The sequence below is a fragment of the Heloderma suspectum genome, chromosome 1 (genome assembly GCF_057233095.1).
Source record: "Heloderma suspectum isolate Gila_16-S chromosome 1, 16-S_ref, whole genome shotgun sequence".
In the NCBI taxonomy this organism is placed as follows: domain Eukaryota; kingdom Metazoa; phylum Chordata; class Lepidosauria; order Squamata; family Helodermatidae; genus Heloderma; species Heloderma suspectum.
In genome coordinates, this window is record NC_139458.1 from 134,582,939 (window position 1) to 134,841,959 (window position 259,021).

Below are 259,021 nucleotides of genomic sequence, written 5' to 3' on the forward strand. Positions count from 1 at the left end.
AGCAGTGCAGAGATTTAAAATACAGATTTAAAACAGCAAAGCTAAAAGACTAGAAAGCTAAAATGCTAAAATTCCTGGGAAGATAAAAAGGTCTTCACCTGGAACCAGAAAGAATCAATGTAGCTGCCAGGCAAACCTCAATAGGTAGCTTATTCCAGAGCCAGGGTGCCACAGCAGAAAAGGCCCTCTTCCTGGTAGCCACCCGCCTCACTTCCTTTGACGGGGCTCACGGAGGATGATCTGAAGGTCCAGGCAAGCACATATGGGAGGAGGCAATCCTTCAGATAACCTGGCCCCAAGCCGTTAAGGGCTCTGAATGTTAATACCAGCACTTTGAATCGGGCCCGGAAATAGACTGGCAGCGAGTGCAGCTGGAAAAGTACCGGTATAATATGAGCTCGTTGGCCAGTCCCTGTCTTGCTGCCCTATTTTGGGCCAGCTGAAGTTTCTGGGCCGTTTTCAAAGGCAGCCCCACATATAGCGCCTCTGCCAGCCTCCACCTGCCTCCGTCTGCTCACCCACCTTCCCTGCCAAAGGAACCTTAACTGATTTAATGGGTCGTTCGCAGTTTCACAATAACGCCTGTGTGTATCCATGGCTTAATCTTTGGGACAAGCCTGGCAGGATCAACCAGCTTGCCTGCCCACCCCGTGCCCTGTGCCCCATACGTGGGTGGATTAGCTGGGCTCGGTGGCTTCGAGGCCATGGGCCTATTGCTTATTTGCACCCCGCTGCACCCACAGGTGTCTCTCTTCCCCACCAGCCATGTGCCAGCACCCCTGCCTTGGTCCGTCAAGACAACTGTCGCTGTTCTTGCCCAATCAATGTGCCCTCCTGGCATGGCTGGATTTCCATTTGCAGGAAGATGGACGTCTCGTCAGAGGTGCCTGATGTCCTCAGCACGAGAGTGGTGAAGATTCTCCAGTTTCAAGCCCCAATGAGTAAGGCAGGACACAGTGTTACTCCCTTCCCCCCACCCTTTTGCATCTAGGGAGTTTTCTTTCTGTACCTGCTTTTAATTTGTTCTTTCTCCTTGCCCCAGTCGGCCCAGTCCAGCTCTGGAGTCCGGACCCACTGTCTTCCGCTAGTAAATGAATCTGCCCACTGGGCAGCCTTGTTTGTTCCTGGCCTCACTTCAGTCTGGACAACTATGGCACACCCTGTTTCACCCACGGGTTCTCCACCAGCCTCTGTTCTCAATTCACCCATTTCTTATTAGTTTTCCCTTTCTTTCTAGATCCTTTATTATATATATATATATTCCCAAGATCCAGCTATGAGCTTTTTAACTGCAACAACTTGAATATATACTATTGGAGCTGGAATTACTGCAACTGCTGGCACCAGACTTGCCCTACAATGGATCCTGGTTAAAGAATTTAAAGTGTACTCATTCATTCCAATTACAGCACCTCAAAAGAGTCCTGTACTGTTTTTCATCACTACCTTCCTGGGTCAGGAGTGGGTATTCTATTCAGCCACAGTGAGCCTGAGGTCATCCATTGTGAAGCTGAATAGGAAAGGAACGCTGTGGGTATTTCTGTTTTTCCAACTATTTTTATATTGTCTGCCTGGTTCCCCCCTGCCCCCCCACCTGAGTATGCATTCAATATGCCAGCCATTCCACCAGCAGAGCAGTGCATATCTACAGCCCATACATATAGGACTACTCTGTAATTGTCTGTTTTGTAAAGCTTATCAGTAAGGACAATTGCAGTATTACATCATGGGTTGTGGAGAGATTTGAGAGTGTGATGGACTGGGACATACTGAGTTTTTCTTTAGAATGTATAAAAACTTCTGGTAGACTGCTACTACTATGGATGTTCATTAGGCCTCCAGATAACACTTTATGAAAGTCCACTTGTGAAAAGAACCACAGTAGTATCTGAGGAGCAAACCTGTGTGACAGGAGCGGGCAATGACTGAGACCTGGCCAAAGGCATGCAATTATAAAGCAAAATTGAATTTATGTAAGGAAATGAAAAATAGCTTAACACTTAAAAGGAAGAAAATGGTCTTTGCAACTCAGATAAAGCTGTCTGCTGCAGAATCCATGGGCTGGATTCATAGAAATCTAAACTCAGTTGAATCCATTGCAGATTTCTCCAACATCCCTACTGTTACAGTCAAACAGAGTACTTGGGGGGGGGGGGAGTTATATGGATTTAAAAAAGATGGAGCTAAGCACATTAAGTTGACCAGACTTTAGAAATCCAGCAAATTGTTACCACAAGGCAGTTGCATGAATCAACCATTTAAGTCCAAGATGGCAAATTGGCAGTCCACAGCCTGGATGACAACTGTATATGTCCCCAGATTGCCAAATTCAGTAGTATTACTAGGGGAGAGGGGTTATTTGCACTTCAAAGAAACCTACAGCAGAGATTAGGGATAGTGACCTCCTCCTAATCACTGCTTGAACACCTAACTTCTCTGATTATCCCTATGACCTTTGGTTTGAATTTCTGAGAACAGCACGTTTTATCTATGCCTAGGACAACAGCTACTAAGCCAAACTACCTGAAATTTGGCAGGTGGAATCCCCTCCATGGGGGCTGAGAGGTCCCCAAATTCCATGCACTTCTGTGGAAGCGGTGAAAAGTTATAGCTCTTTGCTTTGAGTGTTTTTGTTGAAACAATCACATTTTAACTCCACCCAGCACAAAAACTACTAGGCCAAACTGTCTGAAATTTGGCAGGTGGACTCCCGTCCATGGAGGAGGAGATGTCCCAAAACTTCATTTAATTATCATGAAAATGAAAAATGTTATGGCTGTTTCTATTTTCCAATGCAAGTCAATGGGAAAACATCGTATCAGAATTATTGGATATCTGAATCTCACTTCAGATCCAATTCCAAAGCAAAGTGGGTTGGGTTCAAATTAGTCCAAAGTGAAGCAGGGCTATTTCAGAAGGTCTGAAGCAGCATCCAAAGCAAAGTTCAGGGGCCATGCACAGCCCTAATAATTCTAGACTCTGGACATAACAGTCCTTCAGGGGGCCTCCTCATTATATTGTATATTACTTCACTTCAAAATATGGTAAGCAAGGCCTCAAAGGAAACATGATAGCCAGTGAAAGAGGCCTAAGGGCCATAGGAGAAGATGCACATGCCAGAGACATCTTGGGAGGGACACCATGTATAGGTGTTTGTATGCTAATACTACAAGTATCCAAGCCAAAATGGGAGAGTCAGAGAGTCTGGTTTTAAAGGAGAACCTAGATATAGTGGGAATAATGGAAATCTGGTGGAATGGAGAAGATGAATTCATATTCATCATCATCTCTGGATATAAACTCTATAGGAAGGACAGGAAAGGGCGTTCAGGGGAGGTGTTGCCCTGTACGTCAAAGAGGGCATAGTGTGTTTAGCAGGCTGGGGGCCGATCTACACTTACAGTTTTTTTCCGCTTCCAATGAGGTTTCACCACCTGTCTTTCACAGTACTCAGTAGCCACCTCGAATCGGAACCGGAATTTCCCCCTTCCGTGCTCCCTCTTTCAATACCCTGATATCTCAGTATTTCCCCTTAATGTGCTCTGATTTTCCGCCTTCGCTACCTTATCTGGTTGTAGCCCCCTCCCCTGCCTGTCCATATACGGCGGTGTTTGTATTTCCGTCCTGTCCAATCACAGCTCTCAACGGCCCCATGTCGTCTTCTGGCTACTGATTGCATAGCTTCCTCAGCACTCAGTGTTTCCTCAGCAACAAGCAAAGGGCTGGATGCGTGTGCGCTTGTCTGATCTCGGAAGCTAAGCAGGGTCAGCCCCCTGTCAGTAGTTGGATGGGCGACTGCCTGGGAATCAGGCTTCCTGCACTGACCAGGGGGTTGTTCCACCCCTTCAAATGAGACTAAGTTTTACCCCCTCCTATCCCCCACTCCGGATTTTTTTTTTAATTAAGGCATTATCTTTGAAGAATTGTGGCTTCTCCGTGATGTTTTTTTTTTTCTAATTCAGGCGTGATCTTCGAAGATTTGAAGATGTGAAGCACAGCAAAAACAGGAAAACAGCACAGCGCTCGAGTGTGAACCGAGCTTGCGCATTCGATGACGCACCGCAACGGGGAAAATGGGTGAGTGTGAATAATCACGTTTTAATGCAAGAGCGTTTAACCCGACAGGACACCGAATTCATTGCGATGGCGGGCGCAATGTAGATTGCCCTGGAACTCCTAAAAGGGGTAGGCTCTTCCGCAGAAGCACTGTGGGTGACAATACCAGGCTCCAAAACTATTTTAGTGCTAGGAATATGCTACCGTCCCCCAGACCAGAATGCTCAGAGTGACCTTGAGATGGAAAATGAAATCAGGGAGGCCTCCAAACGAGGAAGTGTTGTAATAATGGGAGATTTCAGTTACTCCCACATTGACTGGATGAATGCATGTTTGAGTAACAAAGAGGTTACATTTCTTTATGCCCTAAATGAGTGTGCCCTAGAATAGTTGGTCATGGAACCACAGGGGAGGCGACCTCAGATTTAATTCTAAGTGGTGTCACCCAGGACCTAGTACAAAATGTGAGTGTTGTTGAATTGGAAACAGTGACCACAGTGCTATCAGATTTAATATATATTTAAGTGGAAAATTGCCAAGGAAGTCCAACCCAATCGCATTTGACTTCAAAAGAGGAAACCTCTCTAAAATGAGGGAACTGGTAAAAAGGAAGCCAAAAGGGGGAATCAATACAGTTAAATCCCTCCAAAATGCTTGGAGGTTACTCAACAGTACAATAATAAAAGCTCAGCTAGAATATATACCACAGATTAAGAAAAGTAGCACCAAGTCCAAGAAGTCAACAGCATGGTTAACGAGCAGTGTAGAGGAAGCTATTAGAGAAAAGAAGGAAAATGGAAGTCTTGCCCAAATAAGGAGAACAAAAAGGAGCGCAAACTTGCACAAGGCAGACAAATGGAAGCAGACAATAAGAGATGCAAAAAAGCATTTTGAGGAACATATAGCTAACGACATCAAGGTCAACAATAAATAAATCTTTAAATATTTCAGAAACAGGAAACCAGATACGGAGGCAGTTGGACAGTTGGATGACAATGAAGTTAAAGGAGTGTTAAAGGAGGATAAGGAGACTGTGAGAAGCTGAATTATTTCTTTTAATCTGTCTTCACTGCAGAAGATGTAGGCCGGAACCTGTGCCTGAACTGATGTTTTCAGGAAGGGAGTCTGAGGAACTGAGGCAAATAGTGGTGACAAAAGATGTTCTCAACCTTATTGATAAATTGAAAGCAAATAAATCACTGGGCCCAGATGGTATCCATCCTAGATTTCTCAAAGAACCCAAATATGAAAATGTTGCTCTTCTAACAAAAATATGTAACATGTGCCTAAGATTAGACTCTGTACCAGAGGACTGGAGAATGGCCAATTTTCAAAAAGGGATCCAGGAGATCTGGGAAATTACAGGCCAGTTAGATTAATGTCTATACTGGGTAAAGTGATAGAAATCATCATTAAAGATAAAAAGAGTAAGCATGTAGAAGGACAAGACCTGCTGAGAAAGAATCAACATGGCTTCCACAAAGTTAATTCATGTCTCACTAATCTTTCAGAGTTCTTTGAGAATGTCAAAAATGTGGATAGTGGTGATCCAGTAGTAATTGTTTACTTGGACTTCCAAAATACTTTGGAAGTATTTGTTTGAATGGGCAGGAGAGCAAGGAGCTGAAGGAGACCCATGAGCGAACTTAGCTGTCATGGAATAAGACGAGAATCTTATGGATTAGTAACTGGTTAAAGAACAGAAAGCAGAGAGTAGGAATAAATGGTAAATTCTCCCAATGGAAGGGATATGAAGAGTGGGGTCCTAGAGGGATATATATTGGGACCAATGCGTTTCAACTTTTTCATAAGTGATCTGGAATTGGGAGTGAACAATGAAGTGACCAAATTTGCTAATGACACCAAATTATTCAGGGTGGTTAAAAGAAAAAGAGATTACGAAGAACTCCAAAAGGATCTCTCCAAACTGGGAGAATGGGCGTCCAAATGGCAAATGCGGTTTAATGTGAGCAAGTGTGAAGATGCACATTGGGGCAAAAAACCCCAGATTTCTTGTGCTGCCGCAGCACAGGTAATCTCCAGGGCCACCTTCCCACCAATGCCTTGCTCTCACAAACGACCCCTCAAAGTGATGAATTGAGGGGGACATAGGTGGTGGCTTGTGGGGGAAAGTGGGAGGGTCGTAGTGGGGGTGTCCTGTGCTCCCCCTTCAGCCACGGTGGGGGTGCAGCTCATGCTACCCCTTCCCAGTGGTCAAGGAGTGTCCTCCCACCTCTGGCAGCGGGAGGTCTTGTGCAAGGCCTGATCCTCCCATCCCTAATCCTCCTCATCTTAACGTCCAGCTCCCCCCCTGAATTTCAGGAGGGTTTTCATCCTTCCATCTCTTCCTCAGAACTGCCTAACTAGTTTGACTGGCTAGAATATTTGGATCAGCCCTACTTTTTTCTCTGCTCTCTTGATCAGATAAAAATTATTTTAATCACTGCCAAAACATTCATTTAAATCATCCCACCTGGCTAAACATGATTCCAACTGGCTTAAGATGACTGAAATTTCAACGTATCTTTTTACAATTAAATAATTTAAAAGGATTATGCTTGCCTGCCTGAAAGATTGCTCACTTGCCCACTCTAAAGCACTGGACTCTCTGAGCAATACAGGAGGGACAGTGAAGTGAGCCCAAAGGATCTCTCCAAACAGGGGGAATGGGAATTACAATGGCAAATGCAGTTCAATGTAAGTAAGTGTGAAGTGAAACATATTGGGGCAGAAAATCCTAATTTCATATATATGCTGTTGTGGTCTGAGCCAGTGGTGACTGACCAGGAAAAGGATCTTTGGGTTGTGGTCGAGAGCTCAAAGAAAACACTATGAAAAAGGTGAATTCCATGTTAGGGATCAGTAGAAAAGAGACTGAAACCTAAACTACCAGTATCATAATGCATACAAATATATGGTGTGGCCACACTTGGAATACTGTGTACAGTTTTGGTTGTTGCACTTCAAAAAAAAAAGTTGTAATCTGGAAAAGGTGCAGCAAAGGGCAACCAAAATGATCACAGAGCTGGAACACATCCCCTATGAAGAAAGCCTGCAATGTTTGAGGCTTTTGAGCTTATAAAAAAGGCTGGGGGTGGGGTGGCATGATAAAGGTGTGTAAAATTATGCATTGTGTAGAGAGGAAAACAGCATGGAGAGGAATGGGTCAGCTGTGCTCCCCTGATGTTGGATTCTCTACTTCCCTTACCCCCATGGCTGCTTTTTCTAAACAAAACAAAGAAAACAGGATTGATGATCACATGGTAAATGTCTCATCTAGTCCAGGCCTAAAGTCAATCTTGTTCAGCATTCTTTGTAAGAACCACAGAAGACACTAGGTGGTTCACTAGAAATTGATCTGTGGCCAGCCAGTGGATCATATTCACCCAACCCTGACATATGGGAAATTCCTAGTTGGCTGTGAATTTTTATCTGGCAATATTTCCCTCCATTTCCACCTTAAGAAAGGGGGTTTAGGAATTGCTGGCAACTGCTATCTCACTATCACACAATAGTGCAATAGTGAGATAGTGAGATGGGGGGTATAGGAATTGCTGGCAAATGGGAGATAGTGAGATAGGGGTTAGTGCTTGCAAATGTCGTTTTAGAGGGAAATAAATTTTTAAAAATTGGTGGATCCGGCATAGGTTGGGGAAGCAGCTGTCTCATTGAAGCTGCATTTGCTTTTTTGCTCAAAGTAAGTAATTAATGGGGGGGGGGGGAGAATGAGAGAGAGAGAGAGAGAGAGAGAGAGAGAGAGAGAACGATTTTTGTTGAAACCATAGCACAGGAGGAACCCTCCCAGTATTTTATCAATTAACAAAGGATCTGCAGCTGCATTTCTTTCCTGTTTGCTTTTTTGCTGTAAGGAAGTAATAAATGTGAAGCTTCGGTCCTTTGCATTATGGGAGCTTCAGGGGAAGGAGAAAGGGGGGTAGTTTGGAGGAGCAGGGGAGCCTCTCTTACTGGTTGAGCACCCCCTGCCAGTCTGATGATGTTCACTCCAATCCCCCCATCCCACCCAGAAGTATGTTCCTGTGAAGCCACTTAGAATGGTGCGGTGCACTCATTCGTGGAGCCTTGTGTGGACCAAAGTTAGTCCCTTGAATAATCTGGGCAAGCCACCATTCACTTCTCTTTCCCTTGTTGTGGAGACACCCCGTTGGTCTCATGTTGGTCAAACTTAGACCACCTGTGAGTCATTCAGGCTCATTGGATGTATGAGATTTGGGTAGGATTGTCCTGGCATGGCCATTCTTAATAAGGATTGGGAGCCATGGTGGGATAAGCTACTGGTTTTGCCATTCCAAAGAGAATTAGTCATGTCAGTCAAATGAAGGACAAACAGTATGTGCAAGTCTGTACACCAGAATTGCCCAATACAGAGGTAGAATAGACTTGCAAAGACTTTTTACATTAAAGTTCACCTATGGGTGTGAATGTACCAGTTGGAATCCCTCTGAAGCAAATATCAAAACTGATTTATAGAAAGGTCTGCTTTACTTGAAAGGCCTGGCCCTGTGTTCAGCAGTAGCAGCAAGCTGATGTATATGGAGGCTCTTGCAACATACATCCTTGATCACTGGAAATGAAGAAAGTGCTTGGGAGAGTGCTTGGTGAAAAAAATGAATGTAATGTCATAGGAGGTCTTTCTTCATGATCGAAGTGTACTCCAACCAAATTGTATTTTTGTTCTGCTGAATGGTTTCTAAATTATATATCTTAAGTTATATTATTGCTATGGTATCTAAATGTTTGAGAGAGCAATCATACATAAGAACATAAGATCAAGGGTCAGATCAAGGGTCCATCTAGTCCAGCATTCTGTTCACACAGTAGCTAACCCACAAGCAGGGCATGAGCGCAACAGCACCCTCCTGCCCATGTTCCCCAGCAACTGGTGTACATAGGCTCACCGCCTCTGGTACTGGAGGTAGCACACAGCCATCAATACTAGTAGTCATTGATAGCCTTTTCCTCCAGGAATTTGTCCAACCCCTTTTTAAAGCCATCCAAATTGGTGGCCATTACTACATCCTGTGGTAGCGAGTTCCATAGTTAACTATGCACTGTGTGAAGAAGTACTTCCTTTCATCTGTCCTGAATCTCCCACCAATGAGCTTCATAGGATGACCCCGGGTTCTAGCATTTTGAGAGAGGGAGAAAAATGTCCCCCTATCCACATTCTCCACACCATGCGTAATTTTGTAGACCTCTCTCATGTCTCCCCTTAGCCTCCTTTTTTCCAAGCTAAACAATCCCAGCTGTTGTAACCTTCCCTCATAGGGGAGATGCTCAGTCCCTTGATAATTTTAGTTGCCCTTGTCCGCACTTTTTCCAGCTTTACAATATCTTTTTTTAGGTGTGGTGACCGGAACTGTACACAGTATTCCAAGTGTGGTTGCACCATAGATTTGTATAGGAGCAGTATGATATTGGCAGTTTTATTCTCAATTCCTTTTCTAATTATGCGTAACATGGAGTCTGCATTTTTTCAGTGGCCACACACTGGGTTGACATCTTAATTGAGCTGTCCACCACAACCCCAAGTTCTCTTTTCTGGTTGGTTGCCACTAGCTCAGATTCCATCAGGCTATACCTGAAGTTGGGTTTTTTTGCCCCAATGTGCATCACTTTACAGTTTGTTACAGTGAATCACATTTGCCATTTGGATGCCTATTCTTGCAGTTTGGTGAGATCCTTCTGGAGCTCTTCACAATCCCTTTTTGTTTTAACAACCCTAAATAATTTGGTGTCATCCACAAACATGGCCACTTCACTGCTCACTCCTAATTCCAGATCATTTACGAACAAGTTGAAAAGCATTGATCCTAATCCAGATCCCTGTGGGACCCCACTATTTATTTCCCTCCATTGGGAGAATTTACCATTTATTCCTACTCTCTACTTTCTGTCCTTTAACCAGTTACTGAGCCATAAGAGGACCTGTCCCCTTATTCCATGGCTGCTGAGTTTGCTCAGGAGTCTTTAGTGAGGGACTTTGTCAAAACCCTTTTGGAAGTCCAAGTAAACAATGTCTACTGGATCACCCCTGTCTACATGTTTATTGACACTCTCAAATAACTCTAAAAGGTTAGTGAGACAGGACTTGCCTTTGGAGAAGCCATGTTGATTCTTTTTCAGCAGGGCTTGTCCTTATATATGCTTACTAATTTTATCTTTAATAATGCCTTCAACCAATTTACCTGGAACAGACATTAAGCTAACCAGCCTGTAATTTCCCAGATCTCCCCTGGATCCATTTTTGAAAATTAATGTTACGTTGGCCATCTTCCAGTCCTCTGGTATAGGGGCTGATCTTAGGGACATGTTGCATGTTTCAGTTAGAAGATCAGCAATTTCATATATGAGTTCTTTGAGAAATCTAGGATGGATACCATCTGGGCCTGGTGATTTATTTGCTTTCAGTTTATTAATAAGGTTGAGAACTTCTTTGTCACCTCAGTTCCTCAGACCCTCTTCCTGAAAACATCAGTTCAGTAGGGGTGGACGAAAGTCACTTACCTTTCGTCGAAGCTTGTTCGCGGTGGGGGGGAGGCGCTTCGCTGCTCCCCCCGCGAAGTTCAGGCCGGGGGGGGAGGCTTCCCGCCTCGCCCCAGCCAAAATTCAGGCCGGGGGGGAGGCTTCCCGCCTCGCCCGGCCGCGAACTCGAAAGTTAAAAAAAAAAACAAAAAACGCCCCCGTAATAGGATACGCGACGATTAACGTAGCCTATCACGGCTAGATCTGCAAAGTCAGCCATGATAGGCTACGTTAATCGTCACGTAGCCTATCACGGGTGACTTAAAAAAAAAAAAAAGCGCATACGCTAATGGCGGCCCCCATAGGGAGCCGCCATTTGCGTTCCTTATTTGGTCGCTGTAGTCTACGTAAATCTTTACAGCGACCAAATAAGGAACGGGAATGGCGGCTCCCTATGCGGGCTGCCATTATCCGTACGCGTTTTTTTTTTTTAAAGTCACCCGTGATAGGCTACGTGACGATTGACGTAGCCTGTCACGGCTGACTTTGCAAATCTAGCCGTGATAGGCTACGTTAATCGTCACGTAGCCTATCACGGGGGCGTTTTTGTTTTTTTTCTTTCATTGGAATGGCGGTGGCGGCAGCCGGTCGAAAGACCAGCTGCCGCTCCCGCCCCGCACGAACACCCGCCGAACCGCCAGCCGGACCCGCCGCCGGGAGGGACATTCGGCAAAGGTAAGTCCCGTCCCGGGGGGGGGCGGAGGATTTCTCCCCGAAACTTGTTCGGGGGGCCGAACACATTGGCACTCGGCCCCCCGAAGTTTCGGGGAGAAATTCTCCGCCATCCCTACAGTTCAGGCACAGGTAGCTGTCCTATATCTTCTGCAGTGAAAACGGATGAAAATAATTCATTCAGCTTCTCTGCAGTCTCGTTGTCCTCCTTCAGTCCTCCTTTAACTCCATTGTCATCCAGTGGTCCAACTGCCTCCCTAGCTGGTTTTCTGCTTCTGGTATATTTCAAGAATTCTTTATTGCTGGCCTTGATGTTGTTAGTGATATGCTCTTCAAAATGCTTTTTTGCATCTCTTATTGTCTGCTTGCATCGCCTTTGTGCAAGCTTGTGCTCCCTCTTGTTTTGCTCACTTGGGCAAGACTTCCATTTTCTGAAGGAAGCTCTCTTTTCTCTAATAGCTCCCTTAACCCTTCTCGTTAACCATGCCGGCAACCTCCTGGACTTGGTGCTACCTTTCCTAACCTGTGGTATACATTTTAGCTGGGCTTCTGTTATTGTGGTTTTGAATAATCTCCAAGCATTTTGAAGGGATTTAATCCTCTTGACTCCCTCTTTTAACTTCCTTTTCACCAGTTTCCTTTTCACCCCGATTTTAGAGATGTTTCCTCTTTTGAAATCACATGTGACTGTGTTGGATTTCCTGGGCAATTTTACACACGTGCGCGCGCGCGCGCACACACACACACACACACACAGAGTATATGATAGCACTGTGGTCAGTTTCCAATTGGTTCAACATTTACATCTCATACTAGGTCCTGGGTGACACCACTTAGGAATAAATCCAAGTTCACCTCCCCTCTGGTTGGTTCTATGACCAACTGTTCTAGAGCACAATTGTTTAGGGCATCGAAAAATTTAACCTCTTTGTCATGGCTGGAACATGCATTTATCCAATCAATGTGGGGGTAATTGAAGTTGCCATTATTACAACACTTTCCTGATTTCATTTTCCATCTCAAGGTCACTCTGAGCATTCTGGTCTGGGGGATGATAGCACATTCCTAGCACTAAATTAGTTTTGGAGCCTGGTATTGTCACCCACAGTGCTTCTGTGGAAGAGCCTAGCCCTTCTAGGTGTTCTAGTCTGCTAGACACATTGTGCCCTCTTTGACATACAGGGCAACACCTCCCCGGTACACCCTTCCGTGTCCTTCCTATAGAGTTTATATCTAGAGATGACTGTATCCCACTGGTTCTCTCGGTTCCACCAGGTTTCTGTGGAATGAACTGCCTGAGTAACACAGGTTTGTAGTCAATCAGACAAAGAGCCACCTTCTTCCCACACAGTGCCTGCGACATCTTGGAGTCATCCTGGATATGGTGGAAGAGAGCATTTTCTTTTCCCCAGACAGAGTGCACAATATCATGGAAGACTCCGATCAGGCCATCCCCATGCCTCAGCCTACATTTACGAGCATAGCTCAGTTACAGGGACTGATGATAGCATCTATAGTCTCTGTGCCATTGGCAAGATTCCATGCAGGGAGTCTGCAGCAGTTTCTGCTGAAATATCAGGTCCAGATGTTAGATAACCTTGTTAAGTAAAAAGTGGGTGTTCTGTGTTCCTTCATTTCCATGCCATCTGTTTGTCAGTTCCCCAGCCTGAGACTTTCACAATGGTTTGCGTGAAAGGTATGTGCTCACCCATCGCTCCAAAATGGTGGCTGGAGCGAAGCCAGTCCATCCCCAAGAGCCCCACCACCCAGCCCTTGGGCACTGAGTCCAAAACAACCATTGCAAAGATACAAAGCTGCAAAAATGTGCAAAAGTGTGATTAAATAAATGAAAACGCCTCTCTGTGCCTCTGTAACTGTGCAGCTGCGAAGTAAAGGGGTGTCACAGAGTGATGCAAGCACTACGCATGCCTACAACACGCCCACTGCAAAATGTGAAGTCGGTTTGGGGAACGGACAGACAGCTCACAACTGCAGGAAACCCTCAGCAAATGAAAAACATCGCAGCAAAACGCATTTTCTGGGAGAAAACCACGGATGGCTGCGAAGTGGCAATTATGTCATCTGTCCTGAGGGACCTCAACTTGCAGCCACCCTGGAGTAAAAGGATTGTGTAGATGGGTCCAAGGTCAGTAAATTAAACATGGAAGGGGAGAGACGTCCTCGAGTTTAACTGGTTAGCTGTCACATTATGAGGATAGCCATTCCAAATTTCATCCATGCTCATAGGCATCCATAGGAAGTGACAACAAGGGGCAATTGATCCCCTGGGGATGAGCCATAATCTCCAGATTGCAAAAATGAATAAAAATCAAGTCTCATGCCCTTGTAGAACCCAAGATTTAAGGCAAAATGTGTAGCCACTATTCTGCTATTTATTTTGCAAGAAACTAGCCTGCTCCCACCTTTTAGTGCTTTTAGCCAATGAATGAAATCACAGCAATAGTTAACACATCCACTATCCAGATGTGTTGACACTTCTGGGTGAGTTAAGCATTTTGGGGGTGTTCCCTGTTAGGAAGCAATTGTGGTGTCATAAAAATAATAATTTAGAAATCTGGGAGATTCCTGCAGCTGGGTTTGGGCAGTAGTATATCTACCAAAAAACAAAAAGTAGCAACAAAGACAAAGGTTCATGATCTTTCTAACTCAGATCTTGGTAATATATTTTTTCTGGGTTTATAAACATTTTAAAAATCACCTTGACAATGTGTGCAGATAAAGTTCATCATTATTATACAGGAGGCAGGGCTGTGGCTGAAAAGGTGTGGGTTACACAAGTCCTGCAAAGTAGCCCAGTGTTGTTATTCCCTTTTTGCGGAGGGTGTGTGTTAAGAGTAGTGTATGACAGCTCTGTAGTGTAGAACACTGTTGTTGGTGTTTAAGGGCAATGTAGATGGGGCTGTGAAATTGACAGTAGCAGCAGTGCAATTTATTGTTAGATCTGAGTGAGTGTGTGTGTGTGTGTGTGTGTGTGAGAGAGAGAGAGAGAGAGAGAGAGCGCACGCTTTAAGAGAACTTGCCATTTCTAGCTCTTGCAGGAGGCCCAAATGGAACCTCTGCCCATCTCTCTTTTAGTGTTGGCCTTGGAGCTGAGACAGTGTGCCACACAGCTCCATGGTGTTTTCTCATGTATTGTAGAAATTAAGAAACCTCTTGTGAAGGTAGCTGCATCTATGGAGCATTGCATGGAGAGCGGAGCCTAGCAGTGGGCCTCAAGCTGATCCGGTCACCCCCCACCCCCATATTTTCCACACCCTTCAACCCTGTAATGGTCTTTGGCCCAAAGGGCCACTACAGGGATGAAAGGAGTTGCTGAAAGAACTGAGGGTTTGAGCTGTGGGTGGAAAGGCATTGTCTGGACCCCGGGCCTACCTATTGAGAAACAACAGAGGAGTAGACCTGGTGCCCAGGCCTTACTGCTGCTCAATCACCAATCTACTAGAAATGCTAGACCTGTTCTCTGACGCTGTCAGGGCTTTTTAAAAATGTGCAACCATACACAAAATGTGCAGCTCCAAGAAAAATATGCAGTTCCAAAAGAACATTGCTGCAGCTCAAAATTCAAGCCATGCAAAATGTATTGTTAGCTGATGTAGAACGTGGCTGATAACAACGTGAAAAGTAAAGTAGTCCAGGCTCCTCTGGAACCCTAAAACCTTGTGAACCGCCCAAAGAGCTTCTGCTATTGGGCAGTACAGAAATGTAATAAAAAAATAAAATCCAATCAAGCATACTCATTTCTCCTTCTACTGCTAAAGACACTCCCCACAGATGCCACTGCTACTTGCTAGAGCTGCCTTCCTCAACCTGGTGCCCTTCGGGTGTTTTGGACTTGAACTCCCATCAGCCCCAGCAAGAATGGCCAATGGTCTGGAATGCTAGGGCTGTTGTCCAAAACATCTGGAGGGCACCAAGTTAGGGAAGACTGTTTAGAGAGTGTTCACCAATGTTTCCAAGATGAAGGAAACCATTCTAGGATGAGTCATGTCAAGTTGTCTATGTTATCATAAGGCCAGTGATGCCATAAAATATACAGCACCTTGCATAAGTATTCACCACCACCACCCCCTTTGACATTTCCACATTTTGTTGTGTTACAGTCTGGAATTAAAATGGATATAATTTTATTACACAACATGCTTAACACTTCGAAGGTGCAAAATATTTTTTATTGTGGCACAAAAGTTAATTAAACAAAAACAAACTGGCATTTGTTGATTGCCTAAGTATTCACCCCCCTGAGTCAATACCTGGCAGAAGCACCTTGGGCAGCAATTACAGCTGTGAGTCTTTTGGGAGTTAAGTCTCTACGAGCTTTGCACATCTGGATCCTGCAATTTTTGCTCATTCTTAGAAAAATTGCTCAAGCTGTGTCAGGCTGGATGTGGATTGTTGGTGAATAGCAATTTTCAAGCCTTGCCACAGAGTCTCAATTGGATTGAGGTCTGGGCTTTGACTGGGCCATTCTAAGACATTCAGGTTCTTGTTTTTAAACCATTCCAGTGTAACTTTGGCTGTGTGCATAGGATCATTGTTCTCCTGGAAGGTGAACCTCTGCCCCAGTCCCAGGTCCCTTGCAGACTGAAACAGGTTTTCCTTTAGGATTGCTCTATATTTGGCTGCATCCATCTTGCCCTCAATCCTGACCAGTTTCCCAGTCCCTGCCAATGGAAAGCATCTCCACAACATGATGCTGCCACTACCATGCTTCACAGTGGGGATGGTGTTCTCAGGGCAATGAGCACTGTTGGCTTTGCACCACACACAGGGCTTTGTGATAAGGCAAAAAAGTTAAATTTTGGTCTCATCAGACCACAGCACCTTTCCCCATGTGTTTGCTGTATCTCCCACATGCCTTTTGGCAAAATCCAAACGGGCTTTGATATGGGTTTTTTTTCCCCAGCAATGGCTTTCTTCTCACCACTCTTCCATGAAGCTCAGCTTTGTGGAGTGTCTGGATGATAGTTGTCCCATTGATGGTTTCTCCCATCTCAGCTGCGGTTCTCTGCAGTTCCTTCAGAGTTACCATTGGCCTCTTGGTTGCTTCTCTTACTAATGCCCTCCATACCCAGTCACTGAGTTTTGGCAGACGGCCTTCTCTAGGCAGATTCACAGTTGCACCATATTCTTTCCATTTTGTAATGGATTTAATGGTGATCTGGGGGATGTTCATAGTTAGGGATATGTTTTTATAACCCAACCTTGATTGGTGCTTCTCCAGAGCTTTATTCCAGACTTGTTTTGATAGCTCCTTGGTCTTCATGATGCTGTTTGTTTAGATATGCTCTTCCACAAACTCTGGGGCCTTCCACAAACAGGTGTATTTAATCTGAGATCATGTGACACTTGAATTGCACACAGGTGGACTCTATTTAACTAATTATGTGACTTCTGAAGGCAGTTGGTTGCATCAGAGCTTCTTTAGGGGTGTCACAGCAAAGAGGGTGAATACTTATGCAATCCAGACTTTTCAGTTTTTTTATTTGTAGATCATTTTGTAAAATATGTAGATTTTTCCCCCACTTCAACATTATGGACTATTTTGTGTAGATCAGTGACAAGAAATTCTTATTAAATCCATTTTAATTCCAGGTTGTGGCATTTCTACACCAGCCTAAAATCCTGCATTTAAAACAGGGCTTTGTGCTTCCGTTTTAAATGCAGGATCAGTACGGACTCCCTTTTTCAAATGCTTCCTTTCCCCCCACCCTTCCTTCCCTCCCTCCTTCTTTCTCCCCATATCTGAGTCTTCCATTATCTTTCATAGATATTGCTCCTTTTCTTGGCACTTTCCCTGTTTTCACAGAGGAAACTGAAGCGGAACACAAGGGGGGGGGATTTGATAGCTCATTATCTGCGATCTATTTAAAAACTGAACAAAGGGCATTTAGTGCAGGAGGGTCACGGCAGGGTCAGTGCCTCACGTAAAGAGCCGGCAAACTTCCATGAAGGAGCAATCTCAATCGCAGGATAAAATCCCGGTGTGAAGGAGCCCTGAAACACAACAAAATGTGGAAAAGTCAAACAGGGTGAATACTTATGCGAGGCACTGTATGATATGATATTCTTAAGAGAGCTGTACTGTGTTTGTGCGTTCGAGGTTGTGGGGGGATTGTTCCTAGGTGTGTGTGTGTTTTATTCCTCGCTCCAAATAAAGTTTTGCTGGAGTTCATGAGGCTTCTTGAATATAACACTGCCCTGCATCGGTGCCGTTCAGTTCCCAGGGTCTTCTACTACTCTGTGTAGGCTTCTAGATGTCGTGGAATGTGATGCTCAGCAACAAAGGGCACATTCAAGGAAATTACACAGGTGTGTTGTAGTGGTGCTTTACTATGCATGTGGATCACAACCACGAGCTGCTGTTTGTGGGTGAATGCCCGCACCGAGAATGCTGCTTATGCCCCAGATTGGGTGAGGAGGCAAAGACAGCAGCTGCCGCCTCCTCCATTGTTCACTTGCCCACCATGCCACCCCCAATCACCAGTCCAGCCAGCACAATAAGGGAGCCCAGAGCCGAAGACATGGGGGGGGGGGTTGCCTGGGCCCCAGACCAGCTGAGAAGACACTCCTCCCAGCCAAGGCTGCCCACCCTTGCAAGTTTTGCCTTGAGAATTTGCTCTGGGAGTAGCAAGAAGGTGAAAGGGAGTGGCAGGCAGGCTGAGGGCACTGAAAAGGAAGCTGCTTGTATGTCTGTGTGTAGGGTGAGGGCAGAGACAGACAACTCCTCTCAGTAATCTTTCTGAAGTAATCTATATTAAAATCTCTATGAACAGTGGTCATTAGGGAATTTGGCACCAAATGCTATCAGTATGCTGATGACATGCAGCTCTGTCTCCCTGTGACATCTGCATCAGGAGAGGCTGTGCAAGTCCTGGATCAGTGCCTAGACTCAGTAATGGGCCGGATGAGGGGCAATAAACTGAAGCTGAAACCGGGCAAGACAGAAGCTCTGTGGGTGAGTGGTTCCCAGGTCCAGGAGACAGGCTCATTGCCCATTCTGGATGGGGTTGACCTCCCTCTGAAAGATCAGGTCCGTAGTCTGGGGGTACTCCTAGATCCATCACTGTCACTGGGGGCCCCAGTGGCCACGGTGGCTCAGAGTGCCTTTTACTAGCTTCAGATGGCTTGCCAGCTACAGCCTCTCCTGGACAGGGATAGCTTGGCCACAGTGGTACAGGCATTAGGGACCTCAAGACTGGATTACTGCAATGCGCTCTATGTGGGGCTGCCCTTGAGTCTGGTCTGGAAGCTGGAGCTAGTGCAGAACGCAGCAGCTCGGCTGTCGTCGGGAGCTGCCCCTTTCCAGCGTGCAACTCCTTTGCTGAGGGAACTGCACTGGTTGCCTATTCGCTATTGGGCCAGGTTTAAGGTATTAGTACTAGTGTACAAAGCCCTAAACAACTTGGGTCCAGGACACCTGAGAGAGTGCCTTCTCCATTACCAACCTGCCTGGTCACTGAGGTCATCAGAAGGCATGTTCGTGGTGGTTCCACATGGACCCATGGCCCAATTGGCGTCCATGAGGAAAAGAGCCTTCAGTGTGGTGGCCCCCTTTCCTTTGGATTTCCCTGCCTTTGGAGGTCAGGCAAGTGTCAACATTATGTTGCTCTCAGTTAGGGATGTACGAAAGTCACTTACCGTTTCACGGATCTGCTTCGCGGTGGGGGGGGAGGCGCTCCATCCCTTGTCCCAGAGTCCTGCCCGGCCGGCTGTGCTCCGTGGGGATTCTGCAGAGCCGCCGGCCGGCTCCACCCGCAGCCGGACATCCGGGCGCTGGGCAGCAGGGACGCAAATGGCGGCTGCCGGAGCCGCCGTCGTTTGCGTCCCTGTATTTAACCGTGATAGGCTACGTAAATATTTACGTAGCCTATCACGGCAAAGTTTAAAAAAAAAACGCGTACGCAAATGGCGGCGGCTACAGCGACTGCCATTTGTGTTCCTTTTTTATTCGCCGTTTTAGCCTATGTAAATATTTACGTAGACTAAAACGGCGAAAAATCAGGAACGCAAATGGCGGCCGCTGTAGCCGCTGCTATTTGCATATGCCTTTTTTTTTTTACCCAGACGTGATAGGCTATGTAAGCCAAAGCTGCTGCTGGAGCCGGTGCCATCTGGACCATCCGCCCCAGGTAAGTCTCATCCCAGGGGGGATCCGCGGGGGTGGCAGGCCATTCCGCCACGGTTTTGGGGAATTCTCCGCCATCCCTACTTTCAGTGCCTCCTGAAGACATTGCTATTTCAGAAAGCCTTCCTTGAGTGACCAGCCGCAGTTTATTAAACTTGGTTTTATCAGAACTCTGCTTCCTTTAAAAAAAAAAAAATTATTTTAACATGGTGTTCTTACTCTTTATCCTGTTTCCTGTTCACTGCTCCAAGGTCTTTGGATGTGGAGCAGTATACAAATACTGTAGATAGATAAAATTAATAAATTATCTGCCAAGGCAAGTCTCCAGAGAGGAAGCAGAAGCAACAATATTTAGCTCAGGCTCGGTGTTTGAGTCACCACCAGCATCACCTGAAGAACAAGCTTGAGCTGCTGGTCGTGTCTTCCCCACCCACCCTCCGACTAGACATGATTGGGATGGCATAAAGCCCCCGTTTGTCCACTTGACCAGGATGGGGCAAGGTTCGGGCAAACTGGCGCAACAGGAGCAGCCCAGTCCTCCAGAAACTGGACACACACGCCCCACCCCCCAAAATCTCTCAGCATCTCCCCATAACTTTTTGGATTCTGAGCAGTGAGTGCCCTCCCTGCTCTTCCTCTGCAGTAAGTGGCCTCAAGCCATTGAGTGTGCTTCTGCCCATGTGCAGATCTCTCTCTCTCTTTCTCCAGGGCGAAGAGAGCCTAGCCTCTCTCCTGTCTGGATGGGGAGGGTGCCATCTCTTTCCCTCCCTCCTCCCTATGTCCAGACTGGTTGAGGAGGCAGAAAGAGCAGCACTCACCATCACTCCACCCCCCCCCCCCCCATCAACAGCACAACAGGAGAATTCAGAACATGGCTTTGCTTGCCCCACTGGGTCCCAGACTAAATGGGAGTGCCAGGACTGACCTGCTTCTACTGTAATAATGGCTCGCACTTTGCAATATTTAACATATTACAACTCAGCTATCTCTTGGTGCCTTGGATTGGTCCCATGGCAGCCAATCAGAGGGCCCCAATACCCAATACTTAGTAATGGTGGGGTAGTTTTCAGATCATTTGAAACACCCACAGAGCCACACACCCTCTCCTATATCTCACCATTCAGGAACAAATGGTCATGGATGGCTCTTTTGCTTCACTCCCCACCTTCCAGCTCTGGGGGGCAGGGGGAGTAAAATGGGAAAAGCCAGCCACTAGCAGCCAGGGCCCTCCTACACCTCAAAAGGTACTGATATGAATGCATATCCAGCAACAGAGATCCAGGCCCCCAAAGAAAAAGGATCGGAGGCCTGAGCCATAGTGGGCCGTCTTCCTCCGCCTCTGGCGTCAGCAGTGTTGTGTTTCCTCTGTGAGTTAACAGCAGCCAGGGCTGAAAGTGTGCAGGCCCTGTTGACTGCAGTGTAAAATGGACCGGTTTATGCCGCCCAGTGCCGGCTCCATGTTTTTGAGGGCCCATGGGCAAGACATCTCTGCATGGGCCCCTTCCCTCAGTGAGTCTGTCTTCTCACTGCTATTGCCTGCAGTTGCTATTGCTCTGCATTCTCTTATCATTGCTACTGCTTGCTTGACAAGCAGAGAGCCAGCGGTAAGTAGGCAGTGACATCTACTGTTGCTCCTTTTCATCACAACTGTTGTCTGGGTCAGGATAACAAGCGGGTTGCAAGGATGAAGAGGAGCTACTCGAGGGGGCTCTTGTCAGTGGGCCCCTGTTGTGGTGTGGGCCCTTGGCAGGTGCCCAACTATGCCTACCCGTGACGCTGGCACTGCCACCACCAGCTGAGTTGTGCTTAACAGGCAGTCTTGGTGAAAGCTGGAGAAGGCGGGAGCAGGAGGTTCAGCTGCCCTTAACAGTCCCTAAAACAACCACTCAGCCTGAAGAGTTAAAATTGCCCTTGTGCTTTCATTGCATTAGGAACAGGTGATTGGCATGGAAATCATGAGCCTGCAAAAGCAGCACAGAAGCTTAAAAGCATTCAGGGAAAGGGTGGCCACTTGCATGTCATCAAAAAGGAGGACATGCATCATTTAAAAAATGGCAAACAGGACACAGATTTGCAGAATATGGATAGATAATTTGTATGTACAGATGCCCCCTTCATGGATCACTGCCTTGTTGTGGTGAAGGGGCTTGCGTAACTCAGTGAAGCCATAAGCTATGCCATGCAGGGCCACCCAAGACAGACAGGTCATGGCAGAGAGTTCTGACAAAAAATGTGGTCCACTGGAGAAGGAAATGGCAACCCACTCCAGTATTCCTGCCAAGAAAACCCCATGGAACGTATCACAAGGCTAAAAGATATGATGCCGGAAGATGAGACCCTCAGGTTGGAATGTGTCCAATATACTACTGGGGAAGAGCAGAGGGAATTTCCAAGTAGCGCCAGAAAGAGTGAAGCAGCTGGGCCAAAGCCGAAAGGACACTCAGCTGTGGATGTGTCTGGTGGTGAAAAGGAAGTCCAGTGCTATAAAGAACAATATTGTTTAGGAACCTGGAATGTAAGATCAATGAATCAAAGTAAGCTGGAGGTGGTCAAACATGAGATGGCAAGATTGAACATCGACATCTTGGGAATCAGCGAACTAAAATGGACAAGCATGGGCGAATTTAATGTAGGTGACCATTATATCTACTACTGTGGGCAAGAATCCCTTAGAAGAAATGGAGTAGCACTCCTAGTCAATAAAAGGGTGGGAAAAGCAGCACTGCGGTACAATCTCAAAAATGATAGAATGATCTCAGTGCGAATCCAAGACAAACCATTCAACATCACAGTAATTCAAGTCTATGCCCCAACCATCGAGGCCAAAGAAGATGAGGTTGATCAGTTCTATGAAGACCTACAACATCTTCTAGAACTAACACCCAAAAAAGATGTCCTCTTCATCATAGGGGATTGGAATGCTAAAGTAGGAAGTCAAGAAATCACCGGGATAACAGGCAAGCATGGCCTTGGTGTACAAAACGAAGCAGGACAAAAGCTAATAGAGTTTTGCCAAGAGAACACGCTGATCATAGCAAACACTCTTTTCCAACAGCACAAGAGGCAACTCTACACATGGACATCACCAGATGGTCAATATTGAAATCAGATTGATTATGTCCTTTGCAGCCAAGAAGGAGAAGCTCTATACAGTCAGTAAAAACAAGACCTGGAGCTGACCGTGGCTCAGATCATGAGCTGCTTCTTGCAAAATTTCGGTTTAAATGGAAGAACGTAGGGAAAACCACTAAACCATTCAGGTATGACCTAAATCATATCCCTTATGAATATACAGTGGAGCTGAGGAATAGATTTAAGGGATTAGACCTGATAGACAGAGTGCCTGAGGAACTATGGATGGAGGTCTGTAACATTGTTCAGGAGGCAGCAACTCAATCCATCCCAAAGAAAAAGAAATGCAAGAAAGCCAAGTGGCTGTCTGAGGAGGCTTTACAAGTAGGTGAGGAAACAAGGGAAGTGAAAAGCAAGGGAGAAAGGGGAAGATAAATCCAACTGAATGCAGAGTTCCAGAGAATAGCAAGGACAGAAAAGAAGGCCTTCTTAAATGAACAATGCAAAGAAATCGAGGAAAACAATAGAATGGGAAAGACTAGAGATCTTTTCAAGAAAATCGGAGATCTCAAGGGAACGTTTTGTGCAAAGATGGGCATGATAAAGGACAAAGAAGGCAGGGACCTCACAGAAGCAGATGAGGTTAAGAAGAGGTGGAAAGAATACACAGAAGAACTATACAGGAAAGATCTTAATGTTCCTGATAGCCATGATAGTGCGGTCACTGAACTTGAGCCGCACATCCTAGAGAGTGAATTCAAGTGGGCCTTAGGAAGCATTAGTAATAACAAAGCTAGCGGAGATGATAGTATTGCAGCTGAGCTATTTAAAATCCTAAAAGATGATGCTGTTAAAGTGCTGCACTCAATATGCCAACAAATTTGGAACACTCAACAGTGGCCACAAGACTGGAAAAGGTCAGTTTACGTTCCAATTCCAAAGAAGGACAATGCCAAAGAGTGCTCAAACTACCGTACGATTGCGCTCATTTCAGATGCCAGCAAGGTTATGCTCAAAATCCTACAAGCTAGGCGTCAGCAGTGTGTGAACCAAGAACTACCAGAAGTACAAGCTGGGTTTCGAAGAGGAACTAGAGATCAAATGGCCAACATTCGCTGCATCATGGAGAAAGCAAGAGAATTCCAGAAAAACGTCTATTTCTGCTTCATTGACTACGCTAAAGCCTTTGATTGTGTGGATGACAACAAACTGTGGCAAATTCTTAAAGAGATGGGAGTACCAGACCACCTTACCTGTCTCCTGAGAAACCTGTACGAGGGTCAAGAAGCAACAGTAAGAACCAGACATGGAACAACCGATGGGTTCAAAATTGGGAAAGGAGTACGACAAGGCTGTATATTGTCGCCCTGCTTATTTAATTTATATGCAGAGTACATCATGAGAAATGCCGGGTTGGATGAATCACAAGTCGGAATTAAGATTGCTGGGAGAATTATCAACAACCTCAGATAGGCAGACGATACCACCCTTATGGCAGAAAGCGAAGAGATTCTAAAGAGCCTCTCGTTGAGGGAGAAAGTGGTGAGTGCAAAAGCTGGTTTGAAACTCAACATTAAAAAAACGAAGATCTTGGCATCTGGCCCCATCACTTCCTGGCATATAGAAGGGGAAGAAATGGAAGCAGTGACAGATGTTATTTTCTTGGGCTCCAAGATCACCGCAGACGGTGACTGTAGCCATGAAATTAAAAGATGCTTGCTCCTTGGAAGGAAAGCTATGGCAAACCTAGACAGCATAGTCAGAAGCAGAGACATCACCTTGCCAACAAAGATTTGTATAATCAAAGCTATGGTTTTCCCAGTAGCAACGTATGGCTGTGAGAGCTGGACTATAAGGAAGGCTGAGCGCCAAAGAATTGATGCTTTCGAACTGTGGTGCTGGAGAAGACTCTTATGAGTCCGCTGGCCTGCAAGCAAGTCAAATCAGTCCATCCTAAAGGAAATCAACCCTGAGTGCTCATTGGAAGGACAGATACTGAAGCTGAAGCTCAAATATTTTGGCCACCTAATGCGAAGAGAAAACTCCCTGGAAAAGACCCTGATGCTGGGAAAGATTTACAGCAAAAGGAGAAGGGGACGGCAGAGGATGAGATGACTAGATAGCATCACCGATGCGATGAATATGAACTTGAGCATGCTCCAGGAGAGAGCAGAGGACAGGAAGGCCTGGCGTGCTGTGGTCCATGGGGTCACGAAGAGTCGGACACGACTTAACGACTGAACAACAACAACATATTATTGTGGCTGTTCCTTGCCAACAACTGCATATCAAGCAAATATGTCACCCAGACATCTGCTCAGTTTAAGCAGACTATCTGATAGTCCTGGCCATTTTTCTTCTAAAACCTGAACAGAAATAAGGTTAATGAATTCAGTGGGTCTTTCTCCCAAGTAACTGTGCATAGGTTTGAAGCCTAAAAGTTACCTGTTGTCCAGCCTCAAATCATATGCCTGTTCTATAGCATCCTTCTATGCTGCCTTTTGTATTAATTACTGTCAAATTAACTAATCTCAAACATAACATAGAGGCTACGTTATGGCAGAAAGTGAAGAGGATCTAAAGAGCCTCTTGTTGAGGGTGAAAGAGGAGAGTGCAAAAGCTGGTTTGAAACTCAACATTAAAAAAACTAAGATCATGGCATCTGGCCCCATCACTTCCTGGCATATAGAAGGGGAAGAAATGGAAGCAGTGACAGATTTTATGTTCTTGGGCTCCAAGATCACCACAGACGGTGACTGAAGCCATGAAATTAAAAGATGTTTGCTCCTTGGGAGGAAAGCTATGGCAAACCATAGTCACAGCATAGTCAGAAGCAGAGACATCACCTTGCTGACTAAGGTCCGTCTAATCAAAGCTATGGTTTTCCCAGTAGTAATGTATGGCTGTGAGAGCTGGACTGTAAGGAAGGCTGAGTGTCGAAGAATCGATGCCTTCGAACTGTGGTGCTGGAGAAGACTTTTACGAGTCCCCTGGACTGCAAGGAGGTCAGATCAGTCCATCCTAAAGGAAATCAACCCTGAGTGCACCTTGGAGGGACAGATACTGAAGCTCCAGTATTTTGGCCACCTATGCGAAGAGAAAACTCCCTGGAAAAGACCCTGATGCTGGGAAAGATTGAAGGCAAAAGGAGAAGGGGACGGCAGAGGATGAGATAGCTAGGTAGCATCACCGATGCAATGAATGTGAATTGAGCACACTCGGAGAGAGAGCGGAGGACAGGAGGGCCTGGCGTGCTGTGGTCCATGGGGTCACGAAGAGTCGGACACGACTGAACAACAACAAATGGACAGATGCACACGGTGAGTTTAGCCGGGTAAGGTCTTCGCGACCCTCGCAGGACATCGAAGGGCCTGGCCACGCGCCTTCGCTTTCTCGCTCACTTCTAGATAAGTACGAGGGCGTGTCTGGCCAGCACGGTAGCCAATCCGGGGTAGAGGGCCGGGCCAAAGACCAGCTGCCGGGCAAGACGCGGCATGGCTGGGAGCTTGGGGAACCGCTCGGCCCTGGGGAGGCAGAGCGTCAGCGAGCCTCGTGACGGCGGCGGCGGCAGAGGAGGTGATGGCTCCGCAGCAGAAACCCCAGGACCTCCCGCCCGGAGGGCTGCCTTCTGCCGCGCGGCAATTCACCTGGGACGAGATCGGGCTCCGCACGAAGCCCGAGGATCCCAACCGGGAGACGTGGCTGGTGATCGACAGGAAAGTGTATGACATCGGCAGCTTCCGCGCGCGACACCCGGGGGGCTTCCGGATTTTGAGCAACTATGTCGGAGAGGAGGCCGCGGTGAGATGTGGGTCCGGAGGGCGGCGGCGGGGGGAGCTTGGCGACGAGCCGCGGGCGAGTAGCCCCGCGATTCTCGGCCCGCGCTAGCAGCGGCGTGCAACGGCGATGGAAGGGAAGATGGAAAGCGACCCCAGATCAGGGACCCCGGCCTCTGGCGCATGCTTGAAGATCAGGGAAGAGGGGGTTGAGCGACCCCTTTGAACTGCCCGGTCGATTTGGGTCCAAAAAGGATCTAGAAATTCCAGTTGAGATAAAGACCCTCCCCTCCCTGACTGAAAGCAGCTGTCGATCCCCCCCCCCCCAACACACCTTTTTAGTGGTGGAAATATAGCAAAACAGTCGACAATTTCCTGCCGCTTTAACTGGGCTCCCCAGGTCGGCAATCCGAGGCTTTCCACACCATCCATCCTGCTTCAGTCAGGGCCGGAGGAGCCGATTTCGATGGGGCTTTGAATCCATTCCAGGTTTCAGTCAGACCCAGCCAGAACTCTAAAAGAGCGATCCACGGTGGTGAACCCTATCCCCAAAATAGGGTCAGCGCCTTGGCGAGCTCCTTTAGAGTTCAGGCTTGTTGGATTGGCAGCCCCACCACAATCAGGGCCACCAGCCTCCACTGACCCTGCTTATCGGTAGGTCTGGCCTCTCCTCACCCGAAGCTCTCTGCAAAGTAACCTACAGCCAGCCACAAGCACAATACAGCACGGCAGGGGTAGGCAACCAGGAGCCCTGCAGATGTTTTGCACTACAACTCCCATCAGCCCCAGCCACCATGGCCAGTGTCCAAGGATGATGGGAGTTTAACTATGTGCTACACAGCGCATAGTTAAACTATGGAATTTGCTAGCACAGGATGTAGTGATGGCCACCAATTTGGATGGCTTTAAAAGGGGGTTGGATAAATTCCTGGAGAAGTCCATCCATGGCTACTAGTCCTGGTGGCTATGTGCTACCTCCAGTACCAGAGGCAGTAAGCCTATGTACAGCAGTTGCTGGGGAACATGGGCGGGAGGGTGTGTTGCACTCATGTCCTGCTTGTGGGTGCCTGGTCAACAGATGGTTGGCCACTGTGTGAAGAGAATGCTGGCCTAGATGGACCCTTGGTCTGATCCAGCAAGGCTCTTCTCATGTTCTTATGAGTTGTAGTGCAAAACATTTAGAGGGCTCCAGGTTGCTTACCTCTGCAGCAAAGTTTTCCCCAGCCTGCATTCTATACATTTTACATATATATTTAAAGAATCCAGTGATAGAGCTGTCTCAGCTGTCTTGGGTCATCAATTAGCACTTAAGAACCACTGTCTTACTAGAAAAAGAGACTAAGCTAAAACTCGACTTTTTACAGCAACATTTATTAAATTTTAATGGGCAGTTCTTCAGAGCCCCTACTGATCTGCACCAACCCTATGGAAACACTTCCCAAGCCAATGTAGGATAAAAGTGTTATCTTTCCTTCCTAGCATTCTTAGCTTGTGCTTTGTTTCTCTGTGATAAAAGTGTGAGGAAATATACCTCAGGCAAGGAACAATCTAAGGCTCAGATCCAAATCAAATAATAATTAAACAACCTAAGAAATTATAGCTAGTTAATCCTATATGACTCTGTAGAATAATTAATTAAATTTGTGTATGAGTAAAAATAATAGGTCTGAAGTAAGAAACATATGTTAGGAAGCAATCCTGTGCGTGTTTAGACGGAAGGAAGCCTACAACTTTCAGCATTGGGAGTTGCTGGGAGTTGTGGGACTTTTTCGTATCTAGACATGCATCGGATTGCACCTTTATTTGTTTTTAAGTTATGTATGCATGTATTGTGGCCAACATCATCTTAGAAGATATATTTCTCCTGTGTGTGAGAGAAGGAGAAATGCCTCCTGTTTGTAGGCTTTATTTTATTTTTTTACGATTATGTACAGTAAAAGTAGTAATATTTTCTAAAACCTTCTGTCCAATTTAATCAGGGAACCTTTTTAACAGAGCAGAAGTTTTTAATCATTTAGGCTGCAATCCTATACCTGCTTACCTGGGAGTAACCCCCATTTAATTCAATGGGACTTACTTCTGAGTAGACACATATAGGATTGCACTCTCAATTGGTTAAACTTTGTTGGGGTGGGGGCACATTGCCCTCCATGGGACAGATGATGTGAGTGGGTGTCGCCGCAGGCACTGATGTTATTGCCACATGCCAGCCACTGACATTGCCCCACCTGGCCATTTTTCCTTTCTCTGTATTGGGAGCGGCAGGGAGCAGCCACTCCTCCTGTCACCAGCTGGGTCCCTCCCTGCATGCATTGTCTCCATGCAGGTGTGGCGTGCTGCATGAAGCCACGTAGCTGTCACCGGGAAAAACAGCCACTCCTCCCAGCACTGGCTGAGTTCCTGGCTTCACACATCGTGCACTGTCCCTGTGGGGGTGGGCATGCGCAACGTATACTCTGTCTGCAAGTTCTGGGAAGAGTGGCCGCTCATCCCAGTGCCGTCCAAATCTCCTGCCTGCATCCCTGCAATTATCTCCTATCTGAGTTCAGAGATAACAGCAGGGATTGCTCCAAGGGGAATCCAATGAAGCTGTATGGGCTGGATGTGGAACCTTTGCAGGCCACACGCTTAGCATCCCTGCAGGATATCCTGGGATTTCAGTTGACACTGAAGAGTCTATTTAGTGCCACTGATTTGCCTTACTGAGTAACAGTGGCAGCTGGTGGCTGGGAGGACAAAAGGTGGGTCACTGGCAGAGGCAGAGCCAAGGGGACACGGGTCACCATTACACTGGAGGAAAAAAAGGCAGAGCATAAAAGGAGCAGCGTGACAGTTGCCGATTCATTCAGCATAGGAGTTCTCTAAGGCACAGTGGAAGTGAGAAACAATGGCACAGCAGCTGTGAAAACATGAAATTTGGCCACTAAAGGAACATGCTTTGTAAATGCAGGAAATTTGGCCACCGAGGCACACGCTTCTTAAAGACATCAGCAACGGCTTTGAAAATTATCACAGAAACTCGCAAAGGTACCCATGTTGACCAGCAAAATTCCAGGATCCATATTGTTGTAATACCTTTATTCGGCGAACAAAAAGATCAGAAAAAAATGTGCGAGCTTCAGATCTCCACATCTTTTCATCAGGTTGTAAAAAGCAGGTTGGCCTGGGTGGGAGTGGAGATGGGGAAGAAAAACACTGACTGGATGGTGAAGTCACATTTTCTGTTAAGTTCAGACTAGTTCCAAGGTGGAATATGGGAGGAGTCGTCTGCAGGATTCAAATTAGGCTTGATTTTTTACAAATATGCAAGGCTCCGCAACACCAGAAACTGTTTTTTCAAAATATGCAAGGATCCTCTGCCCCACAAATTGATTTTTAGAAATATCAAGAGACCCCCACGAGATAAATGGATTTTTAAAAATATGCAAGACTCCACAGTACCAGAAATTTATTTTTTAAAATATACAAGGACCCAATACACAGCCCCATTTTTCCCCAGCCCTGGTTTATGTACACAAATGTCCCATTTATTTGTTTGTTTGTTTAATTGCACTTGCGCAACTTGGGTATCCAGTATATAGGGGCTTGCCTTGGCTGGAGCCTTGTATGCTGCAGTTCCCAAACGTACAAGGTAACAGTCACAGCTATTAACTGTTTTGACAGCCTTGCACAGTTGACAGGTGGGGAAACAGGGTGTAGATCACCCCCCTAGCAAGGTATCCCCAGGGTTCAATGCACTGCCCTGAATCTTGGGGGTGCCCTGCTAGGAATCCCCCCTTGCCCGAGTCCCCAGCAACCTGTTTTGAGTGTCCCAACTCACCACCCCCTTTTTCTTTCCTAAAGCATAGAATAATAGAATAGTAGGGTTGGAAGGGCCCTATGAGACCATCGAGTCCAACCCCCAGCTCAGTGCAGGAATCCAAGTCACAGCATCCCTGACAGATGGCTGTCCAGCCTTGTCTTGAATGCCTCCAGTGTGGGAGAGCCCACCACCTCCCTACGTAATTGGTTCCATTGTCGTATTGCTCTAACAGTCAGGAAGTTTTTCCTGATGTTCAGCTGGAATCTGGCTTCTTGTAACTTCAGCCCATTCTGGGAAGATCAACAAGAGATCCTGTCCTTCTTCTCTGTGACAACCTTTCAAGTACTTGAAGAGCGCTATCATATCTCCCCTCAGTCTCCTCTTCTCAAGGCTAAACATGCCCAGTTCTTTCAGTCTCCCTTCATAGGGCTTTGTTTCCAGTCCCCTGAACATCTTTGTTGCCCTTCTCTGAACCCAGCCCAAAATCGCATTTGCCTTTTTTGCAGCCACATCACATTGTTGGCTCATATTCCACTTGTGAGCTACAACAATTCCAAGATCATAGAATCATAGAATAGTAGGGTTGGAAGGGGTCTACAAGGCCATCGAGTCCAACCCCCTGCTCAATACAGGAATCCAAGTCAGAGCATCCCTGACAAATGGCTGTCCAGCCTCGTCTTGAATGCCTCCAGTGTGGGAGAGCCCACCACCTCCCTAGGTAGTTGGTTCCATTGTTGTATTGCTCTAACAGTCAGGAAGTTTTTCCTGATGTTCAGCTGGAATCTGGCTTCCTGTAACTTCAGCCCATTCTGGGAAGATCAATAAGGGATCCTGTCCTTCTTCTCTGTGACAACCTTTCAAGTACTTGAAGAGTGCTATCATATCTCCCCTCAGTCTCCTCTTCTCAAGGCTAAACATGCCCAGTTCTTTCAGTCTCTCTTCACAGGGCTTTGTTTCCAGTCCCCCGAACATCTTTGTTGCCCTCCTCTGAACCCAGCCCAAAATCACATTTGCCTTTTTTGCAGCCACATCACATTGTTCGCTCATATTCAGCTTGTGAGCTACAACAATTCCAAGATCATAGAATCATAGAATAGTAGGGTTGGAAGGGGCCTACAAGGCCATCGAGGCCAACCCCCTGCTCAATGCAGGAATCCAAGTCAGAGCATCCCTGACAAATGGCTGTCCAGCCTCGTCTTAAAGGCCTCCAGTGTGGGAGAGCCCACCACCTCCCCAGGTAATTGGTTCCATTGCCGTATTGCTCTAACAGTCAGGACGTTTTTCCTGATGTTCAGCCGGAAACTGGCTTCCTGTAACTTGAGCCCATTATTCCATGTCCTGCACTCTGGGATGATCAAGAAGAGATCCTGGCCTTCTTCTCTGTGACAACCTTTCAAGTACTTGAAGAGTGCTATCGTATCTCCCCTCAGTCTTCTCTTCTCAAGGCTAAACATGCCCAGTTCTTTTAGTCTCCATAGGGCTTTGTTTCCAGTCCTCGGATCATCTTTGTTGCCCTCCTCTGAACCCTCTCCAGTTTGTCTGCATCCTTCTTAAAGTGTGGTGCCCAAAACTGGACACAGTACTCCAGATGAGGCCTAACCAGTGCTGAGTAGAGGGGAACTAGTACTTCTCAGGATCCTTCTCGCTTGTAGTGTTGAGCCGAGTATTGCCCATCTTGTAACTATGCTTTTGGTTTCTTTTTCCTAGGTGTAGAACTTGGCATTTCTCCCTATTAAATGTCATTCTGTTGTTTTCTGCCCAGCACTCCAGTCTATCAAGATCACTTTGAATTTTGTTTCTTGTCTTCCAATGTATTAGCTATCCCGCCCAATTTTGTGTAATCTGCAAATATGATCAGCATTCCCTACACCTCCTCCTCCAAGTCATTAATAAAAATGTTGAAGAGCACCGGGCCCAGGACTGAGCCCTGCAGTACCCCGCTCATTACCTCTCCCCAGTTTGAGAAGGTCCCATTGATAAGCACTCTTTGAGTCCGATTCCGTAGCCAACTGTGGATCCACCGGATCGTTGTTTCATCTAGCCCACTTTGAGCTAGTTTGCTCATCAGGATATCATGGGGCACTTTGTCGAAAGCTTTGCTGATATTGAGGTATATTATGTCCACAGCATTCCCACAGTCCACAAGGGAGGTTACCTGATCAAAAAATGAGATCAGATTAGTCTGGCAGGATTTGTTCTTGACAAATCCATGTTGGCGTCGAGTAATCACTGCATTGTTTTCAAGGTGCTTTCAGATGGATTGCTTTATCATCTGCTGTAGAATTTTCCCAGGGATTGATGTCAGACTGACTGGTCTGTAGTTCCCAGGTTCCTCCTTTTTACCCTTTTTGAAGATAGGGACAACATTAGCTCCCCTCCAGTCATCTGGCACTTCACCCGTCCTCCATGATTTCTCAAAGATAATAGACAGTGGTTCTGAGAGCTCTTCTGCCCGTTCCTTTATTACTGTAGGGTGCAGTTCATCTGGCCCTGGAGATCTGAACTCATTCAAAGTACTTAGGTGGTCCTTGACCATATGCCTATCCATCTCAAGCTGCAATCCTGCCCCTTCAGCCTGTACTTTGCCTTTGCCAGGGGGCTCATGGACCGTCTTTCGGGAGAAAACTGCACCAAAGTAGGAATTGAGCACTTCTGCCTTTTCTTTGTCATCTGTTATCATTTTGCCATCCTGATTTAATAGTTGAACCACTATTTCTTTCCTCTATCTTTTACTATGCATGTATCTGAAGAAAGCCTTTTTGAGCTAACCACTTCTAGTTTGACAGCTGTCAGACTAGAAGCAGTTACGCTATTTGGGAGAGAGAAAAATGGGATGGCATGCACTTTTATATGAAAACAGGGTGCTGCAGACTCGGGAGGGGGTGGACTATAAGGAGAGGGTTCCCAAGTGTTGGGGCGGCACTTTAAATCCCTGGGGTTGCTTGGCTAACTCGGTGATTTTGAGCACTTTGACAGGTAGGGAAAGTGGTCAAGATCCTCCAGTTAGCTGAGTGTCCCCAGGATTAAAGTCTTGCTCTGACCCTTAGGGGTACCCCTTCTACTCCACCCCAGCCCAAGTTAGCAGCACCCTATTTTCATATAAAAGTGCACACACACCCCTTTCCCCTCGTTTTCATTCATTTTCTATTAGACATGCCAGACTTTGACAGCTGCCACAACTTTTGTAAGATGCCCAGATAGTCAAACCTTTTGTACCTTCTGACATAAGTTTTTTGACATGGGCTGTTGGACTATATCTTGTTACTGAGAGAGGTCAAGTGGTCCCCTGTCTGCTTGCCTGCTGCAGCCTGTCTTTCTCAAAGGCACTTACCTAGTCATGGGCCTGACAGCCTCCAAAGTCTTTTGATTTAAATAGAGCCAGTCCAAATTGTGTGTGTGTGTGTGTGTGTGTGTGTGTGTGTGTTGTAGTGGTGAGGGAATTTCTACCTATTCACATCACTTTCTGAATTACACCTTTCCTTGCTGAATTTGACCTGTTTTAATACTTCATGTAAATTGCTGCATTGTATTTTATGTTAGCTAATCATGATTGAACAAGCTTTTAAAGAGATCTTGTAGTGAGATTCCAATTTGTAATTGGCAAAGCACAAAGAGTAGCTTTATCACTCGGACAAGGCAAGACAGGAGTTGCCACACCTGTGGCTGTGTTTGAAGTTCGTCTTTGTTTCGTTGGGCTGTGTGTGTGCTCCTGACACCAAGTACAGGTTTACTTGGGTGAATAAACTCCCTTAGGATTGATGTGGGGTTATTAATGCAGTGCAAACCCTGTGAAATATGATGGCTATCAGGCAAGGGTGTGCATGAACCTACTATTATTTGAGTGTGGATAATAAGTATCTACAACAATGGGCAGAAGTTTAAACTAATTGGATGGAACAGAGTAGTCTGGAAATATCATGGGAAACCTGTACTTCAAAGAAAGGACATGAGTTGATGAAGGAAATGAGGATCAGAACCAGTGTCAGCAAGAGTAGAAGGAAAGATCAGGAAATATATTTTCAGTTTCTACTGGGAGCAACAGTGTGTGTTACTGGGCAGTGTCACCATATTATCTCTATGGCAAGTGGTTAAACACAGGGTTAAAATCCCAGCGGTAAGGATAGAGGGTCCAAAATGAATTTGAGACATACTGTGAAAAAATCCTATTGCACAACAGCTTGAGGCAGATAAACACCAGGCCAAGACAAGCTGTTTACTGGCATTTCACATTAATGAAGTGTCATACATTAATGAAATATTTCCTGCCATAAAATACATTATTTCATATTATGGCAGGAATTACAAACCTGGAATTATTTCCATCACTCTTTGAGGATATTTTTAAATCACAAAGCCCACATTACAACCATATATTTTCAAATTGTATCTCTCCACCTCCAATCTTACAGCAATGCACTGAAGTGCCATCAAGCAACCAGAGCTAATAAGGGAATTATTTTTTTGTCGACAAAGTTGCCCCAGTATGTTGCAGTGATATGGGTTTTCTGGAAAGTTTTGAATTAGAAAGTTCTCTGGAAAAATTTCTGATGCAAATTAGGTTAATTTGCATAGGAACATTTTCAGTTTGTATCTGCGAATGTTCTGATGCCTTAGAGCAGGTAATGTTTTGGCCTACAACTCCCATCACCCTCAACTTTGGCTATGCTGGCTAGAGGGGATGTGAGCCATAGCCCAAAACATCTGGAGGGCCACAAATTGCCCACTCCTGCCCTAGAGAGATCTAACTTAGTATGTTTATTTCACTTGTATTAAGTAAACAACAAAGCTAAAAAAAACACCCCATGTTAATTTGTTGTCCTAATACAGCACAAGTACTTGACCTGAAATATTTGAGGGGGGGAATTAAAGGGCACTTAGTGTGATTTAAATCTTATATTATGTAGAATTTTTAATTGGAATACTTGTAGTGAAGAGGTGGTGGAAAAATACTGGGGGGTGAGGAGTCCCACTTCCCCTCAGAGTCATCCCCAGTTAGCTGTTGAAAAATCTCCTCTAGAGTTCCTGCTGTTCTCTGCCCTTCCTGCTGCCAAACCTTCCAGGCCCCGTATTTCCTTTGTCACACACGGATCATACAACTTCTTTGGGGATATGAATACATGGATGAGTGGGATCATGCCTGCTCTCTCTACCCATGCATTGTTCCCAAAGCTGGGAACAGAGCCTACCCTCTGCAAGGGCCACGGTTGGCGTCCAGGGCCCCATAGCCCTTCCACGCTTACAATTTTGAGTACCTTGTGGCTTATATAAGAAGACGTACCAGCTGTGCGCCCATAGGTTTGATTCACCATTTCGGAGCATCATTGTCAATCGGGGTGGAGTGGAGACAGTGGATGCAACCCCATTTCCACCTATCCATGTGTCCATATTTCTGGATATGTCCCATAAACAAGCCACACACCATCTGAAGCACATTACATAGAATAAGGACTGCATTGGAGACCCCAGAGCAGCCTCCCCCAACCTGATGCCCTCCAGACTGCAACTCTCTTAATTTCTGGCCATTGGCTGGCTGGGGATTATGGGCATTGCAGTCCGATACACCCAGAGGGCATCAGGTTGGGGAAGGCTGCTCAAGACAAAACCTCTCACCTCCAATGCTGCCAGCCATCCCTCAAACTGTGTTATGTATCCATCCTGTACTTCAGTAAATCCACAATTTCCTTTAAGACAAACATTGCCAGAGAAATCGGGGGCAGGAAATAGCCATGAGTGGGAGTGGGGACCAGTCAGCATTCACTCAAGATTCCCTGGTGTGTGACCCCCTCCCCCTTGTGAACTTGCAGGATGCCTTTGAAGCATTTCATGTCAACAAGTCATTGGTGAAGAAGGTTTTGAACTCACTGCTGATTGGGGAATTGGCACCAGAACAGCCTAATTTTGAACCCAGCAAAAACGTAAGTCTGTCCAGATTCCTGATAACAGAATGTGAGACGTGAACTAGTAAAGAACCAAGGCCCTTCTCTCTGTCTTGCCACCATCGGAGACACGCTTTGCGGGAACAAAAGAGAGGGTCTTCTCAGTGACTGCTCCCAGGCTCTGAAAATCCCTGCCAAGTGAGGGCAGGCTAGCTCCTATTTTTGTTGTCCTTCTGCAGGTAAGTAAATACATTTTAAATCAGACAGGCTTTTGTCTTGTAAACTGACTTGTTTGCCGAAGTAGGTTTTAACTGGTGGGTGCTGTTTTCTTTCTTTTTTATTGATGTAATTTATTTGCTTTTAAGTTTTAATCATAATTGTATTATTGTTAGCCTCCTTGAGCACTATTTGTATTGGAAAGGTGGGATATGAATTAATAGACAAGACTTTCCCATTCATTTTGTGGTTATTGGTTACAATCTTTACAGTCTTTTGGGTCTACACAGCTCTTACCCAACTTTAGCCCTATGCAGGCATTTAAAATTGTTTAATTTATTTAATCTTTTCTTTTTATTGTGAATTTAACAAAACAAAACACAAATTGTGAGAAAAAAGAACAAGAAATTACATGCATAGAAATATCCACCAAATACAACATTCTTAAAAAACAACAACAACAACTCCCAGGAAATTATGCATAAGCTTCAAGAAAAGCAGACCAAATATCCATATATTTATCCATTCATGAGTGATGCCTATATACCACTCATTCAAATGTTGTTATTCCTCAATCCATTGCATTACAGGAGGTGAACATTTATCCTTCCAATGTTGTAATATCAGTCTTTTGGCTGTCATAAGGGCTCAGAAAATCCATTTGTGCTGACCATATATTAACCTCCAAGAAACCAGTAAATAGTTTAGGAGGACATACACATCATTCAATATTAAAGAGTGTTCCAGTACAAAATTTATCCATATTATGACCTTCTCCCAAAAGGAGGTGACTATTGGGCGTTGCCAAAACGTATGGATAAGACAAGCATTAGTTGTATTACATCTCCAACAATTATGTGAATTAGACAGGCCCTTATTAAAAAGACGTTGTGGAGTCCAGTAAACTTGAAACACGATTTTTTGCTGAGTAAGGCGTAGCCTAAGAGCCATAAATACTTCAGGTACAGACACTAAAACAACGATCCATTGGTTAGGCAAACTGGAGTGCTCCAATTCTCTATTCCATTCCTGTCTTAGACCCTAAGAATCTCACTTATTTACTCATGACAAGTATTTCTATACATGAATCGTGGGTCGATATGACTGGTCAGCCACTATGAGGGTTTCCAGTAACAATGAGGGCCCTGAAGCTGTAAAAGCAGCCAGACCAAACCTAGATTCCAACAAGTGTTGCAAGTGCAAGTATTGCCATTCAGCTGTCACAGGTAAATTGTATCTTGCACGTAAATCAGAAAACGACAGAAATGCATTGTCCAGATTCAATAATTGGTCCAAAGTAAGAATTGTCCTATCTGTCCATCTCTGCCGCAAAAACATTTTCTTTCCAATTTTAAAATCTGGATTTCCCCATAAAGTCAATTTACCATGAGAAAATGGATCAAACTGGAATTGACACAATATTATACGCCACACCTCTCTAACAGTCGACATTGTGGGAGGGGGTTTATCTATTCTAGTATACCGACAACGTAGTGCCATCTAGGTTCTCAGCATACTAGAAGAGATAAACCCCCTTCCGCATTCCTTGTGTTGACTGGGAATGTCTGAAGGGAGTTGGTAACCATGTTCATCTGAATGCGATTACGATTTCCCTTCAGACCTTCCTGGTCAACACGGGAAGGGAGTCAATGGCAGTGTCAAGGCCCTGTAGCCACTACGCCCTTACAATTTTGAATGCCGTGTGGCTTATATAAGAATATGAATCAACATAAGCACCTGTTGGTCTAGCAAATATCCCATTGTGGTCTTCTGAGCAGAAGGTACTTACCAGCCAACCACCCTAGCATGGCTTCCGCTTTCTGTGGTCCCAGGTAATGAGATTAAAGAGGGTTCAATGCTAATGGGAAGGACTATATCTCAGTGGTATTTTAAGTTTTTTAGCTCAGCCCTCTTTTGCTTTTGGCCCTGCCCACTGCTGACATGCAACCCCAAGAATGTCTCTGAAATGGAATTTGGCCTTCAGGTTGAAAGAGGTTCAACACCCCTGGTGTATCGGGTTGCTCAGTCTGATGTTCAGACTCTGGCCAGGCACTCACCTTGCTCCTCCTTGCAATGGCCTTCCCCAACCTGGTGCTCTCCAGATGTTTGGACTTCACCTCTTATTGGCCCCAGCCTGCATGGCCAGTGGTCAAGAACATTGGGAGTTGTAGTCCAAAATACCAAGTTGGGGAAGGTTGGATTGTACAAATCACCTCTTAGAGACAGCTGTAATGTTGGATTTTCCCACAGGAACTGCTTATCATGGATTTCCGTGAGCTGCGCACTACTGTGGAGAAGATGGAGCTCATGAAACCCAACACTTTCTTCTTCTTGGCACTCCTCTTCCACATTCTTGTACTGGATGCCATGGCCTTGCTGACCCTCGTGTACTTTGGATCATCTTTACTACCTTTTGTTGCCTCCTTAGTGTTGCTTACGATAGCTCAGGTAAGTCGCCATGCCCACAGAATAAAGCAATTGCTAACCTGCCATTCTGGGCACCTGAAATTAGCTAGCTAGCTTTCTTCCTCCCTCTTCTGCACTCCTGATGAATTCAGTTCTCATTCTGAAGGTCACCATTATCACTGGGACTTGTTTTGCTCCCCCTGCTAATGGATTTTACTCCAGTCCTTCCCTATGGAATTTCCTCTTATCATTTAATTATGAGTGAGCCTGTAGGTAATAGGTAAAGGAAGAAGTATGGATATTTCTCAGAAATTCATGACTAGACTTACCCAAGTAGCAGGTGCTATAGCATACTGTGTCACTGACTTCTTTTGAACTAAACAATGCAGAAGGGACTGTAAATGCCATTCAAATGATACCCAATACGTTACCCTGAGCTAGTTTTCTCAGCGGTCTCTCTTGCCTTCCAGGTTCAGGCTGCATGGCTCCAGCATGATTTGGGGCATCTTTCTGTCTTCCAGAAGACAAGATGGAACCACCTGCTTCATAAATTTGTGATGTGCCATCTTATTGTAAGTGTTTGTTTCTGAGAACTTTCTTAGTAACAGATCGGGATGGGTCAGAAAAATACGTTCCCATATGTGGACAATGTACGTAATACATACACAGGGAAAAACTTGTTATAACTCTCTGTAGAAGCATCAGCAAAAATATTGCTTGTTACATATGCATTACAAATATATTGATTTTCTACCAGTTTAACTGTCATGGCTCCCTCTAAAGCAGGAGTGAGGCTACTGACCCACAAGGTGCACCCCCCCCCCCAGCCTGCCTGCCTGCTCCCCCACCCCAATGGTTCTTAAGGGACTACAGGAGGCAAGCTTGACCCAGCACGGTGCCACCACCCCTCACCCTGGAGGCCATGCATACGCTGGTCTGACTGGAGCTTGCTACGCGAGCAAGGCGGCAGCTCATGGAGCCTTTTTCGTGCTTCCTTCACTTTGTCCCCCATTATATGAGGCTGGCTGGTTAGTTGGCCAGCCTGCAGGCAGACCTACCCACCTTTCTACAAACACCCTACCAACTTACACAATCTCTCTCTCTCTCTCTCTCTCTCTCTCACACACACACACACACACACACACACACGTGCACACAAGGAAGCAGAAGCAAAGTGTGCCCTCTCAGCATCCAGAGGAGCCCTGAGGGCCAGGTGGAATGAGGCCATGGGCCACATCCGGTCCACAGGCTATAGATTCCCCATTTATGCCCTAAAGCAGGAGTGGGGAGACATGTGGCTTTCCAGTGGCTGTTGGGCTGCAACTCTCACCGGCCCCAACCTGGCACAGCCAATAGTGAAAGATGAGGGGAGCTGCAGTCCAACAACCTCTGGAGGGCCACATGTTTATTTATTTATTCATTGCATTTATATCCCACCTTTTTTCCTCTTGCAAGGAACCCAAGGTGGCTTACATTATTCTCCTTCTCTCCATTTTATCCACACAACAACAACCCTGTGAGGTAGGTTGGGCTGAGAGTCTATGACTGGTCCAAAGTCACCCAGTGAGCTTCCATGGCTGAGTGGAGACTAGAACCCAGCTCTCCCAGCTCCCAGTCCAACACTCTCGCCACTGAACTACACTGGCTTTCACACATGTTCCCCATCCCTCAAGAATCTTGAGAATTCTGTTACAGATCCCTGGCTCCCCTGTGCAGGACTAGAGTTCCCAAGGCTTCCTGCAGCGTGGGAGTGACCGTTAAAATAAGTTAAATCTGTTGTATGGTTGCGCCCCTGGTGTTTATTGTTTAGCTATATTGTGACGTGACTTCTCTGATCTTCTTTTCAACAGGGGGCATCAGCCAACTGGTGGAATCTCATGCACTCTCAACATCACGCAAAGCCCAATTGCTACACCAAGGATCCGGATATTGACTTGCATCCTTTCCTGTTTAGTTTGGGAAAGTCTCTCTCTGTGGAGGTGAGTGTCATGTTGCTTGCATGCTCTTTATAACAATGAGTGCTTCCTATTATTTCCTATTGTTCTGTGACATTTCTTAAGCCATGTCTGTGGGCTTTGACATAATCCTGTGGGTCACCTTTACATTAGATGCATGCTTAGTTGTGAATTGGATATGTACTGATATAGATTTAGGGCCAGCCTGAAACATGAACAAGTAACGTCAGGCTGCACATTTCTTGTTCTTTTTTTTCTTTCTTTCTTTTTGTTTTCCTTTTTTTTTTAAAGAAAAACAAAACACAACAACAACAACAGAAGCACAACAACAATACACAGACACTAAAATATCTCTTAAGATTGTAAGATATCTACTTTTGGCTCCCCTTACACAACAAATGCTTATTATTATTATTATTATTGTCTAGTTCTTAACTTAGTTGTATATCATACATTGAGTCCACAGACATTATCTCCTTTCTCCTAATTTTATCAACAACAGAAAAAAGAGAATCAACCAACTCAAAGTTCAAAATCCAAATACATAGATATCATTTTTCTCTATTTCTTGTACAAATTCTATAGAAGGTTTCCAATCTAACATAAAGTTAGTTGTTGAGCCTTCTTTAATTATAATAGTAAGTTTTGCCATCTCCGCCAGCTCCACCATTTTCATGATCCACTCGCTCACAGTTGGTAGTGTTTCATTCTTCCACCTTTGTGCATACAATAACCTTGCAGCCATTGTAAGGGTGCACATTTCTGAGAGGATGCCATTTCCCTCCATTCTTCATCTTTGGGTTTCATTCAGAACAGGGGTGGATGTGCCATTTTGACCCTTTTTCACATCAAATGTGAAAACGTCTCAAGCTGGCACTGCACAGATGGCTATTGTTACAGTTGCTAAAGGGATAAGGGCAGACTTAGCATGAGGAACAATTTTATTTTTATCCAAACACTTCACAACTACTACATCAAATGACACCATTCAAACAATTTGGGGTATTTTATGTTTCCAAAGACTGAAGGCAAAAGGAGAAGGGGGCGGCAGAGGATGAGAAGGCTAGATAGCATCACCGATGCAATGAATATGGACTTGAGCACACTTGGGGAGAGAGCGCAGGACAGGAAGGCCTGGCGCGCTGTGGTCCATGGGGTCACGAAGAGTCGGACGCGACTGAACAACAACAAAATGTTTCCAAGCAGATAAACTCCCCTCCCATTATGTAGTTATGGACTGGAACTGGATCAGGCTCCAGTAGCATAAGATTCTAGGACGTACCCTCTGATCTGGATATACTTTTCTATGTTGTTATTCTAGAGCTAGATGCTCCAGAAGAAAAAGGAAACCACTGGTGCCTAATTACTAAAACACCATGGAGCTGGTATATTTATTAGGAAGGCATTTGTAATGTCCCTTGAGAGAGCCTGCTAGATGATTATGTACTGTAGCTGTGTGCAGAATAGCCAAATCTCGTCCATGTAATGGCTGATGTGGTTTCATATGGCGAAGAGACAAGGTGCCTCTATAACCATTCTTATGTGAAAGTGGCTTACTTTCTTTTCACAGCTTGGGATAAAGAAGGTAAAGTACATGCCTTACAACCATCAGCACAAGTACTTCTTCATCAGTGAGTAGCTCCAGCTTCCTGAAAGATCGTGAGAGTCAGAGAATTCACATGAGTTATGGTGAATGCCCATGGTACCATTTCAGTGGACCATTGTACAATGAAGGGCTTGAGGGCTAAAGCAGCATCTTATGCCAGGCAAATGGGCAGAGCTGTGCATCTCTGCTCTACTGACACCTTACTGTATGGGCATGTTTAATGCACCTTTAAGGTTGCAGTCAACTTAGCGCTAGTGAAAAAAGCGTGAGAGGTGCTGTTGTTCAGCTACTGCAGTTTTGCAAGTGCCAGCCGAGCAACTAACACAAGCAACGCCTGGCATCACGATGGCATCACAAGTTGTGAAAGCACATGTGCAACAGCTTGAACAATGGCTTGCAGTAGCAGAAGCCAAGCCTTGTATCTCATACTTGTGCAAGCGGGGTTTCAGTTAGTGGTAGAAGCTTTGCACTAGTGGATACAGTGCAATCCTAAGTTTTTGTTGGAAGTGTTGCACCACCACTGGGGAATCGAGCTGCCCTATTGTGCATTTGGGTTCTAATCATGGGGCTGCTGGTAACCACCTTAAAAGCCCCTTATAGGCCACAGTTTTGTCAAAAGGGTGTTGGGGGTGGGGGTGGAAGCAGTGGCAGCTGATGACTGCAGTTCCAGAAGGGCTGTGATTCCATTCAGGGCTTTAGTTACCTCCAGCCAAAACTCTAACAGTGCTATCCAAGGTGCTGAACCCATTTTGGGGACAGGGTTCAGCACTTCAGATAGCACCGTTAGAGTTTTGGCTGGTGGTAACTAAAACCCTGAATGGGATCACACCTCCTCTGGAGCTGCAGCCACTGGCCGCCACTGCTTGGAAAGGGAATTGGCACAGCAGCAGGCAATAGACGGTAATTAAATCATTTTGCCAGAGCAAGGGAACTGGTCCATCCTTCACACCAGTTCTTGGCATTGCAGTCCAGATCTTGTGCAGTGAAATCTATAGACTTCCTGTGCCGTTATGTTTAACTATAACAAAAAATTATGTCAAGGATATTCACTGTCACTGTACTTTTACTAGCCCACCTAAATGATCCACTGATCCCCCCAGTATATCAGACTCCTCTTGCATTTGTTGCATTTTGATGCCATGGCTAAAGATGTCTGTTTCTTATATTGCCTCCACCAGCTATGCCGCCATTTCTGTTTCCTTTCTTCTTCCACTATCAAACCTTCCACGTTGCTTTCAAGAAGAAATTCTGGGTGGTAAGTATTGCATTGTCAGGGCTGCTGATGAAGAAACATCCCTCAGTCCCCTCAGGCCGACTAGCTTCATGGGTGCCATGAGAGCCAAGGGTATACTGAGGCTTTGCTCCAAAAAGGATGGACTAGGGCTCCTTGGGAGCAAATGTTCCAGTTCCGCAGGTCTCACATGATGAAGTCCTAGAGCAAAATTAAAATGTTATTCTGGCAGGTACTTCGAATTAGGAACTACATCAAGTAGCGTCTGTCTGGTTTCAGTTTTGATCGATGGAGCTTATTGTGCTGGTCCCTGCCAGATATAGAATTAATGTATTCAATTCAGTGTATAGACTGCACTTCCCCAAAAGCACTGACAGGTTTAGCCGAAATATTGAAAATGCTGCATTAGAAACGGGGAGGGGAGTTGTTCCCTTTAATTACATTTGTATCCTGCCTCTTAGCTGCCAAAAGGGGTGTCAAGATGGCTTATCTAGATAAACAGAAATGTTCTATGATTTGAAACTGCACAAGGTCCCAAAACTGCACAGCAGAAAAAGCCTTCTACCAATGGGTAAAAGTGCAGAAGAAATTGTGACAAAGTCCCATCTAATTTTTTTAAGGTGTTTCTAAGTTCAAATAGCTTTCCAGGGAGCTAGCTTGGGAGGCCTCCCTTGGCAAAGAATTCCACAAAGAGGAAAACAGTCCACCACTATGATGGGCCTATGTGTGGAGGGGGGCTTGTATATTGGAAGGGCTGTTGGCAGGGAGGAGGGGGAGGTGCAACCCTCTGTGCAGCCCCTTTCAGTGAAGGCTCAGCCACTCAGATCTAAGGTCAAATAAAGGGGTGCACTCAATGACACCAATGAAGTGAGGGGGAGATATCCTTTTCCTGCCTCTAGAGACCCCAGCCATTAAGAATCAATCCTGGCTCACATTAAATGTGAAGGAATATTGGGAGAATGGGATGGAACGTTAACTGGCTTTTATGTAGAAAAAAATAATTTATTATTTTATTCAGAGCACATTAGCTGCTGTTTAGAAAAAGTTCTCAAGAGTTTTTTAGAAATTAGGTAATAAAACATTAACATTACGAATAATTCATAATAAATATGGGACACAGCAGATAAATGCTTGTATAAAATTGGCAGACTGTATTAAGCAACTTAAAGGCCTGTCTTCTAAAATCTAGAAGACATTCCTCTGGTCACAGAATCTTGTAATGAATGTGACTATGCTTAGGCCTACAGGACCTGACTGAAAGTTTCTAGTGCACCACTGAGACAAAAGATCATAAGGAAGAATGGCACTGTGCACCAAGTTCCTACTGCAAGCATCTCTGTTTCTGACAGCTTCTTCATTTCCCTTTTCATAGGATTTGGCCTGGCAGGCATCTCATTTCATCCGGTTGTTCTTCACCTATGGTTATGTACTAGAAACAAAGAGTTTTATGCTGTACTACTTGTTATTCAGGTACTATGCAACACAGTACCCATTTCAGCTAAAGTTAGTCATTACGGTCTCACTGCAAGCAATTGGGCTTGTGTAAGTGTTAACTGATTGTCCAGTTGGCTTCAATGGGGCATAACCATGACCAGCCTTAGTTGGCTGTTCCATGTAATTCTTCAAATCCCATGCTTTTTCCTCTCTTTCCTTTCAATTATAATTTTATCAGAGTATGATATAAATACTTTTTCTGGAAGGTTAGACAAAACTCTCATTATAACTCATGCCTTACAAAATATACAATGAAATAAATCATCATATCTAGTATTATTTCTACATCCAAACCCATACTTATAAACTTATATTTGTGACCATGATCCTTCCAAAAGCAATGTAGCAATAAATGCAAATGCATGCAAAATTAATTGCTTGGGAGTGGTAGAGAGTTAGCTTGCAATTTTGAATTGAGCAGGGGCAGAAAGCTTTGAGCTGGCAAAAGGCATAAGAGGTTGGAGTGCGGGGGCTCTCTTTGGGGATCTGATAAAGGGTTAGGGGATTTACGATCTGCTATAGGAGTGTCAATTTGCTTTCAGTGTTCTCTCCTTGTAGATTTGTAAATTTTAAAAGTGCAAGCCACTTATTTGCAGCAGGTTTTCAGATCTCACAGAAATTTGCAAACATAGAAGAATGAGCATGAACTTTTCAGAGATTCATATTCCAAATAGTCTTTGCATATTTAAGACAAAAAAAAAAAAGCCTGGTCACAGGTATGTGCAGTGTTTTTTTCCAAAATGATAGGATTAGTGAATTATGCTTAAAACTGTATGCAAGTAACTCTTGTATTTACCTGTGCAGGATGATGGAAAGCTCCTGGTTTGTCTGGGTATCCCAAATGAACCATATACCTATGAATATAGATTATGATAAGAACTTGGACTGGGTTTCTACTCAGGTAAGGTATTTTACCTCTAGCAACGGCCTGACTACTTTATATCCTCCAAAATATTAACATCCTGGATACATTAGCTCAGGCCAAGTAGAGTGAGGTGCTAAGTTAAATGTTTATTTGACATATTTCAATTGGAAGAGGCAGACATTGTTCAATGAGGATTTAGTGCACCCAGCTGGGCCAGGAAATCATGTGGGCTAGAGATGCAGCAAGAATGCAAGTTAAATTATCTAGATTAGAAGACAGAGGTAGGTAAACAAGCAGGAGGGAGCAACAAGCGGTCAGTAAGAGCGAAAGAGTTCAGTGAATTCCATTATGCTAGGGCTGGGATGGGCATCTTTCTTGCTGTCTGGTGGTGGTGGTGGTCAGGGGGCCACAGGCAGGCAGTGGGCAGGTCCTGGTCTCCCAGCCCACACAACCTTCTCCTCTTCATCAGGACCTTGACGGGAGGTAAGGGTTAAGCACAAGAGAGAGAGAGGAACAACCGATGTGAAAGGTAGCAAACAGCAAATGTATATTAAGGATAAAGATCAGTTAGAGAAGATGGTAGCAGGTAAGCTCAAGAAAGAGAGGAGATAATGTTGCAACTTATTTCTACCGACTGAAGTACTTCCTCTTCTCCTCTGTTGTTAAAGTTGTCATGTGTCTCAGGCCAGTATGACCGTTTTGCAGGGAGGGCAAAAAACTCTAGTGATGATCATTTACAAACTGATGGACGTATACATAATCTTGCTTAATGGTAATCTACTGTCCCCACACACTGAGATCAATCAAATGCTGGCATAATACTATACACAGTCACCTCATCATTGGTATAATTTTATTCTTCTCATTAATGTAATGCTCCCACAAATACGCAAAATAAGAGGGTAAACTTTATCAGTGCAACCCGAGCAGGGCCTCTCCTGGCTTCTGTGTGGACAAAATTAAAAACCACAAACAGAATCAAAACAAAAGCAACTTCTTTGCTCCTAAGTTGCTGTCTCACAATTCCTTCACACTTCAGCAGGGGAACATCATATTTTCCAGTTGCTCATAACAGATGCCCTCCACAGCATAATACTGAACCTCCAGTTCTCCAGAACAAATGAAGCACAGGAGCAATACCTCCTCCTCCTTTCTGAAGAACAGCATAGGGCAGTGAGATGGGGGGAATGGGCAATATGGCTGATATAGGAGGGCCCCTTGGAACACGTAGATAGCAAGAAGTTGGTGCTTGCCATTTAGTTGGTTATGTATTAGCATAGCTAAGTAGATGGCAAGCACCAATTTCTTGCTAGGACTTGGTCCTAAAGATAGCTGCCATTCTGGAAAATAAATGCTTTTTCCCTGCTTCAGCACCTACCCATTGTTCATTTCAGCTCCAGGCAACATGTAACGTTGAGCAGTCCTCATTCAATGACTGGTTTACTGGGCATTTGAATTTCCAGATTGAACACCAGTAAGTATGGACTTCAAGGAAGTATTTTCAATGTTTCCCAGAATTTCTCTCATGCAATGAGATTCTCCTTGTGGGGGGGGGGGGAATCTAGCATGTGCAGCAGCCCTTACATTGGCTGGGTTCACACAACAAAACCCAGACGCAAAATTGAGTATGGGTTGTCATTGAACCATGGGTTATTGTGTTGTGTGAACCCAGTCATTGGGGCTGTATGCCTGGCATGACAGCCCCCTGTGGCCATTCTGAATATGCAACCCCCCACTCAGGGGTTGTCATGTTGTGCAAACCCAACAAGCATGGGTTATGCAAGGTTTAAACAACCCTCACATAATGCACACTCACCAGGTTTGCACAACATGACAACCTACAAGCAGGGTTGCAAATGCAGTCTGGCGACTGTGGGCACCATAGCTCATTGTGGGTTAAATAACTCATGTCAAGCTGTGGCGTGTCATCCAAACCCATTGTTACCAATCTGGGCAAGGGCTGCTACTTGTCTAGGATTTGTACAACACCTGCACTAAGTATCTATGAGTAGCAGTACTTAAGAGACAACTTGGAATTCTTTTTCTTTTCAGTCTTTTCCCCACGATGCCACGACACAACTTTTGGAAGGCAGCCCCTTTGGTGAAGTCGTTGTGTGCCAAACATGGTATCGAGTACAAATGCAAGCCTCTGCTGACAGCCTTCGCAGATATTTTACAGTATGTATAAAAAGGAAAATTCAGAATAATGATGTGTGCAGGTGTACAGTAGTGAAGGCTTGGTTTATAGCAGACATGGGGAACCTGTGGCCTTGCAGGTATTGTTACATTACAACTCCTAGAATCCTTAATCACTGGCCATGCTGACCACAGTTGATGGGAGCTACAGTCCAACAGTATCTGGAGGGACACAGGTTCCCCACCCTTGATTTGTAGTATAGACTTCTGCTTTACTGATCCTAAGTGCATTCCCACCCTTCCATTTGACTTCATAGGATCAGTCTTATAGCACTTCCTTTTTCACAGGACTTACGTTTCCTTCCCCCCCCCCCCCATATCACTGCAGCTCACTGAAGAATTCAGGAGATCTCTGGTTGGATGCCTATCTGAATAAATAAGTACTGGCTTTACAGAGAATGGGTCAACTTGCTGTCACCATGAAGAGATACCTCAAACCAGCAGATTGCTTTGGGCTCTTTTCTAATTCTCATCAAATGTTTGTTGTTTCCTGTTTGTAATAAAATTCTCCCTCTTTTTCATATTTTGTATGTTTATCCCTTTGATCCTAGAAGTGAACTTGATTTTCAGATGTCCTAAATGAGCTGAGGTTGAAAAGGGAAAAAGCAAAAATACAAGGAAATTGGTTTGTGCTGTTTAAAGGGCTGTTCCCTCCATAGGTAGTCTGAGGTATGACATGCTATTTACATGAAAATCCCAATCCATTAGAGAGTTCGGCATGCTTAACTTTACATTGGGAGTAAATACTTGAAACCACATAAAGGGTTATACTGTATTTCTTTCTCTTCATAGTAACCATGATGTATGTCCAGATCATCGTGACTAAATACTATGAAGATATGCTATGTTTGCTAAACATCAGTGCCATAAAGTTTCCTATATGTTAGTGTCTTCAACACTAGCACCAACAATCTGTATGCTGGTGATATATGTATTCTCAGAACATGTGCATACTTTTATGCCAAATGAACTCTCATAATCTCATTGAATACTGCAAATATCACCTTTGCAGATCCTTCCTAAAGTAAAACCCTTTCAATGTTTTGAATATTCCCCAATTCTTTTCTGTTTCAAGGCAGTTAGATGTTATAATGGTTTCCAGCATTTTTTGGCAAAATATCATGGGTGCTCACAAAATGGTTGCAGGGGGTGGGGTGAGGTGTTGCCATGGAGGGCCAGGCACAAGACACTATATCCCAGAAGGCAAACTAGTCAGGCAGAAAAACCAACTTGCTCAAGAACCTAAATACAAAGCAGAGGTGGGTTCTGAGCTCCAAAACACAAAACTATTATTTGGAACCCAGTTTTCTGCTGAAACACCTATTTCACAGAAGTAAAACTGATGAGCTTAGAGACAAGAAACTTAGCACAACTGGGTCTGAGCCCCATCAGAGGGCAAAGTGGTGAAGTTCAGAGAAACACACAGGCAAAACATCCACCCCCCAAATTAGGCAAATACAGCACAGGCATATCCCTTGCTCCTTACTACCCCTCGGGTTGCTCCCTAGGCCCCCAGGATGCTTCCTAGTAGGGATGTACGAAAGTCACTTACCTTTCCACGGATTATGTTGATGGTGGTGGGGGGGGAAGGTGTTCCGTCCCTCCCCCTGGAATCGACGGGGGGGGGGGAGGCGATCCGTTCCCCCCCTTCCCCCAGAATCCTCCACGGCTGGCTGTGCTCTGCAGCAGCTCTGCGGAGCAGCCAGCCAGGCCAGAGCTGTCCGCAGCCAGATTTCCGGATGCGGAGGGCTCTGGGGAAAAACAAACAAATCGTGTATGCAAATGGCAGCGGCTACGGCCGCCGCCATTTGCGTTCTTTATTTTTGGCAGTCTTAGTCTACGTAAATATTTACGTAGACTATGACGGCGAAAATAAAAGGGAACACAAATAGCATAGCGGGCGCTATTTCCGTCCCTTTTTTATTCACCGTTTTAGCCTATGTAAGTATTTACGTAGGCTAAAACGGCGAATCAAAAAGGGACGCAAATAGCGCCTGCTACGCTATTTGCGTTCCCCTTTATTTTCGCTGTCATAGTCTACGTAAATATTTACATAGACTAAGACGGCCAAAAATAAGGAACGCAAATGGCGGCGGCCACAGCCGCTGCCATTTGCGTATCCGGGTTTTTTTTTAAACCCAGCCATGGTAGGCTACGTAAATCTTTACGTAGCCTATCACGTTGTTGTTTTTTTTTAACAAGACTGCAAATGGCGGTGGCAGCCAGTCGGAAGACCAGCCGCTGCCGCAGCCACCTGGAAGATCCGCCCCAGGTAAGTCTCGTCCCAGGGGGGATCTGCGGGGGGGGGGGGAGGCCGTTCCGCCACAGTTTGGGGGGCCGAATGCACTGGCATTCAGCCTCACCGAGATCCGTGGTGGAATTCTCTGACATACCTACTTCCTAGCATACCTTTTATCATTTTTTTTCTGTGTGGCTAGGTGCACTTCAAAATGAAGCACTGGACTACACCTGCCCACCATTTTTATTTTTTAATACCTTTGGGGGTACACTTGGTGTTGGGAGGCCTGCACTTCGCTTTGCGGAATGCCAGCCTTCAAGTTTTTTTTTTTTTTTTTTAAATAGAACAAATCTTTAAAAAGAAAGAACATTAAGAGAGGCAGGGAGGCTTTGGATGCCAAAGGAAGTGCCTGTAGACACCACGTTGGGGACCCAAACGCAAAGCTTTCTCTTGCAGACATTTTTCCTTTACTCAAAATCATAAGCCCAAGCGGGGTGAGCGGGGGTCATCAGTCACCACCCCAGCAGCTTATTTAAAACCACAGAAAAACCTACCCAAGAAACAAAGCCACTGGACACTGTTACAGCTAGTTAGGCCTTCACTTAACTAAGAAGCAACAGAAACACATAACGCGTTACAAAACACATGATGTGATACGACTATAAGCAAAGTTATGCATCAGTGACAATACCTGGAATAGAAATGAATTCAAATGTTTCTCCCACAAATATTGCAGCTAGGGGTTCAATTCACTGAATGCTCCTCCACATACAAAAATTCCCTGCATCCATTCTGGAAATTATATGTATGGCAGAGGGATGTATGTTCCCCACCCCCCAGATATGCTTATTTTCTATGCGAGAGATTTTTATATGAAGGAACATTCATTATGCATGAGTCTAGCACCAGCTTGAAGCAGTACAGCCCAGATAGAAGTTTGTTACCTCAGTAAGAACTATGCCAAATTGAAGGCTCAGTGTGTTCCCTCACTAAGTGGCACATGAACCAGTTCTGAATCTCCCATCTCTGCAACGTTAATATTTTCTCTTAATGTCCATGCTAGACTTTAATACTTTGCGCATAGTCTGGCACTCTTAGTATGGTAAAATAATTCCTTTGTAAACCACCAGTGAATCCAATGTCTGAATTCCACGTTTTTGCATGGCGTGTTGTCTAAAGAACCAGACCAAAGTTATGACGAGCTTCCACTATCTCTTTCTCTGCAAGGATGCTGTGAAGTGATGGTCATATTTTATAAAGGCATTCAAGACACAACTGTAAATAAATTTACCATACAGCTCCTGTGCCTTGAATAAACAGGTATTCCCCATTAACAGAATACTTTAGAAAAATTATAGCTTTGGCTGTATGCTTTAAAATCTTTGCTATTTTAGATTAAGATAGATATTATAAACATTTTATAGCATTTTGTATAGTGTGCTATAAAGGAGGATACAATAAGGAAAAGGGGGCTTTCATTATTACAAGAGTTAAAAAGAAATAACACTAGTTACAGGAGTCAAAGATGGGAAATGCCAGGCTCTATATTGTTCTTTTAAAGTTTTCACTCTAGCACTAAAATTAGCTCAAAGCTAAGATTTGAAAGATGGACAACTGAAGTCCGCAATGTGGTTCCCTTATTTCTCCTGAAGGCCAAATAGAAACGTTTTCCTTTTTCAGTCAAGTGCAAATCAAATGCCACAAAACCAGAGGGAAAAAATTCTAATGTAAAAACAAGCACACATAAGCCTCCTATAATGCTATCAAAATAAGATTGCCAGCTTCTGACCTTCTTTAAAATTCGGTTTAGTTTCTTTCAGTTGGCAAGCATAGATTGTGTAACACAGGGTAAGAAGCCAAGCACATCTCTGCAGCAATTCTAAGTATTCTAGTGACCAGACTGAAGTACTGCTTCCATAGACACTCTTTTTTGCTCACTTCATTTTTTGAGCACTCTGGATTGTGCTGCAGACACTTCTATCAGCACTACATCTCAACTTCACAAAATTCATTTTGACATCAACAAGCTCTACATAAAAATAGTAAAAGTACTACTTTTGCTATATTTATTAGATTTATTTATATTTACTATATGTATTGGAAGCTACAACTTGAAGCTAAAGCCATTCCAGTATGGTGCAGCTGGTAAAGTACGATTGATAGTTCACAGTACCCAAGGTGGCAAGAGCAACGCCCTTTGGGTCATTTGGCAGTACCAGCCTTTAGCCTGGGTGTGTCTGTGACTGTTGTGTAGCAGCATCAAACATCTTTTCAGTGAAAGCAGCGTGCTGCATAGATCAGTTTAGGCTGAGCTGAAGGCATGATAAGAAGTGTGCCACTTTTTGAGTATCATAAAACAAAAGTACGTTACGGAAAGGTCCTACATTTGCTGTTTACTATATTTTGTTCCCAAGAAGATCTGAGTGGAATGGAACTGATACAGTTCTAGAAGTTTATTTTCCTCTTTTAAACTTTGATGCTGCTGCGCCACTGCCCTTTGCTTTCTTCTTGGCAGATCCTTTGGGTTCTGGTTCTTTGCGCTTGGCTGAAGTGATGGAGCCAGTAACCTTAAAGAAGTCATCCAGTCGGCCCTGTGTGCTACCCCGACGACTCTTATTTAGTCTCTTGATCCCATTATGGATTCTTTCTTCATTGAACTGCTTCTCTCCACATAAGAAACCAACAAGCCCATCCTCATCTGGCTCACTCCACTTCAGTTCCACAGCTTCTGGGTCTACAACCTCAGGCTCCAAGAAGAGCTGTTGGGCCTCCTTGTGCAGCCAATTCTCAGGCACAGAGTACTTCTTGGTATCTATTTGCTGAACAATCTTTTCTATGCTCTTGTGCTGCTTGATAAGCTCCATGGCACGCTTGGGCCCAATACCTCGGATGCTCTCACAGTAGTCACAACCTAGCAATATGCAAAGGTCCACAAACTCCTTATGAGTCAGGTTCATATCCTGAAGGACACGGTTTAGGTTGAATTCCTGAATGGGCAGTTTCTTTGCCTCACTGGCTGTAAGATGTCGCATTAGCACAGGGCTACCAAAGGTCAAGCAGTCCATATCCTCAGTAGCAGCAGCATAGACCCTGCTAGCTTTCACCAGGGCAGCACAGCTAGCTTCAGCCTCACCAGGAGCATCTACATAGGGGACGCCCATCAAGGCCAACAATTTCTTGCACTCATCGTTGTGTTGTTTGGTCACCTTAACTAGCCTCTTGCTAAACTTTTCTATGTTTTCCTCCTCACCTGCCTCTTTGGCCTCTTCCAGCTGCTTCTCTGCCTCAGTTCGGCGTTCAGTGCGCTTAGCCAATTCACCCGATTTCAACTGCGGGGCTTTGCCATCAAAGACATAGACAGGCTTGATGCCATTTTCCAACATGCGAATGGTGCGGTAGAACATACCCATTAGGTGGCTCGTGGTCTCACCTTCTTCATTCTGCAACATGTCAGCTCCCTGCCGCACAGCAATCAGGAACTGGTAAATACTCATAGATGCATCAATGGCCACCTTCCGGCCGAAGTAACTCTTAATGTCATTCTCTCGAATGGCAGCAGGGGCTATATCTGCAATCAGTTTGGCCAAACCATGGATTCCCATCCTGGTAGCAAAAATGAAATTGAAGTGTGAATCTGAGGTGATGCAACACAGGAGAAACCTAGGAAGTAAAACCACAGATGTGAACTGAAGGTTTCAAGTGACAAGAAAGCAAGCTGTTCTTTTATTGAATCAGGGTATAGTCTTTCCTCAGTTTTCCCATCACTCTAAGCTTACCAGCTGGTTAATGAACTATGTTCACTAAGGCAAATCAATTATTTACATTTAGGTTAAATTTCAAGTCATTGAAGAAAAAAGCTATAAAATAAAATTTTACTATCAGGAAAGGTTTAGGTGCTCATGACAGGATACAGACGACTAGGGCATGGAAGGCACTTAAGAGATTACCAGATAGTTAGATGACTATTGCTAGGATATGGATTTTTAGAGTAATTTACTTCGAGTGGTAAGAATTACAAGGAAACCTCTCCCAAAGGAGAGATTAGAGCATCCTGGATGGACAGTGGCTTTCCTCATCTTTCCATCCATTGTAGAAAGTAACTATGCCCCTGCATTGTCCCACCCGCCCATTTGCAATTTAATCCACCTAGATAACTCTTTGTTATTGGGCAGACTAAAAATATAACGAACAAATAATTGGCCATTAATTCGAAGGAAGATGCTAGAAACAATTAAGCTTCAGATTGATATTTTAAAAGCAGGTTTGTGCACAATTCTTATAAAATGCAAGGAAACTTCCTAAAGCATCCATTCTCTGCATAAAGTTTCTTCCTCGAAGAGATTTCTAAAAGTGCTCTTCTCATTTTCTCTATAGAATTATATATCTTAACTATACTGTATCATGCGATATAGACAGTGTAATCTGAACCTCTGAGTATTTGTTCATTTGATTTTGTTACTAGTTACATTTATAAAAGTAAGTTTTTGGAATGTTCATTACATTTTATTAGAATCTTTATTCCTAGACATCTCTGAAGAATTAAAGAGCTCAACCCACATCCACAATGGAAATCAAATCTCTTCTCCGCTTCTAAAAAGGAAAAATGATCCTGGTAGAAATGGAGCTCAAAGATCCTACAACACAGGGGTGGTGTCAAGACAGACTCTGGCGAACTTTATGCCTTTTTTAGAGTCCACAGACTTGAGCTCACAATTCAGGCAGCACTGTCCACTGACAAACCTAGTACATTCTGCTAGTGGGCAAAAGGTAACACTTCCCATAAACTGGAGGGAAGCAATGAGTGAATAAACCAATTGAGCTGAGACTTTTCAAACAGAGCTTTTGCTGTCATAGAAGTACACTGCAGTTTTCAAATCCTGACCATGACAATTGTCCACAGATTTCTCTCACAACCCTCCCCTGAATATAAAACCCAGTATGGAAAGGGGCAAATGAGACTGAAAGCTACCATACAGTCTTCTTCAACCACAACTCCACAGCTCTCAAATATGAATATCCCAGTAGCAGGATTGCTGGGATGTTCCTACTGAGAGAAAGGGGAACCACACCTTCTTATTAAACTAGGGGCATCACATCAAGAAATGTAGCCCAGATGCTCTTTGCAGTTGCTTCCTTGCAATTAAAAAACTGTCCTGCTGGACTGGAGACCATCATTTCCATGTAGAGATGTGCTCTGTCCCTCTCCCAACAGTGGCGAGTCTACTGTCTTTGGGAAGCTCACAAGTAAGGCTTCCAGCAGAGGAAACCAAGTTGTGAACAGAAGGAACCAAGTTTCCAGTCTGGGGAGTTGTGACTTTCCATGGTGATCCCAGTGTGTTTAATAACAGCAAACCACCCACACTTGCAGGGAGGAGATGAAGAGGTATTTGGGAGTAAAAGCAGGGGGCTCTACTGTTATGCAGTTTGGGGCAGCAGCTACAAGCAGGCGATTTGAGGTATTACGAAAGGGCAGCAAATTGCTCGTTAATTTGTTATTGTTCTATTTTTACTGCCAGGGGTGGAGAAAGGCGGTAAAGAAATGAAGAGGTTCGGCTATTGGGCGGTATAGAAACAAACAAACAAATAAATAAAATAAAGGCGCTTGGTGCCTCAGGTGCCAAAATAACTTGGCCAGCAACTAGACCTGGGATGGGCGTGCAATGTGCTGCTACGCCTCCGGCAGCAAATTATCTTGGGGCAGCACTGCAGACCAGCCTTCCCCAACCTGCAGCCCTCCAGATGTGCTGGACTTCAACTCCCAGTATCCCCAGACAGCATGGGCCATGCTGGCTGGGGCGGATGCAAGTTGCCGTCCAAGACATCCGGAGGGCCCCAGGTTGGGGAAGGCTGCCGGAGACCTAACACGCGGCTTCCCCAGAAAAGGAGGCCGGAAGCCTCGACTGGTTTCGACCCTAAACTCCCCAAGGGCCGTCGGCACGGCGTCTCTCAGCAGCCCACCCAGCAGCACCTTTTCACCTCCCTCTGGCCAGGGCCGAGGGCTCCTTTTGCCATTACCCGTCGTGCGCACGCTTTGTATTTATGGGGTCCCAGTCCAGAAGTTTTAATGAATTACTACGGCAGCCGAGCCCAGCCCGCTCCCTTGCGGGCCAGCAGCCCCCTTCAGACCTCCCCACGCGACGGACTCGGGCCAGGCGGTGCCGCTGCCAGAGCGGGACCAGAGAAGCGCCGTCCCCCAGCCTCGAGCGGGCGCGAAAAGGGCCGCGCGAACTGCGCCCCGGAGCCTCTCCGCCGCCAGCGCGCGCGCCCGCCTGCTGCCCCCGAGCTCACCTGCGTCCGAGCCCGCCGCGCGCCCCGAGCCCGCCCCCGGCCGCGGAGTCCCCGCCCGCTCTCCTTCGGCGCCTTCCGAATCCCGCGCCCGGAGGAGGCCGACGAGGACGGGGCGTCGCTGGGAGGTGTAGTTCGCCCTCGCGGCTTGCCCCGCCGGAGAAGGCTCCACGAACTGCCGTTCCCGGCAGGCTTTGAGAAAACCCGATCGCGCGGGGAGGAAGGCGGCCGACGGAATTCCGGCGGCGAAGGGCGGGGCGAGTGTCCTAGGAAGAGACGTGTCCTTCCGCCGGCCGCGAGGGGCAGCGGGCGCCAGCGGGGCGCAGCCATGGTGAGGGGCTGGCAGGGGGCTGGCGGCGACGGCGGCCCCGTTCCCGACCGCCGCCCTCGGTGGCGGGCCTGTTCGGTTCCGGAATGGTCCCGAAGGGCCCTGCGAAGTGGGCGCAAAGGGCCGGTGGTCGGAGGGCGGGGTCTCCGGCCCAGCCTTCGCCGCTCGCTCGCCGGGTGCCTCTTCAGGACAGCGCTCCCCGCGTGGTGCCCCCAGATGGGGTGGTCCTGCGAACGGGAGGGGAGGGGAGGGGAGGGGAGGGGAGCTGCGATCCGACACGCCTGCGGGGAACGGGGTTAGGGCAGGTTGCTTTGAAACGAGCACAGCGTTATGATATATTCCTCTTTCTCTCCTCCCGCCCACCGTGTGTAGGAGCTTGAGACGATGAGCAGATACACCAGCCCGGTGAATCCGGCCGTGTTCCCGCACCTCACGGTGGTGCTCCTGGCCATCGGCATGTTCTTCACCGCTTGGTTCTTCGTGTATCCTGTTCCTGCCAAGAGCGGCAGGGTTGGGTGGTGGGGCTCCGGCGCAGGGATGTCAGAGAATTCCACGACGGATCTCGCTGAGGCCGAATGCCAGTGCATCCGGCCCCCCCAAATCCATCGCAGAACGGCCTGCCGCCGCCCCCGCGCATCCCCCCCCCATGGACGAGACTTACTTGGGGTGGATGTTTCGGATGGCGGCGGCTCCAGCAGCGGCTTCGGCGGCGGCTGGTCTTCCGACCGGCCACCGCTGCCACCACCACCATTTGCAGTCTGTGTTTTTTTCTCCCCCCCCCCCAATAGACGTGGTAGGCTACGCAAGTCTTTACATAGCCTATCACGTCTGGGTAAAAAAAAAAAAAAAAACGCGTACGCCCAGTACGCTATTTGCGTTCCCCTTTCTTGTCTTCGTCTTAGTCTACGTAAATATTTACATAGACTAAGATGGCAAAAAATAAGGAACGCAAATGGCGGCTGTAGCCGCCACCATTTGCGTACGCTTTTTCTTTTTACCCAGAGACCTCCGCAGCTGGAAATCCGGCTGCGGACGGCCCTGGCCAGCTGCTCCGCGGAGCCACCGCGGAGCACAGCTGGCCGTCGAGGATTCGGGGGGGGGGGGACCGGATCGCCTCCCCCCCCCCCATCGAGGATTCCGGGAGGAGGGACAGAACGCCTCCCCCCCCCCCCAATGAACAGAATCCGCAAAAAGGTAAGTGACTTTCGTACATCCCTACTCCAGCGCCAGACGCGTTTTGGCTGCCCACAGGGATCGGGGTTGCCAGCAACTGAGGGGGCACCTGCACCTTTATTTAAAAATGGATATTTTATACATAATGTAAATTCTTGTTCTTGATTAGTGCAGGAGGGATTTTCAGGCAGTCCCTCAGCAAAGCTATCGGGGTGTTGTAAAATAAGGATGATAAAACACCAATATAATATGCAGTCTCATATAAACAAGCAGCGTAGAGTAGCAGGGTAAAAAAGTGGCTCAAAACATCAACAAAACAGAAAATATCATACAATAAAGTCCTGTTTCCTGTTAAAAGCATGGTCAAATAAAAATGTCGTTGCCTGGCAGCAGAATGAAATCAAAGATGGTGCCAGGCAAGTCTCTCTCGAGAGTTGACAAGTTACACAGAAAGAGAAAGTGTGTTACTTGGAAATTCTATAAGCGCCGTGCATTGATGGGGAACGACATACCTGGTGAAAACCTTTTTCTCTGCCCCTTGTATAGCATTATTCTGTATTATTATTTACATTTCTGCACTGTCCAATAGCTGAAGCTGTTGGGGTGGTTCACAAAATAATGTTTACTCACAAATCCTGGGACAAATGTAATTATTATTGTTGTTATTATTATATTTATTTATATCCCACCTTTTTCCCAATACTGGGACTCAAGGCGGCTTTGCAACATTAAAACTTATACAATTAAAACCTATAAATAGAAATATAAATACAAGTGTACAAAAGTTAAAAATATAATATTAAATATTTAATATTATATCAATTTTAAAACATCAATATTAAAATTGTAAAAATATCAAAATGTTAAAAGACAACAAGAAATATAATATCCATCTGTTATATTCTCCCAGGTCCAGTCTAGCTATCCCCAAAGGCCTGCCAGAGCAAAAAAGTTTTTACATACCTGTGAAAGCCTATCAAGGAGAGTGCCACTCTCGCCTCCCTGGGAAGGGAGTTCCAGAGCCTTGGGGCAGCCACTGAGAAGGCCCTCCCCCGCGTTACCACCAGACGTGCCTGTGATGGTGGTGGGACGGTGAGAAGGGCCTCCCCTGAATATCTCAGGTCATAAGTAGGCTCATAGGGGAGAATATGGTCTTTCAGATAACCTGGACCTGAGCCGTATAGGGCTTTATAGGTCATGACCAGCACTTTGAATTGTGCCCGGAAACAGACTGGGAGCCAGTGGAGCGGTTTTAGTAGGGGAGTTGTATGCTCTCTGTAGCCAGCCCCAGTCAGCAGCCTGGCAGTAGCTCTTTGAACCAGCTGAAGTTTCTGAACGCTCTTCTAAGGCAGCCCCACGTAGAGTGTGTTACAGTAATCCAAATGGGATATAACTTAGGCATGTGTCACTGTGGCCAAGTCAGACATCTCAAGGAACGGGCGCAGCTGGCGCACTCGCTTTAACTGTGCAAATGCCCTCCTGGCCACCGCTGAAACCTGGGCATCCAGGCTCAGGGCTGAATCCAGAAGTACACCCAAGCTGCGAACCTGTGTCTTCAGGGGGAGTGTAACCCCATCCAGCATAAGCTGTATCTCTATTCCCTAATCTGTCTTTCGACTGACCAGGAGCACCTCTGTCTTGTCTGGATTAAGCTTCAGTTTGTTTGCCCTCATCCAGTCCGTTACTGCTGACAGACAGTTCAGCACCCCAACAGCTTCCTTGGAATTAGATGGAAATCAGATGGAAAGGAAAAGTAGAGTTGGGTGTCATCAGGTGACACCGAACCCCAAAACTCTGGACAACCTCTCCCAGTGGTTTCATGTATATATTAAATAGCATGGGGGACAAAACAGAACCCTGAGGAACTCCACAGGCCAATGGCCAGGGAGTCGAACAGAAGTCCCCCAGCACCACCTTCTGAGTCCGCCCCTCCAAGAAGGAATGGAGCCATTGTAAAACAGTGCCTCCAAGTCCCATCCCAGCGAGGCGGCCCAGAAGGATACTATGGTCGATGGTATCGAAAGCCGCTGAGAGGTCCAGCAAACCAACAGGGACACACTCCCCCTGTCTAGTTCCCAGCGTAGGTCATCCACCAAGGCAACCAAAGCTGTTTCTGTCCCATAACCGGGTCTGAAGCCAGATTGAAATGGATCTAGATAATCTGTCTCATCCAGGAATCCCTGGAGTTGGGAGGCTACCACATGCTCCAATATCTTGCCCAGAAATGGAATATTGGAGACTGGCCAATAATTATCCAATATGGTGGGGTTCAGGGAGGGCTTTTTTTAACAAAGGTCTCACCACCGCCTCCTTCAGGCAGGCTGGAACTCTGCCTTGCCTAAGGGAGGCATTAACCACTCCCTTTACCCACTTGGCCAGTCCACCTCTGGCTGCTTTTATGAGCCAGGAAGGGCAAGGATCTAGAACACACATGGTGGCTCTCACCTCTCATAGGATTGCAGCTTTAAGATGCAGGATCCTTCTCAGTTCTGGACATCCCTGTGTCTCAAAGTTGTGAAGAAAGGGTAAATTCTAATGCTCTGTACTTGTAGAGATAATCTTGAAAGTCAAATGTAGTGGAAAATACTGAGAAACCCAACAAATAGTTAATAATAAAGAATCTCAGAAGCTGTTCAGGAGAATGTTCGTTTGTTTGTTAAATTGCCATCTCAGTGCTGTGGCAAATAGTTCTGAGTGTTAAATATCATGAACCGAAGTGGCTATTTGGAATCTGCTTCTGCTGTGAGTTTAGTGCATGGACAGGAAAAGAGGAGCACCCAGTGCAGAGATGTTTCTTCCAGTAGAAACCTGACCATGTAGAAATAGTACACCAAGGCTAGTGTACCAAGTAAGGTGGTAGAGTGTATCTCCGAGCATTCAAGGACATTGCATTCTGGCTTTGCTCTCTTGTAGTCGGTTCAGTATGAAGATCTCAAGAGTGAACACATAATTGCTTCAGTTCCTTCTGTAACTACCAGAAGACATTTTATTCCCACTTCTTTCTCCCTTCACTAAACACTGATTTCTGGGGCATCATAATGTGCTTTAGTGTGAAGAATGCAGATATTCAGTTGCCAAACATTCATTAAAAATAGAAAGTGCAATCATAAAGTTAAGGATAATTTAAACATCAAATTCAGTATTTGTGCCCCATGCTAAATTAAAAAAAATCTGAAAACTCTCAGCACTGTCAGCTCACTGACAAGTGGGGCTGATCCTCAAGGATTGACAAGCGGCTCTTTGAAGTCGAGGAAGAAGCTTGAACTGAGAAGTTAACATGCCCTTGCAATTTGGAAGAATTTGGGAAATTTCTGCTTCAAAGGCTGAACTGGAATTTTATCATATGTTTGTATTGGCGAGACAGCATGGATGTATTGAGATTTCCAGCAGCACTATCATTTAATTTTTTTCTGTTTTGGTGGCATGAATGTTTTAATGCCTAAGGTTTTTTGATGCTAATAGTTGCCACTTTTTTTTTTTTGTACTGGGCCTGTTCCTCTTCCATTTATTCAATTCCTTTTGATCATTGTTTTGTCTCACAGAAATTAAGCTGCTGAAGCTTTTTCCATTGTACATACCAGGAAACTTCTACTGTTTAATTTCTGCATGTCAGGTGCTGTTAATGGCAGAGTGGCAGTACAGAGGGTGGCAATCCTATTGAAGAAAAATACCATGGTTTTTATAAAACTATCAGTTTTTCTGTGTGCAATGCTTGGACTTTTTGTGTCTTGTTACTGCTTTAATTAATATCTCAGCTATGAAGTTACTTCCACCAAATATACCCGGGACATTTACAAGGAACTGCTCATCTCCCTGGTGGCTTCACTCTTTATGGGTTTTGGAGTACTCTTCTTACTGCTGTGGGTTGGAATCTATGTGTGACAGTAAGCCAGGAGCTGTTTCAGGTAAGTCACTAAAAGTCAGGTCTGGTGACATGGGTTTTCTGGACTATTTTGAATTAGAAAACTTTCTGGATTTTTTTCCAATGCTTTATATTAATTAGTATCTGATATAGCATATTTAGACATATTTAGTTATCAATTTTTTAAAAGTATGCTATGCTAATTTTAGATTTATTTATTTCATTTCTATACCGCCCAATAGCCAAAGCTCTCTGGGCGGTTCACAAAAATTAAAACCAAAGAGCACACAATAAAACAATACAAAATATATAAAACATTAAAACCACAGTAAACAGTAGATGTTACCTAAATCTCTCAACCTTTTTTTCAATAGTCAGAAGTAATTTGAACTGGAATACTTGAGTACGAAAAAAATCCATAAGCACACTTTCAGTGCAGTCATAAGCATGTTTATTCAAAAGCAAGTTCCACTGTGTTCAACGAGCCTGCAATTTATGACTGCAGTCCTACATACACTTACCTAGCAAGAAGTCCCATTGGATTCCAGGACTTGAATAGACGTTCATAGGCTTATACTGTTAATGTGACTTTAATGTTATATTCAAATAGATGCAGAGCTTTTCTAAACATTAACTTCATTGGAAAACTTGTAAATATTTCAAGACATAACTCAATAGCATAGACTTCCGCTCATTGTTTACAAAATAAAGATAAAACGAAGGCGATGAAAACTTACTAATTTTAGCATGCCCAATGAGCTATTATGCATCTATAGTTATGTATGCATGCTTCCTAGGGACAGTCACCTGAAAAACATAACTTACAACTTTTAAAATCACAAATTTGACTGGTATACTGTCCATCCATTTATGAATGTTACTAATTAATCTTATGAATCAGTGGAGTTTTAGAAATAGAAACCTTTCTATGGAAAAATGTAGCAGTAGATTACAGAAAAATGGCCACCCCACAATACTGATCAACACTGATGTTTACTTAATAGCTCTGTTTCAAATGCGTAGTCTTAACTTCCCTACGGCTAAGCATTTGTCAGTCAATTATGTGACTATAGACAGAAGCTTCCTGTAGCATATTAGGGCCATGTCACATTTTATGTCTGAACAAGATTGCATGAATGGTATTTGTATACAGACTTCTGTAAATTGCATGAAGTTCACAGAGAGTTGCAGGACCTGCATGTACTGGGGTCGGAGGGAGCAATCCTATGGCTGCTAGTCAGCAGCTAGATGGCCATAGGATATGTGGTTTTCCGGGAACCAACCTTGGAGCCCGTGCTCCGAGGTTGGCTCCTGGAGAACTGACCTTCCCCCCCTTCTGCGCTGCCTGCAGCCCCGTGCTCTGAGCTCAGAAGAGGAGCATGGAGCAGCAAAAACGGGGTATTCCGGGGGACGTTCCGGGGCGGGGAAGGTGGAAATGCCAGTACAACACATCCTATGTGTCATCCAGCAGCCTCCTCCACTGCTTTGTTGGCTGTCTAGCCACAAATGCAGGGCACGAGAAGCGTGGAGGGAACGACCCCCTCCGTGCTTCTCCAGTCAGAGAATCCCCATAGGATCGCGCTCTAAATGTGTTACAATAACCTCAGAAGCTTCCGTTTCTGAGCACTTCAAACCAACATGGTCTTCCCTCCTGAAAAGGGGTATCATATGGAAAAGCTGCATTCAAATTGGGTAACAGACTGTATCCATTCTCCTTGGAGTTATAAGAGAAAGTTCTTTGCATGCTTGAACTGCCAGGAGAAGCTTCAAGTCCAAAAAATGTATTGTTTTGTATTTCTGATGAAGGGCTTGCTGTGCCCCAGTCTTGTGCTCTTAGCTAGTGTATAGTTCAGATTATGCATATAATAAAACACAAATATCCAGTTCTTGACCACAAAACCCAGTTTCTACTTAATCCAAATAAGTCAAACCTTCTCTGTACCATAGCATAACATGACATTAACATTTGTGGGCTGGTTAGCCTTTCCTATGAGAGGGGAAATGGTGAGATTATGGCACTGTAATAGCCAAAAATCATTGGGGTTGTTTTGACAGGAGAGGTTGTTGTTTGACTGGTTATTGTGGGGTGAAGTCATCAACTAGCGTTCTTTTCAAAGGAAGGTTTACATCTGAGGCTGTTTAGCTTAAAAAAAGGTAAGGGGGGCATGATAGAGGTGTATAAAATTATGTGTGCTGTGGAGAAAGTGGATAGGGATATGTTTTTCTTCCATTCACAATACTAGAGTTCATTAATCTAAATGGTGGGTGATTCAGGACAGATAAATGTACTTCTTCACACAGCAGATAATTATCAATAGCATTTGCTGGCATGATTGCTTTCCAATCCGTCGCACTAGCAATGCTGTTGGCATTGCGTTAGAGATCACTTACACCAGCACAACATAATGTATGTTAGTGCTAGTGCCAAATTGGATACTGCTCATTAAATATGCAGTTCTTAGCAGGCTTCATATATCTAAATGAAAAAGAATGGGAGACATGAGTTTAGGACAACCAGTCACAGTTGTGTCGAGGATAGGACCCCATTAATTGGCATCTGGAATATTTATCAAGCCCTTTGTCTAGCTTCTGAGCTTTTACCACATATTCTGTTCCCCTTCTGGGTAGCAACATAGAAAGCTATATTGATGAATACTTGGAAAAAGTTTGATCCATCTTTTTTTTTCTCATTTCAGGTTCCACAAGCCTTACTGAAGCTCCTTTTTTATTTTTGTACTTAATATAGCTCGTTGCAGCTTTAGACTGTGTCATTCTGACAAATGACTATAGCCCAGATTGACATAACATCAAATCAATAAAGCTGACTCTGTGATGAGCTTAAGTTTGTGCTCTTCTTTGTTGAGTTCTCTTTTCTGCCATACGTGAGGACCCATCTCCCTGCCTCCTTTCACAGGCCTATTAACTACTGTGGTCTTGAAATCAGAACTAGACATGAGATACCTTGCTGCCAAGAATCTATTGTGAGAACTGAGATTACCATATCTATGATCCTGTAGTGTAGTTCTACTATTCTTTTGCAGTAGGCTGTTACAAAAGGAATCTGTCCTTTTGTTTGTATGTTGTTCTTATTCCTTTGTCCTTTTCAAGTAGTTAATTCTGTAAAATCTCATCCAATGTTTGGCACATTGAGCAGAGACAAGAGCCTTATGTATAGTTTTAATTTCTACCGCCTCTTAGAATGCAGTTAGGTCTGCTGCATTATAGTGAAACCAATGCTTGTGATGTATGTTTCTCATACTCAAACATCACCTTTTTAGGTGTATACCTAAAAGTGTAATGTTTAGAGTAAACCTAATACTCCCATCATAGGCAATGGAAATATTAAGACATCATTGAAAAGTACTATAGCATGGAGACTACTCTTCATACATCTGATGAGATGGACTGTAGCTCACAAAAGCTTACGCCATAATGTTTGTTGGTCTAAGGCATGAGTGGGTAACACAGAGGTAGTGGGCTGCACATGGCCCCCAGTGCCTCCAAAAAGAACAAAATTTGCCCGTTTACCGCCAAAATCCATGACAAACTGCTGTAGAAGCTTATTAAGGACAAAATGAGCTTGTTTTCAAGCTAAATTCGTCCTCCATAAGCTTCTGTAGCTGTCTTTTTGCCGCTCCCATGGTGGTGCTGGAGGAACTGGATCCTGGTCTAAGGTGCCTCAAGACTATTTTTGTTGCAACAGACCAACAAGGCTGCCCATCTTGAGATTTAAGCCAGTGAGATATTTTATTCCAGATAGTTTAGCTGCTATGCCTACTCAGTTATGAATTCTATCTGATTCCGTGCACTCCATATGCATAAAATGCAGAACTTTGTAATCTTTGCTGTTTGCCACAGTGTAGGGAATTAACCACAAGCAGTTCTGAAGCCATACAATATTCATCGCATTTCTCATGTTTGGATAGGAATGTTAGTTCCTCTTGACTCTCTTTCAGTGTGCAGTACCAATTTCAAGTGGAAACTATTTCATTTCAGTGTATACAAATTATTTCAATTTTTTTTAAAGGAAGATGCACTTAAGTTAAAACTCTGTTTAGAAATGGAAGGTCTTAAGAGTACAACAGTGTTACATTCAGAGATACAAGCAGATTCCCTCAGTGTGAGACTGCTGAGAAGATATCCTAAAATGAGCTGCAATCCTATGCACATGTACTTAGGAGGGAGCCCCCACCCCAGTGAGATTCATTTTCAATTATATATACACTGCCCCTGCTGCGCATCCCACTGAAATTATGGAGACTTGTTAGTCATGTCCAATGTTTCTGACTGGTTTCAACAGGATTTTAAGTATAACTTGTTTTAACTGCATTATGGCCCATGTGAACATTTCTGGGTTGGATGCAGACCTAGTCATACTTGTAGATCCACTGAAAACAATGGGACTAACTTCAGTCCCACTGATTACAGTGGATCTACTCTAAGCATGGAGGGGGGAGCAATCCTATGGCCACTAGTCAGCGGCTAGACAGCCATAGCATATCTGGTTTTTGGGGTACCAATCTTGGAGCCTGCGCTCTGAGGTCAGTTCCCGGAGAACCAACCTCCCTCTTCTCCGCTGCTTTGCAGGCAGTGCGGAACAGCTCCATGTTCCGAAGAGGAGTGCGGAGCAGCCAAAACTGGGTGTTCTGGGGTGGGGAAGGCGGAAATGCTGGTACGACACATCCTATGTCGTCCAGCAGCCTCCCCCGCTCCGCCTTCCCACAGCTAGATTGGCTGTCTAGCTGCAAATGCAGGGCAGGGGACACGCAGAGGGAACGATCCCCTCCATGCTTCTCCTGCCCTACATTGGATAGGCAGTTGCCCCTGAGGCGGCCACCTATCGGATTGCCCCCTAGGTCTGCATCCAATGCACTGACAATACGAGTGCTGCAAAATGTAATGAATTGGAAAAAATGTAATCAACTCAAAGTTTGTTTATTAATCAGGCAGCAGATTAAAATATGTTAGATCAAAATATTTGTTTTTCATCGAAGTGTTTATAAAAACAGCAGATGGCAAACACCATCTTAAAAGTTTATCCCTTCACTTGCACATGAGAATGCTTTCTATACTATGCCTGCTTTCATACATGTGTGCAATGTCTAAAACAAAATGTTTCTTGCTTCAGAAAAAATGTTTTTACCCATAAGATTAAAGTGAGTTTAACTTAAGGGGCAGTATCCTATTCGGCATGATTGCTAACGTAAATGATATTGTGCTCGTGTAACCTACCTCTAGCGCAGCACCAGTAGCTTTTGCTGGCACAACAAAAACCCGTTGCGCCAGCAAGAACTATTGGTACTATGCTAGAGGTAGCTTATGCTAGTGCAACTTCATTTACATTAGCGATCATGCCAGAGAGGATACCTCCCAGGGTTAATTGATTTAACACGTCCATACTTGGGTTGCATCCCTGATTATTACACTGTTTGTAACAATTTAATCCCATGAGATGGGAGGAAGAAGCCAGGAGCCAATCTTGGATACAAAGTAGTATACTTATATATTTATTTTTATAGGTACATTTCTTATGAATAAAAGTCTAGATAAGCAAAACAGAAGCAGAGGAGCCCTGAGCACCAGCACTCCAAAACAAAAACAATATAAATACAAACCAGAAAGACAGGCGGTAGGGGAAAAAGCAACCACACATCCTCCACCAAAGCAGGATACCAATAAAAACTTCATTAATATAGCACTCACTAAGGATATGATGGGCAATATACAGTGATTAAAGCTGTGATAGCAACATTTAAACAAAACAAATTAGTGCTTTATCTTCCTTAAGGCTCACAGTGATGGCACAAAACTTTTATTTACAGGCTTTAAGCTTTAACAATAAGAGAAAAAAGGCTTATGAATTTTCCTTTGAGACCGAGTTCCCAACCCCTCAGAGCAGCCAAACTTTAAAAGCTGGCTCAATATCCACCCTTGTTTTCTTTCTTGTCCCCCATATGCCTAGCGTCATGGTCCAGCTCTAAGGAAAGAGAACTTCCTGCTAGTTGGGGACCTATAACTCAGAGCTCCCTCCATCAGACTCGAAAAAAGGTCCAGTTGTTATCCCTTCATTCTTCTACTTTGGGAAAGTATGTAGATGATGCAAGTGGGGAGAGCCCCTCCTGAGATACGTGAGTAGGGAGAATATGCTACAGCTGGCCAGTCCAGCTGATATCCTCACGATACCAACTGAGACATGGGCAGTTATTAACTTGCTCTGAAACATCTGTTCTGCTGGTTCTTTTCCCTATGCAACCTGAAACTGTGAAGCACTTTGGGATAAAAAGGTGCTATATAGTTACAGTAAGTTACAGCATTTTAAAACAATAAAACCACTAAAACTGATGTAAAGAGCACTACTGTTATCATAGATTATGCATATCAGATTCTCAGGAGACAATATTGATGTGAATTTATCAGCAAAAACGTTTGATATATGTACACCCCTTCTCTCAGATTCCACCTGATAGACTGGGAGAAGAAAAAGTGATTGGTTAATTAATTTACCTCTGATGTTGCTATGTCCATGCTGCCCTCACCCTGATCCAGATAGGTAAGAAACAGTGGATGGTGGGTTATACTTTTTGTGTAGTGGGGAGTGGGCAAGGATATAGTCAGGTCAAAATGTGAATGTCCTCAACAGATTGTTTTCAATCCAATGGTTCTTAACCACCAGTCTAAAAACTTCTCATTGCCAGTCCATAGCAAGGGAGTATCTGTGGCCTCCTCCTGCTGGAAAGGAGAACAGAGCCCCACCTGGATTAAGATGATGAGGATGCTTCTCAGTACAAAGACCAACAATATCCTCCTGCCTCCAGAGCTGCTACTTGCATTACTCAAGGGGGATAAGAACCACTGCAGGGTGGCTTCTTCCCACACTGCTGGGGTAACACGAGAAGCCCAAGATCAAGTGGGAGAAGTCCAAGTGCAAGAACTGGGTTAATTTTGACATGAGGAAAGAGCTCCAGCATTCGGTCCTCCAGTGTGACTCCACTTTCTTACATTTCCTGGAAGCATGGGAAGGAGTAGCCCAACAGTCGCTCCCATTCTGTTGGAGTAACATAGGAATGTACTCTATATGACAACATGAGGTGGTTCGTGCATAGGGCTCCCAAGGCTAGAGCGGGGAAAATAAAGGATGTTCCCTACTTAGCTAGTCTCAGGCTCTCACTGCTGGAAAATGGGAAGCTCTGGTTGGGGGCCTTGCTGGATGCCTGCATGGTGAACTGGTACTGAAGCTTCATGGATGATCAATTCTAGAAGGGCAAACATATAGTTTGGGGCTGAGCTGCACAAAGCACATCTACCAGCACTGGATAGAGGAGCAGCCTCCAACAGAGCCTCCAGGCAAAAGAAGTGGGGGGACCTGGCAAATAAGCAGTCATGGACCAACAAGAACAGTACCAGAAGGATGTGGTGGAATTAGCCAGGTGGCCTTATTGTCTTTGTGAAGTATCCACATGACCCCATGGCATAGTACTTTGACATGGCCAGTGAAGGTTGCCATAAACGAACCTACTGCCCCAATTGCTTTGAAGGTTAAATCTTGGGAGACATTAAGGGAATGCAGTCTAACAAAAACTACCCATGAGGTGGGCAGGTAGATAGTCCAAAGGGAGGAAAAACTAACACTCCAAAGCAATACAAGAAAGTTTAAGATTCCCCACCCCCTTCTACAAGACACATGCCAAAACTAAGGTGGAGGAGGAGGAAAAAAAGAACAGTGGGGGTAAATCCCTGGGGCTCAAAGCATTCCCAAAGACCATGGATCTGATCATGCAGGAAGAGGACAGCAGAGAGAAGCAGAGGCTATTGAGGGTGGCCTGGAGAAACAATGGCTCCCTGCCATTTGAAGCTTTTGTTGGTAACAGGCTGTTTCACAAGTGACACTTAAATGGGTTTTACACTTGTAGCATTTAACACAAGTTCATTTTCATAAGCGATGCTTAACAGTGCAATCCTATATGTGTCTACACAGAAGTAAATCCCACTGAATTCAAGGGGTTTTCTCTGAGGTGAGTATAGATGGCAGCCTACATCAATCTTTGCACTTGCTTCATTTGCAATTCAAATGAAGGAACTGCCTTGGATAAACTGTATATTCACTTCTAAAATGACTCTCTGCCATTTTCTATCCTGTACTATATGCCATTAACAGATTATGTTCCAGTCTGAATGATGCGGGTGATCTCTGACATAGCGCCAAGCTAGCTGTTAAGAGGGAGAATCTAATCATGGAACTCCTGCACCGCATCTAATTGTGCCCCTGGCTCACTTGTCTCTCTGATCCAAGAGCCATATTGCTCTACCTCTTGGGTAATGATGCCAGCTAGTGGTGAGTACTAGCAATTGCAGTTGTACTTTATAATCAAGGGATGGGAGAACCAGCAATTTTCAAGCTTGCCTAAATGCTCAAAACTCCTTTCACTTTGCTCTCATTTTAATTTCTGATCTGTTTGGGGGCTCATTAGAACAGTGAAAGTGCACATTTCAAATGGGAGAAGTGTACATTTCTGTGTGCGTTTTTCAAAACTGCACACTTTCCCCCCATTCTAAAGTGTGAAAATGCACATTTTTTAAAAAATGCAGTTCAAAATGCACATTTTAAAAAAATACACATTTTTCAAATGCAGTCACAAATTCAGGAATTTGCTAATATTTCTCAGAAAAAAAGCACTCCTGCTTGCATTCGTGTTTGGGATTACAAACTGTTGTACATCCCTACTTACAAGATGATGACTCAGTAGGCTAGTGAGAGGGCCTTAGTGTTTCTGATAATGCCCTGCAGGATCCCTATCAAGAAACAAGGATATAACATCAGACTCACCAAGGACCTTTTACTGGCCTGCCAAGTCTCCACCTCTGTTTTGCCCCATGCCCCTTCTCTGTTGGTCCCAGCTGCCATTTTTCCTTATGACTGTTCATGACAGCACAATAATAAGGAAAGATGGTAGTCATCCTGACTGTGGCACTAACAGACACTGAGGGCCTGTCTATACATTACCACAATTACATCAGTTTTATACACCTTCCACAATCACGGCTTCCTCCAAAGGATCTTGGGAACTCTGGTTTGCTGAGGGTGCTGAACACTTTCTATCAGGAATCCCTAACTCTTCTCAAAGAACTATAATTACCAGGATTCTCTGGGAAGAAGCAATGACTATTCCATCAGTTTAAATCTGTAATGTAGACATGGCTTGGCAGCATTAAGTGTGTGGAACTGGTGATGGCCCTACAGCTGCAAGTCAAGGGCAGGGCTTGCCTGTCTGAGAACCTAATAAAATGGCAGCTCCATCCTGGAATGCAGGCACCACGTTATCTTTCACCAATACATTAAAGAACACACACACCAAACCACCATCAACCGAGACCCTATCTTAATACATTATCCCTTCTACTGCAATAACCTGATATGTGTTGGGTGATTAGAATATGTCAAAGGCAGAAATGTTTATATCTGTAGACTCCTAGAATTATAATTTGATTCAGGATCATACAACACTACCAGCACCTTACTATCTCGTTATCTCCCCTTCCTTTCTTCATCATGCCCCCCCATCTTCTCACTCTCACACAGAAGTTTAAATAACCCATTTTGCAAAGAGCCAGAGCCTGACTGACTAATCCATCTCCCTTTGAATGTAGGGTAAACACCTGACAGGTTGGGTTTGTGCTTGTACATCTGTCTTAACTCCTCTCAGCACCTGATTCAGAGTCTGGGTGCAGGCTGGTGCTCAGCACTGGCCCACTTTGGTTTCCTATGAGAGACAAATAGATCAATAATTAAGCGAGCTGAATTTAAAAAAATCAGTGGTTTAGCAAGTTAAAACCTTGTAACAGTAAGTTACCCAAAATATACTCAGAATTCCAAGGAGACTCAAGGCCTGGAGTGAAAAAAAAAGTGTTGTCTTTGTTGTCCGACAGAGACCCCTTAGGGATCAAAACTTTTCAGGCTGGTTCTGTTTAGTGTAGGGTAGATCTCTTCTGATGGTCTCCCTCTTCAGCCTCTGGCACAAAGTGCTAATGCTGGGCATGGGCTCTGCCAAGTGCTGATTGGGAAAAACGTATTTTTCTGCTCTGGATATATGGGACTTAGGAGGATCCCCCAGTGTGTATGACAACACAAGAATTGTAGAGTCAAATGGCAAAAGCCCAGATACTGGTTTCCTCAAGTATATTTGAGGGGAAGGGGTTACAACTCCTAGCTAGCTTCTTCAGAAGCATCTTCAGATCTAACCTTGAAAAAAGGAAGGCACATTGGAAGCAAAACTAGCTTGCCTGAGACTTGCAGAGTTGCTTTAGTGAGGTTCTTGAGGTTTGCTCTCCCTGGAATGTAAATATATGGCAAAACAGAGACAAGAAGAAGCCAGAGGTAAATCCTGTAGCTTTTCCATTGGTTGCTGCTGTTCGAAATGACTGGTCATTCCTGCATTCCAGTGTTGCCAGGATGTCTGCAGAGCATAAATTTAGAGAGAAACGGCTAGCTGCCAGCCAGAAAGTCAGAAACTCCAGTGTATGACTTGCAACACATCCAAGCAGAATATTCCTTTACAGAAAGGAATCCAGTGTTTCATCTTTAGAACAGGACTCCTAGCGTCATCCATGAGAAATGTCAGTGTCTTTGAAAGCTGCTTCACTGGCTTTCTGGGCACTGAGGTCCGTTCCCAGCCAAGCCATATTTTGCAGTTCTGAGAGGTCCAAACAGATTGAACCCAAGCATGGTCCAGTGTAGAATTTTCAAATCCAGTGTAAGAAGGAGAAAAAGGAATGCCAGTGTTCCTGTAATAAGTCAAGGAAAAAATACGCCACAATATTTCAGTGTTTGCCAGTGGCAGTATTCCTCCAAAGTTGCATGACATTCTAATGTCGATACCTCACCACTAGGAAAGAAGAACCAAACCAGCTCAGAGCCCAAAGGGGAAGGGCTTGCAGATTAGAGGTGACAGGATAGGGCTTGGGGTTCATAGAAGAGAACATCCAGTCCAATCAGTCTTGTGAGCCCATTTCAGTTCCTATCAAAGGTGCTCCAGAGACTCACTCACAGAGCCAGTAGAACTGGAAGTAATAGTCAGTAAAGAGAGAGCCCATCTCCTCCACAGCAGTACTGCAGTTAGCTTGGCCCTGTGCCGAGAGAGAGTGTGAAAAGAAAACCGGGTTCAAGGGAAATGGAAGCTTTCGTAGAAACAGCACAACTCGCCTTTACAGTATCACAAGGATTAGCCAACATGATGTTACTGGAAGCAGCTCCAAGGCACTGTCTTGTCTTAGGGGCACAAAAACTCCTAATTTGGTGGGGTCTTCAATTTAAAAAAAAATTAATTCTTCTGTGGAAAAATCAAGTGGATGGAAAGGGGCTCCAAATTTAGAGTCAAAGGGCTGTATCCAATGTTAGTCCTACTTTAACTGAACCTGTTTAAATGAATGGGACTTTAGACTAAGATTGGATACAACCTGAAGTGGAAATGAACATGCTTTCTCAGATCTCTGGAGCAGACTCTTTGATTCTGGGGTGGGGATGGTAGAAGGCTGTTCTCCTTGGGCCTTGCTCCAAAGGCAGAGAATCCATTTTACACACACACACACAGCTGAGCCTACCATCTGCACACTTGATTCCCAGGTAACTGGGGATGAGGTGGGAGCAGAAGTCCACTCTTGAAACAAATTGGAAACCTGGACCCAGCAGACCCAGTTTAAGGTTGCATTAGGACTCCTCAACAAATTCTACATTCATCTATGTCCAAGCTGGGCCACAGATGTGCAGATTGTTCCCTAGAAGTTCAAGTATCCTCTGTGTGTGGGTTCCACATGGAAGGGGTATAGTGGTGGTGAATCTGGATTGTGTCACTGGATTCAATGGTCTGGATCCAGATTTAGTCAGAGTTAAAGTAGACTCACTGGAATCGATGGGATTGAAGTTACACATGACTAATTTAAGTCCCAAAGATTTCAATGGGTCTACTTTAAGTATAACTAAATCTGGATCCAACTCAATACCTTAATTAGTTCCACAGATCTATATATCCTCTCTATTGCAGATTAAAGCTAAATGAAATATGTACCCTAGTGTGAGCTACAGATGTTGCTTTCACCTCCTCTTATCCATCCATCAATAGGTAGGACTGAAATGCTCACACCATCCCTGTGCAAGTTTCCCTGCATGTGACTATAATTGGCACATGCATGTGTTTCTGTTTGGCTTTGGAGCTCTCTACTCCACTGGTACCAGAATTAGTCTTGTCCTGTAGGGAAATTCCATTATGGCATGATGACTATACTGTCTCTGGATATGCTCCTTCCCCTCAGATCTGAAGAATGAACTAAATTGCTGTAACATTGCATATAGCAGGTACTTATACTCACAGGCCTAGCTAACCGGAAATGGTAGGTAAACTCCTGGAATGGCATCATCAGCACAGGCCAATGGTATGTTGCTGCCTGGAAGATGAAGAAAGAGAAACATCTGGGGTGAAAGGCAAGTTAATGCTATTGAACACTGACACATTTCCCTGCCTAGAGCCAAATGGAGTGAATGCACCTTGCTCTCTGCTCCCCCTTTCGGGTAGGAAACTCAAACTATGGAAGAGTAGACAGAAAGATGTATTATTCCAGCTCCAGTTCCAAGAGACATTGTCTCCCTCTTGACAAGGGGAGGGGGAAGCAAATAGAAGAAGGGGATGCAAGGTACTAAGGCCATAGTGAACAGAAAAATGCAATTTACTAAACAGAGTGTTTTGTTTGAAATAAGAGGCAACATTATATGTTCCCCCAAACATATTAAGTATTCAAGCCACAGTCATAGACAAAATTAAATAGTTAAATAAGCTAATGAAGGCCATTTATGAAGAGGGTTTACTTATGGAGAATGCTTAAGCATTCTTCTCAGCCTTTACACATGACACTGAAAAATGTGAGTTAGACTTGGTACCCCTTTCTATCGCTTTGGCTATCAGTTTCCACATCCCTTACAGTGCAATAATATACCTGTCTACCCAGAAGTAAGTTCTGGATTCAATGGGGCTCACTCCCAAGTAAGTGGGGATAGGACTGCAGACTTAAAAGATACAAGGTTCTGAGGGTCCAAAGGGCATTTATGTAACAAAGTGTGCAAGCTGAAGATCCTAGATTCCTTTTCTATTATGAGTGGGAACTCAGATGCAGTTTTTCTGTCTAGCTGCCAAGCACCTGCCCTGAGTGACTTTTTAATCTTACCTGGGTGTCTGCTGTATCAGAGAAGGTGTCCGTGTTCACACCCATCTGCTGACATGGGTTGCTGGAAGTGAGGCCACAAAAATAGCCAGACACAGGAGAGGAAACACTGAGAAAGAGAAAAGGAGAGAGAAGACCTCTAGTTTAAAGCAACCAAGTGAGCAACTTTGACCTGCAATACTGTCCCCCACTGCTCCTTCCATAGCCACTTCTGAGGCCGCTCATAATGATACAAATGCCACAAAAAATGGAGAGGAGGGGGACCGTGTAAGCTACGATGGGTTCCTCGCAAGAGGACAAAAGGCAGGATAGAAATATAATAACAACAACGAACACAATGACAACGAACACAGCCCCCACCACCCCCTCCCCCTCGTCATCGGGCCTCTGTATTCCAGTTCACAATCTTATTCCATTGTCAACTACTTTCATCACGCTGTGCAAATTCATCCACCAAGTTACTTACAGATGAGTAATTCCTTATCTTTCTGCTTCTACCATCCATTATTGTTTACATAGGCTTGGATCCTAACATAAGTTAACTTGGAAGGAACATTTCCCTCTCTTGCCCCTGCAGGCCCTGAAAAGCCTCTCTGGAAAGTTGGGGGGGGGGGCCTTCTGAGGGACCTCTGACTCTCCAGAGACTCTTTGGGGAGGTGTTGGTGGTGGCAGGGGCATGGAAAGAGAAGACAGAAAACTTTCCTTCTACAATCTTCCTTAAGTTAACTTACCTTAGGAGCCAAGCCATAATGGTCAGCAGTTGAAGTTGCCAGCAGGCTACTTTGAAAAGGAAGCAGATAAAACTTTCAAAAGTGGCTGCTGACCAGCCAATCACGACTTTCTCCCCTGGACTACATGGAAAGCAGGAGGGTCAGGAGCACACAAACAAGCAGTAGTACAAGGAGGGACCCTCTGTTGCACACACCACTAGATTCCCTCGCAAGCCATTTCCTGGTTGGAAGGGGTGGAGAGGCATGCACAGGAGAGAACCCTTTTGATCCACCCAGTTTCGCTCATTTGCCAAGCCAAGCATGTGTGGATGCAGATGGAGCAAGGCCTCTCATAAGGACATAGGAAGCTGCTTTATGCCAAGTCAGACCACTGGCATTGTCTATGCTGACTGGCAGGGGCTCTCCAGGGTTTCAGGCAGGGGTCTTTCTCAGCACATCTGGAGATGCCAGGGGTCAAACCTGGGGCCTTCTGCATGCAAAGCAGGTGCTCTGCCACAGAGCTACGGCCCTTCTCCTTGGTCATGCCCCACAGCCTGCCTCTGTCTTCAGAGTGTTTCGGGGCTGTGGAAGACAGAGCAAAGAGAGAGAGGAACACAGAGGAGAATGTGTTTGTCTGTTTCCACCCCTTCCAATCCTGGAAGTACGGGGAGAAAGGCTTCAAAAGTTCAGTAACCAGATTCAGCCTACAGGTTCCGGCATCACCATAAGCCTTCATCCTTCCACCATCTTTCCCAAGACTCAATATTTTTCTTGCATGGCTTCCCGTCTTTATGTCACTACAGCAAGAATTACTTTCTCTTTCTCACATGGTAATGCCATTATGGAATTGTCCCCGGCACCCCACCACCAATCTGATCCCCTATTAATTGGTTATATTCACAATGTCACTTTAGACTGTGCCACCCCCCTGAGTCCCTGCTTTTCTCAAGAATTCTTACTCACTTCATCTCCAAGGTAAGCTTGGTGTTCACTGAAGTAAACCTGCTGATGGGGATGCGGTAAGTGATGTTCCCTGTCCTATAGGCACAAACAGAAAATGATATACAACAGTGCATAACATCCACCTTCATCAGCTGCTGAAGGATGAGAGCTAGAGATGTGGATGCTGTATCTGAGCTGGAACCACCCCAGAGAGCTTGTAGAGGAAATACCAAGCTTCTCTAGTTTGGATCACTCTTACAATCCAGTGAGACCTTAGGTACAGCCTTCGTCAATCCGGTGCCCTCCAGATGTGTTGGGCTACATCTGGGGGGTACTGGGTTGATGAAGGTTGCACCTAGGAAGTTTTTCCCATGCAAGGTCCAGGGTGGGGGCCTTACAGTACAAGGGGCCATTGGGCCACCTACTCTTGCCCAGTATTGCCTACTGTAACTGGCAATGACGCTCCAGGGTACTAGGTAGAGGTATTCCCTAGCCCTTCTTCCTGAGATCCTTTTAATTAGAGACACCAGGGATTGAAGAACCTGGGATGTTTTGTATACAGAGCAGGTATTCTACTACCCATATAGTGTTTGCAATCAACCTTCAATCTCTCTCCCAGCAACAGAGACTTCCAGCCACTAGTGTTCTACCTCCTATGACTTCTGTCAATGTCAAACTCTACTGCTGTGTTTCATGTGCACCCACTGCAAATAATGACTTCATCCCTGATCAAAACACAGATGTATGCAAGTTGTCATGACATGACAACAATAATCTTGAACTGATATATTTTTTAGCTCACCTAGATGACTCCATTTTCCCTCCTAGGAGTCCAGGGTCCAAAAGTCACCCAGGCCTAACAAAGCTTATGGTGGGACACCACTTTACACACTCACCTGCATTCACCCCCAGCAGAACAGCCCTGGGGTAGGATGGCCACATTACTCTCCATAAACGATACAGACTGGAGCACTGGAGCTGTTCCTAGAAGGGAGAAATGACCAAGTCAAGGAAGGAAGTTACTCTTCATTGGTGAGAAAGCCAAACGCCAAGGCATTCTGAAGACATCTAGTACTCTTAAGACTGTAAGTTATTTCTAAAGTTATGAAGTCCTTCCCACCAAGCCCTGTTGCTGAAGCATGGAGATCGCATATACCACCTTCTTGATTAGGTTCTCCTTAGGTAGGAAAAACAAACATTTTTTCCCTTAAAAAAACCCCCCTTACTACTGACTGTACTTTAAAGTTGCAGTGGGTAATTCCATATCCAGAGAAAAAGTAAATGTGAGTTTCTTTCTGTGGTACCATCATGTGATTAAAATAATCTCTATTTCCTGCTGCACACTCACCTCATCAACATTGCTTAGTTTGGTGGAGATGTCACTGAGTAAACTAGGGCCAAGAAGCATGTGCGGGCAGCACTTTCAAACATGAAGCAGCAAAGACAGTGACACAGACCAATCTCTTTCCCATGGTGAACTGAGAGAATATCAGACCATTTGGAATGTGTTTCACTACCAAGTACATCTGCTCACGGAGTGTGCATTCCCCGGGGCTTTAAATTGGGCATAGTACAAAACAGGTGAAATATGTTCTTGGTTCATCTAGCGGCATCACCTGAAGATAGATTTGATGCTGGATTTCTGTGAGCAGGACTATGCGGAGGAATAATGGGAGTCATTCAGGGAATTCTCCTGAAGTTTGGGTTCAAATGCAGTAAGAAATGAAATGGTTGGCAGCAATGGTTGAGCAAATGGGTTGTTCTAAAGGAAAAGAGGTAACGAAGAAGAGCTTAGGTGGCTGGAGCAGGTGCTGGGGAGGTGGTAGAGCAGCAGGTGCAAACCACTTAAACCACTGGCCCACAGGCTATGTGTGGCCTTCAAAGGCCTTGGCTGTGGCCTCCCACATACACTCAAGCCCCCAAAGTCCCCCAACCTAGAAGCCTGCTGCTCAGCTGTTTGGCAGGATGGGGACAGCAAATTTATGATGGGGAGGAGGTTGTGTGCCTCTGTGTGGGGAAAGGGTGGATGAATAAATGAGAGAGAGAGAGTCTGTGTGTGACTGGGGGTGGGCTGTGTGTGTTTATGTTTGAAAGTGGATGAGCAAGGAGATGCTGTCCCTGGCCACACTCACCACCACCATCGGCCACACCCATCACTGGCATGTAGTTCTCAGGGGCAAAAAGGTTGCCCAACCCTAAGATAAAGAATGCAATGTTGGGTCAAAGTCTAAATATAAACCAGACAGTCAGAGAGAAGAGGGCATGCTTACCACCCTGGTTGGTGCTTCCTGTGCCCGGCTCCTCCTTGGAGTCTGGTTGGCTGATGCTACGTCGTTGTCGTGCCAGCCCAGGGGGGAAGCTGTTGTGTGTTAGAGGGAGGTTGGAGATATATTTGGACTTGCCCTGGATGTGGGTGAAGGGAGAGGATGGGCTGGCATTGGGGCTGCCAAAGCCCCGTGATCTCTCAGAGGTCTTTGGCCACTTTGTGTGGGAAGCCACCTTGCCTGTGACTCCCCTCGATTTGGCTTTGATGTTGGTCACTGGCAGGAGTGACATGAGACTTTGGTCTGTCAGGAGAGAGCAACGAAAAAGAGATAGTTTAAGACGATGAGAGAGAGGTGGACAGACAGCTGACAGAGCCACTGGGATGCAGTCTAAGAAGGTTTAGTTCTCACTGAGTTGGTAAACCTATGTGCAGGCTGTACCACTTTAGACTGCAGGAGGAGACTCATATGGCTGAATTCCTCTTCATGAAAACAAACAAGTAAAATCCCTCCACATAGAAAACTAGCATGTCAGTGATAAAGCTAGCCCAGAATCTCTCTTCCCCTCGCATGATAGTTTGTCTTAGGCCAGGCATAGCTCCAAGGGCAAGGAGCATCTGTCCATACATACATATTAAAGATGTCTGCTTAGGAAATGATTTGTGCCAGGAAGCTGATGGGAGGGCAAGAGTCCTCACTACATTGTCTCCATGCACTGAATTTACACCTTCCCTTGCAGGAAGCCCCCTCCCAACATTAAGGTATCCTTGCCCCCTATATTCATGAATGTATCCTTGAAGTTACTTCCATAAACAATGCAATGCAGATCAGATAAGGGTACAAAAGTCAGGTAAACCTTCTCAATGGAATGTTCTTGAAATCTGTAATCTAGACATTTATAGTGCACCATTTCTGAAAAGCACCACACTCCAGGAATCTTTGTTTTGGCCAGCCATATGGACTCTAGGGTCTAAAACAGCATGACTAAATCTCCAAGAGCGGGAAATGAGTGGATAAATCCAGAGCAAATAACTATACTACGTTGGTCATCATCTCTTATACATTCTTCCCTGCCTTCTGCTGAGGGAGAAAGGCGAAAACATTCACAGCAGTTAGGGAGGGAAAGGAAATTCTTCTCCAAGCCAGTGAATCTGAAGAAGAAAGTGCTGTCAGAACTAAGAGCCCTCCCACTGTGCAATCAACAGGCAGAGAGACCTGATCTACAAATCAATACCCTTTTATTATACTAACAGTGAGGCTTTCCAACAATACCAACTCAGTTGTTGTTGTTGTTTATTCGGTCAGTCGCTTCCGACTCTTCGTGACTTCATGGACCAGCCCACGCCAGAGCTTCCTGTCGGCCGTCGCCACCCCCAGCTCCCCCAAGGTCGAGTCCGTCAATTCCAGAATATCATCCATCCACCTTGCCCTTGGTCAGCCCCTCTTTCTTTTGCCTTCCACTTTCCCTAGCATCAGCATCTTCTCCAGGGTAGTATACAGGGTAGTATGGTAGTATACTACCAACCTACTGAGTTGGGAGTATACTACCAACCTACTAAATTGGTAGTATAGCTTCTACCAACTCAGTAGGGGCCCAAAACTGCCCTAGAGCCTAATTAGCTAATCTTGAGTACTCTAATAGAGAAGACATCCTAGTTGCCACTAAACTAACATCAGGCAACTTACACAGAACTCGAGCACTTCCTAAACCCCTCCCTCAGGGAGGGTCCTCCCCCATTTACTCTGGTGGGTGGATAATCTGGCAGAGCATCTCAACTCTCTCATAAGCTCCACCCTCTTAGAGTGAGGGCAGGCTCTCATGTCTGCCAAGTCCTCTTCCTCTGTGGGAAGTTGCTTTCTCATGGAAGGGGAAAGCGGTATCTGTACCTGGCCCAATTGACTGTCATGCCTTTGGAAGAGTCTTCCCTGACTCCTGGAAATTCTTGGAGAATTTCCTCTCCTGCTCTCTGACCCAAATGCTGCTCTCCTAGCTCCATCTCTGAATCTGATTCAGAATCTTCAGACTCCATAGGGAGCCTGGGCCCCAAACCTGACAAGCTCTTGACTTTAAAAATTCATGCTAAAATAAAGTTGTTAGCCTTTTAAGGTGGCATGGGTTCTCTTGTTGTTGTTGTTGTTTTGCTGTGACAAGCTAATATAGCTGTCCTTATTACATCAAAAGTCTGCAATAGTCAGGTAAAGAACTCCAGAGTTTAGATGGTGTGCTCCGGGATATTCTCTCTCTCTCTCTCTCTCCCTCTCTCTCTCTCTCTCTCAATCTCTCTCTCTCTCTCTCTCTCATACACACACACCCCAATGCCCTTCTAATCTTCCATGGTGTCTAAAAGATAGTGGGAAAGGTTCTACAATTATGTACCCACATCTCATTATCAGGCATATCTGGATAGCTAAACATTCCATGAAAGGATGTTTGGTGAATGCAACAGAAAAGCAAAGGGAGCAGACATATGTCCATTTTGGAAGATAACGTGGCCGACAGTGATGTTCTGGGGGAGAGACAAACATGCAGAGAATGTGTGAACCCTCAGGACATCCTGTGCGTTCAGGTCAGAATGGGGATTACCTGTCCGGTTGGTGGTGACTGTGGTGGTAGCCTCAGAAGCTGCAGCAAAAGACACATTGTTGGGAACAGAAGAACAGCAGATGGAGGAACAAGGTGGGCTGAAGCAGACTACTATGCTATGGGCAGACACGCCATAGAGAGAGTCAGGCACATGTGTTGCGGCTGCAAGATAAAAACAACGGAAGTGATATGTGGGTTAGAGTAAAATGATCAAGAGCCAAAGCAGCACCCAAAACCTTCCTGCACTGAAGGCCTGATTCACACAGCCACTTTGGGCTTACTTCTCTCAATCCTGGCAATTTTTTTCTGCATGCATACGGACTGTATTTGTCCATAGCAGAGGGTGTGTATATGTCAGCCTTCAGCCACTCAGTGAGTAGAAGCTGTCCATGATGAGCAGTGCTGATTTTTTTTTTAAAAAAATACAGATTATTGCAGGTTTTCTGGCAGCTTCTTCTTACATGCAGTGGTTCACAGCAGATTTACACAACCTTTCCACAGACTCTAAGAGGGATTGGTCACATTTCCCACTCCTGAACCTCCAGCTGAATAACTCAGTGGCATAGGATGGCCAAACCGGGCTGGGGTGGGCTGGGGTATGCACTTGGAGACACTTTCTCAGTGACAGCCACGACCGGTGCCTACCATGCTGTGAAGGGGGAGCATCATCGGGTGTGTTTGATGAGGCAGCAGTGGAAAACATAACCTGATTCTTATCAATGTTCCCACTGGACCTAAAATGCAAGAAAAATGTAGGCATGAAATTCTGATGGAAATAAAAACATGACATATGCAGCAGTAGAAAGAGATAGAATAGGGAGGCAGGAGAATGTGAAAATGTTTCAGAAATGAAGAGCGGGAGAGAAAACAAGATGGAAAGCAAGAAGACCGATGACAGAAGAAAAGCAGAGCCGGATTAAAAGTATACTTTGGCAAGGTAACAAAGGGTGAACAGGTCAGACACAGCCTAACATCAGTTCCTTCCAACCCATGTCACTTTGGGGACAGTAAGTACTTAAGCTGAGACTGAAAGTGAAGTTCAGGCGATTTCTCCCTAGTCCACATCAATTGCAAAAGCACTATTTTTTGTGTTTTCCACCTGATGTAAATGTTATTTTTCATATCTGGACATGTACATGTAACTACAGATTGCATTCTGCAAGCACAGAAATATTCCCAGAAATCTTTCCACCACAATCTGAGGACTTAATGCCCCTACCCTTTACATATGGTATATTGATGGCTGTTATAGCCAATCCCTCTACCCTGATCAAGGATTGTTGATGTGTGAGAAGGAAGAATGTCCTAGATCAGCCTTCCCCAACATGGTGCCCTCCAGATGTTTTGGACTACAACTCCCAGCTCCTGACCATTGACCATGCTGGCTGGGGCTGATGGGAGTTGACGTCCAAAACATCTGGAGGGCACCAGGTTGGGGAAGGCTATCCTAGATCTTTCCATTCCATCAGAGGTGAGGCTTGGTTTTCTGTCCGCTGGAGTACTGGCCACTACTGAGGTAGACATCCTACTGTGAGTTTTGGGTGAGAGCCATAAAAACACCCTGTTTTCAGACAGATTGAATTCCAAATTTTTTTACTTAGAAATAAATTCCACTGAAATTAATGGGGGCTTCCTCTGTTTATAAATCGTTACAATTGTGCTTTCAGCCTCCTAATTCCCATTTTAGCTCCTCTTAACATCCACATCCAATTGGCTCCTTTCAAACAAGAGTCTTTTGTCTGCTTGGCTCCAGTACATTAACTTAAGCCTGTATTTTTAACTTTCACCCTCTGCCTCCCTACCTGCCTGTGTTTAGGAATAGGGCAGATGTAGAAGGAGGTGGGATGGCATGGAAATACAAGACAATAGATCAGAAAGGATGCAACATTTACATCAATAATATACTGGGCAGGGGGGACCATACCGTGGACAGAGAGCAACTGGGATGCCAGGACCTCTGTGCTGAAAGAGAGCCAGAAGGCAAGCGGTAGGCACAGCAAAAGAACTATGGAAGACAGAGAAAAACAAAAGGAAGACAGAGGAGGGGAGAAATGGAGAGACACAGGTAACCGTAACCATAAAGAAGGAAAATGTGGATGAGAACAGAGGATAGGAACAAAGAGAGGAGGGTTGGGGAAGAGAAAGATTGATTAATTAGTAATGAGCATTCCAATAACAGTATGAACAATCTAAAATTTGTGGGTACAAACTGACATAAGGAAAGGATGTCTGGAATGTAATTCTCTGAGACACCTGCTTTGAGTTACTGTAAAACCAACTCAGATAGTGAAAATCTATGAATGATAGGATCCCAAATATGGACACATTTGGAGCCAGGTCTGTATAAATTTCTCTATGACCATGGGCTGAACACACAGAATTCAAATTGGCTTCTTGAGTATCCCCAGCTTTCTTTGTTATTAGCAGCAAATTTTGAGGTTATGGGAGAAAACCCTCCAAACGTCTGGGCAACCTCAGGTGGAAAGGTTCAAAAGTCACAGACTGACAGGGCAAGTCAAGTCATGGGTAGACAGAGACCTAGTTGCGTAATTACAGGGTGGCTAATAAGCCACTGTGGCTTATTTGTCCCACCTCGGACATGCGGCTTCCTATGTCAGCCAGGGTGGCTTGTTGCCATAGTTAACAAGTCACCCAGAACCCATGGGTTGTTGTAGGATTCTATGGTGGCTTGTTAACCACAGCAACAAGCCACCCTTGCCGGGTTCACATAACACAGGAAACAAGGGTAATTCCCAAATAAGGGCACTGCTGAGCGTAATTATGCTAATCCTCCTAGCACACATGGTGGGAGAAATAAGCCTGTGGCTTATTTCCCCACCACGATCATGCGAACAGGCCCAGATACTGGGGCTTCAGCTCTGTACTGGATGATGTCCCCTCTCAATGCTCTTTGCTCCCTTGTTATCCTTATGTCTTTGGACTCTGCCACTCACCAGACACTTTCTCATTCTTGAATAATTTTTGCTGAGTTGCACATTCACAAAACCTAATTTGCATAATTTATTCTGGACACAGCATTTGGGTTTCTCAAAAGCTTGGATTATTTGCAGGCACAGTACAAACAGCCTTAGTTAGTTACCACCATGTGAAAAGAATTATATTTTCTTACATACTTTGTTTTATTTTGTTAACAGAGACAGCACATTAGTATCATTCATATAAAAATAGCTCCAAACTCCTCTAGAGCTTCCAGATTTTACATTCTAAATTCACTAATGCACAGAACAGTAGGTGAGTGCTCTTGCTTTCAAACCTTGCTTGTGGGCTTCCCAGTGGCAGCTGGTTGGCCACTGTGGGAAACAGGATGGTACATTAGATGGCTGTTTGGACAGACCCAGCAAAATTCTTACGTGCATATGTTATGAAATGACAAAATGAATTCACTGCCCAGCATATATGACAAATGCACTGCTGTTCTGAAACAAGAAGGATACCCCCAGAGGCTTAAGATGGTGAATCAAACACAGATAGGTCTAGTAAATCCCAACCTGTCACAGATGGGTCCAGCACACAGCTCTGGTTTAAAACCTGCTTCCACCAATAATGAGGCTGTTCCTGCAATTTCCCTCTGGGACCACATCCCCAAGAATCAGCTTGGATGTATTCTGACCAATTTCATTCATCTGCTGGAAAGTTTTTTCTCCCTCTCTCATATTACTAGAACCTGGGATCATCCCATGAAACTGAATGGTAGGGGATTCAGGACAGATAAAAGGAAGTTCTTCAAAAAGCACATAGTTAATGGAATTCACTGCCAAAAGATGTAGTGATGGCCACCAACTTGGATGGCTTTAAAAAGGGATTAGATAAATTAATGGAGGAAAAAGCTATCAATAGCTACTAGTCATGATGGCTATAGTCTACTGCCAGACAGTATATCAATTGTTGGGGAACATGAGTGAGATGGTGCTATTGCAGTCATGTCTTACTTCTGAGCTTCCCACAGGCAGCTGGTTGACCACTGTGAACAGAATGCTGGACTAGATGGACCCCTGGTCTGATCCAGCATGGCTCTTCCTATGTTCTTAAAGTGTTTACTATAAAGTGTTCTCTTCCTCTACTGAGCATACAGACCCAAATCATAAGATTGTAGCTGCATCAGAAATTCCTTAAGACTCCCTCCAGATAACACATTTGATCTTCTTGCACCTTCTAGTACTCTTCTTCATATTTGCTCTTTTTGCATTGTTCTGGAAATCTCCAACTAAGGAATCAAAAGAAAGCCACATAACTTTCTGAAGCATGTGGCCAAAGGAGAGGAGAAAGGGGCTACATACCCTTCAATGTCCACGAGTTCCTCCTCATTGCGGTAGCTTAGCACATAGAGGGTAGACATGGACACCACACTTGGAAAGAGAAAAAAAGAAGAAATTAAGCATCTAAGAATGTCTTAGATCATCAGTGTTTCAGGAACAATGGAAGTTCTCTCCAAACAACCAGCATTTGTGTGTATGAGTGACTCAGGCCCAGTGACATCTTTACTCCACAGGTTAGGAGGACTTCTGAAGAATCACCTACTCAACTGCATATCCCATCAACTTAGTTTGGAAGTCACATGTGGTTGGAAATGACACCAGCCTATAAAAACTGAAGTGCAATTTGATTTGAACCAAACCTATTTGCAAGGATACTTTGGTAGTCCAGTCAAGGAGTATGGACCCATTAAACAAAATACACAACTCCAGGAAATGCAGTGGCTTGGATCACAATTTCTGCATGGCATCACACAGCTGCACAGTTTGCAATATGCATTCCACAAATGTTGAGCACTCCAAGCCATCACAGCCTTTTGTTAAAAGTCCAACAAACCCACCTTTGGGTCTAAAAGAAAAATCAGACTTCTGCTCTCTGTGTTGCTAAGATTAGTTTCAAAATGTGATGGCAAACCCCAACCACCCACAAAATACAAAAAACATGGAGACAAGTAAAAAGAAGGTCAAGTTCGGTATGTTTTTTTTAACTTTTTACTCCAAAGTGATAACCTACATTCTCCTTACTTAAGGATATTAATAGCAGAGAAAAAATATTACAGTTGGTGCAACTGTAGCAACCAGCAATCCCTTGGTATGTCTTGCTCTACTCATGAAAATGATATGTGCATACGTGCAACTTCAATATGGAGGCAAAATCCAATATTGTGCAAGCAGACTTCTGCTCACACAACAGGACTGTCCTTACCCCATGCAGCTCTTCAAATCTGCTTCAGAGGGTCCTCCAGCCCTCTGGAGCAGATTCTGAGGGCACACAGGGGCTGCAGGGGGAGGAGAAACTCCTTTTCCAGTTCCACAGATGGAAGCAGTTCCATTTGGAGGAGATGTTAATTGCATACCAGCTGTAGATTTTACTCCTGGTGTGCATTCCATTGTAATTCTTACCCTAGATCTAGGGGCATTGCCAAGTGGAAGAAGCATAGTGCTACTTTCAAGCTTTTTTACATAAGACAGATATTGGCCGTTGTCATTCCCTACTCATGGCTGTCTACGGGTTCGTGACCCTCCATTTTCGCTTCTGTTTTTAAATAACACTTTTGGTGAGTTTTTTTAGAGCAGGGAAAATGCAGCATTATTTAAGAAAAGTTAAAGGAAATACAATTTCCGCTTGTGTATTTGGACTATATAGAGATTATATAGCAGAACAGCAGCAAGGGAAACGCCCTTCATGTAGTGCTCAGATCTCAATTCTGCGATGAAACCGAAAGTAGATACAGTGGATCAACAGCCTTATCTAGAAAAGCTCTTCATCTTGCTCTCAGACTAAGTATCTGCCCTAAATAAACATGACTTGTCCATTCGCTCACAGGTCAGAAGGACATCCTCACTCAAGTTTACAACTCTGTGTGCTGCAGTCATCTTCTGGGTATGAAGCAACAGGCCAGATGTACAGACACTCACCTGAATGCCATGATGACCACCAAGGCAATGATGGTGCCTTGTAGGAAACGCTGGCTGATGCAAGCTTGGTCTGTGACAATAGAAGGAGCCTGTACAAGACACAGAGATGGGGAAGAACATCAGATGCCCACCTTTGGATTCCTACATTTTTTTTCTGCTTCATCAAACTTGTGATAGCAGGCTGTAGTGTGCCTCCTCCTTCCACAGAGTCCATTCTCCCCAGGAAAAAGCAAAGAAGCACAAGGAGACACTGCTACCACAAGGAGACTGCTACCACATGGAGTTACTAAATGTACACGAATATTGAATTGGTTGAGGGATTGTAGGAGCTGTACCAGGGAAGATACAGGCACTATAAAGAGGAAGCAGAAGACAACTTATTGGAACAGAAGACTGCTGGATGAAACAGGCATGCGTCAGCTCAGTCTCTAGGAAGAATTTCTTATCAAGGAATGCATCATGTATACAAAAATAGTTCTCAGCCCACAGAGACCATCAGCCACAAATTTATGTATTATTATTTATTAATAACACACTGCCAACTCATTGCCAACACACAGCCAGCATGTTAGCATTTCCAGTACGTGCTAGCATTCACCCAACACTGTAACAAGCACCCTCAGCAAACACAACTTAGCTCGTGAAACTCAAGGGAAACATTCCCTTTCATCTGCATGTTTTCATCATGTATGGCACAATCAGCACCTGCATCTCCTGCCAAGCGCCGGAACAGCTCCAAACATACATGCCTTTTGCACATGAGCAATCACAAATACAGGCTAAAAATGTCTGTCTCTCTTGCAAAGACTTCTTACCTTGCTGGCTATTTTGGGGGGCCTCTTCTTGTGTGGCATGCTTCCCGCACGGCTGAACTGACTCCCTGCTTGACTACATTGAAAGGAAAATTAAACATCATCCACACTAGCACTCTTATCACTGTTCATTTCTGTTCCTCACTGTTCCTGTACTAAGCAGTTCCTTAACAAAACACTGAATTTGCATAATTTTACCACACATATATATGTACCCCAATACATTTGGTGAAGCTTTCTTAAAAGGATGGGGCGGGGGAAGTAAACTTGAGGTGGGAGAGTGAAATAGCTGATATTCAGTTTCTGCAAGGACAAGATAGCAGAAGAGGTGACTGCCTGGTTTCAGTGTCAAAAAAAGGAGGCTCCTATATGAAGGGTAAGGACAATGGCCAGAAAGAGGAGCAACGTTTCTCTAGACCAGTCACGCAACAGCTTGTACCTCTCCAATGAAGCACAAAGATTTGGGGTGAAATACAGAAGTAGTGCACAAATGGCAAGAAACCAATGGATGCAGTCAAGATTGTACCGCCTCCTTGCACAAATATCAGTATCAGAGTGTGTGGTTTCACAGATGCTCTCAAGTTTGTTTTCAGGCTAAAGACTTATTAAGGTAGTATTAGTACTGTATATACCTTTCAATACCTTAAATAGAAAAGCTAATAAAAGTAGTTCTATGCTAGCTCAGTAGTGAAAAATTGTGCAGGGTTTGGGACAAAATAGGCAGCAATCCAAATTTTAATTTAACCAGAGATTTTTGTCCTATCACTTCCACATATTCTTATTAGCAAAAACAACAACATTAATAAATACATATTAATTAATTGATGTGATTATTCATTGATTATTAATATCAATTATTAATAATTACATAATTGTTAATTAACCATTAATAACTTATTAATTACAACAAAATATTTATAGGCCATCTTTTCAACCGTAAGTACAATTCTTTTCAAGTACAAAAAATATTAAGAACAATGTAAAACAACGTATTTCATACATTCCATCTTTACATTGACTGACAGATCAGGTTGTAAACTGTAGTTCATGTAAGCCTACAAATCTGAAGCAATATTGCTTCAAAACAATTCGCAAGTATATGAAAGTAAGTTCAGATTAACTGCATCTGCTTTTTATTATTCATCATCTTTGCAAACATAACCGGGGCTTGCAGATTTAGATTTACACAGAGGTTTCTTTCTGAAGAGTACAGATATTCACTCTGCCTTAAGATCCCATTCTTGTTTATGCTCATAATGTAATAGGTGATGCAGGTATTCCATGAGGACACTGATATGTTCAGAGGCCTAAACTGCTCAATTCATCTCATAAAGGACAGAAGAAAGATCACGCAATTTGGCCCTCATCAGCAGTGTGGTGGAAGGAGGGTAATGCACATGCCTATTCCCTTGAAGGAGGAACAAGATCTTCAGCTGAGTTAGGCATCTGAACCTAGTCAAAGCTCTATTTGCTTTTCTATCAATGCAATCCTATGCATGTAGGACTCCAGGGAGAGAAAGAAGTAATATTTATTTATTTACTTTAGTCTCTGTAGTACCTGAATGCTCCAGAGCTCACTGTTGATTTCATACTGTCCAGGCGTTTCAACTTGGCAAGTTTATGACTCCACCTTTCCAGTTCATCAATCCGGGTCTCCAGGTTGTCCGTCAGTTTGCAAAGCTCCTTCACAGCCCCTACATTTTCCATAAAAATACGCTCCTGCCATGAGAAAAAAGAAAGGTTCGTTCTCACACTCTTTCAATGTGCTCAAGTCTTCACAATGTGATGTTAGCCTTTAATTTCATGTGAAAAGGGTGTCATTTTTATGTTTCCATGAGGGGAAAAGCCCTAACAAAATTGTCATGTCAGGGAGACTGCTTGAAAGCTAGCGATTTCTTCACTATGAAGAAAAGTTGATTTTGCCATGAAGGTCACCAAGCAAAAACAATATGGTAAGGTCAGAGTAGAAGGACTTTACGATGTCAAAAGACAACTTAGGAATTGATCCAAAGAATATAACAGGGACATACAGAAGCACATCTTTTAAGGAAGTGGCTCAACCTCAAATGCTTCCCAGCCCTTTCCGAGAGCTCCAAATTTGCCATGTTCACAAGTTTCAAAGATGAAACTCTAGTAATCTGTGCAAATATTTATTATATATGTTCAGTGCAATTAATTCATTACATTCTACCATTTTCCTCCCTCCTTCCACATAAAACATGAATGAATTCTAATAAAATTTAAATAGCAGCAAACAACATACCTAGTTTAAGCTATATTTCCATAGAAATCAAAAAGCCAGAAAAAGAGCAAGTAATCACTGGATTCAGAACATAGAAAACCACATATCTTTGGAAGCAAGAAATTCTTCTTACAGTAATTAATAAATGGGATCCAATTTATTATAAAAATATCCTGTTGCTTGCTGTGTTCCTCCTTTTGTTCTCAGTTAATGTATTAAATTTAGCCATAAGAATAAATTCCCACATTTCTTCTATCCATTCATTGATTGTGGGTATGGTTAATGATCATGTAAGATGTTTAACAGGGCAAGCGTTTAACTAAGAAGGATAATTACAGGATTATTTTACTCACAGAGTTATCATTTTAACCTGTTTTACTCACAGAGTTATCACAGAGTAAAAATTATTTTACTCACAGAGTTATCATTTTAACCTCTCTCAAGGCTGAAAGAGAGTAAGAGAGAGTCTTTCTCACCATCCACAACTAACCCATCTGAGGACTTGGTTACTGAACCACAATTTGAACCAGTTGCCTTTTTGTCTTTAGGAGGGCTAGTTTCAGTTCCAGTAAAGGACAAAGGGCAGTATCCATTCCAACAAGGTGCAACCACGAATGTAAATTACATTGTGCTAGCGCAAACTATTCTAGTACAACACCGATAGCATTAGCTGGTGTGCTAAGTTCCCCAGAAAAATTGGCATGCCAGCTAACACTGTTGGCATTGTGCTAGAGTAGTTTACACTAGTGCAACACAATTAGCTGATGCACCCTACTGGAAAAATTATTCTCTGAACTGTTTTGACTCCTTCTGCAATACATTCAGATAAATAAAACCATAACTCCTAATATTCCCTTTACCGCCAGACTGAGTCTGTAAGCAGGATCACTGAAATTGCTTCATACAGCAATGCTGAATTAAAATATGTAGTATACCACTTGACAAAAATTGGAAAACAAGTTATCCAGGCTTCAGATTTTGTTTGCTTTTTATTTTGTTAGGTTTTTCTTTTGTTAAGAATATTCACTCACTTACATTTAGTAGGAAATTATGCCCCAAAGACATTGCCATTCATAGCCATTCTTTTCCTATCTGTTTGTTGCTTACCTCTTCTTCAGAGGTTTCCACTCACCTTATTCACCACCAGGAAGTTCTCTATGGTTTTCCCACTGGTAAAGACAACGTCCCCAGAATCTTTCACTGCCTCTGGAAGAATCTCTCTCACCTCCTGAGCAATGACACCTGCACAGAAATGGCAGCACATACCACAATGGCTCTGGACCACAAAATATAGAAGCCCAAAAGATATTTGCTGTGTAAATAGCTAGGATGATTCATGATGAGTTTTGCAAACTAAAGCTGTGATTCAAAGATTCATGTTATTTTACAAACTGTTTCCAACAGCAACTATTTGCAGCAAAGTACTTTTTAAACGTTTCAGAGTTTTAAAAAGTTTGAAGGCTTGACAGAAGAGTAGCCAATATGGAACCTCACCAGAAAAACAACATTTGCAAATGAGAAACAGTTTCCCCATGAGAAACTCTTAAGGCAACTTCTGCAAGCTGTTTAAAAAACACACACACCTCAGATGAGTTTAAGCACTAGCTTGGGCAGCTGCTAGTAGTGGATCTGTTTAAAATAACTCTAGTACGAGGCACATGCCTCCAGTTATCCAAAATGTTATGTAGGAGGCAAGAACTGGAACATAGCATACATTATCTATGGGGAAGGGAAATAAGGAAAGGAGTAATTGATTCACAGTTTATACAGCAAATATATATATACACCAGTGTGTGATGACATATTCCATCTTTCACCACCTGCATTCCCAGTCATGCGTACAAAGGCACAAGGCACTTTAGTGTTGCTATGAGAAACAATGGTATCATAGCAATCATGTCTGGCATGTAAAGAGGTGCAACCTCCCTGAGTGAAAGCTGGCCACCAGGGTTAGCTTTCCCATCTTGGTTTAATGGCATAGATCTAAGGAAGACCAAGATATCCCTCCCACCCCTCAAGTCTTGCAATACTGGGGACTTTCGCTGACCCAGGTATTGTATCTGCCCTTCACCAGAGCTGTGCTCTCTCAAAACAGGAGAATGTGTGTGTCATAGCCATCAAAACAGAAGCAATCCTCCGGCAACACATGCCATACATGTACAATTCAGAATGTCAAAGGGGCGTTGCACAAAAGAATAGGAAAACGCTGTGATGAAGACTCCAAGAATGAGGCAGTAAATGGTGTGTTGGATCGTGGAGACACTGAAATCAATCAGTTTGGGATAAGGTGGATTTTGCTAGCATTAAAAGTGTTGAACAGTAGCAGATGTGTGAGGATGAAGGTCAAAGTCAGTGCAGGGATTGTACCTGTTTCAGATGTGTTCTCCAGGCCTACAGTGTCAGCAAACTCTGGCTTGTAATTATAGTGCACCAGTCGCATACGAGAGATTCTCTTTAGCTGTTCTGTGGTATCCACCTGAAATCATAAGAAAAGACCCGCAAGAGTGATTCTGGGTGCACAAACTCCTGTAACCCTTGAGACCCAGCCCCCAAACACTTAGTATCACATCACACACCACAGGAATAGGAAATGAATTAGTGGGAATCAGGATCTCAGATACACAAGGCAGAGACTCACACAGTGACTTCAGCTCAATATGTATTTAAGTTCACTACCTGCGCTCTGTATTCCAACTAGAGAAGTAGCAGCATTCAGCCCTTGTGGCACAAAAAAAGCTCCAATTCTCTGGGAGCTAAGGCACAACGGAGTCTCAATACAATGATTTAGAATTGCATGTAAAGAAACAAAGCCTTTTTTACTGTTACATCTTGGTATGATCATAACCATCATTCTGTGCTGATTTATTCAGGCAAGAATGCACATTACAGGGCAGTTGAAGGATATCTTGAATCTCAAAGAGAGAAGGCCATGCTGAGGGAGATGTCTAACAGCTGCCTGAGTCAAGAGAGCTTTAATGGTTTCTTCCTGAGACTCAGGAGGAGTCATGTCAGTGGAGAGGGTGCTTCTGAGTAACAAAGCTAATTGGGGTGCAGGAGTCATAGAATCATAGAATAGTAGGGTTGGAAGGGGCCTACAAGGCCATCGACTCCAACTCCCTGCTCAATGCAGGAATCCATGTCAGAGCATCCCTGACAGATGGCTGTCCAGCCTCGTCTTGAATGCCTCCAGTGTGGGAGAGCCCACCACCTCCCTTGGTAACTGGTTCCACTGTTGTATCGCTCTAACAGTCAGGAGGTTTTTCCTGATGTTCATCCAGAAACTGGCTTCCTGTAACTTGAGCCCATTATTCCATGTCCTGCATTATTCCATGTCCTGCATTCTGGGATGATCGAGAAGAGATCCTGGCCTTCCTTTCTGTGACAACCTTTCAAGTACTTGAAGAGCGCTATCATATCTCCTCTCAGTCTTCTCTTCTCAAGGCTAAACATGCCCAGTTCTTTCAGTCTCTCCTCATAGGGCTTTGTTTCCAGTCCCCTGATCATCTTTGTTGCCCTCCTCTGAACCCTCTCCAGTTTGTCTGCATCCTTCTTAAAGCATGCTGCCCAGGACTGGACACATAAAGGCTCATAGCTATAGCCTTTAGGGAGCAGGCCAGAGATGCCCTCCAAGATGGAACCTAAGCTTTAAAATAAAATAAAACCCAAGAGACTTGTGGCACTAGTGGCTAGACTAGCAGCTCTTCATCCTTTCCCTCCATATAGGAGAACATCTCCTAAAAATCAAAGGTTTTCCATTGTACTTTTCATGGACACAAGAGATACAAATGAGAATGTGCAATGTATGGAGCCCCATATATTGTAGATGTGGGGAACCTGTGCCCTCCGGTGTTGCTGGATTACAACTCCCATCATCCCCAACTATTGGCATGCTGGTTGGGGATGATGGTAGGTAGAGACATCTGGGGAGGCACAGGTCCCACCCCTACTGCAAAGCCTTTTAACCAGCCGCAGCTTCGGTCCTATTTCATGCCCATACTGCACAAAAAGGACATCATGGGAATGCATGGAAAAACAGAAACACTGCCACACATTACAAGACAGAATATGGGAAAAAGTCAACAATTTAGAAACTTTAATATATTTAATAAAATGAATTATCTGAAGACCAGGTGGTAAGGACAAACAATAGGGAAGGACTGTTACTTTAATGCCCTGTTTGCAAGTTCCCAAGAGGCAGGTGGGCAGCCACTGTGGAGAGCAGAATGCAAACTAGGTGGAGTTTTGGTCCAATCCAGCAGGGTTCTTTTATGTCTCCATGTTCATAACTGGATTTAATGTGTGCCTTCCTGAAAAGCTTGTGCTGATGCACCTGCCCCTTTTTTCCTTGTCCCCTTCTTATTGTCTGCCTATATTTATAATGTGAGTCTATGAGCAGGGTTTGTCTCTTTATACAGTTTTCAGATTAAGTGCTATAGGAAAAAAAACCCCAACAACATTAATTCCAAATGGGATGAAGTCTGCTTTTAACCTTTCCTTTGATTTCTCTGAATTTGGGGCTCCTGGTTATAGCTGAGAGCAAAAGATCTACTACTCCACGTCTTGGGTGTGTTTGTTACAGAGGCCTGGTCTGTTTCCATGGTGTTCTCTATTTGTTTGCTAGCAATGAGTAGTGTCCACCTCCACAGGAAATACTTGCTTCTCACAAAATATTTCAGTCCAATGATACAAACGGAAGGGATTTCTGTGAGTTTCCCTACTGCCTAAGGGTTGCTGATGGTACCAATCTCTTACCTCCTGGATATCATCTTTTACGCGGATGTCTGATGGATGCATAAGGGATCCCATAACTTTCACATTGCCATGGACAACCAAGGCTTCATCAGGACGGTCTGTGTTGATGCCAACTCGGCCATGGTGAAAGACAGTGTCAGGGAGCTGAGCGCGCTGCCAGAGCACATCACTGTCACTCTCAAATTGACCTGGGTTAGAGGCCTGGAAAAAAAGAAGGCCCAAAGAAAACCAAATATTATTGTCAACAATAAGAGAAAATTGTGAAGAGCAACAAAGATCTGAGGAGAAAAGACTGGCACTTTTGGAATAAGACCAAATGCAGGATACAATGACCTCCTCTTCCAGAAGGCAAGAAAAAATGGTTATTTGCACATGTGAATTGATTTGAATCGTTAATAAAAAAGTTGCCCACTGATTGATAGTGAGGTTGAGCAAGAGCACAAAACAAACAAAAAGCCAGTGGAGACAGATAGACACACACAATCCCAAACCATCAGAGAAGTTAAAATCTATTACAGGGGCCCTCCACAGTGTGTTTACTAGCCTGACGCCTTTGCAAGTATAGTGCAAGCTATATTGTACGGACAACTGTGATTGGAGACAGTTTCACTCAGTATGCATTTCCATGGCAAGGTGAAATGTAAGTAACACAGATGCCTTACAGAGTATTATGGGAATTCCTCTTTTTTTGAAAGGTTTATCAGCAGCAGCATGGATAAGAACACAAAGTTCTTTGTCCATGTTAGGAGACAGTGATACAACCTCCATCAAAACGTAGTTCGCATTGTAGCCGTACCTTTCGTCTAACAGTCAGTTGTTTATAACATGGGGAGGCTGTCTGATTCAGTTTGCTAACTAAGCACAAGGAGCCCTGATTTTGAGTCAGCCTGTGTTTACAGACTCAGTGAGATAAACGTCCTTTTCACAACAGAGAGGTTATGTTGCAAGCATGCTTCTTTCTGCGTGGGAAGCGTTCTTTCTGTGAGGTAAAGCTTCCCCCATTACAAAACAAATCCTCAAGAGATTGTTACAGAAGTGATAGGGTGGACCTGTAAGAAATTATGGCAATGATCAATGTGTGACGTGCTAACCAAGGCAATGGCAACTCAAAATAACAGGAGGGATTGGGAGGAACACACAACCCAGTCAGTGGTTAATTTCTTAAAAAAAGGGATATGCCCTATTGCTTGAGCCTGCCTTGCCTTGAAAGGATCTGGAAGCCCCTGGTCTCTACTCCCAAATATGTGGGGGCAGCTCATGGCTTCTCAGTGGTAAGGAAAAATCCTTTTGCACATGGGTCAATCCAGCAAGCACCACAATCTGATGAGCAGCTTATTCCAATAAACTCTTTCTTGGCACCTGCTGAAGTTCTCCCCTTTCTAATTTATTTTCTCTCTCAGTACTAGAACCCAGGGTCATCCCATGAAACTGACTGGGGGGAGATTCAGGACAGTTAAAAGAAAGGACCACAAGATGTAGTGGTATCAATGGCTATCAATTTGGATGGCTTTAGAAGGGGATTGGACAGGTTCATGGAGAATAAGGCTATCCATGGCTACTAATCCTGATGGCTATATGCTACCTCCAGTATCGGGGCAGTATGCCTATGTAAACCAGTTGCTGGGGAACATGGGCAGGAGGGTGCTGTTGCACTCATGTCCTGCTTGTGGGTTTCCCATGGGCAGGTAGTTGGCCACTGTGTGAACAGAATGCTGAACTTAATGGACCTTGGTCTGATTTAGCACAGCTCTTCTTGTGTTCTTCTGCCCATCAGTGCTAATTCACCCATCACACATACACACACACACACCTTTCTCCTTTCAAATACTCATGTGTATTCTTCTTTATCACTATGTCATCTGGTCCAGAGCACTGCTCTCACACTGAAAATAGGTGCCAAAGCTGAGCCCAGTGTTCAATTACTCCCCCTTCCCCACACATGCTTCCCTCAGAATTCCTGGCACTCTGGCCATCTGAACAAAATAAAATCCAAAATAAGAACAGAATTAACACAGTTCTGGTTATATGTGTGTCTTTCTCATTCCTCAGTTCAGTTTAAACATATCCTGAGCCTTGTGCTAAGTACCTTCAGTGCTGCTTTTATGACAAAACTATGTAGAAAACCTGCTGCAAAGTCCTTCAGGCATATCCAGACAGTCCATGTTTCTGGAATGGGTTGCACTACATCAGCTCTTCCCATCCCATAACCCAAGCAAGCAGCCTCCACTGCTCCCCTCGACAGTTCATGCTGCCCCCAGGGAATGATATGGGACTAGCACAAGCTGTGCGTTCTGGAGGGCTGGCCCTGTGTGTTCTGCATAGCTGACTTTCCCACAATAAGCCCAATAGGAATGTTCTGCAGCAGGGTGGCACAACTGGTGACCTACAAAGCCAAATGCAGCTCTCCAGTCATACATGGAAGCCACTCAACAAAGCTTCTGTTTTGCTTCCTGCCCCAAATTGCAAAGGTGCAGGCTGCCTTCCTGGGTGCACTGCAAGGTGGTGGATCAAAATTTGTACAGACTTCCCTGACACTCAGTTGTGTAACGTGAAGCCCAGCTGAGTCAGTGTGTGGGAGAAACTGCCTTCATGCCGTGGCCTTGCTATCTCTGGGGTAAAGATAGGTCCAGACTGCCTGAGTGCTGATGGGAGTACTGTCCATGCACGGTTTTCAAAATGGGGCTTCCTCCCTACTAGGGCCTAGTATGAGATGCTACCAAGCCTCTTTGGGCCTGTTTCTTGTGTTACCTCTACAGTCCCAAATTCTCCAGCCCCACCACTGCCGAAAAGCCTCCCACTCTCTGAAATGACTCCACCCATTCTCCTTTATTAATTTAAAATATTTCTATACCACTATTCACCAAAGTTCCAAAATAGTTTAAAACACTTAAAACAATAATAAAAGACATAATGCAAACTGGAAACAACAGTGCAATTGAAAAAAAACTGGGCAGAGCAGTGCTTAATTCCCAAAGGCTAACTGAAACAACCAAGTGCTTACTTATCTGTGGAAAGCAGGGAGGGGACTGTTCAGGTTTTTCTAGGAAGGAGTTTCGTGAGCACTGGGCCCCTATAGAAAATAAATTTCTTCATGCCTCGAACTCTCAGAGCACTTATGAGCACTACTGTCTAAATACTAGGAGCTGGTGTAGCCTAGTTGCTAACAGGCTGTCTATGGACCATTAGTCCTCTGTTCAGATTGCACTTCTGCCATGAACTTACTCAGTGACCTTTGGAAAGGCACTCCCTCTTAGCCCCTCAACTGTAATATGGGCAACGACAACCCTGCCATGCAACAGGCTGAAGCAACCTGCTTCAGGCAGTACCATGAAGGGTGGAGGGCATAGATGAAGGTGGGGATTGGTGTCTGAATGGTGCAGCAAGTTTTTTTAAAAAAATGTTGGCCATAGATGGGGGCTGGGCACCATTTGAACTCCACTTCGGGCAGCAAAATGTCTTCAGCCAGCCATGTATATCAGCGTAGTAATTCCCATTTACCTTACAGGGTTGTTGTAAAGAGTACAAGCTGATGCAGGTGAAGTGTTCTAACTGGTCTGAAAAGGTGTGTGTGTGTGTGTGATAAGCATTATCATCTCTTCTCTCTCATCCTTCAGATCCCTCTTCAAACCCAACATTTTCATGAAGCCTTTAGCATGACCTTTCACTCTAGCCTTCCCCAATCTGGTGCCCTCCAGATGTGTTGGACTATAAGTCCCATAATCACCAGCCAGTATGACAAATGGCCATGCTGATGGGGGATGATGGGAGATGCAGTCAAACCCTTCTGGAGGGCACCAGGTTGGGGAAAAGCTGTTTTAGTTCTTTATAACCAAATCAAACAAAATTGAATGGCATTTGCCAACATTCATCCCCAACACTAGCATTTCCTGCTCATCCTCTTCCTCAGTTGTCCTCAGCACTGTCAATGGCTATAGACTGTAAGCTCCTTGGGGCAGAGCGGTGTGTGTTTTTTGCTTCTGAAGCTCTGCAAATTGGTGTTGCTGTATAAGTACTATTATCACACATGTAAGTTGATAATAAAGCATCATACAATAAATGTATCAGTTTACAGGGAAACAACATGGTGTGACACTGCTTCTGACACAGTGTAGGCACATTCCACAATCATTCTGGTGTTCACACCAACTTCTAGGTTATGCAAGTCAGCTGTGCATCTGATGTGCAACCAAACCACATATTTGGGCTAGTGCAGACAGTTCCTTAGCCCCAGTGACTAAACTGGCTGCAGCTAAGCTCTGCTCAGGGTAGAAGCCCCTCATCTGCCCTGCCAACCATTCTACAGTACAGCCCCCCACCTCCCCCCCCGGAGACTGCATAGTTCAGCATGCTACTTACTTGTCTGCAGACTCCGGGGTCCCAGTCCGCCCTCTGTTTGTGTTTTACCCCCGAACCGGCCCTTTGCTAGAGGAAATGGACACAGCACTTAAAAAGGCAGCAGGGCGGAGACAGCCAACCACAAAGTCACAGCCTAGTGTCCTCCTTATTTGCTAAGACTCTCTGGCAGGGAAGGTGCCACAAATGACCAGTTCACATGTCCTTCCCCAAGATTATGCTCTCTAAAGTCCCAAGAAACCACTCCCTTTGGATGCTTGCTAGGAAGTCCAGCCAGCTGAACTTATAAGGGGGCATCAGTTTCAGCTGATGCACTGGGATCCAAAGCAATGCCTTGTGGGGGGTGGGATGGGGTCTCTCACACATATAAACCCCTAGGTGAAATTAGTCATAGCATTCCTGCAAGTCCCCCTCATCTGCTCCCAACATTTCCTTCCGAAGAACCTTAAGGCATGTGTCTGCACAAGTGCAATCTTGTGGGTTGGTTTAACATCAGCAGTGCGCTGATGAGCATCTGACCCATGCAACTGGCCCTGTGTCTTGAGTCAGTGGCATGTGGATGTGCAGTCTAAGGGCTTCATCACACAGAGCTTTTATCCTACGATTAAGATTGCTCCTTCACGGAAGTTTGCTCTTTATATGATGCCATGACCCTGCTGTGACCCTCCTGCGCTAAATGCTTTGTTCCGTTTTTAAATAGATCGCAGATCATGAGCTATCAAATTACCCCATTGTGTTCCACTTCAGTTTCCTCCGTGAAAAGACTTAAAGCAGCAAGAAGAGGAGCAAGATCAATGAAAGGTAATGGAAGACTCAAATATGGGGAGAAGGCGGGGGGAGAAGGAAGCACATGTAAAGGGAGTCAGTGGTGATCCTGCTTTTAAAACGGAAGCAGAAAGCCCCGTTTTAAATGCAGGATTTTAGGCTGGTGTAGAAATGGCCTAAATGGTGGCATCCAGGCAGCAGAATGGTGTTGTCATTGATACAATTTTGCAGGGCTGACACTGGCACAACGTCACCACTGTGCTGCCTTATATTCCATGGCCCTGGCCACTTTCAAGATTAAGCTTTCATCCCTACCCATGTCTCTTGATTGGGAACCTGTAAGCCCTGAAGCATGCCAGCCTTCTTGCATGGTGTTTGTTTTCTTTGTTTAGAGGCAAGTCTAAGAGTGCAGGAAGCCAGGCAGGTGTGGGGTAGAGGGGTAGTGGACAGAAAAAGGACAACAAGGAGCACTGTGGGATCAGGGGCAGTTTGGAAGCAGTATTAAGTGTCAAGGAACACCAATCAAGGGAATACAGAGCTGTGGTGCTCAGAGTTAGGAAAAGGATGTCCTGCAAAGGAAAGGGAGAAAAGGGGGACTTACTCTAACAATGATGCGCTCAGAGATGTGAGCGGCCAGAGTGTAATTCTGGTTCTGGGCGTGAGCTTGCAAGGCCACAACCAACATGAAGTACCTGAAAATAAGACAAGGGGATGAAGACCAGATGAATGCAGGCTTTTTTCACTGGGCTCCAAACCACAGCTTGACATTAAACACATGTGGGGGGTTTTAAACACTTTCTAGTAAATATGAAATACATTTTTCAAAGTCACAGAATGTAAAAAGTGAAGGTAAAAAAAAAAAGTCTGCACAAGGTCATCCTGTCAAGGATTAAATTGCACATAAAAATCACCACACAGCTTGGGTAACCAATTCAACATACTGTGGTGGTTCTAAAAACCAACCCATCAGAAAATCTACTGGGTTGGTGGTGAGGGAGGACTACACAGCAGAATTTCAAAACAGTTACAATGGGTGTCTTAAATCCACTTGTTCTCTGAAAATCTGACAAAACGGTAGTGATTTCATTGAAACTATTTGAATTGGACCCCCTTGTAGAGCCATTATCTGAGATAGTCTTTAGCATCTAGCCTGAGGCTGGAGATTCAGTGGGCCCCAAATTCCTACAATTGAACCCCTCCAGCCCAAAAGAAGTGGGAGACTTTGCTCCAGTCCTCTGGACTGAAATCATGAAAACAGGACACATCTCAGTCTAGTAACGTTGCTTCAAATGCACATCAAAATGCTGACGACTTCAAAACAAAATATTTATAAGCCAGACTGATTTTTAATTATCAGTCTATGTTACAAAATTAAATTCCAACAATGTATGTTACATTAACTGAAGATGAAGCAGTTTGAGACCTAGTGACTGACAAACAATGGCCTATACAGATATACTTGTTTTGTTCAGCATAAGCAGCATCTAAACCAGGGCTGAGGGACCTATGGCCTTCCAAATGTTAATAAACTACTACTCCCATCATGCCTCACCCCTTGGCCAAGCTGGCTGGGGCTGTTGGGAGTAACAGTTCATCAACAACTGGAAGCCACAGGTTCCCCAGACCTGATCTAAACCAAGCATGCACAGTGCAAATAATACCAGTGATCAGAATCGGGCAATCTAAAATGGAAGTCCTGCTCATTTATCATAAAAAACACTAGCCTGGTGATTAGACAGGCTCACACTATCCCAAAAGCATGGGCAGCTTGCGTTTTTTGAGTCTACCCTTCAAGTCTCCCTTACCTTTCTCTTCTACTCCCTCTAGATCAGAGAGAGCAGTAATGTGAGGCAGGAAGTAGGAGAGAGCCATTTTTACTCAAATGTGTATTTCAGCCAATGTAGGATACAAGCAATTATTCAAGTGTCACTTGGAAGGAGAGAGAGACTTCACATAGCAGTAGTGCTTCGGAAGAACAGGTAGATTTCTCCTTCAGTGTCACAGACACAATTCATCCACAATAACATGCAGATTTATAGGACTGGGAGGGTCACCTGACATCTACCTTGCTACCTTTTGGGTGCCAAGCGGAGACTTTCATTTTTCCAGGATTTTAACTATGATAATATTTTGCAGCAAGCTTTATCCACTCTTTCTAATAAGATGAGGTTTCTGTATGTTTTATTTTGGCTGTTTTATTGATGTAAGCTGCCCTGAGAATAACCATATTGAAGGGCAGCATATAAATGCATAAAATAAAGTAAAGATTTTGTTATTTATTTATTTATTTATTTATTTCATTTCTATACCGCCCAATAGCCTAAGCTCTCTGGGCAGTTCACAAAAATTAAAACCAAGCAACACACAATAAAACAATTTAAAATATATAGAACATTAAAACCACAATATAACAATACAACCACAATAAGAACCTAGCAGCAGTGCAGGAGTTTAAAATACAGATTTAAAACAGCAAAGCTAAATGTTTAGAAAGCTAAAATGCTAAAATGCCTGGGAAAATAAAAAGGTCTTCACCTGGCGCAGAAAGGAATACAATGTAGATGCCAGGCAAACCTCACTAGGGAGCTCATTCCAGAGCCGGGGTGCCACAGCTGAAAAAGCCCTCCTCCTAGTAGCCACCTGCCTCACTTCCTTTGGCAGGGGCTCACGGAGAAGGGCCGCTGACGATGATCTTAAGGTCCGGGCAGGCACATATGGGAGGAGGCAATCCTTCAGGTAACCTGGCCCCAAGCCGTTAAGGGCTTTGAATGTTAACACCAGCACTTTGAGTCGGGCCCGGAAATGGACTGGCAGCCAGTGCAGCTGGAAAAGTACTGGCGTAATATCAGCCCGCAGGCCAGTCCCTGTTAACAATCTTGCTGCCCTATTTTGGACCAGCTGAAGTTTCCGGACCATTTTCAAAGGCAGCCCCACGTATAACGCATTGCAGTAATCCAGACAAGAAGTTATCAGAGCATGGATAACTGTAGCTAGGCTATCTCTGTCCAGATAAGGGCGTAGTTGGTATACCAGCCTAAGCTGATATGTTAAGATATGTTAACTTCAGCCACAGATTGGGAGAGGGAGAGGGCAGCCCACACCAGTCCTTACCTCTGATCAGGATTGGGCTTGCCCTTCTTCCTCATGTTGTTGGCTGTGGTCTCACTGAAGTGCAACCGACCCACAGTGACCTTGGTGACTTGCTCCGGAGGCAAATTGACCCTGAAAAAGGAACAAACGTAAGAGAGGGTGAGGATCTGCATTTGCCAAGGGAGAAACTCTGTCATTCTGACCAGGGGGAAACAAAGAGGCGTAAAAGCTGGAGACCTGAATGTTTCATGGTGTGGAGGGAACCAGCATTCAAGCAGAGGGTCTAATAGAGAGAACAGTCAGTTCACCTAGGGTTCCCAGTAAAAGCAATGAGACAAGAACATAGCTAAGCACTTCAGTCCCAATTTTGATGAAAGAATGTCGTGCTGCTGTCAGTGGTGCTCAGTAACTTTTGTGCTCAAGTGGTAGTACATTCAAAGGGAGAGGCTGTACAGGGAAGTTGCACACTCTGTATGCACCAGAGCCCCTTCCAGATATGATGCACCTGAAGAAGTCAGATTAACGCACAGGAGCCATCACATTCAAGACATTTTTCTCCCTCTCTCATAATACTAGAACCTGGGGTCATCCCATAAAGCTGCTTGTTGGGAGATTCAGGGCAGATAAAAGGAAGTACTTCTTCACACAGAGCATAGTTAAACTATGGAATTCACTTCCAAAGTGATAGCCACTAATCTGGATGGCTTTAAAAGGGGACTGGGCAAATTCATGGAGGATCAAGCTGTTGATAGCTACTAGTCCTGATGGCTATATGCTACCTCCAGTATCAGAGGCAGTATGCCTATGTACCTAGTTGCTGGGGAACATAGGCAGGAGGGTGCTGTCGCACTCATGTCGTATTTGTTTGTTTCCCATGGGCAGCTGGTTGGTCACTGTGTGAACAGAATGCTGGACTAGATGGATCCCTGGTCTGATCCAGCATGGCTCTTCTTATGTACTCTTCTTCATGCCTAATCTTCTCTGGACAATACACAAAAGTATATATAAGAAGGGGCTGGGTGGGGGTTGAGCATATAAATGGTGAACTATTCTGTCTATCGTTCTGACCCCAATGCTTCTCTCCTTCAACCTGGGCAGTACTTACATGACAGGATTAAAGGGCCGTTTGCTGCGGTCAGACTGTGACTGTTCTATGTTGATTGACTGGTTCAAGGCCTCCAGCTGAAAAGAAAGATACAGGCTCAGGTCAAAGAGCACTATCTGAATTTTATCCTGCCAATGACCTCTTCTGAAGTTCATGTATTCCCAGGTAGCAACTTCTTCCTTTTGAAACACTGCAGCTAGATGATTAGATATCCTGGTGACTAGCAGTCAGTATATATGTCATATTTTCTTTCCCTCTCCCAGAATTACAGCTGGGGAAAAGAGGGGAGGATGAGTGAGTCAAGTGGGTTCTTTACTGCTTCACAGACAGAAGTAGGTTTATCCTGAACGTTCTATAAAATCATATACTAAATGATTACAGAAAAAAATGTTGAAGAAACAGAAAGACCTTATATTCCAATATTTAATGAAATATATTTATTCAAATATTTATATAAAATATTATATTTCAATATATAAGGAAATATCCTTATATTTCAATATTTACACAGCAAGTATATGGTTAGCAACAAGCCATACTGAAGTATGGCTCACTGAGAAATTGCACAAGTTTTGAAGCAGTGGTTTCTAATAATTCATCCAAAAAGAACTTTGAGTCTCATTTATGAAATAGGTGCAGATTTAGATGCCTATACAGAACAAACAAGACAAGGTCCCCCAGTAACAAATTCAAAATAAACCACTAGATAAACCACCACATTTGAGATACTACCAGAAATCTTTACTGAACTAAGTGGCGAAAGGGTTTTATGAAAAGCATCTCACGGAAAGACATGGACTTGGATATGAAAACATATTCCACTTTATGAATGAACTTCAAAGAGAATTCTTATGCACTTATATTCAGGTGGGTATTTGACACTGCACAGGACGAGCCAAATATAAAGACAGGTGGAAGATAAATGCTACTGATGAAATTCTTATAGAGCTAATATGCTTCATAATTTTTAAGTCTTGTCCTAAAATCATGAACTACTGAAATAAAAAAAAATACAAGTTACAATTTGCCAGTGGATCCACTGGTCACTATGACATAAATAAATAAAGTGGCACTCTCAAAATGCGTGGCTTTACAAACAAAAGAAAAAAAGAATTTCACCTTTAGGAATTCTGGAGCTAATGAATGATTATTAAAGGCTGATGTCACCAAACCTCCACCAGCTGCCCTACAACTACTTGGGCTACAAGCCCCACACCTAGAGCTATTATAGTAAAAAAAAAAATGAACAATATGCATGCTGATGCTCATAAGATCACGCAAACACACACTCAGACATACTTATACAGTTCCCTACATTGTAACATGCTATTCATTTTTGCTCACAATGACAAGATCACATAGCTATATACATGCCTCCCGACAGATTCACACTTCCAAGATTTTCACAGATACACCACCATCACTAGTATCCATTCAGGTTCCTACCAGACTGCCCTCATCTCTTTAATTACTTAATACCTTAATTAGTAAGGTTCCCATATTCAAACTTGCCTTCACACCATGCAGTTTCAGGTAGAAGCATTCAAGTGGCTTTAGGCCTTCAGAAGTCTTGACGTACTTAGGATCTCCAATCATACCAATGTAGACAGTAACCTGGAAGTGATTCTTCTTCTGGCACACAAAAGCATCATCACCCACAGAGAAGTTGAAGCCTTTATCTGCATCCACCCGGTATGTCGGCATAGGTCTGTCATCAAGGGGGAATAAAAGACAAGACAACATTCATTGAGCAAAAGAACAAATGGGGCCATTGATAGCTCATGAACATATCCAAATTATAAATTATATGACAATAGAGTAATTTGCTTATGGACACCCGCTCCTACAATCACTAATTGCACATGCTACTTCTTCTGCCATCAGTGAACAAAACATTCTTCTGGAAAGTATACACATTAGAAAGCTAGTCTTGTTTTTTTTTCTTTCTCCTTATACCATTTGGCAGCGGGACACAAGACATCACAAGCACTCTGTGAAGCACACACCATCCATGAAATCAAATTCTAGAAATGTTTTCGTGTTGTTTATCCAAGTACCGTAAAACTCTAACTAAGGCCCAAACTGCATGTGAGGCCAACAGAAGCTCCTCTCCAGATGTAAATAGCCATTTTGGAGGGATGAATTTCATCAGGAACATTGGCACTGAGGTACCAACTAAGACCTGTCTGGGCAGAGACAGCTTTCCAACAGTTATTAATGCTCTGGTAACCTCCTGCTGTGTTATATGTGGAGCTGCCTTTGAAAATAGTCTGGGAACTTCAATTAGTCCAAAGCAGGGTAGCTAGATATTTAACTGAGACTCGCTGATATGATCACATTATGCCAATACTTTACATCTATTTCTCAGCCCAATTCAAAGTGTTGGTTTTAATATTGAAAATCCTAAACAGCTTAGAGCCAGGTAACCTGAAGAAGCATTTCCTCCCATATTTATCCACCTGGACCTTACTGTCATCACCTGAAGCCCTCCTCCAGGTGCTCCCATCACATGAGGTGAGGTGGGTGGCTACACTTGTGAATGCCCCCACCAGAGGGGTTCATCTAGCGCTATGTTATGGTCTGTTTCGCACCAAGTGAAACCTTTTTATTTTCTCAGGCATTTTAGAAATTGTTTTAATGCTTTTAGACCTTTGTGCTGTTTTATCCCTTGCTGCTGGCTTTACTTTGCTCTTATCTTGTGCAGTTTTGGTTGTATTGTTATATTGGTATCATGTATTTTATCATTTTAATTCACTGTACACTGCCCAGTGAACTACAGTTACTGGGTGTTTTAAAAATTTAATAAATAAATAAATAAATAAATAAAGGGTTAAAGTCCTTCTCCCTACCCACCATGCCTGGATCCTCACTGGTTCACCCCAACAGTTGCTATTTGCAGTTTAATCTCCCCCCACAAACGTTTTCCTTACAATGACCTAGTAAGGTAAGCTCGGTTGAGAGAATGGCTGCACTCAGATGCTCAAATCACAGCTTCATAAGCTGAGATATGCACAAGCTTTTCACACCCGCGCACACCTGCTTTCCTCTTCCTTTTGCACAAGCAGGGAAACAAGTCAGGAAGCCACCATTTATTATAGTTTCCCATTAGCTTCATATCATGGCTTGTTTGGAAGCCAGTAATCATAGTTTCCCACTGTAGATGTAATGGGAAGCTATAGCTAAGTGTAGCTTCCTTGCTTGTTTCCCTTCTTGCATGAAGGAAGGAACAAAATGGCTGCATGCTCATTCATATGTCGGCTTACTAAGCCACGATTTGCTCTTCTGAATGTAGCCAATAGCACCCAAAAATTACAAGGCTGAATGGGGATTTAAACCTAGATCTCCCTGGTTCATCCAACACTATATTCACTACACTACATTTGACCTGAGGTGGGTTGGGGAAGGAGAATTTCAGATAATATAATGTGCCTGGGACTGAAGTAAGGATGTGACAACATGACCTGGGATTTAATCCAGACCCAGATTTGCCATGTTATCATTTAGAGCTGGGGTGCACAACCTTTTCAGCCTCAAGGGCTGCACTGGGTGTCTGCTGGGGGCCATACATGTGTATACGCACACTGATTCACACTCATACATGCACACACACACACACACATATGCATTCCTCCCATACATGCATTCTTCCCCACACACACAGACACACTTCCCTCTCCCCACAGAGACACACGCTCTTTTTCCCACCCCCGCTGGGGCTTTCTCTTTATCTCTGATCTCTCCAGAGAGATCGGACATAAGGGAAATCCCAAACTTTCCCTCACTAATGCCAGCAAGGGAAATTCCAGGTTTTCTGTAGCTAGTGCTGGCACTAACATGGGAAATTCTGGGCTGGGGACCCAACATGAGCTGCAGTGGAAGCAGCTGAGGGCCATATGTAGCCTGTGGACTCTGGGTTGTGTGACCCTGGTTTAGAGAAATCATCAACGGATATTTAACAACTACAAAGGGGCAAAAATGTCTTCTCTCATCTGAAAGTCACCCCTGTCAGATACTGTTGCTCTCTCTAACATCCACTAAGGCAAATGGCAGTGCTGGTTCCAGACAAAAGAGTATACAATATGAAATCACCAGCACTGTTTTGAGTGGTTTGGATTCCCTCATGAGATTCAGCACTTCAAAGTGACACATCCTGGCCTCAGTGGAAGGCTACTCCTACTAGACTTCCATAATTCTAGTTTTAAAACAGATCCACCTGAAGTTGTTTCTTAAAACTTCCAATCCGTTTCTCCCATCACCTCTCCCATTTTAGAATGTCCAATGTATATATACTCAGGATACAAAGCAGCAGCAGCTCAGAATACCAAAAAGTGTGTGGGTCGGGGGAGCAACATATGTAGCAGCTTGGGAGGCTTAATCTATGTCTCCTTAATGGACTAGTTGTTATGGAAACACTGAAAATATGTGGAATTCCCAGTGTTTCTCTCCACCCCCAACTCATGAGATGCCTGGCCTGCTCTGTGGGGAAGGCTTCTCTGAGTGATGCTGCCTCACAGACTGACACATGTGCAAATAAACAGCAACCTGATGGATGCATCTGAAGTAAAATCAATACTGAAAATAAAGTTAAATGTTACCAAATTCTATGGTCCTGCAAGGCCAAATTATATTTTCAGTCCTCGTCAGAGGAAATCAGTAGTTAAACTTTTATTTTTCAAATTTGGAAAGGAAAAAAAAAACAATTGTTTCCACTGTGTGTCATTTCTTCACTGACCCAAGTATAAGATGGCTGCCCTGACAAGACTGAAAGGTATGATGATCAAGTCAGTCAGTGAAAGAGCTCCTGAAGGCCTGTACTCCCCTATTATAAACGTTCATCCACAAGTGCATGTTTATAAAGTTTTCCAGCTTACCCATCTTTCTTTGTAATGGGAACAGTTGCTCTTCCACACTAAAACTAATATTTAACTGATGTGTTGAGTGAGTGTTGGTATCTTTAACCCCTTAGGCTTCAGAAAGATGTAGTGGGGAAGGGTTGAACCAAGGACTTCATCAGATTGGCTGGCACAGTAATAAGAAAGGAGGGGTGATAGAAAATAGGGAAGGATGGTAGTTGCTCAACCAAAGAGACAAGTGGGATAGATTAGAATAATCCATCCTGGCCAGGAGCCACAAGAGCCAGTGCAGGGTGCCATGTATTGGCACGACAAGAATCGCATTGCAATATTTTGCCTTGGTCTCCAAAAGTTTGAAGACTGGCCCTGTGCACAGTGACAATCCTCCTTAGATATGCCAGCGGCAACTGGATAAGCTCTACATGCTGTCAGCACCCTCGGGTTGAGCGAACCTGGCAGGCTCTGCGAAGAGCCATTTAGTTCTCCATCATAGCAACAGGGGGACCCTGAGCTGCCAGAGATGTGCCCTGAACAAAAACCAGATGGTGGTCACAGAGCAAGCTACCTTAGCCAGAAAGTATGAGAGGAATTTCTCTCCCCCTCTCACCCATTTTCTTCACATTTTTGGTGATTCATTTTGCCATTCCTTCCTTACTATAGAGCTTTGCATTCTACACTATCCAAAACCAAAATCTTCCCCCTCTACCACTCAAAAAGCAGACATACACCTGTTTCTCCTCAGCCTTCAGCCATCTTGTGCCACTGTCTCTCTTCAGGCCCAGCTAGAGTGGCTATGGCTTCTTTGTGCCACTGAGACTGTATAAGACTAGCCATTTACTAGTGAAACATAAAGAGAGAGATAAAGAAACTGCAAAAGGGAGGAGGGAGTCAAAGCAAACAGGAGCCCCTCAAACAAGTTCTGTTTAATGTTCATTTAGGCTGATAGATGCCAAACACATCTAAAAATGGGGGGGGGGAAGAGACACACACGCACACCAACCAGGGATTGCCACCAACCAGAGAAATATAAACTACTGAGTGCCCAATTCATCTTAGCTCTACACAAAGCTTTTTGGATTGGCTTGCAATATCCTCCTACCTAGCAATTTATTCCCAACAGATAGCAGCCAGCAGACTAAATGGAGGGAAATGCATCATCAAGATGATTCAAGTCTAGATGGATAGTTGCTTTGGGGAGAGTCTATTCTATACCATCCTTGTACTGCCCCGCCCAACATTGGGCCCCATCATGGGAGTGCTTACAACAGCTATCAGATCAATTTGCTGATAGGCCTTATCCCAGTCAGTCAAAACCATCTCAGTTGCTTGAGAAAGTAAATGAACAGCAAACTACACATTACACACAAATGCATGTAACCAAAACTCTGACAGGTGGTTTTTGTTTTGTTTTTTAATGAAACACAAGTTTAGGAAGCTGTGATTATGAACAGAGAAGTGATGGGGTGAGGGGACATGATGCTTACCTCTTTCTCCACCAGTCATTTTTCTGCTCAACTCCCCTCCCACTGCTGCTTTCCCCCCTTGTGGATGGAGTTCAAGATGTACAGTTATCCTTACAGTTACAGCTCTGGCCAACCCCTGCAGCTTGTGTGGGTGGGGATTATGGTTGGAAAATCAGCAAGTGGGGAAAAGTTTAAGCCACCTCCTGTTCTCCACACAAAAGGACGACCTCCTAAAGCTCCTTTTCCTTATATTAAAAGGAATATCCTCCTGTGTGCATCAAGTCAGGAACAGGGGAGTGGCTGTGGTAGTCCCAGGGCTGTGCTATCTGGCTTCCATATTTGCCAGGACTCAACTGGTGCATCCAGGGGGAAAAATGTTGAGACAATACGTAAGAGGACTTTGCAACTCTTACACAAGCCTATTTCCTTTCCAAACAGGAGATAAGAGAACATCAACCTGAAAGTGTGTGTGTGTATACACCCCCCCCCCCCTTATATACATATAGCAGTGCATAGGAACATGAGCCTCAAGCAATGCCAGCCCCAGGTTTTTTAGTGCCCTTGGGCAAGACACCCTCAATGGGCCCTTCCCTCTGTGAGTCTACCTTCTCACCGCCATTGTCACCAGCTGCTATTACTTCGCATTCTCTTTCTCATCATTGCTACCACTTGCTTGCTTGACAGGTAGCGTTCCAGTGAGCAAGTAGGTAGTGGCATCTACTGCTCCTCCTTCTCACCATCATTGTTGCCTGGGCCACAGCAAGAGGCAGGTGAACAAGCAGGTTGCAATGGTGAAGTGGAAGAGCAAGTTCAGGGGGCTCTTGCCAGTGGGCCCCTGTTGGGGTGTGGGCACTTGGCAGTAGGCAGCCCAAGACATTTTACTGTATGAGGTGAAGGACAGAACTGGCAATTGAATCTCACTTCAGCACTGGTGACTAGATAATATCCTCCACCTCACCTGAGGGCAGCAGGCTAGCTTAGGTGCAGGGCAGGATGCCTGGAACACACAGCTCTGTCCTCCCACAGAGGGGAACAGCCAGAGGCTGCCACTGCTGCCCCCTCCATACCACCCACCATCTGCTGCCAGACTGCCTCACTCTGTCTAATGGTAGGGCTGGCCCTACTCAACAGGTGCCTCACTATGCCTACCCTTGATCTCAGCCCTGGCCTCAAGGAGAATGTATCTCTGTTCAGCTCTAAACTGCCCCATCACCAGCAGCTGCTTTTTTTCAAGCTGTAAACAAGTAGGCAGGGAGGATCCAGAAGGATTTATAGGAGTATATGTCAAAGAGATGCATTACCCCTGTTTCGCTGAAATAAATAACGTAGCTGCCTTGTTCCAGTCCCCAGCTTTAGTGCTGGAAATCAACTTCTAACTCTTAATAAGGTTCAGTACACTCAATACTACATGACTGCGGAAGAGACTAAGTACAGAATTAATAAATTAAATTAGGGAAGCAAGAAATCCAAGAAACATGTCCTCTTCACTGGATCCTTTCACACCAGCAGTTTTCTTCAAGTACCTCCACACACAGCACTGGTGACATCTACCATTCAATCATACCACTTTCAAACCACCACCCCAGGTCTTTAACAAATTGCTCAGCCTATCTCACATGAATCAAGGACTGAAATCTTTTAAAATGAAGGCCCATACCTCTTTACAAAACAAGTACTAACACTTTTAAACATATACTGGAACAGAACACAGAGCAATGCAAGGGCAAATTAGGAAGAAATTAGCCTGAGCAATAAAGGTGAGTGGAACAGTAGCAAATTAGAAGGGAACTACAAGCTAATGATCGCAGAAACTCAATGAGCCATGCTCCTGTCTCTTGAGGATAACATTATGCACTCAGGTCTCTTTAAGAGGCAGAGAAGATGCCTAGGCTTACAACAACAGATGGTACTACAGTTTCCACAGGTAAGTGAGGCATCTCACATACCATATTCCCTTAAAAGAGAAAAAAGTTCAGACTTTGGAAAAGGTTTTGTGCCAAGGAAAATCCCAGCCTTTTGTAAAATAGGAGTGTATGCCTAAGTATTCCAATCACTGTGGCATAGTAATACCTACTGATGCTTGTCTCAAGAATTGTGTCCCCTCCCCAATTAAAAATTTTATAATTTCCCTCAGAATTGGTGAATGTGAATTGTGAGAATCTTTTGTAAGGAAAAGCCAGGCGTATAATGTGTAAATAATGTGGTTTGGGTGTTTCACAGATTATCTATCTCAATTCAGAACCCCAACATTTGGGCCACAAATGTTCAGCAAAACTCAATGATTGGTATGTACAATGTTAAAATGTTTTATTCTACGTTCATTTCAACTGTGACTGGGATGAAGGGAGCTTCCAGCATGGTAGGTTCTTGCTTGTAAAGGTACAGTGTGGTTTTTGCTGGGAGAGAATAACCAAATTAACCTCTATGAAGATTATGGCTTTGCAGGACTTCACTTGACTTTGGACAGCAGAAGTTGCCAAGCACATTCCATGTTTGGCTGGAATGCACCCACGAAACATTCCTGGGAAATGGTTATGTTGAAAGCTAACCAAGATGTTTTTTAGTCATCCACTGCAGAACCACCAGCACTCTAAAAAAGAATTCACAGCTGATCCTTTCAGCAAAAACATTCCATGTTCAGAACTCCACTTCTCAGCAAACAGGTCACTGAGTGAAAATAGCCAGAAAATATTCAGCCAGAGAGGGCTTAATTCAGGGGTGGGCAACACGTGGCCCACAGGCAGCCCCCCATGGCTTTTTTTGCGACCTTCCACTGTATTTTTATAAATACTCCCCCAACTATCCTTTTCATGTAGGACAGTTAACCTTATTGTTACTGAGACATCTCCCACCCTCCTACCTTCATTCATCACAATTAAGAGGGAGGGAGACATCAACATAATATATTTCCATTGGCTGTCTGTCTTTTGAATTAAGACCTGGGTAAACTGGGTAAGAATCATCTGTAGTAACTTTCCCAAAATCACTTTCCTGAAAACCTCACATTTTATTCTGACCATATTTCATTCCCTAATGCTCATTTATGGAAAACAGTTTGGAAGCTGTGGCTGCAAGGTTTGACCTAATCCGATTCAAGCACATCCATTGTCTGTGACCACCAGGGGGTACACTTGTAATGACAGCATGTTACTTAGCAAGCACACTTTACTTTTTGCCCATGAAGACAAGGTAGGATTCAGAGAGTACAGGAGATACTCTGCATTCCAGAGCAGAGTGGGCCATGGCATGTCCCCTCCACACTTTTTATTTCTTAGCTCAGCATGTTGTGCTGCACACAGAGCCATGTCATACTTTACTTTTTAAAATAAAGTACAAAAAAGGGCCTCTTCATGGATCACTGCCTTGTTGTGGCGAAGGGGCTTGCGTAACTCAGTGAAGCCATAAGCTATGCCGTGCAGGGCCACCCAAGACGGACAGGTCATGGCAGAGAGTTCTGACAAAATGTGGTCCACTGGAGAAGGAAATGGCAACCCACTCCAGTATTCTTGCCAAGAAAACCCCATGGAACGTATCACAAGGCTAAAAGAGATGACGCCGGAAGATGAGCCCCTCAGGTCGGAAGGTGTCCAATATACTACTGGGGAAGAGCAGAGGGAATTTCCAAGTAGCGCCAGAAAGTGTGAAGCAGCTGGGCCAAAGCCAAAAGGACACTCAGCTGTGGATGTGTCTGGTGGTGAAAAGAAATCCAATGCTGTAAAGAACAATATTGTTTAGGAACCTAGAATGTAAGGTCAATGAATCAAGGTAAGCTGGAGGCGGTCAAACATGAGATGGCAAGATTGAACATTGACATTTTGGGAATCAGCAAACTAAAATGGACAAGCATGGGCGAATTTAATTCAGGTGACCATTATGTCTACTACTGTGGGCAAGAATCCCTTAGAAGAAATGGAGTAGCACTCCTAATCAACAAAAGTGTGGGAAAAGCAGTCCTAGGGTACAATCTCAAAAACGATAGAATGATCTCAGTACGAATCCAAAGCAAACCATTCAACATCACAGTAATTCAAGTCTATGCCCCAACCACTGAGGCCAAAGAAGCTGAGGTTGATCGGTTCTATGAAGACCTACAACACCTTCTAGAACTAACACCCAAAAAAGATGTCCTTTTCATCATAGGGGATTGGAATGCTAAAGCAGGAAGTAAAGAAATCACCGGGATAACAGCAAGCATGGCCTTGGTGTACAAAATGAAGCAGGACAAAAGCTAATAGAGTTTTGCCAAGAGAACACGCTGATCAGAGCAAACACTCTTTTCCAACAGCACAAGAGGCGACTTTACACATGGACATCACCAGATGGTCAATACCGAAATCAGATTGATTACGTACTTTGCAGCCAAAGATGGAGAAGCTCTATACAGTCAGTAAAAACAAGACCTGGAGCTGACTGTGGCTCAGATCATGAACTTCTTGTTGCAAAATTTCAGCTTAAATTGAAGGACGTAGGGAAAACCACTAAACCATTCAGGTATGACCTAAATCATATCCCTTATGAATATACAGTGGAGATGACGAATAGATTTAAGGGATTAGACCTGATAGACAGAGTGCCTGAGGAACTATGGATGGAGGTCCGTAACATTGTTCAGGAGGCAGCAACTCAATCCATCCCAAAGAAAAAGAAATGCAAGAAAGCCAAGTGGCTGTCTGATGAAGCTTTACAAGTAGCTGAGGAAAGAAGGAAAGCAAAAAGGAAGGGAGAAAGGGGAAGATATATCCAACTGAATGCAGAGTTCCAGAGAATAGCGAGGAGAGACAAGAAGGCTTTCTTAAATGAACAATGCAAAGAAACAGAGGAAAACAATAGAATGGGAAACACTAGAGATCTTTTCAAGAAAATTTGAGATATCGAGGGAATGTTTTGTGCAAAGACGGGCATGATAAAGGACAAAGAAGGCAGGGACCTCACAGAAGCAGATGAGATTAAGAAGAGGTGGAAAGAATACACAGAAGAACTATACAGGAAAGGTCTGAATGTCCCTGATAGCCATGATAGTGCGGTCACTGAACTTGAGCCGGACATCCTCGAGAGTGAAGTCAAGTGGGCCTTAGGAAGCATTAGTAACAACAAAGCTAGCGGAGATGACAGTATTGCAGCTGAGCTATTTAAAATCCTAAAAGATGATGCTGTTGAAGTGCTGCACTCAATATGCCAACAAATTTGGAACACTCAGCAGTGGCCACAAGACTGGAAAAGGTCAGTTTACATTCCAATTCCAAAGAAGGGCAATGCCAAGGAGTGTTCAAACTACCGTACAATTGCGCTCATTTCACATGCCAGCAAGGTGATGCTCAAAATCCTACAAGCTAGGCTTCAGCAGTATGTGAACCGAGAACTACCGGAAGTACAAGCTGGGTTCCGAAGAGGCAGAGGAGCTAGAGATCAAATCGCCAACATTCACTGGATCATGGAGAAAGCAAGAGAATTCCAGAAAAACGTCTATTTCTGCTTCACTGACTATGTTAAAGCCTTTGATTGTGTGGATCACAACAAACTCTGGCAAATTCTTAAAGAGATGGGAGTACCAGATCACCTTACCTGTCTGCAGAGAAACCTGTACGAGGGTCAAGAAGCAACAGTAAGAACCAGACATGGAACAACCAATTGGTTCAAAATTGGAAAAGGAGTACGACAAGGCTGCATATTGTCGCCCTGCTTGTTGTTGTTGTTCAGTCGTTCAGTCATGTCCGACTCTTCGTGACCCCATGGACCATAGCACGCCAGGCCTTCCTGTCCTGCGCTCTCTCCCGGAGCGTGCTCAAGTTCATATTCATTGCATCCGTGATGCTATCTAGCCATCTCATCCTCTGCCGTCCCCTTCTCCTTTTGCCGTCGCCCTGCTTATTTCACTTATATGCAGAGTACATCATGAGAAACGCCGGGCTGGATGAATCACAGGTCGGAATTAAGATAGCCGGAAGAATTATCAACAACCTCAGATATGCAGACAATACCACACTAATGGGAGAAAGCAAAGAGGATCTAAAGAGCCTCTTGTTGAGGGTGAAAGTGGAGAGTGCAAAAGCTGGTTTGAAACTCAACATTACAAAAACTAAGATCATGGCATCTGGCCCCATCACTTCCTGGCATATAGAAGGGGAAGAAATGGAAGCTGTGACAGATTTTATTTTCTTGGGCTCCAAGATCACCGCAGACGGTGACTGTAGCCATGAAATTAAAAGACGCTTGCTCCTTGGGAGGAAAGCTATGGCAAACCTAGACAGCGTAGTCAGAAGCAGAGACATCACCTTGCCGACAAAGGTCCGTATAATCAAAGCTATGGTTTTCCCAGTAGTAATGTATGGCTGTGAGAGCTGGACTATAAGGAAGGCTGAGCACCAAAGAACTGATGCTTTCGAACTGTGGTGCTGGAGAAGACCCTTACGAGTCCCCTGGACTGCAAGGAGGTCTAATCAGTCCATCCTAAAGGAAATCAACCCTGACTGCTCATTGGAAGGACAGATACTGAAGCTGATACTCAAATATTTTGGCCACCTAATGCAAAGAGGTAACTCACTGGAAAAGACCCTGATGCTGGGAAAGATTGAAGGCAAAAGGAGAAGGGGATGGCAGAGGATGAGATGGCTAGATAGCATCACCAATGCAATGAATATGAACTTGAGCACGCTCCGGGAGAGAGTGGAGGACAGGAAGGCCTGGCATGCTATGGTCCATGGGGTCACGAAGAGTTGGACATGACTTAACAACTGAACAACAACAACAACAACAAAGGGACAGCTTTCACCACAGTAAATTCAAAAGCAGCAATCAGAAAAAAATCGGTTCTCTGCTTCTATGTTGATTGCAGGGAAACCAAGCCAACAAAGATGCACACTCCATTTTCTACTGTCAGTGCCTCAGATGTATTTTGCTATTTAAAGCAAATTTAAAAATGAAAATATTATGTGGGTCCATGGTGAAAACAATGATGGCCGTTTCAGATCTAACGACATCCCATGACTGCTTTGCTGACCCCTACCAATTGCAATGAGCTTGTAACTATGCCAAAAAAATATGGAGACAAAGTTCTGAGCATTAAAATACGATGTATTCCTCAGGCTAAAACCTTTCAAGAAGTATCTGTGTTATCTCCTAAAAGTCAAGTGAAGCAATAATAGACATAGGTGCTATGAAGCACTATCAAATCCATGTGGTTAAGGGTGATATGCTAGTCCCATCACTCTTAACAGAAGGTACTTCCAGGTAAGTTTGTTTAGGATAAAAGCCTTCTAGTTGAGTGAAAAGCTCTAGGGATGGTCGAAGTGTCATTATGAACATTTTGTAACTTGAAAAATAAGGAAGCCAGACTGAGTAAGATACCATGTTTACCAAGTTAATGTAAGCAGGACTTTATTCCCAGGAGAGTTGTCATCTATATCCTCACTATTGATTATTTTTGATTTTACTGAATGTAAATAGATTGTCTCCTAGCTTAAATAAGTTTGTTTTGCTGATCAGTGTGTCATGTCAGAGTTGACAAAATTCTGTGTACCTCAAGAAAAATGAAAAACAAGGAAGCTGAGTGAACATTTAGATATATCAAGTGCCTAAAACAGTCAGAATATTGGTCCATCTAGTCCAGTGTTGTCTACTCTTATATACAGCAACATTTGAATGTCTCAGACAAAGATCTTTCCTACTCCCATTGCCCACAATTGGAGCTAGAAGTGATGGTAACTTGGACCTTTTCCATGGAGAACATGTGCTCTACCACTGATCTATGGCACTACTTCTAACACATTTGTTTTATCTCAAACTACCACCTTAACATGTGGTAGTTTGTGGAAAAGCTAATGTGGAAAATGTTTGTGGAAAAGCTAATGTGATTCCTTCCAGCAGTGGATCACTGAATTCTCTCAATTTATTAGATGTGCTAATGGAATGCCAGATTTCTGGACAAGGTTTCCACTTGCCTACAATTGACAGTTTTAACTGTCTTTTGTCCATTTTTACTGGATGAACCATTTTTAAAACCCACAAGGCAGCACAATATCTTCAGAAGAATAGGTTGTCAGGTGAATAGAAAAGAATTGTGCTCAGAAAGTAATTTTCTTCTCTCCTTATGAGACTGACTTGTTTTCAGTGGATTTAGGTAGCTCATAGCTACACCAACCTTGGGCAAAAGACATTCCTGCACTCATTTTGGGGTGGAGTTTTTTATGCATTTGAGATAAGGATCATACGAGCTGGTTAAATTGTTAAGCTTTATTACTATATGTTAGCTGAAGGGCAATATATGGTTACTGGAAATGAATTGTAGGCCTGCTTCCTTGCTATAAGACTGATATGATATTGAAATGTTAGGTTATTTATGCTGTACTGAATTGTAATATTGCCAATGTTATAGGTATAATTCTTAAGCAGAATGGGATTTGAAGTTTCTGTGTAATGGAGTTTCAATTTAATTTCTTTAAATAATCCTTTATATTTTTTTCATGTTTTTTTTTCTTCCTTCTCCTTCTTCTGTTTTCTCTTTCTTTTCCATTATTGCTGTGTCCTCTTAAGAATACTGTATTGTTGGGAAATTGTAGTTATTGATTAGGTTGTTGGTTTTGTTTATGTCATTTATAAAGTTAAAAATTAGAATAAAAAGTATTTTTAAAAAGAGAGATAAGGATCATACGCACATTCACGGGATCATTTATTCGCCTGCATAAGTGTGTGTGTGGGGGTTGATATTGACAACCTTTGGGGTGGGGTGGTGAATTCCGAGAATGTTTTGGTTGGGGCCTTACGTTTAAAGCTGAGGTGATAGGGGTCCCCCTCACTTTTTTTTTTCCACAGAAAAAACAAAGCTTCACTCCCCCTTCAAGCACCAGCTAGGCTACCATCAATTCCCTGGTGGAATTTCCTCTAATTTGGGACAGAATGATCCATGGGAATGAGACTACATCATGACATTCTTGGCCAATGGGGATAGCCATCCCCCCTGCTCCCAGAATACCCCTAGGGACAACACTAGTCATGATGGTGCATTGTTCCTATGGGGCGTTTTGCTCCAAATGCCAGCGGGCTGCTGAGGCAGCAAAGGTTCTTTTTCCTGTAAGAACCAAAAAAGGGCTAGAATCTTTTTACTTTTTGCTTATCTTGGGACAAGAAGGTTCAAAAGTACTGGACGTTGAGCTAACAGTTAAGACAAAAAGAATTAAGAATCTAAACGATCATTAAATTAAAATGATCATATCTGTATGATCCTGTAACTGAAATTTTTAATTAAAATTAAACTCATTTTTATTATCAGATCCATTATCTAGTGGCTACATAGTGTATAGCTTGATTTTATTTGATTCCACAGTTGCTGTGGAATTGTTTTTTTAACTGCATAGAGAAAGCCGTTAACTGGAATCTCTCATATTGATGTGGCCTTTGCTGGTGCAGTAAATAAATATTCTTTTCTACTCCCATTATATACCTTGAAGGAACTCAGATAAATTACCCTCCACAAGACCTTGGGAAGGCAGCCTCGGGTAGCGTGCTCTGCGTGGGCAACCTGGGCCATCCAAGGGCAGACTCCCTCTGATGCCACAGCTGGCTTTAGTGTAAATCACTGGCCCTTTCTCTCCACATTGTTCTCATGAAGCCAGATAATAATCTCGTTTTATTTTGAATCACAGACAACAAAGGTCTTTCCCTATCTCCCCAAACGGGGTAAAACAGAAGATACAAGCTGAATAGAAACCAAGGGGCAGGGAGTGTTCTTGAGAGTCGGCCATTCCCGGAATCCATCCGGCTGCTTGCCAGTTCTCTATCACCTTTCTGGAATGTGGGGAGGATCTGCAACGGTTTTCTTCTTGAACATTTGTCTCTCTCAGCCTGTAAGCTGTGTTCACTTGCTTCTCTCTACCTCTTGCTTTCACCTTATGTGGCTCCTTGTAGCTCTCCTCTGTCCCATCCCAGCTAGCCCCAAACCAGCCACCTAGACTTCCTCTTAGTTCCTCAGCTCTCCCGCTGGCTGACCCAGTAAACCATGTGCCCAGTTTCTCACTGCTCCCTTGCATCAGCCCAACCTCCCAGCTTCCCCTTGTTTACCCTTTTAGGCTCTTTTATCTTTCAAAATATTTTTATGCCACCTTTTGGCCCAGAGAAGCCCCCAAGGTGGCTTACAACTATTAAAAACAAATGCCTACATTCCTCCCTCCCTTTTGCTCCTTTTAGTTTCCTCCATCTCTGATGCTTCCAAAGTCATAGGTGCATCATAGAATTATAGGGCTGGAAGGGGCCTACAAGACCATCTTTGTCTTGCATTATCCTTATCACTTCAAATTGCATTTTACATGCCACTTCTCATTGCCCCTTCCTCATCATTTTCCCTTCCTCCACATTTTCCTCCTTTTCTATCCTTCTGTCTGGCATTACCTGCTGTAACACTTCCACTCCCCCTCCCAAGTCTAGAATTAGACTGTAAGCCCCTTGGGGGAAGAGTTTATGTAATTTGCTTAGGTTAGTTTTCAAAATGCAACATACACATAAAGTGCAGTATCCAACGGGGCGCTTACACCTCTGCCGATTCTGTTGCACTCTGCCGATGCCTTTCCACAAGCAGCACCCACCACTTGTGGAACGGAGATCTGGTGTTTCCATGGACAACCAGAAAGGAGCCAAAACACTAGTTCCTGAAATGCATACGGGAGCTCCGCCGACTTGCCCCAATCCAGAAATGAGAGTTTCCATTCGTTTTGGGGCTTTCTCTAAGAACCGTTAACTCTCTGTTGCGCAAGCGGTGGTCCTGCTTGCACAACAGAATCAGCGAGAGCCACCGCTTGCAACATAATCGGCAGGGTCATAACTGCCCTGTTGGATACTGCCCTATTGTTGCTAAACCGGGGGCTCCTTCAAAACGTGTTCAGAAACTTCAGCTGGTCCAAAATGCTGCTGCCAAACTGTTGACCGGAGCTAGCTACTGGGACCAAGCAACTACCTTGTTACAACAGCTCCATGGGCTATTAGTCCCTTCCGAGCAGAAGTCACAGGGCTGGCTATGACCTATAAAGCCCTATACGGCTTGGGACCAGGCTACCTGAAAGACTGCCTTCTCCCATACAAGCCTGCCCAGTTTCTAAGGTCTTCTTTTGAAACCACCACCTTCTGAGACATGTTTGCTGGCAAGCCAAGAGAGGGCCTTTTCAGTGGCTGTTCCCAGGTTATGGAACTCCCTCCCGAAGGAGGCTAGGCTTGCTCTCTTTCTCTGATGTTCTTCCTCCAGAAAGCAAAGATTGCTTTATATAAGAAGGCCTTTAGCCTGCAAGTGGGTCTGGTGGGTTGGGTGCTGTTTTTAATAATATTTCTTCTGTAATTGTTATGTTTTTATTGTATTTTAAGGAATTGTTTTAATCAATTTTAATTGGTTCAGTAAGCCACCCTGAGTGCCACTTTTTGGTAGAAACGTGAGCTATAAATTAAATAAATAAACCTCAATCCATATTGCATCACTTCTGCTAAGGGATGTTTCCTTTATTTTTTACTATACCAAAATCTACTCCGGTAGATTGAAGTATGTCAGATTACTTAGTATGCTTCTTTCAGATTCATCTATGATGGAAGAATCATGGTTCTTATTGCTTCCCTTAAACATCTGATGGCCTTTGCTTGCCCTATACACTCCTTCCTGCTGGCTGTTTACTCTTGTACACCTCTTTCTTCCAGTTGTATCTAGTTTAAAAACATATATACAGCCCTTTATCAATTGATTTCCAAAGCCTACTTTTCCTAATCCATTGTTTGTTACCATCAATTGCTTGTTATTTACTTATTTTGCTGTACAAGCAGCACAAGGGTTGCCTTTTTAAGAAGTGGTAGCTATTCTGGAGAAACTTCACTCACCCCTCCCTCCTTGAATGCCTGCTGCCAGAGGAGCCGTCCACCCCTCCCCTCGCCCTATAAAGAGCATCCCATGTCACCATTGCTCCTGCTCCTCCAGAGAAAGAGGAGACGTCACCTACCCTTTAAGTAGAGTCCCCCATCAATTGCTGCTAGGGGCACTTTACTGGCCATCCACTTTCCCATAAGGGCATCTCTGCTGGTCACTGGCAAGAGGATAAGTGTCTTCGGGTTTTTTCCATCAAAAGGAGCATGGGTACACTACTGCTGGAGCAAGGCTGCACATGCTACCTTTGTTTTAATATTAAAAGGTGAAATTGACAAGTTTTCCACCCTTTGCCTCTGCAGGTCCCTCTACAGCAAGGATGGGCAGCTTTAAACCTTAAGCAGCTTCTTAGGGAATAATTTAATTCTAGCTGTATATGCTGGCAACTGTCTGGTTTTAGAACTGGCCCAGCAGATCCAAAGATCTAGAGCAGGCGTGGGCAATTTGTGGCTCTCCAGATGCTTTGGCCTACAGCATTTTGCAAAAGGTAATGGCAGAGAGGAATGTTTATGCACCATCACCACACATAGCACAAACCAAACCTCCAAATCAGGTGAGACAATATGACTACATCAGTTCAGACCTCAAGCAATTGTATTAAACTTACAATGAAACATACAAAAATGGCTAAAATCAAGGATTTTTTTTAAAAAAACCCAAGACTGACACCTCAGAAAAAAACGTGAATGCAATAACTTTCAAGAAGCACTGCCTGGACTTCAGGAATGAATGGTTCAGCAAACAGTGTAGATAAAGGAGCAAAAGGTTAGTGTAGAAGTATTCACTGTCCTTATTGACAAAAGAGCTGATAATAGATCCATTCAAGATAGCATGCCCCAATTTTCTTGTTTCATCTACAATATTCTCTTGGTTTTGTTTCCCCTTCCTCAATTCTTTATTTCCTTTTTCAATGAGTGTGTGCTTCAATTTTAAATCCATAGGAGGAGTTCTTTGTCTATGTCTTTTTAATGTATTTTGTACAGCACCTAGTAATTGAAGGTGCTTGATAAGTAATGAGTAATTTATGACTACTACTAAAATTGTGTGTGTAAGAACACAACAACAGCCATGCTGGATCAGACCAAGGGTCCATCTAGTCCAGCATTCTGTTCACACAGTGGCCAACCAGCTGCCCACGGGAAACCCACAAGCAAGACATGAGTGCAACAGCATCCTGCCGCCCATGTTCCCCAGCAACTGGTGTACAAAGGCATACTGCCTCCGATACTGGAGGAAGCATATAGCCATCAGGACTAGTAGCCATTAATAGCCTTTTCCTCCAGGAATGTGTCCAACCCCCTTTTAAAGCCATCCAAATTGGTGGCCATCACTACATTCTGTGGTAGCGAATTCCATAGTTTAACTATGCCCTGTGTGAAAAAGTACTTCCTTTTATCTGTCCCGAATCTCCCACAAAGCAGCTTCATGGGATGACCCTGGGTTCTAGTATTATGAGAGAGGGAGAAAAATGTCTCCCTATTCACATTCTCTACACCATGCATAATTTTGTACATCTCTATCATGTCTCCCCTCACTCTCCTTTTTTCCAAGCTAAACAATCCCAACTGCTGTAACCTTCCCTCATAGGGGAGACACTCCAGCCCCTTAATCATTTTAGTTGCCCTTTTCTGCATTTTTTCCAGCCCTATAATATCTTTTTTTAGGTGCTGTGACCAGAACTGTACACAGTATTCCAAGTGTGGTCACTCCATAAATTTGCACAAGGGCAGTACAGAGTGTAAACAGGCAATTTAAAGAGGTATGAAGTTGTTAGGTTGTTCCTGCATGCTATATAAACCAACCTCCAGTTCCTTTGGGGAGTAAAATGTGTCAGTAAGAGCGGTACCTTCCTGAGCGAAGATAAAAGAAAGCCTATTAAAGCACCTCCCTCTCAGCTGGGACGGAGAGCATTTTGTCTATAATGATATGGATCTAATCTCTACTCACAGCTCCTTGTAGCTAGCATCATACAGTGTTGCCCACTTATTCTGCTGATGTGGCTGCCATTTTATAGACTGGTAGTTGGGGTCCAGGTAGGAGCCATTCAAGCTGTCATTGTCCTGAATCAGACCTACAGCAATAGAAAAGTGATATATTTACATATGCCTACAACTTAACGCCAACTTCCCCCTATTTATTCTTAACCCACCTTCCCATGCCTTACTCACCAAGGGACATAACCCATAATTCTCTCTTTTTCTTTGCTTTGCAACCAAGGAATAGCAAACATTTTTCAGAGGCAACCGGCAGCTGAGGCAGTGGCCAGGAAGGGGAATGTCCCCACATCTCTTTTTCCTGGGTGCCCCCTGCCCCCAATATCTGTCCTCGGCACGGTGTCCGCCATTCTTTCCACTCTGCTCCCTTCTGGGCCACCAGCACTCTTATAAATCCTTGGGAACTCTTTCCCCATTCCGTTTGGTATGACAGGATGCCTGCCAGGGGCACGCTACCATTCTGCTAACTCCACCCTGGACTGTCCCCTCCTGTACATCCATTGTGTGGAACTCTTCCCCGTTTGGAACCTGAGCAGTATCTTGATGCTGATAATACTATGAGGGAGCCAGGGCAAAGACCACATACCTGGTGAAAGTGCCCCCTGCTGATGCCAGGGAGGCGTCTGGACTCTGTCAGGGTTGAGTGGCAGAGCCCCCGTACCTGGCTCCTGCTTTATCATCCCATTGAGCATCTGGGCATTGAGAGTATTTGAGGGAGACCCTGAATGTTTCCTCTTCTTGGCAGGGTGCACTGGCAGGCTGCAGGGACCAACCACAGTAAAACAGAGAATGAGGCAGAAAGAAGCTGTCAAGAGAACATTCCAGCTTCACATTGTCTATGAACATAAGAAATAGGGGCCAAAGGATTTGAGTGGGTACATGAGGAGGGTATCAACTAGGCTCCACCATATTTCTGTAGATCAACAGAGAGTCAATCACAAGTTCTTGTTTGTTTAAACTGGTGCAAAACTGAGATGCTGATTCCAACCTAGCACAGACATTCCCTCACACTGTCTTCATATGCTGCAGGATGAAAGGTGACAACTGTCACATTTGTTCTCTCTTAGATCACTATAGTACTACACCTGTGTCTGAGCTGTACCACTTGAGACTCAAGGTGGGGACTCGCATGATTGAATTCTCCATACAATAAATAAATCCCTGGCCATAGAAAATTAGAATGTCAAGGAGAAAGACTAAGCTAGAATACAGGTCTTCAGCTGGTGGGCAGAACCTAGGGAAGGGGGAGAAATTCATTTGCTTCACACCTGAACAGGATGAAGACTATGAACTAACTTAATTTGCATTTATCAAATTAATACACAAGCTAGAACACAATTATCTTCCCAGTTTTGCACTTCTACAAATGTTTGCAATGCAGTTCTCTGATCACAAAATCTGCACACAAAATAAATTGCATTCAAAAATGTGTACATTAAGGAAAATAGCATACAAAAAGACTATTTTTTTTAATAAGGGGGAAATGCATACAAGAATGCATGCAAAATGTCCATGCATACAAAAATGCACATGAAAATGTGTAAAATTTTCATGCAGGCTTTAAAAAATCGCAAACTGATACAGTAATGGGACAGAATGAACTTGTGCTTGAAAATATGTGAACAATATAGAAAGAGGGATAGATTTGTCCATTCCCAGTAGAATCAAAATTGAGTTGCAGTCTGACTTAGATGTGTCAAACCAACAGCAGCCCTACCACACAGGTATTATAAAACAATTAAGAAGTGAATCTCATAATGCTTGTTTGTGCTAAAGGTGGGTCTCAGGTCTGAACAGGATGAAGAGCCAGAACATTTCTCTCTGACATGCTAGCTTTCTATGTGCAGAGGGGTTCTTTTCCTGTATGGAGTAGTAGTCAATTATGTAAAGCCCCCAGCTACAAGTTTGAAGTATGCTCCTTTTTCAGAAAAAGCCGTTTCTGCAGAGAGCTGTGTGAAGCAGAGAACTGTCTCTCCTTCCCCATCCATTTTCCACCTGTCAAGGACTCAAATGCATGTTTGATTGTAGAAATGGTGGGTGGGGAATGGGTTAAGTACCCCACACAGTTCCCATCTCCACCCACAAAACCCCCTCCTGAAATTGTTTGTTCTGGAAGAAAAAAGGAGGGGAGGCATCAGAGGTTTGTTACATGCATTTGTGTATATTATTTAGGTCAGTCATGATTAACTAATGTTATATAAACAATTAAATGGGCCTTTGAATGCCAAAGGCACAAATCCCTTTGGTTTAAAAATATGTGCATCACTGCTATTCCTATAGTTATTATAAGCTATTAAAAACAAAAACAAAAACGAAAGTGCTCTTAAAATGCACATTCTTTTCTATTTTGCAACTTAACCTTGAATCTATCTGAGAGCCGGCTTTTTAATCAGAGTTGGGGAATCTACAGCCCTTGGCCTAATTTCATGCAGCTGGCAGAGATGGGGTGGCAAAGAGAGAGAGAGTCAAGGAAAACTATAGAATCCTGCAATGTTGCAAACTCCGCCCACTTTGGCTCTGCCCACTGTGAGTTCTAACTTGACTTATTGCCAGCATGCAGCTCCCAACAGAACAGAAGGTTCCCTACCCATTTGGTAAGGACCTTGCCTCCCATAATAAAATCCGAAATGGCACCCCATCATATAGAAATATTTGTGCTGACACTCTGCTATACATTGCACCCAATTGTGGCACAATGGTGTCTAGACAGTGTAATTCATTTGATTTGGAGAAGAGAGAGAAGAGGGGCCTGCAGGGGCCTGACATGCAACAGGGGATTAGACTACGTGGTCTTTCGATCTCTCCTGTGATAACTCTAGCAAGGGAAATATATTCTTCCCTAGATGTTGGAGAACTAGTTAAGGTTAGATTTCTTGACTTTGGCAGAGGATAAAAGGAGTCACATGGGACATCACCAAAGAAAGATTTCTAGGAGAGCAATACAATAGGAGAGAAGAAAGGTGCTATCTTGATTCAGAAAACAGTTGAGCACAAGTGTCACAGATGGTGGTCCCGTGAATTCTGAATCCTTAGCTTCAGTCTTTGTAGGATGGTAAAAGTAGCCTGTGACATAGGTTTAATTTTCTTGGCAACCAATTGTGTTCCTCTTGAATCTCATCTTCATTACTATCATATCTTTTTACCTTCCTTCCTTGCTGGTTTTACCATAAGCTGGGAATCAAATTTTGTGTGGTTTCAATGGTGTTAAACTGGAGTGGGGTAGGTGGGAAGATAACTAGCCTTGGTACATACTTCTGGCACATCCCTGGTAACAGCATGACCCAAGATAGGTGAGGGGGGTGAGAGTGAATCAGAGGTGACAGTGGCCTAAGATGAGCTGCTTGAGGGGCTGCAGTCAGACAACTGATAGCGAGGTAAATGTGAGCAAGACTCATAGAAGACAGTGTTGGGGAACATCCCCCAAGATTCAGAGAACACAGGGGAAAAAAAGAAATAGTATTTGAACAGAAAGCTTTGTCCATGTCAGTATTACAGACTAGTGTAATATCCATTCTCTCTCCCCAAGGATCTTGCAAAGTAGTTCTGCGAGAGGGGAACTTCTCTTATGAGAATTCTCATCTCCCTCAAGAGCTACAATCTGCATGATAATTTGGGGAAAGCCATGACAGTAAACAGATATACGTTTGTAGTACAGCTTTGCCCTTGTTCTTCCTGCAAGGAGTCCTACCTGCAACACAACTAGGCCCAATTCTCAGTGTGCTTTCCCTCTTTCAATTGCAATTGCACTTCCATAGTATATCCTAAGTCTAACCTACTACATTGGTCAGCCTGATCATCCTTCAGCCTCCTGCTACAGAATGCAGCACATTTGCCACCTCTGTGCTGTAGAGCTTCACTATTACTCAAGGCTACGCCCATTATCACAGGATCAAAGCAACCACAAGGAGGGCCAAGCCTTCAAGCAACAACAGCACTCCTCTCCATCTTGTCCATTGTTCTCCCCAATGACTTACTCTGCTCCATGCTGCTGCAGTAGTTGGTGAAGCATCTGTGACTGCTGGGCATGGTGAAGATCCCCAGGTGACATGCCCTGTCCAATAGTGAACTGTGGCATCAGAGGCTCAGCCTTCATGTACATGTCCCGCTGCATGCTGGGATAGTGATGGTTATGTTGTTGCTGGTGTGGGTGAGGTGGCAGTGGCGGCGGCCCCTGGAGGTGGGGTGGTGGGGGTGGTGGGGGTGGAGGTGGTGGAGGTGGATGTTCCAACCGGGAAGGGGGAGTCACATGACACATATTCTCAGGAGTCATGGTTCGAAGGAGATGAGGATCTAAGATGACAAAAGGAGAGTGGATTAGTTAGGATTGCACATATAGCCAGGTAATCCTACACAAAAGCATCCCCTTCTTCTTTAATATTCCTCAAACCTTGGTCAGCCATCCCACCTGAATCAAGATAGCACAGGGCCATATATGCATGGATAGGCTCTTCAGGGGCATGGATGCCTCAGGAATATTCCAGCCCCCTTCCTTACATTTTCATCTTCCTTACTACAACAATACATCTCTGGCCATTTTACTTACAGAGATAAGATGCTAAAACATGCAGACAGTATTCTACTTCATTGTTTAGTGAGGAAGAAACCTACTTCCAGCCTCTAGTGTTCTGGTCAATGAGCTGAAATTATTGGCAAGCACTTGGCACTTAATAATAATAATAATAATAATAATAATAAAGTTTCAGCTTATTAAAATTTATTAAAATCCACTCACTTTAAATATATTTAACTGCTACATATATAATCCACAGTACACACCAAAAGAGCAGCATCACAAACAGAAACGAACAAGGAACTGCCAGGTGCAGGAAACTGATTTATTAATCCAAATGGTAAAAATCTCCACATACATGACTCTTCATCATGGAGCAGGTAAATTCATTTTGGAACAGTTTAAGGAATTTGATAACACTGAGAGCCAAATAGATAAAATCTGTTCTAGAATTGGTCTGGTATCCTTGGGCATGAAGGGTGGGTGGGGAACACTACTAGTTAAGTTCTGTATATTTCATGATGGTGTACTACACTGAAAATATTTGACGTTGTTGTATTAATAAATTGATATGTGGATGTGTGTTTGAAATTTTAAAATTGTATTTCTGACCTGCCCAGTTGTATGGAATGTTTCATTTGTAAATGATAATATTTGCTCATTTCACTTTATTTTTTGTTGTTGCTGGAAGTGTTTCTTTAAAAAACAAATAGCATAAATAAAAAGATTCACATATATAATAGCGACACCACTTCAAGTTTTTTGCGACACCACTTCAAGTTAGTTTTGAAATGACCCCTAGTCCCATATTAGTACATTCACACACACACACCCCAATTTCTGGATACCAGCCTATGTCAGCCTCCCTTCCCAGTTACTTGTTTAATTCAGCATTTTGATTCCAGCTTATTTTCAAATGCAAATCGATTCCCTCTCCACTTCTGCTGCCCATCTTCCCCATACCAAGCTTCTTCTACCCCTTAACCCTTCTCTTTTCTATTCTGATCAGTATTTCATTGAAACTCTCAGTCTGAGGATGGATTTTTTAAATACTGTTTTTTGTTACTATAAGCCACCCATACCACAGGACAATACATTTAAATAAACGCTGATGCATCTCCCTTCTATCTCAGGCTCACATCAGGCCCAGGAGTCCTGTTGGGATGTTTGCCATGTCCCCACCCCCAAAAGTGCTTTTCCTTGATATACTCAAAAATGTGCCCATTCTTCAGGCTTCTCTGATACAGTGCTGCTATATTATAAAGATGTGGGGCAAAGGCATCCCCTCATTGCTAGTTGGCAAAGCTCTCAAAGGTCTCAACAAGCCTATACATCATTGCATCTGTGCAAAGAAGAACAGCTCCCAAATCACTTAAAACATCCCTGGGTCAGGATCCTCCTGGCAAAAGCACTAGAAGGCTTCTCTTCTTTTTTGTCTAGCTGCAGGAAGAAGATAGGACTTCCTTTATTAGCAGGCAGCTTGCCCCACTGAGGCTAGCATGGCACCCTTTCTCCATGTGAGTGTCAAGGAAAGTCACCAAATTGTGGAAATACATGCCATATGGACTTGTAAATGCCCACGAACTGATTATACCAATCCACGGAGTTACAAAATAAATGGGTTACAATATTCACCCACTTACAAAATGTTAATGGGATGGTGTTAGTGAGCAGGTTCTGAGTAGAGATGGGGAAGAAATATGTTTGGTTCGCACTTTAATGTCAAGCTATCTAATTTGCATTTGCTGAATAATACAAAAAAAAAGCAGTTATCCTTTGGGTATAATTTCTCTGAATTTTGCAATGCAGTTCACCATCAAAAATGGATACAAAAATGTGTCTATTAGGGAAGAGTGAGCACAAAAATGCACATATTAAATAAAATAGTATATGGAAAAAATATATTACAGAAAATCTGCTTACAAAAATGCATATATTAGACAAAGTTTTATTAAAATGCTGTGTTAGGAGAAATGTGCACAAACATAGATATGATTTTTCGTGTGGACGGAAAAATTAAGAAACAGAGAAATGGGGCAAAATTAACTTAAGATTGGGAAAATGAGAAAACGAGATAAATTGAAATGCACAGATTCATCCATTCCTATTTCTGAGAAGAAATCTGGCTTAATTTTCCAGCAAAGATTCCAGCCTAAGCCACATAAGGACAAAATATTATCACCATTCTTTACCTATGGTTTTTCTGCTTCATCATTTTGATGCAGAAGTATAATCGCAATCAGGAATGACTGGAGAAATCATACATTCTGGAAAAATCAGTGTTGCTGTCTATCCTGACCAGCAGTTAGCCAGGTTCTTACGAAAGCCAACATAATTGAGTGAAGAGCCCCCCATGGATCTGCACCCACCGCTTTTTGGTAAGACATACAACTTTCCTCAGAGAACCATCCTTAAGGGCGATCAGTTCTTCCCCATTTCCAGCAGAAGCCGGTTGTGCAGAGCTCTGATTTGCTGGCTCTTGTGCAAATCACAAAGCCATTGGCCCCGGCTCAGAGCAATGCTTTAAGTGTTTATAAACTTGGATTGTTTTTTGTTTTTATGTTTAAATGGCGCTGAATACAAATTCTACTGGATAAACAAGCCAGGCAGCTGAACTTTTTTTAAAACAACCACCCCCCAAAAACAGAAAACCTGTCTGGATCAGTGCTGAATTCAGAGGTAGGTAGATGTGTCAAAGGAAAGGTGGGAGTGGGAGTGGGGAAACAGACCTTGCCTCACAACAGAATAACCTCATCAGCTCCAGTAGATAGGTACATCTGTACATTCCCAAGTTTCAGATCTGTCTAGTGTTGGCCTCGTACTGAACTACAACTGGAAAGGGAAAAAAGTGCACCAGCATCTCTCAAAACAAAAGCAGAAGAGAGTTACAGGACTCAACTGGAATGGAGCGTTATTTTCAGCCAACCTCCCTGCTTTTATGCTTGAAGAATAAAGGTGTTTGCCAAATGAGTTATGTAGAACGTGTTCAATATTTCATTTCAAAGCCTTTGCGTGCAGAAGACGTTTCAGTGATCTGAGGAAATTATTTTCAACAGTAAGTGCTAATTGCATAACAAATTTGGAGGCTAAAGGCAAGACCACAGCAACCTGCTTTCTTAGGCTTTTGTTGACGTCATGCAGAAGACGGGGGTGGGGTGGGCATGAGACATGTAAGCCCAGAGTACATGCAAAGATTTTACATATCTGGGAACAGGCTGTAGGGCATTCACAAAAGCCCTTGACTCAAGTTCACATCCCTCCTTAGTACAACAAAACAGAAGTTTACTTAACTTTGAAGCCTGATTTAAAGTTAACAGTGTATACAGAGGGCTCTGTCAGAGTGTAGCCCTACACTGTAAGGGAAGTGCTTTTATTAACTCTACTTTGTAGCACATAGAGGTCCCAACCAAAACCAGGATCATAAAAGATGTCCTCAAAATGCAAAAAAAGACAAAGCCGCTTACAGACACTGGCCTTTTCCAGGTGTACTAGTGCTATGACAGATGACAAACACATTGATTCAGAGAGCCAATCCTTCACAAACCACATGTTTGGGCTGACAGGAGTGGGGTGGGAGGTGTTCCAATCACCGCAATTCCACATTAGACCAGCAATATCAACAGTAGAGGAGGGTGTAGCTGCAACAACAACAAAATAACGGCACCTCAACCCACCTCTTGGTTCCGTTCCCCCCCCAACACCCCCCCCCCACACACACACAAAGAGCACCTTTAACTAGGTGTTTCTGTTTCGGGGCCTGTCTTTCTTAGCAGCAATGTCAAGAAGCACCAAGGGCCTTGGGGAAGAGAGGAACAGGAATATAGAACTGTTCAGTGATTTTCCCAAGACTATGTTAATAATTTGCTTTCCTCTTTTGCTTCCAAAATCACCTTCTCTCTCTCTCTCTCTCTCTCTCTCTCTCTCATACTTTCATGCTCATACACCTTTAGCCTCATTTTCCCTTGTGAAGTATATAAGGAGCTTTGTAGTGTTTCTTGTACAACAACATGAATGTTATCACCATTTGAGACAAGAAAGCGCAGAAGAAAACGGAGTTTGCAGGAGCTCTGAATACAGAAAAGGTCTGCCTCTCAACCCTTGCCTTCTTAGCTCCCATGGGGTACTGGAGGTAAACAATTCTAGAAGCCCTAGATCCAAACTGCACCAAACCCTATCTTAAGTGATAGAAGCTTCTTGCATATTAAAATAACGGAGTATTTTTATGTTAACTATATATGGGCAAGGTAGGAAATCATACACTTCTTGAAAACACACTTGTTCACATGGGCTTTCCCTGACCTGCAAGGGACTCTGCTACTCTAGCCTTTACCGTTTATGGTATTATATCGTTTATAACATTTTAATGTTTTAATTATGTATTTTCATCTTGTTTTTATATTGCTATATTGTATTTTATTGTGAACTGCTTAGGGATTTTAACATATTAAGTAGTATGAAAGTATTATAATAAATAAAGGAATAGAAAACGTGTATTGCATTTTAGCCTGCCTTGCAAATATATAAGTAACTAGAGGCCTTCAACCAAAAATCTGGCTGCTTAGAGCTGCCTTGAAAATAGTTTTTCAGTAAATTCTCACCCATTCTGTGTGCCTACAACATTGCATTGCATTTCTTTGGCTAGAATCAGAAGTGGAGGGGCTATTACATGCGGTGTAGTCCCAACTTTAATGGAGGTGGTGGTGGTGACAATTTGACCACTTAGGTCAATTACTTCTTGCACAAAAGAAGAGGCAAATGGCAAACTACACAGCTAGATTAGTACAAAAACATATGAAATTAAACCCTCCCCCCACATGTTTTTTCCTCTTTGCCCTTGCTTTCTGTCTCCTTTGCTCCCTGGCTTTCAGTTCCCCCACTGCCAAAGCTCCCTATGATTAATCGATCCCAGCAACAACAACAAAACATAGGAAGCACAAACATCTCACGCTTGCAAACCTAGAAGGAAGTATTGCCCTAAAATAACAAAATGAATTTATACAAGCCAGAGTAAAATAATCAATGCCCAGGGAAACTGATTTAAGAAATTCTTCTGAGGGATCATTAGAGGAAGCAAAAGGAGGAGGAGGAGGAGGAGGAGGAGAATGATGATCAGGGAGGGAGGGGGAAGTAATTCTGGGGGCAGAACTGAGTACAAAGAAAGGGAGGGTGCTAGTATTATAACAAAAGGGAAGGTATACAATGTCCCCACAATCATGTATTAGAATTGGTGCAATTTAAAACTAGCTCTTTAAAGATCTGGAGTCAGGATTGACAGGGAGATAGCCAAGTTTACAGATGACATTCAGGTTGGTGAAATCCCAGTCTGTGAACACCCACACATATACCTAAAATGTAGGGTTATCCAATAAAACTGATTGGCAGTAAGTTCACAGAAGACAACCCAAAATATGCCACAGAAAACATAATTAATCTTACAGAATTCACTACTACAAGATGTGGTGATGACCACCATTGATCACAGAACTGTACCCCAGATTAGTTTTTTTTTAATACCTCATATAATCTTAATTTTTGAAAAGCTTCAGGCTTTGCAATGTACTTTGGCGGAATTACAGAGAACAACATCAAAAGTCTGACAGTTCAGTTTGGAAAGTGAATGGGACAACTGCTATTGCAGAGTGAATATTCAGGCAACTTATGATAAATATGTTCTTGAAAGCCGTATCTCTTTTTCCATTTATAAAGGGCTGCCTGGTTTTCTTCCCTCGAAATAGAGGAAGAATTCTAGAAAATTACGAGATTCCAGAGACAAAGACACTCTCCGCATATGCACCCCAGGGCCGCTCAGATCCACACAAGGCCTGGGGTTCCAGTTCTTCCCCTGCCCAGGATGATGTGAACAGGATGAAACCGTACAGGCTCCTCTTCTGCTGGTTTGGTGCTGCTGTCTTGGCGGTGAGGGAAAGCAGTTCACTCTCTGGCAAGCAATCTGGCCTCTTTGCTATATTTAAAGACGGGCCAGGAGAAATTCCAGGGATTTTTGTAGTGAGATAAACAGAACTCTTGACCTCTTCCACAGAGAAAGGAGAAATAGCTGCTTCCACTATGAAAAGGGTTGAGGTTTTTAAGGAAGGGGCCAGTGGGGAAACATTTGAAAATTCCCATCAATATGCTGACTTATACTCCACCCAATTCTTCCACCCCTGCTACTAATGTACTTGCATATTAAACTCCTAAATCTCCCGACAAGAACCTCATTATGAGACGGCAAATGTAGCCAGTAGGCATGATCATATCCATACACTTCCCTCCCTCTCCACTCCACATACATAAAGGTTGGAGAGGGACATAATAGGGCTGACTTCATCCAGTGAGGGGAGGGGGGAGACACCCAGCCACTGTGATGTGTCCACAATTTCCCTGCCTGTCACAGGAAATGGAGGAGAGTCCCCTTGCATCAAATGGAGCCTGCAATAAGATGGCAGGAGCTCAGAGTGTACTTACCACCTAATAGCATGCTCATGGCAGTATCCTTGTCTTGGTCTTCATTTCTGGCATAGGGTTGTTTTTACATAATTCTCCAGGAGTCTGACAGAACAGCCACCCACAAAATGAGGCTCTAACACTCCATTCATGTCCACAGTAGGCATAAGTCACCCTTTTCCGTTTTCCTCTCCCAGAAGGTACGTTTACACCTCTCTCTCTCTCTCTCTCTCTCTCTCTCTCCCCACACACCTCTTGTGTTCCCGTTCCTGCCCACCCACCCCCTCTTTCCAAAGGGTAGCAGGAAAACAATAGGCGAAAGTCTAGGAATATTTACTAACTGATAATCTCTTCACGTATTGCAGCAGTCTGTTTTTCCCCCGTCCGATAAAGATTTCAGAGCCAACCACTTTTGCCAACCAAAGGGGGGGGGGAGGCTAATGTGCTTGGGCTTTAATCTTAGCACTTACCATTCACCTGCTGGGGGGAGTATGCTTCTGATCCAGAGTCCGGGGGAGAGTCGGGTAAAGTGCTGAAGAGCAATTGAGAAAAAATAGAGGAAAAGGTCAAACAAGCATCTAGCAAAATTGATAAGGTGAAAGAATGTAAAATATCCTTCAAACTCTTGGGGGAAAACAAGTAACAGCACCACGGGCAACCCCACTGCCTGTAGTGCCCCCAGCTGGCAGAAATTAACAATGGACTTGACATGCATGTTTCCTGAATTGTTCTCCAATACAAATCCTTGTGAGACAGAAGTCAATGTGACCTCCCTACAGACCAATTCCCTTTCCACCAAAGCCCCAACCAACCACTGGCCATTCCCAAAAGTGCCCAGAAGCTTCCCACACCTAATGCCCTAAACTACTCACTACAGTACCTCCCAAAAGAGCCTGGGACTGTTTTAGCTGGCATTCTCTCACACCTGGTGACTGACCTATGCTATCCTCACAGTAAGCCTTTTGATTTTATTCATAGGCATCTCATTTCAGGGCCATTTTGTTGATCTGCTAATAAGATTCCTCTCTTTGCCCAGCAGCTCTTGCTCAACTAAAAGAAGACAAAACAAACATGTGTCTGTTCCCCAAAAAAGCATCATTAGTGTCATCACAAATACAGAGAAAGCTTTCGGGGAGCCTGGCTCTGTTCCGAAATATGACCCCATCAAAACGAAAACCTGTGAGCCTAACGGCCAGTTTGTACCGTCATCGTATAATCCTGAGCCTATATATGAAGCACCTCCACTGAAGTTAGCAAAGCTATCCCAGATATAATCAAGAAAATATTCTGGCCACAACCATGCAAAGGCAAACCAGACACAAAATCAGGAATTCCACAAGACCGCCAAGAAAGAGTTTACAATTTTTGCTAAATTGATAATTAACTTTGTGTAGCAGCGTTATTTATTTATTTATTTATTTATTTATTTATATAGCACCATCAATCTACACAGTGCTTTGCAGAGTAACAAACAAGCAGGGAGTGATTTTTTAGGTTCTTATATGCTTAGCTCAAATGGGGGTTTCCTGTAGTATGCTTTCAACAGCTGATTCAAAATGAAGGTGTCTGCATTAGGACAAACCTGCTCTTCAGCTCCCAACTCCAAAATTAAGGGCTCCATCACTGTTCCTTTCAAATCAAATCCCTCTCTACTACCTCAAGAATCCCTGCAAAGCTCCCTACAGGTCAATGAGGTCAGAGCCACTCTGAAAATCTGATTCTAAACATACCTTCCAGTAGCTGATAGCAACCACTATCAGTGCTGAATAGCAAGGTCAAGTAAACAGAAGTGAGCAAGATGGGACTGAAGTGGTATGGGAGGAAATGGATTCTGAAGTGCAATGAAACCAAGTACAAATGAGTTAATGGAAAGTCACTTCAGGCTAACACTGAACTTACACCTGTGCTGTAATCAGGGTAATTCTCTGAGGAGCAGCTCACTACAGGCCTCCCCAATGCTACTCAGATTATTAGGCTATTATTAACTGTACAGCATCTAATTTCTGGTTGGTAGCCTCAGATATTAAGCTACTGTGTTCCTTTTGGATAAGCGTAAGTATCCCTACAGATCATTTGAAATATTTTTAGGTCATCTTTCAGGGCAAAAGGTCCCACCACCCCCAGCTTACATAAAAGCATGAAACTCTACAACGCAATTCCAGTAACACAATACAGAACCTTTTGCAATTATTTGGTTTCCTTATGTACTTCCAGGTGTCAAAATGTGTAGAATGATTAAGATCTTGTGACCAATCTACTCACAGATCTTTACTTGTTCCATTTCAGAGCAATAGCTCAACAGTATTTTATACATCACTATTACATTTAACATAAAAGTGCATGCTTTGTTGGCAAAATGAGAAGAGAGGGAAAGGGATAAATAGGCTGTAGAGAATGGCTGCAAAAAATGCAAATGCTATTTTGGGCTGCATTAATAGAAGCACAGCTTCCAAATCCCGGGAAGTACTAGTTCCCCTCTACTCAGCACTGGTTAGGCCTCATCTGGAGTACTGTGTCCAGTTCTGGACACCACACTTTAAGAAGGATGCAGACAAGCTGGACAGAGTTCAGAGGAAGGCAACGAAGATGATCAGGGGACTGGAAACAAAGTCCTATGAAGAGAGACTGAAAGAACTGGGTATGTTTAGCCTTGAGAAGAGAAGACTGAGAGGAGATATGATAGCGCTCTTCAAGTACTTGAAAGGTTGTCACAGAGAGGAAGGCCAGGATTTCTTCTCGATCATCCCAGAGTGCAGGACACGGAATAATGGGCTCAAGTTACAGGAGGCCAGTTTCCGGATGAACATCAGGAAAAACTTCCTGACTGTTAGAGCAATATGACAAAGGAACCAATTACCTAGGGAGGTAGTGGGCTCTCCCACACTGGAGGCATTCAAGATGAGGCTGGACAGCCATCTGTCAGGGACGCTCTCACTTGGATTCCTGCACTGAGCTGGAGGTTGGACTCAATGGTCTTGTAGGCCCCTTCCAACCATACTATTCTATGATTCTATGAATGTATTGCCCTATTAGCCAAGAGCTGCTTTCAGTGATACATTTCCCAGCTCACTATCTGAAACTGTGTAAGGAAGCAGCCAAAATGGCTACAGACCTAGGTTGTCTTAATTTGGCCAGCAACATACACAAAGGTCAGATGCATACACACTTTCAAGCCATTTGTGCATCTCCACAGCCATTCACACAGCGCTCCCATACTTATCAACGCTGTCATCAACAGCAGTGACCAAGCCTGATCTATTCCAGCAATGTAGTCAGAATCTGGAATGCCACTGAATCAACTACTGCTACTGAGAGCCATATATTGCCATTCTGAAGCAGTGCTTTGCAAACACCTCCCAGCATTTAAGGTACTGTATATAGGGATGGGAGAACCAGTGATTTTTGAGCTGGTCTAAATTCTCAGATCACTTCGAAGCTCATTTCGGCTTGCTTCCATTTCTATCTGTTTTTCCGCTTGTTCAAATGGAAAAAGTCCCCATTTCTGTGCATACTTTTCAAAAGTGCACATTTCACCCCATTGACTAAAGTGTGAAAATGCATATTTTTAAAAAATGTGCATTTCAAAGTGCACATTTTTTTTTTAAAAAAAAGCATTTTCCCAGCACAAACACAAATTCAGGGATTTGTGAACATTTCTCGAAAGAAAGGGCTCCTACTCATCTGTGGCCATTTTGGGACCCGTTTCCTCTGTAATGGCAGCATCAGCCCCAAGAATGCCCTACTTATGTTGTATGATCTCTGTGGACAGAACATGTCAATGCAACTCTTGCCACAAGGTCTATGGATAGTCACAATAATCATAATATATTTAAAATGGATTTAGAGACAATATACCTAGCTATTTGTTCAGTACTTACATAGTCTCTACTTGCTGGATTTAAAGGATGTCACAAAGGACACAAGTGAAGGATAATGCTGGTTTTGGTGAAGGAATAGCAAGAATGTGTAGAAAGGAGAATTAAACACTAGGGAAACCACAGAATAAGTAGGGCCAGGAATAGTTGGAGAGTCTGTAGGAAGGATTTAGAGGAGGAACAGGAACTGGATGGAAGAAACAGATTACAAGAGTGGGGGAAGACAGTTATAACTACAGGGAACAGAATATCAGAAGATGTGCAGCTGGGAGTGGAAGCAGGGAACAATATGTGGAGCGACAGCAGATGAAGACGATGCAGCAAGGGTGTCAAAAATAAGACAGAGAATCTACTTCTGAGACCTCTAGTTTTAAGCCACAAGGTGATGGGACTTTTAAAATGTAAGGATGAGGAGAATGATGTTCACATGGAAAGCAGCTGAAAATCAGTGCAGACACTTTTCAAGGAAGGGGTGATGTAATGACAAAGGAGACAAAGGGGAGGGGGGAGATTATTTATCACAGATATTCTGAACTGGCTGCAGAGAAACAAAATCCCAAGAAGGACAAGCCAGCAATTAGAAGCTTGCAGTAGTTAAGAGAACTGAGAGCCAGGGCACGGACAAAGGTTCTAAATGCAGTAGAGGCAGAAGTGGAAGAACAGCTCTTAAAGTTGGAAATAAGAAAAGACACACCAGGATTTAGCAACAGATTAAATGTAGAGAAAAGGAACTCCAAGGAGTATGACCCCAAGTTTGCATACCTAGGAAAAAGCAGAAATAGGAGTAAGACAAAAAGGGACAGATATGAATCGAAAGATTATGAACTTTGTTTCAGAAGCCTGCAGAACTTGTAATAGTAGTTGAACTGGCAGAGAGCCATCAATCAATGAAATTAAATGAAAACTAATTTGGTGGAAACAAGGTTTTAATAGATATATTCCAAGAATACAGAATGAGACCTTCAGTAGCATAATAAAACCCATTTAAATTTCTTACATGGGTTCAATGAAATAGTGCAGGATTTCAGCAAGTGTGTAAAAAAATCGGAGGGTAATATTCAAAGTGGGCAAATCTCAACATTTGAGTCAAAATTGGGGAATTATGAATTTTAACATCAGCCCTTGGAAAAAGAGATCCAGGAGTTTATCAGCATCAAGACGAGAATAGTGAAACCATGACCATAAATGAATGTACATAAGTGCCATGCCCCGACTGGAGGAGTCCTCCTCAGAGGAGGAGTTAAAGGCCCCAGAAGCCCAGGGTACCCCAGACCAGGGACTGCCACCAGACCCACAGGAGCCTGAACCCTTGGAGGAAGTGGTTGCGGGGCTATTCCTGTCAGGAGAAAGGGACTCTGCCTCTGAGGCAGAGGCTGAGTCACCCCCTGGTCCCCGGGAGCGTCGTCGCCTCAAGCAACAGGCTAGCAGGGCTCCCGTGTGAAGGAGTGCTCACCTCCAGAAAAGAGGACTCCTCCGGAGTAAGCTCTGGAACAGGAGCTCTGTTTGCTGCAGCTGAGCTCTGGGGCGTTCCAGCTGGCTTTGGGCTTAAAAGCCTTCACTAGAAACCTAGCCAGTATTGGAACAACTCGGTCCATCCAGCCTCTGCCATGTACCTTGCCGCCTAAATCGTGCCCTGTGACTGATGCTCTGTTCACTGACTTCCTGGACTGCCTAACGACTCTGCTTCTGGACTGTGTAATGTATCTGACTGATTTACTGTGTTCCGCCTCTTGCTTGTTACCTTGACTACTCCTGCTGCTGCCTGATCCCCACTGCCTGGCTGACTGACTGCTCTGTCCTCTGCCTGGATTTGGCCACTCCTGCGTTAACGTAAACCTCCTTGGACTGAAACCTGTGTGCTTGACCATTCTACTGCATTGCTCCCTGTATGTGCTTACAAATAGCCAAGGCTCCACCTAGAGCAGGAGGGTAGGTAAGGCTGCAGAATGGGAGCACACAGGAACATCCTTATACATGCCTTATACTGAGTCAGACCATTGGTGCCTCTAGCTCAGTATGGTCAAAACTGACTGGCACTGGCTCTCCAGGGTTCCAGGCAGGATTCCTTCCTAGCCCTACGTGGAGATGCCAGGCATTGAGCTGGGATATCTTCTCCCAAAAGAGGGTCCGTGACCCCCCTGGCAAAGGCGAAGGACAGGCTGAAGGGGCAGGACTGCAGCTGGAGATCGACAGGCATATGGTCAAGGAGCACCTCATGACTTGGAATGAGTTCCGATCTCCAGGGCCAGATGAACTGCATCCTAGAGTCATAAAGGAACTGGCAGAAGGACTCTCAGAACCACTGTCTATTCTCTTTGAGAAATCATGGAGGACGGGGGAAGTGCCGGATGACTGGAGGAGGGCTAATGTTGTCCCTATCTTCCAAAAGGGTAAAAAGGAGGAACCTGGGAACTACAGACGAGTCAGTCTGACATCAATCCCTGGGAACATTCTGGAGCAGATGATAAAGCAATCCATCTGGAAGCACCTTGAAAAGAATGCAGTGGTTACTCGACGCCAACATGGATTTGTCAAGAACAAATCCTGCCAGACAAATCTGATCTCATTTTTTGATCAAGTAACCTCCCTTGTGGACCGTGGGAATGCTGCAGACATAATATACCTCGACTTCAGCAAAGCTTTTGACAAAGTGCCCCACGATATCCTGATGAGCAAACTAGCTCAAAGTGGGCTAGATGAAACAATGATCTGGTGGATCCACAGTTGGCTACAGAATCGGACTCAAAGAGTGCTTATCAATGGGACCTTCTCAAACTGGGGAGAGGTAACGAGTGGGGTACCGCAGGGCTCAGTCCTGGGCCCAGTGCTCTTCAACATTTGTATTAATGACTTGGAAGAGGAGGTGTAGGGAATGCAGATCAAATCTCCAGATGACACAAAATTGGGCGGGATAGCTAATACTTTGGAAGACAGAAACAAAATTCAAAGTGATCTTGATAGACTAGAGCGCTGGGCAGAAAACAACAGAATGACATTTCATAGGGATAAATGCCAAGTTCTGCACCTAGGAAAAAGAAACCAAAAGCACAGTTACAAGATGGGCGATATGTGGCTCAACAACACTACAAGCGAGAAGGATCTTGGAATTGTTGTCGATCACAAGCTGAATATGAGCCAACAATGTGATGTGGCTGCAAAAAAGGCAAATGCTATTTTGGGCTGCATTAACAGAAGCATAGCTTCCAAATCCCGGGAAGTACTAGTTCCCCTCTACTCAGCACTCGTTAGGCCTCATCTGGAGTATTGTGTCCAGTTCTGGGCACCACACTTTAAGAAGGATGCAGACAAACTGGAGAGGGTTCAGAGGAGGGCAACAAAGATAATCAGGGGACTGGAAACAAAGCCCTATGAGGAGAGACTGAAAAAACTGGGCATGTTTAGCCTTGAGAAGAGAAGACTAAAGGGAGATATGATAGTGCTCTTCAAGTACTTGAAAGGTTGTCACAGAGAGGAAGGCCAGGATCTCTTCTCGATCATCCCAGAGTGCAGGACACGGAATAATGGGCTCAAGTTACAGGAAGCCAGATTCCGGATGAACATCAGGAAAAACTTCCTGACTGTTAGAGCAATACAACAATGGAACCAATTACCCAGGGAGGTGGTGGGCTCTCCCACGCTGGAGGCATTCAAGACGAGGCTGGACAGCCATCTGTCAGGGATGCTCTGACTTGGATTCCTGCACTGAGCAGGGGGTTGGACTCGATGGCCTTGTAGGCCCCTTCCAATCCTACTATTCTATGATTCTATGATATTCTGTGTGCAAAGCATGTGCTCTACCACTGAGCTACAGCCCCTTCCAAGAAGGCAGGCAGTGGCAGAAGCTGTGAAACCTTCGCTACCGCAAGACATAGTGATGGCTGCCAATTCAGATAGCTTTAAAAGGGGGTGAGACAAATTCCTGGAGGAGAAGGTTATCAATGGCTATTAGTCCTGATACCTCTATGCTACCTCCAATATCGGAGGCAGTAAGCCTACATATACCAGTTGCTGGGGAACATGGGTGGGAGGATGCTGTCGGACACATATCCTGCTTGTGGGTTTCCCATGCTGGTTGGCCACTGTGTAGGCAGTGTGCTGGACTGGATGGACCCTTGGTCCAATTTAGTATGGCTTTTCTTATGTTCTTAAACTTTGTAAAGCAGGACTGGGCAATGTGTGGCCCTCCAGATGTTGGACCGCAACTCCTATCAGCCCAAGCCCACATAGCCAGTGGTGAGGCAAGGTGGGCATTGCAGTCCAACATCATCTGGAGGGCAACACGCTCCCCATCCCTGTTGTAAAGGAAGCTGCGGGGAGAGGGAGGGAAAGTACCTGCAAAAGGAGACAGGAACAAATAGGGAGAACTAAAAGATGACAACGCAATCAGAATCAAGAGTAGAAGAGAATACCAAGGAGGACAAGATGATCAAGGACAGAAAAAGAAGTATTTATGTCTGGCCAGATAAAATATCATTGGAAAGCTGGCTAAGAACAGTTTTACTAGTGCAGTGAAGCAGTTTACAGCCAAACTGAAGTCCATCCAAATGGGTGATGGAAGACGAGAAATTGAGGCCTTAGACACGAACCATAAAACCAAGGGTTAGAAATGAAGAGATAAGATAGGGGCAATGTGTTATGTCACCAGGGGCCCATCTACACCTGGCTTTTACTCCAGGGCGGCCGCAAGTCGAGGTCCCTCGTGATAGATGACTCAGTCGCCTTCACAGCCATCTGTGGTTTTTGCCTGGAAAATGCAGAGTTCCAAGGAGTCATTTTGCTCCGACGTTTTTTGTTTGCTACGGGTTTCCCCGTGCTTGTGAGCCATCTGTCCCTTTCCCAAACTGACCTCGCATTTTGCGGTGGGCATGTTGTAGGCGTGCGTAGTGCCTGCGTCACTCTGTGATGCCCCTTTACTTCCCCCATCCCTTTGCAGCTGTGCAGTTACAGAGGCACAGAGGGGCATTTTCATATTTAATCACACTTTTGCACATTTTTGCAGCTTTGTATCTTCACAACTGTTGCTTTTGGACTCAGTGCCCAAGGGCAGGGGAGGGTCTTGGGGGAGGAACACCATCGCTCCGGCCACCATTTTGGAGCGATGGCTAGGCACGCAGCATTCACGCTTGTGAGCGAAAACCACTGCGGGAGTCTCAGGCTGGAGAACTGACGCACTGCTGGTGTGGAAATGAAGGAGCACAAAACACCCAATTTTTACCTAAAATAAGATCAGAAAGACACAGCAGAGCCCCTCAAATATAAAACAGCCACTGAAGTGTCACACCCCTACACTCATGGGACTGCACAGCTGAGCATTTCAATACAATGGCAAAAAAAAGGGCACACTGAGTCTCTTAGGGAAGCGCGCAGTACATTGCGAGTGTATTGCAGGTCATGGCGATTCGAAGCCACATTGCTGTGCAGGTGTGATGGGGTGGGGGGGTCAAAGCAGTGCCATACAGAAGGGGCCCAGGACATCTAGCAAGGGCAGCTACCCACATGACATTGCCGTGTCCTATTTCTGATGAAAACTCCAACAGCTATAGGCAGGAACTGGAGATATCCTATCTTTTGCTAAAGATTTCCTTTCCTGAGTCACTGCAACCTAGTCCCATCCACATTCTTCCAAGTATCAGGCTTAAGCTTTAGAGCATTAGAACAAGCTCCAGTGTATCTCAGCTTCACAAAATGGAGCAGGATGGCAATTACTAATTAGTAACGAGGCCAATCAGGATGTTGAAAACTAAAGGAAAAGGACCACATACCCTTTCCCTTATTCTCAAAACAGCCCAAATGCTTCTAGGCTCCTGCTAAAGCTACAGGAGAGAATGCCTCCATTCCTCAGCCCTTACACTCATGTATCTTCCGTGACTCTAACTTGGCCTGTCTCTTCACCCTGCATCTATATTCTCCCTTGGCTTCCATTATCTCTCCATGGCCCTGCTGGCCCAATGAATGATCTATGGCAGAGCCTCATTTGAAAAGCTTCTTGTGATGGCCTTGATTTTACTTGGAATTGCACCTTCTGGAATTCAAGGTTTGAAAGATTTTCCTGCTTAAGACTAGCCTTACTTTGAAGAACTTTCTCTTCTTGCCTGTCTGTTAGCTTCTCCTGCCCTTTACCCTTTTAGTTTCCTCACCAAATATTTACAAAAGTGTTTGTGTATATCCCCCTCACACATAGTCAAGCTGGGCCAATCCATTAAGAGGATCTGCCTGGCAGGGTGCATAACATAGAACACTGCTTGTTGTGCAAACTTTGATCCAGAGGAGTGACCAGACAGCTTAGCAGTAGGAGACAGATACTGCATCAGAAGAAAAAAAGCAAACTCCTTTCCAGAAGCTTTCCAAACAAAGAGACCCCAATTGCTCTGGTAAAAGGAGGGAGAGACAAATCAAGGGATATTACATCCTGGACTGGATTACATCCTGGACTGGATTAAACTACAGGCTGGTGTGGGGAGGAGGGCATCTTTCTAGATGGCCAAACTAAGGATGAAGGACCAAGGACAATTCCAGATAGTCCACCCATATCTGTTCACTTTGACCTTCTTACACTCAGATGGCAGACAGGCATAACATTTCAACACCAGGTTCTCCACTTACATGGGGATCCAGGTTCAAAATCTTACTTGCACATGTACATGTCAGCAAGTCACATACCAGCAAATAAATCTACATATAAACATTTGTTTATGTGTTCTTATGCCTTATTAAAAAACACACCCATCCCTCATAAGTATGTTTTATTTCAAAATTCCTGTGGTGAATTTGCCAAATTCCTCTGCATTTGTCAGGACACTAGCACTAGCCAATCAGCACTGTCAGTTGCTGGGTTTCCTCCATTCAAAAACTGTATCGGTCCCAAATGCTGCACCAGAGCTTGTCCAAGGAGACAGTCCTGTGCACAAAAAATTCAAGGGAGGGAAAGTAAGAGGTGCCATCCCTAGTAGGTTGTGAAAATACTTTTCCAATTATTAGACTGAAAAACAAAACAATACATCATGATCTGATCCTGTCAGTCTAAGGATATAAAAAGCTTTAAATGCTCCCCAGTGCCTTTATCTAATGTTCTGAGAAGCTTTAGGAAAACTAATAGGGATTCCCCAGTAAAGATTTAATTCCACATTAGCCTGCTTACCTAGTGGTAAATCTCAAACAGATTCTATTTCTGAGTCTCCCTACAGGCAGTGTAAAGCAAACAAAATCAATGTCTCTGTTCTGAATGGTCCTGATACACTCACAGTCACCATCATTCCAGGGATTGGAAAGCTGCATGCAGACTAGTAATTTGCTTCTTAGACCACATCACAGCATTAGAATAGCCTTTATGACACTCCAGCTTGTGCCAGCTTGTGAAGTTAGATTGTAAAAGGCAAGACTCAATCTCTGGGCTCACAGTGGAAGGCACTGAGCACAAATTATTCAGATGCATCCTAACATTAGACTCATCCAATGTACTCCGCATATTCTTAGCCTCTGACACAGCAAACATAACTGCAACCAAAGTGAGTAAACATGACCTGGCTGTGAAACAAGGGCCCATAAATTGTTTTCCATTTAGTCCACAAGTGTTGTAGGAAGTATATAAATATAAAAGCTGTGCAACGTTTTCTCCAAACTGGGGGACTGATTAGATTGATGTTCATCTTTCATATTGTTCTTCCTTGAGGCAGGACCCTTCATATTTAGTAACTGTAATATACTAGCCTATATAATTTAGCTTCTAGCATGTCTAGCATGGAAAAAGTGAACCAGTACGTAGCTGACTGTACAAGTAAAATGGTTTCAGCAAGAAACCTGAGCTGTTGTTCATTTTTGCCTTACAATTTGTTCTTTGTGGCAAATTCCTTCTACTTCCCTACATTATCTATTTCCTGCCTACCACAATAGGTCCCCTCCTGGTTTCCACAACAGCAACATGCTCATGGACTCCTACCAAACTGCCACAGTAATGAGTTCTTGCTGTTCCATTCCACTAGAACTGATTTGATTCTTCTCATACTCAGTCATGAGTCACCTTTGCAGAGGTAGGAAGTGTATCAATCTCCCTAAATTCACTTAATTTCTTTTACGTTTATCTTTTAATATTCCATTTTCCACTGAAGGGCTATATTCAATGTCTGTTGTAAAAACCTTCAAATGTGGTTTGGAGTCTACGTTCTTTGTGCTGTAGTAAGGATATCCTAGTGTACTCTCACTGGTCATTTTCTCTGATTCCATAAGAGACAGTCATATGCAGATATTGGACTGAGGCTAGTATCTCTCTGGAGTGTTTCCCAACATGCATTTCTTTCTCCCAGAGAGAGACAGACAGACAGACACTTGGGATACTTCCAGTTCGGCATCCTGTTCAATGTTTCCTAAAAGTTCCTAAACTCCATGTTCTGTATCTTCCAAACCTCATTGTTTTCATCTTCAGTGTCCTCTATTCTCATTTGTAACATTAGCAAGTATCCACAGGATATTTGCTAAGGAGTTCAATTAAGTTCTGACAGTGAAAACTAACTCTATACAATTTGAATTGTATAACACTAAACGATTTGAATAATATAAAACCTAACTCTATGGAATTATCTACTGGCATTTTAGGATCTTAAATATGGATTTAGGTTCCTAATTTTAGTGTTCATGCTTGAAGATTTCAGCCCATTTGGAGTTTTTCTCCTCCAAATCACTCAGGTCCTGCCTCATTTAGTAACTAGTTTCTCCTGTACTTGGGGACTGACATTTCTCCTTCAAAAAACCAGTTCCTTTCTTAGAATATAAAAGTCTTCTCTAGTTTGGACTATTGTGGCATAGTTTTATGCCAGAATTTGCATAAAATTTGAGAATTTTATGTGAGAATTGATCAGATACATTCAGATCTTGGAATCTTCAAACCCCTCCACCCCCTGCCGACACACACACCCCTTTTCCCTCCTTTGCACTGTATCACTTACCCGGGTGCGTAGGAGGCCTTGAGCTCTGATTTGATTGGAGGGGCGATGCTGGTCAAGCAGTGGCTGCCAAGATACCCCTTGGGCACCACCATACCATTGTTGTTATTGCAGTTGAGGTGAGCACTGTAGCTGGGTCCACATGGATTGGGCAAAGGGGGACCATGCCGGATTGGAACTTGGCTGCCTGGAGGGCCATTGTGGAGAACGTGCCTGACTGGGATCTGGGTGCTTGGAGGGCCATGATGGAGGGTACCATTGGATGCAGCATTAGTCATATGACCAACACTGGAGACAGATGCATTGGCATTGGCAGAGCTGGAAGGTTGGGCATGAGGGTAACCAGCTGAGGCTGGGATGTCAGAGATGGAGTCCAAATCAGAGCTGTAAGAGAGATGTTAAACTACCTGAACAATGTGTATACTGCACCTTTCATCTGCAGCCCTGGTGTGCTATATACAAACTGCACCTATATGCTACATGCTGTTGGCTCATGATACAAAAGTGCTCTACTGAAAAATGACTTGAGCCTAGATCAGCTTTCCCCAACCTGGTGACCTCCAGATGTTTTGGACCACAACTCCCAACATTCCTAACCACTGGTCACGCTGCCTGGGGCTGATGGGAATTGAAGTCCAAAACATCTGGTGTGCACCAGTTTGTGGAAGTCTGGTCTAGGTAAAAAACCAAAGTTTGAAAATATACAATGCATTTGACCCATGATAAATGGAATAAAAATATTTAATGCTACAAAGACCTTTAAAAGATGGAAAGATGATTGAGCATCACAGAATCACAGGCACACTCATGATACGGGGGGGGGGGGTTGAACCTCCACTTTGCTATATATCAGTACTTTGCTATGTCATTCATACCACACTGAGGTTAAGAAACTGCAAGCATAGCCATCCCAAGACATTTTGCTGCCTGAGGCGAAGAAGATAGTGCCCCCCGCCCCTTCTACATGCAAAAGCCGACTGGGCTGGCAGTTAAATCTGTTTTTGTCACTGACGATGGGACAGTATCCCCCACTGCACCTGAAGGCAGCAGGCTATGTTGGGGGCACAGAGCAGGCCACATGGCCCACAGCTCTCTCCCCCAACACCTCCCAGCATCTGCTACCTAGGCTCACTGCTTCACTCTGCCTAACGGTAGGGCTGGCTGGCCCTGTTTGCAAGCCTTGGTATTCTGGAATTCTTCCTCCAAAGATTAATCAAGCTTATCTGTGGTTTACAAGATGTGACCAGCTGGCTGCTAGTAGCCCTTTGTCAATAATTGCTGTCCAATGCAGCACATAAAGATTTATAACCAGTGCAAAACCGCTTAGCTGGACATGGATCACTGCCTTGTTGTGGCGAAGGGGCTTGTGTAACTCAGTGAAGCCATAAGCTATGCCGTGCAGGGCCACCCAAGACGGACAGGTCATGGCAGAGAGTTCTGACAAAATGTGGTCCAGTGCAGAAGGAAATGGCAACCCACTCCAGTATTCATGGCGGAGAGTTCTGACAAAATGTGGTCCAGTGGAGAAGGAAATGGCAACCCACTCCAGTATTCATGGCGGAGAGTTCTGACAAAATGTGGTCCAGTGGAGAAGGAAATGGCAACCCATTCCAGTATTCTTGCCAAGAAAACCCCATGGAACGTATTACAAGGCTAAAAGAGATGACACCAGAAGATGAGCCCCTCAGGTCGGAAGGTGTCCAATATACTACTGGGGAAGAGCAGAGGGAATTTCCAAGTAGCGCCAGAAAGAGTGAAGCGACTGGGCCAAAGGGACACTCAGCTGTGGGTGTGTCTGGTGGTGAAAAGAAAATCCGATGCTGTAAAGAACAATATTGTTTAGGAACCTGGAATGTAAGGTCAATGAATCAAGGTAAGCTGGAGATGGTCAAACATGAGATGGTAAGATTGAACATCGACACCTTGGGAATCAGCAAACTAAAATGGACAAGCATGGGCAAATTTAATTCAGGTGACCGTCATATCTACTGCTGTGGGCAAGAATCCCTTAGAAGAAATCAAGTAGCACTCATAGTCAACAAAAGGGTGGGAAAAGCAGTCCTGGGGTACAATCTCAAAAACGATAGAATGATCTCAGTACGAATCCAAGGCAAACCATTTAACATCACAGTAATTCAAGTCTATGCCTCAACCACTGAGGCCGAAGAAGCTGAGGTTGATCGGTTCTATGAAGACCTACAACATCTTCTAGAACTAACACCCAAAAAAGATGTCCTTTTCATCATAGGGGATTGGAATGCTAAAGGAGGAAGTCAAGAAATCACCGGGATAACAGCAAGCATGGCCTTGGTGTACAAAATGAAGCAGGACAAAAGCTAATAGAGTTTTGCCAAGAGAACACACTGATCATAGCAAACACTCTTTTCCAACAGCACAAGAGGCGACTCTACACATGGACATCACCAGATGGTCAATATCAAAATCAGATTGCTTATGTCCTTTGCAGCCAAAGATGGAGAAGCTCTATACAGTCAGTAAAAACAAGACCTGGAGCTGACTGTGGCTCAGATCATGAGCTGCTTCTTGTTGCAAAATTTCGGCTTAAATTGAAGAACGTAGGGAAAACCACTAAACCATTCAGGTATGACCTAAATCATATCCCTTATGAATATACAGTGGAGGTGACGAATAGATTTAAGGGATTAGACCTGATAGACAGAGTGCCTGAGGAACTATGGACGGAGGTCCGTAACATTGTTCAGGAGGCAGCAAGGGAGAAAGGGGAAGATATATCCAACTGAATGCAGAGTTCCAGAGAATAGCAAGGAGAGACAAGAAGGCCTTCTTAAATGAACAATGCAAAGAAATGGAGGAAAATAAGAGAATGGGAAAGACTAGAGATCTTTTCAAGAAAATCGGAGATCTCAAGGGAACGTTTTGTGCAAAGATGGGCATGATAAAGGACAAAGAAGGCAGGGACTTCATTGCTTCATTGACTACGCTAAAGCTTTTGATTGTGTGGATCACAATTCACAACAAACTGTGGCAAATTTTTAAAGAGATGGGAGTACCAGACCACCTTACCTGTCTCCTGAGAAACCTGTACGAGGGTCAAGAAGCAACAGTAAGAACCAGACATGGAACAACCAATTGGTTCAAAATTGGGAAAGGAGTACGACAAGGCTGCATATTGTCGCCCTGCTTATTTCACTTATATGCAGAGTACATCATGAGAAATGCCGTGTTGGATGAATCACAGGACGGAATTAAGATTGCCGGGAGAATGATCAACAACCTCAGATATGCAGACGATACCACCCTAATGGCAGAAAGCGAAGAGGATCTAAAGAGCCTCTTGTTGAGGGTGAAAGAGGAGAGTGCAAAAGCTGGTTTGAAACTCAACATTAAAAAAACGAAGCTCATGGCATCTGGCCCCATCACTTCCTGGCATATAGAAGGGGAAGAAATGGAAGCAGTGACAGATTTTATTTTCTTGGGCTCCAAGATCACCGCAGACGGTGACTGTAGCCATGAAATTAAAAGCTGCTTACTCATAGCTGGGGAGGAAGCTATGGCAAACCTAGACAGCACAGTAAGAAGCTGAGACATCACCTTGCCGACAAAGGTCCATATAATCAAAGCTATGGTTTTCCCAGTAGTAATGTATGGCTGTGAGAGCTGGACTATAAGGAAGGCTGAGTGCAGAAGAATTTGTGCTTTCGAACTATGATGCTGGAGAAGACTCTTACGAGTCCCCTGGACTGCAAGGAGGTCGAATCAGTCAATCCTAAAGGAAATCAACCCTGACTGCTCATTGGAAGGACAGATACTGAAGCTGAAGCTCAAATATTTTGGCCACCTAATGTGAAAAGAAAAGTCACTGGAAAAGACCCTGATGCTGGGAAAGATTGAAGGCAAAAGGAGAAGAGGACAGTAGAGGATGAGATGGGTAGATAGCATCACCGACGCAATGGATATGAACTTGAGCACACTCCGGGAGAGAGCGGAGGACAGGAAGGCCTAGCGTGCTATGGTCCATGGGGTCACGAAGAGTCAGACACGACTTAACGACTGAACAACAACAAGGGGTTCTCCTTTGCATGATAATCACACTTTACAAATCACATATTTATTACCAGTGCAAAAGGATCTGTTTCCTTTCCCTACACCTTATCCCTTTGTGCTTTCTGTATAACACAGTCTGGTGATAGTATCCCCTCTTGGTGACCAGAAAATATCACCTTGCGTAATGCACAGTTAGAAGACTGAGCAAATTTGGAGTAAAAAAATTCTCCAATGGCACTGTCAAGGAAAGAAGGATCCAAATAAAGATTTAGGAAGGACTGTGGATGTGTTAGGGTCAGGTATAGAAAAGAATAAAGGCAAAGGAAATAACTGATTGCATCACCATAACATAAACCAAACCACACCCGCCTCAAATACAGCCATCACTGTCACTCTCATGGTATTATGCAATCATCATTAAGAACAGGAATATAAGTCAAAAGGTAGCACTTACATATCTGGTGAGTCCTCCTTGCCGATGTATTCTTCCAAGATGCTAGTATCGATGTTTGATGGTTCAAGAGCTCCATTAATATCATGACCTGAAGCAGACAAGGTTGCACAGGGAAAGCTATTAGCAAAATTCAGACAAAATGCCCCTCTTCCCTCAGGGCCAGACAGAGCTCTGTTCATGGAAATTCCCCAGAACAAAAATGTTGGTTTAAAGTCAAAAGACTGATTTGGCTTAAAAATGGGTATTTGAAAAGGGAAGCAGCATCCAATTCAGATCTGAAGAATGGAGTATTGTTCCAGAACCATCAGCTGGAGTCCTGGAGACGGACAACAGAAGAATGGAAACCAGAGGTAGAGGCCACAGAAACTGGGTGGAGGAACCATTTAATCACAAGGGCTTAGTGGTGGCTAAAGGATTTGAGTCAGGTTACAATAATCTATAACAGAGATAACCAAAATCATATATTTATGAATTATTATAGTATACCAGGATCACTATATCATAGGAGATATATCAGTCACTACTCACGATTACTTTAGTGAGTAGACAACAGTACTGATCATTTATATAGAGTGGCTTCATTTAGAAATAACACTAAACTATGGTTTAGTGCAGGATTGAGCAGAAGGTTGATCTCCGGATATTTTGGACTTCAACTTCGAGAAGCCCCTGCCAGCATGACCAATGATCAGGAATGCCGGGACTGGAAGTCCACAACATCTGGAGATCTATATTCTGCCCACCCCTGGTTTAGTGTTACATCAGGAGTGGCCAAATCTTGTGGACCTCCAGATGTTTACAATTACAACTCCCACCAGCCCTCGCCAACATAGCCAATGGTGAGGGATGATGGGATCTGTAGGCTAAAACATCCGGAGTGCCACAAGTTGCACACCCCTGTGTTACATGAACAAACACTCACTCCACTCCTGTAGTCTCCTCTGATATGGCTGCAAAAAGGAGACTGCAACCTTTCACTTCAATTTTTTACTAACATAGCTTAGTGTTATACCTGAACCTGGACAAACTATGGTTAGTCTTAACCATGGCTTACTGAAACAAGCCAACTTCAAATTTTGGTTTATGAAGCCAGTATGTTTCTATAAACCATTGTTAAGATCAATCACAGTTTAGGGTTCAGACACATTAAACTGTAGTCAGCCAAAACCAAAAGTGAAAACTTCCAAACTCCTCATGGTTGCAATGGCAGAGGGGATGAATGAATGAGCCCAAGGCTCATGCATGCCACAATAAAGCATTTTTTATTATTCTATCTGAACTAGGCCAGTATCTCATATATAAACCATTTGTGTAAATATACTTAACCAAAAGAATAACCCCAATAAGAGGGGAAAATACTTGAATAGGAGTCACCATTCTGAATTTGACTGGCTGGACCCTAGAAAGCATTGCAAAGTATTCAGGTGATTTAGTTGCTATTACTGAGGATACAGTTTGGATCACAATTATTTTCTTCCTGATTATTAATAGCTGTAACAAAATCACGTTTTCTTAGGAGACAGCATCTATTCCAGTTGCATCTAGAGGCTGTGACCCTGAGGGCCAAGCTAGACAAGACAACAAAGATCCATGCCATTTTACTAATGAAAATCCCCTATCCCAGCTACTATTCACCCATTAGGAAAAAGTATGTGTACAGGCTATACGGTTTACCTGCCTCTGGTTTGCCTGTGGGTGGTGGGACACGGGTAAGTCATTGCACCATACCCGAGTTCCAGCTGGTTTAAAATACTATTACGGAAGGCTTGGCCCTTCCACCTTTTTATCCACATGCCTTGGTTGTTCAGAACACACACTGTTTTTTCACCCATTTTACTTGCTTTGCCTCTTTGGAACAGATATCCACTCTTCCTGACCACTAGCACCTCCACATCCTTCCCCTTCACACTCCTCTCCCATTCAGGGAATGTCTGAACTTGCTTTTCCTTTCTCCCATAAAGTTCCTCCTTCATTCTCCTCTTGTACTGAAAAATGAGTTGGGTTTGTTGATATAAAATGCTTGCTTCATCTATTTCTCAGGAGTCTGAAGCACTCTGGAGTTTGTGCACCCATCGCGAGTGCCAAAGGCATTATCAGGAAAAGGGGAGGGAATCCTTTATCCAAAGCTCAGATAATAAAAGACAACCTTTTCCTGAATGGCTCAATCACATTACATTAAATGTATATGTCATTTGCTCACTGGACTAGCACACATGCAAGCAAAGGAGTCTCTAAACCCTCACTTAGAAGCATTCTGGGTGAAGGTTAGTCAACCAGTCCAAAGGATTAAAAAAAGGGAAAACAGGGGTTTTCAACCTATCAGAAAATCCCTTTCATACCAAGACAAGCAAACCAGCAGAAATAAATCCAGTGAGGAATTTTGCCAGAAGGATTGGTAGGTGCAGTGAGGGAGGGGAAAGAAAGTGGAAAGAGTGTATCTTTACCTTGGCTACCTAAAGTGGGGAAAGACAGGCTTGAGACACAATTTCACAGTAAAGCACTTTCTTTGCCACATCAGGGAGAAATCGCTATGGGGAAAGATGGTTTACTAGGTTTGTACAACACCCTACTTTCCCAATTGTTATTACAATAGAAAATGTTAATCTTTGCCTATAAATACATGGTATTCAAGATCTGCTGTCCCACTGATTTTCACATTTATTCTATTTCCTGTATTTTATATCCATAATCATGTCTAACATCATCCTTTCTATTGGTGACATGTACTTCCTATCCTGTCTGTCCAAGTTCTCTTTTTTGTTTTTTATTTTAAGAGAATTGTTTTCTCTTTCTCCTTTGAGTAGCAATTTTTAAAAATGGGGACACTCCTTTTTCAATGCTATTATCCACAAACTTCAGCCAGTTTTATTATCTGCTTTCCCCATGTTATATAACACAATTGTCATATTTCATGTACTCAGATTTTAGAGAGGTGTTTCCCTGTATAGGAATGACATTGTTTCTTCCAGAACATGTCAGCCTTCCTCAACCTAGTGGCCTCCAGATGTGTTGGACAACAATCCCCAGCATACCCTAGCCAGGATGGATGGGCATGCTGGGAGTTGTAGTCCAACACATCTGGAGGCCACCAGGTTGGGGAAGCTGTCATATGTGATGCCCATAAATGTTTTTTAAATCAATCTGCTCTGAACTCTAGTTTCTGTGGCTTTACCTGGTTTCCAAGTAAGGCTTACTGTCCATTACATTGTAGCATCATATCTTCAAATCATTTGAAGAGTACCCATTGCCTCCATTGTCTTAAAGTAGTGGGTTATAGGTCAGTTGCCCAGTAATTTCATTAAGCCACCCTGTGTCACATCAAAATCACTTCCAAGTGGCCAGGCAGAGATGCTCTCATTAACTGGAAAGAAGTGTGCTTATTACGGGGTGCAGAACCTCTCGGCCAGGGTCTCAATCTGGCCTGTGCTGCATCTTGAGGTTCCTCCAGGGGTTGTGACTCACCTGCATATGGGGATGAGTGGGCACTCTTCTCCCACATGGGCGGGACTCGCTGCCTCACATCCCCACTGATCTCAGAGGTGGCAGCAGGAGTTCAGGCTCACCCACACGGGGGGAAGAGCAGCAGCTCATCCTCACATGAGGGAGAGAGTCCCAACCCCCACTGCCAACAAAGAGAAAAGGGGGCAGGTCCATGCCTCTGACATGACACTGGGGTCATAGAATCATACAATAGTAGGGTTGGAAGGGGCCCATAAGACCATCGAGTCCAGCCCCCTGCTCAGTGCAGGAATCCAAGTCAAAGCATCCCTGACAGATGGCTGTCCAGCCTGGTCTTGAATGCCTCCAGTGTGGGAGAGCCCACCACCTCCCTAGGTAATTAGGTCCATTGTTGTACTGCTCTAATTCAGGAAGTTTTTGCTGATGTTCAGACGGAATCTGGCTTCCTGTAACTTGAGCCCATTGTTCCGTGTCCTGCACTCTGGGATGATCGAGAAGAGATCGTGGCCTTCCTCTCTGTGACAACCTTTCAAGTACTTGAAGAGCGATTTCATTATCTCCCCTCAGTCTTCTCTTCTCAAGGCTAAATGTGCCCAGCCTATGAGGTGGGAGGCAATCTAGCCCTCTACTTCAAATCAGTTCTGGATCTCTGGTTTATTATTATTTTCAGGCCATGAATGGTAAGGGGCTGACAGGCTCATAATATTTGTGATCTTCTTTACAGCGCTTTGAGTTCCTTCAGAATTCTTGGGTGAATGCTACCTGGCCTTTAGAGATTTACACTGTAACCTAGCTTTCCCCAACATGGTGCCCTCCAGATGTTTTGAACTATAACTCCCATCATCCCTGACCATTGGCCGTGCTGGCTGGGGTGATGGAAGTTATAGTCCAGAACACCTGGAAGGCACCATGTTGGGGACGGCTGCTGTAATCCTATGCATGTCTATGCAAAACTAAGTCCCACTGAGTTCAGTGGTACCTACACCCAGATAAGTGTGTTTCAGATTGCTGCCTTAGGCACCTTGGAAGGGAGTGCCACTTCACACACTTAACTATTGCAAGCTGAACTTCCTCTCTTCCCCAGAGTGCCCTCGCTTACAACCGTTCCCTCAACTTTCCCTCAATGTCCTCTTCCCAGCTCCTTTCTTCAGGACTGCCACCCTGACTTGCAAGTGCCACTGGCTCACTGTCTGACAGAGCACCTGCTTTGCATGCAGAAGGTCCCAACTTTAATCCCTGGCATCTCCAGGGGCGCATCTGTCTCCATGAGCAAATCAGTCCAAGCTGGCTGCGTTTGGAGGTCGTTAGGGATACTTGACCTCGTGGCCATCCAGCAGCCACCCTGGAGTTTATCAGGGAAAAACTGGATTTCCTGAGACTGCTAAAGTCCGATTCTTTTCCTTAAGTCAGGTTCTCCCCAGTATAGTTGCTGTGTGCCCCAAGCCCCGCATTTACCTCAGATATGCTAGCCCTGCCCAGGGGTGGGCCTTTCACCGTGACTCCAGTCAAGGGGTGTTTCTTGTGTGTTTCCCCGTCCCTGCACAAATCAATTAGTGTCTACTCAGAAGTAACTCCCATTGTGGTCAATGAGGCTTCTCCCCTGAATGCCTGCATCAGATCCCCCTCAACTGAAATGGCACAGTTTAAAGCCCGATTTCCCTAAGTGCTATAAAGAGTGATCTCGAGGCTCCAATTCTCAGTTGTTTGGTTTATTGCCCTAGGAAGTAACTACTTCACACCTTCATTATAGAGTTCCTGGGCAGCATCGGGTTAGAAAGGGGGCTGGTTTCCCACCCGTGTCCCCCTGCCTTTCCCAGCACAAGCATATGTGTGTCTACTCGGAAGTAACTCCCATTGTGCTCAATGAGGCTTGTTCCTGAAATGCAGGTGCATCTGGAGCTTCAGGAGAAGAGTGGGGGAGCCTCTCTTATTGGCTGAGCAGCCTCTGCCAGTCAGATTATGTTCATGCCAACCCTCACCCAGAAGTATGTTCTGTGAAGCGATTTTTACTGGTGCGGAGCACTCGCTCATGGAGCCCTGCATGGACCAAAGCGCAGCAAAGCTGATTCCTTTTTAAAAATCCAGTACTCGCCCATTTGCTTCTCCTTCCGTTGTTGTAGAAACACCCCCCAGGTAGGGCTGGAAAAATTCCAGCCAGAAACCCTGGAGAGCTACTGCCAGTCAGGGTCAACAATACTAGGCTAGATGGCCAAATGGTCTGACTCCTATGAAGCAGCTTTCTATGTTCCTATCCCCACCAAGACCCTACTTAAAGAATGGTGTTTCTGGATCAGACCAAAAGACCAACACTGTGCGATATCCATTTAGCATCCTTTTTCCAACAGCGGCCATCAAGATTCTTCCAGGAAGAGCACAAGCACTTTATGAAGGCAAAACTCTTTCCCCAATGTTTGTAACCTAGCAACTGGTGCTCAATGATACATAGCTAAACGGAACCTTCATGTTCAGAGGCTATCATGGCTAATCACCCACCTACCATGATTTTGACTAATCCACTTCTAAATCCATCTAAGCCAGTGGCCACCACATCATGTGGCAGTAAATTCTATAACTTAATTATGCATTCTGAGAAGGAGCACTTATTTTGACTGCCCAGAATCTGCCAGCAATCAATTTAATTGTGTGTCCCCTGTCCTAACATTATGGGAGCGAGAAATATTTATCCATCACACTATTAATCATTTTTTTAAATATCCCCCCGCCATTCCAGTCAACTTAAACACTAGACTAACTACCCAAAACACTTCAGCCCTTTCACATATGGAAGGTACATCAACCCTTGATCAATTTAGTGTCTCTTTTTTAATACACTTTTCAGCTCTGTATCCTTGAGGACAGCCCTTCCCAACCTGGTGCCCTCCAGATGTTTTGGACAACAACTCCCAGCATTCCTGATCATTGGCATGTTGGCTACAGCTGATGGGAGTTGAAGTCCAAAACATACGGAAGGCATCAGGTTGGGAAAGAGTGCTTTAGGAACACAGGAATCTGCCTTATACCAGGTTAGTCCATCTAGCCCTGTTTACTCCTAAATGCAACAACTATCTAGGATCTCAGACAGAGGACTTTCATATTACACGGGGACCTACTGCAGTGTCTCCTTCACCCCTTTGGATTCTACCGCTTCCCCTTGTCAGTCCTTATACCTTCCCTCTTCAGCCCTGTCGTCATTTTGTGTGAATAAGTTTATGATCGAAGTACATTGTGCATGCTACTATATTGTAGTACTATATTGTATACTGTAGTAATGATCAGATCGCCATCATACTCTCTGCTCGTGAAAGATATTTCTGGTGTAGAACCATATCTGGACACTAATGCTCAACTGTAAGCAAAGGGAAATTTATCATACAGGGGGAAAATTGAGGACCTTAATCTCTCCTCTTAATCTGAGCAAATACAAGCAAAATGGCTGAATCCCAGAATGATTAAAATAAAGCTTGTGATGAACTTGAAAAACAACACACAATATGGTTGCTAGATTATGTACTACCAGTGTAATATTCACTAGAGACATTCATAGTTAAGAGGGGGGGAAATGAATGAGTTATTTGATTAGAACAGCCTTCCCCAACCTGGTACCCTCCAGATGTGTTGGACTACAGCTGGTTAGGGGATTATGGGAGTTGCAGTTCAACAAATCTGCAGGATGCCGGGTTAGGGAAACCTGGATTACAGGATTACAATAATATTGCATTTTATTTTCTTAAAAGTTTTCATTAAACAAGAATGGAGACTGCAATGAGTACACAGCCCTATATACTAAGACAGTCTTCCCCAACCTGGTGCCCTCCAAATGTGATGGACTGCAACTCCCATCATTCCCAACCAATATGGCCAGAAATTATGAGAGTTGGTGGCTGGGAATGATGGGAGTTGCAGTCCATCACATTTGGAGGGCACCAGGTTGGAGAAGGCTGAACTAAGGTATATAAAATCATAAGAGTGTGTGTGTGTGTGTGTGTGTAGATGACAGATAGAAATAAATCATATATAACATGGCTAGTGTTGTATAAATAACAATAAGCTTTAGGCAGGAGAATGTTTTGTTATTTCAAAATTGTGTAATTCAATGCCTACAATAATATTTAGGCAATTCATAACCATGTAACTAATTATATATATAGTTATATGGTTATGAACTGCCTAAATATTACTGTATGAATTGAATTAAACAATTTTGAAGTAACAAAACATTATCCTCCCTAAAGCTTATTGTTGTTATTTATACAACACTATCAGTTGTATAAATATATGTTGCCTTATACAGTTTGACAGGCAAAACAGACAGGTCCCCGTCCCCAAGGATTTGACAAGACAGAATAAAAAGCCATTGCAAGGACAGTCACAATTTAGTAAACTGAAAGCATGCAAGTCAGAAATACTTTAGTTTGCAGAGGTGCAGGGGAAAGCCCTCATCTACCACCTTCCCATCAACTATTTTCTTTCAGAAAAGGTTTCAGCTAGGCAAAGGCTGAATTGGCCTAGGTGTCAATTCAATGTCCAACAAACTTCAGGGTTAATTCAATACCTAATAAACATGTGGCTAGATATGTGCACATTAATCCCAAAGGAGAACCAATGATAAAAACAACAACAACATGGACGCAACCAAACTCAACAGAATACCATGTTCCCTGGGTTATGTCACTGTAGTGGCCATATCCATTTTGGTTTGAAACCTTATGCAGCAATTGTAGAGGCCTTGTTTTGCAGTGCTTTGAACAAATAAACCTGACTAAATTCAGCAAACAACAACTTAAATGTGTGATGACATGAACAGAAATCTTAGGCAAGATTCCAGTCATGTCTGTGATTTGATTACAAAAAGAAACCAAATGCACAGTTACAAGATGCGTGATACTTGGCTCAACAATACTACAAGCGAGAAGGATCTTGGAATTGTTGTCGATCACAAGCTGAATATGAGCCAACAATGTCATGTGGCTGCAAAAAAAAGGCAAATGCTTTCATTGCATTAATGAAAGTATAGCTTCTAAATCCCAGGAAGTACTAGTTACCCTCTACTCAGCACTGGTTAGGCCTCACCTGGAGTACTGTGTCCAGTTCTGGGCACCACACTTTAAGAAGGATGCAGACAAACTGGAGAGAGTTCAGAGGAGGGCAACAAAGATAATCGGGGGACTGGAAACAAAGCCCTATGAGGAAAGACTAAAGAACTGGGCATGTTTAGCCTTGAGAAGAGAAGACTGAGGGGAGATATGATAGCGCTCTTCAAGTACTTGAAAGGTTGTCACAGAGAGGAAGGCCAGGATCTCTTCTCAATCATCCCACAGTGCAGGACATGGAATAATGGGCTCAAGTTACAGGAAGCCAGATTCCGGCTGAACATCAGGAAAAACCTCCTGACTGTTAGAGCAATACGAACATGGAACCAATTACCTGGGCAGGTAGTAGGTTCTCCCACACTGGAAGCATTCAAGATGAGGCTGGACAGCCACCTGTCAAGGATGCTTTGACTTGGATTCCTGCATTGAGCAGGGGGTTGGACTCGATGGTCTTATAGGCCCCTTCCAACCCAACTATTCTATGATAACTCATATGCTCAGAGAGGAGAGAGTCAGGGGTGCTTTGCATTCACTCTCCAAAGCATTAAGAACAGTGGTGCTGCCAGGGCCAGACCAGGGGCCACAGGTCCAGAGCCCTGAGGTCTGGCAGGGCTCCCAAATAACCCCCTGAAGATGGGGGGTTCCCCTCTGGCTCCTCCTTCTTGGCCGGCTGGCTGTGCTGGCGAAAGGAAGTGCCACAGCAGCCAGCCAGTCAAGCCTGCAGGCCTCACAATGCACCATTTAAAAATAACACCCCCACCCCCACACTACCCTGCCCTTACATTTTGAGTAGCAGCAATGTGAACAAATCAGATGCTGCCTTTGGGGGGACACTACCAATGAGGGCTCCCCCCTCAAGCCTTCAATGTCAGGCAGATCATGGTTGTTCCACAGTGTTACCATTCTAGATTTGATGGCAGGTCAGCTCCTACCTTCTGGCCACTTCACCTTGAAGGTCCCTTTCATGTAAACTCAGCAGAGACCCAAGGGAAGGTGAGATCAGCAACCAGAGGTGGAAGGCATTTCAGGTAGATAGCTTCGGAGCTACAGAACTGATAAGCTACTCTAAAAAAAAACCCACCAGAGTGCCGACTCCTGTGAGTGACAGCTTGTGGGTTGATGAGGGAAGAGTTGTTCTTTACTTGCTAAAAATAGATAAATCCCCTGAAAGGCTTTTCCCAGCTCTAGGCAAGAGAGGCACTTGAGCCAGCGACCCTAGCTTTGGTGACATGCCAGTTCTGGTGGAGCAACACACCCTGTATCACCCCAGGGCCGGCTTGTTTTATATTCATCTCTGCATTCAGAGTCTCAGTGCATCCCAAGACAGTGGGCCCCATCTCGTGTTCTCCTTTCTGAACCACCTCAAATAATGGGAATCTCTTTTCCAAACCTGTCCTTGATTTGCCTTTTCAAAGACCCCTTCGTAAGACTTTCCTTCTCTCTCCCAAACAAGAAGCATCTCTGGAATGTCTGCCTCCAAGTGTGAGCTCTTAAGAGCATCCCGTTGCTCGAAACTTCTATTCAGTAAAGACTTGTTACCAAAAGCCAGCTTAGGTGATTAATTAAAAGCTAATGCTGCTCATTGGAGTCACGAGCTCCTAAAAACATTAAACAATGCCCCTTTGCCCCCCCCCCCGCCTTTCCAACTAGAGATTAGAAGGGAGCAGGAAGCTTCAAAAGAACACAAACACCCCCCAAAGAGGAGCTACCTTCCTCCTAGTTGAACAACAACAGGCATAGAACAGAGAATGCATTCAACCAGTGCTCATCTTCCACAAGCCAAACACTGAAGTGCTACCCCTATCAGAGCCCTTCATTATTTACTACATGGCTCAACCTGCCCTTTACTAGTCTCTACCTAGGCCCAGGTTCAAAGGCTTCCAAGTCCCACACTTTTACATTTCAACTTTGGTCCATGATGTGTGGAAGAATAAGGCTGAGGCAGCAAACCAGCTGCAGGAACAACTGGCTTCCATGAGGCCTGATGACTGGAAAGCCCCTTTAAAAATGTTGGAGTCCTTCATTTCAAAAGGTACATTTATCAAGTAAAAAATAAAACTGTATACTTTTTAGTGAGCCACACAAATCTAAGCCTCAAATACTACTGTTTTCAGGATTTCAAAAATGTTTTATTCCTTTTTACAATTTCAGTGCTATTCCCTGACTCCATTCCCAAAATTTTGTACTTTACTGCAGAGGTGTAATATATTTAATACTCTATTATAATACAATTATAGGTAACAGAAAAAATAAAAGTTACCTCTTTCAGAAATGCAACCTTAAAATGTTATATATGTTATATATAAAATGATATAACTTAGGGAGCAATCCTATGGCCACTAGACACTGTCTAGAGGGCCACAGGATTTTTCCGTTTCTGCGAAGCCGCACTCCCCCCCACCCTGCCCCCACCCTCTCATAGCCAGCACGCTTCTCTCTGTGCTGGCTACATCTCCGCTCTCAGAAATAGAATTTAGAGTTGGGGGAAAGGGGGTGGTCCCAGGGGCGGGGAGGGGAGGCTTCCTATGTGGCAGACGGCCTCCCCTGCTTCGCTCCGAAGCTCCCTGGCTACACAGGCAAAATCGCCTGTCTAACCTAACATTCAGGGCGCCCGGAGCATGGAGGTGAGGATTGCCTCCATGCTCTGTCCACCCTGGACTGGATAGTCATCAGCCTCTGAGTTTGGAGGCTATTTTGATGACTATCTCCATAGAGTTGTGCTCTTAATAGCTTTCTCTGTTTCAAATCTGCAACACAGAATGGACAAAATAAAGAATTGTCATAACACTTCATACATTGGCCTGGTTTGCTGGTAATGCCAAACCATATTCTAGCATTTGTGCACAAGCTTAAGGCTCACATGCGCCTCTCACCAGAATGGCTGCGAGAAGGTCAGAAGCTTGTATTTCCATTTTCAACCAACCACAGTTTACGTTGCGTCTAAACCTGGAAAAACTATGGTTAGTCTTTACTAGGATTTGGGGAAAGACAGCTACTTTAAACTGTGGTTTACAATCCTAGCTTGTTTCCCTAAACCATAGTTAACACTCTCCACACTTCTCAGGTTGGACAAAATGAGTAACTATGGTTAGTTGAACACAGAAGTGAAATCTTCTGATCTCTTTGCAAAAGAGCCAAAGGAAGAGAAGAAAGGGGGAGTACTCAGGCCCAAGGCTAACACAAGACTCATCCTGTTTATAGACTGTGAAGTTGGAGGGGCTAGTCTGGCATTTTTCTGGGGGTCTACAACGTTCACCCCACTATGAGGACTCCTGGCAGTGGCAGCAATCATGATTCCCAGTACTGATGGGCACCATTTTTCCTCTTCATTTTACCCACAGGTCACCAAAGTGAGGGCAGGAGCGATTACCCTCACTCTGTTGTGGCTTCAGATGTCATCACACAGCCAAATCTCTATGTTGAATTGAATAAGTTCACTTGAGAACTTTTGCTCCATCTTGATTTTACCAATCTAATGGCTGCATTTGGCAGGTATGCTCCAATATTCGTTAAAAAATGGTATACACCAGCAACTGACTTACATAGTGTAGTAATGGTAGTAGCTTTTTTGTATTTAGCCATAGGCCAAACTAAAACCATATTAAAATGATGAATAAAATAAGGAAAACAGGTTAAGCTAAACTTGTACATAGTGAGAAAATGAGTAATTTATCTGTATTACCAGCTCTATCTAGTGAGGCAATTGTGACCTTTTATTTCTTACCTGGAAAGTTCTTCATGCCTTCGTAATCTCAAGGTTATAGACGTAGCAAGGACTAAAGTCCTTGGCTCCCTGGCCCAAAGTAGCCAGCTCTCCAAATTTCTCTTGTCTGCCTCTTTACCTTTTTCTTGACAATAGTTCGCAGCTCCTCTTGTCACTTCTTAGCCCCTACATATGTTTTTCTTTAGTCATATTTTTGCCTTTATTTCTCCTTCCCTTGCCTCCATGTATCCATCATGGCTCCTGGATGGAAGGCTCCTGACCACTTTGTCCTATCCCTTAACTAGCCTTCTAGCATTCCTGGCTCTCATCACAGATAACATAACCCCCTTCTGGCTCTCTCTCTCTCTTTCTCTGTGGGGAGGGGGGGAGGTTTAGTGACACATTAGGAAAACTGACAACTTTCTCTTCTTCTCAAAAGAAGAAGCTGGACTACAAACCGCTTAGTTCCTTGAGCAACTGAACTTTCCATGCCATAGCACAAGCTCACCATTTCAAAGGCTTCAGTCCCACAAGCACAAAACAATGGGATTCCTTCCATTTAAGACATATATGTTGGAACTTTAAAGACAGGGCGGGGGAGCAGTCCCACTTAAAAAGCAAACAGAGCAGACCTACATGGAGAAGATGCACTGGACCGCTTCAGCATCATGATTATTTCTAAATCCCGCACAATGTGCAATAAGCTTCACAGCCAATTTCAGAGTCTCCAAGCCTTAATGCACAACCTCTTTTGGCATTTCTCCACCAATTGTTGATCCGACAGCAACAAACCACACAGCAGAACATCCACATCTACATATAGCAAGTAAATATGTACAGTCAAGTTGAATCCTTTGGACCCTAACAGATGTATCTTAAGGCATATATAATGTACTGTACATCTAAGACTATCGGAGGATTATGACTTTTTGGAAAGAGGCTTTTTTGTTGTCTCAGGTGTAAAAAGTTACATGCTGTCTTTCACTATATCCTTTGGAATTGATGAAAGAGAGTAAGTCCTACTTATTGCAGACAACTTGAGAACAGCTAGGACAATGCTAGCATAAAATTGGGAAATAGTTCAGAAACCCAATATTTAGGAATGGCTAAATAAAATGTGGAATACAATGCACATGAAATTACTAGATCACAGATAAGCTTTGCTCCAACAGCATATGCCAGCCAAACTATGTTACATACATTTAAACCCCATTCATTTCAATCGGAGAATTTAACTACATGGTTACGTCTCTCCTGCAGAAATCAGTGGGACTTAAAAGTGCTTAACTATGACTGGATCATGCCCCAAATATTTAATATGTTCTCTCTATTATTTTCTTTTCTGTTATTTTCTTTTCCATTTCTTTATTTTCTTTCTGTATTCGGCAAACTAGTACAGAAAAGAATTCTTTTCTTTAGAGACAGAAAATTCTTCTTTTCTGTCTCTGTATTTTTTTAATGTACAAAACTTCAACAAATGTTGAGGGAGGATCTTGTTTATCAACTAGGCAGCTTAAGCACAAGAACTTGCTGCTTGGCAATTAAAAGTTTGTCATTATTAAAAAGATCCAAACAGATATTGGAAACAAGGCAGGAACTGTTTTTTATCCATTGGATTGTATCCAGTGTTAGTCTAAAGTACCATTCATTTCAATGGGTCTACTCTAAGTAGGACTAACATTGGATACAACCCAGCATTTCAATGCCTAAAGTGTTCTTGGAATCCCAGGTAGGAGCTGTGACCAGGAGTGTTCTCTTCCTTTTACATCTGATACACCAACTAGGCCCCTTCTTAGAGAACAGGAAGTTCATCCTCCTCCTCCAATACTTTGGTAAACTCACAGAAGACTTGTTTGGAAGCCACAACTAGTGCAAAATGCCACCACTTGCTTGATGGTTGGAGAAGGGAAGAAGAGCCACCTGATTCCGAAACTTTGGCAGCTGCCCATTTGCTTCCAAGCCTGACTCAAGGTGTACAGCAAGGGCTCAATTTATGCCCAGCTTCCACATGACCATCCCAGTTTATACTGGGTGGTGCTTGGGGGTGGGGGGGGAGCACTTTTCTCTGGATTCTATTTTCAAGGGAAATAAGATCTCCAGGTATCTGGAGATCATTTTGAGCAGGGGCACTGCAGCTCTGCAGTTCTTTCCCTGGAGAGGCCTACTATGCCACTTCAGCTTAGAGCCTTCCATTGCTAGTAAACACACTTTTGTTCCATCAGGCATTTAAATCCCTGAGAAGGCAGATTCTACACTACTCCAATCTATTTAAAAACTGCTAGTTATGTAGCTCTGAGAAAGTTTTGCATTCCGTTGCTGCATTGATTTTAATTACACTTTAATGTAAAGTAGCCTGAGTGCACTTTAGAAGATACTTAAAATATTATAATAAAAATATGATGATAATGTATAGTAAAGCTGGGACTGACAGTATTCAGTAGTATGCACATTCAAAACACAGCCTCCGCTCTCATTTCTGCTGAAGCCACCAGCTCCGAGATGCTCTGGGTTCACTACCACAGTGTGCTGAATGCCTACCCCTGAAGAATTCTTTCTACATTGATTTAAGAGCATAAGCAGAGCCATGCTGGGTCAGACCAAAGACTTATCTAGTCTATCATTCTGTTTGCACAGTGGGCAGCCAGACACCCATGGGAAGCTCACAAGCAGGACATGAGGGCAACAGCACCCTTCTGCTCATGTTCCCCAGCAACTGGCATAAGAGACATACTGCCTCAGGTACTGAAGGCAATACGTAGTCATCATGACTAGATTGACAGCCGTATCATACATGAATTTGTCTAATCCCCTTTTAAAGCCATCCCAATTAGTGGCCATCACTACATCTTGTGGCAGCAAATTCCATACCTTAACTATATGCAGTGTGAAGAAGTACTTCCTTTTGTCTGTCCTGAATCTCCCACCATTCAGCTTCATGGGATGACCTCAGATGCTAGTTTTATAAGAAAGGGAGAAAAAAGTCTCCTTATCCACAGCACGCATGCTTTTATACACCTTTATCCTGTCTGCTGTTACTTGCCTTTTTTCTAAGCAAAACAGCCACAAATGTTGCAACTTTGCCTCATAGCCCTCTGATAATTTTCGTTGCCCTTTTCTGCACCTTTGCCTGCGAAGGAGCCTCTGTTGCAGAGGATTCTGGGGGCATGTTCTACAGAGTGCGCTCTCAGTTTGTGTGGTGCTCATGGCAGGCCTGCTGGGCCTCAGTGTTGCTCCGTACAAACTGAGGGTGCTCCTGAGAATGTACACAATAGCTGCACACTGCAGAGAAAGAATGGTAAGGGCAAACAAGTTTGTCTTTTTTGGGAAGCTGTTTACCATTATTCCTCTTCTCATGCAGGAACACCTGTCAAAGCTTCCAAAGGAGCCTTGGGAGCTCCTAGGAACACAGTGGACTACAACAGACTTCAAATCATGAGAGTATTATTCCTGTTGTTTCATTCTTACAATCAGGCCCTGCATCTGTCACACTGTATATGTTTTGCATGCTTTCCTTTTTCTTTTTTTTTAACCTATACAGGGAATGTCTTTAAAGAATCATAACAGAGTCTTTCTAATGACCAGCAGCCAGGAGAGTTTGTGAAGTTAGGTAGGAGAATACAGAAACCTGAGCACTGGACAATTTTGCCTTTTCTTCTTTCCAGGGTTGCGCTTTTCTGCTGCACTCTGCCTTTTTCCAGCCCCACCCTCACAAAAGCAAAGTAGCAAATGAATGATCTGTTGAAGCAAGATCTGATGGTTACTAGGCAAACTAGTACCGTTTATTTTCATGAGATGAAAATGAAATGCCTACATTTGGTAGATAGTGTAAACATTCATAATGAGAAATGATCAAATTAGTTCTTCATTTACAGGGGGAAAGCTCCTTTGACTAAATATATCTGGTAGAAGGCAGTGATTCAGTTTAGAGATTAACTGTATGACTAGCATGATTATATTCAGATTATTTAATATTAACCTTAAGAGAAACCTAGTGTTTACTAGGGATGAGGGAGAAACTCATTGAGTTTGCATTTTAATGCAAATCTACCTAAATCACAGTTCCTGCAAAGCAAAATGCAGTTATACTTCTACGTATGCACTTGTATGTATACCATTCTTCACTCCAAACAATGCATACAACATTGCATATATTAGGGGAAAGTGCACACAAAAAAATGCATTATATTATGGAACACTGCTTGCAAAAATTCATACGTTAGGCAAAACTGTGTACAAAATGTGTATATTAGAAAAACAGTGCATGAAAATGCATGCACATTTTTATCTGAACTTTTTTAAAAAAAATCTCAAATTGATGGAGAAATGGGACAAAGCAAACCTAAGTTTGGAAAAATGAGGAACTAAGCGAACCCAAAATTGACAAGTTCGTCCCTCCCTAGTGTGTATATCAGATTTAAATTTCAAAATCTGTTTAAAGAAAAAAGAAATTAATCCACCCTGTTACCCATAAAGCTTCATAGCTGGATGAGTAGCTGTACCTGGGTTTCACACATCAAATCCAACACTCCACCTATCACGCCACAGTATTCTCAGTTCCCTCCACCATCAAACTGAAGAAAAGTGTCAGGAAATAGTGGAGGCATTTGTTTGAAAGGAGCAGGGGAGACATTCAAGCACCAATCTAACAAAGGGAATAGGGAACTGGAAGAGTTTAGTCCTTTGTACATGTGAGAATGCCAGGAATTCCACTGTTTGGACTGGTTTTCTCTGCCAGACCTAAATGTCTAAACTTGGCCAGAGTCCAAAGGAAGCTTCCAGCACTACTTCCAACTCCCTTTGTATTCACTGTTTTGTAATTTATCTGCCTACGGCAAATCCACTGAAAACCATCTAGCCCCACCTCCTGGGGCCCTATATCAGCGAAAGGGATAAATAATTTACTCCCCATGCAATCCTCCTTTCACCTCCAGTTCTATGAACACTATAGAGGGCACTATCCTGTGCTCACAAGCCTGCCGATGGTTACATGGAACAGGAGGGAAGGATTCCAAAGCCCTGAACCATGTCTGAAGATGTCTTTTCCAATTCAAAATGGGTACAAAAGAAACTAAGCATTGTGCAATGGATAATACTTGGACTTAGACTTTGGGGTCCTTGGGTGGCTTGGGGTGAATCACTGTCTCCACCTGCTCCATTCCCTATTTGTACGATGGGAATATGATTGAGGGTTGCTATGAATACACAAGGATGACTGTAAAGCACTCCCAATACTGTGCACAGTATGCGTGTTGTAAAGACAGATGTGACTATGAGCCTTTTTTCACATCACAAAGTGCCCCTGCATCAACACAGGGTGCCCAGGGCTGATTTCATGATTGGTAAATACAAGGCAAAGGAATTGGTGATCAGATGGCAGAAACAAACAGCAGCAGCAGCAACACATCCCTTCTACCATCACAATATAACTCTGTGTCCTACTTCACCAACTTGACCATAAGAGTCCTGATTTGATATAATTTGGGGTCTGTTTTATGTGGAAGTATGATCTGTTTTGGTTTTAGCAGCTTTCTGCAAAAGTTAAAGGCATTGTGGTGCTTCAAGTCATTCTATTTACAAGGTTCAGAGATTAAAAACAGAATTTACGTTGAGTGATAGGCTGAGAGGTTTATGGTATTTCTATTTATAAAAATGCCTCCCCCTTGTATATTTGCTCTGTTGCCCATCTTCTAATCACCCATAATCCTTCCTGGGTCACAAGGTGGGGGAGAGCAGAGGAACTGCCAGAGAGAGCTGCATCCTTCGATACTTTAATTAGAACCAGATGCAAGAACCTGGGGAAAGAGGACAAGGTCAGCCATTTTAATAGGCTAGTGAACTTCAACCAAGTAGGGGGTGGGGAAGAGAAAGCAGACAAGACCAGTAGACAAGAACAAACAGAGAATTATGGTTAGGGCAGCATGTGGCCTTCCACAGGGGAGGGTCAGCTTGGGAGACACAGGGATATTCTGTTCTGTCCTGGTTTACACTAAAATCCAGTAAGCATCACACCACAAAAAAGACATAACCTACAGATACATGAAATTGTACTGAAGTGAATGACAGAAATGATAAAAGATATGGGAAATGATACGGGATAATATACAGTGACATCACTCAAGCTTCCGTCCAAACCAGGCATTACACCTGGTTGCCTGTGCAACCATTCAGCATATTCATTTTGAGCATCTTTTGGTGACTAGAAGCAAGAGTGGCAGAACAGTCTCTATATTCTTCCTTTCTATTCCCCCACCCCCAAACGTGCTTTGATCATTTTGCAATTTGGGATGAGAATCCAGAGCTAATTTCCAGCACCAACTTTGCAGACAATCTCTCTCTTATCATTACTACATTAAAAAAAAAAAAAGAAGGGCCCTGGAATGGAAACAATCTGTAGATATCACCTGTACGGTAGTAGCTTAGAGTGGTGCAACTATTGCTTCCCTTATGATGGTTAAATGCAATTTAGTCTATAGTTTCACCATTAGAGAACCAGAGGCATAGGGATGTCAAGGGATTTTACCAAAATCACACAGGGAGTCAGTGCTGAGGCATAAGATCACAGTAACCCAAAAGCCCTAAAGAACTACCTTTCCTTAGACATTGTGTGCTTTGGATTGGTAAGGGAAGTAGACTTTATCAACAAACACTCTGTTATCCCTGCTGTCCCAGCGTGGACCCTCTGCATATAACCGACTCCCATAAAGCTATGATGTCCAAGTGTCTCAGACTCCAAACCACAGTGCACCCTGTTGGGCACACAAGTCGTATTTAGCCACTGGAGGGACCTCGTAGCATTATTTTGATCCCAGCAGCATCACCAAATCTGGTTCCAGGGCACAGTCTGAAGGCAGATGAGGCAGCCACTGTGCTGAAGCTAAGCAGGTCTGGGTCTGGTCAGTGCTTGGAGGGGAGACCACCTGGGAACCACATGTAGCCACCTTGAGTTCCACAATGGAAGAAAGGTTTGACATAAATAAATAAACAAACAAACAAATAAATAATAGAACCAGAATGGAGTGATGCCTGTTTAAAATGACTGCCCTTTGCAGGTGACTGCCAGTAGGTTTCAATGAATATACACAATGGGTTTTGAAATCAGTGTGTTGGGCTGCAGAATTGGCACATTCCCTGGGACTCACTGTGCTCCTCTCCCCACTTTTGCCTTCCTCCATGTTTATACTTCCCCGTCTATTGATTGGCTTGTTCTGCGGCCATGAGCTTGAAGAATCTACAAAAGAGATTCCTAACTAAACACCGTCCTAAAAGGGGGGGGGGGTGCAGAAAAGATCAGAGAAAAACATGCCATTATGCTCAGCCTCCCTCTTCCTTTGTCACCTAGAGTCAGTGTTGTGATACTCTATCACCAGATGTATACACACTCTGGAGAAATTCATTCAATTAGATGAAGAATTTGCTGCAGCAACAGCCGGTGTTTCCAAGTGCATTTCTCCATCCCTGCTTTCAAGTAGAAGGAACACAATGAGATCCAGACAAATTCGCAGCACCCACCTTGTTTTGGGCATAGACTCCTCTGTATGTCAGAGTGATAGCCAAGGGCCAGGCAGGCAGTTTTAACTCACTTAAAATGCTGCAAAATCCAGTAACGGTGACTGTGCCCACCCCCCACCCCACCCCCCGCAAGCTTAAATCCAGACATGCAGTTCAGCATTCCTCATTAATTATGCTCTTTATTACCCGACTGTAAAATGAACCAGTCACTCTCAGGAGGAGATGCAACTCCTGTAACCCGAGAGGGTACCACAGTCACCACTGCACCCTTCCCACCCGCTTCCAAAAACCTCACAGACCACCCAGAGCCAAGTTCCGACAGTCCGTTATTTCTTACGAGCATGCATAAAAGGTTCATATACTTTGGGAAATGGAATGACAGTTTCACTAAGCAATAATATAATCTACAAGCACATATACACACACAAAATCCTTCCCATAAAAACAGAGTCAATATGATTTTTAAGAAACCTTCTAACCCAGCACCAATTTATGTCCTACTGTACTCTCAATAAGCCTTCCAAAACCATCAGCTCCACAAAGGCCACATCACCACTTTGCTACAATCATAGGGCTACAAGCCCTTTAAAAAGAGACTGAAAGAACTGGGCATGTTTAGCCTTGAGAAGAGAAGGCTGAGGGGAGATATGATAGTGCTCTTCAAGTACTTGAAAGGTTGTCACAGAGAGGAAGGCCAGGATCTCTTCTCAACCATCCCAGAATGCAGGACCCGGAATAATGGGCTCAAGTTACAGGAAGCCAGATTGCAGATGAACATCAGGAAAAACTTCCTGACTGTCAGAGCAATACGAACATGGAACCAATTACTTAGGGAGGTGGTGGGCTCTCCCACACTGGAGGCATTCAAGACGAGGCTGGACAGCCACCTGTCAGGGATGCTTTGACTTCGATTCCTGCATTGAGCAGGGGGGTGGACTCAACGGTCTGATAGGCCCCTTTCAACCATACTACTCTATTATTCTATTATTTTAGAGCGAGGATTCTTCATGTATGACATATGCTTCCCAAGTATGACATATACAATTGCAGGTCTGTGCAACTGCTAGGGGTACCTCCGCAACACCTAACCTCCCTGACCTTTGTATATTACAAATAATCCAGGAAGTATAATGCTTCCCTATCTCCCCCACACAAATCCATCCTTTTCTAACCTCTGTAATAGTTGTGTGGGCCCCCGCTCCACACCAACCATTCTTGGGAATGAGCAATTGGCAAAATTGTAATTGATTTTGTTTTTTAAAAAATCCCTTAAGTTCCCTGACATTTCAAAGCATACCATGGAGCCTTCCCTCCCCCCTTCTGCTCTCACATATGTGCCCCAATGCCGGGTCAATAATGACCAGAAGCAACCCCCGATTCCCCTCCAGTGCAATTCAGGGAGCATCTCTAAACGAACCTAAAATCCTGCATTTAAAACAGGGCTTTCTGTTTCTGTTTTAAATGCAGGATCACGACGACTCCTTTTTTCACCCACGTCCTTTCCCCCCTCACCTTTCCCCCCATCCCCCCATATCTGAGTCTTCCATGTCGTTCATTGATCTGGCTCCTCTTCTTGCAGCTTTCCCTCTTTTCACGGAGGGAACTGAAGCGGAGCACAATGGGGGAATTTGATAGCTCATTATCTACAATCTATTTAAAAACAGAACAAAGGGCATTTAGTGCAGGAGATGCCCTGGAGGGTCATGGCATCATGTAAGGAGCCTACAAACTTCCATGAAGGAGCAATCTCAGTCTCAGGATAAAAGCTCAATGTGAGGGAGCCCAGGAAGGCTTACTAAGGCAATGTTTGAGAATCCCAGCCTAACAGACACAAATGGAACAACTATGTGAGTCAACTTTTTTTCACAGATACAAAGGAAATTAGACCCACAAAAAGATATGTCTGAAAGCCTATCTAGAAATCATTTTTGCAACTCTTTCAGAATGCCAAAGCAAAGATTTCCAAACTCTAAACCACTATTTAGGACACACACAGTTTTCTTTCAAAGTATCTGCACTGTTCTGTCACACAAAGATCCAAATTCTGACCTCCGCAAAAAAATAAATAAATAAAATGGCAAGACAGCCTTCCTCATCATGGTGTCCACCAGATGTTTTGAACTACAAGTCCCATAATCTCCAGCCAGCATGTGTTATCCAACATATCTGGAGGGCACAAGGTTGGGGAAGGCCGATATCAGTCATGCTATGGGAATAGCTAATGCCAATGGTGAGGAGACAAGGAACTTCTGTGTGGTTCGTTACACACTTATCACAGGTCAGTGTCCCTGATATCCAGTCCAATCCAAGAAAGCCTCAAAGAGATTTTTCTGTCATTTGTCATTTTTAACATGGCAAAAGGCAGACAGAAGCCTCCAAAGTCAGACCTATAGAAGCTGTCAGCCTTCCCCAACTCAGTGCCCTCCAGCTGGCTGAGGGATTATGGAAGTTGTAGTCCAACACCTCTGGAGGTCATAAGTCATCAATGGAGTTCTTCTATAGTGACATGTTACATGCCTGCAATGGCCAAAGAGCTGAAAATACTCCACAGGCCAAAATTCATAACTTCTTTTAATACCACAAAGTAAGAACACCAATCATTAGGGGCACTTTTGACACTACATTTTTAGATGTACACTGAAAGTGGCTTAAGTATTCATTAAAATCTGAATATGCCAAATATGGGTTTGCAAGAACACGTATCCTAACAGGTACGCTCGTCAGGAGGTAGCAGTTGGCTCCAGCTCCCTGTTAAGTAGACATCTAGTGATAAATTCGTGTAAAGTGCAATACAGCACTTAGTTTGTTCCTCCTAATGTGCTGCTGCCACCACCCTGGCTATGTTCTAGAGTCTTATCCTGGTCTGGCTATATTTGGTTAATGAAGCCTGAAAATATTACTCAGAAAGATGCCTTCCTAGAATATAACAAAATGTAAAGGTGGTTTCTAGCTGGCAAATTCCAAAGGGGGGGGTGGCAGGGAGAGAGGGAGAGGATGATCTCAAATGGCTCAAAGAATTAATATGAACTTGAGCACACTGCGGGAGAGAGCGGAGGACAGGAAGGCCTGGCGTGCTATGGTCCATGGGGTCATGAAGAGTCGAGTCGGACACGACTTAACGACTGAACAACAACATGTGGGGCTATTCTGATGCATGCCTAAGGCTTGCAGGAGTAATTGCCCAGATTTTCTTTATATAGGAAATTTCCTGACAGTTTACTTGCAAGCATCAGTTCCTTGCATCTGTTGCCCCACCCCCCCGGACGATTACTCCTACATACTTTTTAAAACAGGAGGAATTTTGCCACCTCACATATGGTTTGATCTCTCTACTTTCCTGACAAGTGATGGGATAACAAGTGATGCCATTAAAGAAGTATGAGGTAATGAATGTGGTCAGGTTTCAAACCATCCATGCTAACAATGCAAGATGCAATACATTACATACTTTAGTCATGTGTGTAAGGATAAACAATGCTATACCAAGACCTTTATAGCCTTCTCCATCACCTCCACCACAACCCCAACATCTCAGGACTGTCTCCCTACTATTTCCTGAACACCTTTTCTCGGCACCTCTCATATCAGCATCTTCCTCCTTCTGGCCTCTCCCTTGAGTCCTGCTCTTTCCAGCATCTCCGTCCTTCCCCTGCCCTCTGCACTGCCCATGCCAGCTGTGAACATTGGCTTGGATGGAGCCATTGTCTTCTGGACATTGGGACAGAGGAGGAGGGGAAGGTGTGAGCAACAACACAGTAGAGCATTTGTATGCTTCCCAGTGCTCCCCCTCCTCTGACACATCCGTCAATGGCCTACTTGTCAATTCATGCGCTAAGATGGAGGAAATCACAGAACATACAAACATCGGCATTTTGGTGATTGTGAAGGTGCCTGCCTGGAGACACACATTGGCTCATTTATAAATCAATTTCATTTTCATAGTCTTCACTGTTAACACCACAACATCTGCATTCTGTCTTGGGATAAAAGATGGAGAAAGCTGCAAGGAAAGCATGCTCGTTCCTGGAAAAGGACTCCTGCTGTCTCATTAGACCCTGCCAGTTTGCATCACACACCAGGAACCACTGCAGATAAATCCATACTATTATTTCTTCAGCTGACCCTTAGCGTGTAAGCCCCAAACTGACATATACACTGACAGCCCCACCCACACCCTGGCCAAGCTCACACATAGGCAATAATCCCTCATCTCAAATGAACAGGTGGGTTTCACCATGATTCAGTTTTATACATCTTGGGAGAAATGAACAACTTCACATTCCCACCTTACTGAAAGTTAATCACAATAGATTCATAAAGCAAATTCATGCATGTGCATAAGGAACAAATCAAACACACATCTCCTAGGCACGTGTGTGGCCTTTTGCACTATGGAAAACAGCAAAAGAAGAAATGCAAGGGAGGATGCAAGAACACCCAGGATCAATCCTGATAGCCTGGGAGAGGGGGCATCCTTGGCTCCCACCGCTGGCTTTCTGTCTGAATGAACCTCTGGTTCTTACAGTTCTTCACCTGCAAGGGCTTTGTTTTCCCTCACCAATTCTGCCCAGAACTCCTGATTGGAGACTGGTGACCTTCCTGGGGATAAAAAGCTTTCAGGTCAGTGTGAAGCCTTTGCTTGTGCAACAGACTATCTGGCATTACATTCAAGCTCTTCCCCCTACCATCCCAGCCTACCTGCTGCCTTATGTTCTTTGTTCCTGTTGGGTGTGACACTGGTTCCATGGTACTACAGCTCTGGTTGCTGCAACCAGATTGTCTTCCATTGACTGTGCTGTCTGCTAGTCCTGCTGGCTCTCCTCCCACACTTCACTACAACCTTCTAACTTGAAGACCTGGAACTCAGATTCTTGGCATAGACGTTCTGGGGGCTTACACTTGACACACCCAGCCACTAGGATGATGGAGACTGGAGTTAATAGGGGTGCAGGGGGAGAGATCTCTGCCTGCACACATTATTGTATCACTGTTGACGTTCTAGTGGGCTTATATTCCTTTCTCTAAACAGGTTCACTTTGTACCATGCCAATGCAAGTTCTTACTGCCAAAAACAGATGTTCCCAGATGTTTTCAGTTATGCTGCAATTCAGTGGCTCACTAAATCAACTTTCAATTTAGCACCGAGAAGGCTGTTTATGTAATTTGCCAGTTTGACTAAGAGCTAAAACAGACAAGCAGAAGGCCTATGTGCCATATCTGTTGCTCAGCTGTACCATTCAATCCTGCATGTGGGGGGATTTGAATGCTCCCCACATTTTTTTTAAACACCTTCTTACTGAAATAAAACTAGCATGTGAAGTTCTAGGCTAACCTAGAACTCTCACCTTTACATGTTCATTTTGTGCATATACAGAATATTTTAAGTAGCACTCAAATATTCAGTTCCCTGCCACCAGTCAGAAACCGTACAGCCAAGCTGGGCTTCTGTTCACCCACTTCAGCTATTTGCTCCCACTTGAATCAGATCTCAGTTAAAGCCTGTAAAACTTTGTGTGTCAGACAACCATCATACTCTTCCTCCCCATGAACACTCTCCAGGGCTACTAAACTATTTTAAACCACTTTATCTATTCACAATGGATTTGGGGCTCAGTTAAGACCACCCAAAGGAAACATGCAGTGCAAAATGTTTTTAAAATAACTGGGGAAATTGGAAAAGCAACCACTGCAGCTGTAACAAAGAGCTGAGTTATAATACTATAATAGGAGAAGAAGGGAAATTACAAAAGAAGAATGAGTCATTAGATAATACATTTTAAATAATTAATTCAGTGTCTCTCTCCATGGTCAGTACATGACCTCTCACTGCAGCACACTGTTTAGAGTCTTATCCAATTTAGCTTCAGAAGTGACACTATTGAGATCAGCGTAATCTACTGGATAGTTTTGGCTTGGATATAGAAGATCAGGGTTCCAATCCCACTTCTACCCCAGGCCACAAATCTCTACCATGCTTGCATAGATGCAAGTCTCACTGAAATAAATCAGACTTCGTCGCGATGTTGAACATAGCGCAAACAGACTTATGTGATCTTGGGCAAATTACTGTATCTCAGGTTCAGCTCCCCAGCTGTCAAAATAGAATTACAGTGATGTTCCTCAAACCTTGTGAGGGGAAAACCACAGTATAGACTCTAGAGATTCTGCAAGTTAAACATGCCATATACATTATAAAGAATCAAAGTAGTCCTAAAAGATCAGCCCAGTTCCTTGTCCTTCATTTTCACCCTTTCCATTCAAATTTACACCCTTGTATATCTCTATCTGGGGCCGCGGTGGCTTAGTGGTTAAGACGCTGAACTGCAGACCGGAAGGTGGGCAGGACAGCAGTTCGAGACCCGAGTGCTGTGTGACGGAGTGAGCTCCCGTCTTCAGTCCCAGCTTCTGCCAACCTAGCAGTTCGAAAGCAAGAAATTGCAAGTAGATAAATAGGTAACGCTTCAGCGGGAAAGGTAACAGCATTCCATGCACCTCGGTGTTCAGTCATGCCGGCCACATGACCACGGAAGCGTCTTCGGACAGCGCTGGCTCTTCGGCTTAGAAATGGAGATGAGCACCACACCCTAGAGTCGGACACGACTGGTTGGGGACACCTTTACCTTTTCTTATATCTGTATCTAGCTATATTGTAAAGGTATATTATAACTGTATCCTTTCCAGAGTTAGGGTGACCATATTACAAGTAGCTCAGGGGATCTGTTTCTTTAAGAGTTCAGACAGAGACATTAAGCGGGCAACATTTTCACCCCTATAATGGCACATCTCTGCCATCAGAGAAGCTGCACCTGAGGAACTTCTGTCTTAGTTACAGCTCATAAAGGAGCAGAATACAGTCCCTTCTTTAATATGGTCACCCTATCAATATAGCAATTACAAGTCACTCTCTCAACAACAACAAAATATCTCAACGTATACCTACCCATCAGAAAGACATGGGTCTTCCAAGCCAATTGAACACAACATTTGAGCAGAACTGAGTATAAGCCTTTCTGACATTATGGTTTTTATTATGAGAGTGACTTCTGGGAAAACAACACATTATGGAAGACATGGTGTTGATACTGTAAATGGCATCTCCATACTGAATTTCCCCCTGCTCTCCCCTGTAACATGCAGTCTCATTCCATGACATGATGCTTGTGCCTTTTCCAGCTCTATACCATTAGCTATCACTGACAGGAATAGTGAAGCACACACCAGAATGTTGTGTCAGGACAAAAGGTGGTACTACAAGTTATGGAGAGGGAAAATTGCACGCAGGGATGCCAATTTCAGTGTCAGCCATAACTTCCCGCTTCAGAGAATGAAAATCTAACAAAACTGGACATCAGGATAGTATCCTGCCATATTTCAAGTCCATGCAAGTACCTGCATCCTGAGGATGCCAGCTCTGATTATGCAATATCATGAGAGCAATTTGTAGTCGGAACGCAATTGCAGTTAATAAGCTACTGATTAATCCAAGTCAACGAAAAGGAACCCACAGATCCACAGTATACACAACCTCCTATACTAGCTTCCCCCGAAGTTCTACCCCTTTCTATTCAGTACACTTCTGTCGTTGGGGGAAAGCTCATAGGAGCTGGGAAGCATCTGGTTCAGGTTAAATCATCCCAAAGGAATGAAGTTGAAAATGTTTTTGATTGCCTAATTGTAGAAGGGGAGGAAATAGGCCAGGAGGACATGGTAGAACATAATAACCTATTGAAGGGGCCAACGTCCCATAGCAAAAGATGCACACGCCAGAGTTATCTGGGGAGGGATACTATGTATAGAATTTTTTATGAAAATGCTAGAAGCCTCTGAGTCAAAATGGGAGAGTTGGAGTGCTTGATTTTAAAGGAAAACCTGGATATAGAGGGCATTACAGAAACCTGGTGGAGTGGACAGGACCAGTGGGATATGGCAATATCTGGATATAAACTCTATAGGAAGGACAGGGAAGGGCGTACTGGGGGAGGTGTTGCCCTGTACGTCAAAGAGGGCATAGCATCACCTAAAAGGAGTAGGTGCTTCCACAGAAACGCTGTGGGTGACAATACCAGGCTCCAAAATTAATTTAGTGCTAGGAACATGGTATCATCCCCCAGACCAGAATGCTCAGAGTGACCTTGAGATGGAAAACGAAATCAGGGAGGCCTCCAAACAAGGAACTGTTGTAATAATGGCGACTTCAATTACCCCCACATTGATTGGATAAATACATGTTCCAGCCATGACAAAGAGGTTAAAGATGGCAAGATTGAACATCGACATCTTGGGAATCAGTGAACTAAAATGGACAAGCATGGGTGAATTTAATTCAGGTGACCAATATATCTACTACTGTGGGCAAGAATCCCTTAGAAGAAATGGAGTAGCACTCATAGTCAATAAAAAGGGTGGGAAAAGCAGTACTGGGGTACAATCTCAAAAACAACAGAATGATCTCAGTATGAATCCAAGGCAAACCATTCAACATCACAGTAATTCAAGTCTATGCCCTGAGGCCGAAGAAGCTGAGGTTGATCAGTTCTGTGACGACCTACAACACCTTCTAGAACTAACACCCAAAAAAGATGTCCTCTTCATCATAGGGGATTGGAATGCTAAAGTAGGAAGTCAAGAAATAACCACAAGCATGGCCTTGGTGTACAAAATGAAGCAGGACAAAGGCTAATCGAGTTTTGCCAAGAGAACACGCTGATTAGAGCAAACACTCTTTTCCAACAGCACAAGAGGCGACTCTACATATGGACATCACCAGATGGTCAATATCAAAATCAGATTGATTATGTCCTTTGCAGCCAAAGATGGAGAAGCTCTATAGAGTCAGTAAAAACAAGACCTGGAGCTGACCGTGGCTCAGATCATGAGCTGCTTCTTGCAAAATTTTGGCTTAAACTGAAGAACGTAGGGAAAACCACTAAACCATTCAGGTATGACCTAAATCATATCCGTTATGCATATACAGTGGAGGTGACAAATAGATTTAAGGGATTAGACCTGATAGACAGAGTGCCTGAGGAACTATGGATGGAGGTCCATAACATTGTTCAGGAGGCAGCAACTCAATCCATCCCAAACAAAAAGAAATGCAAGAAAGCAAAGTTGCTGTCTGATGAGTCTTTACCAGTAGCTGAGGAAAGAAGGGACACGAAAAGCAAGGGAGAAAGGGGAAGATATATCCAACTGAATGCAGAGCTCCAGAGAATAGCAAGGAGAGACAAGAAGGCCTTCTTCAATGAACAATGCAAAGAAATTGAGGAAAACAATAGAATGGGAAAGACTAGAGATCTCTTCAAGAAAATCGGAGATATCAAGGGAACGTTTTGTGCAAAGACGGGCATGATAAAGGACAAAGAAGTCAGGGACCTCATAGAAGCAGATGAGATTAAGAAGAGGTAGAAAGAATACACAGAAGAACTATAGAGGAAAGATCTGAATGTCCCTGATAGCCACGACAGTGCGATCACTGAACTTGAGCCGGACATTCTAGAGAGTGAAATCAAGTGGGCCTTAGGAAACATTACTAACAACAAAGCTGGTGGAGATGACAGTATTCCAGCTGAGCTATTTAAAATCCTAAAAGATGATGCTGTTAAAGTGCTGTACTCAATATGCCAACAAATTTGGAACACTCAACAGTGGCCACAAGACTGGAAAAGGTCAGTTTACATTCCAATTCCAAAGAAGGGCAATGCCAAAGAGTGTTCAAAGTACCATACAATTGCGCTCATTTCACATGCCAGCAAGGTGATGCTCAAAATCCTACAAGCTAGGCTTCAGCAGTATGTGAACTGAGAACTACCGGAAGTACAAGCTGGGTTCTGAAGAGGCAGAGGAACTAGAGATCAAATCGCCAACATTCGCTGGATCATGGAGAAAGCAAGAGAATTCCACAAAAACGTCTATTTCTGCTTCATTGACTACGCTAAAGCCTTTGATTGTGTGGATGACAACAAACTCTGGCAAATTCTTAAAGAGATGGGAGTACCAGACCACCTTACCTGTCTCCTGAGGAACCTGTACGAGGGTCAAGAAGCAACAGTAAGAACCAGACATGGAACAACCAATTGGTTCAAAATTGGGAAAGGAGTACGACAAGGCTGCATATTGTCGCCCTGCTTATTTAACTTATATGCAGAGTGCATCATGAGAAATGCCGGGCTGGATGAATCACAGGTCGGAATTAAGATTGCTGGGAGAATTCTCAACAACCTCAGATACGCAGATGATACCACCCTAATGGGATCTAAAGAGCCTCTTGTTGAGGATGAAAGTGGAGAGTGCAAAAGCTGGTTTGAAATCCAACATTAAAAAAACTAAGATCATGGCATCTGGCCCCATCACTTCCAGGCATATAAAAGGGGAAGAAATGGAAGCAGTGACAGATTTTACTTTCTTGGGCTCCAAGATCACCGCAGACGGTGACTGTAGCCATGAAATTAAAAGACGTTTGCTCCTTGGGAGGAAAGCTATGGCAAACCTACACAGCATAGTCAGAAGCAGAGACATCACCTTGCCGACAAAGGTCCGTACAATCAAAGCTATGGGTTTTCCAGTAGTAATGTATGGCTGTGAGAGCTGGACTATAAGGAAGGCTGAGCGCCGAAGAATTGATGCTTTTGAACTGTGGTGGTGGAGAAGACTCTTACGAGTCCCCTGGACTGCAAGGAGGTCAAATCAGTCCATCCTAAAGGAAATCAACCCTGAGTGCTCATTGGAAGGACAGATACTGAAGCTGAAGCTCAAATATTTTGGCCACCTAATGCAAAGAGAAAACTCCCTGGAAAAGACCCTGATGCTGGGAAAGATTGAAGGCAAAAGGAGAAGAGGACAGCAGAGGATGAGATGGCTAGATGGCATCACCGATGCAATGAATATGAACTTGAGCACACTCCGGGAGAGAGTGGAGGACAGGAAGGCCTGGCGTGCTATGGTCCATGGGGTCACGAAGAGTTGGACATGACTTAACAACTGAACAACAAAACAATTGTGCTCTAGAACAGTTGGTCATAGAACCAACCAGAGGGGAGGTGACCTTGGATTTATTCCTAAGTGGTGTCACCCAGGACCTAGTATGAGATGTAAATGTTGAACCAATTGGAAACAGTGACCACAGTGCTATCGTGTGTGTGTGCGTGCGTGCGTGTGTAAAATTGCCCAGGAAATCCAACACAGTCACATGTGACTTCAAAAGAGGAAACATCTCTAAAATGGGGGAACTGGTGAAAAGGAAGTTAAAAGGGGATTAAATCCCTTCAGAATGCTTGGAGATTACTCAAAATCACAGTAACAGAAGCCCAGCTAAAATGTATACCACAGGTTAGGAAAGGTAGCACCAAGTCCTAGAGGTTGCTGGCACGGTTAATGAGAAGGGTTAAGGGCGCTATTAGAGAAAAGAGAGCTTCCTTCAGAAAATGGAAGTCTTGCCCAAGTGAGGAAAACAAAAGGGAGCACAAGCTTGCACAAAGGAAATGCAAGCAGACAATAAGGGATGCAAAAAAGCATTTTGAAGAACAGATCGCTAACAACATCAAGGCCAGCAATAAAGAATTCCTGAAATATATCAGAAGCAGAAAACCAGCTAGGGAGGCAGTTGGACCACTGGATGACAATGGAGTTAAAGGAGTACTGAAGGAGGACAAGATGATTGCAGAGAAGCCAAATTAATTCTTTTCATTCGTCTTCACTGCAGAAGATATAGGACAGAACCTGTGCCTGAAATGATGTTTTCAGGAAGGGGGTCTGAGGAACTGAGGCCAATAGTGGTGATGGAAGATGACGTTCTCAACGTTATTGATAAATTGAAAGCAAATAAATTACCGGGCCCAGATGGTGTCCGTCCTAGAGTTCTCAAAGAACTCAAACCTGAAATTGCTAATCTTCTAACCAAAATATGCAACATGTCCCTAAGATCAGCCTCTATACCAGAGGACTGGAAGATGGCCAATGTTTCAAAAAGGGATCTGGGGTGGGGGGAATCCGGGAAATTGTTCCAGGTAAATTGGAACATCTGTTCCAGGTAAATTGGTTGAAGGCATTATTAAAGATAAAATTACTAAGAATATAGAAGGACAAGCCCTGCTGAAAAAGAATCAACACGGCTTCCACAAAAGTAAGTCATGTCTCACTAGCCTTTTAGAGTTCTTTGAGTGTGTCAATAAACATGTAGACAGGGGTGATCTGGTAGCCATTGTTTACTTGGACTTCCAAAAGGGTTCTGACAAAGTCCCTCACTAAAGACTCCTGAAAAAACTTGGCAGTCATGGAATAAGAGGACAGGTCCTCTTATGGCTCAGTAACTGGTTAAAGAACAGAAAGCAGAGAGTGGGAATAAATAAATAAACTGATTCCCACCAATGGAGGGAAGTAAATAGGGATCTGTATTAGGACCAATGCTTTTTAACCTGTTCATAAATGATCTGGAATTAGGAGTGAGCAGTGAAGTGGCCAAGTTTGCGGATGACACCAAATTATTTAGGGTGGTTAAAACAAAAAGGGATTGTGAAGAGCTCCAAAAGGATCTCTCCAAACTGGGAGAAGTGGCATCCAAATGGCAAATGTAGTTCAATATAAGCAAGTGTAGAGTGATGCACATTGGGGCAAAAATCCCAACTTCAAGTATAGCCTGATGGGATCTGAGCTAGTGGTGACCGACCAAGAGAGAGATCTTGGGGTTGTGGTGGAGAACTCAAAGAAGATGTCAACCCAGTGTGCAGCCACTGTAAAAAAAGCAAGCTCCATGTTAGGCATAATTAGAAAAGGAATTGAGAATAAAACTGCCAATATCGTACTGCCCTTATACAAATCTATGGTGCGACCACACTTGGAATACTGTGTACAGTTCTGGTCACCACACCTAAAAAAAGATATTGTAGAGGTGGAAAAAATGTAGAAAAGGGCAACTAAAATGATCAAGGGGCTGGAGCATCTCCCCCATAAGAGAAGATTATGGATTCCTGCATTGAGCGGGGGGTTGGACTCGATGGCCTTGTGGGCCCCTTCCAACCCTACTATTCTATGATTCTATGATTCTATGATTACAACAGCTGGGATTGTTTAGCTTGGAAAAAAGGAAGGTAAGAGGAGACATGATAGTTTTGTTTGTTTGTTCAGTCGTGTCCGACTCTTCGTGACTCCATGGACCATAGCACGCCAGGCCTTCCTGTCCTCCGCTCTCTCTCGGAGAGTGCTCAAGTCCATATTCATTGCATCAGTGATGCTATCTAGCCATCTCATCCTCTGCCGTCCCCTTCTCCTTTTGCCCTCAGTCTTTCCCAGCATCAGGGTCTTTTCCAGAGAGTTTTCTCTTCACATTAGGTGGCCAAAATATTTGAGCTTCAGCTTCAGTATCTGTCCTTCCAAGGAGCACTCAGGATTGATTTCCTTTAGGATGGACTGATTTGACCTCCTTGCAGTCCAGGGGACTCGTAAGAGTCTTCTCCAGCACCACAGTTCGAAAGCATCAATTCTTTGGCGCTCACCACTCAGCCTTCCTTATAGTCCAGCTCTCACAGCCATACGTTACTACTGTGAAAACCATAGCTTTGATTAGACGAACCTTTGTCGGCAAGGTGATGTCTCTGCTTCTTACTATGCTGTGTAGGTTTGCCATAGCTTTCCTCCCAAGGAGCAAGCATCTTTTAATACACAATTATGCATGGTGTGGAGAATGTGGACAGGGAGACATTTCTCTCCCTCTCTCAAAATACTAGAACTTGGGGTCATCCCATAAAGCTGATTGGTGGGAGAGTCAGGACAGAGAAAAGGAAGTATTTCTTCAGGCAGTGCATAGTTAAAGTATGGAATTCACTACCACAGGATGTAGTGATGGCCACCAATTTGGATGGCTTTAAAATGGGGTTGGAAAAATTCCTGGAGGAAAAGGCTATCAATGGCTACTAGTCCTGATGGCTTTGTGCTACCTCCAGTACCAGAGGCAGTGAGCCTATGTATACCAGTTGCTGGGGAACATGGGTGGGAGGGTGCTGTTGCACTCATGTCCTGCTTGTGGGTTTCCTGTGGGCAGCTGGCTGACCACTGTGTGAACAGAATGGTGGACTAGATGGACCCTTGGTCTGATCTGGCATGGTTCTTCTTATGTTCTTATGTAGTTGTTTTATGCATGGAATATGTTTTTGGTCACATGGTACTACAGCAGGGGTACAGTCTTGTGGCCTTCCAGATGTTGCTGGACTGCAACTCCCATCAGCCCTAACCAGCAATCTATGGTGAGGAATGATGGGAGTTGCAGTCCAACAACATCTGGAAGGCTACAAGTCGCTCACCCCTGGACTAGTGTCCCAACTACTGTCACTAAAGAGCACTATGGAGCAGGAAGATAAATTATGACAGTTGAAGTACAACCAAGTAGACATGAATATACTAGGTGATCCTTTATCTCATTTTTTTATTTAAACAAAAAAAATAAAAAGCAAGATTTATACAGCTTTAGAAGCCTTTAGGGATTATTTCCTTATCCTCACTGCTGCTCACAGCTACTCTCAATTTAGTATTAGCTGCAAGATTGATAACATTGCTTCTGAATAGAGATGGATGTAGTTTCACTTTCTCCTGTATTCAATTTTTTAAATCTCAAGTTCTTTCCATTTTGTTTATGAAGAAATATGTGGATTATGGTAAGTTCTTCTCAAACAATGAACATAGCCCCATTCTTACCTATCTGTACCAGCCAAATTCACTAAGTCCAGCTATTCTGAGCATAAAAAGGACCATGTTGTACTGTCTGCCATGCAGAAGAGGAGTCAGAAAAAAAGAGATGGCAGTCCTAATCCAGCACTACAAACATAGCTGAATATACAGATTCAATGCCAGACTTTTAAGTGCTCAGAGCCCTCTGCCTGGATGGACAAATCTGTCAGTTTCGCCTTCTCCCTCATTAAGTTCTTTCTGTCCAGTTTATGGAGAAATCTATGGAATTTGGTAAGTTCTTATCAAAAAGCAAACCACACAAAATTAGGTTAGTTTATTACATTTATGTACTGCTTCATACAACCAAAAAGATTCCTGACACAATTTACAAAAAAAGCAAACCCCAACTCCCTACCAAATACAATATATAGCAATATATTAATTAAAATCATACAAATTTACAACAGTATCCATCAAAAGACCACCTAAAAGATAAAACACCATCCCTCATCCAGTACAAGAGTGCACAATAAAACCCCTACTTCTGAGCCCCACTTTCAAGACATTCATCAAGTGTTATAGGAACAGCCCTAACATTGATAAATAGCGTACCTCTTCATGCTACTTTCTTTCTTTTCTAAAGGATGATGTGTGCACTTATGTGCATTTACAGTGCTTTAGCTATGGCTAAGAAAAGGCTGCAAAGATATCATTCCCTCAAGGCAGAGACGTTATGCAGCTGTTACCCCAGCACCTTGCAAAACATGGTTTGCAAATCAAGAGCCAGACGAGAATGTGTGCACCTCTCCTCCTTCCTCTCTGGTTCAAATTCTCTCCCCTCCGCCACTTCCTTTGTCAGCATTAAAAATAACTTAGCACTATTTCTGCACTGACACTAACCTGGTTCATTCTAACCAAGTTTGCAAACTAATTTTCTGAGGCTGGTTCCTGATCTTCAAAGCATGGTTTGAAGAAGGCCAGCGATGGACCAACAATGAGAGACTACTACTTAGATGACTTTAAAAGGGGATGAGGCAAATTCATGGTGGACATGGCTATCAATGGTTACTAGTCATGATGACTATTTGCTACCTCAAGGATCAGAAGCAGCAAGCCTCTGAGTACCAGTTGCTGGAGAACAGCAGGAAAACCAAGCAAACTACCTAGGAAGGTATGGACTGAAACATTGTTAAGCTGATAGCTGTCCAAGAAATGGCTATACCAATGCTGCTGTTTTTAACATTTCAGTTTCCACTTTGCTATATTTCCAAAACCATATTTGATTTTCCCTGTGTTTCAAACAGTCTCTCCCCCTGGAATCCTCTGGGACTATGTAGTAGCTGCTTTTCCCCTCCCTTTTTTCTTTTTAAACATAGTCAGAGACACCAGTGTTCCCCACTTTGTTGTGACTCCTAAAATCACAAAAGAGGAGGGGCTTAACACATCTCTGTTGAAGAGCATGGATGCCAGGAGTGTGCACAGTCAATCATCACATGCTCTCTCACACACAGTTAAGAAATTATGTATCTATTAGTGAGAATTTTTGCACGTCTTTAGAGTAATTCATTAAATTATCAGGCTTTTGATTTTATTTCTAAGGCAAGCGGGTAAGGGGGAAAAGTTTTATTAAGAGAAGAACAGCAACATGCCAATGAATAACGGACATTCCAGAGGGCTTCTTAAGGCCAGGACAGGCAACAGAGAAAAATGAGTGCCTTTTTAATATATTAATTTTCACACAAGGAAACCAAGCAGAGGAGCTCTAATTATAGACAGGAATGAGGATAGAGGCAGAATAGCGTAGCACCTATTCATAATCCAGTCCCATTGTATACACAGCACCTGTGTGCAGGATTCATATTGGCTTCACAGAGCCTTGTTTCTCTCCATCACTACACACATTTGTGCAGGGGAGGCAATATGCTGTTAGGGGAAATTGGTGGTCTGTGTGAATCTCGATCCAGCCCCTCCTCTCAGTACAAGCAACAAGAAAAAGGGGAGAGCTGGATGGTGACTTGGGAGGTGCACATAGATCTTCCATTCCTCCCAATGGCCAGTAGTGTGGCTTGAATGAACATGGGTGAGCAGAAAACAGAGCTTAATTGAGATTAAGGGAATCCTCTCCATACAGGTGCTGCACTTGTGGTAGACTGGATTGTGGCCAGTATGTTTAAGTACATATTATACCCTGTGCAGATATACTTCAAGGAAGGATAGTTGGGGTGGTGGTGAGAGTAGCTTTCATGACAGTTGGCTTGATGGCAGTATAGGACACATTCTTCTGGACTGTGCAAAGTTGGTCTCTCTGGTGAGCAAAGGGCTGGATGCACCTGATCTCAGAAGCTAAGCAGGGCCACCCCTGGTTAGTACTTGGATGGGAGACCGCCTGGGAATCGGGCTTCCTGCATTGAGCAGAGGGTTGGACTCGATGGTCTTGTAGGCCCCTTCCAACCCTATGATTCTATGTCTATATCCAGGATCTGTATTTAAAAAATAATGGGTGAGAGTACAAATCACTGGCAGAAAAGGTGGTCCTCCCCATCCCAATTTTGGAGACTTGCGCCCCCGTTGTTCAATACAAACATCAGTGTGTGTGCTCCTTCCATTTACTTTCTGGATGACAACAGAAATCATGATTAGACACAAGTGTTGGTACTGAAAAACATCTTTCATTTCATGTTTTATGCACACTAGTTGAGATGCACTCTTAAGACATAATCCAAAATGAGAAGAGGGGACTTGATAAGACTCTCCAAAGAACAACAGAATCATCATCCAGTCAGTAGGTTTACAGCAAAGGATTCAAACATTTTAACTGCCTGGGGTAAATGTGTCAGTATTTACAGACAAAGAGTGACAACGGAAAGAGCAGAAATGAGAGATAGCCGAGCACCACTTCCTAAATCTATTGTAGGGACGTACGAAAGTCACTTACCTTTTCGACGGGGTAATTCGCGGTGGGGGGGAAGCGCTCTGCACCTCCCCCCCAAATCCTAAACTGTCCAGCTCCACTCCGCGGCGGCTCCACAGAGCCACCGGCCAGGGCCATCCACAGCCAGAGTTCCGGCCATGGATGGGCTGCTGTGGACGCAAATGGCGGCCGCCATAGCGGCTGCCATTTGCGTCCTGCGAAGCTGCCGTGATAGGCTACGTAACTATTTACGTAGCCTATCACGGCAAGCCAAAAAAACAAAACAGCATACGCCAATGGCGGCGGCTGCGGCAGCCGCCATTTGCATTCCCTTTTTGGAGCCGTTTTAGCCTATGTAAATAGTTATTGCTGCGAAAAAAAGGGAATGCAAATAGCCTAGTGGGCGCCATTTGCGTTCCTTTCCCCCCCTCCGTTTTAGCCTACGTAAATATTTACGTAGGCTAAAATGGGCGCCGCAGCCGCCACCATTTGCATACGCTTTGGGGGGGGGACTTGTCGTGATAGGCTACTTAAATACTTACGTAGCCTATCACGGCCTCCGCAGGGACGTAAAAGGCGTCCCTGCATTAGCCATGATAGGCTACGTAAGTATTTATGTAGCCTATCACGGCTATGATCAGGAAGCGAATGGCGGCCACAGGGCGGCTGCCATTCGCAAGTCAGCGCGGACGGCAGCAGGTAAGTGCTCCATTTCGTGCGCCTTTAGTGGGTGGGGGGGCAGGGGCTTCGTTCCGCCACAGATTTCGGGGAGCCAAATGCACTGGCATCCTGCCTCACCGAGATCTGTGGCGGAATTCTCTGACATCCCTAATCTATTGTCTTTCTTTGCAGAAGTAGTTACATTTGAGAAGCTCTTGAATGACAACGCTGCTGTCCATGGTACTGGAGTTGTCACTAGGTCTTCCAGGACACATATCAACAGGAAGGAACCTCACAATTGCTTCTCTTGCTCTGAATAATCATCTAAACCTGGGGCAGCATTAGCCAGTTGCTTGCAGTGAGCAGTCATCTCCTCCTCTACTGACTGGAGAGGGAGCTATGGCAGTGCTGCAATACTCTTTCCTGCAGGCAAAGAGCACTGCAATGGGCAGAAAGGAAGGTGGAACAGGAGGGCAGGGGGTGGGGTGCTGAGAAGTGGACAGAGGAGTGGATTTTAAAACTTCTAGTAAGGCTGAGGCAGGGGACAAGTCAACCACCACTTCTTTAGACAACCCTCTGGAGCAGATTTTTCAGGTAGTGGGGAGGGCTGCAAGGGGAGGATAGAGTGAGAAAAGAAAGTCCTGCTGAGCTAGCAGACGTCTGCTAGTGTGATGCTGGATTTAACCCTAAAAGCTTGGTGGAAGAGTAGAGTTTATCCAGTCATCTAAAGGCCAATAGTGAGGAAGGCAACCTAACCTATGTGAGGAGGGAGCTCCACCACCGATGTGCTACTACCTAGGTGGCCCCATCTTGAGTTCCCACCAGTGTCACATGGGACACATAGCAGGGTCACAAATTACAAATGCAGGCTCTGAGCAGGTTCAGATTGTGTGTGCACAGTCCCAGCTGTGCAGATGGAACACGGTCATAGAATCTCCATCAACTTTGTGATAGATTGTACCGATTTTCTCAGAGTGAATACACTGTCATCCATGAAGGACAAAACGTTGAGCTCTGGTTTTCAAGTCTTAATACAAGAAAAATCCAAGTTATTTCTAATAATAAATAGGACCTGGATTCCTTTAAGGGATCACCAGATTTACATGATTCATTCTTGATGTAATAGCTACAATTGTTCACCACACTTTCTCAATTGTTTGTATAGAAGCAATCAGACCTTTTAATAAATATTGCTGCAACTCAGAGTTCGGGAAAAAAAATATTTAGCTAGCAAATATTCAGGTTTAATTGCCAAATTTAAACTGCTTTTGCTTAAAATATATAATTGCTCTTTCATCTGTAAAACAATCCTTAAATTTAGTTTCATCTGAGTTGCCTCTTATTTTATCATCTACAGACGTCTTTGTCATGCTTCACAATGTATTAATTAATCAGTTCTTTCCCATTCTTCTTTTCTTCTTAAGGAGCCTATATAATAATGCCCCTTAAATATACCTCAAAGGAATCCCATATATTTTACTATCAGGGAGGGGCTGTAGTTCAGAGGTTGAGCATATACCCTGCATACAGAAGGTCCCAGATGCAGTCCTCTCTACGTAGGAGCTGGGAAAGACTCCCGTCTGAAACTCTGGAGATCTACAACCAGTCAGAAAATACTGAGGTAGATGGGCTGATGGTCTGACTTGGTCTAATGCAGCTTCATGTCTTATTTCACCTGAAGTAACGTGTTTATTGCTTTCTTCAACAGTTTCCTCTTTAAAGGGACAGAATAGGGTTTCAACCTAACATTGATAATTTTACCCTGAAATTGGTAAGAAAAAACTGTTCAGTGACATCTAAATACTCTATGGCCTATATTACCTTCTGTAGTGTTGGGTAAAATATAGAACAGTTCTTAAAAACAACAACTCTACCCTTAAGTCTGAAACCACTTCAAAAAAATGTGTTCTTTCTACCTGGAACATTATGTTGTCTCCACACATGAATTAAAGACTGGCCAAACAGCTTTTCAGTATTCTGAGAAGGAGATTAGCTATTCAGCCCTTAAATATTGAACAATCCATCCATGGGGCTATGAGTAGCATTAAATCACCTCCAGAATAGTATTCGCTTTGTGTGTGTGTGTATATCTACACACATATGCTCTAAAGTAACCAACTGATCTTTTAAAAGTTCATGATTAAAACAAAGTATGTTTTCACAGCATATTCCCTAAATTTTAAAAATGAGGTAACTGACCCCAATCAGAACTTTTTTAAAAAAATGTCTTATAAGCATAAAATACATGCCTCCTGAAGATAGTAGTTAAGAGTCTTACATTTCTGTTTTATATATGCTTTTGGAAATAAATATCTACTTGATATTTTTAGTAGTCTGCTAAATATTCAGCTTTTAATAGGGTTATTCGAACTTGCATTAACTGTTAAACATTTCAGTTTGTTCATAAACATTTAATCAAGACAGATGAATGGGCTATATATGAAGAAATGTTAGTAGAAGTGGCTATGTTACATTTATTAATTTTGTTATGGTGTGCTACAGAGTGTGGCCATGCTTTCCAATGACAAATCTGCAAGGTAAAATGCCACATTGCTACGAACACTTGAACCATCTGGAAACCAAGTCCTACTAGGAATGATTGAAGGAGCTAGGTATGTTTAGCCTGGGGAAAAGATTAAGGCAGGGGTACGCAACCTTTTGGCCCCAAGGGCCACATGCAGTGTTGGTGGGGGGGAGGCTGGCTGCCAGATATGCAGGTGGGCACATGCACACGCACTTACTTTCCCCCCTCCCCAACACACACACACATATTGCAGCGTGCAGGGATGGAGAGGTTTATACCTCCCCTCCCTGTCCTTTGAGATGTAGGCATGGGGCAGGGAGGGGAGGGGGAGGTGAACACCTATCCCATCCCCCAGTGTTCAAAACCAAGATTGTTGTTTCTCTGTCACTACTGGCAGTGGGAAAACAGCAATTTCAGGAGTGGGATCAGTGGGGATCAGGAGAGAAGCAGAGGAGGCAGAAGCACTAGGTTGGTGGAAAACCAGGGAGGGCCCAGCAGCAGCAAGGGGGTCAAGGCACTCATGTGGGGTGCATCTAAGGCCTAGGGGCATATGCAGGCAATGGGTTGTGTACCCCAAGATTAAAGGGAGACATGAAAGCAGCCTTCAAATATCTGAAGGGCTGTCATGCTGATGATGGAGCAGACTTGTTCTTTTGCTGCTCCCGAGGGAAGGACTAGGACCCATGGGTGGAAACTGCGGGGAAGCAGATTTCAGCTAAGCATCAGAAGAAACCTCTGAATGGTAAGAGCTGTCCAATAGTGGAACAGACTGCCTCAGGAAGTGGTGGGCTCTCCTTCCATGGACATGTTTAAGCAGAGGGTGGATGGCCACCTGTAAGAGACGCTGTAGTTGCATCCTGCTTTGCAGACCCTGCACCGAGCAGGGACTTGGACTGGAGTGGCCACCAAGATGCCTTCCAACTGTACAGGTCTATGATTGCTGCTCACTCTGTTTCATCTTTAAATTTCTTTGTGCATTTTGAAATGTGTTTAAAACACCAACAAGCTTTAAAATACATTTAAGAATATGTGCAAGCTTTGCCATGGGTAATTCAGAAGTTCTAGTCAAAGCTCATGTAAGCTTCTCATAACTTACAATGCAATCCTATGCCTGTCTACTCAGAAGCAAGTACCAATGAGTTTAATGGCTTACTCCCAAGTAAGTGGGTATAGGATTGTAGCCATAATTTCTATACTAACTATATAACAGTCATTAGGGGAATGTACAGTAAGCTTGGAAATCAGAGTGGATAAACTAATTCTAAACAAGGTTAAGAACAGAACAAAAAAAACTTCAATCCAATTTTTAAAAAATATTTCAACTATAAGTGTCTCTAAAAATAACCTGGTTTAAAAATGGAATTTAAAATTTAATACGCACATGTTAAAGCCTACAATGATCTCTTAGTCCGTGTCTCCCTAGTAAATACGCTGAATTAAAGATCACGTTTTTATGTGAAAGAACAAACCATGGAGAGAAAATGTCTGAATTTTTTAGGCCAAGTGTTATGAATATGACATAGCAGATCATATAAAATTTATCATTGTGGGCTTCCCGTTGGACACAATGACTGGCAATCATCATGGTGCCAGGAAAAGCCTCCTGTATCTCAGCAAGATCATATACTGAGCCCACCTGGCTGGTCTTGTACTGCTGGGCCATGAATTCTAATTACTTGAGCTCTGCAATGTGTTCAGTTCTCAAATTGTGAATATTTATGACACTAGCAACAAAATAACATGGGCATTTACTCCCCACCTCAAGGAGAAAAGTATTCTAACCAGTAACATACAAGCCCAGCCCTTGCTTCTGGAAAAGTTCTAAATGCTTAGCTTTTAAGTAAATGCTTTTGCTTAAGAGTCCTTGTACATGTATTGAGAGCACAAAACAGGAATCTATTCATTTCCTAATTCTTCCCCCTCCCTCCAACTGGTCTTTAACAAGATAGCAAAGGACACACCTGCAAAGGACACACATGAACTACATGATAAAAGGTTTTGAAATATGTGACAAAACTTGCAAATCTATATGCGTTAATTATTAAAATCAAACAAATTAGTATGCATTAGTTCAGAATATATGTGAATTGCATATGGAAAATGTGATTTCAACCTATGATTTAATTACAATTATTTATTTAATCAATCCACCTTATTGGAAGCCTTCTAGGTTAAAATAAAATAGTGTATATAGCTTTAACATCAGTTTCAGGTGCTCCTGTTTGTGTTAACAAGGTATCTTGGCCTTCCTTGATGTGAGGCATATTTACTCCAAGTCTGAGTAAAGTGGTAGCATGTAAAAGGCTTACCAGTGATGTGGGCAGGAATTTTTTTCAGTACTATATTTCTCCACAGAAACTTTTCTGCTTTTAGAAATTCACTGTTTTAAATAATTTGTTAAAAGAATAATCTTATGGTGTCTTGGAGAGCATCCCAGGGACCATAGGATTGCTTGGAAAAACCCTTCTGAAGTTGAACAGAGCACTCCAACCTTGGAAGGAGGAGTCAGGGATCTGACCCCCTTCCCCTTGCAGCCAGTGCAGAAAGAAAAGCAACCCCGGAGGAGGAAAGGGGGAGTTCCAATGGGCAGGGAGGGGAGGAGACCAGAGAGGCCAGGATATGAGTTATCTTGAGCTTCCTTCAGCCTCCCCCTCCACAGTCTAGCCCTTGCTAGACGGGTTAAAATGCCTATCTAGCAAAAGTCACCAAAGACAGTGGATGAGGAGGCAAAGATCGCCTCCACTGCTCCTCTTGCCCTGCTGGCTTCAGCCTGGCAGGATACAGGAATCGCGGAAGCCTATGTAATATAATCAAAGAACAGAATACTAGTTTTCAGTGCCTGTCTTCGGGGCTGTCTACACGGCACAGCTTTCAACCTTCACTCTGTCGTAACTGTGCAGAATTGCAACTGCGAATTAGCTTCTGCTGCGGTACACATGCAATTTACTGCAGACTTCTTCAGTGTGAAAATCTGCTGTGCCCTGACACATAGCCACTCTAGCAAAGTAAACTGCAGCAGTCGCACCCCTCTTTTTTTTACCATTATATTTAATGGTATCACCACATAGGACTGTAGCACAGAGGTCTTGGACCCCTGGCTCTTAACCCAGCAGCCTCTTACTAGGGAATGCTGGGAGACGCAGGACTTATTTCTGTCTAAACATGCATAGGATTGCGCCCTAAGTAAACTTCATAGATTTATTTATTTTTCCTCATCAAACATTTCAGTTCCTCTACTTTTAGCATTTGGGAAAAATAATATTTTCGGATATTTATACAGTATGTCAAATTAACATGGCATATTTTAAAAGATGTGTTTACTAACTGCAAGTCAAACAAACATCCTAAATCAGGTCTCCATTGATTTAGGGCAGACGGAAATTTTCTGATTCAAAATTTTCAGGAAAACCCACATCAGTGCTCTTGTGCTTTTTGCGTTACGCCCCGCTGGTTCTGATGAAAGTTCCCCCTAGCCCAGCATCTCATCTCCATCCATGGCCATACACAACTGGGAAGCCCAGAAGCAGGCCTTGACAGTAACGCTCCTCTCCTTTGGATAAACCTGTCCTCCTTGAATCCGTCAGCTCTCCTTCTAAAGCCATCTAAGCCAGTGACCATTACCGTACCTTGTGGCAGTGAATTTTGTAAGTTAGTTGCATAGCATGTGAATTCATATGCATTTTCCCTGCTTGGTTGTTGTTTTCTAACTCCACCTGGCTCAACTAGGCCAGTCCCCAAGTCCTATGATAGTCGCTTACAGTAGTTGTGAGCAAACCATCAGCATGCCTCTTTCCCATACCTATTGCGCAAACTATCAACCTATATAATTAATTAATGTAGATATCAAAATATTAACATCAATCTTGGCTGATAGATTACAGCAGGTCATGGCTGTATTGGTTAGACCAGACCAGGTGGGATTTATTAAAAATCAACAGGGGGCTGATAATCTTAGGTTAGTTGTTCATCTGGTTGCTTTAAACTATGAAAGAACTTATCAGGCAGCTATCATTTCCTTGGATGCAGGAAAGGCCTTCAACAAAATGCATGGGAAATTTATTTTTATTACATTGACTAATTTTGGTTTTCCTATAGAATTTCTGAAATGGGTTAAAATTTTATACCCAGCTCCTAGAGTGAGAGTGATGACCAACAGTTTATTCTCAGCTTCTTCTTCTTTTTTTACCAGGGCAGGGCACCAGAAAAGGTTGCCCACTTTTCTCACTGATATTCAATTTATGTTTGGAACCCCTGGCATGTGTTATTAGACAAAACAATAGTATTCATGGATTTGTCCATTTTGGATTAGAATTTAAAATTAGTCATTATGCCGATGATCTTTTGTTGTTTATATCGAGACTCCAGTCATCAGTTCCAGCTTTGATGAAATTGATTATTTGGTGGATTGTACGGCTATTCAATTAATTGGTCAAAGTCGGAAATAATGCCGATTGGACATACGATATACTGTAGTGTATTAGCCAATTAGCAATTTCGACAGTGCCCAGAGTTTATTTCTTATTTGGGAATAATTATCTCTAGAGATATTAGTTTAAATTTAAACAAGTTGATTAATGATATTTCACGAGATATAGATGGGCATCTTTAAAGTTGGGTTTATGGGGTAAGGTGAATACAATTAAGATGAATACCATACCCCGAATTATTTATATTATACGAAGGATTCCCATACTAATACCTGGCAAATATTTCCAAAAACTCAATGCTTTGTTTCGTAAATTCTTTTGGGGTTCCTCTCCACCAAGAATATCTTTAAAAAGGATGCAACTTCCAATTAATGAAGGCGGGTTCAGTTTTCCAGATCTAGCTATGTACCATCGGGCATATTTACTGACCTCTACTAAATTTTGGTCTTTTCCACTCAAATTAGATTTTTCTCCATGGTCAGTATTGGAATCTTCTTGTCTGGAGTCTCTCTTTAAATGGATGACATTACTCAGCATATTAAGGTAGACAGAGCTCCTCCCACAATTTTGGCAGTTAGGGAAGTCTAGCATATAATGTCATGTCAATTACAGTTTGATCCATTTTCCCATGCTACATTGACTTTATGGGGAAATCCAGATTTAAAAATTGGCAAGAAAATGTTTTTATGGCGGACCTGGACAGATAAGATGATCTTTACTTTAGATCAATTAGTGGGGGGTGATGATGAGTTTTTGGTATTTTCAATTTTGCGACATCAATGTGATCTGCCGCCTTCAGCAGAATGGCAGTATTTGCAATTGAAACATTTGTTGGTATCTAGATTCGGTCCTGCTGCTTTTACTGCCTTTTACTCCTTCGCTATTGGAAATACTTATTGAGGCTGATCAGATGTATTGACCTACAATTCATGTTTATAAACATTTATTATCAATGAATAAATATGACCCAAGTGGTTTACAGCAGGAATGGAACAGGGAATTGGAACATCCTATTTTGCTTAATCAATGGACTGCTGCTTTGGCGTCTGTATCGGACATTTCATTGGCTCTTCGGTTACGCCTTATTCAGGTCTATTGGATAGCACAATGTCCTTTTAGTAAAGGCTTGTCAAATTTGGCTAACTGTTGGAGGTGTAATGCAGTCAATGCTTCTTTTATTCATATGTTTTGGAAATGCCCAATGGCCGCCTTCTTTTGGGAGGAAGTTATTGTATGGGTAAATTTTATATTGGAAAGCTCTTTAATATTTACTGATGTAAATGTTCTTTTAGATTACTTACCTGCTTCTTGGAATGTAACACATGGTCAGCGTAAATGGATTTTTCATGCCCTTTTGGTTGCTAAAAGACCGACACTACGATATTGAAGGATAAAAGTTCACCACCTATAACGCAATGGACTGAAGACTTAACAACACTAGCAACATTTGAAAGAGTGGTATATAGGTGTAACTTGCAAATGGACTTATATGCGGATATTTGGTCTGCTTTTACTGAAGTTTATGTGTAACCTTCCCCCCACAAACTTTTTTCTTGAATACTGTAATGTCAGAAACTGAGGATTTTGAACATGTTGTTGTATTATTTTTATTTCATTCCTTTTTTTAGGTTTTGTAATGTTTTCAGTTTGTTTTGTAAAAATTCACAATAAAAGATTAATTTTTTAAAAAGCATGCCTCTTTCCCCTCCTAAGTATTGCCTCCTTGATACATTTCCAGCAACCATCCCATGAAATTCAGAACACCCCCTCCCCATGTGGCAAACCAGCCTTCCCCAATCTGGTGTCCTCCAGACGTTTATTTATTTATTACAATTATTTATACCCCACCTTTCAAGATAAAAACCCTTCCCAGGTGGATTACAAGATAGACAACAATACATTAATAAAAACATTGTAAGCAACATCAAAAATAGCGGAGGGGCAGTCTGGGAACACAGGAAGCTGCGTTATACTGAGTCAGACCATGGGCCCCTCTAGGCCAGTATTGTTGACACTGACTGGCAGTGGTTCTCAAGGATTTCAGGCAGAAGGTTTTCGTGCCCTACCTGGACATGCCAGGGATCGAACCTGGGACCTTCTGCATGTAAAGCATGTGCTCTGCCACCTGAGGTGATCTTTGCCTGTCTGCCTCCTTCTCTCTTCTGGGTTCCTTCCCACAGGGCCATTGGTGGTAATGGCCCTGTGGTGGGAGGGGACAGTCCAGCTGGAGCAAGCTCTCTGATGGTCTTCACCAGCCTGCCATTCCCTTTGGACTACAACTCCCACCAGCCACAGCCATCACTGAAGATTGGAGTTGTAGTCCAGCACATCTGGAAGGTGCCAGGTTAGGGAAGGCTGTTGTAAACCAAGGGGGAAATTATGAAAAATGTAATTAATCATTGGGCTTTGTTTCAACTAGGATTTAAGAACGTTTGGGATAGCAGGTTCTGATGTTGTGGGGCAACACTTCCCACACACCCACACACACACACACACACAGAAGGAGGCAAAATACACAGTCACTTAGCACTTGTATTTTATAGCTACAGACTCTCAGACTCCAAATTCTGCACTGAAGTTTTCCCTCCTGCCATTTTAAGTCATGACAATGTATCAGACAAAGTTCAATGAGATAAGCAGCCGACATGAGGCGTCATGTTACAACTCCACTTAAGAGTGGCTATCCCTTCCTCACAAGTGCGAGTTTCCTCATTCTTCAGAGCATGCAGCAGAAGGTGTTTCAAGTAAGTCAAGGCTTCCCAGTAAGACACACCACCATTTTTAATTTAGCAGAATCAACTGATATGAGGGAGCTAATGACCCACCGACTTATCTACAAATAGGAGTTTACTGCAGGTCAGTGCTCAGTGGAAGCTGGTTGAGCCAGCAGCTGACTTGTAAGCATTTACACGAAAAAATAAAATATAAACTGGGAACCAATATACGTGCCACTGTTAGTTTCATTTGTACAATATAGGCTGCACTGGTACAAAGGTAAGACAAATGTTCCTGGCTATCACACAATACAAAAACACACACATGTAGAGACAGAAATCCCACGTTAATGACTCTGTATTTATTTATTTATTTATTTATCAATCATGTGGCACATTTACATTGCATTACAATAAAAACATAGAGCATAATAAATATGAAATGTAAAATATAAAATATAGACAGGAATATTACAAACATACGTCTAGGTTACAGATATAGTTTTTTACCTCAGTTGTCACAGCCAGGAAATCAGCAAAGTCTCCACTGTAGGCTCGGTTTTGACACTCTGTCACTATATGTTGGATAGTCTGTTTTTCAGCCCCACGACTCTGTATTCAGCCATTATGGTTGCTACCTGTGTGTTGACCTAGTCTGTCCTTATTCCTTTGCTTACCTTTCCCAGTACTGCCTTTGCCTATTCTTTCCAACTAGCAGAAGAGGTAGACAAGCAAAATCCCCTCCAATCAAACATGAGCAATTGTCTTTCTTGGAATAGGATAACCTGGAGTGGATTCACTTGCAGAGGTTAACAGTAGCTGGGTCAGTTATAAAGTTAATGCAAGCCTTGCAAATCCAAGCTGAACATGTTAGAGCTGTCGTGAGCTGCCATGCCAAGGGGGTTTCCAGTGTATAGCGAAAGAAACAAATATGTTCCGATTTAAGGAAGGAGGAGGGACAAGAACGAACAAGATCATCCTTCAGGATCAAAACCAAGGTGTCTTTGACTTGGGGGGGTGCTGCTGAAGTAAATGGTGGAAGGGATGCAAGTTTAGATAGTCGCCCATCCTAGCCACACAGCAGTATTGCAGAAAACATGCAAAGATTTCAACATGATCAAGGTAATCGAACCATCTTTGCCCAAGCAAATAGCAATTTCAGCACATGAAACATAACAGATCAGGGGCATAATGGCTGGCCAAACCAGCAGAGGAAACGGAAGATAGAGAAAAGGAACACTGGATTCCTCCCTAGCACCTGCTGTTCACCTGTGGCCTTCACCCCCTTATCTAGCTCAGTGATCTTGTCACACTACATAATCCCTATCATTTTCTCTTGTAGCCAAGGAATAGGGAGCGGGGCATGGAGGGGGTGGGGGAGTGCTATTCAGAAGCATCTGAGAACTAGATGGAAAATGTGAACCGGGGAGAGGGGAGATGGCACTATGTGAAATTATAAGCAATAACCTATTAGTGTGGCATTAGGGTCCTGTTTGTGTCTCAGGCGCGCCACTCCCTTTCTCCCCTGTTCTCTGGCACTATACAGGCTGAGTTAATAATTCCTCAGCTTCATTTAGCTCATTGGGGTTCTTATCAGAGAGAGCACAAAGTCCAAGGGCAAGTACCCAGCCAATCAACACCATCTTTGTAGGGAAGCAACGAATTACCCAGAATACTCTACCAACCGCACAGGCTGACAGGTGCCCATTCAGAATCCAAGAAAGAAAAGCTGCAAAAAATTCCAATGAAGTTTACACTTATTAAAAAGGGAGGGGAATTACCACGAGTACAATGTTTGTATATTTGGATACAACACCAATAGTGTTATCTAAGTTGGAGCGTAGATCCAGCTCAGAACAGAGGGGATGTATTGGCTATCTGCAGTATACACTGTGGAATCTTAGTTTCGGGTGGGGGGGATCTCAACATCATAACTCTTTCATTACCATCCTAGTTCTATCACTTTCCACTGGTGTTCTACAGAAACGTATCAGGGGAATCTGCAGTGAGAAGGCTGTTGATGGCAGACAAGCAGCCAAAAAACAGGCTGTCCATTATTACCAATCTCCTGCTACAGTATGCAACTGCAAAGGAGTGTTGAGCATGCATTGGGATGCTTCCCAATACATGCATTGTACCACCTTCACACATGGTACAAGGGTAGCTGTTTTGTTGTTGTTCCATATAACTGTGTACACCCATTATGGAAAACATTGTGGGTGAAGAGGCTTTATCTAAAAGCCTATTGGCAAGAACATCATGTTCAGTTAACAACTCCTGAACAGCCTTTCACTTCTTTTCTCACTATAAGAAGAGAACAAATCAAAGAAGAAGTGCAGGAGAGAGTAAGAATAGGAGCTCATCTTTAAAGAACATTTCATACTCAGGACTAGTATATATTCTCAATCCTGTTGTTGTTGTTGTTCAGTCGTTCAGTCGTGTCCGACTCTTCGTGACCCCATGGACCATAGCACGCCAGGCCTTCCTGTCCTGCGCTCTCTCCCGGAGCGTGCTCAAGTTCATATTCATCTCAATCCTGTACTTGTGCATAATTCTATACTGGATTTGGACAAAGATGTCAGCATCCTGGGAATCTGTTTTTGGTTTTTTTGGTTTTTTTAAAAGCAGGTTTCTAGGCCTTATGGCAGCATGTAGGAAAACAGCAGTAATCCCCACCACCAACAGGAAAAGGGTAGGATTCATTGCATGGCTAGCAGGGCTATAATAAATTATACAAATGAGCAGGTATGTTTAACTTGTACTACCCAAATAAGCTGTGGAATTTCAAGTTTTCTTGGTGCTAAATTCCGGTTCAATCTCCTGGCAAAGCTAGGAAAAACTCCTAAGACCTTGGAAAGCTGCTACCAGTCAGTGTCAAAAGTGCAGTGCTAGATGGACCAGTGGCTTGACTTGGCATAAGGCAGTTTCCCCAGTTACTTGCATTACACATGGTTGCATTTTTCAAGAGGTTGCTGTGCCCCTGACAGCTGTGAAGCCCCCTAGGTGAACTTGGGCCACTCATGCCATTATCTATCACTAACCTACCTCACAAGGCTGTTGTGAGGATGACATTGGGGAGAAAGCACCATGTATGCCACCCTGAACTTCTTGGAGAACAGGAACGATAAATAAAATAAAAATTGGAATTTGCAGGCAATCTTCCCTGAAAGACAGGTTGTCTGTCATCAATATTTGCTTACAAAATGGGGTGCATTCTGGGGTGCAATCACAGTTCCTGTGCTGCGCCTTTGCAGCCTCATAGACCTGGGCAGCATCTGAGATGTACTTGGTGTATAACCTGGAACCCTCCCCAGATCTTGTGCAACATGAAGGAGTTCCTTGGCACACTGATTTATCCAGAAACGGTTCCCTCACAGCAGGAAGTTAGAAAATCACTGCCTGAGAAAAATAGGTAAAGGGTAAACTCCTTCTGGGATTTGCCCACTTTGAATCATACTGAGGAGGTCAGAGAGAAATAATCTCCAGAAACTCTCAGTCATGACCAAGGAAGGGAAAGGACCCCAACAGGAAGGAGGATTTATTCCAGCCCCCTCCCCCACATTATCACCATGTTCTTGCAATTAATTGTTCAGCAAAGTCAAAGAACTCTGAAAGTGGCTTGCAATCCCTTCAAATCCTATAAAACCTACACACCATAAGATATACAGTTATTAAAACCACACCAGTCCCAGCCATCACCCCAGATGCTTAGAAAAAGCCCTCTTTAACTCTCTCCAAACCAAAAGCCAGGGGCAACTTTGGACAGCTCATTCAAAACTGCTGGACTTCACAGTCCTGAATCTCACTGGAGACTGCCCCAGTCCTTTATCATACTCATCCTGTATGGTCATGTAGATCCTGCATGAAGGGATGGATCCTGGTTCCCTACCCCAAACCCTGTCCTGCTCTCCCACAAAGCCCTGCAGCTTCCACCAAATCTCAGGGGTCTATTTCTCTTAGTAGTTCCATCAAGACTCCCCAACTTCCTTTGTCCTCAGTCCCTATGAAATAAAATCCTGAGTGCCATCTTACAAGGGAGAAAGACTCAAACAATTCTGACGATGCATGAGGAAAGCAGGAAGTTCTTCTGAGCTACAGCTATATTAAATGTCAAGTTAATAGCTTTGGCTTGGAAAGACATTCCCCTCCAGCCTTAATAAAACGGATGCAGTGGCCTCTCTGCTCCTGGGAGTACTGAAGCAGATATTGCAAGGAAGGTCCAACCTCCTCTTGCTTACCCTATCTTTCTCCGGTAGAGAGGCTTTTTTGTAAATCCCCTGATCCTGAGAAAGATGGAAACGGTCAAGAAAAGAAGTATATCCAGCACTGGTGCTCGACCAGGGAAATGCTACATTGCTACATGCATTTACCTGTTCTAATCCAACGCATCCTGAGTGCAGCAACAGCCAAGGTGTCACACTCCAACCATGTCCTTGATATCCCGCTGTAGCATCACATTACGTTGCTTTGCTTGTCTGGTCTGGTCTGTATTCCACCGTTGCTCCTGCAGGGTTTTCCTTTTCCAAAGGCAGGGAAAGGGGGGTGGGGTGAGGAAGTGACTGCCAGACATGGAGGCTGCCACCTCTCTACAGCATCTCACTCCGCTTAGGAACTCACTGGGATTTGGGTTTGCAAGGGGATTACCAAGAGGGGCCAGTCATGTGTTTGTACTGTACCAGCTTCCACAAGACCCTTCTGTCACAGACTTCCTCCACTAAGCAAAATACTTTGCAGAAAGCCTCTTAACTTTCTGACACACAGCACCAGCCAATCCTAAAAAAATAAGAGGCCATCCTATAGGACACCTCAGGCTTTCAAAAAGATAAAGTCAAAAACCTGAATGACAACAGAAAGTTGTGCAGCATTGCACGCTTTCTTAGAGCATGTCAGTAAAGTTCAGCAAAATTTTGCCATGTTTGATGCAACACTTTCTGATTGTAGCTCCTCCCTCCCAGATACTGAGGGCACTTCTGCTGTGGTCAGCTACACTCAATGATGAGTTTTGAACCCACTTAGAAGCTCACTCTTTAGTATCAAAAGAAGAGATTAAAAGAGGCAAGATGTCTGTGGCCCAGTCGCTATCCTATCCAGGCTTGCACCCTAAGGATGGAGACGTATCCCAAAAACTTTGTGTGTAAGGAACAAACCCTAAGCCAAGTCTAAAAGAAAAGACTTCTAAGCTCTAGGAACAAATGGAGAAGGGACTGGACACAAAACAGAGTTAACATGTCTGTTCCTAAAGAAAACGTTTGTCCTATGTAAGTGAAGAATTAGCGGCCTTGATTAAGATTGGAGGAGGCACAGAACCAAAAAGCAACAATGTGGTACTAAACAGGAATAGGTTACTCTGTGCCATTTTTGAGCAACATATCACGTGAGTGTGGTGAAAGATCCTGCATTTGATTCATAAAATTGATGCCAATAGGGATGGAACTGTACATTCATAATGGTGTAGTCTTAAGCAGTATTACTGGTGATGATGGGTGGCTGGAGACCACATATCATCCTAGTTTCAGTACTGAATGGTGTTGGGAGGGATTACTTAATTAATCTGGTTCTACTCCTTTCAGGTGGTCAGGATCATGACCCCAAGTCAGTTGTGGCCACAGACAAGAACAGCAGCATGCAGTGCATATAAACAGTCTCCCAGCATTAACCATGCCTGGCTGCAGCATAGTATAGTACCTGTTGTAAAAATGCACCTTACATTTACCTACTGGAGATCTCATTTCCATTCCACAAACAACCATAGCTTGTTCCCTCGTTAGACCCCAGAGTGACCCATCATGGGCAAATGGTGCACTTCCCAACTCTTAATGAATTAAGAGGGGGAATTAACAGAGACACACCCCTCATAGTACTGGTTTATTCTTTTCTAGTTCACTGTGGGTTTGCTTAATTTTTCCAGATGGCTCTTCCTCCCATCCTGTCACCAAAGCCTCACCCTCATAGATACACACTGGCATCTCAATCAATACATGTGCCTCCTGGAAGCAAATACAAAGGATAAGCACAAAGAATTCTAATCAATTCACTCAGGAAAGCCTACACATGTTTGGAAATTTAAAATTAGTGTTAACACATTCCAGGGCCAATGCAAAAATAAAGAAATATCTCCGTCATAGAATTTGCATTTAAGTTTAGCTGATGTTCCAAATCGGAGGAAGATTTAGCAAATGTGGAATCTGTGTTAAGTCTTTGTTTCAGCACTAAAATTGATCGGAATGGAAAAATCAGATTGAGGAACAATTCCCATATCCATGGGAGCTAGGGCTCGTCACTTGTAGTTTCCATGACAAAGCAGAAAACCAATAGTTCCAAATGCATACTTTAAAAGTGCAGACTTCTAAAACAATTGGCTTCAGTGGGACTTTTAAGTATGTGAATGGGTTTAGGACTATAGTCCTAGGGTGCTTCCTGATGGAGGGTTTCTAGCATTATCAGTCAACAGACATTCTGCAGCTATTCCATTTTTCCTTCCTTAATGAATTTTCTGTGGTAAGAAAAAAAAAAAAAGATAGAAGTGGTGGGAAGACATGGGAGGGTTGCAAGAGGGCAACAATGTTGTCTGGATCCCATGTAAAATTCGGTGAATCAGACAGGGCAACTGCACCATAAAAGCCTCATCTGGAAGCACCCCTAGTCCCGGGGGCACTGTGGAAGTTAATTCACAAAAGCCAGCAAATAGTTTTATACTTGCTAAACAAAATCCATACAGTAAGAAAGGTACATTATAACGATCTTTGGAATGCCCATATGATTCTACAAATAAAACTCACACTCTGCCTTGAACATTCACTAATCTAAGCACTCTCCTTCACACACTGATAACACACTCATGTTGCACATGCGTCCATCTCAGACACTCCCAGGCCCCAGTGGCAGAAACTAACAAAAGCAAAATTAAGGAAACCACCTGAGCAGGAAAGTCTGTGTGGATGAACATGGGTGTTTTCTCTGCTTTTCACTCTGCAAAAAGATTTAAAGTGCCAAGATTCTCAGCTTCTGTAAAATATGAATTTTTCATGTCACTGAAGGAACTAGCTCCATTTCCACCTGTTGAAATGAGAGAAAGATAAAGTTCCTTTGTATCAAATTGGTTTATTTCAATCCTGAGTGCAACAGAGCACCTGAAACCCTTTAGTTTTACAAACTTCAGAATGCCTTATTCACCTCTCCCTGTGCCTCTTGTCTCTACAGTTTTAAATATATATATTTGCCTCCACCATCACCTTCTTTCTATCTTATTAAAGTTCTCAGAGAGTTGCCAAGTCACCCACTCAACTCCACCCCTCCCTACACCATTTGTTCTTCCTTTCAAGCTACTCTGCACATCTTTCCCGATATACATTCTTTAACAACCTCTTATCTCATAAATTAGCCAAGAGAGCGAGCGGGATCCCAAATAGCTAAGCTCTGTTGTAACTGTTTCCCTTACGTGTGTGTTAGGAAGAGAGGAAGGTAGGGTTTCCAGAGAATGCCAGCCAAGGGTCAGGCTGTTTCTCTCCCCCGCCACCCCCCCAATACTCCCCACTTTCTCTTTGATATAAAATACAAACGCTCTATGTAAACACTCCCTGAACACTACAGACAGGCCAAAATTGACTGCTTTACCTTCCTTGTGGTGACTCTACCTCTCCAAACATTCCTTTTCTTTTGATTTCTTTTCTCATCAAAACTAAGCAAAGGGCCAGTAATTACTCTCCCCCACCCCACCAGAGTATAGCTAATCTAGAACTGAGTTAAGATGCAAGACAGTGTTTTCACTCTTCCTGTCAATGGGAAGAATATCATCATGTAGAAAACAAAATAGATTCTAGATCTCAGAAATATCTCGAACTACATTCTCTGCCCTCCAGAGCCCAATTCCTTTTGAAAACACAAAAGTGGAGGGCAACTGTTCCATATAGGTTGGTGTGGCACCAATAAGTTTAACTCTACACTTTCAATAGCTTCTTCACTTCCATTTCTGTCACAGCACTGAAATTATTCCCCATTTTCTTCTTTTCCTTGCCTCTTTCTGTTTGTACTGCGAACAAGAGGTCCATAATCCTTGCAATGAAGGGACAAGGGAATGAATGATACGATGCTTAACCACAATACCCTTGTCAACTATTCATGTCAGGAAGAACAGAAATATGTATTCCAAATTCCATGATAGTCCACACTGCCCCTTTGCCACTGATTCTCCTTTAATGTTTAGAAATACTGCTGGGTCTTCTTGCAGCAATTCATTTTGGAAAAGCACATCAACATTTTACTGAGCAAGTTTCAAGTTCAAATCCTGCGGTAATAAGGACACAAAACATCAGAAGAAGCAGCACTGAAGCAGGGATTGGCAAGTTATGGCTCTCCAGATTTTTTTTAGCCTACAACTCCCATCATCCATCACCATAGGCTATGCTGGCTAGGGCTGATGGGAGTTATGGGCCAAAATATTTGGAGGGCAGCAAGTTGCCCAACCCTGCACTAAGGGATTTATCTTTAATGGGTAGGTAATGCACCTAAAGCTCTACCACCATTTGCTTTAGGGCTCCTGTACCTTTAGTGGTAGCACAGGAGAGGGAATTTTCACAATTAGTTTTCTTTACGTGTGCATCACAAGCAGCATTTGCCAAAATTCCTTCTTGAACCTATCTATTAAAAGGTGCATAGGAGGCCCATCCTCCTTTGAATATGGTCACCCTGCAGAGAACAGAGAAAGGTATAAACATTTTTTTAAACAATGGGCCTCATGTTGAAGGCGATTCTTAGGTCTGAAAAGACTGAAGACTGCCGATCTAAAGAAATGAACAATCACAGAATCAGGGGTCACATAGTAAACCCCTGTCCAAAGGCAGAAATATCTGTTCCAATAGCCTATGGAACCCCCACAAGAAGGTAACAGTCAGGCCTTTCTATTTGCAATTAGAATTCTCTCCAAAGCCATCAGTGAGCTACTAGATGCCTATGTTTTTTTCTATCCATCCACTCCATCTTCCCTGCCCATAATATGTCCCACAAACATGGACTATCAGCATTCAAGGATACATGGATATAGCATATCAGAAATAATTATTAAACAACACAGAACAAATGGAATGGCTTACGGTGGGGTGAGATGTGGTGAAAATTCAATTTCTTGAATAGCTGAAATTATTTCAGCACATACTTGTAACATAAGGGAATTACTCTCAAACACCGTGGAAGTTCTCTTAACAATAATCATTAGATATTAAGCAAAGATCTGGAGTTGGCCCAGGCTCAGGAATATCCACAGGTATTAGAAAGGAAGCTCAGGGAATTCTTTGTAATGCTAAAGATCTCCTAAATCCTGAAACTACTACAAACTAAGGGCCCCTTTGGACATTACACACACACACACACACACACACACACACACACACGATCCTCAATGGGGGGAGATCAGGAGGAAACCTTCAAGTTTATTCACTCTCCACCCACCCTGTTCTTCTCACTGCAGGGTCAGCACTGGGCAGCAGTGCTGGTGTTGACTAAAAGCAGTGATAGAAATTATTATTCTTTTAAATGGAACTTATTATTTCTTTCAGAATTAGCTGTCACAGATATGTGGCAACAGCAACTACCTTAGGGCCAAAACAGACATTACTTTAAATGTGCATCTAGCAGCTATGTCCTTTTTCATTTTTACTCTAGAGTAGGTGTAGGCCCCTGAGCTGGATCTTATAAGCTCCCCTACCACCATGTTAGGGGCCAATCCAGATGACTTTTTTTAAAGGATAAATTCATGGGGGAAAGATCTATCACCGTGTTAAACTGGTGTCTGGAATCAGTAATGGACTAGAAGAGGACCAATAAACTGAACCACCATCTCAATAAATAGAAATGCTGTTTGTGAATCATAGGCCTATGCCAATAGATGGTGGTTAGCCTCCTTTGGACTGGGGTTTACTCTCCCTTAAGAACCAGGTTCATAGTATAAGGGTGCCGTATCCTTGAGGGACCGAGCAGCCTCAGTGGTGGCACAAAGCTAAGGCTGCTGTACCAGCTATGACCTCTCCTGGCCAGGGGTAGCTTGATCACAGTCGTTCAGATTCTGGTAATATCCCTGTTGGACTACTGAACTACACTGTAGATGGGACTGCCCTAAAAGACAGTTCAGAAACTACAGGTAGTACAGAATACAATACAAAATTACTATATTGGGACCAGGTGTAAGGAAAAAAGTCTTGCCAGCTTTAAATCAAGGACACCAGTCCACTGCCAAGCCCAATTCGAGGTACTGGTGTTAAGGACAACTTCTTCACACGAGGGACTCGCAAGAGGATACATCAACTGTGGTGGGACAAATCTGGAACTCTCTCCCTCCAAAGGCTCACCTGGTGCCAAGACTGATGTTTTTCCCATGACTGGGAAAAAGGCGGGATATAAATAAATATAATAAACAAATAATAAATAATTTCTTCTGCTGCCAAGGACTTTTTTTTTATTCACCCAAACTGTTTATAAGTGCTATTTTTAACTGGGCTCATATTTATTTATTTATTTATTAAATTTATTAATCGCCCATCTGACTGGTCACCCAGCCACTCTGGGCGATGTACAACCCACCATAAAACAATTTAAAACAATAAAATTTTACCATAATTTTTTTTTTTAAATACCCTAACCCACCCCAAATGCCTGCCTGAACAACCATGTTTTTAATGCACGACGGAAGCTCATTAAAGAGGGGGCATGATGGAGTTCCCTAGGGAGGGAGTTCCACAGAGTGGGGGCCACCACAGAGAAGGCCCTCTCCCTCGTCCCCACCAGTCTAGCTGTCCTGGCTGATGGGACAGAGAGAAGGCCATCTGAGGCTGATCTTGTTAAGCTGCCTGTCTGGTGTTGCTGGAGGCGCTCCTTAAGATAGGCTGGGCCGGAACCATATAGGGTTTTAAAGGTCAAAACCAACACCTTGAATTTGGCCCGGAAAACAACTGGTAACCAGTGCAACTCCTTCAGCACTGGAGTGATGTGATCTCGCCGGTGGCTGCCTTTAATCAGGCGAGCCGCCGCGTTCTGTAACAGCTGCAGCTTCCGAACCGTCTTCAAGGGTAACCCCACGTAGAGCGCATTACAGTAGTCTAAACAAGAGGAGACCAGGGCATGTACTACCGATGGGAGCAGATGGTCAGGAAGGAAGGGGTGCAGCCGCCGTATCAGATGGAGTTGATACAGCGCTGTCTGGCTCACAGATGACACCTGAGCCTCCATGGACAGCTGGGAGTCCAAAATGACCCCCAGGCTGCGGACCTGGTCTTTCAAGGGTAGCCGTACCCCATTCAACACCAGGTCAACATCCCCCAGCCTCCTCTTGTCTCCCACCAAAAGTACCTCGGTCTTGTCAGGGTTCAGCTTCAGCTTATTCCTCCCCATCCAGCCACTCACCGTCTCCAGACATTTGGACAGGGATTCTACGGCCAACCTTGGTGAAGATTTGAATGAGAGGTAGAGCTCCTCTCCTTTTTATATTGTTCTGTTTTTATTTTGTTTTTTGTATGTATTATTGTGTTTTATACCATGCATTAAAGAAGGTTAGAACTCCTTTAAATAAATGGCTATCAGCCATGATGACTAAATAGAACTTCTCTGTTCAGAGGTACTATACCGCTGAATACCAGTTCCCAGAGGACAACAACCTTCATGCCCTGCTTGTGAGTTTCCTGGTCATCTCCAGCTGGCTCCTGTTAGAAACTGGGTGGACCCTGAGTCTGATCCAGGACAGCTCTTCGGGAGTTCTTATGAATTACTAGTACATACATACTCACTGGAAATATTTTTTTTTTAATTTTCAAAATAACTGGATGTTACAGGAAAGAGCAACTTTCCAAGCACTTCACAGTCTCTGAAGGTAGATGTGCTTCCGGGGATTTGAAGGCCTGTATTTGCTATCATATCTAAACACCTGATCTCCGCAGAAGCCAAACAACTGCGCAAGACAGAAAGAATTGTGTTCTCCTGCATCCAACCTGCAGTGTCAGAAGGAGGATAGAGGCGAACTACCTTTGGACTGCCTCCTGGTAGTTTGTCCAGTCCACTCAGAATCATAGAGTTTGTCGGGATCTTAGAAGTCACTTACTCCAACCCCCTGCTCAATCCAGGATCTGTCATGGAGGATGCAGCTACAGTATCCCTGAGAGATGGCTGTCCACCCTCTGTTTAAACACCTCCAGTGACAGAGAGCTCATTACTTCCTGAGGCAGACTTTCAGGGTGGGAGAAAAGAGAATATATACATATACAGCCATATGTTTATTTAACTTTGTTTGCATTGCTTGTTGAAACAAAGATAATCAACCTCATTTAACTCAAACGTTAATTCCAGATCTCAATCACAGGCTCTAAATTCTGTTGAACCCACTCAGTATTTCTTCAAGATTATCAGCTGAGTACCCCAAGTAACCTGATTTAGTGAGATAAATGGGGTGGAAATTCAACCCAAACCTCAAATATTCCTGCTTGAGTGTTCACCCCTCCCCACACTGAGATGAGCAAGGGCATGTGGGAGAGTGAAAGTTAGCATAGGAACCCCCACGCTGCTCACAATCTTTCTGGGGTGGGCCAGGGAAAGACAAAACCTCTGGATAAGCCTGAAGAGTGAAATTTATTCATTCATTCATTCATTCCATTTCTATACCGCCCAATAGCCGAAGCTCTCTGGGCGGTTCACAAAAATTAAAACCAAGGACGAATAATGAGGACCGAAGTCTTCTACAAGTATTTTTTTATTACATTTTTAGTCCACGCAATAACAAAAGTTCTCTGGGCAGGTTACATCATACTAAAAGAATGAACACATAAAAAATAACAAACAAGTATGATTAGGACAGGAGATGAAAATACAATATAAAACATAAAAAAGCAACCATTCCAGCATTCTATGGGTACTTATGTTATATAGTTAAATCTTTCTTAACCATCCAGACTGGGCCAAATTTGGAGGGGGGGTGTTGCTGGACTAGACTGACCATGTTATATATCCTTGTGGGGTTATTAAATTAAAACATAAATGAAGCTGGCCATCCACCAGGATTATTTTAAAAGGAAGTTGTGTTTTAGCCATGATTTGTTGGTAATTAATGCAGATTCACCTTTCAGATCAATTCAGAATGTTTTCACATGTTACCCAAGAAAATCTTTGAAGTCCAGAATATATCACTTGTGAATGCTGTACATGTGAGGTGAAAAGCAGAAGAGAAGCCATTTCTAAATCAAGTGTACATTCTAACCAATGTAAGCTTTACATTTGCAATATAGACACAAGAAACGCAAAACCAAATTTAAGCATCACTTATGAGAACAGCTTTATTTTACAAATACGTATTACCAGTCTCAATACCAGAGGTCCCGAGCTGACCTAAAGTAAAGAACCACACTGAAAATCCAGCATCAAGAACACTGGCATCAATAATTATCCCATCAAATATCCTTTTGGAAAAATCAGTCATCTGAACACAAAAAGAGATTAGGGCAAGAAAGATATGAATATATGAAAGAGGGCAAATAATCCATATCAGCAGCTCCCTACACACACACACACACACACACACACTACACAATGTTCCTTTTTGCTAAACATTTCCTTCTCATTCTTATCTAACATACAGCAACAGGCTCAGTTCAAACCAAACAAAAATACAACGCATGAAAAACAAGATGCGATTCTCCAAGCCTTCATGGAAATCCTATATTCAAAAGGGGAAATTATACAACTCAGAGACTTGCAGGGATTAAAAATATCCTACATGTCCTACTTATCAGTACAACTGAAGGAGAAAAACAGTATTTCAATTTGGCAATATTCAGATTAGCAGATTTTGGCAGGACTCGAAGCTATTTCCTTAGAAGGTGAAAGGTGTGTGTGTGTGGGGGGGGACAGCTTGGTGGGAGAGCGCACCATTTCCATGCAGAATGTCTCGGCTTCTCCAGGTTGGGCTTGGAAACCCTGGAGAGCCACTGCCAGTCATTCTTCACGATACTGGGCTAGACAGACCAGTAAGGCAGCTTCCTATATTTCTAGAAATGGGGAGATGCACCCAACAAGCAGTCTGATAGCAAGTGGGGCATAGGAGCTAATACAAACATTAAGACTGCAATCTTGTATCCACTTACCTGGGAGTAAGCCCCATTGAACTCAGTGGGGCTTAAGACTTCCAAGTAAAGGTGTATAAGATCGCCCTATAAGACAGTGGGGCTGCAACTAGGCTGCCAACATCTGCTGTTAAGTTTCTTTTTGGATTTAAAGCAAGTTCTGCATCAATGCACCACATTTCTCCCTGTTACACGGCCATTACACAGAACCTTCTTCAAAAGCCAAGCACCGTTAGCCCTAGGGTAAACAGTAAGAATGCGAGAGAGCTGGGAATATCTGATACTACAAAGTCTGGGCCTAAGCTGACACAAAAACAACCCCTTTTAAGAAAGCTACTTGGTGATCAGTTTGAGAATCCTTCATCCCGTATATATTAGCATTGCAGGCAAAAAAGAGGCTTCACACAAACGAAACAGTAGGCAGAAGAGGGTGCAAACTAGATTCAGTTGAAATTACTGGTGTCAAGTCATCTTCCAACAACTGGGTTTTCCTTTAAGCCTAGAGTCCTTCCAAACTACACAACCATTTCTTAGCCAAAGGGGGCACTCAAAATGAGCAATTTTCTGTAAAAGTGAGGCTATGCATTTGACTTTCTTTTTCACTTGAGGCTGAACCTTCATTGTATAATAATGCTTTGCATTTATAAACCACATTTCAAGAGCTCGCTATACTTTATCAGAAGCATTTTTTTACAACAGTGGTGTGGGGCAAACCAGTATTATCATTCCGATATTGCAGATGGGAAGCTGTGGTGGAGAGACTACTGGGGTGGCAAAGACCACCAAATGTATTTGTGGGCAAGATGAGAGAACTAGGGACTTCTTGGGCCAGGGACATGCAACCTGGTGCCCTCCACATGTCTTCGACTACAACACCCATAAGTCCTAGTCAATAGTCAGCAAGTATAGGAATCGTAGCCCAAAACATCTAGGTTGCCTACCCCTGGCCTTGACTACACTCTTAGCCATTAAGCTATGTTAGCTCATTATAAATACACATAGGTCATCTGTTGAAGGATGACTGTAGCTTAAGCACATTGGTTGCATTTTGTTTGTTGATAAGTCAATTCACCTCTGCACACTTCTACAGACAATTCTTTTACTGTGCTCACTACCATTTCCACATACTACTTTGTCTGCCACTTCAGCACTGTATGAGGCACCTAGAATACACAAGTTTTCATAGACATAGCTGCTAGATGCACATTGATCCTAAAGAAAGGATGTTTCAAGGAAGAATGTAAAGCGATGTCAAATCCCAAGCGTGATCTATGTATTAAACTGACCCTCAAGTCCATGGAAGATTATACTGCCATTCAGCCTGTCAACAACAGACATGTACAACAACAGACATGTGTGTCTTAAGAATTAATTGTGTAGGATAACTCTGTGATTTCCCACGCCTCACTTTTTTTGCAACAGAATCAGTGGGTAAAGGTGGCTAGATCTGAAGTACAGGATTTTAGCACACCTGGAGATGTGACTGAACTGGAAGAATCATCAGTAAGATAAGGTAGTTTTGGTAGAGTTACCCTGAAGCCACAAATAAAAAGATGCTGCCAGGAAGGTATATGGAAATGTGAAACTTTGCAGAGGAAGAACAGGAGGAAGAACCATAGAAGCATTAGGAGAAATATAGAGAAAACAATGATACAGGACTGAAAAAAGGAAGAGTCACACAACATAAATGTGGAAATGAGAGGGGGAAAAAGAGAGGGAAAAGACCTAGAAAAGATTCACAAAGGTAAGAGACATTATGTCCCATTCCACAAAGCAATATTTCACACTTTACTAAGTGTTTGTTTGATGATGTCCACCACATTCCTGGCTGCTGTTAGATATTTATTATTAAAATCCTTTTCCTATGGAGCTAACGGCAGCTTCTGGGTGGGGAAACCACCCAGTTTAGACCAGGAAAACAGAACAAGGAAACGGTCAAATACCCTCTCCCCTGACACCACTGCTCCAGTCAAATTAGATGCCTCCTGTAGCTGCATTAAAATAAAACCAAAATATCAGTCAATCCAAACACAGAGTTCTTACGTAACATGTAGTTTAGCCCTCATTAAAGTAAGGGTCACTTCACACAATACTTTTTAAAATGTGAAAACAAAAGAGTCTTGTTGCACCTTAGAGGCTAAAACTTTTATTATGACCTAAGACTCTAGTTCTTGAAAACTTATGCTGTAATAAACATGCAAGCCTTTTAAGTTGCACCAATACTTTTTGTTGTCTTTGCTACAACAGACTAACACTGCTACCCCTCTGAAAAATTTTTTAAAGGTGTACACCTAAGTGTTTGTTTTTAAGTAAACGAATGAGACAAATATGTTTCTATGTGCACAGAAGGGGATCAGAATTGGCTGAAGCTCCCTGATAAGAGTATGCTCTATGGCAAACAGAAGTTTACTACAATACAACAGGTGGAATGTCATAAGAGACAGAGGATCATATTTGCAGTTTTTCTGTGGACTGGGGTGATATCAGTTAAAAGGTAATTCATCTCATCACAAAATATTATGGCATTGCAGTTACTCGATGGCATCCATTTCAGAAGAAATGCACAAAGGGCCTTCATCATATTGGTCCATATCCAATGGGACACACAGCAGATAGGATGGGAATCAGGGTTGGTTGCAAATCATTAGAAAGCAGGCTTTTAACCATAAAGAACCTTCTCACAGCCTATGACAGCCTTCCCCAAACTGGTGCCCTCCAGACGTTTTGGATAACAACTCCTAACAGTTGGCCACCCTGGCTGGGGCTGATAGGAGCTGTAGTCTGAAACATCTGGAGGGCACCAGGCTGGGGAAGGCTGGTCTAGGAGGAAGTGTAAAGCACAGGAGGTAATGCATGACTTGGGCTTCAAAAGAGCATCTCCACATGGGGTGGCTGTGGGGATTAGGCTCATGCAAAAAGGATTCCCACAGTTGGGTATGTGCTACAGGAAAGGGTAGTGGTGCCCTGCTTTGTATTGTGGGGGTGTTTATTTTTGATATACTGCTTTTCAGCCAACATTGGCTCCACCACAGCTGCTAAAGGAGACATAATATAGGATGCTACGTATGGAGAGGGAATAATACGGGAAGGAAGGTAGAGAGAGAAAAGAGCCAGGCCCTGAACTATAAGAAGCTGGCTGCCCCACAGGCTTTGGCCTGGAAGGCCTCTTTGTCTGAAAAGCAGAGTGAGGACGATCTGCACAAGCACTTACGATGCACATTCCGTCCAGGAATGTATCACACATTCAGCTTGCCTATGGTTTTTGTGGGCGAAGGGGCTTTGCGAGAATGCTTCCATAGCTGTTCAACCCACATCTCAGTTCAACCCATTTCCCCAAGAATTGCAGCACACAAGACACCTGCAGTCTGCATAGGGGCCCAAGCGTTCACAAGACCAGGGCGCTCCAGGGTCTTAACGTCGTTTGCAACACGTGATGGTTACGTGCACGGCCGCTTCCCACTAACGAAAGATTAGTTCTGGGTGGGTGGGGAAAGCGACTATAAATAAGGTTCCTGAGGAAAGAAGAAAGGAGGGGAAAAGAGAATCTGATGCACGCGCTGGGAGGATAAAACGGGGTGGGGGGGGGAGAGAGAGCGCACACGAACGAACAGTTTAGCTCAACTCCTTGGACCGTGTTTGGGGCAATATTTGTCCCCAGATCCCCATCCCGAGGGCCTCGGGGAGGGGAGTCCTCCGTGCGCCTTTGGTGGAAAGTCTGCTGCGGTCCTCGGCGTCCTCCCCTGGGACTTTCCAAAAGCAATGTCACACTTTTAAACACCCCTTTCCCCCGTCACAACTTCCTACATTCTCCACCCAGAACCCGCGCCCTTTCCCCCACACAACTTCGCTACTCGACACGCGACGTATTTTTACGAGCCGCCGCCGCCGCTCCTGCCACCCAGACACCGCGAGCGGCGGCGGCAGGGCTCCCGCCGCCCCCCGAATAAGCCGCACTGCCCAAGGCGGCGAAGAGGGAGAGGAAGAGGCGGCGGCGGCGGAGGGGAGCTGGGCCGCCCGCTCCGCCCCCGCGCAGCGTGCGCCGGCTTCGCGCTCGCCTACCTTCGAAGAAGCGCTGCAGAGCCTCCGTCTCGTCCACCACCTCCATAGCTGTGCCATGCACCAAGCGGCCGGACTAGTCGCCGCCGCGCCCGCAGGGGGACATCCCGCCGGCCAGGGCGCCTCGAGCCGTGCAAAGCCGGCGGCGCGCGCCCCGAAGCCGTTTCTCTCGGGGCCGGCGGCGGCGCTCCCAGACTGTGGCCCCGGCTGACCCGCGCCCTGAGGTGAGTTCGGGCGCGCCGCTCTCGCGCAGCCGCGCGCGCAGCGCAGCAGCAGCGGCGGCGGGCGCGCTTTCACGCGGGGAGACCCGCTCCCAGCCCTCCCCGGCGGGCGCCACGCACCGGCCTCCACCACGCCGCTGGGCGCGCAACTTGGGCTACTGCGGCCGCGCTCCGGCTCTGCGGACGTCCCAGCCGCTCCCCTCACGCCCTCCCCTACTCCCTCCGCCCGCGCTCCGCCTCCCGCCCGCCTCCGCGCCTCCTGCCCTCTGCTGGCCGGAGCCGGCGCAGCAGTAACGCCCCGGCCGGGGGCCAGCGAAGAGCGAGCGCTGAGTAGCGCCTTGAGCAGGGTCGCGAGAAGCTGGTGCTGCTGTTTCCCCGGCGAAGATTTTATTTAGTCGAAGACTGATGCCCCGCCTTGCCAGCCCCCAAAGCGAAACGCTCGAGGCGCTTCAGGGACTGTTAAAGGCTGCCGGGCAAGGCAAAAGGCAACAGGTGTGCAACGGCCCTGTCACTGAATCCACCTTGTGCCCTGGCGTAGCATCCATCCCGCAGGATGGCAGCTATCAAAACCCAGGGGACCATTATCCAGGCAGAGGGGGAAGCGGCTACCTTGCCGAGGAGGAGGAGGCCACTCGGAATACAGAAAGCTCGCGGGCATAACCGGACAGCGGCTCCGCGCTTTTTCACAGCTGCATTAAGAGGCAGAAATTCAACAGTGGAAGTGTTTCTTATTTCTGTCCTGGGCAAGGCTGCACCTGCTGAAACTATATACCTGTAAAGGAAACCTGCCAGTCATAAAAGAGGGTGACCATCTTAATGAGTGTCCTACAAAATACAGCCTGTATTTATTTATTTTAATGATGGAAACACTCGCGCAACCTGTTGACCAGAAGCAGATTAATAAAAGTGTCCACGCTTGCCTTCAGCACAACAGTTATGTGAAAGTGGTGGGTGAAGAAAACAATGTGGCACACCCACATCATCGGTAAGAACAGTTCGTAGCACTGTTGCAAGCTACGCGTGATAATACCTGATGAAAAACCTATGTGTATTGCAAATGCTTGGCCCAAATAAATGAGCCAGCCAGCCAGTGCAACTGGCACTGGTCCAATAAAACAGGAGTGGGCAGAAGGTAGGTCATTTTACAGTGGTGGACCAGTGGTCAATTTCCAGTGGCCTATCCAGTCCCTGCTGTTTACTGGGATTCTTGAACTGAATGCTGGAGTAGGTGGCCTTGATCTGATCCACCAAGCAACCTACATTCATAAGCAAGAGTGCGTACTTAACACACATTAGTTATGACTTAAAACTGTAGAAAGATCCAAAATATACACTCTTGCTTTGTAAATCAAGAACACATCTGTGAATCTTTCTCTCTTCTAAAGAATACAGCACTTAAGATTAGGGTCAACCCACCATGTCTGCAATATTTATCAGGTCTACATCCTTCAGTTCCTACCTATGCAGTTCCCTGCATCATAAAAGAACAATTACAATTTCAGTGTTATTTCACGTCTGTTTTTGGCATTAACCTTGTCAGAGAGCTGCTGCCAATCCCAGCTTCCTGGGTTTCTTGCATTCATTAATAATTATTTTCACCGCATGTACACATGCCAAATAGTTTGCAGGTACCTTAGGTAATATTAGAGCCTCGTGTGGTGCAGAGTGGTAGGCGGCAGTATTGCAACTGAAACTCTCCCCACGACCTGAGTTCGATCCCAGCGGAAGCTGGGTCCCAGGTAGCCGGCTCAGGTCAACTCAGCCTACCATCCTTCCGAGGTCGGTAAAATGAGTACCCAGCTTGCTGGGGGAAAGGTAGTCACGACTGGGGAAGGCAATGGCAAACCACCCCGTGACAGTCTGCCATGAAAACGCCAGCATAAGCAGGCGTCCCTCTAGGGGTCAGTAATGACCCGGTGCTTGCACAGGAGGAATCTTTCCTTTCCTTTCCTTAGGTAATATTGGAAGTGTGTCAGATAACACAACTGCACTCTGAACATAGAATTTCAAAAGAAGTCTCCTTAGAACTGGTAGGACTTTAGAGGGAATACACATTTTTTAAATTATATTGGGATAGTTCTCTTAAAACTCAATCCTGTGAATCCTGGAGAAAGTGGGATGCACTCCCTAGTAAGTGGGTTTAGGATTGCAACTTTAAGGTTCGAAGGTGTGCGAGTCTATGCCGACCTACATGGGAGTAATCCCCACTGAACTCAGTGGAACATACTTCTAGGTGAACACATACAGTACCTCATCAGGCTGCATCTACTTTTAATACAGCACATACTTTCATAGGTTACCACTTATTTCTTCAGATGTTCCAGTTCTGGCATCTGGAGAAATAGGTTCTAATCAAGAAAAGCTTGTGCTGTCTAAAACTAGTTAAGAGCACAATCCCTATGCATGTTAAGATGGAAAAAGTCCTACAGTTCCCAGCATGCCCCAGTCAGCATAGCTTTTTTCCTTCTAAGCATGCATAGGATTGTACCCTAAAGTTGAAACCACACTATAGGAAGGTCGCTGTGTATTTTCATTTTCCTCCAGCTCTGACAAGTGGGACCATTGGCATGTTACTGAACCAGTATCCAGTCTGGCTGTGAACTGCTGCAGTAGCACGAGTACTACAGATCTGTTACTGCAACTGCTGTACCTAACAGAAATTTAATACACTTCCTGTTATACAGATAAAAATGGAAGGCTTACTCCCCCCCCCCCCCGCCTCACACACACACACACCTATTCTGTCCCTCCTAACACATAGCCAGTCTCTGAAGGGTGGTGATCCTGAGAACTTTAAGGAGGAGTTTTCCAGAAAACCCACAACATATCCCCTGCCCCCCATCAGTGTAGCATGGCTGTGTTTCATTGCATGTTGAAGGTGAAGTGGCTCCTGCACTTTAGTGCAGCAGGTAATGCAATCTGTCCCTCTATCAAGAAAGGGTGAGGGATCATCTCTTTTCAACTGGCAGTTGCCATTTTAAAGGAAGTGAACATTTTCACCTCTCTGCACATGACTGCTGAAACAGAGTCTTTTTCAGAAGAGGAGGGAGGCAAAAGGTTTAACTGAAACTGGCTCCACGGGGGACACTCATGGGGTTACAGATTTTATTACCTGGATTTGACTGGCAGTGGTTCCTTGAACACACAGTGCCTCAATACATTAAGGCTGCAATCCTGCACACACTTACCTGGGAATAAGGCCCAGTGAGTCTGAGTAGACATGTCTAGGATTGCACATTAAGGCTGGGAAATGTCTTTTACTCCAGATCAGATTAGGAGATGACTATGGGGGAGGAGTAGCGGTGGGATTCTACTTGCACTCATAGCATAGGTCTTTACACAAACATTTACACTGCACATTTGCTTGTAATAATTTATCTAGTGTCTTTCTTGCACTTTAGAATAAGTATACAGAATTTTTTAAATGAATAAAGGGGATGGGGGAATAAGTCTGGTGCCAAATTAACTGCAGTGGGCAGTTAATTGCAGTGGGCAGTGGGCCCTGCAACAGGGCTGCTGTGCTTATGGAGTTGATGCAGCACTAGTGTAAACAGGTTCTAGCACAACACCAATAGCACAAGCTGGCACAATGGGTTTCACTGGAAAAGCCATCATGCCAGCGTACACTGTTAGCATTGTGCTAGAGATCACTTTTGCTACCACTGCATCAATTGTGTAAGCACAGCGACCCTGTTGAATACTGCCCAGTGGGTTGTATTCACTGTTAGTTTACCTTAAACCCCATTCATTTCAATGGGTCTACTCTAAGTAAAACTAACATTAGATATAATCCACAGTTTTGAATGCTTATTGCTTTGCCCTATAATTTCCTGAACATTATAAACCCAGTTTAACCATGCTTACCAGTATTCTTCTTTTCTATCTCCTATCATATGTTGTCATTGCTTTGTATTTTTGTCCAGATACAATGAGTTAGGTTCTTACTCTGTGGAGCTCACAATCTAAAATTAAACAAGGGAGAAAAGATGACCAAAAGTTTAAACAACAGACATGAGTTATACATTAAAATTAGGAGCAACTGGAGTTGTGAATACTCTTAGTTTGCTTACAATTTAAAAGAAAAAAAACCCTGTAGAATCTTAAGAATGAATCTGTTCAGTACAAGGAGGAAGGAAAACAGTAGAGAGAACTGAAGAGAAACCAGAGCCTCTCTACACCAGCCTAAAATCCCGCATTTAAAACAGAGCTTTCTGCTTCCATTTTAAATGCAGGATCATGATGGACTCCCTTTACACACGCTTCCTTCCCTGCCTTTCCCCCCCGCCTTTCCCCGCTTATCTGAGTCTTCTATGTTTCATTACACAACCACTAGATGGCGCTGTAGTCTACCTTCCCTTATTGCAAGCGTTCCTCTTTTCACAAGGGAAACCAAACACTGTGATTTGATAGCTCATTGTCTCCGATCTTTTAAAAAAATGGAGTGAAGGTAATTTAGTAAAGGAGACACCCTGGAGGTTCACAACGTCATCTAAAGGACCCGCAAACTTCCATGAGTAAGCAATCTCAATAGCAGGATAAAAGCTCCATGTGAAAAAGCCTGCAGACATGATAAAAGTGATTGGGGAGGGGAATAATCTTACCAGCTACATCTGAGAAGAAGTAGTCTTCCAAGATGTGATCAGTGTTGGGCAAGGATTGAGGAGACCTGGGTTCAAAATCTCTGTCCACCATGACAGAGCCACTCCATCAATGGCTTGGGAAAATCACTATTTCTCACCTAACCTTTCTCATAGCCTTGTTGTGAAGACAGAAAAGGGTAACCCCATATATGCCTCCCTGAGTTGTTTGCAGGAATGGTGGGGTATAACTGTAATGAATAAATGAAAATAATAACACATGGTCTTAAAGCAGAAGATCACAGTAAGCCTGACAGATGATTAATCATTGCAGATGATCAGAGAGAGTGAATGAGAGTTTTGGAAGAGGAAAGGCATAGGAAAGGCTGGTATGAACAATAGGCAAGTGTGTAGTTCTGAAGGACAAAGGAAAAGGAGGAATCGAAGATAAACTGCTAGCAGCCATATACTTGGAGGCCAGTGAGGGAAATTATCTTGATGAAGAACAAGAAAAGGGGGAAGGTTTAGGAGAAAAGATAGAAAGTTCTGTTCAAATGTGCTCAGACTGAAATATTAATTTTTATTTGAACATTAGTGAAATGCCCATCATTATGATGGGCAGGGATGAGGATAGTGGAAAGATGGCCCATGTATTACAGAGAGTCTTGGAGTGTGCAGTCAGTGCATCTCTGCGCACAGATCACACATTATACCGTGGGGTCTCTTTCAGTGGAGGCCAGGCCATCTGGTGTCAGGAGAAGGAACAAGCTTTGGTCACACCACAGTGGTGTTCCCAAGTGTAGCACTTTACTATCTACCATAATAGTGAATGGCAGCCATTCACATCCATGCAAGAACATGAAGGGATCACTTGGGGCTAAACCCGTCCATGGTGACGCTAGGAGCTGGGGCACAGGACTACAGCCCCTACGCCAGTTGTAATCGATGCCACAGAAATCAGTGGAAGTTGTTTAGAAATGACATTGCCCTATCTGCATAGCTCCTGGTTTCTTGGTAATGCTAGCATGTGACAAAGAGGCAGAATTATCTTTCAAGAGGCTTTGAAGGATATGAATAACTAAAAGCCAGCCGTGTTTGATGAAGGGGCATGGAATGGAGACACCCAGTCCTTTCCTACCCCATTCACCACCACTCCACACCCACTGCCCAAGCAGATAAGCTTCCATGGCCCACCCCTTGCTATGTCACTTCCAAAGGCAATGATGAATGGAGAGGTCTTCTTCCCCTCATCTCCTGCTTTCTTGTCCATCGCTGAGGACCAAAGCACAGGCCACATAGCTAGCAGCTGTGCCTTTTTCTCTCTTTTTAAATCTAGAGTAAGTGTAGGGGCCCTGATCTGGATTGGGACCCTAACATGGGGGATAGGGGGCTTTTAACCCTTTCACCCCACAGCAGCCCTAATTCAGATCAGCCCCACCCCACTGTGCCTGTAATTTATGTGGTCAAATAGTGATCCATTAAAGCAAATGGATCACTACTTGGCAGCACATATTGCAGCCTTGAGGAGGGTCGATCCCAAACGCAGCAGAGGAAAAGAGTTTACATGTCCTTTGCCTCTGTGTGTATTGCTATGGGCAGACCAAAGGACAGGACCATGCCTGCTTTTCCAAACCTGGCACGTCCCTTGTGTCTGCTACTGAACCAACCATGGCATCTGGGCTCTAAGAAGGAGGGACCGTAGTTCAATGGGCAGGGCAGATTCTTCCCACCCAGAAGGTCCCAGTTTCAGTCCCCAGCATCTCCAGGGAGGGCGAGGAAAGAATGTAAGGCAGCCTCTCAGGGCCGGCCCTAGGATAAATAGTGCCCTGGATGTGGAATGCCTTTCAGGGGGCCCAGCCCCGTAATAAGTTTTGCAGGGCCTCCCAGAGGATTTATGGGGCCTGGTGCAGGTGTGATGCCCATCGAGAACAACATTGCTCAAAACCTTGATCTCTCAGCCAGCGTGCTGCAGTTTGCACAAGCCAAAGTTCGAAAAGCCACATTCTGAGCAGTGGCAGTGCACTATGCAACACAGAGGAGTTATCACAGGTTTTACATACATACATATATATATATATATATATATATATATATATATTTAGCAGTTCCTATCTTTTGGTAAGCATTCTTTAGTTTAGAATATCCATTATTTTTATCCTTAAAACATAGTAAAGTTACTAAATAAAAGTTATAAATAAAAAAAGTGTCTAGCAGACTTCTTACATCTTATGGCTTTATTTCGTTTTTATTTATATATAGTGCTTCTGGTGTTTACGGTATTTGAAGTGCTAAGTGCTTGGTAACAATGCCTCAAAGTAAAGCTGTGTTCCACTGATTTTTAGCCTAAATGACATCAAACTGGAAATTGAAAAGAAACATATTTTAAAGCTAATTGAAGGAAGATTATTTTTGTAGTTAGTACCCAAACAACCTGCAGAACCTTGAAAGAAAGGTTACAGACACTTGCTTTTTGCCACTCTAGCTCACTGCAGGCAGTACATACTCTGATAACTTCTCATCTGGACTACTGTAATGCGCTATATGTGGGGCTGCCTTTGAAAACAGTCTGGAAACTAGGGATGGTGGAGAATTTCTCCACGAATCTTTGGGGGGCCCAGCGCCAACGCATTCAGCCCCCCGAAATCGGCGGTGAAATTCTCCACCCCCCCGCCCCCCCGGGATGGGACTTACCTTTGGCGAATGTCCCTCCCGGCGGCGGGTCCCGGCGGTGGTTCGTCGGCCTTTCGTCGGGGGCGGGGGCGGCAGTCGGTCATCCGACCGGCTGCCATCGCCGCCATTACAAAGTGTAAAAAAAACCCCAAACCCCGTGATAGGCTACGTAACGATTAACGTAGCCTATCACGGCTAGATTTCCAAAGTCAGCCGTGATAGGCTACGTTAATTGTTACGTAGCCTATCACGGGTGACTTTGAAAAAAAAAACGCGCATACGCAAATGGCGGCACCCTATGGGCGCCGCCGTTTGCGTTCCTTATTTGGTCCCGGTAGTCTACATAAAGATTTACGTAGACTACAGTGTAGTCTACGTAAATCTTTACGTAGACTACCGGGACCAAATAAGGAATGCAAATGGCGGCGCCCATAGGGCGCCGCCATTTGCACACGCACTTTTTTTTTTTTCCCCAAAGTCACCCGTGATAGGCTACATAACGATTTACGTAGCCTATCACGGCTGACTTTGGAAATCTAGCCGTGATAGGCTACGTTAATCGTTACGTAGCCTATCACGGGCTTTGTTTGTTTTTTTACACTTTGTTTCGCGGTCGGGGAGACGGGGCGCTTCTCCCCGGCCTGAATTTCGGCCAGGCGAGGCGGGACACCTCCCCCCCGCCGCCTGAACTTCGGGGGGAGAAGCGAAGCGCCTCCCCCCCACCGCGAAGCCAAGCTGCGAAAAGGTAAGTGACTTTTGTACATCCCTACTGGAAACTTCAGCTGGTCCAAAATAGGGCAGCAAGATTGTAAACAGGGACTGGCCAACGAGCTCATATTATGCCAGTACTTTTCCAGCTGCACTGGCTGCCAGTCCATTTCCAGGCCCAATTCAAAGTGCTGGTTTTAACATTCAAAGCCCTTAATGGTTTGGGGCTGGGTTATCTGAAGGATCGCCTCCTCCCATATGTGCCTGCCAAGACCTTAAGATCATCCTCAGCAGCCCTTCTTCCTGAGCTCCTGCCAAAGGAAGCGAGGCACGTGGCTACTAGGAAGAGGGCTTTTTCTGCTGTGGTACCCCAGCTGTGGAATGAGCTCCCTAGTGAGGTTCGCCTGGCACCTACATTGTATTTTATTCTCCCAGGCATTTTAGTATTTTAGCTTGATAGTCTTTTAGCTTTGTTGTTTTAAATCTGTATTTTAATCTCTGCATTGCTGCTTGGTTTTATTCTGGTTGTATTGTTATATTGTGGTTTTAACGATTTTATATTTTTGTATTGTTTTACTGTGTACTTTTTGGTTTTAATTTTGGGGAACCACCCAGAGAGCTTCGGCTATTGGGCGGTATAGAAATGAATGAATGAATGAATGAATAAATAAATAAATAAATAAAAACATTAAAACACAAACACACACAGCTATCGAGCTCAGCTTGGCGCCCCCTTCAGCTCAGCTTGGCACCCCCCCTCAGCTTGTTGCCTGGGTGACCACCCAGCTCACCCACCCATAACGCCCACCCTGCAGCCTCTTATGTTCCTGAGGAGATAAGGTGGACATGGGCAGACATCACGCTTGTGGGATCTACTTTGTTTTTTATTAGATCCCCTAGGTGCACCAACCAGAGCCAATGCAAAATAGTGGCTATGAGGATGGAGCAAATTACCTACTGCTTGGATATATAAGTACAAATCTACATCTGAGTTACTGTAGATCAGGGATTCCAACAGCCTCATTTAGGAAGGGGGGGGAAGCCTTTTTGTTTGACTCATAATAATACTATTATTATGAGTCAGAAACCTATGGTTGTATGAATCTATATATGTGTTTTATGTTTGTAAAAAATTACATTTGTTCTGTTTACATTTTGCTACTGCTCCTTCCCTCCCTTCTTATTGGTTTTTCCAATTATCATGTCAAAGACATAAACCAGAAGCTGAAAATATTCTACAAATTGTGCCAAAGTCTCACCTTCCCTCCCCCTCCCACACTGGCTATTAAATTTTACTTCTCCATAAACATCTTTGCTGCTTCAGTGCTTCTTCCTCCATCACCAGAGCCAGAAGCTGCAAGATCCAGCAACAGAAATAGCCTGCATGTGAAAACTGCACCCTGTGAGGGTCTAAGGCAGCCTCCTGCGACCTGGTGCCTTCCAGGTGCTTGGGACTACAATCCCTATCATCCATGACCATTGGCCATCATGGGCGGGGCTCCTGCAGCCATTTCCGACCTGGGGTTATTTGCTCTGTGGCTCAGAGTTTCAGAAGCAGAGTGGTAACTGGAACATCTGAGGCCTTGGGGAAATTTCTTGTATATGATTTGCTACTCCTAAGTAACTCTTGTCTATTTTGTTGTATTTTAAATATATTGCAAGCTGCCTCAAACTTTGGTTGGTAGGAGGGGTATAAATCCTCCAAATAAATAATAAACTTGCACACTGCACAACCCAACCTGAAGACTGGGATGCCCTTCTGTGGTGCTGCCTCAGTTATGTCGATGGAGCAGTGTAAACTGATTAGGATGCAAGCCAAAATATGGTATAAGGGTTTTACCATAGTCAGTTTCTTTTCTTCATACATGCTGTTCACATTAGGAAATAAAACAAGCTTACGCTGAATAGAATATGGAGAAATACTGAAAAAGCCCACATTGTATTTAATTCAACAATAGCAACAATAGCAACAACAGCAGCAGCAAAAAAAAAAAAAACAAAAAACTTAGGGTGCAATCCTATGCACGTTTAGACAGAAAAAAAGGCCCACAATTCCAGGCATGCCCCAGCCAGCATCACTGGCTGGGGCATGTTGGAAGTTGTAGGCCTTTTTTCTGTCAAAACATACATAGGATTACGGCCTTAGACAGTGGGATACCCAAAATGTTCTGTTGAAGACTCATCCAAAAGCCAGTTTATGTTTTTGGAGAAGATGGTCCAAAGCAAGGAAATTTAATTCACTTATCTTGAGACTGCCTTCAAGGAAGTGGTGATGATGATAAATAATTTACTTAATACATTTCCACACATGCTACAAGAGTTATCATAAAAGAGGAAACGATGATAATATGGATGAGAATTCAAAGTGGCTTACTGTGTTCATGACTGAATGTTCTCCCTTCTCTGTTCCAGGAAGCCCCATTGAATTCAGAGAGAATTATTTCTGCATAAACATTCTGAGGCTTGTGTTGCATACCTGCAAGCACCAGAAGGTAAGCCCCAATGAACTCACAGGAAGTCACTTCTGAGTAAACAGGTTTAGGGTCAATAACATTAGCAAAATAAAAATTGTCCTGGACCCAAATTTTTTGCAGAGGCATCTCCCTAACAGTGCATCTTTGTCAGTGAAATATATATCTAAATATTGAAGAAGACGTTTAAAATGATGCTGGAGACTTGGATTTTTAATCTGCATTCATAAAATCTGTCTTCTTTTCTCTTTTTTTGCCTTTTTCTTCTGAACGGGGCAGTGAGAGGATTAATGTTCGTGTTTTTCTCCAGATGTGCTTACAATCAGTAATAATGCCTCAAACACAACACATGCGCACACGCACAGAGTACAGTATCTAAATGAAGTTACAGTTATCTGACCACAGTTAACCAAAGGCAGAGCCCCTGCCAGCCAAAGACTGTAGGCCCATTCTCTTCTGGGCAGATAAAGCACACAATGGGGTTTTGTCCAGCCCCACAAACCAATTCAGAAGGGCAGATTCTCTTTTATATATAAATATATTTTTCTCTCTTTCACAGCTGTGCAGTGACCAATTCTTCTCCAGGGAGGGGGCAAGAAAAAGGGAGGGGGCTGAGGTTTGGGGAGAGTAATAGGGCTATTCTTTCAGGGTTGGAAAGCAAAAGCTCAACAGCCTTTTCCAACCTCCCCCCGCCCCACTTTTTCTATTAAGACAATTGTTATCCTTTACCCTTTCCCTCCCCTTGTCCTTCATAAAGGCACACTTCAGGCAGCCAGGGAGGAAGCAAAACATTTTTGCTGGTTTATTCCAACTATAGACCTGAATCCAACCCCACATGTCTAAATATTTCCCTAAATCAAGAAATGGGGAGTGTGGCATCTGATCTCTGTTCTCTTTGTGAAACTGTGAAACAAAGTCTAAGGTGGAAAGAAGGCAGGATATAAATGTAATAAATAAATAAATAAATAAATCCCTTGAATCTGGGAGGAGTACCACTCGTACTACAGCCCAAGCCTATAAGAACATAAGAATATCATAAGGAGATCAAAAGGGGGCTTGTCCTCATACTGCATGTCTACAATTTTATCAGGGGCATTAACTAAGGAACTTTGTTAACATTTTTAAATCTATCCATTTTAAGTCTATCCATACAGTGTCTACTGGATCACTCACCTCAATTTACATGCTTATTGACATTCTCAGAGAAAGAGTGAGTCAAGAATTCATTTGCAGAAGCCATGCTTTTTCCTCTTCAAAAAGATTTGTTCTTCTGTTGGGTTGGATCCAGGATCTACCTTCAGTTGGTGGAAGGGCTTCACTCATGGGGGGAGCCTTTGCTTGATTTGGAGGGGTCCTCCCATTTCCCTGTACCACAGCTCACCCCATTCAGCAGTGTCCCCCGACCCTCTGTGTATCAATTTCTGGGGGCTGGATGGGTTGCTGTGGGGAGGTGGGAGCAAGGAAGTCCACTTCCACCGGCCCAGATCCACACTCCTAAATCTGGATCTAACCCATTTGTTCAGCAATTCTAGCTTTAATTATTTCTATACATAATACTCATGGCAGACAGACAGGTCTGTAATTTCCTTAATGTGTCCAGATCTTCTCAAATGGTGTTTAATTGGCTACCTTCCAATGCTCTCAGAAGAAGGCTCAGTTTAGAAGTTATATGTTTTAGGCTGAAATCCTGTACACACATTTCTGGGAGTAAGTCCCATTGAACTCAACAGGTCTTGCTTCTGAGCAGACATGCATAGGTCTATGCTGTCAATTTAAAAATCCTAATTACTTGTCAAGTTCTTTAAGTGCCATCCAGCCCCGGTGACTTCTTACTGCTTAACTTTTCATTTTGTTCTGAAATTTCATTAATTGTCTCCTCTATCTGACATAGTTGTATTTGACATATTTCTTCAGATGCACACACCGAAAAGAATAATCTAGGGATGTTTCTCATGCATATTAGTTGTATAAGTGGGGATATGAGGTTAAATTCAGTCTTGCGCTAGCTTAAGTCTGCGAACACTATGGAACATTCTCCCTCACTTCTTCCCAATGCAACCCTCCACACTGCCTGAAAATCTGCCCTAAAGAGTTTCCGAACCCTCTGGAGAAGATTTTGGGGGTGCACAGGAGGGGATCGTCCCCTGGGTCTGTTGATAGAAGCAGTTCCATCAACAGAGTGACACCACTGGATCCAACACTTTATCAGGAATGCTTCATGTACACAGTCAATCCTGTTTTAGAAGATGACACAAACAACCTCTTCCAGTTCTCCAGGTCACTGCCCTAAAAGACCCTGCCTAGATATCTGAGATGTTCTCAGATAATTTTTCCCACTGACGTACAGGACATATGCGAACGTATGAAGCGGCCTTAAACTGCGGCTCAGACTACATGTTAAGTGGAACTATGTGGTTTTCCCCCTCTTTGTGTATATGTGCCTTAATCTGAAGGAGCGAGGGCAGGCTGCATGAGTGGAAGGACGACAGCTGGGGAAATACTTCTTCGCTCTCCTTCCTCTGGTACTTTTCCAGCTCAAAATCACCCTCCATGGACTGCTTTTTTCACTAGGGGTGGGTGGGTGGTAGGAGATATGGGGATCTAGATCTTCTATTTTATTCTGAAATAAGTAAAAAGAAAACAAACTACCGGAACTGCGCCATGTGTAAGTAGGCCCCAAGTCAGACCATTCATCTGTGCAGACCAGTACGGACATCTGCCTGGTGCGGTTTTCCGGGCTGTCAGAGGGAGGTCTCCCCGAGACCTGTTACACAGGATACTTTTCAATTTGGATTGAACCTAGGGTCTTTACATGCAAAGCAGGCGCCCTGCTGCTGGAGAGCTGTGGCCCATCTCCAAAAGCCAGTAAAGGCCAAACTAGACATGACATTTGCCCGCTGGTTAGCTCTCGTGTGCAAGGTTTTTCTTTAACAAATACCCAGCGCAGGCTGTGTGTGAGCTGGATTGGGACCATGACGTGTGTGAGGGGAGTCTTTAACCTTTTGCCCCCACCATCCTCCCATCTGGAACCCATAAACACACACACACACACCTGCTTTTCTCATAATTCCATAACCTGAGGTCATCCCATGAAGCTGATTGGTGGGATATTCAGGACAGATAAAAGGAAGTACTTCTTCCCACAGCACGTAATTAAACCCTGGAATTCACTACCACAGGATGTAGTGATGGCCACCAATTTGGATGGCCTCAAAAGGGGGTTTTATTATTTATTTATTTATTTATTTATTATTAAATTTATTAATCGCCCATCTGGCTGGTCACCCAGCCACTCTGGGCGATGTACAGCGTACAATAAAACAGTTTAAAACAATAAAATTCTACAGTAAAAACATTTTCTAAAATACCCTAACCCACCCCAAATTGTTGGACAAAATCATGGAGGAGAAGGCTATCAATGGCTACTAGTCCTGATGGCTATGTGCTACCTCCAGAACTAGAGGCAGTAATGCCTATTGCTGGGGAACATGGGCAGGAGGGTGCTGTTGCATTCATGTCCTGCTTGTGGGTTTCCCATGGGGCAGCTGGTTGGCCACTGTGTGAACAGAATGCTGGATTAGATGGACCCTTGGTCTGATCCAGCATGGCTGCTCTTATGTTCTCAATGGGAGGAAAACTCTGCAAGATTTGTTAAAGAGAAATCTTGTGTACCAGGGTTAACCATGTGACAAATGTCACATCGAGTTTGCCTCTAAGTCTTTCAAATAGCTTGCATATTACAGCGCAGACAAAGGAGTGCCTTAAACTCTAATATAGGGGTTTCTTTACTTCGTCAATAAACACATAAACAGATGCAAAGAATGAGTCACAGCTTGAGACATGGCTGTGATTAGAAACCGCGAACAGTTAGGTTGATTTGATGGCTCAATAAGAGATACTTGCCACAGTCCAGATGCCCGTAAATTCCACTGTTTTCAGTTTGTCTGATGTGTGACCATAGTATAACTGCATGAATACAATCATTTGGAAAATTTGTAAAGGTTTTACAGAACCTTTAAATGTCAGAAATGTTCACAACAGTAAGCTGCTCTGGGCTCCTTCCTATAAAGCAATGTGGCTGCAGCAGTCTCTTTATCTTCACAAAACTGTTCATCAGATAATTGATGTGAGGGAAGATGTGTTTTGTGAAAATCTGATACAGCAGGTAGCCTTAATGTTCTTTCAGTTGACATGCAAGCCATTCACTCCCAGGTCCTTGACTTTTTTTGGCTTTGGTAGCTGTGATTGCAACACCAAAGATGTAATTTGCAACCAAGATTACTCTCTTCCTGAACAACGGTGCACTACCAACTGTTCACCAGGTGAGTGAGAGACGGACTGAATACAGGAAGAATAAATAAGTAAATCCTTCCACGGGGCTCACTTTGTAAGACCATTCCCTATTCTTGGAGAATGCGCTACTCTCTGGAGACTGGTTGAACCGTATTTATCACATTAGATTCTCTACTTCATGCCAAATGTGACATTCTTGTTTACAGAAGTGGTGCCAAGGGTTAAGGAGAAGGATTCTGCAGAAATTTTCCAAGAGGGAGAGCAGCAACACTAGGCACATGTTATCAAAAGGGCACCTAAATATGTACAATCATTTAAATTTCAACATATATCTCTGAACTCTGGTGATACGAAATTAAGTACAATGGTCCAGCACATCCAATTCTTCTCATTGTTTAGGCGTCTTTCCTCTTTTGTTCCTTTGGGGTCTTAATTAAAGACAATGAAAATCACACACCCTAGTGCTAGCTTTGCCTGTGAAATTCTTTGTTATTACAAAAAACTGAGTAACTAGATTTTGTGTGTGTGTGGCGGGGGACAGCTTGTATTGCTTCTGTGTCCCACTAGCCCTGGGTGCATCCTGCAGTCTGTCTTGCACCTGGTGAGGCTAATCCAATTATATCTGCATAACTTCTCCTGCATTCCATTTTAAGACTGTCACAAACTTCAAGCTTTGGGGCAACATGCTCAACTTTTTATTCTCCTGCACCCCTGTTTTGTTTTGACTGTCAGCCTGATAAAGCGTTGTAGAGAACTCAGACGTTTGTTCACAACTGCGTGACATTTTGGTTGGTCCTAAGAAAGCTAGTACTTTACTGTCGTTTTAAAAAACAGTTACAGTGGAACAATACAGCTACCTACAATTTTTATCTATTATCATGGTAACAAACAACTTTATCCCAAGCCTGTCTGCTTGTTAAGTTTATCTATATTTTCTGCAACACTTCCTTCAAAGAGGTCAGGCTGGGATATATGGGGTGATCCTCTCAAATGTTTTCTCTAACTCTTGAATATGTTATCGTATGTGTCAATCTGCACCTGGATTCGTGCAGTTTCCTATATGGAATTGCTTTCCAAATGGAAGCTTAGTAGCATTTAAAGTGTTCCTGAGCAAGAAACTCATGGCTGTAGAGCAGTCTTCAGAAAGGATAAAGAGGAAAACATATCAGAGAAGTGTGACCTGGCATGTACAGACTTTATGCAGTTCACATTTAGACTTGATCTTCTGCCCCCATTGAAGCAAGCCAAAAGCCACAGCAGAGGAGTGGGTTTTCTGTAAGTGGGCTCACCTTGAGTACCCTCCCCCTCCACTATCTGCCTAACCTGAGAGATGCCAGTATTGTGCTAGCTTGATGAGAGCCTGCTTTACTATTTCTCCTTAGAAAGGCTGCAATCTTATACATTTCCCTGGGAACAAGACCCACTGAACACCATGGGACTTTCTTCCCAGTAGAGGTGCATTGCACTGTAAGAATAATTAACTGATGAAATTTTATATTTTTCCTCAATTAACTGCAAAGAGCTGTTCATATGCTATTGAGGAGTTACATATTCAAGAAATGACATGAATTAAAGAATGCAGAATTGCCTGGTGTGATGTACCAGCAAGGCTGCCCAGTACATAAAAAGGTAGGAATCTCAGTTTTAGGGTTAGGTATATTTTTTTCTATGACATCAGTTTACAGGTTGGTGTTGATCCACAAGATATTTGCTAGCAGTTTTCAAATTGCAGCTGGGAAACCAGACTATCCTCCTGCTGTTTTTATTTACCTTCAAGCAGCAAAAAAAATGCTTGCCACTCACTGCCTGCCCAACCTCCCACACAGACATGCTTGGAAGAAGGGCTCTTGGGAGCCTAGCAAAATGGAAGTCTTTTGGTCTCATGAGTGAAATCTACAGTCTCTGCTTGAGACTAACTACCTGTGCTATTCTGCTCTGTCAGTTGTTAAGAAAAAACACCATGGTGATGTCAGGAATTCTGCTGGAGAATAGCTATGATAAGGGACATCATTCAGTAAACAATGTTCATGCATCTAGTTCATTGTGACTGAATAATGCTTTCACAAGTGATGCTCCGGACAATATTTGAAAGCCTTGCATTTGCAAATCAAACTCTGGAGCCTCATTTGTCAGGATGTAGATACATTGTTAAAACTACTTGCTTGTGTTCTCTGTAGTGCTTTAACATTCAAAAGTGATGCACTGGGGGCCTTTTAGCCATACTCACAACTAGCATGCTGGGGCTCCGAGCTCCAGAAATCTCTTGGGCACAAGCAGAATGCGATGTGATTGCTGTGCAGGAAAGAGCAGTAGTGGAAGGAAGGAGCGCCACCTGCTTGCAAGAGAGTGTAGGATCAGTATTCACCAGCAGCTATTCCATTGCCCAGTTCACATTGCCCAATGAGGACCATATCTCATATTACTGTTTTCCTACATCAGTAATATTATATTTATCTCCAAACAGGGAAACTGCCCTGGGCAAAGCAGCCCTGAGGACTAGCACACAGCCTCGTTTTCAATCACAGGGGTCTGCTTTCCATGTTCAGAAGCAGTATATCTCATTGCCAAATGCTGGAGACAAGCAACTGGGAGAAGCTCTTCCTTTTGCTGCCTGCTCCAGGCTCCCCAGAGGCATCTAGCTGGCCACTGTTGGAAACAGGGTGCTGGGCTAGATAGACCAGCCTTCCCCATCCCAGTGCCTTCCGGATAGGTTGGATTGCAACACTGGTCATTCCCAGCGAACCAATGACCATGCTGGCAAGGAAGGATGGGAGTTGCAGTCTGACACATTTGGAGGGCACCAGGTTGGGAAAGGCTGAAGCAGATCTTTGCTTTTATCCTGCAGGGCTCGTAGTTCATCTGCTTTCCAGTTTCTGCTGAAAAATGGCGTGCAAACAAATGTTTATAGTTTATGGCATATGCTACTGAGAATGTTATTATTCTTGCAGTCATTCTCATTATATTCAAATATCAAGCAGAAGGTATTATTTCTAATCCTAAATAACATTTGAGATTGGCTGGTTGTTTTCCCTCCTGTAATGCTCAAAACTGTCACAGTGTCTGTCACAGTGGTGGCCCACATGTGCGTCAAAGGGCCAGCATAAGCAGATAGGGACAATGTGATATGGGTGAAGGAGAAGTGAAACAGCCATAAAAAGTCCCAGGGGTGGGAACTCCGCTGGAAATAGATGAAACGGTTTGCTTCCCCAAGTCTTTGCCTACCCTACCTTGAACTGGAGGGGCCCTTAATTCCTTCTCAAAAGGTTTCCTTCTCTTTCTGAGGACTCAGAAAGGGCCTTGGGCCTTGTGCTAGGGACTGAAGAGCATGCAGAGGCATCATCTCTGAGAAGAATCTCTCCCCCACACACACTTTGGTGCTCACTGACATGTTTGGAACACCCATGGGTTTTGATCCAGAGATGCACAAGAAAGGGCATCTTCCTTTTGAAAGGCGGTTTCCTAGTTTTGTGTCAGAAGCAGCTTTTGACACACCCCTATAAGTGGGGGGCGGGGGGATTGCTGTTTAAAAGAATGTGCAAAGCCTTGCTAGACATACAGCAAGCTAGACTTTAGTTGAGGGCAACCTCAGGTGTGAGGGGCAAAGCAAGCCCTCTCCTTGTTCTTGTTACTGTTCATGTAACTCCTCTATGACTTCTGTTTATGATTAAGCTCGGGTCTATGAACTCTTGTCTATCAAGAGAGAAGCACATTTTCAGTGATGATTCCAAGAATGCATTTAAATTGGACACGTGCCACTTTTGAAAACTGTTAGGGGGCAGAGTTAGAAATCAGAAGCCATTTGAAAATCAAATACACATTCTAATCCATTTAGGTTTTCCTTGCAGAGGAGAAGGACATGCAAAAACGGAGCTCTGTGTGCCAACAACCTTGGGGGACAGGTAGGGCCAAGCAGAAGAATGGTTCTCTGGGGAGGTCACAGCATCGTAAGAAGCAAAGAAGAAGCATCCTTTTCGTCTTTGTTCACTGCAACTTCTACTGAACGACTCCCAAGTTGGAAGGTCTGATCAGAGGAACAGGTGTGACTGCACAATGGTGCTTAGAGCTCCACTTATTTATTTGTTACATTTGTATCCTGCCTTCCCACTAAATGGTACTTCCATATTTTGTTACAGAAAAGCCAGTAGCTTTTTGAAGAGTGATTAGCTTTCCTGTAATGATTCTCATGAAGAACACTGTCTCCTTAAACTCACCGTTTCAAGGAAGTAACCCAATCTCGTGAGTAAGGATGTTGGAGAAATCCACAATGGAACTAAACGAATCTGGATTTTCATGAAGCCAGCCCAAAGGAGTCCACAGCAGGCCAGCTTTGCCTGTGTTGGGTGGCTTCCGTGAACTTGCAGACTGTTTTTCTAACTTTCTGGAATTTTGTGCAAATTTCATTGTAGAAAAATATGCAAAATTTAAAAAAAAAAACAGCCAAAAATGAGTATTTCACCCATAGGCTAAAGCGTGAAAATGTACATTTGGGGGGGATTTGCACATTTGTGCAAATGCAAATTCAGAAAATTCAGGAAAAACCAGTTCTGTGGACAGGCAGATGACAGAACAAAGGGGCCTGATGGTCCACGAAACACAGATGGAATGGATTTCACACATTCCATACATCCCTACTCTTGAGTGAGGAGGTACTGAGTTTGCCATTTTAAATGGTAGTCTGGAGCACCTTGTTGTGCTGTTCTTTGCACATGTGTATTGTAACAGTAAAAGGAGCAGTCCAGAAACAACCTGCTGTGATTTAGGGCAAGCTGAATCACAACAAGGAACATTGTTGCAGACCTAGCCTGACTGAAAATACCATATACCCGTGTGTAAAAGTAGATGACCAGCTTGAGAAGGCAACCTTGTGTTCTTGTCTGAAGCCCCCTAGCTAATTTATCGGGTTGGATCCAGGATCTGCCATCCATGGACAGAAGGGATCTGCTCACGGAAGGCACCTCTACCTGATCTGGGGGGAGTCCCCCTTTCTCCCTGCATCACAGCTTTCACCATTCAGCAGGATCCCCCGAGTGGAGCATTTTCCAGAGGCTGGAGGGGCTGCTATCAGGAGGAGGGGGTGGGGAAGTCCATTGCCAATGCAACTCTGACAAAATTGTTTCCCCATGCCAATCATCTGCACTCTGTCTCCCTGCTTTGTTCTATCACCAATGTGCTATAGATCCCCCTTCCCTATTCAGTACCTGTTCCTGCTTGCCATGTTCTGCCCACAGGTGTATACATTTAGTTATTTGATAGAGCTGTGCACAAATGGACTCTCAAAATTCTCCACCCTATTCGTGGGCAGAGAACTTGGTGGGGGTGGGGGGACGACATTTCAATGCATTTCTCCAGGGGAGGAGAAATTTTCCAACAGTTTCTCAGAATTGGGTCCTACCATTAGAAGTGGTTGTAGCATAGCTTCTTTCTTTTTTTCCCCTAAGGGTTTTTATTCTTTGTGTTGTCACTGCAAGTGGCAACAGCAGCAAATGTGTTGGCAGCCTGGCCACCATTTTGCATCCTTCACAATGGCCCACACCTAGTGCTGTTCCAGGGCACTGTATGTGCAGGGGCGGGGTGGGGGGTGGGGAGGCACCACAAGAATGGTGGCAAAAATTCTGCAAAAGCAGACTACTATTTCTAGGGGTGGTGAGATAAAAATCTCAGAACCTTTCTCAGAACAAATATTTTCAGAAAATATATGGCTCAGCGCTAGGTGTCATTCTTCAGAGTTCAGCACTTTCCCCAGGTTTTCTCCAGAGACTCCTGTGGGAGGGCATCCCTTCACCCCTGCAATGGTGCCTCCCTGTGGGGAATGTAGGCAGGGCCAAACTGCTGCTTTTGCCGGGGAGAAGCCTTCCTGACCTCCTAGACCTGCTCTGCCAAGTGAGCTGGTCCTCTTGAAAGCCCAGCTCTCAAAAGCCCTTTCTTTTTCCTTCTCTTTGTTTGCTGTTTTTTGACCCACTTAGAATCACAGAAAGCGGGTTGAGAGCCCACCCCCTCCATGGGAGGGCCACCTGTGGCCATTTGCCTGTGAACCACATGGTGACCATCTTTGCACACCTGTCCCTTCCGCTCAGGCACCCTCTCCATAGGGTAGGCAGCAGCTGCATCGCTCCCAATTACTGCCGCTAGCAAAATCCACCAGGGGAAAAGGAAAATGTCAGGGAGGCCTGCGGAGGGCCACACAGACTCTGAGACCTTGGGGCAGGCCGCTCAAGAGCTGAAGGAGTCACTGATCAGGGCATGGACGTGACACTGCAGCCAGCCTGGCACCTGGGCACAGAGGTGTGTCCTCCACCCATGCCAGATCTGCCCAGGGAGAGAGCAATGTCACAGTTCACCTGGTTCCTCTACAGGTTGCTAAGTTCCTGCCTGGTAGAGGGAAAGAGGATTTCCTGGAAGGGTCTAAAGCCATTTCTCCTTCAACCCCAAGGGGAAAAGGGGGAAAGCAAGAAAAGCCACAGGTCTAGAGGAAGGTCTGCCGATACACATGGGAAGGACCACAGGCTTAGGTCTAGATCCTCCTCCACACCTTTATCCTGTTCTAGGTCCTCAGAGGGGTCCCTTTCCTCAGTGCCCCTCTGCATGCCCTCAGATGCCTTTCCCAATCAGCCTGCTCATCCAAATCCAGCAAATGGGGGGAAAGGCACTTTGTCCTTCCAGCACCCTGGACAAGGGGGGGGAATCCTAGGTGATCCCAGCAGGGGCTGAGTTCCCTTTGGATCCAAGTGATAATGAAGAAAGGGTACTTTCTGAGGAGGAACTGGAATCATCCACTTCCTAGGTTGGGCTTTTTTCTCCAGATCTCTTCCCTGCACTTTTGGCAAAAACATTCCATGGGCTTCAGCTTTGGGGGGAAGCTCTGAAACCACAATAATTGGCAGACAGCTCAGGGCAAAAAAGGGGAAAGGCCATGTCTGTCCTTCCTGAATCCTTTGAGAAGGCATGGAAGTCAGAATGGGCTAACCCCTCTAAGCCAAAACTGGTTCATAAGCTTGCAAACAAGCTTTATTCCCTCCCAACTCCCTCCTGAGTTACCTGAAGTGCTTATTGTTGATACCCCCACTGCAGCCCTCACATCCACTAGGGTTACCCCTACTGACAGGGAAGGGGACCCAAAGGATCCATGTGACAAATGTGTTGGGCTGGAGCTTTGTAAGGATTTTGAGGTATCTGCTGCAATGTTCCATGCTTTGGCTAACTCCCCCTGCCTAAGTAGTTTCCTTTGGGGGGAGGCCATGGCAGGGGCTGACACTGCCCCCAAGCCTCTGAAGGATGGCCTCAAGGAAATAGCATACACAGCTGTCTTATTGACAGATCCTTCTCTGAATGCCCTCCAATTCAATGCCAGGGCCAGGGCCTCCAATATGCTAGCTTAGAGAAACCTTTGGTTGTGTCACTGGGATGTGGATCCCAGATCTCAGTCTAAATCCACTCTGAGGTTTATTTCATCTTTTTTTCTGGCTCCCAAGAAACATGGGGACATACAAACCATTCTAGATCTGAAGTTACTCAACAAATGAATTTCCAAGAAGCATTTCAAGATAGAGGTCCTCAAATCGATAGTGGAAGCTCTATCTGGCATCCATAGATCTCTCAAAGATTTATCTTCATATCCCCATCAGGGACTCCCACTGTTGCTACTTGAGGTTCTGTTATGATAACAGGCACTTTCAGTACTGAGCCCTTTGGCCTCTCCTCAGTTCCTCAAGTGTTCACCAAGATTCTGGTAGTTCTTCTGGCACACCTCAGGAAACAAGAGGTGCAGCTACATCCTTACCTGGATGACATTTTGATTTGGCTGCCATCTCACCACAAGAGCCTGCAAGATATGAGATCATGCTATCCTGTTTACAAGCCCATGGGTTTCTAATGAACATGGAGAAGAACCATTTGGTCCCCATGTAAATGGTTCATTTTCTGAATGTGATCCTGGATACTGTGGAATACAGGATACTGTGGAATACAGGATGTTCCTCACAGAATAATGCAGCTTAAACATCAAAACTCTTCTCTCCAAGCTCTTAGTATCCAAGTGAATGGATCGCATGGAGTTGGCTCATCTCCTGGGAGTCATGGTATCATGCCAGGACCTGGTGCCTTGGGCATACCTTCACACCAGGTCACCACAATGCCATTTTTTGCCTAGAGATGGCTGTCGCCATCTTTTGCCTAGGGATGGCCACCATTTTTAGCCTTGCTGGATTTCTCTATTGCCCCTGGCTCAGCTTGCATTTGCAAGCCAAGCCATGAGCTTTTCCCCAAAATCAGGGAACTCCTCTCTGATTTGTTGTTCTTAAATCACCATTTACACAATCATGGCTGCAATTTGTATAACGTGTGCACATTTCAGCTGTAATTTGCTTACTTCACATACATTGTGGCCTTAATTTACACAAATTGCACCTGCAATTTACATAAATGGCAATTTAAGAAGGGAAAAAACCCACAAGCAGGCCCAATTCAATCTGCATCGAGTCAGGCCAGCTTGTAGGTAAGCAAGCTGCAGTCTGGGGAGCTGAGCTGATGAAAGCTCAGCGACCCCCCCCCCCCCAGGCGGGTTCCTCTGACATCCCTACTTTTACTCCTACAGGACCAGCTAACAACAATCACATCTGTCACTGCAAATTCCCCCCCAGCTGAAAGAATTACTCTGGTGGATGGTAGTCAGGTGACTGGAAATGGGACGCTCTCTCAAGTTGCCAATTTGGAGGAAGCTCACCACATATGCCAGCCTGTTTGGGTGGGCAGCTCACTTGGGGGTCCAGATCATCCAAAGGTTCTAGACATAAATAATTGGAACTGACAGCAGTCTTCTTGGGCCTCCAAACCTTCTACGCTGTTCTGAAGGGTTGTCATGTGACAGAGCAGACAATACAATGGCTAAGCCAAATATTAGCAAACAAGGAAGTATCAAATCTTCATCCTTCAACAAGTTGGTGAAGGAGATGCTAACTTGGGCGGAGGGTCACATCAAATTCATGGTGGAGGGACACCTCACAGGGGTAACCAATCTGATTGTGGATTGGCTGAGCTGGCAAGTGCTCAAGAAATCTGAATGGGCTCTCAACCCTAATATTCCAGGAAGGGATTCTCAGGTTCAGTCAGCCGAGGATGGACTTGCTTGCCATTCTAGAAAATGCACAGGTGCCCAAATTCTTATTTCCATGTCAGGCAGCAGTAGGGACAAATGCTCTGGAAGAACAATGGTTGTCAAGGCTTTTCTACACATTCCCTCTGCTTCTGCCAAGGTCATTTGCAAGATAATGGCAACCACTGCCAAGGTGATTTTAATTGTTCCACACTGGGCAGACTACCCTGTTTTCCAGATCTAGTTAACCTGTCTGCATAGACACTGTGGCATCACCTCAATAGGATGAATTTGCTGCTTCAGGGGCTGGTGCTTCATCCTTGACCAGAACTGTTCTGTCTGACAGCCTGGAGGCTGTACAGCAGTGGCTAGGAAAGTTCTTCGAATCCTGTTGGCATCCACAAGAATTTCTACAAATAGGGTATACAACATCATGTGGAAGACCTTCTTGGCATGGTGCAAAGACAATGGGAAGTTCCCAAAACTGGAAGGAGTTCAGGAACTGCTGGGGTTTCTTCAAGCAGGACCACTACTAGTGCTACACCCTTGGCATCATTTCTGTTCTTCTTTTCAGTAGGGATCTAAATAGTGTTTCTGTGTCCTGCCAATATGGTCTGGGAGGTCAGGGGGGCTCCTCAACTGAAGAAGGAACAATTTGGCCCTACCTGGAAGGAAGTGCCATTCCTGAGGTGAAGGAATGCCCTCTGTGAGGCTTTGAGAACAGAAATTCGTGGTAAGACCTATTTCTGTTCTTTCAAATGTTAAATTTGGGGGGGGGGGGTTGTAGATACATCTTGAGCATCTCTACAGCAGCCTAAAATCTGCATTTAAAATGGGGCTTTCTGCTTCCATTTTAAATGCAGGATCACAACTCCCTTTTTCACCCTCTTCCTTTTCCCCCTCCTCTCCCCCCGCTTCTCCCCTTCTCTGAGTCTTCCATATCTTTCATTGATCTGGCTCCTCTTCTTGCTGCTTTAACTCTTCTTACAGAGGAAACTGAAGTGGAACACAACAGAGTAATTTGATAGCTCATTATCTGTGATCTATTTAAAAATGGAACAAAGGGCATTTAGTGCAGGAGGGTCATGGCAGTGTCACTGTGCCATCTAAAGAGCCTGAGCCCACAAACTTTGGCAAGAGCGCCATCTCAATAGCAGGATAAAAACTCCATGTGACGAAAGCCCTTGTCTCTAATACAGATACTGCTGCTTCCTTGAAAGCGCTGTAGTGTACATGATGGGGGCAGTGTTGTGCCCAGCTCTGGGGAAGAGGTGGAGTGAGCGCTGTGCTAAAATCTGTCCTCCAATTTTCTGAAAGTTTTCTTCCCCAATGAAAGAGGCTTCCATTTTTTTCTGCCTCATTCTTGGGTTTTACCATTTATTTTGGTGGTGCTTTTGAGCTTATCATTTGTTTCAAATTCATCTTGGTGGCATTTTTTAACTTACCTAATCATGGAGTGGTGGTCCAGCATGTGTTGTATTATATATCTCTCCATGGCTTTGCACCCTCCCAGACTGCCTATGTTTCCTGATCTGAAAAAACACCTATGGAAGGAATGACTTCATGATGTCTTCCTGTGGGCTTTTCCTTTAGTGCGAGAAGCCAAGGAGGCTACAAACTGCCAAAGAGATGATTGTACAATGAGACCCAGGACAGTCACACACATGCCTTGGCCACCTCATACGTAAGGTAGGCACAAGGATCCTGAATGCAACTCTCAAGAACTTCTCTGAATTTTTCTTCTTTGAATGTCTTTTTGAGAGCAATTTCTTTTCTATGAAATTGAATGTGAATGGTTGAAATAAAATGTGGAAGAAATTTTTGGCACAGCACAAGAATCTGAGGCTGAAAACCTATACCCATTTATCTGGGAGTAAGACCCATTGAATTCAGTGGGACTTACTTTTGAGTAGACATATATAGGATTGTGCTGTTAATCCATCATATTAAGTTTCCCATAGTCAAGAACTATTATCTTTCTTGCTGATTATTTTAGAGATATTTCTGCAGCCAGCATCCAATATCACTGCAGTGGTCTGAAAATTTGCCACCCTTGCTGTGTGCCTTGCTTATGTGCTCTATTCAAATACAGTGCAACATAACCAGGGATGTGAAGCACAGACAATTTGTGTGTATTTAAAATGGAGACCACTGTGCCTTTTTTTAGTCCTTTAAAAGTTAATTGTGAACCAATCAGGACAAAGGGGGTGGGGAGTGTATGGTCAGGAGCAATGGACTGTAAAAGCACCTGGCAAGGTTTAGAAGAGGTAGCTCTTCCGCTGACATTCTCATCTCAGGGCTAGGTGACTCATAGGACCGCCACAGCCAAATGAGAGCCCCATGAAATCCAGCAACGCTGGAGAAATGGCTTTTCTTTTGTTCAATAACAATAGCTATATTTTAATAGTTTCTGTTTTATGGGATACCCAATGCTAAATTGATTTCCAGTAAAATCCAGCAGGCAGTGTGTGTGACTTGGGCTCATGAGACCACTGTTCAAATCCTGATTAACCATATAACTGCTGGAGTCCATCCTCAGCATCCACGCCCCATTTGTTAAATGGGAATCATAATAATCAGAATTGTTGTAAAATGCAGTTTTAATGCACAAAGCTAGAATGACAATGTGTCAATTTAGCATCATCCATTGATTTATTAAAATGTGTGAATCTCTTCTTGCTGTAATGAATTATTGGAGGAAACCAGGTTTACTCATTATCCATGGATACATCCCTTGACATTCTGTTCTTTGCCATAATAGTTGCACAACAGACCCTGTGCCCTTCACATATCCTGGAATGTGGGTGCTTTGTTGTGATGCTTCTTTCATTTGCTGCTGCTGATCTGCAATTTCTTAGGAGTCTGTACATTTTTTAAACTTGTATCCTTTATCTTTTAACGTGATTTTGATTTTATGGTTTATCATGTACACTACTTTTGTCTTTGTTGAAGTGTATTCAATTATAAATTTTAAAACATATGAAAAATGATTTTTTTTTTACAGATTTCTTATTTAATACTTCTGCAGGTGCAACAATTACTTACCAGAGGGTAATGCCATGATCACTCCGACTACATCAGTAAGTACATTTGCTCCTTTTCTGCAATCTATACCTCCACACTTCTGCAGTTCCCTCCCCATCCCAAAATAGTGAGTAGCTAGTTTTTGCTAAAGATTTGCTCTGACAGGACATTAGCGGGTGCATTGGCTGATTCTGTATAGCTTTTTCTTTTCCTGTAGGTGCAGCCATTTTTCCTTAGCTAGTGATCACTGTAGCCTCCAGGTCTGTGGCAATGTCCTTCAGGTTTTGGGGGCCTGTTCCAAGCCTCAGGGGCATACATGCCCAACAGCATTACACAAGTTATGTCTGGTGTGAACCAGGCAAGTGCAAATCCAAATACACAAACAATTCACCCAGTCTGTGTGGGGCAATTCATGTATGCATTGTACCTGCAATTTGCCTGGCTCATACAAGAAGTCATTTATATGATGTCAGACATACATGCCCCCAAGACCCTACGCCAGCCCCCACCTCATGATGTCCGACATATTTTTCAGGCCAAGCCTAGATGTATTATTTTAATCATGACAAATTACATTATGCTGTGGTGCTGTTTCAAGAGGTATATTCACTTGTCAGCAGTACTAGATCCCACCAGGGTTTTCTGACTCGCCCTTTCTGCCTGAAAATGGCAGAACTGCCTTCTTCTTGTTCTTCTTAAACCTTGCAAATTAATGTGCTTTCATTTGTTTTTGCACCTGAGTCTCTTTGCAATTCTAATTTCTACGTTCTTGTCCATTTGCAGGACAATTCTGTACATGTCTACTCAGAAGTAAGCCACATTGTCAGTGGGACTTACTCCTGTAAATACTCCCAGGTAAAGGGATATATGTATAGGATTACAGCCTTAATTTTCCATTCCCAGTTTAGGCTCATTATTCCTTGTGAAAATAAGCAATGCAAGACTGCTTCTTTAGGTATTATGCCAGTTAATATATCATCCTTGTGCTCTGAATCAATTTTACTTTAAGAAGTATGTGAAGGCATATTTGGCAACTGAATCTTATTTACGTGTTTTTGTAGGAGGTCTTTGCTCTCTTCTTCCTTATGTTTTTTGAAAGGATGGCCCTTTACTATTAAACTGGTGAATTGTTAGGGTTCCTTTCTCAGTGTATTACTTATAACAGCCAAGTCTCTTCTCATGAAATTACTTTCTCATGCTGTTACTACTTCTACATTCTTGTTTTCAGGTTTCTGGTTGGGCCCTTAGTATCACAGAATGATCTGGTTCGCACAACACGACAACCCACCATGGCTGATCACCCATGGTGCGTTGCCATGTTCTGAAAACGCAGCAAAATTTCTGCAGGGTGGCTTATTTTTCACCAACAAGCCACCCGGAGAACTCATGACTTGTTTTAGGGTTGTTGATACCCATGGTGGCTTGTCATGCTGTCTGAACCCAGCAGGGTGACTTCGTCATGGGTTGTTGGGAAAGGCTACAGAGCCAGTCAGAGTGGCAAAAACCAAGGTAGGGACTGAGGAAACAAGTTCTACCACAAAGGTGCTTGGGATACATGCCAGAACCGGCGGGAGGACTGAAGGGGGAAACAAGCCACAGGAAGCCCAATCATGTCAGGTTAGCAAGTGAACAACCAACCCATTGTGGTTTATTTACAGGGTGGCTTAGCATGATGTGCAAACCCTCCCAATCTCTGATCCAGTTCACATGATCAGCAGGCAATCAGAAGCCACAGTGGCTTGTTAACTACGTTGCACGTGCTAGGGGGATTTCCATAATTACCCTCAGCACCACGGTTTGTTGTGTCATGTGAAGCTGGCCAGGGTGGCTTGTTGCTGTGGGTAACAAGCCACCCAGAACCTTACAACCCATGGGAGCCTGGATGGGTTCACATGACAGAAGAAGCTACGAGGGATAATATGCAAATCCCCCTGGCACACACAACATAGTTAACAAGATACCACGGCTTGTTAACTGCTGCCAGTTATGCAAACCCGGTCATAGAGTTGGAAGAGACCTCAAAGATCAACTAGCCCAAACTCCTACTGAGGCAGGAAATTCACTACTGGAGCATCCCTGATAGATGGTCATTCACCCTCCACTTGAAAACCTCTAACAAAGGAAAATCCACCATCTTCCGAGGCAGTCTGTTCCACCGTCAAACAGTTTGTACTGCCAGGAAGTTCTTCCTAATGTTTAGTTGAAATCCCCTCTCTTGTAATTAGAACCCGTTGGTTTGGGTCATAATCTCTGCAGCAACAAAACCAAATTTGTTCCATCATCAACTTGCCTTGTGCCTGGCACATTCTTAGTTGATCCTCATTATTGGAAGGCATAATTTAGTTTATGGTCTGTATGACCTGCCATTTTGTCTGTAAATTAAAAAAATTCTTTCCACATCTGACTTATGTCCCATTCCTATTCACTTAGGTGCATGCGTGTGCATTGAAATCAAAGGATTGTGCTGTTTGTTGCTCAGGGACAGAAAGGGTCTAGAGGTTTGCAATGGCACCAATCCTAAAAAGCTTTGAGCATGCATGAGGCAAAACCAGACCAGTCAATGTTGTTTGAACTTTCTATGGTAGCTACTTGCATGGCTTAACTTTTCAGTTTAAAATGCAGCTCGCCTGCTCAGCCATGCAAATGACTTGCAGTAGACTTCAAAGACTTCTCTGGCTGGCTGCACCTACATTTCTTTCCTGTGTGCATCCAAAAGTGCTAACAAAGGCCTGGAACATCTTGGCTTGTATAGGGGCATGGGAAGAGAAGCAAAAGGGGCTGAAAATATCTGATGGAAACCATGAAATAGGTCTTAAGAAATGAATGCTGCTTCAGCATGGATTAAGCCCATTCATAAATTACTTCGGGTGCAATCCTTTGGGAACTCGGAGGTTTACAAGTATCCTACGCAGAACGAGAGGCGCCTTGTCCCTCCCACACTGCATTTTAAGTAAATGGGCGATTTTGCCTGTGCAGTGGAGGGAAGGAAAGGAGGCTGGGGTGGCTTGCTTACACCTTTTCCTATCGCCTCCCCTCCCTAGCCCCAGGAACGCTCCTTTCCTCCATCTCCACAATCTGTTTACTGAGCGCAGAGAGGCAGTTTGTGTGGTTCTCTCTGCACCAGCTACGAGGGGGAGGGGAGCATGGTTTCCTGGCTCCAAGCCGTCTCCAACCTTCACCAGGAAACTGAAAAATCTTATGTTCCCCAGATGCTGTTGAGGGGACACAGGATTGCTCCCTCCACCTGTTAAATCTTTTGTAGCACCTTATATTTATGGTATAGGAGGACTGATTGATGCTTGCATCTACATTACATAATCAAAGGGTTGCCTTTTTCTTTGTTTTGCTTGTCATCCTCCTACTCTTTAACACCCAGTAAGTGATCTGTTTTTCTGGACCCTTATAATAGCAAACCTGGATGCTATCTTCTTCTCTTCCTCCTCACCCAGAGGTTGGCCACTGCTGGAGATAGTGCTGGACTAGGTGGACTGTGGGTTTGATGCATCATAGACAATTCCTTAATTTCATAACTCTTTTTTTGAATAATTCAACTAGAGCTACAGTGCATAGGCCCAGTCATTTTTCAGCTCTATAGGGACAGAGGGTACCATCATCTTATACATTGAGGTATACAATATACACAACTGTTATATACATATATATTTATATAATATGCTATAATAATTTGTATCTTTCTTTACAGCAATATTAGTTCATATCTTTCATACATAGGTAAAAAAGTCACATGAGAATGGCACATGTAGAGTGCTCAGAGTTCCCTACAGCCTTCATGCTGGGGCAAATCAGAGCAGGGATCCAACAGATAGCATTCCTGGAAAGGGGAAATGAGTGATTTTGCAAGAGGCGGCAATATATGGACTCTCAGTGGTTGCATACAAAAGCTTTCTAGAATCCATGAGTGGGAATCCCACAGGATCAAAGGCATAAGGTGGAGAATTGCCACTTTTCTCCCCCAAAAGGAAGAAAAGTCTGACTAAACAATCAAGAAGCAGGAGTCCATTGGTAAATGCCTGGCTCCCAACGTGCCCCAGCAGAAGGGATAAAAAGGGATGAAGAATACAAGCAGTTGGGTTTTCATACAGAGAGATTGTGTCTGCTGTTAAATGAATGGGAAGGAAAGTAATTTTCTGTACACAAACCTTATTGAATAGCAAAAATGATTTGGTAACGCTCCTCATACAGGCCGAAGATTCCATAAACCCAAGATTCCATAAATAAAACTGAGTGCTCCACAACACTGATTCCACAAGTGTCCTCCACCCACGCAACAAGGAAAGTGAGCATATTTGGGCATAAAGAGGACATTACCTGGGCGGTTGCCCCCTGCATATGAATCTGGAGGCCAGACAGGCAGTTAACATTACAGATGTATCAATGTAAGTTCAAGCTAATTGAAAGGATTGTAAAAAACAATATCCCTCCCATCATGCCTAACATTCTGAAGACATGGGTGGCGAAGAGCATCTGACCACCAGCAAGAGATTGATGGGTATCTTTCAATAAAGCTGATAATCAGAACTGGGATATGGGTTTCTTGCCTGAAATGACCTTTTTCTAGAACTGTAGCAACTTGGGAGAGGGGAGTAAGTGCAGGCTACTATGTCATGTTCTCAGGTAAGACACTTTTCTGCAAGGTAGTGTCTGCCAGCAGGCACTGCTGACATACTGATATGAACATTAATAATAATAATAATAATAATATGCATGGTAGTGCTCTATCAATTGCATCTCTTGTGTGATTGCAACTGTATGCACAACATGCCCAAACTGGGCAAATACATGACAGGCCATGCAGTTAAGTACCAATAAGACAGCCTGAATGCTAGCATGGTGTTTGGGACTGGGACACATCCCAACAGTAGAGCCCCATGTAGCATGAACTCAGTATTTTGAACATGTGGGCCTCACCAAAATTGTAATAAACAGGTACACGAGTCCCAATAAATGTTAACAAAGCTTTTTTTTTCCTGCAGCGCATTGTATTTACTTTTTAAAAATTATGTCAGCCAGTGTCTACTTGTCTACTTTTTCCAGAAGCATGGAAGATGGATGGACCCCTGTTGGTCATGCTTAATAGATAACTGAAATACAGGAATCAAAGGAGGAAAGATAGTCAACAACCTAGAACACCTGATTTTGGAAGGAAATTGCTCCAAAACTTGCTGCAGCACAATTCAGGTGGAAGTTTATTTTATTATATACCCTCGTAGAACACAGCCAGCTTTGCTCTTTTCAAAGAAAACTGCTACCATCAGGGCTTGAACATGGAAATTCTAGCTACAATTTGCAATAAAACATGTAAACGTATCGAGTAGTCTCACTCACATTTCTACATGTTGCTTTCAGGCATGCTCCCTGACCAATGCAGATTACCAGTCTAAATGGGTCAACAATCTCATCCAACAGGATGACCTGAATGTATGCCATGAGTACTGGGAACACCTGTTTTAGATGGCATTGCTATCGGCACTTGTTAAGACAACCTGAGAGAGGAGAGGACACTTAGGAAATTTGGCCAAGGCTAATGACATGAAGAATGAGGACTAGCCGCAAGAGCCCTCTCTCATGCACATCACATGATAAGCAACATAGCACATGGAGATTAGGGAATGAAACCAGTTGATATTGTGTCCTCTCCTTGCATCTCAAAACAACAAAGGCACAACAGAGGTGTGGACTGAGGTGGAAAACAAGAGAAAATAACAGTAAAGTGAGGCAGCAGTATGTTCATGGTCATTTTGTACATAGTCTGGGATTGTCATATTCTTTCCAGTATCTTATTTGTTTTGCTCTCCCAGTGATTGATGCTGTCCTGTTGAGTGGGCATGACATTACATAGCTGTAATTTATACGATGGCAAGTTTATTGTTCCCACCTTGCATGGGGAAGTATGCGGAAGAACAAATGCATCAGACATGAAATATGTTCCAACAAACTGAAGAGGGAAAATCAGTTACCCGAGATCTTTAACTGGAGATGCCAGGCACTGAACCTGGGACCTTCGGGATGCAAAGTATGGGTCCATCACTGAGCTATGGGGACATTTATGTTTCAATGAAAAGATCCCTACCATATCATTCTACAGATTGCTTTTGTACAAGAGTGAAGATATTTGTAGTGGTTTCTACCATAGCTGCTAAGAATCTTAGTAATTGGAAGATCGTGTTATGGCCTTTTAATTTTGCTGGAGAGCAGCTTAAGTAATAGTTGAAATGTGAAAAGCAACAAAAGAGAATAAGGAAATTAATCCAGTTTGAAAGGGTACACTTGTGGGAGTATCTGAAGATCTTGAATTTCAAGGCAGTGAATTGAAGGTGGTTTCTTTGTTGAGGGATTCTTGCTAAAAGTTGTAAATATGTATTTTAGGAAAAAGAGGTGGTTTGTGGAGAAGTGCTAATTCGGTTTCTAAATCTGAATACACAATGAGGAAAAAATATGTGCAAATGAACAGTGGATTTGAAAGAGCATAACATCCCAACCATATGCATGAGTACCACTTCCAGCCATATCACACATTACTGTACACCTCCAGTTGTATCACTAATGATAACATGCCTCCAATAATGTACCATCAGGCTGCATAAGCACTTGCCATTTATCCATGACAATTGGATGTCTTCAGTATGAGATAGGGGCAGAGGTGACTTACATATTGTAAATGTATCCTGGTTTCCATGCCAAATCTGACATAAACATTGAAATCATCCTGAAGAGATCTGGTCTGAATGAGGGGGGCTTATGATACATGATCATTTTGTGAAGGGCCTAGTACAAAGCTGTTTAAATTCTGCTCTTGCTGCATCTCTGTAGTCAAGCAGCCACTTCAGCTCTTTGCTTAGTGTGCAAACAGCCAGTAAACCCAAGCTCTTTGTGAAGCCTCAGAGAGGATCATTTCCAAACACAAGGGCTTTTGTGCAGAGAAGGCAATGAGTTATCCATAGGAAATAAATCAGGAGAGTCATTTAAGTTACGTAGTTGTATCAGGCAAGGTTTACAAGAGATGTGTGTAACCACGTATGAACACAACTTGGGACATACTCAGAACAGGTATTGAACAGGTTGGGATATGTCTTAGTGCAGCAGTGGGAGCTTCTGGACTGCAGGCCATATGTGGCCTGCCAAGCCTCCTCATCCAGCCTGCCAAGCTCTTCCACCAGGCCATACTCCCTGAACTCAACCACACACCCATGTCCCCCTCAAAGCTTGTCCTCGTTTGCCTTGCCTGACCTTCTTTGTCTTTAGCTGTGCTAAACCACAGTTTTAAAATGGCCCCAGAAGTCTGGAATGCAAAAGAAAGCATTCCGCCATGTCTCAGGTTTCTTCTTGCAATCCCGAAGGTTGTTCTCTTCTTTGGAACCATTTCTTCTTCTTTGGAACTCTTTGTTCTTCTCTGGAGTTCTTCAGCTCCCTCCAGAACTGTTTGCTCTTCAGAGCTGACCTCCATCCCCCTGCCTTCACTCCATCAGGTCCTGCTTGGTCATGGCTAAACTTTTCACTGCGGGGTGGGGGGGCTCCCTCGGATCTGTGTAGTACTGCTGGCTGGAATTCCTGTTTTGGGGGTGAGAGTCTGCAGAGCGCTTTGAATTTGGTATGTTCTTCCCTTTGTTGCTGTAGTTTTGGATGTTCTTTCTGTAAGGGATGGGAATTTGATGTGCATCTTTGTTTTGGTGGCAGGGATTTTTGTGGAGGGGGCTCCAGAGCCCTTTGAACTTGGCAAGATTTTATGTGGCAGGTGATGGAATTGCATGCTTGAGATATTTTTGTCTTAGAATACCATTCCTGTGACCTATGCACACTTACCTGGAAGTAAGTTTAATAGAATTACTCAGAATTACTTCTGAGTAGACATCCAAACAATTATTCTGTGATTTTCTAAGGAAGCTCAAATGAATTAAGTTGGGACTTACACCTGAGTAAACATTCTTAAAATATGAAAGAATCACATTTTTGCCCTACCTATTTCACCTTTGGCTCTGCCCCAAAATGCAGCCACTGAGATCTTTTCCAGATTGGAACTTGGCCCTCAGGCTGAAAAGTTCCCCACCCCTGTATTAAGTGCAATGCCCCACACAGAAACTGAATCCAGCAGAGGAAAAGACACACGTTTGTAGGGGGGATGCTTATTTTTTAGTTTTGTTAGCACTGGAAAGCTCCACTGATGTGAACTATTCCTGATGGCAAGAAACTAAAGAATGTTAAAAGGGTTTAAAACCAAGGCAGATGATTCTATTCCACAGTGATCTTAAGATTGATAAATACCTGTGTCTATATAAATGCTTGCTGAATGAACCTAAATTTGGTATGCCAACAACTAACATCTATTCAACAGAAATTCTTTCAAACATACTTGATGTCACATTGTTTTTAAAAAACAATGCTGTCCACTTCTGCTAGGCATGGGTGCTGTGATTTTGTGTCTCAATCACATATGTTGTGGGTGTGCCCCATAGTGGCTCCCTTTAGGGTGGAGATCTGCCTGTGTTGTTTTTTGGATAGGTGCGTTATTGAAGTTCACAGATATCAACATACTCCTGAATTACATTCCCATGCTTTCAGAATTGTCACACAACCAACAAAAATGGATCTTGGGAGCCCTCATGGTTGCAGCAAGACTTATACTCTCAACATTGGAAGGACAAATCCCCACTGTCAATTCTTACTGCTCTTTCCATATTTGAATGTACAGCTTACTATTCGCAACAGCTCCCAAAGACCCATTTGGGCTGCACGCACTGATGTATATGCCTAGCTGCCCTCCTTAAATACTGTTCAAGTTGGCTGTGCCTATGCTCTTCACATCAACCCTTTTACTTGTGAGCTGTAACCTGGTTCCCTTGTCCTTTTAACTCCCTGCCCTTCCTCCTGCCTTTGTTATATTTTCATTGTTTAAAACAAAACAAAACCCCAATAAAGTATTTTTTTAAAAAGACTGGTAAACACAGGCAGAAAAATTATTATTTGTGCTTATTGAGTACTTTATTGGGGTTGTCAGGCAGAATGGTGATGGTACTGGAGGTGAGAGGCAGGGAACTGTGCATCTGGATTTTCCAGATTTCTCCACAAAGTGACAGTATGGCAACTTCTCCAAAGCTTCCTCCAATTAACTTGAAGCTGTATGGAGGTGCAATCAACAACAAGAAATCAGAGCATTAGAAATAATTGTGCATTTGGTAGCCTCAAGAAGTAGATGGGGTACAATGTGGTTTGAAATAGGGGACTGTGGAGTTGGAAAGGGCAATCCAAAGGACAGGGGAATGATTCATATAGACCCTCAGTTATGCCCTTGCAGCTGGCATAGAGCTGCATCTTAAGTACTATTCACAGTCGGCTAGAAGAAAACAAAAGCAGGTCTCAAATGAGCTGGTGCATGGTGAGTAAATATGCAACTGAGCTCATTCATTCTGGCTATGAAACCAAGCTATCTGCTTTTTTCCTTCTTACTTTTCTTGGGACTCTACCGACCCCATAGCTCTATAGGATGATGAATGCCTCTCAATCTTGCTAGGGGGTAAAGGAGAGATGTTCCATCCATCCTACTCGGCCTCAAGGAGAGGTAAAGATATGAGATATGAGGAAGGAGAAAGCCACCATAGCAGAAAGGCAAGTGGTAAGTACCTATACACTGGTACCCTTACATAGATATATAGAAAAATGCACATGTATTCAGGAGGAAAATAATTAAGGAGAGAATGAATGGGATGGAAGTGAAATTATGGGATTATGTTCATATACCCATTTATAAGATTATGCTAGTGTACAAAGAGTTATTTCACATGTTACACTTTAAGGAATAAATTGTAAAACATAATGGGTGCATGCAACAGATGTGCTTTTCTGAAGGAATGCAACTTTCAACCTTGTTGTGCTGGGCCTTTGGGGTTTGTAAAATGGTTGCTATTTGTTTTAGAGACTGTTCTGACCAGGAGGGTCAAAAGTATACAGGACGGTTAAATGTCCAGACCTAGAATCTAGTATTTAAGGGGAGAAATGAGCTTACAGAAAGCTCAAAGGTTCAGCCCAGGAAACTAACAATTAAGGAGAAATAGAAACTTAAACGGACTCTGCTTCCCTTCGGATTGGCCAAAAGGTTGGGAGGGGGAGTAAAAGTAATGTATGTAAGAAAAGCTGGAAAATAAGAGTTCATTACAAAGAAATAAGGAAATACAAGAAAACTTGACATATATGGAAAGGGGAAGAAAAGGAAAGAGAGAGTTTTGAAGAGGCAGAACTGAAGTTTAGAGCACTGTTGTAGAAAGAAACCACCATGGAGGACTGCAGTGGATCCAGACTGGAGAAGCTGAAATGAGAACTAGAAGCTGCTTTATTGATAAGCACAAGATGAGTTACAGAAATCAGCTAGAAAAGGATTAGCTGGATGACTTTATCTCTGTTACTTTTTATTTACTCTTATAGGCTACTGTTCAGACTGTTCTAAAAATTAGGGAGTTTATAAAAATATATTCTGAATAATTGTTTAACTTGTTGCCTTACTTAAATCTTGTTTTAGAATAACTTTGGGTGAGCCCTTGTTATTCATCCCACAGCTAAAGAGTTGGCTGGATTAGCAATTAATCTCCACAGGTGAAAGGGCTGTTTGGTAGAGGCAACCAGTGAATAAAGATATTCCCTTGGTGGAAGTGGTGAGGAGGGGCTGGGGTTAGCTGGTTTGCTTGTTCCCCCTTCCTCTGATGGTGCATACTACAGCCCGTTTTGTCAGTTTTCAGCTATGTACACAACAAGGTTACAAGCACCAGACAGTCAGAGTTAGGTACATATCTCATGCAGCACAATCCTATCCCAAGTTTACTCATAAGTAAGTCCCATATGCTCAATTTGCCTTACCTCCAGGTAACTGTGCTATTCTGATTGCTTTCTGGGGGGGGGGGGAATGGCATCCAGCACCTGGCAGCACTCTTGCTCTCTTTCAGGGAGGGAGGCAAAAGGAGAGAGCAAGAGCAAATGCATTTGTTGGTTTGTTTGTTTGTTAAAGAAGGTAAGTAGCATGCCTCCCATGCACTGAAACAATCCACAAATTCCTTCCAAAAACCTTGCCCTCAATTTCAGCAACCATTTTGGGACTGAATTTGAACTGATTCAGCCCAGTCCTACAAGAGTGATCTGCTTTTGTACAATTCTGACTTACTTCATTTGAAACAACCGTGAGAACTGAGTTGTAACAGCATATACAGACTTTTAAAACTGAGAGTATTTGGTGTAAAAGAGCCTTTAAATTTAGTGTGGGTGGGTGGGGGGCATAAAAAGAACAAGGAATTAAAAATTAACATGGGTTCATTAGAATTGGAAAGAAGGCACACCACTAAACAGACTGTGAAAGGTGCTGCAGCTACAGAAAGGCCTTGATAAAATACATGCTTTATTCAAATATTATTTACTACGTTTTACAGAACAGTAACTGGAGGAAGCCCAATTATCTGTTTCATAGAAATATCATGTTAGGATACTTCATGGTCTCAGTTTAGGGGTCTGTCCATCTGATCAAAGAAAGGATTTATTTATTTTTATTTTAGGGAGGAGATACACCTCAGTCACATAGCGTATGCCTTTTCTGTAGAAGGTCCCAGGTTCAACCCTTAGCACCTCCAATTACAAAGGATCTTGGGTAGAAAAACCTCTGCTTGAAACTAGAGAGCCATGGCCAGAGTAGACCATACTGGGCCAGATAAACCAATAATAAGTATAAGGCATCTTCATAAGATCACCAATGTAAGACTGTATCTTTAGCACTATATATGTGCTAGTTCCAATCCAGCACTAGTAGCACAATATCCCATTGCCACATAATGGATGGAGGGAAATCCAAGCTGTTACCCACCACTGCTTTTATGTGAAAAGGCCTGGATGAATGCTTTAGTGCTAGCTTTCCAATAGGGGAAAATCAAATTAAGGTTTCCTGAATTGGTGGGGCACAGCAGAAGTGTAAGGTGTAGCCTTGCCTTACTTATTTTTGAAGTGTTTAAAAAACAAACAGACCTGACCCTGGATTATTGTTCCAGCAGTACAGTTGCAGGAGTCCCCATATGCAATAAAAACAAAACACAAACAACCCAGAAGTTCTCAAAATGATGTAAAGGGGGATTGTGTGCTTGTCACAGGTACTATTCCATAGATACCTGTGACACCACATTTCATGTGGGAGAAGAATCACATTTTCCCAGTTCAAAGTGCTATAATTGGAATATTGGGACAACCTAGCATCCTTGCAACAGAAGCACTCTCATGGAGGAAGTCTTTACTTTTAAAATGGGGAAAAGGCTGGACTGTGTGAAAGCAAAAATAAATAAATGAAGCAACGAGATGCCCATGGTCCCAATCTGGAATGAAATGCTGGAAGCAAAGAGATGGAGTATTTTAGCATCAGGAGAATCAAGTGGGGAAAAGATGATGGATCGTGAGTAGAATGGATATGCTTGAAGAGGGATAGATACCCTGGCAGAACCAGAATTGTGAAGTGCCAAACTGAATGTAGTTGAAAAGGAAAGAAATTATGGAAGGTCCATATTTAAAACCATATAAAAATATCATCAGAAGCTCTTGAGTTTAAGTTCTCACCCCCCAAATGCAATGCAAATCTTTCTACATTAGCATTTATATCTGAGCCAAGAAGTGTTCAAGAGGACTGGCATTATCATTATGTTTTATTTGGGAAAGTCTGTAAAGCATCCTCTTTCAAAAACGTTTTGAAGCACACTTCCTTTGTCACTCAACTGGTGAGAACAGAACGTCTTTTGAGCTATGGAAAGAGTGGCCCAAAATGATTTTTTAAAAAAATGTGCCACAGAAGTGCTTAAGACATATTAAATCATAGTGTCCACTGGAAAATATCCTTGTGAGGGCATCTTTGGCAAAGTTGCATCAGCATATTTATGGGGCTTTTGATCATATTTTTCCATTGTTAAAGTGCACAAAATCCAGCTTGTGAGTGTAAATAACTGGCTCACTCTGCTCCAAACCTTCAATAGAGTGGTGCAATTCCACCCAAAATCCACCTGACTCATGTTGGATGAGTAAAGGAGTGGCAATGAGTTTCAAAACGAGGCAGAAGAGTCTGAAAACCAATCAATCAGAGCACAGGGAACATGGATATACTGAACAGCAGTATGTAGTGTGAATGAAAGAGGTAGCGACGTGTTTAGGCATTAAACTCA

The 259,021-nt window shown here is 43.9% G+C and overlaps 4 protein-coding genes across 7 annotated transcripts; 2 read left to right on the forward strand and 2 right to left on the reverse strand.

Annotated features, from left to right (window-relative positions):
* Nucleotides 1-25,969: 25,969 nt before the first annotated feature.
* On the forward strand, nucleotides 25,970-48,955 carry LOC146357934 (acyl-CoA (8-3)-desaturase-like). The gene is made up of 12 exons (XM_084812040.1): nucleotides 25,970-26,290; nucleotides 35,872-35,982; nucleotides 38,410-38,607; nucleotides 39,036-39,137; nucleotides 40,416-40,544; nucleotides 42,091-42,151; nucleotides 43,305-43,381; nucleotides 44,730-44,827; nucleotides 45,656-45,752; nucleotides 47,111-47,190; nucleotides 47,769-47,894; nucleotides 48,241-48,955. The coding sequence occupies exons 1-12, from the start codon at nucleotides 26,069-26,071 to the stop codon at nucleotides 48,290-48,292; spliced, it is 1,353 nt and encodes a 450-aa protein (XP_084668166.1). The 5' UTR covers nucleotides 25,970-26,068; the 3' UTR covers nucleotides 48,293-48,955.
* A 1,448-nt stretch (nucleotides 48,956-50,403) lies between these two features.
* Nucleotides 50,404-56,477, reverse strand: FEN1 (flap structure-specific endonuclease 1). Of its 3 annotated transcripts, none has more exons than XM_084858604.1 (2): nucleotides 56,440-56,477; nucleotides 50,404-53,811 (listed from the first exon to the last, which is right to left on the reverse strand). In XM_084858604.1, the coding sequence occupies exon 2, from the start codon at nucleotides 53,751-53,753 to the stop codon at nucleotides 52,605-52,607; it is 1,149 nt and encodes a 382-aa protein (XP_084714730.1). In that variant the 5' UTR covers nucleotides 53,754-53,811; nucleotides 56,440-56,477; the 3' UTR covers nucleotides 50,404-52,604. The 3 variants fall into 3 exon arrangements, with proteins under 3 accessions (XP_084714730.1, XP_084714750.1, XP_084714740.1); XM_084858624.1 differs by having other exon boundaries at nucleotides 50,410-53,754; nucleotides 56,167-56,477; XM_084858614.1 differs by having other exon boundaries at nucleotides 50,410-53,811; nucleotides 56,167-56,477.
* A 203-nt stretch (nucleotides 56,478-56,680) lies between these two features.
* Nucleotides 56,681-66,835, forward strand: TMEM258 (transmembrane protein 258). Its single transcript, XM_084858638.1, has 4 exons — nucleotides 56,681-56,767; nucleotides 57,137-57,246; nucleotides 61,693-61,842; nucleotides 64,496-66,835. The coding sequence occupies exons 1-3, from the start codon at nucleotides 56,765-56,767 to the stop codon at nucleotides 61,817-61,819; spliced, it is 240 nt and encodes a 79-aa protein (XP_084714764.1). The 5' UTR covers nucleotides 56,681-56,764; the 3' UTR covers nucleotides 61,820-61,842; nucleotides 64,496-66,835.
* A 445-nt stretch (nucleotides 66,836-67,280) lies between these two features.
* MYRF (myelin regulatory factor) lies at nucleotides 67,281-219,215 on the reverse strand. 2 transcript variants are annotated; one of them, XM_084858587.1, is made up of 26 exons: nucleotides 218,786-219,215; nucleotides 152,979-153,066; nucleotides 148,502-148,882; nucleotides 136,158-136,219; nucleotides 128,708-129,023; nucleotides 125,320-125,492; nucleotides 124,687-124,810; nucleotides 106,049-106,244; nucleotides 104,537-104,613; nucleotides 103,453-103,563; nucleotides 100,943-101,033; nucleotides 95,224-95,424; nucleotides 92,839-92,947; nucleotides 91,604-91,713; nucleotides 89,788-89,948; nucleotides 88,233-88,305; nucleotides 87,418-87,506; nucleotides 85,804-85,872; nucleotides 82,151-82,239; nucleotides 81,506-81,667; nucleotides 78,928-79,224; nucleotides 77,554-77,641; nucleotides 76,679-76,753; nucleotides 75,009-75,114; nucleotides 74,160-74,234; nucleotides 67,281-72,920 (listed from the first exon to the last, which is right to left on the reverse strand). In XM_084858587.1, exons 1-26 carry the CDS (start codon nucleotides 218,829-218,831, stop codon nucleotides 72,834-72,836), a joined length of 3,456 nt encoding a protein of 1,151 aa, XP_084714713.1. In that variant the 5' UTR covers nucleotides 218,832-219,215; the 3' UTR covers nucleotides 67,281-72,833. The 2 variants fall into 2 exon arrangements, with proteins under 2 accessions (XP_084714713.1, XP_084714719.1); XM_084858593.1 differs by lacking the exons at nucleotides 136,158-136,219; nucleotides 148,502-148,882; nucleotides 152,979-153,066; nucleotides 218,786-219,215 and adding an exon at nucleotides 135,709-135,958.
* Between the last annotated feature and the right edge of the window lie 39,806 nt (nucleotides 219,216-259,021).

Bases quoted from the DNA above. Each gene is read 5' to 3' on its own strand.
- LOC146357934 (XM_084812040.1), top strand. From the start codon at position 26,069: ATGGCTCCGCAGCAGAAACCCCAGGACCTCCCGCCCGGAGGGCTGCCT. The intron at 26,291-35,871 runs GTGAGATGTGGG...GTGAACTTGCAG, and splicing joins ATGTCGGAGAGGAGGCCGCG to GATGCCTTTGAAGCATTTCA. The intron at 38,608-39,035 runs GTAAGTCGCCAT...CTTGCCTTCCAG, and splicing joins TGTTGCTTACGATAGCTCAG to GTTCAGGCTGCATGGCTCCA.
- FEN1 (XM_084858604.1), bottom strand. From the start codon at position 53,753: ATGGGAATCCATGGTTTGGCCAAACTGATTGCAGATATAGCCCCTGCT.
- TMEM258 (XM_084858638.1), top strand. The intron at 57,247-61,692 runs GTATCCTGTTCC...TTAATATCTCAG, and splicing joins TTCACCGCTTGGTTCTTCGT to CTATGAAGTTACTTCCACCA.
- MYRF (XM_084858587.1), bottom strand. From the start codon at position 218,831: ATGGAGGTGGTGGACGAGACGGAGGCTCTGCAGCGCTTCTTCGAAG. The intron at 124,811-125,319 runs GTATGTGGTCTT...CTATTGCTGTAG, and splicing joins GCAGGGGGCACTTTCACCAG to GTCTGATTCAGGACAATGAC. The intron at 82,240-85,803 runs GTATGTAGCCCC...CTTGCATTTTAG, and splicing joins GAACTCGTGGACATTGAAGG to GTCCAGTGGGAACATTGATA.